At 42.9% G+C, this 288358-nt stretch overlaps 1 protein-coding gene and 1 pseudogene across 1 annotated transcript; one reads left to right on the forward strand and one right to left on the reverse strand.

The window, feature by feature from the left end:
- Positions 1 to 63016: 63016 nt before the first annotated feature.
- Positions 63017 to 63134, reverse strand: LOC126163258 (5S ribosomal RNA; annotated as a pseudogene).
- A 28804-nt stretch (positions 63135 to 91938) lies between these two features.
- On the forward strand, positions 91939 to 205981 carry LOC126162907 (retinaldehyde-binding protein 1). The gene is made up of 8 exons (XM_049919718.1): positions 91939 to 92092; positions 116266 to 116437; positions 131800 to 131891; positions 162277 to 162433; positions 175769 to 175962; positions 199297 to 199407; positions 199989 to 200139; positions 205809 to 205981. Exons 2-8 carry the CDS (start codon positions 116299 to 116301, stop codon positions 205844 to 205846), a joined length of 882 nt encoding a protein of 293 aa, XP_049775675.1. The 5' UTR covers positions 91939 to 92092; positions 116266 to 116298; the 3' UTR covers positions 205847 to 205981.
- Positions 205982 to 288358: the final 82377 nt, after the last annotated feature.

Here is a 288358-nt window from a genome sequence, read left to right on the forward strand (position 1 = left end):
CCAGTCACATAACTGAGACGATATTCCATAAGCACGCAATTTTACTACGAGCTGCTTGTGTAGTACAGTGTCAAAAGCCTTCCGGAAATCCAGAAATACGGAATCGATCTGAAATCCCTTGTCAATAGCACTCAACACTTCACGTGAATAAAGAGCTAGTTGTGTTTCACAGTAACGATGTTTTCTAAACCCATGTTGACTGTGTGTCAGTAGATCGTTTCCTTCAAGGTAATTCATAATGTTCTAACACAACATCTGTTCCAAAATCCTGCTGCATATCGACGTTAACGATATGGACCTGTAATTTAGTGGATTACTCCTACTACCTTTCTTGAATATTGGTGTGGCCTGTGCAACTTTCGAGTCTTTGGGTACGATAATAATATAATAATATAATTTGGGAGAAACAAAGACCTTGGACTAGATGATATTGCTTCAGAAGTACTGATATCCTTGGGAGAGCCAGCCATGATAAAACCATTCCACCTGGAGTGCAAGATAAGCGAATACCCTCAGACTTCAAAAATAATATAATAATTCCAGTTCCAAAGAAGACATGTGCAGACACTTGTGAATACTATCAAATCATCAGTTTCGTCAGTCATGGCTGTAAAATATCGACAAGAATTATTTAGAGAAGTATGAAAAAACTTGTAGAAGCCTACCTCGAGGAAGATCAGTTTAGGCCCTTGAGAAATGTAGGAACGCGAGAGATATTCTCAGTCGATGACTTAACTTAGAAGATAGGTTGCAAAAAGGAAAATCTACATAAATATTTTAAACTCTTTTTTCTCATGATGAAATGTGAATAATTAGGAATGTAGAGAGTAGGTAAAATAATTTTCTTAAATGATGCAGTGTTCTGAATAAATGTGGATATAGGATTTAAGGATATTTATATTTAGAGAACAGACACTTAGGTGGAAAAAAATGTAATCCACCGACCTTCGTTATGAATTCAATGTGCTAGACGGTATTATTGCTATTTGTGCTTGTTTGCCAACTGAGATTCATTTTTAAATATTCCCACGCTTTATCGGTGCTGCATAAGTCAACAAGTCTCAGGGTCGCGCAAAAGATAAAATAAGCTTGTTATGTATCTCGTTATCTGGTAACACTGCCGAAGAGAAACCTGTGTTTGGGATAGAGACTATTATACTTGATTCTGTTGGACTCGAACTTGAAGTTGTTTCAGAATTGATGCTCGTTGCACTGACGGCTTAATGTTCAGTAACATTCACATAGTAAAAAAGAAGTATGCGAAAGTAGATCACATAATTATATGGAAGCTACTCGTGGATTGTGTGAAATACTGAAGGATTAGAAATTGGAGCCATTTGAAATGCGGCGATACAAAAGATGTTACAATTTAACAGGATAATTGAACTACGAAATTAAGAGGTAGCAAGAAGAACAGAGCTGCGGTATCTCTGGAAATCCTGACTAAAAGTGGGGACAGGTTAATGGTAAGCGGGTTACAGAATCCAGAAACAGTTAACTAGGAGATAAAAGCAGTTGTAGACTAGGAAAAAGTGAATGGTAGTCAATCTGAAAAAGATTATCGGTAACTTGAGTATGGGTGAATGTAGAGGGAGTGGGGGAACTTCAATACAATGGGAAGACAGGCTTCGTACCAATAGTCATGAAAAACGCCAGGGAAATTATGAGTTTATCAACAAGGAAAGGATTTTTCGAATCCGATCATCTCCTATTCCAAATCAAAGGGAAAATAATGTCCAACGGACAAATCAAGAAAATTAACAGGACTTCCAGAACAGACCTAGAGTACCTACGATAAAACAAAAAAGAAAAACAGAAAGAATTAAGAAAACTGAGAGTAATGACTGGACAGAACTGTCAGAAAAATGAAAGAACTGATAAAATTGCGGCAACCACCAAGAAAAAGGAAAAACAGATGGTGGAACATGAATGCGACAGAACCATAGATGACATAATACAAACCTGGGAAAAAAAGGTAACAGCTTTAGAACATCCGAAAAATGCGAAGAACTCAACGACACCCAGAAGAAATCTACGAAAATAATCGCTAGAGGGCTTCACAAATTAAGCAAGTCAACAGCGCGTTCGTCCACCTTTGGTCGTCATGCAAGCAGTTATTCGAGTTCACATTGATTGACAGAGTTGTTGGATGTCCTCCTAAGGGATATCGTGCCAAATTCTGTACATTTGGTGTGTTAGCTCGTCAGAATCCCGAGCTGGGCGCAGGTTCCTGCCCTGAACAGTTAATCTTTCAAAATACACTCCTGGAAATGGAAAAAAGAACACATTGTCACCGGTGTGTGAGACCCACCATACTTGCTCCGGACACTGCGAGAGGGCTGTACAAGCAATGATCACACGCACGGCACAGCGGACACACCAGGAACCGCGGTGTTGGCCGTCGAATGGCGCTAGCTCCGCAGCATTTGTGCACCGTCGCCGTCAGTGTCAGCCAGTTTGCCGTGGCATACGGAGCTCCATCGCAGTCTTTAACACTGGTAGCATGCCGCGACAGCGTGGACGTGAACCGTATGTGCAGTTGACGGACTTTGAGCGAGGGCGTATAGTGGGCATGCGGGAGGCCGGGTGGACGTACCGCCGAATTGCTCAACACGTGGGGCGTGAGGTCTCCACAGTACATCGATGTTGTCGCCAGTGGTCGGCGGAAGGTGCACGTGCCCGTCGACCTGGGACCGGACCGCAGCGACGCACGGATGCACGCCAAGACCGTAGGATCCTACGCAGTGCCGTAGGGGACCGCACCGCCACTTCCCAGCAAATTAGGGACACTGTTGCTCCTGGGGTATCGGCGCGGACCATTCGCAACCGTCTCCATGAAGCTGGGCTACGGTCCTGCACACCATTAGGCCGTCTTCCGCTCACGCCCCAACATCGTGCAGCCCGCCTCCAGTGGTGTCGCGACAGGCGTGAATGGAGGGACGAATGGAGACGTGTCGTCTTCAGCGATGAGAGTCGCTTCTGCCTTGGTGCCAATGATGGTCGTATGCGTGTTTGGCGCCGTGCAGGTGAGCGCCACAATCAGGACTGCATACGACCGAGGCACACAGGGCCAACACCCGGCATCATGGTGTGGGGAGAGATCTCCTACACTGGCCGTACACCACTGGTGATCGTCGAGGGGACACTGAATAGTGCACGGTACATCCAAACCGTCATCGAACCCATCGTTCTACCATTCCTAGACCGGCAAGGGAACTTGCTGTTCCAACAGGACAATGCACGTCCGCATGTATCCCGTGCCACCCAACGTGCTCTAGAAGGTGTAAGTCAACTACCCTGGCCAGCAAGATCTCCGGATCTGTCCCCCATTGAGCATGTTTGGGACTGGATGAAGCGTCGTCTCACGCGGTCTGCACGTCCAGCACGAACGCTGGTCCAACTGAGGCGCCAGGTGGAAATGGCATGGCAAGCCGTTCCACAGGACTACATCCATCATCTCTACGATCGTCTCCATGGGAGAATAGCAGCCTGCATTGCTGCGAAAGGTGGATATACACTGTACTAGTGCCGACATTGTGCATGCTCTGTTGCCTGTGTCTATGTGCCTGTGGTTCTATCAGTGTGATCATGTGATGTATCTGACCCCAGGAATGTGTCAATAAAGTTTCCCCTTCCTGGGACAATGAATTCATGGTGTTCTTATTTCAATTTCCAGGAGTGTATAAATGCTATTAAAATGACAGCTAACACTTCATAAGCACTTTTACAGTAATTAGCATAGCAAACCATAAATTATTCCATCAACTGAATCAGGTCAGAACTAAACACATCTGGCAAGGCACAACATGGAAATACTTTAAAAATACAAATACGTGAATCATAACACTTTTACAAATCTGTGAAGCCGGTAAACGCCATGTAGGCCCTTAAACTGAAATGATCTGTAACCACTTTTTATAATCACTGTTTTATTCGGTTACTTTTAGTACTGAACTAATATTTTGGCAAGAATAAAATTTAAGCAAAGTAAATAGTTTTCTTCTTTGCATTCACACTTTTGCAAAGGTATAACTATTCATCTGTGCAAATTACGTGGAGTATTTCAGAAACAAAACTAATGAACGTTGCAAATATCTGCTACTCCACAAAGGTTAATGAGCACTATTAAAGCAATAAATACTTTATATAGTTCAACAAAATAGGACACTTCATATATATTGCATCACTAGGAGTGAGATCCAGACATCCAGCCTAGCTAAATGACAAAGGATCGAGTCAATCTTCACACACAAATTTGAAACAAAAGAGCTCATTTTTAGCATCTGAAGTAAATTACTGGTCCATGAGAACAAATATAAGCTGCATTTTTACTTGAGTTGAAAGTGGGGGCTGTAGCGATCTTCTGCGATTAAATAGTCATGGCTCTTGACGTATTAGTGCTCTGAAAATTATCTTCCTGCGTCCGTATTTTTATCATTTATATATGTATATAATTTAATATACTGTATTAGCATTTTGACAGATTGCAGTTTATAAAAATATATGCGTACATTAAGTTTTGTGAGATAACTTTACAGAAAATATGAACAAACGTTTACGTAGATGTCAAACCAAAGAATATAGTGACACAGATATTACATTAAGCAAACGCAGACAAAAAAAATTACATGAAATAGGTACAGTCGATATTGAACGTAAGCGTTACTGGTGGTCGTAAAAAATCGTTGAAATCAGCGGAAGGAATGACTCGTGATATCCAAAGGGCTGCTAACAGTCCACCTAGCAGAATGACTGTGTTAAGGGAATGAAAAAGAATGGGTATGATAGCAGAGCAGCTGCACATAGCATAAATTTCTGTACTCAGTGCTAAGCGATGCTTGAACTGGTGTAAAGAGCCAACCAAGCCACTGGACACTGGGTAAATGGAAATGGGTGAATTACCTTATTACCTGTGGCATTCTGATGGAAGGGTTTGGGTTTTGGCGAATGTCTGGTGAAGGTTAATCGTCATCATGTGTTGTGCCTACAGTGAAAAACGGAGGAGGTGGTCTTATGACATGGAGGAGTTTATAGTGGTTAAGGTGTGAGCTCCTTATTGAGCTTAAGTGAAAACTAAATGCGGGAGGATATGAACACACTTAAGAACATTGTCTACTGCGTACAGTAGAGGAATAGTTTGGAGACGATGACTTTATCGGCATGACAATCCACCTTGTTATGAAGGAGCACCCATGAGGCAATGGCCTGTGGATAATAACATTCCTGAAATGGATTTGTCTGCCAAGATTCCCGACCTGAGTCCAATGGAACACTTTTGGGACGAGTTAGAAGGTCGACTTCGCTTGTAGTAACACACCCTGGTACATCGTGGTGGTGGTGTGTTAAATACACCGTTAGGTGTATCTGCGCCTGTACTCCACAAATCACCTCATAGTGTGTCGTGGAAGTTACTTCTATTTCCATTTTCTCTTCCCCCCCCCCCCCCCCCATTCCCTCCTCCATTCACGTATGGAGCGTGGGAAAACTGATTGTTAGTAAAGCTCCGCATGGCATATAATTTCTCTAATATTTTCGTCGTGGTAATTTGACGAGACGTAAGTGGAAGGAAATAATGCGTTGTTCGACTCTTGCTGGAACATAAGCTCTCGAAATTTCAACAGTAAAACTGTCTATGATACACAACGCCTGTCTTGTAGAAGCGTCTTGTTGATCATCTCTGTAAGGTATGAAGATGGCATCTGTTCTCGGAAATGTCCGAAAGAACAGATGCCATCTTCATATCGTTAAAGCTAACCGACTGATGACCTTCTTCAGTGTGGATGCACACGAATTACCTCGACTCTTACGAGACTCGGTGGATTGTCTGCCGCGAGTAACGGGGATAATGGCAGGGGCACTACGAATGTAGTGTGTGGACTATAAGATGAGAATATGGGTCGCACGGGGAGCGTGCCGGTGATAAATCCCTGCAGTTGCACTATCCTCTGTGCCCTCGGTGGATCAGATGGATAGAGCGTCTGCCATGTAAGCTGGAGATCCCGGGTTCGAGTCCCAGTCGAGGCACATTTTTAAAACTGCCTCCGTTGATGTATTTCATCGCCTATCAGCAGCTAATGGTATTGATTTAATTGTAATTTCATCTCTGTAAGGCTCTCCCACCGAGTAAACGACCTCGCGACGAAATGCGTCGCTCTTCGTTGGATCTTGTGTTCCTCTTCTATTAATCCAACTTTTAAGGGTCCCAGTCTGGTAAACAGTACTTACGAACGTGTGGAATTAGTATTTTGCAAGCCGCTTCTTGTATGGTATTAGTGTCAGATTGTGGCCTTTTTCTCGTATATACTATGCAAATCAGTTTATGGCAGATGATACTTTTTATGATACATGTGCTGTGTATGCAGCCAATGGCTACAACGCGAAATCGCCAGAGGGCGCCGCCAAACAGAAGCTTTTCACACTAGGCGCCTCAAAGTTCCGAGCAAACGTCTCCTCCGTGGGGCTCACGTATTAGAACTACAAGGGGCGTCCGCTAAGTAATGCTACCATCGCAGATTTTCATGAGCACCTGCAGACTCTCTGAGGAGACACGGCAGTGAACAAAAGCACGGTGAGTTGTTGGGCGCAAACCTGTCCGATCACCCGCGCGCTGGCCGGCCGCTCACGGCAGTGACACCTGCAATGTTGGAATATGCAGACCGTCTCATTCGAGGTGGTACCTCGCTGCTCAACTGAAGGTCTCTGTTAGTAGTGTTGACCCGCTCGTCCACCTGTTGGGATACTCAAAGGTGTGTGCCCAGTCACTTCCTCATCTACCATACAGCCCGGATTTCGCACGTTACGTTTTCCAACCTCCTTATCCCAATGAAGGACACACCCCGTGGGAAGCAGTATGTGGATGATGGGGAGGCTGTTGAAGCAACAAGACGTTGTCTCCGACGTAGACCAGCAGAATGGTAGCATGAGGGCATACAAGTCCTCCCAGGAAAGTGGCATAAGGTTGTCGCGTTGAACGGAGATCATATTGAAAAATAAGGTTTTGTACGCAAAAGAGTGGGGAGTAATATGGTGTATTGAGATCCCGAATAAAACCAACCTGCTTTCAGAAAAAAAAAGTTTGCTTTACTTATTGAGCACCCCTTGTAAATAACGCTTCCGTCACGAGACGTTCACCTAGTTCACTATATGCGCCTACAGTTGTGTCAGCTGCCCAGAGGACACTGACATCAGGTACTACACTTCTGTGCAGAACTTAAGAAAGAAAGTAACTTTCGTGTGATGTGTCATTCTCAAGTAATCTAGCTACATGAGATTTGGACCGCAGACAGAGAGAAGTGCTACATAATAGTACAGAAGGTAACTGAAATAAATGAGCAATAAGACCAATAGAAATTAAACTTTTATTGAAAGACAATAATTATACTCAAGTCGCCGCGGTTCATGATGCACCCCTGGACATTACAAAGGGCGGGACGTAGTCCTTAAGAAGATTTATAATCCGCACGGACGGCAGTGCACGTTCTATATATGCTGGCCTAAAGTTTGGTAAGGTGTTCTTGTGGTCGGGCGTTCGTCTCAAACAGCCACCAGCAGGGTTGGCAACTACTGCATAGTCGCTGGTGCATGGGGGCGTCTCCCCAACACATCCCACTCGTGTTCGATGGTATCTAAATCGGGGGAACGGAGAGGCCATTCTATTTGTCGAATATTCCAAGGGCTCCTCCACATGCATAGTTCGATGTGGTTGCGCATTACCATCCATAAAAATTTAGTGCAAAATGGTTCAAATGGCTCTGAGCACTATGGGACTTAACATCTGAGGTCATCAGTCCCCTAGAACTTAGAACTACTTAAACCTAACTAACCTAAGGACATCACACACACCCATGCCCGAGGCAGGATTCGAACCTGCGACCGTAGCGGTCGCGCGGTTCCGGACTGAAGCGCCTAGAACCGCATGGCCACACCGGCCGGCAAAAATTTAGTGCCGAACGCACCCCCACAAAGATTGACAATGGAAGGAGTACAGCGTCGCAATAACGTTGAGCGGGTAGTGCACTGCGTTCAAACATTTGGAGATCAGTACCCTCATGCAGTATTATGTCTCCCCACACCATAACGCTTGGACTACCAAATCGATGGTTCGACAATGGTGCTGGACGCACTACGTATTCCCACCTCTCGCCGTCCACGATTGTCGAACATGATCATTTTGGTGGTCCAGTTGTTATGTTGTGTGGAGGCCGAGCTGACCACCAAATCTTTGAATATGGTACTCTAACCGATCAACGATGTTGTGGCACTGCACTCCTTCGGCATGTGCGTCTTTTCAAGGGTGCGGTCGGCACCGAGACTGCAATGGCGGTAGTACTGGCTGGTGGACACTCCCGACTGCAACCTCGAGTTATCAAAGTAAGTGTCTAAAACGACTCATAGAGCTCTTGAATGACGCATATTTAGCGTTTGCTAACTTTGTAGCGGCATTTTCAAAGTGCGCATATTTACAGCCGGCCGATGTGACCGAGAGGTTCTAGGCGCTCCAGTCCAGAACCGGGCTGCTGCTACGGTCGCAGGTTCGAATCCTGCCTCGGGCATGGATGTGTGTGATGTCCTTAGGTAGGCTAGGTTTAACTTGGGTTGGGTCGTTTGGGGGAAGAGACCAAACAGCGAGGTCATCGGTCTCATCGGATAAGGGAAGGACGGGGAAGGAAGTCGGCCGTGCCCTTTCAAAGGAACCATCCCGGCATTTGCATGGAGCGATTTAGGGAAATCACGGAAAACCTAAATCAGGACGGCCGGACGCGGGATTGAACCGTAGTCCTCCCGCATGCGAGACCAGTGTGCTAACGACTGCGCCACCTCGCTCGGTAGGTTTAAGTAGTTGTAAGTCTAGGGGACTGATGGCCTCAGATATTAAGTGCCATAGTTCTTAGAGCCATTTGAACTCTCTCAATATTTACAAAAGCCGTAACGGTTTTTCTCAGTACAGGTTTTAAAGTGCTCGACATAGGTGTACAGGTGGCACTGCGGGTGTTGACGAACTGGGATTGGTGTGTTAAAGTGACCCTCTGCATTTCATTCACACGTGCGTGAATAAAGCAACCCCCTCCCCCCTTCACACACACACAGGAAGGCGCGAAACAGGAGGGCTGAAAAAACATAAACAACCTTTACTGCTTCGGATCACATTCAGATTACGTCCAACGGTTTTGAACGGTGTCTAGTGGTTACACCCTGTACACCAGAGTAAAAACTAAGGCTACGCTAAACTCCAAAGAGGTGCCTTCACATTCAGTGGCGTTGGTGGCTCACAGCGTCTTTAGAGGAGGGTCGCACAGTCTGCAGCGCGTCAGCAGTTGTCAAGAACGTCGTCCTGTCGCTTATCGCATTGTAAACCATCGTTCTCGACCGCGAAGTGTTGTGTGGGGATCAACGCCACAGGGGAGGGTCTGGTTTCATTGACGCCCTTTATGCCACAGCCTGAGGCCTTTTGGTATCAATTCTGAGAGGCGGAATGTGGAATGCTGGTCAGAGGGCGTGTGTCGAACTTCCCATCAGGTGACACAACCACGGTGGCATTGCGCAGACTTGTTGTTGTCTATACATGCGATTGCGAATACTGGACAACACAAGCACTGCAATATCGTATTACAGAGAAGGTTGTAGGAACTTTTGTGCCAAATTCCAAACTTCTGTATCCCAATGGAAGACAGTTACAAGGATTCCAGAAAAAGAAAGGAGAGTGAGTACAAGAGTTCGCTAGTATAACTGCGGACTCGCAGCATTCCCACTACATACGCGATCGTTCTGAAATAAATACCGAAGTTAACCTGTGAATCACTCTTCATTTATTTCAAATAATCATGATTTTTCCGCTTTACAGGCATTCTCAAGTGCAAGCTGAAATGTCACACAATGTCCCACCTGCCTAAATGACAGAAGCAAGTTATACAGGGTGTTACAAAAAGGTACGGCCAAACTTTCAGGAAACATTCCTCACACACAAAGAAAGAAAATATGTTATGTGGACATGTGTCCGAAAACGCTTACTTTCCATGTTAGAGCTCATTTTATTACTTCTCTTCAAATCACATTAATCATGGAATGGAAACACACAGCAACAGAACGTACCAGTGTGACTTCAAACACTTTGTTACAGGAAATGTTCAAAATGTCCTCCGTTAGCGAGGATACATGCATCCACACTCCGTCGCATGGAATCCCTGATGCGCTGATGCAGCCCTGGAGAATGGCGTATTGTATCACAGCCGTCCACAATACGAGCACGAAGAGTCTCTACATTTGTACCGGGGTTACGTAGACAAGAGCTTTCAAATGCCCCCATAAATGAAAGTCAAGAGGGTTGAGGTCAGGAGAGCGTGTAGGTCATGGAATTGGTCCGTCTCTACCAATCCATCGGTCACCGAATCTGTTGTTGAGAAGCGTACGAACACTTCGACTGCAATGTGCAGGAGCTCCATCGTGCATGAACCACATGTTGTGTCGTACTTGTAAATGCACATGTTCTAGCAGCACAGGTAGAGTATCCCGTATGAAATCATGATAACGTGCTCCATTGAGCGTAGGTGGAAGAACATGGGGCCCAATCAAGACATCACCAACAATGTCTGCCCAAACGTTCACAGAAAATCTGTGTTGATGACGTGATTGCACAATTGCGTGCGGATTCTCGTCAGCCCACACATGTTGATTGTGAAAATTCACAATTTGATCACGTTGGAATGAAGCCTCATCAGTAAAGAGAACATTTGCACTGAAATGAGGATTGACACGTTGGATGGACCATTCGCAGAAGTGTACCCGTGGAGGCCAATCAGCTGCTGATAGTGCCTGCACGCGCTGTACATGGTACGGAAACAATTGGTTCTCCCGTAGCACTCTCCATACAGTGACGTGGTCAACGTTACCTTGTACAGCAGCAACTTCTCTGACGCTGACATTAGGGTTATCGTCAATTGCACGAAGAATTGCCTCGTCCATTGCAGGTGTCCTCGTCGTTCTAGGTCTTCCCCAGTCGCGAGTCATAGGCTGGAATGTTCCGTGCTCCCTAAGACGCCGATAAATTGCTTCGAACGCCTTCCTGTCCGGACACCTTCGTTCTGGAAATCTGTCTCGATACAAACGTACCGCGCGACGGCTATTGCCCCGTGATAATCCATACATCAAATGGGCATCTGCCAACTCCGCATTTGTAAACATTGCACTGACTGCAAAACCACGTTCGTGATGAACACTAACCTGTTGATGCTACGTACTGATGTGCTTGATGCTAGTACTGTAGAGCAATGAGTCGCATGTCAACACAAGCACCGAAGTCAACATTACCTTCCTTCAATCGGGCCAACTGGCGGTGAATCGAGGAAGTACAGTAGATACTGACGAAACTAAAATGAGCTCTAACATGGAAATTAAGCGTTTCCGGACACATGTCCACATAACATCTTTTCTTTATTTGTGTGTGAGGAATGTTTCCTGAAAGTTTGGCCGTACCTTTTTGTAACATCCTGTATACCAATGTGAACGACTGATCGGTTAGCGGTTAATATTTATATTGACAAAACTTTTTCGATGGCTGATGCAAATTTATTTTTATTTTTAATGTCTATTCAGAGAATGTCTAACAATAACGTCGACATATACACTCTTTCGAGGTATTACCGAGTCCGTAACGACAGTAGCAGAAAACATGACATGAGGATGGAATGCGGTCTCTAAATGGTAATTAATTATTAAAATAAATTACGGAAATGAATGATAAGCTACACAACTCGCTGTTAGCCTATAAACGAAGTTGCTCTGATGTAATGAATACAGAAATAGCGTGCATTTTTGTCGGAGGGATACAACAGTGACGTTTTCTGTGCCTAGTTTTCGTTTGAAAATTTGTCGTAAGCTTCTATGGGACCAAAATGCAGAGGTCATCAGTCCCTAGATTTACACACTACTTAATCTAACTTAAACTAACCTACGCTAAGGACAACACACACATCCATGGCCGAGGGAGAGGACTCGAACCTCCAACGGGGAAGCCGCGCGAACCGTGACAAGGCGCCCTAGGTCGCGCGGCTACACCACGCGGAACTTTTCGTTCGACGCAGCACGTATGGCGGAGGTGGGATGAACAAGAACTTAACTATTTGTTTGAACCAGACGAAATTAGTAAGTTTTTCATTTGAACATGGACAAGAGCGTGAAACTTATTCAAGATATCACTCTTGCCGTAACGAAAGACATTTGCAGTTACATTCTTTGCATAAATTAATTTTCATCTTATGCCCCCCACAGTCACACAAAACACAGTTTCGTTAAAGGCCACCTGATGCCGACAATTGGTCATTTCGTCTTGTCACTTTACAGCAGCAAGCACGTGTACTTATATTCTGTAGTAATAACAGGTCATGACTAGCATTGCACTCCGGCATGCTTCAGTAAAGACAGAACGAGTCCAGTATGAAGCGACAGCAACGCCTCGATTCTCAGACTCGACGTACCGGCGGAACTGTAGCGGGAACGAAGGAAGCCCGTTAGCACTGACCTAACAGAAGAACCTTGATTTGTGAAGTAGACTATTAGATTCGTACTGGCTCCGTTTCTGATGTCTACTAGTCTGTCCAAAATTTCTTCCGGATTGACATTTCGGCAGGAGCACGTAGAGTCACGGTACAGGGTTGCCACGTCCCACACGGAACACATGCGTGATCTTACATTTCATTCAACCCACTCAAACAGGATAACTATTCACTTCATAAATATGGAATTGCATCAATGTGTTCTGGAAGAGTTGCAGTACCTTTTGATTTTAGTTTTATCTGTGGCAACAAATTATTAAGGCGATCTAAGGACAGTTTACGAAAGTGCATTTTCTCACGACGTTACCGAATTTTCGACTTGGGGGAAGCTTTTTTGTTAGTCAAGTTAGATGAACACATTATGCGAATGAAATCTTAACAATACAGTATATTTTCGTATGTTCGAAAACAGAACTCCATTAGAGATCTCAAATGCGAGATAATTTTAGTTAAATGTGACGCACAATGATTTGCTCGCGTAACTTCTTATCGGGCGCCCGGTACGGTTTCGACACGAGAAACAGGTCGCTATAGGCTTAAAATAAATCTATTATTAATTTCCTGATCGGTCTACTTAATTCTAAGGCAACAAAAATAAGAATAAGCGTGTTTATCACGGTGGGGAAACGTTTCTTAAATAGGCCGCTCTCTACTATTTAATCTCTACTATTTACAAAGAACAAAAGTGATACAAATGACAGGGCCGCGCGGGATAGCCGCCCGGTCGAGGCGCCTTGTCACGGTTCGCGTGGCTCCCCCCGTCGGAGGTTCGAGTCCTCCCTCGGGCATGGGTGTGTGTGTTGTCCATAGCTTAAGTTACGTTAAGTTAGATTAAGTAGTGTGTAGGCTTAGAGACCGATGACCTTAGCAGTTTGGTCCCATAAGACTTTACCACAAATTTCCAAATTTTACAAATGACAGGGCTTCTGTGTTAATATTTGTTATGTGTGATACATACTGAATTCCTGAAATGTACTTCCCTTGAATTAATTCCTATTAGGCCTTCGTATTAAAATTTCAAAACTTACGACAGTATAAAATTTTTATTTTGTAGACATTTACAGATGTAAACTGCACACGCCAAACATGTAGCTGGTTCCGCAGCTGCTCCATTTCTATGGGGGTAATGGAAAAACTAGACTAATATCACTTTCGTCTCTATGATGGATTCTTGAAGTGTCACAATCACAGTCACTATTGTCATTTAATGAAACTGTCATCTCTTCCACTGACTTTTCCAAAAGAGCTTTATTATGCCATGCTCTTTCTATGAAGTTCTGCACATGTTTTCCGGCTCTCTTCCAATCTTCAGCGGTACCGTTCCTGATAGCTTCTCTTGTGAGTGCTTCGACTGCAGATAGGGTAAATTTGTTATTATTCCTAGCTGCAAAACATTTAATTTGAGACAGTATTAACTCTATTGGGTCGAAATGGCAGTGGTAAAGCGATAGCTCGACAACTGTATGCCCATGTTTTTTGCTAATTCGTCGTCTTCGATAGGGAGAGATATTTTTTCCATAAGCTCCACGTTTTGAAGGTCGTCACTTACATCAAAGCCAATCAATCACTTCCTCCTTTCGGTTTGCCATGGTAGGTGCCTTGTCAATAACTGAATGGTAAGGAGCATTATTTAGAACAATTGTTGACTGTTTACCGGCATTTGGTATTAGTCAAGCTTCGGACCACTTCGTAAATGTAACGTTGTTCACTTCTTCGACACAATTTCCTGTTTTCTTAGGTTTAAAAAGAAGGAGGCTGGGTGAAAACCATGCGAGGTGCCTCCATGGAGAACAAGACCGACTTCCCCCCCCCTCCCCCCCTTGCCATAAGGCAAGCATTCCTTCATTCCTTTAGCTGTGTCGTCGGCCCAGCACTGCATGGCAGTGTGACCAGAAATGACCCACGTTTCATCAAGCCACAATACTTCGTCGATATTCATACTACGGATGTCACTTCAATATCGGCATCGCCCTGCAGCTATACCTCCCTCTCCATCAACGGCTTACGGCCAGAGAAATGTCCGTAGTGAAAGTCAAGGGTGTGTAAAACTGTGCACAAGGATATGAGGCTACTTTGAAGAAGTCATGATTTTAAGTGTGACCAGTAACTTCCCGAGCGTCGGATATTCCTTCCTGTAATAGTAATCACAAACATGACGACGAATCGCATCCTCTGCAAACGAATCGATATTGGTAATCCGCTTATCCATTCGACATTTTTTCCCAGTGCTGTTAAGTTCCGATGATTTTTCAGTTCCTTTTCTTTGTCGAACATTTCCTTCCCAATCTTCGCAACAGTGTTTTTGTTTATATTCGAAGCTGCAGCAGTTCTGTCGATCACTTTAGTAACGGAGAGCAGCGAGCCACCATTAAGTTTTTTATTCTCAAAGTGGGCACGTAAAGCGCAAACCATTTCCCTTAACTGTTCTCGTATAGCAGTCCTCTGGCCAAGAGAACGACGTCGAACTTTTCCACTTATAATATTAGACGAATTTCCCGCCGACATCGTTCAGTAGCATACAACGAATAACGGAAACAACGAATAATGCTAACAACAAATAAAAGAATATCTCCTACAACTGTAAAAACGAGCACATAGGTCACAGGGCTAATCGATCACATCAGACAGCTAGCTGGCTGCAACTGAAGCCCGCTGCATGCACGAACTGTTGACTGGGGTAAGGATTTGATCTGGCAATTTGGGGGATTTGTTGCTGCAGTTGCAGGTAGCGTGGCATTGGTGGAAAGTGACCCTGGCCCCACCGCCAAACACTAGATTGGATTAGATTAGATCGGTACTTGTTCCATAGATCACGAATACGACACTTCGTAATGATGTGGAACGTGTCAGGTTAATAAAAGGTGTCTATACAAGATATTACATTACACAAAATATTACATGACACTTACTATTTTTAATTTTCTTTTGTGGGGGGTGGAGAAATTACCCACTTACTATATCCAAAAATTCATCTAATGAGTAGAAGGAGTTGCCAATTAGAAATTCTTTTAATTTCCTTTTAAATGCTATATGGCTGTCTGTCAGACTTTTGATGCTATTAGGTAAGTGGCCAAAGACTTTTGTGGCAGCATAATTTACCCCCTTCTGAGCCAAAGTTAGATTTAACCTTGAGTAGTGAAGATCATCCTTTCTCCTAGTGTTGTAGTCATGTACACTACTATTACTTTTGAATTCGTTCGGATTGTTATTTACAAATTTCATAATATATTGTGAGACTACAGTGAAGATTCCTAGCTCTTTAAATAAGTGTCTGCAGGATGATCTTGGATGAGCTCCAGCAATTATTCTGATTACCCGCTTTTGAGCAATGAACACTATTTTACTCAACGATGAGTTACCCCAAAATATGATGCCGTAAGAAAGCAGAGAATGAAAACAGGAGTGGTAAGCTAATTTGCTGAGATGTATATAGCCAAAATTTGCAATGACCCTAATGGCATAAGTAGCTGAACTGAAACGTTTCAGCAGGTCTTCAGTGTGTTTTTTCCAGTTCAACCCCTCATCTATGCATACACCTAGAAATTTTGAATATTCTACCTTAGCTACCGATTTCTGATCGATATCTATATTTATTAATGGTGTCATTCCATTTACTGTGTGGAACTGTATATACTGTGTTTTGTCAGAGTTTAATGAGATCCCATTTGCAGAGAACCAATTAATGATTTTCTGAAAAACATCGATTACAATTTCATCAGTTAATTCTTGTCTGTTGGGTCCTTGCAGTCAACCCTGAAGTAATTTTGGACAGACTAAAGGCACATGGTCGTTAAATCCACGTGCCTGTTTACGTAGAGGTGCGCGATCTTCGTGTTTTGAGGGACGCAGAAACATAACATTTTAACCCCCTAGCCATTTGCGGGTTCCTGATGCCGTAGGCGGCAGTCTTGGCTGAAACGAGTCACTCAAGATGGATTCTTTTTCTGTTGCCCAGTTAAAATTTATATCGCTCAGAAGATTTGTCTCCTATCAAACGTACTTAGGCGTCTTGTCCACACAGTGAGCGAATTTCACGTACGGTGGTCATCCAATTACCGCAGTGTCCACGTTGAGCTAATCCATTCGCTGAGACGACAGACTCAAAAAGTTTCCAACATAGCAACAATATTCTATTCTACTGCTTATCTTGTGTGATCGCCACGTGCATTCGTAGTTCGCAGAGTACTTGCATTACTCACTTGCTATTCTCGATGTTATATCGGGCTTTTCCTCCGATAACGTTGATGAGCGCAGCTACGTGTTAGGTCTAAATTGAAAGATTGTATTACCTTCAGCTCTTAAGCGTTGTATCTGCTTCAAAATCTTCGCTCCGCAAACTGCTACCATGTGTATCACAAAGAATATTTAACATCACACAATTTCATCAGTATTTATTTTATATGGAACACTGTAGATGACTATTTATAAGTTTTTTAACGCATGATGATTAACAGAAATAAAACAATATTACTTATGTTAGCAGTGTGTAGAGGACTCATTTTCAGATTCATTAGCGAACATCGGTTCTTAAAATTTAATTAGAATATTTTCTCGAGATACAGATGTTTTCTTAGAGCGTCTTTTAATTTGCAACATTCTTCCAAATCATCGAATTATCCTGGTTCTCTTGGCGTAACAGAAACTAGGTTTCATGGTCTCTTTTAACCAACAAAAGTGAAACGATATCAGTGATAAGATTTGCTGATGACATTGCCATCTTTAGTGACAGTGAAGAAGAATTACAGGATCTGCTGAATGGGATGACTAGCCTCATGAGTACAGAATATAGATTCGGGAGGACGACGGTTCAATCCCGCGACCTGCCATCGTGATTTAGGTTTTCCGTGTTTTCCCTAAATCTCTCCAGGCAAATGCCGGGATGGTTCCTTTGAAAGAGCACGGCTGACTTCCTTCCCCGTCCTTCCCTAATCCGATGAGACCGATGACCTCGCTGTTTGGTCTCTTCCCCCAAACACCCAACAGAATATTGATTGAGAGTAAATCGAACGAAGACGAAAGTAACGAGAAGCAGCAGAAATGAGAACAGCGAGAAACTTAACAACAGAATTGAAGGTCACGAAGTAGATGAAGTTAAGGAATTCTGCCACATACGCAGCAAAATAACCCGTGACGGACGGAGCAAGGAGGACAAAAAAGCAGGCAAGCACAGGCAAAAAGGATTTTCCTGGCCAAGAGAAATCTACTAGTATCAAATATAGGCCTTAATTTGAGGAAGAAATTTCTGGAAAGGTAAGTTTGGAGCACAGCATTGTATGGTAGTGAAACATGGACTGTGGGAAAACCGGAACAGAAGAGAATCGAAGCACTGGAGATGTGATGTTACAGACGAATATTGAAAATTAGGTGGACCGATAAGGTAAGGAATGAAGAGGTTATGCAGAGAATCGTAGAGGCAAGGAATATATGGAAAACAAAAAATGGTTCAAATGGCTCTGAGCACTATGGGGCTTAACTTCTGTGGTCATCAGTCCCCTAGAACTTAGAACTACTTAAACCTAACTAACCTAAGGACATCACACACATCCATGCCCGAGGCAGGATTCGAACCTGCGACCGTAGCAGTTGCGTGGTTCCGGACCGCGCGCCTAGAACCGCGAGACCACCGCGGCCGGCTATGGAAAACACTGACAAGAAGAAGGGACAGGATGTCAGAACTGTTAGACATCAGGGAATAACTTCCATGGTACTAGAGGGAATTGTAGAGGGTAAAAACTGTAGAGGAAGACAGAAATTGGAATACATCCGGCTAAAACAATAAATACTGTAAGTACTTCCATTTGCACATATTAGTCCCTTTGTAAACATTTTTTCAAACAAGATTATTTGTATCATTGTTTAAAAGTCATAAACTGAATTTTGCGAAACAAGTATTAGAAGGAAGCAGCAAACTCCCTGTACAACGTGCTAGAATAAAATCACAGCCGGATGTTCACAAAAATATGATCACGATAAAATTGAGTAACTGGTCTGGTTGGACCATTTTCGAAAGGAAGAGTTGCAATTTTCGTCCAGATTTCACAAACGTTATTGAACTTGTGAATGCAGAACCCTGAGATATGGTCACATAGAACCAGAGTAACAATTCAGTAGATATCATACGAAATGTCCTCAAAACGAAGTTGCCCTTTTCCAGTCTAAGCTAGACCTCGGGATACACTATAGATCTTTTTGTCACTATAACCAAGATTTCAGTGGGGAGAAGCAGTTTACTCTTTAGCAACGACCTCGAACACTGCTAGGTTTTCACGACAGTACAGCTACACTTTCGCGTTCGAAGATTTTCACTAAATTAGGTAACTTTATTGAGGTATCTAGCGTAGTTAGATAGAGAAATATTATTATTTGTGATGGACGAGTATAGACAGGCAAATGGCGAAATTTATGAACATTGTGGAACTCGAGGAGCTGACGTGTTGTAGTCGTGTTTCAAGGTTTCAAGTTTCTACGCGCTGTGTTGGTTATGATTATTTAATTACTAACTATATCTAGCACTGGTTCATGTATTTCAATAAACTTGCACTGTTTATTTTTGTATTGGAAGTAAGAAATTTCTTTCACTACCTAATCTTAACTGTGACACAAGACTTGACAATTTTTTCACATTTACATTAAGTAGAGGGACCATGTAAAATCTTTCACGTTTCTAATTGTAAGTAGTTTTCTGTTTCATTTACTTTCCTTTTGGGCTAATATGGAACTGCTCGACCTCGGGGAAGATCAGTTTGGATTCCGTAGAAATATTGGAACACGTGAGGCAATACTGACCCTACGACTTATCTTAGAAAAAAGATTAAAGAAAGGCAAACCTACGTTTCTAGCATTTGTAGACTTAGAGAAAGCTTTTGACAATGTTGACTGGAATACTCTCTTTCAAATTCTGAAGGTGGCAGGAGTAAAATACAGGGAGCGAAAGGCTATTTACAATCTGTACAGAAAGCAGATGGCAGTTATAAGAATAGAGGGACATGAAAGGGGAGCAGTGGTTGGGAAGGGAGTGAGACAAGTGTTGTAGCCTATCCCCGATGTTATTCAATCTGTATATTGAGCAAGCAGTAAAGGAAACAAAAGAAAAGTTCGGAGTAGGTATTAAAATCCATGGAGAAGAAATAAAATCTTTGTGGTTCGCCGATGACATTGTAATTCTGTCAGAGTCAGCAGTTGAACGGAAAAGACAGTGTCTTGAAACGAGGGTATAAGATGAACATCAACAAAAGCAAAACGAGTTTTGCTATTTGGGGAGCAAAATAACTGATGATGGTCGAAATAGAGAGGATATAAAATGTAGACTGGCAATGGCAAGGAAAGCGTTTCTGAAGAAGAAAAATTTGTTAACATCGAGTATAGATCTAAATTTCAGGAAGTCGTTTCTGAGAATATTTGTATGGAGTGTAGCCATGTATGGAAGTGAAACGTGGACGATAAATAGTTTAGACAAGAAGAGAATAGAAGCTTTCGAAGTGTGGTGCTACAGAAGAATGCTGAAGATTAGATGGGTAGATCACATAACTAATGAGGAGGTATTGAATAGAATTGGGGAGAAGAGGAGCTTGTGGCACAACTTGACTAGAAGAAGGGATCGGTTGGTAGGACATGCTCTGAGACATCGAGGGATCACCAATTTAGTATTAGAGGGCAGCGTGGAGGGTAAAAATCGTAGAGGGAGACCAAGAGATGAATACACTAAGCAGATTCAGAAGGATGTAGGTTGCAGTAAGTACTGGGAGATGAAGAGGCTTGCACAGGATAGAGTAGCATGGAGAGCTGCATCAAACCAGTCTCAGGACTGAAGACCACAACAGCAACAACAAGTCAGGAAGTCAGAAGTCAGGATGGTGTGGGGTGTGTATAGCATGGATTTCTGATAAATAAAATGTTTGCAGACTTAATAAAAGTTGAAAGTTTATGCCAAAAGTTATATCAAGTTTCGCGGCCACAATAACAACGTGAGCCTCAGGAATTTAAAAAAAAATGGACCTCAACCAGCTGAGATGCGACTATCTCAACAAATTGATTAACTGAAAAATGCAGAACTGTTCATTAAATTAGAGATGAAATGTTTTCACCAAAAATATTCGTGAAATTTACATAACTCGTAGAGCTTGATTCTTGAGGTGTAGCTTAGCTGCAAATGCTCCTGAGCTCTTCTGGTGTACTGCTGTACATGCAGAAGTAATCGTTTAATGTACGAAATAAATTCCTGGCACAGATTTTCGACAAAATTGCTTTATTCACACGCAAGATGTTCGGCGGCGAAAAATATATAAGCAAAGTTCTACATTCTGTGCTGTTGATGGTTTGTTACAAAACCACCTACCTGTTGTTCACAAATCGCTGGTATTTATATGATTTACAAGAATTATTGACAATCATAATTAATAAATTTTAAGAAAACTCAATAAAAGTGTGTAACAAAATTAGTTCACATACACAGAACAATAACGAAAATAATGCCTTACAATTTTGGGTGGACGCGGACATAATTTTGGTAAGAACTCCGAAATAATTTACAGGTTTCCAGAAAAAAACAATAAATATTACGTTTTAGTTAATTATGATCGAAAGAAAGAACGAAAGGTATTCCAACGCCGTGTATGAAATCCAAATAATATGTTTATCAAAAATGCTAGCCGATTTGTTGAAAATAAATTTGTAGGCTGCAAAATACACTTTGTTTGTGTCGATCATTACGGTTTTGGTTAAATATTAATTAAAAGGCTCAACGGTAGTACCAGTAAAGCCAATAATGTGTCCTATTTCAAACTCATTGATTTGACGGTACAGTTGGCGCATACGTCTGCGAGGCATCCTGCATTTCTGCTCAGGTCACACTGATCCATTACCTTCGGTTTTTAGCGAAGAGGGCCGCAATCACATTTTACCGGTAGGTGGTGCTGCGACGCGATATCAATGTTGACATTGAACCCGCGGGCCGACATGGTTCAAATACTAATCATTTCTGCAGAACATACTACTAATGTGCATCCCCGTTTTCAAGAATGGACGTCGAACAGATGTGCAGAACTATAGACCTATATCTCTAACGTCGATCAGCTGTAGAATTTTGGAACATGTATTATGTTCGAGTATAATGACTTTTCTGGAGACTAGAAATCTACTCTGTAGGAATCAGCATGGGTTTCGAAAAAGACGATCGTGTGAGACCTAGCTCGCGCTATTCGTCCACGAGACTCAGAGGGCCACAGACACGGGTTCCCAGGTAGATGCCGTGTTTCTTGACTTTCGCAAGGCGTTTGATACAGTTCTCCACAGTCGTTTAATGAACAAAGTAAGAGCATTTGGACTATCAGACCAATTGTGTGATTGGATTGAGGAGTTCCTAGATAACAGGACGCAGCATGTCATTCTCAATGGAGAGAAGTCTTCCGAAGTAAGAGTGATTTCAGGTGTGCCACAGGGGAGTGTCGAAGGACCGTTGCTATTCACAATATATATAAATGACCTTGTGGATGACATCGGAAGTTCACTGAGACTTTTTGCGGATGATGCTGTGGTATATCGAGAGGTTGTAACAATGGAAAACTGTACAGAAATGCAGGAGAATCTGCAACGAATTGACGCATGGTGCAGGGAATGGCAACTGAATCTCAATGTAGACAAGTGTAATGTGCTGCGAATAGATACAAAGAAAGATCATTTATCATTTAGCTACAATATAGCAGGTCAGCAACTGGAAGCAGTTAATTCCATAAATTATCTGGGAGTAGGCATTAGAAGTGATCTCAAATGGATTGACCATATAAAATTAATCGTCGGTAAAGCAGTTGCCAGACTGAGATTCATTGGAAGAATCCTAAGGAAATGAGGTCTGAAAACAAAGGAAGTAGGTTACAGTACACTTGTTTGCCCACTGCTTGAAAACTGCTCACGGGTGTGGGATCCGTACCAGATAGGGTTGATAGAAGAGATAGAGAAGATCCAACGGAGAGCAGCGCGCTTCGTTAGAGGATCATTTAGTAATCGCGAAAGCATTATGGAGATGATAGATAAACTCTAGTGGAAGACCCTGCAAGAGAGACGCTCAGTAGCTCGGTACGGGCTTTTGTTGAAGTTTCGAGAACATACGTTCACCGAGGAGTCAAGCAGTATATTGCACCCTCCCACGTATATGAGGATAAAATCAAAGAGATTAGAGCCCACACAGAGGCATACCGACAGTCTTTCTTTCCACGAACAATACGAGACTGGAATAGAAGGGAGAACCGATAGAGGTACTCAAGGTACCCTCCGCAACACACCGTCAGGTGGCTTGCGGAGTATAGATGTAGATGTAGATGTAGATGTAGATGTACAATCTCTAATAGTTCAAGGCGTTCTATTTTTTCTGAATATGAGTGTACATAACAGAGCATAATCCGTTGGTAGGCAGATTTTCATTGAAACACGTTCCGCTACGAGAAGTGCAGTTAATAAATCCTTTAATAATAACCATTGTAATATATTAGCATACTCTCTAACGTAAACATCCGCCAAAGTTTGATTATATACACTACTGGCTATTAAAATTGCTACACCAAGAAGAAATGCAGATGATATGTGGGTATTCATTGGACAAATATATTATACTAGAACTGACATGTGATTGCATTTTACCCAATTTGGGTGCATCAGTACCCAGAACAACCACCTCTGGCCGTAATAACGGCCTTGATACGCCTGGGCATTGAGTCAAACAGAGCTTGGGTGGCGTGTACAGGTACAGCTGCCCATGCAGCTTCAACACGATACCAAAGTTCATCAAGAGTAGTGACTGGCGTATTGTGACGAGCCAGTTGCTCGGCCACCATTGACCAGACGTTTCCAATTGGTGAGTGATCTGGAGAATGTGCTGGCCAGGGCAGCAGTCGAACATTTTCTGTATGCAGAAAGGCCCGTACAGGACCTGCAACATGTGGTCGTGCATTATCCTGCTGAAATGTAGGGTTTCGCAGGGATCGAATGAAGGGTAGAGCCACGGGTCGTAACACATCTGAAATGTAACCTCCACTGTTCAAAGTGCCGTAAATGCGAACAAGAGGTGACCGAGACATGTAACCCCATACCATCACGCCGGGTGATACGCCAGTATGGCGATGACGAATACACGCTTCAAATGTGCGTTCACCGCGATGTCGCCAAACACGGATGCGACCATCATGATCCTGTAAACAGAACCTGGATTCATCCGAAAAATTGACGTTTTGCCATTCGTGCACCCAGGTTCGTCGTTGAGTGCACCATCGCAGGCGCTCGTGTCTGTGATGCAGCGTCAAGGGTAACCGCAGCCATGGTCTCCGAGCTGATAGTGCATGCTGCTGCAATCGTCGTCGAACTGTTCGTGCAGATGGTTGTCGTCTTGCAAACGTCCCCATCTGTTGACTCAGGGATCGAGACGTGGCTGCACGATCCGTTACAGCCATGCGGATAAGATGGCTGTCATCTCGACTGCTAGTGATAATAGGCCGTTGGGATCCAGCAGGGCGTTTAGTATTACCCTCCTGAACTCACCGATTCGATATTCTGCTAACAGTCATTAGATCTCGACCAACGCGGGGAGCAATGTCGCGATACGATAAACCGCAATCGCGATAGGCTACAATCCGACCTTTATCAAAGTCGGAAACGTTATGATACGCATTTCTCCTCCTTACACGAGGCATCACACCAATGTTTCACCAGGCAATGCTGGTCAACTGTTGTTTGTGTATGAGAAATCGGTTGGAAACTTTCCTCACGTCAGCACGTTGTAGGTGTCGCCACCGGCGCCAACGTTGTGTGAATGCTATGAAAAGCTAATCATTTGCATATCGCAGCATCTTCTTCCTCTCGGTTACATTTCGCGTCTGTAGCACGTCATCTTCGTGGTGTAGCACTTTTAATGGCCAGTAGTGTAGTAAGGAAGTCAGTTCCACAAAAATCAGTGTACAGCGAGATGGGAACGGAATAAGAACAGAGATGTAAAAAAGGGAAAATAAAAACAAGGGTACTGAATTCTGTCTTCAAATGTTATTTCACAAAGGGAATTCGAGGTACGTTGTCATTATTTAATGATAAGATAAGTGACATAGTATTTGGTATCGGTGAGCTCGAATAGCAGCCTAAATTACTAAAACTCCATAAGGACACAGGAGAGGAAGGAGTCATAACTAGAGTGAGTCACGTGAAGTTGCAGGATACAGTGTGTGGAGAGGCTTAATGGAACGATCACAGAGGCTCCGTTGTAGGTACAGCAAATTGCAGGCTACGAGTCATTGTTAGGATTGCTACGATCCGAGCCGGGGTCGCGTCGTTACCAGGAGGTCGAGCGAAGAGCGGGGATGAGGGACCATGTGATGCGCCGGGGCGCTAATGAAACATCATTCAATTATCATTTATTGGCGATAGTTTTTCAGTCACTCTGCCTTCTTCCAGACGTTGCCCAGCGGCGACTTCACCGAGTCCGCGCTGTTTGCAAGCGCGAGGTGACGGGTCAGTGTCCGGCAAGGAACCTGCTAAGCAAAGGACCTGGTGTTGCCTGTGGAGAGCGCTGCGGCCCATAATAGGGTGCGGCGGCCGTGCGTCCCCGCAGCCCGGCGTGGCTGTGGACTTTTGTCGGTGACTCCGCACTCTCGATGAGTGAAGTTGCTCTTGGGCTCGAACCCAAAATACTTTACAGTCATGTAGTCGGTTGTCGAGACAGCCCGAGTGGAGGTCCAGCATACAGACAGTGGGGCGGTACTCGTAGTGCCCCAGTAGTGGCGACACAGTCGCCCAGCGTCCAAACTGAAAAGCTTGCAGACGAGCATATTAGTTCTTGATCCGTGGAAGATACGCCTGGCCCCCTCCTTGGTCAGTCACCGTTGTGATCTGCAGGACAGCAGCTTGCAGATCAGAAGGCCCCTCCACAGGGGGCTTCTGGCAGTGGACTGCAAGTTGGCGGCAGGTAGTAGACACGTGCCGAACTCGCCAGAGGATCCTGCAGCTTAATAGATCTGGTCTTCCATCCGTATTCCTGACGCAGGTGGAATGGCCTCGATCTGCGAATGAGCCTGTGGGGGGCGGAGGATACTAGGACAAGTTCAGCTCTTTTACAAAACAGAATATCTGCATAACACTTGTACAGCCCACACCTGAATAAAGTTCATGTGCCTGGTGCGTATATCAGGCTGGAAGTAGGAGCTACAGATCTCCTACAGACATGATCCGTTGCGAAGTGTTCCAGGTTGGTTTGACAGACGAGAGAGAGTGATACAAATATAGAAAAATCGTAAGCGGCAAACACTCGAGGCAAGCTGCGAAACAGTTCAGAAAATCTCAACAGCCATATTTCAAAGTAAAAACTGATAATGTTTTTTCAGTCTCCCATGCATCTATACTGAAGGGTTGGTTCAGATGAAATCAGGTACATAGTGGCTTTCGCAGAGGTGCACAGGCAGCAATTGTTCACAAAGTCCATCTGTGAATGGAATGGAAAGACAGTTTATAATGTCGTACAACTGCGACGCACATTAGTGTTTTGCGGGGTGGATTTGTAGTTGTACACATTATTATCGTGAATGACGAGACTGAAAGCTGTGTGAAGAAAGAACTGAATAGCAGCGAAATCTTAAATTTCGTAATTGGAATATAAAGGCTGTTTTAGGAGGAATAGTGAACTTTTGAGGCGATAGTACCCTGAGGTGACAACAGTCATAAGATAAGCTCTAATATCGTGTCGGACCTCCTTTTGCAGTTGCTCGACGTGCCATGGAGTCAACAAGTCGTTCGAAGTCCCCTGCAGCAATACTGAGCCATGCTGCCTCTACAGCCATCTATAATCGCGAAAGTGTTGCCTGTACAAATGCTGTGCACGACCTGACATACATACATTAATCCTTGTTTCATAGATCATGAATATGACAGTTCGTAATCATTTGGAATGTGTCACTGTAGTATAGGTTTTCTTTACACAAAATAATGATTATATATATATATATATATATATATATATATATATATATATATATATATATATATATATACTCCTGGAAATGGAAAAAAGAACACATTGACACCGGTGTGTCAGACCCACCATACTTGCTCCGGACACTGCGAGAGGGCTGTACAAGCAATGATCACACGCACGGCACAGCGGACACACCAAGAACCGCGGTGTTGGCCGTCGAATGGCGCTAGCTGCGCAGCATTTGTGCACCGCCGCCGTCAGTGTCAGCCAGTTTGCCGTGGCGTACGGAGCTCCATCGCAGTCTTTAACACTGGTAGCATGCCGCGACAGCGTGGACGTGAACCGTATGTGCAGTTGACGGACTTTGAGCGAGGGCGTATAGTGGGCATGCGGGAGGCCGGGTGGACGTACCGCCGAATTGCTCAACACGTGGGGCGTGAGGTCTCCACAGTACATCGATGTTGTCGCCAGTGGTCGGCGGAAGGTGCACGTGCCCGTCGACCTGGGACCGGACCGCAGCGACGCACGGATGCACGCCAAGACCGTAGGACCCTACGCAGTGCCGTAGGGGACCGCACCGCCACTTCCCAGCAAATTAGGGACACTGTTGCTCCTGGGGTATCGGCGAGGACCATTCGCAACCGTCTCCATGAAGCTGGGCTACGGTCCCGCACACCGTTAGGCCGTCTTCCGCTCACGCCCCAACATCGTGCAGCCCGCCTCCAGTAGTGTCGCGACAGGCGTGAATGGAGGGACGAATGGAGACGTGTCATCTTCAGCGATGAGAGTCGCTTCTGCCTTGGTGCCAATGATGGTCGTATGCGTGTTTGGCGCCGTGCAGGTGAGCGCCACAATCAGGACTGCATACGACCGAGGCACACAGGGCCAACACCCGGCATCATGGTGTGGGGAGCGATCTCCTACACTGGCCGTACACCACTGGTGATCGTCGAGGGGACACTGAATAGTGCACGGTACATCCAAACCGTCATCGAACCCATCGTTCTACCATTCCTAGACCGGCAAGGGAACTTGCTGTTCCAACAGGACAATGCACGTCCGCATGTATCCCGTGCCACCCAACGTGCTCTAGAAGGTGTAAGTCAACTACCCTGGCCAGCAAGATCTCCGGATCTGTCCCCCATTGAGCATGTTTGGGACTGGATGAAGCGTCGTCTCACGCGGTCTGCACGTCCAGCACGAACGCTGGTCCAACTGAGGCGCCAGGTGGAAATGGCATGGCAAGCCGTTCCACAGGACTACATCCAGCATCTCTACGATCGTCTCCATGGGAGAATAGCAGCCTGCATTGCTGCGAAAGGTGGATATACACTGTACTAGTGCCGACATTGTGCATGCTCTGTTGCCTGTGTCTATGTGCCTGTGGTTCTGTCAGTGTGATCATGTGATGTATCTGACCCCAGGAATGTGTCAATAAAGTTTCCCCTTCCTGGGACAATGAATTCACGGTGTTCTTATTTCAATTTCCAGGAGTGTATATATATATACTACTTCATATTTAAGAATTCGTCTATTGAGTTAGTTGTCATTCAGAAATTCTTTTAATCTGCTTTTAAATGTTGGTTGTCTATCTGTCAGACTTATAATATACCATTTGGAAAATGAACAAAGATTTTTGTGGCAGCATAATTCACCCCTTTCTGTGCCAAAGTGAGATTTAATCCAGAATAGTCAATATCATCCTATCTTCAAGTGTTGTAGATATGCCCTTCGCCGTTATTTTTGAATTGGTGTGGGTTATCAATGACAAATTTCATAAGTGAATATATGTATTGCGAAGGTACTGTGAATATCCCGAGTTCCTTAAATAAATGTCTGCAAGGTGATCTTGGGTGGTCTCCAGCTATTATTCTGATTACACGCTTTTGTGCAATGAATACTGTCTCTCTTAATGACGAATTGCCCCAAAACATGATGCCATATGAAAGCAGTGAGTGAAAATAGGCATAGTAGGCTAATTTACTGATATGTTTACAACCAAAATTTGCAATAACCCTAACAGCATAAGTAGCTGAACCTAACCGTTTCAGCAGATCATCGATGTGCTTCTTCCAATTTAATTTCTCATCAATCTACACACCCAGAAATTTTGAGTATTCTGCCTTAGCAACAGACTTCCGTTCATAGTCTATATTTATCAATGGTCTTATCGTATTTACTGTACAGAATTGTATAAACTGTCTTTTCTCAAAATTTAGTGAGAGTCCATTTGCAGAGAACCACTTAATAATTTTCTGAAAGACATTATTTGCAATATCCTGATTCTTGCTTCTTGGGTGTGATTACTATACTTGTATCATCAGCAAAAAGAACTAGCTTTGCACCTTCATGAATACAGAGTGGCAAGTCGTTAATATGTATTAACGTTTCTTTGACCTATCTTTATATCACTTATATGTTCAATGGGATTCATGTCGGGGGATCTGGGTGGCAAAATCGTCCGCTCGAATTGTCCATAATGTTCTCCAAACAAACCGCGAACAATTGTGGCCCAGTGACATGACATGATTGTTTGGGAACGTGATGTACAGGAATGGTTGCAGATGGTCTCCAGGTATCCCAACATAACCATTTCCAGTCAATGATCGTTCAGTTTGACCATAGGGCCCAGTCAGTTCCATATAAACACAGCCCAAAACATTACGGGGACACCGCAAGATTGCTCAGTGTCTCGCTGGCGACTTCGATCCATGCTTTGTGGGATCTGCGTCACACTCGAACCCTGCCATCAGCTCTTAGCAACTGAAATCGGGACTTATCTGACCAGGCGACGGTTTTCCGGTAGTCTAGGGTCAAACCGACATAGTCACGAGCCCAGGAGAGGTTCTGCAGGTGACGTCGTGATGTTGGCAAAGGATCACGTGTCGGTCGTCTACTGCCATAACCCATTAATACAAAATTTAGCGGCACTGTTCTAACGAATACGTTCCTCTGCCGTTATTTCATGCAGTGTTGCTTGTCTGTTAGCACTGAAAACTCTACGCAAACGCCGCTGCTCTCGGCCGTTAAGTGAAGGCAGTCGGCCACTGTGTTGTCCATGGTGAGAGGTAATGCCTGAAATATGGTACTCTCGGCACACTTTTGACTCTGTGGATCTCGGAAAATTGAATTTTCTTACGATTTCCGAAACGGAATTTCCCATACGTGTAGTTCCAACTAAACATTCCGCGTTCAAAGTCGGTTAATTCCCGTCGTGCGGCGATAATAACTTCGGAAACCGTTTCTCCGTCGATGCACTGCCCTTTTATAACTTATGTACGCGATAGTACCGTCACCTGCATATGTGAATATCGCTGTCACATGACGTTTGTAGCCTCGGTGCATAGTGTGAGGATCTTACATCATTTCAATTGTTGTATCTTTGACTTTTTTCGTAAGTTTATTGCATAGCGTTGCCACAGAATGGGTGTTCTATTAATGCAGTTTCCGCTGATGGAGCATTTAAAACTAATCTTTACTCACTGACAACGCCTCCTAAATTTTGACTGATGTGTCGTTCGTGCGCCTGACGTAGCACCGTGGTAGTGACTAGGGGCGTTGGAAGCTGGAGGTCTTCATTGTTGTTGGTCAACCGCGCTCGCTAAATGCTGACGTGTGGGACGAGAGTGTTCGGATATAATGTATTCATTATAATTATTTTATAATATATTCATTCTAATTATCCGCGCTTCGTTCTCATGGTCTCAGAGTTTCATTGTGAAGCGACTAATCTTGTGTTGTGTCATAGGGGATATTAATAAAACTGTGTGTAGTTGAATTGGTTTGAAACGAGTAACAATTTCAGAAATATATCATACTGTCTGTGATCCTCCACTAACCCTTTTCTAAATGAACCTCTCATTGTCCACTTCCTAAAGTTACCAACAAATAAAGCTTATAGCTGGATTTTCGTGTGATAGGTATCTTTACTTTTCGTGTCCGAAAGAATGGACCACGTCCAATGCTTTATTTTTGTCAGGTCGAAGGTCGTTAAGGTTAAAGTTCAAGGCGCAGTTGGGTCATTTTAGAGGAGTTTCCATGTCCTGGACTTCATCACAGTCGCATTTGTTATCTGCTTCATTTTTAAGGCTCCATTCAATTAACTTCGTTTTGACTGGCGTAACACCCATTATGATGGTATTCAGTGTTCTCCAAATCTTCCAGTTTGGTATATTGTCGCTGGGCATGTCTTGTAAGGCAGAGTAGTCCTTAGAAGCAGACTTAGCTCAGCACTAAGGAATCTTTTGCGGAATTTAGGTCTACTAGATCCACATGAAGAAACTCGTACGGGGTGGCGGTTATCGAAGGTCTGTTTAAATTTTTCTGTATGGTCAGGGGCAGCTCTTCGGGCTTTACGATCTGCGGATTCGGCCGCTTTATATACAGTAGTCTCCAAAGTGTTGTGGGTTTCCTGCATTCTGTTGTTATCACTTAGGTTTGTACTGACTTTTTTAGCATGTGTGGAAGTGGACGATACGGGGTATGCATATTCAGCTGTTGAAAAGCAAAGTGCTTGGGCAGTTGTTCATAATACAGTTGGTATGGCTCCCTATTTACTAATTGCAACTGTCCTCAAGATGTTGTTTGCGGCAGCAGATTTTTGGAGAGTATTCTCGCAGTGATATTTGTGTATCAGTGATACGTCCAGCACGAGACCCAGGAATGTTGATTTGCCTGTATGTTTCATGTTTTTGCGTTTCCAAGTGATGTTCAAATTTCTGTTTGCCTGTTACAGCGGAGGTGGACTGCGTTAACTTGTGTCTCCAAGGAGTTTGGTTTGAGGAAGTTCTGTTTGTAATATTCACACATGATGTTTTACGAGTTTTCCAGTTTCCGTCCTGCATCCTCAAAGCTATTTCGTTGTGCTGTAATAACCAGATCATCGGGACACAGGAAGTGGGTAGTATGGTCTGGTGTCGGATGATTGCCGCGCGGAGTGGCCGCGCGGTTGGAGGCGCCACGTCACGGATTGCGCGGCCCCTCCCGCCGGAGGTTCCAGTCGTCTCTCGGGCATGGGGTGTGTGTGTTGTATTTAAGTTAGTTTAAGTTGTATGTAAGTCTAGGGACCGATGACCTTAGCAGTTTGGTCCCTTAGGAGTTCACACACATTTGAACATTTGTTAGGTGATTATTTGTGTATAGATTAAATAATAGGGAAAAGAGTGGGGGGGGGGGAACAGGACACTCCCCTGAGAGAGACCGTTCTTTTGTTGACGCCATCGATACCCAGTGTGTATGGCGAGACTAACCCTTCAGACGCGATACATCAGCACCGTTGTTTCTAGTTTGACACTCAAGTTTTTTAGAATGTCTGCATAATGATAAAGGTTGCGGCAATCGTAACATCGTGTGGAATGACGAGCTATACTGGCCACACCACTTGAGGGATTTTTATTGATTTTTTTGACGGGCTGCAGCCGCCGGCAGACCGATCTGGCTTCAGATGAGCGGTTATGTGGGATTGGCAAAATCGTTCCCAGGAGTCGGTGGTTAAGATTAGTTAACCCTTTCGGGACGGAACGCGTTTCCGCAAAGCGGAGCAATTCGGCGGCGTTATGCGGGTTCCATATTCCTTAGGTTCCTTTCATCGCTTATAAAATCTACAGTTTTTGACTTATCGGTGTATTTTTTTTTGTAAATGAAGCTTAAAACATGCTGTTTACTGGCGTACTATTTTCATTATTCCACATCGCGCACTTTTTGACTTTGGGGTGGTGCTGAAATAGAAAAAAATGAAAAATTTGATTTTTTGTTACTTTTTTTAGTTGAGAGGTGAAGCATTGAATTAGACATATTAAAATTAGTTGTATCTTATTCTTTGAAGTTTTAGGTTTAAAACGACATATAAAATACAATTTTATCTCTTATGGGACGTCCGTGGGAAGAAAAATAAAAAGTCCATCTTGAGGGATGAAAAATTTGATTTATGTCAATAAACTACAAAATTTCATAAAGTTTGCTTAAAACAAACTTTACAACTTTGGCATATCGATTTTTCGATAGGCAACCACATTTTACAAGTCCTTTCGGTACTTTGCTACTTTGTGTTACCTGTTGGACGGACAAGTTTCGCAAAAAATAAGGGGGACCGTTTTCGCCCTCCTGGCTTGGAGCGATCACTGCAAACGACACAGTCACCCTGTTTTGCGGTGTCCATTCTTGCGATAGCATGGTACAGGTCGTCCACCTTGTGTAGGTCACCGTGCTCAGAGCGTGGCCTCTTCCTCGACGCGCTGGTTGAGCCCTGACGTCGCCCACGAGCTCCTTGACGAGACACTTCCGAAACTGCGAATGACTCTTTGGTGTCTCTCCTCTTTTCTTTGCTATGATGACATATAGCAAGAAAGCGTTGACGATTCCCACCTGAAATTAGCCAGAACGATTACCCTTTTGTCAGGATGCGCCCGCCCCGTGTCGATACTCCAAGCCAGTCCCTAGATACAGCGCTGGGTGTGTGACGCGACAATCGGGCCACGTATACGGGCCTCGCGTCCCATGAGCGACAGGTGTCTCACGTTGCATGCACAGGCGTATGTACATATGGTCTCTCTCTCTTTTGTGACGTTTCTCCCGCCATACTGTTTTCATCATCGTCATCTTCTTCTTCTTCATCTTCTTCTTCTCGGTGCCTTGCCGTTGGAGCGGGGTCTGCTTATGGGTCAGTTCTCGTCGTTTCTCAAGGTCTAATGTTTCTTGTGGGTTTAGGTTCAAATGGCTCTGAGCACTATGGGACTTAACATCTGAGGCCATCAGTCCGCTAGGCTTAGAACTACTTAAACCTAACTAACCTAAGGACATCACACACATCCATGCCCAAGGAAGGATTCGAATCTGCGTCCGTAGCAGCAACGCGGTTCCGGACTGAAGCGCCTAGAACCGCTCGGCCACAAGTGGGTTTAGGTTCTTCCTTTAGACCTGCGTTTGTAGTGTTTGGCTACAGTAATTTATGTGTTTCACATTGTCTCTGGCCCTTGACAGTGAGATCGCAGGCTAAGGTGATGAATGAAGTAGGTGGTGCCCGTATGATGGGTCCATACCAACGAAGTCGTTGGAGGTCCCCTGCAGAAATATTGAAACATGCTGCCTCCATAGTCGTAGACTATTGCGAAAGTGTTGCCGATGCAGGATTTTGTGCACGAACTGGCCTATCGATTATGTTCCATAAACGTTCTGGCAGACTGGTTGGGCAAATTATTCGCTCCAATTGTCCAGAATGTTCTCCAGACCCATCGAGAACAACTGTGGCCCAGTGACATGGCGCATTGTCGTGCATAAAAATTCCATCACCGTTTGGGAATATGACGTCCATGAGTGGCTGCAAAAGGCCTCCAAATAGCCAAGCGTGATTGAGAACCCAGTCCATTCCAAGTAAATACATCTTACACATTATGGGGATACCAACAGCTTACACTGTGCCTTGTTGACAACTTAGCTCCATGGCTTCATGGGGTATGTGCCACATTCGAACCCTACCATCAGCTCTTTTCAACTGATATCGGGACTCAACTGACTAGCCCACGGTTTTCCAGTCGTCGAGGGTCCAGCCTATACGCTCACGAGCCGAGGAAAGGCGTAGCAGGCGAAGGATCTCGTGTCGGTCGTCTGCTGCCATTGCCCATTAATGCCAAACTTCGCCGCACTGTTCTAACGGATACGTTCATCTAACACCCCACATTGATTTCTGCGGTAATTTACACAGTACTGCTTGTCTGTCAGCACTGACAACTCTACACAAATTCCGCTGCTCTCGGTCGTTAAGTGAAGGCCGTCGACCCCTGTGTTGTCCGTGGTGAAAGGTAATGCCTGAAATTTCGTATTCTTGGCACCCTCTTGACGCTGTGTATCGCGAAACATTAAATTCTCTATCGGTTTCAGAAATGGAATGTCCCATGTCTCTAGCTCCAACTAACCATTCTGCGTTCAAAGTCTTTTAATTCCCGTCGTGCATAATCACATCGGAAGCCGATTCCCCGGGAATACAATGCCTTCTGTACCTTGTGTACGCGATACTACGTCGCTTGTATATGTGCATATCGCTATCACGTGACTTTTGTCACCTCAGTGTATAGTGTGAGAATTCTACATCATTCCACGTTGGAATATTTGTTATTTTTGACATTTTCCGTAAAGTGTTATATTAACGTAGCTACAGCTGATTGAGCATTTAAAACTAATCTTTACCCACTGACAACGCCTCTTGAATTTTGATTGATGTGTCGTTCGTGCGCCTGGCGTAGCACAGCAGTACAAGATAGTGACAAATGAGTTGAAAATTGGAGTTCGTCGTTGTTGTTGGTCAACCTCACTCGCTAAATACTGACGTGTGGGACGGGAGTGTTCGGACATAATGTATTTAATCTCATTATTACATGTTGTATTCATTCTAATTATCCGAACTCATGTTTATGGTCTTAGATTTTCAGTGTGAAGTGATTAATCTTGTATTGTGTCACACGGGATGTTAGTAGAACTGAGTGTAGTTGAACTGGTCTGAAACGAGTAACAATTTCAGAAATAAATTGCACTGTCTGTGATCCTCCACTAACCCTTATCAGCTGACCCTCTCACATTGCCCGCTTCCTGAAACTAACAAGAAATAAAGCTTGTAACTGGAGAATAGGAAGCCAAAATGAATAATGTAGCAACGCTGTTAATTTCACGCCGACGGCACTGTTAAAATAGACGTTAAATATTACTTGTGTCCAGTTGTTGTTTACAGAAGTACCGCTGTTAGAATGAAACGCAAAAAACACCCGACGAAGGTGTTAAACAAGGAAAAACGATAACGCTCAAAGATGATTTTCATAAAAACACTCCCCCTCCCCCCCCCCCCCCCCCCCCCCACACACACACTTCAGCGCACATTCCAGCTGCCTTGACAGCACCACACTTAGCTCTTCTGATATCGTCTCGGTACAGCTCTAGTAAAGAACAGGCAGTCGTGAGCACAATGTAGGGAAACAGGTGAGTGCTTGTGAGTGAGTGTGTGTGTTCGTGTGCATGCTTTTACACACCCAGCGCTGTATCTAGGGACTGGCTTGGAGTATCGACACGGGGCGGGCGCATCCTGACAAAGGATGTGCATTCCGAAAGGTAGCCAAGCATTGTACCTTTTGCTTTGTGTACAAAGGATGTGCATTCCGAAAGGTAGCCAAGCATTGTACCTTTTGCTTGTGTACATATTGACGACGCTGCGCTTCTGCCTTTCAGCGAGTCGTCTCCTTTATTCCTAAATAATTCGTAATATAGAGTATAGAAATTTCTGGAATACATTTTTCTGTGCAACATATTACGAGATAGATAAGCCATTGCAAATGTGAAATGCTGGTACGTTAATAATCTGTGTAACTGCCAAGAATGTTGAATGGGGTACATGCAAACTTGCATTCATTGTGCTGTACAGGTGCCGGATGTCACTTTCGGTGATGGAGTTCTATGGCTGTTGCGCTTGATTGGTCAATACAGAGATGGTTAATGAAACTTCCTGGCAGATTAAAACTGTGTGCTGGACCGAGACTCGAACTCGGGACTTTTGCCTTTCGCGGGCAAGAGCTCTACCAACTGAGCTACCCAAGCACGACTCACGCCCCGTCCTCACAGCTCCACTTCTGCCAGTACCTCGTCTCCTACCTCCAAACTTTACAGAAGCTCTCCTGCGAACCTCCTGGTAGAGCAACCTTAGTGGCATACCTATACAACTTGCGTATCAGCAACTGAAGAAAAGAGGCCGAAAAACAAAGAAAACAGTATGTTCATGAAGATTTGTAACATGGAACTTCAAGTTCAGTCTCTTATCGATATAAAAGTTAATTATTTAGAATATTCAGTTTCGTTCGTTAATTTACCCGCTTGCATTATTTTAATAGTGTGGCCAGGCCCTATGGAGAGTTGCATGTAATGTGTATTATCTAAGTCAGTGTCGGTCCATTTGCAGGGAATAAGTTCTCAGATTCCAAGAAAATATTATTTGCTTTCAAGTGCTGAAACGTTGTTCGCCCAAAGTGCATAATGCCTGCTCATATCATAACGCTTAGGCCATGCCGATGACGAACATGAACATTCTGTAACGTGTTCCCCTCTCTCTCCACACTAAGTGGCGACTGGAATCACTTGCCACAGTAAAGCGGGATTCATCGGAGAACATGCTGGTCCGCTGCTTCTGACCCCAACCAACATGCTCCCAACACCAACGAATTCTTTCTCGAAATGGCTTGGTTGAAGTGGGATGTATTTAAAAGGATTCCGAACATTCAAATCAGCTTGATTTAATGGCCGCGAATATTCTGGCAGGGACTTGTGTAGCGGTAGCGGTTGCAAGGTCTGCAGCGATCTGCTTAGGGTTGAGATGTCAATTTCTTTTCGCCACTAGGGATACGTATCGTATCTCTTGCGGTGTGATTGTCCGTCTAAGACCAGCAGCTTTTCCACCTTCAGCGACCTTTGGTCACACCCATTACTGTGGCCACATCAGTGACACTTTGGCAGGCTTTGAGGCGTCCAACCGCTCGTCCACGATCGTAAGCACTCAAATGACCTGTTGCAGTACCGCTCGGAATGTCGCACAAATACACTACTGGCCATTAAAATTGCTACACCAAGAAGAAATGCAGATGATAAACGGGTATTCATTGGGCAAATATATTATACTAGAACTGACATGAGATTACATTTTAACGCAATTTGGGTGCATAGATCCTGAGAAATCAGGACCCAGAACAACCACCTCTGGCCTTAATAACAGCCTTGATACGCCTAGGCATTGAGTGAAACAGAGCTTGGATGGCGTGTACAGGTACAGCTGCCCATGCAGCTTCAACACGATACCACAGTTCATCAAGAGTAGTGACTGGCGTACTGTGACGAGCCAGTTGCTCGGCCACCATTGACCAGACGTATTCAATTGGTGAGAGGTCTGGAGAATGTGCTGGCCACGGCAGCAGTCGAACATTTTTTGTATCTAGAAAGGCCCGTACAGGACCTGCAACATAAGGTCGTGCATTCTCCTGCTGAAATGTAGGGTTTCGGAGGGATCGAATGAAGGGTAGAGCCACGGGCCGTAACACATCTGAAATGTAACGTCCACTGTTCAAAGTACCGTCAATGCGAACAAGAGGTAACCGAGACGTGTAACCAATGGCACCCCATACCATCACGCCGGGTGATACGCCAGTATGGCGATGACGAATACAAGCTTCCATGGTGCGGTCACCGCGATGTCGCCAAACACGGATGCGACCATCATGATACTGTAAACAGAATCTTTTTTTCTTCAGTTGCTGATACACAAGTTGTATAGGTTAAATACCGTCTTTTGCAACTGTTACGTAAATCTTATTAAGAGCATGCTCTTAATGAGAACTTCATTACAGTTGGAAAAGACGATATTTAGCCTATACAACTTGTCTTATTAAACGTCAAAGCTCTCAAATTTTGCATTACCGATAATATGAGATTTACGAGATGAAAATGACAACAAATTGACTTAATTTTCATTCACTAATGGCGTTCAATTCTGGGTAATTCGTCATTAATAAGAGTTATGTATGTTGTTCACTGTAATAGGCAGCTGTTTTGGCAAACTGATAACTGCCTCACAGTGCGTTTTCTCCCTTATTTATAATGATTATTGTCTACAATAAATCATAATTTGAAAACAACAGCAACACATATAATTATAGGTCTAGGAGTACTCAGTCTTACAGTGGTACAGAAAGGACCGGGGTATAGTGTTGTAAAAATCTTTTAGCGACCACCTAATGAAGTAAAGAAGTTAATGGATACTAAAATTAACCTGAAACGCAGATTGAGATTATATCTGTTTCAAACTTCTATTCCATAGAAGAATTTCTAAATGAGTAATAAAACAGTTTCTGCATGTGTGTGATCAAGAAGAGCGCTAACAGTTACAGCAACATCGACTGTATTTAATGTTACTTGTTGATAGCTTGGGCTCATGGCTTCGTGGGGTCTGGACGTCAGTTCTTATCACCTGAAATCGGGACTCATCCGACCGCGTCACTGTTAGTAAGTTATTTTTATGTTCCGTAGGCCTGTTGTTACAATGTGGAGTGAGGAGGGTTTACAGACATAGTCTACTGTTTTAATGAAAACTATATGAACAGACCATTTACATGACTGTCTATGGTGTTTCTTTCGTACAGTGACTTATGCCTATATATATATATATATATATATATATATATATATATATATATAAGCATAAGTCACTGTACGAAAGAAACACCATATATATATATATATATATATATATATATATATATATATCGCAGCAGACGGTGGAAGTCGAAGCAGCACAGTGCTCGATTTATCGAACAGTGAGACACCTGTAGCAGTTCTGTCTAAGGGAAAGCAGCAATAGCAATTTCACTTCTCTGCTGTAGCTCTTCCAGTGTGTGAGAATTATTTGCGCACACCTGATCATCCAGTTTGTCCCATAGGGGGAGCCATCAGGTGATCGAAGTGGACAAGAGATTGCACTGTCTCTGCTAATTATCCTCTCCTCACTAACACCTCATGCTCTCGTGACGAGGTTGGTAGGTGGTCTGTGCTGCAGCTCAGTCTAGCTGGACATATCCAGTCGTTCGTCTTCTACGAGTTGTTTCACATATGGATTAAACAGTTTTTGGACATACCGGTTAGGTTAACAGTTCCCTGTAAAAGTGTGGTACGATGCGGACACAGCACGTAGGGCACCAGACACAATTTTTAACCTTGTTGTGAATGAGATTTTCTTATGCGCATAGGCCCATTTCCTGTGATGGGCAGTTCTCCTGTTCAAGTTCGGGTCGATTTATGGGCCGTGTTATATTTTCCGGGCCAGTTTCATTTTTCCCACACTATGTTATGTAAGTAGTATTTGTTATTTTCCGATTTATGAAAATTATTGGCAATAACTTTCACTGTGTAATAAATGTATTTTGAGGCTGTTGCCCCTAAGCCTGTTTGTCTGCAAGATGTTTGAGGATCTGCACATCGCCGCGCGGGATTAGCCGAGCGGTCTTAGGCGCTGCAGTCATGGACTGTGCGGCTGATCCCGGCGGAGGTTTGAATCCTCCCTCGGGCACGGGTGTGTGTGTTTGTCCTTAGGATGGTTTAGGTTAAGTAGTGTGTAAGCTTAGGGACTGATGACCTTAGCAGTTAAGTCCCATAAGACTTCACACACATTGGAACATTTGATCTGCACATCGTATCAAACATACCACACGCTTACGGGCGGCCGTTGTGGCTGAGCGTTTTTAGGCGCTTCAGTCCGGAACCGCGCGACCGCTACGGAGCAGGTTCGAATCCTGCCTCGGGCATGGAAGTGTGTGATGTCCTTAGGTTAGTTGGGTTTAAGTAGTTCTTAGTTCTAGGGGACTGATGACCTCAGATGATAAGTCCCGTAGTGCTCAGAGCCATTTGAAGCATTTGAATACGCTTACGTACAATAATTAATTCTTCCTTGATGAACTGGAATGGGACTGCGACGTATTTAGAATTATTGTGGTAGAGTAAACTTTTCGCACCAGCATTTGGCAGCCTAGGGAAGGAGTGTAGCTTCCATACAATTCCTACTTGCCAGGGTGTTCGCCAATGTGCTTTGAGAAATTCCAAAACATCCCACTATAAATAAATGTTCCTGACATTCATTCCATAGTTCTAGTCCTGAGCACGCTTCTTTTCTCTAATCATCATAAAATCGGATGAGTAAGCAGGAAAATTTATTTGTTCTTCCCTGGTTCTTGTTTTGAACCTTTCAACGACTTGGCGATTAACTTTAATTAGCTTGGACCTATAGCGGCGAATTTTTTTTTTTTTTTTTTTTTTTTTTGTAGGAGTTCTCGTAGAGTTCTCAGAGCCCTGTGAAGTGGAATTCGTTGGATTTCGTAACTACTGTATTGTCTTTACAGATCTAGTCTTCTAAACTTAAAGATTTTACGTTTTGCAGAGGTCGTTCACCATTCGATGCCACTATTTTATTTATTGCACAATTTTGGTATGCTACGGAGTAATGGCCGAAACTTCAACTGCTGTCTATGTTGAGGGGGAGCGATCTGATACGAAAGCGTCGCCGACTGTATTTGTGTTGATAAACAGATTATGGTAGTGCAGTGTCCGTGTAAACCACAGGGCTGTTGTACGGGGGGACGTTGGCTCGAATCATTATTCGGCCATCATGTCTTGGATTGTCCTAGCGTTCGCTCGAACATCATTGGCGAGTGGTGGTATAACCCACCCCCAGCAACGGCACAACCGAGGTTTTATCATTAAGTCCTTTTGTCAACATCTTTCAGAATTGTTAAGGAGTCATTGATGACTGAAAGAAGAACAGAAATTTCGACCTGAGTGAATATGTCAACGTTCAGGCGCAGATTAAAATGGAGTGTCGCCTGCACGAACGAGAAATGCTTCCGTATGCTTAGGCCTTTATTATACTATCAAATTTCTCAGTCCGATATCTTTGTCAAATATATTTGTCAAAGAAATTTGATGGTGTAATAGGGAACTCTGTCAAATGTCGTCGAATATTTGATCAAATCTAGGGCCTCGCTGTAGATTTTATGAAAGAAGTCGCTTGTCTTCTGTTCACTGCAATGTGACATATTACCACGTGGAGCGCTAGCATCGCTGCAGCGTTCTGTCATCTGTAGTGTTTTTATAAACATTGCCGGTAAATACAGTTTGTGTGTACTGACAACTACAAAATTAATAGAGATGTGTGAAACTGACGAGGCGCTTTACAACGTGCGGCAACCGGAATAGAAAAATAGATTAATTAGATTGGACCATGCGGCAGATCCAGGCGGAGGTTCGAGTCCTCCCTCGGGCATGGGTGTGTGTGTTTGTCCTTAGGGTAATGTAGGTTAAGTAGTGTGTAAGCTTAGGGACTGATGACTTTAGCAGTTAAGTCCCATAAGATTTCATACACATTTGAACAATAAGATTGGAGACCTGACCTGACCTGACCTAACCTAACCTAACTCTTTCCTGTAGCAAGGAATCGGACTGTTATAGTGAGCCTGTCTTCTGCAGATATAGCAGTTCACAAGTGAGTATTGTGCTTTGTGATATGAGGATACACTTCACTGAGCACATACAGAAATGTACGCTTATCCATTCTTAAGTAACTGATGTACGACTTGATGTCCTCCACTATAAGCTCACGTAACAAGTTTTATTGAAGGCTTTTATCGTGTCGTCGTAAAACCCACGGCTTCACCCAGGTACGTTTCTTTTTTTCCCCCGCTTCTTCCGCATGTGTACACAGTGCAATTGTGGTACATGCAACTGCTGCGGTTAATAACAAGTTCTTCTTGTCAGCCATCTTGAACTTTGACGAAAAATATGATGACAGTGTAATACCCTTTTTTAGCGCCACGTCAAAGATATTTGTCAAATATATTTGACGAATATTTGATCACATCTTTGACAAAGAAATTTGATAGTGTAATACTGACCTTAGCGACTATGTCCTATCAGGCGTGTTACGTGCCACACAGTCTGATGCTGTTGTAGAGGTGGTACTTTGACTCGCGAAGTGCTTTCTGCTGCCTGACACACTAGAATGATCTGTCTGAGGAAGACAATCTCGTGTCGTTATCTGTTCGGAACGCAGGCGAAGCGTGTCATAGAAAAAGAGGGACACCAACGGTAAAACACAGGTGGCTGTAGCCCGATGACACGGGGCGATGACTTCATCGGTCACAGGCAGCAGCTGACGCATGGAACAGTGGTAGCACGAGACAAAGGGCGGCGAGACAGTGGCAAACACTAGCGGAAGAGCATGAGGGACACTCGGCGTTGCTTTCATTCCGTACAACTGAAAACTGGCTGATTTAAATGAACTGCTTTCTATGACATCTTCCCTGCATGATGAATAGACGAAACATGTGTTATAGTCGTATTTAAATTAGTTGGCATTTGACAGTAAAAAGTGAAGCAAATCTTTATGACACAATTGCCCGGGGAACCCCGAAAGGTAGGTCCAGTTGCCTAAGTGGATCCTCCACGTGCGCACGCACCTTTTCTTCGGTATGTAAGTGTCCCTGTTAAGTGTAGAGGATGAGGCGAAAGTCCGTTAACATCTGGAAATTCAATACCTCACGGTATAATTAAGGAGACAAGTAAAAACTGACACACATGCTTGAAATGACATAGGGTCTTATTGAAACAGAAAAAGGCACACAAAATGATCAACACACGGCGCTCAACATGATACAAAAGAAATGAAGGGCTCACAATCATAAGGGCTCAAAGCACATTTTCATCGATTTTAATATTTTAGCATGTCTGGATGCTCCTGACATCTGTTGATCTTATGGTGAACCAGTTTCCTCTGTGTAAGTAGCGCCACAGTGTATAAATGAACCCTCACGAAAAGCTGTTTCAGCGATTTCTCGCATATTCATTTCCATATGGGCCATAAGCACTAAGCATAAATATGTTGCTCTGCTGTCTGCAATTGTTACCTAGGGAGCACAACACAGTTAAGTGTCTACATTATATACGTAGTAGTAATACTTCATAATCGGACGTGTACCGGCAGTTTTATCTGAATCTCAAGTCATAGAATGTGCTCAGGGAAAATGCTGATAACAAGGACCATTTAATGTTGAAATAGGTCATAATTGCGTGTGTGGGTTTGTGTGGCGTATTTAGCATCTGTTCTTCAAGTTCTGATTTAGTTTCACATTAATTGCAAAGTTCACAACTGTAAAGAGACACTATTGTCTCTAGCCTATACTTGCAAACTTTATAAATTGGCATTAGTAATAAATCTATTCTTAAACAGTAATTAATATTTCATAACATCAAGTGGGGACATTATTTATTATATAATATAGGATGCTGAGACATGATTAAAAACAATTCATATTTATGAGACTGGTAATTTGTCTATAAATTTAATTTTCACAAACATGTATTTTTCTCAAAACTTTGTTTCTGTGCTTTGGCCCCTTATGGTTCTCAGTACCTCAAATAATTAGCATAAAAATTTATTTTTAGCAAAGACGATTTTCCTTATCACAAATGCTCAACATGTCAGCAGTCATTCATCAACAATACCTGTAGTCGAGGAACACTGTCAGATGTTGTCTTTTAGCATCCCTAATGAGGTCAGACGATCACGATAGCCTTGGACAGTAGGTAGCCCTACAACCAATAATCATACGGACTGACTTCCGGGGGCCTTGGAGGCCAAGTATGACGGAAGTCGCGGCTCAGCATGCGATCATCACTAAACGATATGCGCAAGAAATCTTTCACACGTGCAGCAAAATGGGATGGAACGTCATTATACAAAAAGTCGTACCTCCCAGCAGGTGTTTATCAGCCAGGCTACGTATCATCCGATTCTGTAACATACCAGTGTACATCGCACCCGTCGCGATGACGGAAAAGTAGCACCCCACATTTCCTAGAAGAAAAAAAGGGTCCGATCACGATTGATATGGTAAATCCATACCACACCGTGACTTTCCCGTCATGCAGTGAGATTCCAGAATTATAGACGGCCCAGATTCTGCAGTTGTGGGCGTTGACAGACTTCAGAGTGTGGAATGGGGGTTCATTGTTCCGCAACACGTTAGACAACCAATTGTCCATTTTCCCCCACTTTAGGGAGTACACACACCACAAATGCTCTTCGTGCCACAAAATTGGTGGCTAATAGTTCATGATGACGCTTGATTTTGTACGGATGGCATTGGGGAGGTACGCCTTAGTGCTCTTCAAACATAGTGCATGGAATTCCGGCGCGATGTCCGGCTTCACGAACGCTGACTTCACCCTGCGGAGATGAATCCGCTAAAGTTTCCATTTTTTCCTTAAATGTCCGAGCAGCAGTAGCGCATGCCTCTGGTTTCCCGTACGGGGCACATCATGTAAACAACTCGTGGCTTTGAACTTCGTGATCATTTTCTTCACAGCGACACTTGTCATAGGACCTCTACCCCTTCGAATACCATTCTTACGGCGATATGATCGTAAAGACGCATATAAGTCTAATCAGCACTTGATTAGCGTTTATTTGTCGTTGGGTTGTCGTGGGTGCATGTAAGGCATGTAAGACTCTTCTTCTTGCAGCTCCATAATAAATAAAATTGGACCCACAGTACTCTACATGTTCCACGAACAATACGAGACTGGAATAGAAGGGAGAACCGATAGAGGTACTCAAAGTACCCTCCGCCACACACCGTCAGGTGGCTTGACGAGTATGGATGTAGATGTAGATGTAGAATTGGTAGCATCTTTCACTGGCTGCATTGTGCCCCCTTAATGCCTTATACTGTGCCTGGCCACACCAAACTTACGCAGAGCCATTAGATATTTTAGCAGCGCAACCATACGATCATGTCTCAACACACACACACACACACAGCGTCCATTCTCTCTCCACCGTTCTCTGTACGCGAGTCGACTCGACTTTTCACTTGTGAACACCGTTCTACACTACACAGCCGGCACCCTCGCACGCCCAGCGATAATGCGACTGCAAATTCACTACACTCTTTGATAATACCTGTGTAACTCTGATTAAGACAGCGTATTTAGATACAGACATCAAAAAAGTTTTGCATCATCCCGATTCCCAAAACTTCTGAAGATTAGACGTTGACTATGGATATTGTATCACCGACATAGCCCCTTTGACTGTTCAGAGATATCACTAAACCCGCCCAAAGATGTAAACAACCATGCCTGTGTAGCGCCTACCAGACGGAGCGGGTCCGACAGCCGATCAGTTTCAGTCATTCCACCAGGAAGGAGCTACACGGCTCGTGTTGTCTGTAGTTCAACCATGCCTAGACGGTCTATACCGCGGTTCGATCTTGTCCGCATTGTTACTTTGTGCCAGGAAGGTCTCTCAACAAGGCGTTTCGGAGTGAACCAAAGCGATGTTATTCGGACATGGAGGAGATACGGAGAGACAGGAACTGTCGATGACATGCCTCACTCAGGCCGCCCAAGGGCTACTGCTGCAGTGGATGACCGCTACCTATGGATTATGGCTCAGAGGTAACCAGACAGCAACGCCACCATGTTGAATAAAGCTCTCCGTGCAGCTACAGGACGTCGTGTTACGACTCAAACTGTGCGCAGTAGGCTGCATGGTGCGCAACTTCACTCCCGACGACCATGGCGAGGTCCATCTTTGAAACCACGACACCGTGCAGCGCGGTACACATGAGCCCAACAACATGCCGAATGGACCGCTCAGGATTGGCATCACATTTTTCTTCACCGATGAGTGTCGCATTGCCTTCAACCAGACAATCGTCGGAGACGCGTTTGGAGGCAACCCGGTCAGGCTGAGAGCATAAACACACTGCCAAGCGAGTGCAGCAAGGTAGAGTTCCCTGCTGTTTTGGGGTGACATTATGTGGGGCTGACGTATGCCGCTGGTGGTCATGGTAGGCGCCGTAACGGCTGTACGATACGTGACTGCCATACTCCGACCGATAGTGCAACCATATCGGCAGCATATTGGCGAGGCATTCGTCTTCATGGAGGACAATTCGCGCCCCCATCGTGCACATCTTGTGAATGACTTCCTATAGGATAACGACATCGCACGACTAGAGTGTCCAGCATGTCCTCCAAACATGAACCCTAACGAACATGCCTGGGATAGATTGAAAAGGGCTGTTTATGGATGACATGACCCACCAACCACCCTGAGGGATCTACGCCGAGTCGCCATTGAGGAGTGGGACAATCTGGACCAACAGCGCCTTGATGAACTTGTGGATATTATGCCACGACGAACAGAAGCATGCATCAATGCAGCAGGACGTGCTACTGGGTATTAGAGGTACCGGTGTGTACAGCAATCTGGACCACCACCTCTGAAGATCTCGCTGTATGGTGGTACAACATGCAACGTGTGCTTTTCATGAGCAACAAAAAGGGCAAAAAGGATGTTTATGTTGATCTCTATTCCAATTTTCTGTACAGGTTCCGAAACTGTCGGACCCGAGATGTGTGTACAGTTAGCTTAATTTAATATTCACTTAATTTTACAATAGAAAGACAGTATAAAATATCTACATTTCATAGGAAAAATACATTTGTTTCACAGAGAAATCGTAACAGCATAATAGAAAGGACAAAAACTAGTAATCCACAGAGCTGTGTTACATCCTGTCAGTCAGAATTCTACTCTCATTCTTGAACGTTTATTTTATTCTTCGATGTACGTATAAATTGATACGTAAGTGGCGAAAGACTTAAACCTAAAAAATCCGGTCACTTCGTACTTGTTCTTTCATTCTTGTAGTTTCTTCTTGGTTCTTAGACAAATTGCATGTTGTCCGTCATTCGCTATAGCTTACGTTTGCTTTTCTCTGTATTTCGAACATCTCGCTCCATTTTGAATTATCGAACGCTGTTTGCACGTAAACAGATTCTTTGAATGTGAACTGATATTTCTTAACTTTTCCTTCCACTATGAAGTGCAACATCAGAAATGCCTTCCTTTCCTAGAACCAAACTGATCGTCATCTAACAGATACTAAAGTTTCTTTTCCATTCTTCTGTATATTATTCTTGTCAAAACTTGCCTGCATGAACCGTTAAGCTGATTGTGCTATCTTCTGGACTGTGTGGATGATAGTTTTCTGAAAATCAGATGGTATGTCTTCACACTCATAGATTCTCAGACACACTTAAATAGTTTTGTTGCCACTTCCTCCAACGTTTTTAGAGCTACGAGCAATGTTTTTACCCCTTCCATTTTCTTTCATCGCAGATTTTCCAAAGCTCTGTTAAACTCTGATTCTAATACTGGATCCCTACGTCTTGCTTATCGATTCCTATCTCTTCTTAATCGCGTCATGAGACAATTCCTCGCCCCCCATTGAGACCTGTAATGTATGCTTTCTACCTATCCTCTCTGTCCTCTGCGAACATTGGAATTCCTGTTGTATGGTGACGCTTTTAATTTCACCGAAGACTGTTTTGACTTTTCTATGTGCTGAATTAGTCCTACCGATGACCATTTCTTTTCCGATTTTTTCAAATTTTTCCTGCAGCCGTTTCGCCTTAGGTTCCTCATTTCCTATTTATTTCATTCCTAGGTGGATTGTACTGCTTTATTCTCGTTTTTTCTTGATCTTTTTGTACATCCTCCTTTCGTCGATCACTTGAAGTTTTTCTGTCTTGTTCGTATATCCGTTCGTTCAACTTCGGTCTTGCCGCTATTACACGTGTCCTTTCCCCTTGGACTGAACTTACAAATTGTGATACTCTCTATCGCAGTATCTACAGCCTCAGAATGCTTCAAATGCATCTCTTCATTCCTGAGTACTACAGTATACCACTTATTTCCACATTGGTTCTTCTGGACGAACCACATAAATTCATAAATTTCACCTACTCCTCATCATTACTAAATTATGATCCGAATCTATATCTGCTCCTTGGCACGCCTTGTCGGAATCCATGTGTGACCATGATGTAATCCATCTGAAATGTCTTCCAGCCTTTTCCAAGTACAGCTTCTCCTGTTGCGGTTTTTGAGCAGTGTATTCGCTACTATTGACTGGAGTTTATTGCAAAGCTCAATTACTACTACCGACCCAACATTCTTCCGTAAACTCTGTCTCCTGTTCGTTTCCTACTACAGGGTTTTAATTACTCATGTTTATCAGATTTTCATCTACATTTACATATGTTCAATATCTTCATACACCTTTTCTGTTTCTGTGTCTTCTGCTCGTGATGTCCACACGCATATTTGAAATATTGTTGTTGGCCCTTGGTTTGCTGTAGATAGTATCTCGGTTTCTGCCCTGCCTTTCTTTTCATTTCGAAAATCCTATTTCCTCTACACTACTTTCTGTTGCTTTTAATAGTACAATATATTTATATCATTATAAATCTTTAACTTTTTTCCATTTCAGTTCATTGACCCCACTGTATCTAGACTGAACCTTTGCATTTTCTTTTCCAATTTATTACCTTCTCTACAACATTCAGACTTCTGATGTCCCACGCTCTAACTCGTAGAATGTTACCCTTTCGTTCGTCATTCAATCTTTTTCTCATGGTCACTTCCCTTGGCAATTTCCTTCTGGAGATCTGAAGTGGGGCTAATTCGGAATCTTTTACCTTTCAGTTACAGGCCACATGTCCTGTGGATACACTTTGTGTGACTTTAATGGAGTGATTTCCGCTGCCTTCTGCATGTTCATGCCCTTAACCAGTGATGGTTCTTCCACCTTTTAGGTGGTATTTCCAATCCCACCCTTGAACGATCCTCCATACCCTTTGAAAAGGCCGTTCATATAATTTCCTTGTACCGTAAGCTATCGGCCGCCAATGCTGATGATTTTTATTCAGATGTTAAACTGTGGCAGCGACCGAACCAGATTCCCAGGACGTTTCTCATTACTAGTCGAAGACGTGCCCCTAGACCACGGTGACCACAGGACGAGGCTATTGACAACATATTACCACTCTTCCTCCTCCTCCAACTAATGACCACTACTCTTTTCTGATGAAAGGGAGAATTACTCTTAACTAAGGCGACATAGCTTAACACTTTTAAGGTGTAACACCACTGTAGATTTTTCAGTTTTGCATTGGATTAAAAGAAGCTTTGAATCTCCTAAAATATGAGGCAAAAAGTCTAAGCCCTGAAAAAATATTCGTTCTTTGGAGTTCCGAGCTCCTCCTCTTCGGTTGGCCCGAGACGGTCTACATGCGCCAGCTCACCAACTCGATTCCCCCTATAGTGTCTGATCATAGTTCGAAGCTTTTCAAAAGAATAATACGTTATCTTGACTTCAGAAAGTGTCAATACGTAAACGAGAAAGGCAATTCTTTCGATTCGAATCTTGATTTTTGTGTGCAGTATTGACTTTAGACAGTGTATTAGTGGTCTTATAGTACATAGTTTTGTCTTTCAAGTACGAATTAGTTAGTGATAAGTAAGTGTACTCGGGCAGAAAAGGTACGAAAACATCATGTCCAATGCGGCGTCGAAGCAGTATGTCAGAACGTCCAAAGAATAAATATGAGGCTGAGATCAGTTCGGAAGGAGTCAGTGCCTCTGCTACGGAACTGAAAAACAGTGACCAGGGTTTTGATGTAAATTACGGAGTGAGATACGAGATTATAAATTTTCTTGCCGTTTTCTCTATTACTTCTCAATACGTGAAATGCAAAACGCGCAATGCAGACATCACGTTGCAAGAACTAAGTCCTCGAAGTTTAGGCTCTACAATAATTATTTCTTTTCCAAACTGCCCTGAAGTTGTTATATCAAGTAGTAAGTTTATTCGGAACGCATATGAAATCAACCGTCGAACCGTCCTAGCAATGCGTCTGCTTGGAGTAGGACTAAACGGAACTGTAAAGTTTTGGACTTGCATGGAATTGTCACGACCGATATTTTACTAGTTCTATGGTAAAGTAGTGGATACGATTTCGATGGCTACGGGGACAATACGGCAGGCCAGACGTGGATAGATTCCCGTATGGAGGACACAGTGATAGACATCCCTGGGGTTGTGAATCAGCTGAATGGGTTGAAAATAAATAAATCGCCAGGTCCTGATGGGATTCCAATTCGGTTTTACAGAGAGTACTCTACAGCATTGACTCCTTACTTAGTTTGCATTTATCGCGAATCTCTTGCCCAACGTAAAGTCCTGAGCGACTGGAAAAAAAGCGCAGGTGACGCCTGTATACGAGGTGCATTCAAGTTCTGAGGCCTCCGATTTTTTTTCTAATTAACTACTCACCCGAAATCGATGAAACTGGCGTTACTTCTCGACGTAATCGCCCTGCAGACGTACACATTTTTCACAACGCTGACGCCATGATTCCATGGCAGCGGCGAAGGCTTCTTTAGGAGTCTGTTTTGACCACTGTAAAATCGCTGAGGCAATAGCAGCACGGCTGGTGAATGTGCGGCCACAGAGAGTGTCTTTCATTGTTGGAAAAAGCCAAAAGTCACTAGGAGCCAGGTCAGGTGAGTAGGGAGCATGAGGAATCACTTCAAAGTTGTTATCACGAAGAAACTGTTGCGTAACGTTAGCTCGATATGCGGGTGCGTTGTCTTGGTAAAACAGCACACGCGCAGCCCTTCCCAGACGTTTTTATTGCAGTGCAGGAAGGAATTTGTTCATCAAAACATTTTCGTAGGATGCACCTGTTACCGTAGTGCCCTTTGGAACGCAATGGGTAAGGATTACGCCCTCGCTGTCCCAGAACATGGACACCATCATTTTTTCAGCACTGGCGGCTACCCGAAATTTTTTTGGTGGCGGTGAATCTGTGTGCTTCCATTGAGCTGACTGGCGCTTTGTTTCTGGATTGAAAAATGGCATCCACGTCTCATCCATTGTCACAACCGATGAAAAGAAAGTCCCATTCGTTCTGTTGTTGCGCGTCAACATTGCTTGGCAGCATGCCACACGGGCAGCCGTGTGGTGGTCCGTCAGAATTCGTGGCACCCACCTGGATGACACTTTTCTCATTTTCAGGTCGTCATGCAGAATTGTGTGCACAGAACCCACAGAAATGCCAACTCTGGAGGCGATCTGTTCAACAGTCATTCGGCGATCCCCCAAAACAATTCTCTCCACTTTCTCGATCATGTCGTCAGACCGGCTTGTGCGAACCCGAGGTTGTTTCGGTTTGTTGTCACACGATGTTCTGCCTTCATTAAACTGTCGCACCCACGAACGCACTTTCGACACATCCATAACTCCATCACCACATGTCTCCTTCAACTGTCGATGAATTTCAATTGGTTTCACACCACGCAAGTTCAGAAAACGAATGATTGCACGCTGTTCAAGTAAGGAAAACGTCGCCATTTTAAGTATTTAAAAGAGTTCTCATTCTCGCTGCTGGCGGTAAAATTCCATCTGCCGTACCGAGCTCCCATCTCTGGGACGTATTGACAATGAACGCGGTTTCATTTTAAAACAATGCGCATGTTTCTATCTCTTTCCAGTCCGGAGAAAAAAAATCGGAGGCCTTAGAACTTGAATGCACCTCGTATAATAAGGGTAGAAGGACGGATCCTCAAAATTACAGACCAATATCGTTAACATCGGATTGTTGCAGGATTCTCGAACATATTCTCAGTTCGAATATAATGAATTTCTTTGAGACAGAGAAGTTGCTGTCCATGCATCAGCACGGCTTTAGAAAGCATCGCTCCTGAGAAACGCAACTCGCCCTTTTTACACATGATATCTTGCGAACCATGGGTGAAGGGTATCAGACGGATGCCACATTCCTTGACTTCCGGAAAGCGTTTGACTCGGTGCCCCACTGCAGACTCCCAACTAAGGTACGAGCATATGGGATTGGTTCCCAAGTATGTGAGTGGCTCGAAGACTTTTTAAGTAATAGAACCCAGTAGTAATAGAACCCAGTACGTTGTCCTCGATGGTGAGTGTTCATCGGAGGTGAGGGTATCATCTGGAGTGTCCCAGGGAAGTGTGGTAGATCCGCTGTTGTTTTCTATCTACATAAATGATCTTTTGGATAGGGTGGATAGCAATGTGCAGCTGTTTGCTAATGATGCTGTGGTGTACGGGAAGGTGTCGTCGTTGAGTGACTGTAGGAGGATACAAGATGACTTGGATAGGATTTGTGATTGGTGTAAACAATGGCAGCTAACTCTAAATATAGATAAATGTAAATTAATGCAGATAATAGGAAAAAGAATCCTGTAACGTTTGAATACTCCATTAGTAGTGTAGCGCTTGACACAATCACGTCGATTAAATATTTGGGCGTAACATTGCAGAGCGATATCTAGTGGGACAAGCATGTAATGGCAGTTGTGGGGAAGGCGGATAGTCGTCTTCGGTCCATTGGTAGAATTTTGGGTAGATGTGGTTCACCTGTAAAGCAGACCGCTTATAAAACACTAATACGACCTATTCTTGAGTACTGCTCGAGCGTTTGGGATCCCTATCAGGTCGGATTGAGGGAGGACATAGAAGCAATTCAGAGGCGGGCTGCTAGATTTGTTACTGGTAGGTTTGATCATCACGCGAGTGTTACAGAAATGCTTTAGGAACTCGGGTGGGAGTCTCTAGAGGAAAGGAGGCGTTCTTTTCGTGAATCGCTACTGAGGAAATTTAGAGAACCAGCATTTGAGGCTGACTGCAGTACAATTTTACTGCCGCCAACTTAAATTTCGCGGAAAGACCACAATGATAAGATAAGAGAGATTAGGGCTCGTACAGAGGCATATAGGCAGTCATTTTTCCCTCGTTCTGTTTGGGAGTGGAACAGGCAGAGAAGATGCTAGTTGTGGTACGAGGTACCCTCCGCCACGCACCGTATGGTGGATTTCGGAGTATGTATGTAAATGTAGATGTAGATGTAGATAGCAGATTAATGCTACGAGTTTTCTAAAGGTAGAATTTTTTCATTTGTTCATGTCTATAAAACGTTTCAAAGCTTCAAATGCGTTTTTTCTCGAAATAAGAATTTTCAAAACGGCATGCAGCATAACTTCATCAATTTTTTTTTACTTGAAAATACAACCACGATTATGAAATAACATTTCAAAGTGCACTTTTAAGGGAATTTCCGGTTCGTTAATTTAAACAATAATGATTAAGAATTGATTGTTCTTTTTTGATAACAATTGAACGACCTTATTCAAACTCTCGCCAATTACACAAGAATAAATATTTCTATAATCTCTTAGGTGCTTCACTAGCTACACTCACGTAGATTACATTTTTTTTCCTTTTTTCCAGATTAAAATTGGTACCAATTATAGTGCGTGTCGCAAATCGCCTCGTATTCCACATGCCTCAGAAGAATTACTGCATTGTCCCCATTTTGTAATATTTTCCGACAGTTTTTTTTTTTTGTGCTATACTTAAATACACTGATCAGCCCTAACATTATGACCACCGACCTGCTATCGATATAAACCCGTCCAGGCGACAGCAGCGCCACCTGGTAAGGAATGACAGCTAGTCAGACACACGCACGGTGCATGTAGTATCAGTGAGCATCTAGTCCTTAGAATGGGGAAAGCGCGCGATCTATCTGAGTTTGACCGAGGGCAGATTGCAATGCCCCGGAGGCTCGGCACGATCATTTCGGATACTTCACGACTTGTCAGGTGTTCGAGGAGTGCTGTGGTGAGTGTCTTCAACACGTGAGGAAACCGAGGTGAAACAACGTCCAGACTTCGTAGCGTTGCGCGGCCACAACTCGTTACAGATGTCGAACGTCATAGGCTGGACAGACTGGTAAAACGGGACAGGCGGCGAACTGTGGCGAAAATAACATCAGACATTAATGCTGGGCAGAGTATGTGTGTCTGAACCCAAAGTGCATCGAACACTCCTAACGAAGAGTCTACGCAATCGACGACCCATGCACGTGCCAATGGTAACACACTATATCGGCAACTACGAATGAAATGGGAACGTGACCATCGGCACTGTACGTTGGCGCAATGGCATAGCTTTGCATGGTCTGATAAATCCCGATAGCCGGCCGTGGTGGCCGAGCGGTTCTGGCACTGCAGTCTGGAACCGCGGGACTGCTACGGTCGCAGGTTCGAATCCTGCCTCGGGCATGGATGTGTGTGATGTCCGTAGGTTAGTTAGGTTTAATTAGTTCTAAGTTCTAGGGGACTGATGACCTAAGATGTTAAGTCCCATAGTGCTCAGAGCCATTTGAACCATTTTAAATCACGATACCTTCTTCATCAAGCCGACGGGAAGGCGCGAATCTATTGTCTTGAAGGGGAACAGCTCCTTGACACCTCTACTGCAGGACGGAGACAAGCTAGTGGGGAAATTTTGCTCTGGGGAACATTCACGTGGGCATCCACGGGTCCAGAGGAGCTCGTGCAAAGCACCATGAGGGCCAAGGAGCATCGTACACTGGCCACAGACTACATACACCCCTTCATGACGATTATGTTTCCCGTCGGCAATGGCATTTTTCGACAAGATAATGCGCCACGTCACAAGACCAGGAGTGTGAAGGAGTGGTTCGAGGAATGCAGTGCCGAGTTCCAATGCATGTGCTGGCTCCCCAACTCGCCAGATCTGAACCTGACCGTACACATCTGGCATGTGATTAACGGGAATTAGGTGACTTGTGTGTGCAGACGTAGTGCCAGCTTCCACCAGCGACCTATACTACTGGCCATTAAAATTACTACACCACGAAGATGACGTGCTAAAGACGCGAAATTTAACCGACAGGAAGAAGATGCTGTGATATGCAAATGATAAGCTTTGCAGAGCATTCACACAAGGTTGGCGCCGGTGGCGACACCTACAATGTGCTGACATGAGGAAAGTTTCCAACCGATTTCTCATACACAAACAGCAGTTCACCGGCGTTGCCTGGTGAAACGCTGTTGTGATTCCTCGTGTAAGGAGGAGAAATGCGTACCATCACGTTTCTGACTTTGATAAAGGTCGGATGGTAGCCTATCGCGGTTGCGGTTTATCGTATCGCGACATTACTGCTCGCGTTGGTCGAGATCCAATGACGGTTAGCAGAATATGGAATCGGTGGGTTCAGGAGCGTAATACGGAACAACGTGCTGGATCCCAACAGCCTCGTATAACTAGCAGTCGAGATGACAGGCATCTTATCCGCATGGCTGTAATGGATCGTGCAGCCACGTCTCGATCCCTGAGTCAACAGGTGGGGACGTTTGCAAGACAACAACCATCTGCAAGAACAGTTTGACGACGTTTGCAGCAGCATGGACTATCAGCTCGGAGACCACGGCTGCGGTTACCCTTGACGCTGCAACACAGACACGAGCGCTTGCGATGGTGTACTCAACGACGAGCCTGGGTGCTCGAATGGCAAAACGTCATTTTTTCGGATGAATCCAGGTTATGTTTACAGCATCATGATGGTCGCATCCGTGTTTGGCGACATCGCGGTGAACGCACATTGGAAGCGTGTATTCGTCATCGCCATACTGGCGTATCACCCGGTGTGATGGTATGGGGTGCCACTGGTTACACGTCTCGGTCATCTCTTGTTCGCATTGACGGCACTTTGAACAGTGGACGTTACATTTCAGATGTGTTACGGCCCGTGGCTCTACCCTTCATTCGATCCCTGTGAAACCCTACATTTCAGCAGGATAATGCACGACCGCATGTTGCAGGTCCTTTACAGGCCTTTCTGGATACAGAAAATGTTCGACTGCTGCCCTGGCCAGCACATTCCCCAGATCTCTCACCAACTGAAAACGTCTGGTCAATGGTTGCCGAGCAACTGGCTCTTCACAATACGCCTGTCACTACTCTTGATGAACTGTGGTATCGTGTTGAAGCTGAATGGGCAATTGCAACTGTACGCGCCATCCAAGCTCCGTTTGACTCAATGCCCAGGCGTATCAAGGCCGTTACTACGGCCAGAGGTAGTTGTTCTGGGGTCCTGATTTCTCAGTATCTATGCACTCAAATTGCGTGAAAATTTAATCACGTGTCAGTTCTAGTATAATATATTTGTCCAATGAATACCCGTTAATTATCTGCATTTCTTCTTGGTGTAGCAATTTTAATGGCCAGTAGTGTATCAAGGCCACATTGCTTCCATGCCAAGACGCGTCGCCGCTGTTATTCGCGCGAAAGTTGGACGTACCGGCTATTATGCAGTTGTCATAATGTTCTGGCTGATTAGTGTATATAAGCAGTAACGGCCCCAAGTATTATTTATTCATCACCTTTCCTTCCACACAAAACAGAATTATCAAGAAAAGCATTTTTGCTATTACAGTGGTGTTGCCCCTTAACGCAATGAGCTCAATAGGGATCCACAATTCGGCACTATTGGGAAGAATTTAAAAGTGATCCAGGAGATATTAAAGTTTCTGCAAATGTTTTTTCTTTCCTTTGTTTTCCTTTACTTTCGATCGGGATAAATGTGTTGCCGTGTCCCTATCGCACATGGGTCACTCACTTGAAACGGCTGTATATTTCCGGTTGAGTGGCTGGCTGTCAAGTGTTAAATGAGGCAGTCAGGAGTCGGCAACGCCGCGTGGGACACATCCTTTGTCTTCTGTCTGTGGGAGCACACAATGGAGTCACTCACCTACCGTTAGCCTACTTATTTGCTTTCCCTTCCCAGCGCGTGATAAGATCAGTCTCCAAAACAGTACCCGGCAAAACATACAATATTAACAAACAACAAACACGCGCAACAGCTCCAGTAATAGCGCAACGAATCCATTCACTTAACACTTATCACCGCAGGCAGCAACGTACACATAACGCAAGCAGTATCAATATTTAACGCCCTTCTCACGTGACAATTGTTACAGATACTGGAAGAAATGAGACAATGGATAATCGACAGTTCTTAGCACAAAAAGTGGCAGATGACGTGGAATCTAGGGAATACGGGCGGATGAAATGTAGGAAATGTCTACGTAATCGTTGCCATTTGGAATGCAAGTGTAGGTCTATTATGTTTCGTATGTACTGTTCACTACAGCACAAGGCGTTTATTTGAACATTTATTTTCGTGTAAATGATGAAAAACGTTTTCTAATCGAAACGACACACAGAAGGAAAAGATTTTCTAAGATATACAATTCGAGATATTGAGACAAGTGACTGGTAGTATGGACCATACAACAAAATATAGGTTTTTAAATAAAAAAAGGTGTTTCGTGGGTCAAAAATGGTTCAGATGGCTCTGAGCACTATCGGACTTAACATCTGAGGTCATCAGTCCCCTAGAACTTAGAACTACTTAAACCTAACTAACCTAAGGACATCACACACATTCATGCCCGAGGCAGGATTCGAATCTGCGGCCGTAGCAGTCACGCGGTTCCGGCCTGAAGCGCCTACAACCGATTGGCCACCACGGCCGGCGTTTCGTGGGTCACAAACAAAGATAATTTGTTATATACAAAAAATACGAGTACAATATAATAAATAAATTAAAGTACAAACTTAAAACACAAAAGTAAATTTTACTATTAACTGAAAAGTACTTGTCTGAATTTAAAAGTTGAAAGTAAAAAAACTGCTTTCATTGTAATATAGTGAATCCTTAGTGTCTCGCACAAAGTTTACACTGGATCCAGTTTTCTCCAAAAATTCCTCACAAACAATGTTGGTTTGAAAACAACATATGAGCGTCATAGATGACTGTTGACCCCCCTACAACCGATTTTAATTTCCCTTGCAGTGTAGCTCTAGCAGTGTAGGAACATTAAAATAATAGGCAGCAGCTCCTTCAGTCATTTCGTCTTCCAAAACACTTGAAACCCGTTGCTTCACTGCAGCCTCAGGTCACTTCCTTCGATCCTCGTTGTCAGGCTTCTTCAACTTTGCCCTGACAGATCAAAACTGTGTACTATACCGAGCCTCGAAGTCGGGACCTCTGCCTTCTGCGGGCGAGTGCTCTATCATCTGAGCTACCCAAGCAAGACTCACAACCTGCCCTCAGATGTTTACTTCTGCCAGTTTCAAAATGGCTCTGAGCACTATCGCACTTAACATCTGAGGTCATCAGTCCCCTAGAACTTAGAACTACTTAAATCTAACTAACCTAAGGACATCACACACATCCATGCCCGAGGTCTTCTGCCAGTACCTCGTCTCCTACCTTCCAAACTTCACAGAAGCTCTCCTGCGAACCTTGCAGAACTAGCACTCCTGGAAGAAAGGAAGTTTCAAATTTGGTATGGCCCATACTTCCCCACTGGCGTAGCTCATTAAAAATGGCGGAAACGGAAACTGGGTTGTGTGATGCGGGGTTTCATTATAACGATACAGTGTACATTATTCTATATAAATATTAATACACTGACTTAGCAAATGTCATGGGATGACCACCTAATGCCACGTGGGGCCTCTTCGGCCCTGCAGACTCCAATGAGACGTCGTGGAAGTGAGTCTCCAAGTCTCCGGTACTTTTCTGGAAGCAGCTGATACCAAATAGTTTGCAGAGCGGCAGCCAATTCTGGTCTGTTCGTCGGTGTAGGATCCATGGCACGGAGCCTGCATTCCTTGACATCCCAGATGTGCTCGATGAGGTTCAAATATGGGCTCTGGAGTGGCTATCTCAATCTTTGAACCTCCCCTGCATGTAACTGGAACCATTCCCAGGTGACGTGGGAGCGATGTGGCGGCGCGCCATCATCTTGAAACATAGCTGAATCATCAGGGTATTGGAAGGCTGAGATGGTCCCGAGTGCCGGCCGCGGTGGGCGAGCGGTTCTAGGCATTACAGTCTGGACTACTACGGTCGCAGGTTCGAATCGTGCCTCCGGCATGGATGTGTGTGATGCCCTTAGGTTAGTTCGGTTTAAGTAGTTCTAAGTTCTAGGGGATGATGACCTCAGAAGTTGAGTCCCATAGTGCTCAGAGCCATTTGAACCATTTTTGGTCCCGTGCAGCTCAACATACCACGGATCAGTCAAAGTCCCTTCCAGAACAACTAGGGGACCCATTAGATGTCAGGAAAAAGCATCCCAGACCATAACAGAGACACCACCACTTTGGACCATACCTTCTTGCCAGGCGAGATCCATCGGTTAATGTGGTACGCGCCACACATGGTACCTCCTATCGGCATGGTGCAGTTGAAATCGTGATTCGTCCGACCATATCAGGTTATACTATTGTTCCAGTCCATCCCTGGTGATTGGCGACAAATGCAAGCCGTTGTGCGCGATGACTTTGGGTTAACAGAGGCATTCGCATGCGACTCCGGCTCCCATATCCCATGGAACCCACGTTCCTATGGATTTTCTGCTGGGAAACGTGTCTAGCACGCACTGTGTTGAACTGAGTCGTGATTTGTTGCACTGTCGTCCTTCTGTCGCTATTGACGATCTGTTTCAGATGCCGCCGGTCACGGCCATCAAGAGTGGCTGGACGGGTCGTAGTTGGTCTTCTGTGAACTGTGACACCCTCATTCAACCATTCGCGGGGCACCCTGAACACAGTTGAACGTGTGAAGCTGAGTTTCTGCATCACCGCCGAAATCGAAATTCCCATTTGTCGGGCACCGACCACAATACCCCTTTCGAACGGCATCAGCTTAAGACGACGTTGCATGTTACAAAATCACTTGCACAAATATTTCTGAGAAGGTCTGCTTTACAATTACAGTTGGCACTGGGGGCGGGGGTTGCGATAAGGCACACCTGTCCCATATGTGTTCTACTATCCCATGACATGTGCTAAGTCAGTGTACTAGTACGTACAAATATCACGCTTTCTTTTGTTATTCTCTTGTTTTTCAGGTTAGAAACAACTTTTAAAGCATAAGTTTCTTCACATTAAATAATCATTTGGTCTCACTTACGATTTCAGATTCTGTTAATCCGTGTGTGTCATCCCAGAGATGTATTTATTAGGACTGTTTATTCCAGACGGTCCATTTTCGGCGTTTTTTCGAATATATTTATTTCAACAATTCGCTTCCACTTCTCACTGTGTACTGAATGTGTGTGTTAACAGAGGTGTAGTGTTGCCAACTGTCACTGTGTGTTTGTTTGTGTTGTGGTGTCTATGTGTCATTTGATATTTGTAATGTGTTTGTGCGTGTGTATGTGTATGGATGTGTATGTGTGTGTTTCCACGCGAGAGAGAGAGAGAGAGAGAGAGAGAGAGAGAGATTATTTTATTATTTAGTCTGGTTATGTTTTACGTCTCTGTTTTTATTGTTTTGGTGGCTAATATGATTGTTGAATTATTGACCTGATCATTAATTACTTTCTTGTTCATTCTAAGGTCTCTTTGTTAATGATAGTTTTTCTGTAATGTCAGGAGTTTTTTGTTGTAATTATTTACTCTAGTAATTTTAACGTCCTGTTCGATGTTGGATCGTTCATCTCCATATTTTACCATGTGTTTAGCAAAGGTAGAATGGCTATTTTCATATTCCCACATTGTTATACGTTCTTTATACCTAGTTTTGAAATTTCTGCTTGTCATTCTCAGATACACTGACGTACAATCTTGACATTCTAGCAGGTACATACCTGCTCCCTTGTATTTACCTGATTTGTCTGTTGCTGTTTGTAAATATGACTGAAGTGTGTTTCTTGTTCTGTAAGTAATATGCACCACGTTGCTAGTATCAATCGCATATTTGGTAAACAAAAATATTTGGCAGCCAAGATTGCTGGTTGTAATATTTTTATTCTTATTTGATTTCGCCAGTGACCGGTTTCGACAGCGCTTAAGTATCGTCTTCTCATTTACAGTGTACCAGCAGGAAGAATTACATAACAGCCCACATAGCTGTACAACCAGTATACGCACGGGAAAACAACATAATAACCAGATATCTCAACATTTTTACGTACCTTCTGGAAATAGTATTACTGCGCATGAATCGCACACACATGAACAAGCACACTCCACTGTTTTAAACATTCGACAAGCAAATGTGCCAGGTTTGTTTTAGAAGAAGAGTGTGCTCTCGTGCGTGCGGCGTTGTATATTTCTATCACTTCAATGGAGTTTTCGCTGTTAGAACATCATCGAATTCCATCTCGATGTGATGCGGCTGGAAAGAACCGACAATTTTGTATATGGAAGGAACCTTTCCGCAGCAAACCGAGAAAAAAAGAGGAGTCTAGAGAAACACATTTTGTTGAAACGAGAGACCACTCACAAGAAGCACAAACTACATTGAACCGATTGTTACCTACCGTACTGAAAATGACTTGCAAGTAGGAAGTTTTCAGATACAATTGTCCCGCTGACAACTCCACAGCTGATATTTCGCCTTCTCACACTACTTCTAACATAATTCAAATGCATGTGCTCTGATAGAGAAAATCGAGAAAGTTCAATGCTGTCTGTGCATATATAGTCCGTATTAGTCCACTAGAAAGAACGATGCAAGAATTTCCAAGAAAAGTAAACATCAGCAGGTGGAATTCTGAGTTGGAAATATTATCATTGGTATCGAAACTAATTCTCATTATCTATGAAAGTTCATGCACCGACAGACAGGATGAAAAGATATTGCCGGCCGATGTGGCCGAGTGGTTCTAGGCGCTTCAGTCCAGAACCGCCCTGCTGCTACGGTCGCAGGTTCGAGTCCTGCCTCGGACATGGACGTGTGTGATGTCCTTAGGTTAGTTAGGTTTAAGTTCTAGGGGACTGATGACCTCAGATGTTAAGTCCTGTAGTGCTCAGAGCCATTTGAACCATTTGAATAGCCCTTCCTGGCACAAAGTAACAATGCGGACGTGATCGAACCGTCTAGGCATGGTCGAACTACAAACAACACGAGCCGTGTACCTCCTTCCTGGTGGAATGACTGGAACTGATCGGCTGTCGGACCCCCTATATCTGATAGTAGCTACTCAGACATAGTTGTTTACATCTTTGGGTGGGTTTAGTGACATCTCTGAACAGTCAAAGGGACATGTGTGTGTGATACAATATCCACAGTCAACGTCTATCTTCAGGAGTTCTGGGAACAAGGGTGATGCAAAGTTTTTCTTTTCTAGATGGCCGAAGACGTTTTTGATTTTATAATTACATTGAATTGCTGAAGTTCCTCAACCATCCTGTAAAAATATGGAGTTACAGAGATTCTAATGAGAATGTCCACACGTCCCACCATTGCAGGAGTCACAGCTGTGTGAGTCGGCCGGCAAGCGGGAGATCGGACAGGCTTGCGCGACCTTGTTATGATGAAGAAAGACGCCTCGACCGACGACTCACAGTGCTTTTGTTCACTGCCAGGTCTCCGTACACATCCTGCAAGCGTCTGGAAATACCTGCGATGCTGTGGTCTTCCGCCAAAAGAGACTCAATGACACCTATCTGCTTGGAACGGACCTCCGTTACAGATGCCATTTCGAAGGGTACGTATAGCCCATAGGGGCTCAAGAATATTCCACAATGTCGCACAACAAAGTCCGCATTTCTTCAACCGAAATTGACCGAGGAAAAAAAAAGTTGTATTACTTATGGAACGCCCTTTACGTGACGTGGCTGTACAATCGTGCGTCGTTGGGTGAACAATACGTCCGTCCTCTCGACGCTAGTCGCGTGGGGTAAATGAGGTCCTGCATGGCGTTGAATGGCTCAAATGCCTCTAAGCACTATGGGACTTAACATCTGAGGTCATCAGTCTCCCAGAACTTTAGAACTACTTAAACCTAGCTAACCTAAGGACATCACACACATCCCTGCCCGAGGCAGGATTCGAACCTGCGACCGTAGCGGTCGTGCGGTTCCAGACTGAAGCGCCTAGAACCGCTCGGCCACCCCGGCCGGCCCATGGCGTTGAGTATGGCTGTCTTGATCCCATCGATTCCATATTCCCAACGCAATCGTGGGATCCCGACTATGGCATACTCCGTCTTCAGGCCACGAATGGTCTACCGGGACCATCCGACCGCCGTGTCATCCTCAGGGGAGGATGCGGGTAGGAGTGGGACGTGGTAAGCACACCGCTCTCCCAGTCGTTATGATGGTATTCTTGACCGAAGCCGTTACTAATCGGTCGAGTAGCTCCTCAATTGGCATCACGAGAGTGAGTGCACCCGGAAAAATGGCAACAGCACATGGTGGCCTGGATGGTCACCCATCCAAGTGCCGACCACGCCCGACACCGCTTAACTTCGGTGATCTCACGGGAACCGGTGTATCCACTGCGGCAAGGCCGTTACCTATCCCGACTATGGCGAACAGCAAAATTGCGGAACGATGAATTATAGTCTCGGTAGACCGGTTCTGGCGAATGTCGACTTACGAAATTCTCCTTCTTACTTGAGGCGTGACGCGATATTTTCACAAAGAGCTAACGCTCAAAGTAAGATTTATACATGAGAAACCCGCTGTGTGGTGATGCTTTCTCATATAAAGAATGTAGGTGGCGATACTCCCAACTACTTTGAGCGACTGCACTGAAATGCTAATCATTTTCATATCCAGACGTGTAATACACTTCACGCCAGTCTGTCCTATGTTGCATGCTACTTTCACAGTGTTGCAGTATTAATGGCCAGGAATGTGACAGTCCGATAAGAGCAGAAAAAAATATGTTATTGTGAATGTTAAAAGAAAGATAAAGGTTATCTTAATATAAGTCACAAATACTGAGATACTTCCATATATGTTGCGTTTGGCACGTGGTGTCAACATGTCGAGACGGAATCAAACGAGATAAGCTCGCAATGCACTTGAGTAATGAAATCATCACAGCGCAAACTGGAAAACAGGTATACCCGTGGCTGTTGTGGTCCACTTAATGGCTGAGGAATTTTAAAACCGTCATTTTGGGTAGATGTTTTTTTAAATCTGTACTTGTTTGTTATCTGGGACAATGGTTATCGATAAAAAAATAATCACAATTTTTAAGTCTAAATTTTTAATTTGCTAAATTTTCGGTTTTTCAGAAGCCTTCATTTGGGCCAGTTACTTTGTATTTTAACAGCTGAGAACACTTACTCAGGAATTCAATATACAATAAAATATGTATTTACGAATCAAAAGAAAATTAGTCATTTTGAAAGTATAATGTTATTAATTTCAAACTGTGGTAAAAGAATCTAATTGTAATTTTCAGACGGGAGGGAAGTAAAAAGTTCATGACCTTCTATCAAAAAACCCACGTATTCCTCGTAAACATAATAAGCACATATTATGCAAAGTCTCTTGTCACTTCCTTATCTTTCTTACAATTGAACAGTATCAACAAGTCAGGGACCATATCAACAGACAGGGTATTTTTTTGTAAATAATGCATCATAACCCTATTAATATTTAATTTACACAAAAATGTCACCATTAGTTTCCTGTATATAGCTGAGTGATAAACTGTCGATAATCAAAACAATAAAATATGGTTGTTAACTAAGAAAATACCTGGAACAAAAATAACAACGAAGAATTCAGCTGCGTCTTCCTCTAGCAAACGGCAGCTTTCAGTGAAGGCCACAAAGTCTTCCATTCCTCCGACTAACTCAACAGGCTCTAGGAAATTTACTGCAGTGCATTTCACTCCCAACTACCGGAAGCTACACTTATTAAGCTCACAACAGAAATGGGCCATAACACTAACTGGGCTGTAACACTGTAAATTGGCTATAATTTCGCATATAAATGAAATTTATAGAAGAGTGGCATTGTCACGTACACCCCGTAAATAATTGTTGACGCTTATTGCACGAAAGGTGACGGAGTGTATTTCTTATCAAAACGGCGAAATGAATGAATGCCTATACTAGTAGTGGCTGGAACGCCAGTGGAAATGAAACGGCAGGCGCAATTCAGGCTCTGGGTGGAAAAGCCCACACAGGTGTGTTGGTCCTGCTTAACCGGACGGTCGGGTCAACAGAGCGCTGAAGCACAATACAGCGGCGGCCGGCAAGTATTGTAGCGGGGCTAGAAGGATAACGGGACAATACTTCGGAAACTCTGAAAATTTTTAGACACAGCAGAGAGGAATGAGGAAATGTTACCTCGAAAATCACACAGGCTGGGTTATGTCCGAGGATTTTTGCTCTGAGAAGCGTACCGTTGTATGAATTCCTAATTAACGAGGATAGGTATTTCATCGCAAACTTTCCACGCTGGACGACAAAAGACTAAAATATGGTTGGTTGGCGATCGGAAGAATCTGTAGAGAGGGAGAACATTCCGTGGTTTCGAGAATATGATTCGCCTTCTGCATTTACGAGGGAGGGGAGCCGAGCTTTGCTGGGAAGCCAGCTGTGAAGAGAATGAGGTCTTCCATTTTCAGCACCCGTGTTCGACGGTCGCTTAGTATCAGCTTTTGTTGGTACAGACGGACTTGCTATATTTGCTCTCAGTAGATTTTATAGTTAGAACGGTTATGCACTGTACTGTTGCGAAATTATACGATTCTAGACTTCGCCTCTGGGTAGGGAGTTATTGTTGAGTACGCAGTGTTCAGTGATTGAGAGCACTTCCTCTGTCTGTACTGAAGTAGAGACATTACCTGAATTCCGTCCTTGTGGCTGGGAGCTCGCGTTTCTTTTCTATAGAACACAGAGAGGAGAAGACAGTATTAGATCATATTAGTCAGAGGAGGTTGATTTGGTCAATTTGATCAATCATATTAGTTAGGAAATTCATTTCTCTATCTCTTTATGTCCATGGGACATTCATATATAAAAATTTGTAATATATAAAAGGGTTTTTGATCTGCAATAAACGTAAAAGCAGAAACTACATTTATCATTTTGTAGTTACTAGTTCCCTTAACCATTCATTTACGTTTATGTTGTAATTTATATGTTAAAGAACAAGAAGAAGGAAATAATATTACAATTAAGAGATCCTGAGATCTGCTTCAGGGTGTAGTCAGACAGCGCCAAATCTTGATTTTCAGTTTCAGTATTTTCTGTTGCGCACATTCATTTTACACCCACCTGGTGTAGCACCTTGGAACACCCTCAGGCACCTTATTTGCTGCAAGTATTATTTCAGATTAAGTATTGCAACAAAAACGGTTCATACTACAAACAGAAATCACAGGAGCAGTTGTCATCATCTATTGAAACCACGAGTCGCACCTCTCCCCTCCCCATCCCCATGTCCGCTGGAATTACCGGCACTATTTAAGTGTTGATAGGCATCTAAGGTGCGAATCACATTTCATTGTTAACGTACGAGATTCATGTGCAAGATGAGTCCCAAAGGAGTTGACGGGGTTACTCAAGGAAACAAAGTTGAGAGTGTGCACAGAGCTAAGGGAACGTTATGAAAAAACTGTTCGTAGGGCAAGTTTGGTTCTTTTATGGCTTTATGGCTTTAAGTTGGCATCATTGGGATGAGTCCTGATCGGCTGATGAACCCACATTGTTTTGCTTATAACCTCAAAAATACATTTCAAGATGACGAGTCCGCTTGAAACGTCCACATTAGTTGAACAACGTTCTGTTATTCGTATTTTACTTGCTGAAGGCGAGAAACCAGTGAATATAATTATACTGTAGAATGTCTACAGTTTATGGTGAAGGTTGTATGGATCGTGCAAAGTTTTTCAAACGGGTAGAGCAGTTAAAAAATGGCCGCGACTCAGTGACTGACGAACCCGTTCTGGCCGACCAGTTGCAGTTTCAACTCCCTCACTTGGAAGTCGAATTGATGACATTATTGGTGCCGAACGCCGTGTGACTGTGGAAATGACAGTTGATAGGGTTCAAGGTAGTACTGGTACAGTTTATAACATTATCTGTAACAAGCTGAAGTACTGCCAAACATGTGCAAGATGAGTCCCAAAGGAGTTGACGGGGTTACTCAAGGAAACAAAGTTGAGAGTGTGCACAGAGCTAAGGGAACGTTATGAAAAAGAAAGTGTGCACTTCCACAACAGAAGTTTAACTTGTGATGAAACTTCGGTTCACTATTATGAGCCACAATCAAAAAGACAAAGTATAGAGTGGAAGTACACCAACCCACCTGTCAAGAAAAAATTCAAAACCCAAGCATCAGCAGAAAAAGTCATGTTGACGGTGTTTTGGAATGTTGAAGGTCCGCCGGCCGTGTGTGGCCGAGCGGTTCTAGGCGCTACAGTCTGGAACCACGCGACCGCTACGGTCGCAGGTTCGAATCCTGCCTCGGGCATGGATGTGTGTGATGTCCTTAGGTTAGTTAGGTTTAAGTTGTTCTAAGTTCTAGGGGACTGATGACCTCAGACGTTAAATCCCATAGTGCTCAGAGCCATTTGAACAATTTGTTGAAGGTCCAGTTTTTTGCGAGTATCTCGAAGAGCAGCGTACAATGAACAGCCAGTACTACTCGGATTTGATTTTAAAAAAGGTGAAGCTTCCGGTAGTTGGGAGTGAAATGCACTGAAGTAAAATTCCTAGAGTCTGTTGGGTCGGTCGAAGGAATGGAAGATTTTGTGGCTTTCACTGAAAGCTGCCGTTTGCTAGAGAAGGACGCAGCCGAATTCTTCGTTGTTATTTTTGTTTCAGGTACCTAGGATCTATTTTCTTAGCTAACAACCATATTTTATTGTTTTGATTATCGACAGATTATCACTCGGCTATATACAGGCAACTAATGGTGACATTTTTTGTGTAAATTAAATATTAATAGGGATATGTACATTATTTACAAAAAAATACCTTTTCTGTTGATGTGGCCCCTAACTTGTTGATACTGTTCAGTTGTAAGAAAAATTAGGAAGTGACAGGAGAGAGAGAGAGAGAGAGAGAGAGAGAGAGAGAGAGAGAGAAAGACGCCATCGATCTCAGAGGAGACGTGTGATACTCCAACAATACAACTCACGTCCTCATATTGCTCAACCAACGCGTGAAACAATCGACAAAATGAGCTGGGAAGTACTGCCTTATCCCCCTTACAGTCCAGATTTAGCACCTAGTGATATCCATTTGTTTGGTGCACTGAAGGAGGCATTACGTGCGAAGAGGTTCCAGTACAACGAGGAAGTGAAAAAGTTTCTGGGAAATAGGTTCAAACATCGAGATAAAGAGGAGTCTTTGCAGGCGGAATAAAAAAGCTTATAGCCATTTTGAACAAGTGCGTAAATGGTCAAGGAGATTATGTTGAAAAGAAGTATTATTTCGTAAAAATAAACGCTTTTTTCTCCAGACCCATGTGTCTATTTAATTATTGAATGACCCTCGTATATCGTATGAACTTAGGTGGATTTGTATGATACGTACAGCTCGAGCTACAAGGAAAGTTGTAATTCAAGTCGTACCTGGCAGGTGTCTTCTAAATGTGCAAGAAGTACACAGTCGGTTTCCTGTCGCAGTCAGTATTAACAAGTAGCCAGAACTAAATCCCTGTGCGTCTTCTAGAATTGATCTGAAGCCTAGAGTAGAGTGGGATGCCGTTGTTGCGTGGACTGAAGCTGTTGTTTGTTCACTTTAATTCCTGACATACTTTCGATAAGATTATCAGATGACGCAGCAACACCTAACAAAAAGAGACCTAATGAACAGATTTTTCCGCTAAAATCATTTATCTCGTGAAGGTCAGTTCTCTAGTTCATACACCACAAAGCGCTACGATTCACTCTGTGTACAGTATAACAAACGACGTCCGACGACGTATTTTTGATGTTAGGAGTCGTCCTCAGTTGTCATAGACGTACAGGTGATGTGGGCTCTTACATTGTCCTGCAGGTAATAACTGTAGATATTTTCTTTCGTCGTTAATTCTCTGGGGGACAAAAGTTACAATACAGTGTTGACATACCTATCTGAATTACTAGTTTGGTGGAAAAGGTTGGTCCAAGAATTCGTATTGCCCTAATGAATACCGTACTCCAGCTATTGTTCTGCGAGTTTGCAACCATGCTGCATCAGAAAAGAATGACTATTTCAAGAACAACTTCACATTCACGCGTAGTCTGCAACGGACAGCTGCACTACTAACGACCATCAACAGTATCTGAATTAGTCAGCCAATGCACTACTATTACTTTTTGAAGTTTCAGTTGGAGTTTGTGCACAGGTCTATAGGGTGTTCCACAATTTATGTTACACACATCTAGAGGATGTAGAGGGGACCTAGCAGATCAAGTTTTACATAGGAACACACGCCTGGAAACGTCACCCAAACACGCTACAGAGCGTCAAAATTACAGGCATCGGCGACTGTAAATGTATGTCTACAGGGTGTTACAAAAAGGTACGGCCAAACTTTCAGGGACCATTCCTCACACACAAATAAAGAAAAGATGTTATGTGGACATGTGTCCGGAAACGCTTAATTTCCATGTTAGAGCTCATTTTAGTTTCGTCAGTATGTACTGTACTTCCTCGATTCACCGCCAGTTGGCCCGATTGAAGGAAGGTAATGTTGACTTCGGTGCTTGTGTTGACATGCGACTCATTGCTCTACAGTACTAGCATCAAGCACATCAGTACGTAGCATCAACAGGTTAGTGTTCATCACGAACGTGGTTTTGCAGTCAGTGCAATGTTTACAAATGTGGAGTTGGCAGATGCCCATTTGATGTACGGATTAGCACGGGGCAATAGCCGTGGCGCGGTACGTTTGTATCGAGACAGATTTCCAGAACGAAGGTGTCCCGACAGGAAGGCGTTCGAAGCAATTGATCGGCGTCTTAGGGAGCACGGAACATTCCAGCCTATGCCTCGCGACTGGGGAAGACCTAGAACGACGAGGACACCTGCAATGGACGAGGCAATTCTTCGTACAGTTGACGATAACCCTAATGTCAGCGTCAGAGATGTTGCTGCTGTACAAGGTAACGTTGACACGTCACTGTATGGAGTGCTACGGGAGAACCAGTTGTTTCCGTACCATGTACAGCGTGTGCAGGCACTATCAGCAGGTGATTGGCCTCCACGGGTGCACTTCTGCGAATGGTTCATCCAACAATGTGTCAATCCTCATTTCAGTGCAAAAGTTGTCTTTACGGATGAGACTTCATTCCAACGTGATCAAATTGTAAATTTTCACAATCAACATGTGTGGGCTGACGAGAATCCGCACGCAATTGTGCAATCACGTCATCAACACAGATTTTCTGTGAACGTTTGGGCAGGCATTGTTGGTGATGTCTTGATTGGGTCCCATGTTCTTCCACCTACGCTCAATGATTTCATACGGGATACTCTACCTGTGCTGCTAGAACAAGTACGACACAACATGTGGTTCGTGCACGATGGAGCTCCTGCACATTTCAGTCGAAGTGTTCGTACGCTTCTCAACAACAGATTCGGTGACCGATGGATTGGTAGAGGCGGACCAATTCCATGGCCTCCACGCTCTCCTGACCTCAACCCTCTTGACTTTCATTTATGGGGGCATTTGAAAGCTCTCGTCTACGCAACCCCGGTACCAAATGTAGAGACTCTTCGTGCTCGTATTGTGGACGGCTGTGATACAATACGTCATTCTCCAGGGCTGCATCAGCGCATCAGGGATTCCATGCGACGGAGGGTGGATGCATGTATCCTCGCTAACGGAGGATATTTTGAACATTTCCTGTAACAAAGTGTTTGAAGTCACGCTGGTACGTTCTGTTGCTGTGTGTTTCCATTCCATGATTAATGTGATTTGAAGAGAAGTAATAAAATGAGCTCTAACATGGAAAGTAAGCGTTTCCGTACACATGTCCACATAACATATTTTCTTTCTTTGTGTTTGAGGAATGTTTCCTGAAAGTTTGGCCGTACCTTTTTGTAACACCCTGTGTTTAGGGTGATTCCATGATCATGCTACAAAATTTCAAGGATGATGGAGACGGATAAACGTATCAATTTGAGGTAAGTGTCCCTGTTACGGAAGAAAATTACAAGCGAAAATAATTCTGATACCTGTGACAGTGGAATACATGTACCGGTACTGTTGTTGTGTGTGTGAAATCTTATGGGACTTAACTGCTAAGGTCATCAGTCCCTAAGCTTACACACTACTTAACCTAAATTATCCTAACGACAAACACACATACCCATGCCCGAGGGAGGACTCGAACCGCCGCCGGGACCAGCCGCTCAGTCCATGACTGCAACGCCGGTACTGTTGTTGCTAGGAATGTATGGTATGCAACTTTCAGAGATGCTAGTATGGATCAAGACAAGGAAAGACATTCAGTAAACATAGGCTCTAATCTGCATATCTGAGGAGCTAAGAGCACTTGTCGATCATAGCTAGTGTGAAACACATCTCGTGTATTGAACAAGTGCTCATAGATCTTAAGGTATGAATTTTAGAGCCCATGTTCAGTAGAAATTTTTTCTTGTTGTGTTCTTGAAAGTTACCTGTCGTACAATCTTAGCAACAACATTTCCAGCACATGTATTCCACTGTCAGAGGTATTAGAGCGTTGGTTTCCGGTACAGGGATTGTTACCTCTAGTTGATAAATTTATCCTTCTCCGTCATCCTTGAAAGTTTGTAACATCATCACGGAATCACCCCGTATACACATACAGTTACAGGCGCCTTGGCCTATAACTGCGGCATTTTGTAGCATTACTGGATGACATTTCCGGACATGGGTTCGTATGGAAAACTTGATCTAATAACTCCCCACTACAAGTTCTAGAAGTGTGTAATATGAGTTATGAAACACCCTGTGTGAGCAGTCACTATAAATGCACCAGTGTGATGTGCTAAGTGGCGCAACTATTTTCTCAGACTTCTGAGCATGGCCGCTCCTAACTCGTGCAGTTCAGCTAGAAATTGATCTGGTGAATAGTTCTTGGAGTAAAATTTTGCATTTTTTACTTCTGAATAATCACATAATACAGGGAGATTATAATTAAAGTTAAACTTTCAAACAGCTGTAGAAATAACAGACTGGTCAGAACGACTTCAAATTGCAATGGAATGTTATTGTAGAAGGGGGGAAACGTATGGTAGAAAAAAAATAAATAGCTACAAAATGTAGCAATAGATGGCGCTGTAAGCATCATAATTTAATAGTGGTCGACTGCAATTGACAAATGAATCATACAACAATGCCTAAGGTGTACGTTTGACATTAAACACACTGTACTACTCAGTGTGCGTGGGCGTACAGGTGTGATACTGTTAGTTATGTAAGCTGATCCACCATGGCAAGGTCATATCACATCGGACGGGAAAAATCGGTTTTCAATTGTCCTGAGGCCCAAAACGACATAAAAAGCACCAATAAAAATCAAATCGCATTATCAATTTCCGTGTGACTGGCGCAAGATAGTTCAATACGCTGTCCACCGTTTTCTGCAACAAGTTGAAATCGAGAAACAGCATGTTCCACAACTGATCTAAGTGTCTCTGGGGTCACGTTCAGAATGCGTTGTGCAATGCGTGCCTTCAATACAGCTAAGTTTTCAATCGGAACTCTGAACACAACATCTTTCAGATAGCCCCACAGCCATAAGTCACACGGATTAAGATCAGTTGATCGGGACAGTCAGGCTGTAGGGCAATGGCGGCTGATAATTCTAGCATTTCCGAAATGGCGCTTCAGCACCTGGTAAACTGGATTTGCAGTGTGCGGGGGTGCGCCATCTTGCACAAAAATCATCCCATCCACACATCCACGCTATTGGAGAGCTAGAATCACGTGATTGCACAAAAGACACTCATAGCGCTTACCAGTGACGGTACAGGTAACAGGACCGGAAGCATCTGTCTCTTCGAAAAAATATGGCCCTATGATAAATGATGCCGTAAACCCACACAACACAGTGACCTTTTCAGGATGAAGTGGTACTGATGGATTTGTGTGTGGATTTCCCGTTGCCCATATTCGACAGTTCTGTGTATTGATGCGTCTGTCAGATGGAAGTGGGCTTCGTCTGTCTACAAAATCTTCCACGGCCAATCATTGTCCACTTCGCTGGCCGGAGTGGCCGAGCGGTTCGAGGCGCTTCAGTCTGGAACCGCGCGACCGCTACGGTCGCAGGTTCGAATCCTGCCTCGGGCATGGATGTGTGTGATGTCCCTAAGTTAGTTAGGTTTAAGTAGTTCTAAGTTCTAGGGGACTGATGATCTGAGAAGTTAAGTCCCATAGTGCTCAGAGCCATTTTTTGTCCACTTCCATGCGAGCAAGAAGTTCTAAAGCAAAGGTCTCTCTTGCTGGCTGGTCAACAGGAAGCAACTCGTGCGCATGGGTAACTTTGAATGGATAGTAAAGAAGGATGTTTCGTAGGATTTTACGCACCGTGCTCACGGGTACGTCCAATGTTCGGGCAGTTCTCCGTGCACTACACGTTTGCACACCACCACTCGTCTCCTCCTGCACTGATGTGGCCACTGCTTCCACTGACGTCAAATAAGTTTGTTTTCTCCCTCTGCCAGGTTGCACACCAAAAGAACCCGTCTTTTCGAATTTGCGAATCATTTTCTCCAGACCCACGGCAGTCATCGGACCAACGCCTTTCCTCAAACCATTCAGTGTCCGGAACTTCTGCAGAACGACGTGCGCACAGTCATCATTCTTGCAATACAGCTTTTCAAGAAGAGCGCGATCCTGCATTGAGACATCCATGGCGAACGTCGCAGACGCGAAAGAAGGACAAGCCGTTTTTTTTTTTTTTTTCTTTATTGAGTTTCGATTCCCCCAGAAGGAGGCGGGCTGGCAGCAGCTTAGTATGCCGCTCCTCAGCCTACAGACTTTGTTTTAAAAAGATGAAGATAATAAATAATAAAAACAGGCGATAAAATCTGAGACTTAAATGGTAACATGGCGAAAAAATCGTGGAACTTGAAACATAGAACCAAGGGATGATGATGCTAATAAAATACATATCAAGCAGACAGGTAAAATAATAGACAGACAATTAAAAAACACGGTGACTGGTTTCTGTCCGCAAAAGACATAAAATTCACACCCAGCGACAGCATGGTTTCTGTTCGCAACACTTTTGGAAAGACGAACAACACTGAACATTAACTTGAACACTACACTAAAAAGTTGGTAAATGTGACATACCACAGTCGAGAGCAGGTGGTGGGAAACTGGACAGATGATGAGAAAATAAAAGGGGGGGGGGAGGAGAGGAAAAACGAAGGGGGGGGGGGGAGGGAGACAAGCCGTGTACCCGGCGTGTTTATACCAACTTCAGTGGGTCGTGCGCATGACAGGTGTTTTCATTTACGTATTCTGACACATACAGCGCCATCTATTGATCAATTTCACACTATTTTTTTTCTTCCGTCTTACGTTTTCCCCATTCTCCGATAACATTCCGTTGTAATTTGACATCATTGTGACCAATGGTGTTATTTCTGCAGTGTTTTGAAAGTTTAACTTTAATTATAATCACCCTATATTATTATGAAGTGAGCAGTCGTCGTGTGCCAGAAATCAGCTGCAGAGTAATTACATCAATTGTAGTCAGAGATCCAATATACCGACCTGTAGACTACTGCCTGTGTGTTGGAGCGCGCTCGGTTATCGATGTTCGTACACTGCATCGTGCAGTAAACACGATCTTTATTTTTGAAGAGGTGCTGATCGCAAACAGGACGTCAACAGCTTATCGTAGCGATTGCGCACTGCAGGATACGAGTGCCGACCCGACGGGTTCAGCCGCCTGCAACAGGCGCCGACCTTGGGTGGACGCAAATGATACAAAAGTAGGCTTGCCTTTCTCCAGTCTAGCTTCTAAGAAAGGTCACCGTGTCAGTACTGCCTCGGAGCTTTCCTGCACTTGTCTGCAACTAAAACTGGCGTTCGTCAAGTTTGACATCTACGGTCGCTCCATGCTTCTGTAGATAACTCGTGTTAAATTTTGCGATTTCGACTTCTGAAGCTGATGGTCGAGTAATTCTCTCCGTTGGCAGAATCTGCCTTGTTTGGTATTGCAATTTTTATGTTCTTTTTGAAACCTGAGGGTACTTCGCTTTCTCATGTGTCCTATAAACCACCTGGAACAGTTTCGAAATGGCTGGTTCTCTCAAAGATCACGGTAATTCTGAGGGAATGTCGTCTCCTCCACTCGCTTTTGTGTTCAGGTTTTCCCACAGTTATTTGTGAACTTGGTTCAGTTATTTAAAATAGAAACTTGTTTTGAGATCCATCTCATCACACAAAAATATATCTCACCAATTGACAAGGACTGCAAAACATATTCCAGCTTTTCATTTGCTGAGGGCTGCTCTGTTCATATGAATGAGACACTGAAAGATGAGTTTTGCTATTTGGATAGCTGTTCAGGAACGACTATGGATGCAGAGAGGACGAACAATGTAGACTGGCAATAGGTAGAGAAACGTTTCTGGAAAAGAAATATTGTAGCATCTAACATAAGTGTTAGAAAGTAGGCGTATTTTCTGAAATTATTTGTGTAGGGTGGAATGATATAGGGAAATGAAACGTGGACAGTGAAGAGTACTCATAAGAATGCAATAGAAACTTTTGAAACTAGTGACACAATATGCTGAAGATTAAACAGGTAGGTCAAGTAACTATTGAATAATACTGCATCGATTTTTGATGAAAACTTCTTTATGAGACAATTTGACTTAAATGAGGGATAGGCGGAGTGGTAGGGAGCTTGGATCTAGGAATGGTAAGGTGCTGAGACAAAATTTAAAAAGTTTAATAATATTTATTTGCCTCAACGGCATATTAACACTGACAAAAACGAGCCATAAGAGGCATTATAATATCCACTATAAGCTCGTTAATAATCCCTATCATGACTCATTCTTTGCTAGGGACAATTAACCACCTATGGTTAGTACAAGCACTTAGACAGAACAAACACTGGTGTACCAATGCGTTACAGCAAAACTAACTGGCAACGCCAACTGATGTACCCAGCCGACCACCCGACAACGAAGGCAAGCAGTACTGCACACTAAACACAAACGAAACACAATAAAACCCCACACTGTATGCTATCGATGTGTGACCAATTGGCCGCTCATACGACAACCTTGGTATGTTACAGTTTATAGACGCTGCAGCTGGCCCAAGAGACCTCACAGGTGCCCAGGTGGACTGATACCCTTTATGACGAACATAAGGTACGACAATGATACCGAGCATTGCACGATACTCAAAAACTGACATATACCTTACCCTTGTATGGTCAGTCGCATACAGCAAGAGAGCCTCTGCTGTTCTTAATACCCGTCCTGATTATCGCAGAGGTTTTCTTTCGCTTGGCGCTTGGCTTGGGATTTTTTCCCCTCTGCCCTTAAACCCGCTACCCTTCGTACGCTTTGCGACCACTTCTGCCTTCTGCATGGACCCGTGTTTAGTAGCTAATCCTACCCAGACGCACGGACAACATCACTGCCCCACATCCCTTGATCTCCTCGATTGCAACTAACAGTATGAATGCGACAGTAGAACTTTTGTGATGGCCACCATGTCGGTGTGAGCGTGCAGGGGCTACATCCTTCGTAAATAAGTAAAAACAACCATGAAAATGAGAACATTTACCAAACCCTTTAAAGGTTGTGCGTTTGTCATTGAGATACGATAAACGGTGACAGAACCAGCCTTAACAAGTTTGCGAGTTTTCATAAAAAAAAAACACAAAACAGCTGAAAACATACACTATGTGATCAAAAGTATCCGGACACCCCCAAAAACATACGTTTTTCATATTAGGTGCATTGTGCTGCCACCTATTGTCAGGTACTCCACATCAGCGACCTCATTAGTCATTAGACATCATGAGAGAGCAGAGTGGAACGCTCCGCGGAACTCACGGACTTCGAATGTCGTCAGGTGATTGGGTGCCACTGGTGTCATATGTCTGTACGCGAGATTTCCACTCTCCTAAACATCCCTACGTCCACTGTTTCCGATGTGATAGTGAAGTGGAGACGTGAAGGGACACGTACAGCATACAAGCGTCTGTTGACTGACAGAGACCGCCGACAGCTGAAGAGGGTCGTAATATGTAGCAGGCAGACATCTATCCAGACCATCACACAGGAACTCCAGACTGCATCAGGATCCACTGCAAGAACTATGACAGTTAGGCGGCGGGCGAGAAAACTTGGATTTCATGGTCGAACGGCTGCTCATAACCCACACATCACGCCGGTAAATGCCAAACGACGCCTCGCTTGGTGTAAGGAGCGTAAACAATGGACGACTGAACAGCGGAAAACGTTGTGTGGAGTGACGAATCACGGTACACAATGTCGCGATCCGATGGCAGGGTGTGGGTATGGCGAATGCCCGGTGAACGTCATCTGCCAGTGTGTGTAGTGCCAACAGTAAAATTCGGAGGCGGTGGTGTTATGGCGTGCCCGTGTTTTTCATGGAGGGAGCTTCCACCCCTTGTTGTTTTGCGTGGCACTATCACAGCACAGACCTATATTGATGTTTTAAGCACCTTCTTGCTTCCCACTGTTGAAGAGCAGTTTGGGGATGGCGATTGTATCTTTCAACACGATAGAGCACCTGTTCATAATGCACGGCCTGTGGTGGAGTGGTTACACGACAATAACATCCCTGTAATGGACTGGCCTGTACAGACTCCTGACCTGAATTCTATAGAACACCTTTGGGATGTTTCGGAACGCCAACTTCGTGCCAGGCCTCACCGACCGACACCCATACCTCTGCTCAGTGCAGCACTCCGTGAAGAATGGGCTGCCAAGAAACCTTCCAGCACCTGATTGAACGTATGCCTGCGAGCGTGGAAGCTGTCATCAAGGCTAATGGTGGGCCAACACCATATTGAATTCTAGCATTACCGATGGAGGGCGCCACAAACTTGTATGTCATTTTGAGCCATGTGACCGGATAGTTTTGATCACACAGTACATTCATTTGATAAGAAATGGTGCTTCAACTGAAGGCTACCAGCTTGTGCTAACTGAGACATCTCTCGGTACTTTCAGATTTAAAACAAGCGCACAGATTTAACATTGAAATGACCTAACCAGAAATCTCAAGCCAAAAGATCTTACAAAGTGTTTACAACTGTAAACAGACAATTGAAGTTTGCATGCCTCAGCATAGTAACCTCGAACTAAAAATAATACTGTAGTAATTCAGAGGAAAACAAACAATGCAAAATGATTGCTGGCTTTAGCACGTGGGTCATTACATAAAAGCACACTTAAAAAAAAAATGAAAGTTGTTGTAAACGATTAAATGCAGAAATGAATCTTCCGCAAAATAACCAACATCAAATAATAAAATTCTGCTCGTCTTTAACAAGTAGGCTTAAAATAACTCGGGCTTGAACTTTAACACGGAACATAACTGTGACCGATGAAAGCTAAACAGAACCCAAACCATATTTCGTACAACGAACAAGGGATTTCGCGAATAGTAACAGCCCTTTAGGCCCTTTGTTTAAATGTAAAGCAATTGCTCAGCGTTTTCCTGGTACACCTGTGTTTGGCCGTGAAATATCGACAGCACACCATCCAAAACCAAAGCAGCAGAAATGGGAAATAAGCTGACTCGAAAGAGACAAACCAACGACCGCGAAAGCAGAGGGAAGTAATAATTTTTCAACTGCAGTATGCAAACCGTTCCCTGTATACGCCAGTCCTTGGCTACGAGTAAATGCTGGCACCACAGCATTCACTAGCAAGGCAGCCAAAGCGAGAAACTTGCCGACTTCAAAGGCGCAAACCCACGACCACAAAGCCAGTGGAAAGCAATAATCTTTCGAATGTCGTATGCACAATGTTTCCACAGCCACGGATAAAACGACGAATCGCACCTTCGTTCTTGATGAGCGACCTCAGCTGCTCTACCGAGCCGGCCGCTGTGGCCGAGCGGTTCTAGGCGCTTCAATCTGGAACCGCGCTGCTGCTACGGTCGCAGGTTCGAATCCTGCCTCCGGCATGGATGTGTGTGATGTCCTTAGGTTAGTTAGGTAGTTATAAGTCTAGGGAACAGATGACCTCAGATGTTAATCCCATAGTGCTTAGAGCCATTTTTTTTTCGTCGACCGATTCGTCGCTTGGAAAACGACGAGCGGCAGAAATCGATCTAACATGCGCAAGGCTCAGAAAGGAAGTTTAGGGGATAAAAATTGTAGAGAGAGAGAGAGATAATCTACATCTACATCTACATGGATACACTGCAAATCACATTTAAGTGCCTGGCAGAGGGTTCATAGAACAACCTTCACAATGCTCTATTATTCAAATCTCGTATAGTGCGCGGAAAGAATGAACACCTATATCTTTCCGTACGAGCTCTGATTTCCCTTATTGTATTGTGGTGATCGTTCCTCCCTGAGTAGGTCAGTGTCAACAAAATACAGAGGGGCCCAAAAAAATGTATCCACTGTTTAAAAGTCCATAACTGGCAAACCGATTGACGGAGTTGTCTCATCTTTGGTAGTGTAATAGTTTGTAGTTCCGGCAATCGCCAAAGCGTTGTACTGCGTTGTTTTGTTTTGTCAGATGACAGTCGCCAGATAGTCAGTGTTTTTTTCTTAGTTGCACCGAGTTACTCGAGTAAACATGGCTGGCGCGAGGCTTACATTCAATGAAAGGAAGTCAGTTTTGAAGTGGTATTTTAACTACGAAAACATTAATGAGGTTCAACAGCAATGGCGAAATGAGTATCAAACAGAGCCACCGACACGTTTAACGATTCGTCGCATTCGAGACAAATTTAAAGCCGAAGGCTGTGTTAAAGATGTACACAAACAACGATCTGGACGACCTGTAACAGTAACAAGTCCAGCTAACTCCCGTCGTGTGTTACAACAATTCACTCACTCACCACAGAAGTCTGTGAGACAGTGTGCCCGTGAAACCGGAGTGAGTCGCTTAAGTGTTCGGCGAATTTTGAAGACAGCAAAGTGGAAGTGCTACACGATTGCTACACGCAATGAACGAGGACGACCCAGATCGTAGAATCGAGTACTGCGAGTGGTTTATTAGCATGGTGCGCGACGATGAAGAGTTTGCGAAGATGATTGTGTGGTCTGATGAGGCACTGTTCAAACTCAATGGTACAGTAAATCGCCACAATTGCATCTACTGGGCCGCCGAAAATCCGAACGTCCATGTAGACAAAGCAGTGAATTTGCCAGGAGTAAATGTGTGGTGTGGGTTGTCTTACCGGGGCTTGACTGGGCCATTCTTCTTTGACGGCACATTTACGGTGTGGTGTACCTTCAGAAGCTTCAGACATCCATTTTACCTGCCATCCGAGACATGTATGGAGACGGAAGAGTTTACTTTCAACTAGATGGTGCACCAGCCCACTACCAAAATCGTGTTAGGACGTATCTCGACGAAAATCTACCAGGAAGATGGCCGCCCGATATTAGCCACGCGGTCTAAGGCGCTGCAGGCATGGATTGTGCGGCTGGTCCCAGCGGAGGTTCCCATTAGATTTCACACACATTTGAACATTTTTGAACAGGAAGATGGATAGGCCGTAGAGGTGCTGTGGAGTATCCACCACGTTCCCCAGACCTAACTCCTCTGGACTTTTACCTGTGGAGAACACTAAAGGACGTCGTTTATCGACAAAAGCCATGCACATTGGATGAACTTCGAGAATCCATCGTACATTCATGTGCAAATATCCAACTGAACACGTTGCAGTCAGTAGTTCGTGTTGCAGTTCGGCGGTATCGTTTGTGTGTGGATGTTAATGGTGACCATTTCGAACACCTACAGTGATATCTTTAAGTTGGACTTTAAGCTACACTTTCACCAAAAATGAGACAACCCCGCCAATTAGTTTGCAAGTTATGGACTTTTAAACAGTGGATACATTTTTCTGGACCCCTCTGTATTTTCGTATTCGGAGGAGAAAGTTGGTGATTGGAATTCCGTCGCAATGAAAAACGACTTTCTTTTAATGATGTCCAGCCCAATTCCTGTATCATTGCTGTGACACTCTCTCCCATATTTCGCGATAATACAAAACGTACTGCCTTTCTTTGAGCTCTTTCGATGCACCCCGTCAGTCCTATCTGGTAAGGGTCCCACACCGTGCAGCAGCATTTTAAAAGAGGACGGACAAAGAGCAAGTAGACTTAACGGATACGGCTTGTATTGATGAAGAAATAAAACGACTTACACATGACAGACTGGTGTGAAGAGTGTTGCTACCAGACGAAACTACTTTCGTCCGGCCGTAGCTGTGGGTTCATTGATTGCTTGATGAGGTTACACATAGGAACTGTAACTCATGAAATATTAGTTCACTTTATTACATTAACGAATAAAAGACTTACTTAACTTTGACACAGTTCGTTGCCACAGGAGTACTGGGTAATTTACAGTTGTCACTGACTATGAAAGAATCACTTGATGCACAGATTAACAAACTGTTCTCCTGCAGTACAAAAATGCAACATTTACGAAAGTACATTTCGCTAGAAACTTTAGGTGTCACTGTCATACACAATGATGCTGACTGCTGTATCTGAGGTCTCGAACTGAGCAGAGCGCTACTGTGCTCGGCTCTGTATTGACCTCCGGTGCGAGGGCGCTGCTGTGCTGAGAGGGGAAGCAGGGTCTTCAGAAGCACCTCGCACACGTCTTTGCGGACTGCGGCGAGACCTTGACTGTGGTGTCGCAATGTGGTTTCTGAACGATACCACGCATAGCTATTGCACTGTAGGCTACAAAAGATAACAGATCAACATCAGAATTGTGTCTGTGACTGCAATTTGTATAGAATATTTTTGCTTTATACTGAAAAAACATGGTATCAACTACGTTTGAATTTTTGCCTAACTAATCGTTTTGTTTCCCCCTCACTTTTCCACTTTTCTTTAAAAAGCAATGTCCCTTAAGCATGTGATATACGCTCTGGCACTAACACTGCGAATGGCGTGCTTGTGTGGTCTGTTGGCAGAGTGTGGCACGTGAAACGAAAGGCTGAAGCTCCAGTCGCGACCTGTTAGACACTTTGAAACTGCATGCAGGTTAGATTTCAATAGTAGACTTCAGTGAGTCTCAAACTAGACGCTGAAATTTACACAGTATTTTGTATTACAAAGAGCCGTCAAACGTCATTGGGAGACATTGAATGTGCGTTTATGCTTGTACATCCCAGTAGAATTGTGTCCTTTATGTCTCAAATCCAAAATCGTCACGATCTGTCTCTCAGTAGACCGTCGTATGGCGGTCTTGCGGCGGCAATGGGACATTTGTTCGTCAAACACTCGGGTTGTCCTGGGTGTCGGTTTACACGTGAGGAAACATTGCCTCTGAGATACTACGATCTATCGTAGATATTGTTGATCTCGAAAATCAAAATTATTGTGATCTCCGCTGTCCAATGACCTATGCGTTTTACATCGCTAATTATTCTGCGTTCAAAGTCGACCAACTCGCAACGTCCTAACATTGTTCACCACAAACCTATCCGTAACAGACTGGTCAGATATCGAGTCTACACTAGCGACGTAGGACGCATCCAGCCGCAGCAGTCACACACATTTAAATGGACCAACCCATCCCACGAATTTTTGAACCTTAGTTTGTCTTGTAATTATAAGGCGAGGATTTCCTTTAGGGGGCACGGCTGCATCATTAACGAAATTGTTATTCTAAGTGTCAGAATAGGACAAAATCTCATAAGAAGATAAATTCGGCTTGTCGATAAGGTATCATTCGGATGAGTGATGGAGGTAATGGTAAACCCATCAAAAACGTGGAGTAAGGAAGAGCGGCCGGTCGAATTGGTGTAGAAATATATACAACATCAGCCGTTATTTTCGAAAACTTTACAGAGGCTACTAATCTCAGCGCCTCTGTACGGTCTTCTTCAGGCCCCAATCCATCGAACATCCGGAGTATTCCAGTCGTGTGTGCATAATATAGGAAACACTGTAGTAACTGGATTCCGTAGAAGCCTTTCGAACAGTGTCCATCCATAGCTGAATGTTCAAAGCGACAGAAAGCCACCCGAGGGGCCAGGATTTTATTTCCGGTCCGGTCGGAGGTTTTCTCCGCCTGGGAACTGGCTGTTGTGTTATTTCCATCATCATTTCATCCTCATCGACATGCAAGTCACCGAAATGGCGTCAACTCAAAAGACTTCCACCAGGCGACCGGTCTACCACACGGGATGTCGTGATCACACGCACATTTCATTTCATTTTTTTCCCAACAGTGTGTGCTCTCCACACGTAACAACGGTCCTAACGGCATCGGAAAAAGAACCACAATATCTCCAAAAAGAATATGTTTAATTTTAACGGAACTTTGCGTAACATGCTTTCTAAGCATGCTTTATGCATTGATAACGTTATATTCACTGCAAATGCGTTTTTTACAGCCTCTGAAATGACAGCACAACAGGTTGTGACGTCACCGCTAAGTCATCGGCGCGGAAAACGGACAGGACGGTTATCTGTGTATTTGAAACTGTTGGCGGCCGGCAGAAAGCTTTGCTTGCTTTCCCACGGACTGGAGTTAGTTGCAAAGAAGAAATTTTTTTGCACCAGACAATGATTAGAACGTGTAAATCAGATTATCGAGCACTTTGGGTGTGGCAGGAAAACATGCACGAAAAGATAAGCACACGATAGGAAAATGAGGTTGATATCACACAAATTCCCCCCATGAACCATGGACCTTGCCGTTGGTGGGGAGGCTTGCGTGCCTCAGCGATACAGATGGCCGTACCGTAGGTGCAACCACAACGGAGGGGTATCTGTTGAGAGGCCAGACAAACATATGGTTCCTGAAGAGGGGCAGCAGCCTTTTCAGTAGTTGCAGGGGCAACAGTCTGGATGATTGACTGATCTGGCCTTGTAACATTAACCAAAACGGCCTTGCTGTGCTGGTACTGCGAACGGCTGAAAGCAAGGGGAAACTACAGCCGAAATTTTTCCCGAGGACATGCAGCTCTACTGTATGATTATATGATGATGGCGTCCTCTTGGGTAAAATATTCCGGAGGTAAAATAGTCCCCCATTCGGATCTCCGGGCGGGGACTACTCAAGAGGACGTCGTTATCAGGAGAAAGAAAACTGGCGTTCTACGGATCGGAGCGTGGAATGTCAGATCACTTAATCGGGCAGGTAGGTTAGAAAATTTAAAAAGGGAGATGGATAGGTTAAAGTTAGATATAGTGGAAATTAGTGAAGTTCGGTGGCAGGAGGAACAAGACTTTTGGTCAGGTGATTACAGGGTTATAAATACAAAATCAAATAGGGGTAATGCAGGAGTAGGTTTAATAATGAATAAAAAAATAGGAGTGCGGGTTAGCTACTACAAACAGCATAGTGAACGCATTATTGTGGCCAAGATAGACACAAAGCCCATGCCTACTACAGTAGTACAAGTTTATATGCCAACTAGCTCTGCAGATGATGAAGAAATAGATGAAATGTATGACGAGATAAAAGAAATTATTCAGGTAGTGAAGGGAGACGAAAATTTAATAGTGATGGGTGACTGGAATTCGTCAGTAGGAAAAGGGAGAGAAGGAAACATAGTAGGTGAATATGGATTGGGGGGAAGGAATGAAAGAGGAAGCCGCCTTGTAGAATTTTGCACAGAGCATAACTTAATCATAGTTAACACTTGGTTCAAGAATCATAAAAGGAGGCTGTATACATGGAAGAAGCCTGGAGATACTGACAGGTTTCAGATGGATTACATAATGGTAAGACAGAGATTTAGGAACCAGGTATTAAATTGTAAGACTTTCCTGGGGCAGATGTAGATTCTGACCACAATCTATTGGTTATGAACTGCAGATTGAAACTGAAGAAACTGCAAAAAGGTGGGAATTTAAGTAGATGGGACCTGGATAAACTGAAAGAACCAGAGGTTGTAGAGAGTTTCAGGGAGAGCATTAGGGTACAATTGACAGGAATGGGGGAAAGAAATACAGTAGAAGAAGAATGGGTAGCTCTGAGGGATGAAGTGGTGAAGGCAGCAGACGATCAAGTAGGTAAAAAGACGCGGGCTAATAGAAATCCTTGGGTAACAGAAGAAATATTGAATTTAATTGATGAAAGGAGAAAATATAAAAATGCAGTAAATGAAGCAGGCAAAAAGGAATATAAACGTCTCAAAAATGAAATCGACAGGAAGTGCAAAATGGCTAAGCAGGCATGGCTAGAGGACAAATGTAAGGATGTAGAGGCTTGTCTCACTAGGGGTAAGATAGATACTGCCTACAGGAAAATTAAAGAGACCTTTGGAGAGAAGAGAACCACTTGCATGAATATCAAGAGCTCAGATGGCAACCCAGTTCTAAGCAAAGAAGGGAAAGCAGAAAGGTGGAAGGAGTATATAGAGGGTTTATACAAGGGCGATGTACTTGAGGACAATATTATGGAAATGGAAGAGGATGTAGATGAAGATGAAATGGGAGATAAGATACTGCGTGAAGAGTTTGACAGAGCACTGAAAGACCTGAGTCAAAACAAGGCCCCGGGAGTAGACAACATTCCATTAGAACTACTGATGGCCTCAGGAGAGCCAGTCATGACAAAACTCTACCATCTGGTGAGCACGATGTATGAGACAGGCGAAATACCCTCAGACTTTAAGAAGAATATAATAATTCCAATCCCAAAGAAAGCAGGTGTTGACAGATGTGAAAGTTACCGAACTATCAGTTTAATAAGTCACAGCTGCAAAATACTAACGCGAATTCTTTACAGACGAATGGAAAAACTGGTAGAAGCCGACCTCGGGGAAGATCAGTTTGGATTCCGTAGAAATGTTGGAACACGTGAGGCAATACTGACCTTACGACTTATCGTGGAAGAAAGATTAAGAAAAGGCAAACCTACGTTTCTAGCATTTGTAGACTTAGAGAAAGCTTTTGACAATGTTGACTGGAATACTCTCTTTCAAATTCTGAAGGTGGCAGGGGTAAAATACAGGGAGCGAAAGGCTATTTACAATTTGTACAGAAACCAGATGGCAGTTATAAGAGTCGAGGGGCATGAAAGGGAAGCAGTGGTTGGGGAAGGAGTGAGACAGGGTTGTAGCCTCTCCCCGATGTTATTCAATCTGTATATTGAGCAAGCAGTAAAGGAAACAAAAGAAAAATTCGGAGTAGGTATTAAAATTCATGGAGAAGAAGTAAAAACTTTGAGGTTCGTCGATGACATTGTAATTCTGTCAGAGACAGCAAAGGACTTGGAAGAGCAGTTGAACGGAATGGACAGTGTCTTGAAAGGAGGATATAAGATGAACATCAACAAAAGCAAAACGAGGATAATAGAATGTAGTCAAATTAAGTCGGGTGATGCTGAGGGAATTAGATTAGGAAATGAGACACTTAAAGTAGTAAAGGAGTTTTGCTATTTAGGGAGTAAAATAACCGATGATGGTCGAAGTAGAGAGGATATAAAATGTAGACTGGCAATGGCAAGGAAAGCGTTTCTCAAGAAGAGAAATTTGTTAACATCGAGTATAGATTTAGGTGTCAGGAAGTCGTTTCTGAAAGTATTTGTATGGAGTGTAGCCATGTATGGAAGCGAGACATGGACGATAACTAGTTTGGACAAGAAGAGAATAGAAGCTTTCGAAATGTGGTGCTACAGAAGAATGCTGAAGATAAGGTGGGTAGATCACGTAACTAATGAGGAGGTATTGAATAGGATTGGGGAGAAGAGAAGTTTGTGGCACAACTTGACTAGAAGAAGGGATCGGTTGGTAGGACATGTTCTGAGGCATCGAGGGATCACAAATTTAGCATTGGAGGGCAGCGTGGAGGGTAAAAATCGTAGAGGGAGTCCAAGAGATCAATACACTAAGCAGGTTCAGAAGGATGTAGGTTGCAGTAGGTACTGGGAGATGAAGAAGCTTGCACAGGATAGAGTAGCATGGAGAGCTGCATCAAACCAGTCTCAGGACTGAAGACCACAACAACAACATCACACAAATTAAAAGAGTGATGACTTAGAAAGAGAGAGGGAAGGAGAGAGAGAAGGTTAAATCCACGAGTTCCGAGCAAGATACTTGCTAGAAGGCTAATTTCGGTAATGTAACCATCTAATCAAAACACTCTGTTATCTGGATGAATACAGATAAAGATTTTTTTAACGCGTAGTCCTTTCCTTTTTGGGCTGAAGTCTGAAAGAGTGGATCATGTAATGATCGCCAGAATGGTCACTAAGTATGATCCAATATCAGCAAGTCCACAGAATTTACTAGGTAATGAAAAGGGTGTAGTTGGCCTGCAATGGCACTTCAATTAGACTCCATTGAGAATATATTCACGGAGAAAAAATGGTCCAAATGGCTCTGAGCACTATGGGACTTAACTTCTCAGGTCATCAGTCCCCTAGAACTTAGAACTACTTAAACCTAACTAACCTAAGGACATCACACACATCCATGCCCGAGGCAGGATTCGAACCTGCGACCGTAGCGGTCACGCGGTTCCAAACTGAAGCGCTTAGAACAGCACGGCCACACCGGCCGGCATTCACGGAGATGAAGAAGCTCATGAATTAAGAATGGATATGTGTGTGTGTGTGGTTTTTTTTCTGACACCTGGCGCTCTCGTCAACTGACAATCGTGAATGGGGATTGTTAGCGGACAATGGGATCCGCTTCATCAAAGTAGGGCATTAATGCCGCACAATTTGAGCACTGTAGCTCAAAGTGGCCGTTCTTAACCAAAATACTAACAGTTCCAAGTAGGCCTTTTGTCATCTAATAGTACAAACTGAAGCAAAGTGTACAGCACTAGATTCACTAGCATCTAGTATTAAGATTAAGAAATATGTTAAGTTAAAGTTTGTAGAGAGCGAAAAAGTAAACTTGTTCTGGAATCGAAGGTACTACCACACGATCTCCACATCATATGGCGTGCTATCCACTCTCTACCTATTGTGCTGGGCTAATATGCACACATGAGTGCTTGAGTGTTTCTGAAATACAGGATGTGCTCATCTCGCACTCATGAAAAAGCGTCACATTTCCTCTCACCTTTTGCTTTTAACAACATACATAGGGATGAATTACAGTTTTCTCCAATGTGTAGGGAGGATATGAAGAGTGTAAAACTATATCTACGAACGTACTCTGGAATCCACAATACGGTGCATGGCAAAGGGTACCTATACCACTGCTAATTATTCCCTTTCCTGATCAATCCATGAATAATGCGAGCGGAAACCAAACTGTCTATTCGCCTTCGTACAAACTCGAATTTCTCTTATCTTGTTCTCGTGGTCCTTACGCGACGTCTACTTTGGTGACAGTAGAATCTTTCTGCGGTCAGTCTCAATTGTCGGTTCTATAACCTTTTTCAACAGTGTTTCGCTAAAAGATCGTCGTCTGCTCACCATGAATTAATAATTGAGTTCACAAAGCATATCCGTAATATTAACGCGTCTTGTGGGAAAAGTTTGATTTGTCGTAATGGTGAAGCTGCCAACCGAGGTTGTTTCAACATCACAGTGCTTTTTTTACTAGGAACGGTCCTCTTCGAAGTGGTGTGTGCTTGTCTTGCTTCGACCTATGAACCTCTGCCGGTTATCTACAGTTTAACACGGACTCCACAACATGGTGCAACGGGGCATTTTTCACGTTAACAAAACAGAGTCGAAAGAAATGATAATGTCAGATAAAAATCCTGCGACTTGCCGTGATATAAACGCCAGACCTTCGAATCCGCAGTCTGCCATTTACCCACCGAGCCTCCGAGCGATCTAATTTCAAATTAGGGAACAGTTAGGCCACTTTAGAATAAATCAGAAGATAATGGTGAAAATCTGAAATCTCAGTTGAAGAATGCAATGAAGGTGAAGAGCTTTTAAGCAATAAAAGCCGGTACGTTGTCCTGGAGAGCGATTGTTCATAAGGGACAAGAGTATCGTAAGGAGTGTGATGAGGCCGCTCTTGTTGTGTATGCACACAAACGATCTGGTGGATAGCGAGCGGCAATCTGAGACTGTTTGCTGATGACTCTGTAGTGGACAGGCAAGTGTCACCGTTGAGCGAATGTAGGATACTGGATGACTAAGAATTTCCATTTGGTGTAACGAACAAAGGGTAATCTAATGCAAATGAGTATTATTAGAGTACAATATTAGCTGTATGCTGCCTGACAGTCACGTCCATTATATAACTGAGCGTTGCAAAGAGATATGAAACAGAACGAACACATGTGGTTGGTTGTTGGGGAGGTGAATGGTCGACTTCGGAATATTGGGAGAAAACTATGAAAGTGCAGCTGATCCACAAAGGAACTCGGTATAGAACGCTGGTGTGACCCATCCTTGGTTACTGATCGAGTGTTTTCGATGGTCTTCAGTTCGGAATAAAAGAAGACATCGAATCAGCTCAGATGCGTGCCGCTAGATTTCACCTAGTACCTCGAGACCCTCCTGTAAGTATTTTCGAAACGCCCCACACGACTGTAAAGAAACTTGAGATATTCGACTAACTCGGATTCCGAGGAACTACGATCACAACCACACACAGAAACATAACAGACCGGAACAGACCAATAATACTCTCTCGTAGGGAAACTGACACGAACCCAAAAATGCAGACAACATTACATCGGCGAGTTCCAGTATTTCAGTAAAGCTGAGTGGGTCCATCAACCACTCAGACTGATACAGGGAAAATGACAACACATAGAGCACCAACTAAATATACGCAATGTTCAGCACTGAGCGACTGATTTCATAGTTAAAGTAACATCTTTGAAGGTGACCATCACAGGGTTGAGACCGTTGCAGTTGGCCCAGGAGACATCGTCGGTGCCCAACACTAACGGCAATTTCCTCATTACTAACGATCCTAGTACCCTTGTATCAACTGTCGCAGTTAACAGCATAATTCGATAGCAGCCTTATTATCCTTCTATAATGTCGCAGAGGTTTTCTTCCTACTACTGGCATTGTCACTTTTTCCCATTTCTCTGTACCACTACCCTTCAAAAGCTTGCGTCTTCTACCTCCTCGATGAGACCATATTCATGGACACTCATACCGAAACGTATGGTCAACATCGCAGATCCACATCCTGTGGATCCAGGCTAGGAAACTAACCCTTTCACAGACGTCACAGTAGAACTTTTGTGATGGTCACCACGCCAGCGCGGGCCAGGAAGGTTTCCAATTCTTTCTTTACCCGTATAGGTTTACTCTTATGCCTGTAGATTATGGCAAAGTGGAGGTCCATGAGGAACCCAACGGTTCGCCTGCCTACTCAGCAAAATGTTCGTTCTCCGTGAGTAATCGACTGCTTTCTTAGCTCTTTCAGTAGATCAAGTGCATTGACATAGAATTTTCACCACACTCATCAGTTTACCCTTATACTGTTGGTTGTAAATCAGGGTCAAACTCAGACCTGTGAGGAACAACCTACACAACTCCCCATCAAAATTGCTACACCACGAAGATCACGTGCTACAGACGCGAAATTTAACCGACAGGAAGAAGATGCTGTGATATGCAAATGATTAGATTTTCAGAGCATTCACACAAGGTTGGCGCTGTGGCGACACCTACAACGTGCTGACAAGAGGAAAGTTTCCAACCGATTTCTCATATACAAACAGCAGTTGGCCGGCGTTGCCTGGTGAAACGTTGTTGTGATGCCTCGTGTAAGGAGGAGAAACGCGTACAATCACGTTTCCGACATTGGTAAAGGTCGGATTGCAGCCTATCGCGATTGCGGTTTATCGTATCGCGACATTGCTGCTCGCGTTGGTCGAGATCCAATGACTGTTAGCGGAATATGGAATAGGTGGGTTCAGGAGGGTAATACGGAACGCCGTGCTGGATCCCAACGGCCTCGTATCTCTAGCAGTCGAGATGACAGGCATCTTATCCGCATGGCTGTAACGGATCGTGCAGCCACGTCTCGACCCCTGAGTCAACAGATGGGGACGTTTACAAGACAACAACCGTCTGCACGAACAGTACGACGACGTTTGCAACAGTATGGACCATCAGCTCGGAGACCATGGCTGCGGTTACCCTTGACGCTGCATCACAGACAGGAGCGCCTGCGATGTGTACTCAACGACGAACCTGGGTGCACGAATGGCAAAACGTCATTTTTTCGGATGCATCCAGGTTCTGTTTACAGCATCATGATGGTTGCATCCGTGTTTGGCGACATCGCGGTGAACGCACATTGGAAGCGTGTATTCGTCATCGCCATACTGGTGTATCACCCAGCGTCATGGTATGGGGTGCCATTGGCTAAACGTCTCGATCACCTCTTGTTCGCACTGACGGCACTTTGAACAGTGGACGTTACATTTCAGATGTGTTACGGCCCGTGGCTCTACCCTTCATTCGATCCCTGCGAAACCCTACACTTTAGCAGGATAATGCAAGACCGCATGTTGCAGGTCCTGTACGGGCCTTTCTGGATACAGAACATGTTCGACTTCTGCCCTGGCCAGCACATTCTCCAATTGAAAACGTCTGGTCAATGGTGGCCGAGCAACTGGCTCGTCACAAAACGGCAGTCACTACTCTTGATGAACTGTGGTATCGTGTTGAAGCTGCATGGGCAGCTGTACCTGTACACGCCGCCCAAGGTGTGTTTGACTCAATGCCCAGGCGTATCAAAGCCGTTATTACGGTAACGAGGTGGTTGTTCTGGGGTACTGATTTCTCAGGATCTATGCACCCGAATTGTGTGAAAATGTAACCACATGTCAGTTCTAGTATAATGTATTTGTACAATTAATAGCCACCCGTTTATGATCTGCATTTCTTCTTGGTGTAGCAGTTTTAATGGCCAGTAGTGTACTTCGTCCACCTGATCAGCGTACTGAGCTTTTTCCGTGTGTCATCTCGATTGAGCAAGTGAATTTTCATCGAAATATGGAACGTTGGGAAATACATTAAAAAATATTCTCTGTAATTTTTCGTAATTGTGAATTATTATGGTGTTTGTGGTAAATCAGGACCAAGAACAGACCCTTGAGGAACACCCCTATATCACGCGCCTGGTCAGTAGTCTGAGCATTCTCCGCGAGCGATACGTAAGGCTCAGCTCTGCAGACGCTCTTCCTTTGTCGGCGGGCACACCGTCCAGCGATGCCAACGTCCGCAGGCGGGGGCGCCTCGGTCTCCAGGGCGACAGCGTGCGGCGGGCGTGCACACGTCCCGCGCCTCGGCGCGACCAGTGGCCAGCCGGCTGCTGGCTATCAAGACGCGCGTCCAAAGGGCGCCTCTCCGTATCTGGGCTCGTGGTTCAAAGTGTGCGCCGCGCGCTCCTCTTACAAGGCGGGCGGCGCTCAGCGGACGCAACAGTCACACACCCGCCGCCGGACTCCCATCTCCTGCCAACAGGTAAGCTGGCTGCGAGCATCCGTCCCTTGGCGACGCATACATTCTTGCTGCCGAGAAACACATCATTCGTTTGATACTTAGCGCTAAAATAACGGTCCCTCTCCCACGTTAGTTGTAAATCGGGCCCAAGCACAGATCCCTGAGGAAATCCCATTTCGCTCAGCTGTGCGTCAAATGCGAGAAGTATTTTATTTTTTACAGTCGCTAGTTAAGAACTGCACTTGCACGTGTTAATCTGCTTACATTTGTACACGCTTTCGTTAGTGTTTACTGCAAAGATGCATATCCGTTTGTCGGTGACTGTCTCCCACGTTGATTGTAAATCAGGCCCAAGCACAGATCCCTGAGGAAATCCCATTTCGCTCAGCTGTGCGACAACGGAGAGAAGTATTTTATTTTGTACAGTCGCTAGTTAAGAACTGCATTTGCACATGTTAATCTGCTTATATTTGTCCTCCCTTTCTGTACTGTTTACTGCAAAGATGCATATCCGTTTTTCGGTGACTGTCTGTCGCGTTTCTCAAGTACTGAGGCCAGTTGTTATGCTTCAACCTTTTAACGGTGGCAGCATCTATAAGGTCGCCCTCAACCCGTTAGGGTGCGACATGGGGAGATCGTAAGCCTAGGATATTCGTAGTACCGTTAGGAACGCGAGGGCTTTATTATTTATTTTATTGAAGAAATACTGACAGTGGAGGGTACAGCGATATAGTGTTTGAATTCGCAGAATTTATGTCAGTCATTGGCCACAAGGATACGCCGTCGTTCGCCCCATCGTACTGGCCACGTGCAGTTGCTTGGGTTTCGGATTTACCATTTTATATATATATTTATATGGGGAGATCATAAGCCTAGGATGTTCGCAGTGCCGTTAGGAACGCGAGGCTTTTATTTTTTATTTTATTGACGAAATACTGACAGTGAAGGGTACAACAGATGTAGTGTTTGAATTCGCAGAATTTATGTCAGTCATTGGCCACAAGGATACGCCGTCGTTCGCCCCATCCTATTGGCCACGTGCAGTTACTTGGGTTTCGGATTTACCATTATATATATACATATATTTGACGCTGGCTAATAAGTGTATGTTTTTATACAATTTTATTAACACAGATAGAGCTGCAGATGATCGTATTTGATCGAGCTTGGTAATAAAATAAAAACAAATCCGCGTCCATAAAGGGTGATACAAATAAAATTATTTATGTGGCATGCTTAGAGACAAGACGCTCCCGTCCAATCAAGTATCTTTCACAAGTTGTCTTACCAGCAGATTTGGGCGTACATGTTTTATAAAATCAACCATAAAGTGCTGATCAGTCTAAAACAAAACCGTAAAGTGAGCAGTAATTAATACTGCGAAAAGAAATTAGCGCTTGCTTGCATTCTTCGTTTCTCAGCAGATACACATGTACAACGGTCAGTAACATTTACGAAACGTGACTGTCACTTTTGTCCAGCTTCGATGCAAGAGGACTGAGTAGATCTCGTAATCACTGATATTTTTCAGAGCAGGAATTGGGAGACAAAGTGACTCTGAATTACTATGAGTCTTTGTAATAAATGCAATTGTAGACTGCACTCGTATTACATTTTGTATGTGTAATTGCTGCCTGTAGTTGACAAGAGAAAGTACAATGTCTTCAAAAGAAGATGGCAATTTCGACTTATGCTGTATTTATTTTATCGGTTCACGATTAGCTTCTACCTTTTAGGCTAGTTTCAGGTGGTTCTCTAGATTAGAAAAATGTGCCTCATGCTTTAAAATCACAGCGCCTTTCAATGTAGATGTTCTATTCCTTTTGGTTCACATTTATGCTGTCTTGTTGCTTTCTGACATTTCAATAAGGCATAAAATCACTTGAAAATAGCCTAAAAGGCATAAAATACTCGTGAACCAATAAAATAAATTTCTTGATGTGATACTGACTACACCCACTATGAAGAAAATCCTTTGTCTTTGGCGTCAAACGGAAAGATCCTTGCGTCCAAAGCGAGAACCATTATGATGACAGCAACAGATCGTGTACGTAGATGTCCAAATCAGCATCCAACATCGAATTTCATTATCTTGAGCAATGTTCCCATAGATCAAGAGCAAAGGAGATACATGTCAGAATCAATCGTGCCTAGTTTGTTCTCTGAATACGTGCCAAGTTGTAGCATTCACAGCTGTGAAGACGTTCGCTTTCTGTCAAGATAAGCGTTTCGATAAGCGGAACTCTGCAAGTGCTTGTCGCAGCTTGCTGATACGGCGCTTTGTGAGAAGGGATACCTGTTCATTGTCAGCGATCCGCAAAGTGACTGGCTAAGACGACAGGCTCCGGTTTAGTAAGTACATCTCGCTGAACGTACAGTGCAGCACATTTAAAGCTCACTCTGCGTTAATGAATTAACACTGAAAAGCTGAAGATTTGTTTGACAGAAGTTTGTTTCAGGTTTTTGGAAATGCCACCGTACGTGATATCATTTACATTATTTGATTTTTGTGATTTGCTCCCTTTCATTACAGTTTATAATTAGCTACTGTAACTCTTGAAAGGGTACACTGATGTTGCGCGACAGATAATACGAACTTCTTTGGATATTACTATAGCAAAGACAAGAAGACTCATGGTATATGTTAGAACCACATTTATGTTCTTAAATTTGCACAGCTTTGGTAACACTCGTATGTTTCAAATACCTGTTGTACCCGGCCACAATTTGAGTTACGTATATAAGGCAGTTTCGAGACGACGATAAGAAAGTGTGAAGACCGTTACTGTATACAATACAGTTTGAAAATTATTTAAACCACCCAACTCTGGGATATTCCACGGAATATCAAAACAAGTATTTTTCTCTAATGTCATATTTTCCTGTGAGGAATTTTTAAACCTGTAGAATGAGTTTTCTCTCGATAAAAATTGATCAAATCAACAAACTCTGGGATGTTGCATGGGACACTGAAAACAATTTTTCTAGCCTGATTTACTACGAGGCCCGATTTCAAAAGGACACCAAATACTACTTAAAGTACACAAAAGTAACACAGACAACATTTAATTCTTTATTATCAAGAGACAACAATATTAACACAACACAGTTACTTCAATTACTGCCTCCATTGCCTTGTATACGAAAGTTAGACCGGCGGGAGATGTTCTTTCTAACCCGGCCAAAGACTGCAGCAGTCTCCTTAATTTCCCTGCTGCTGCTACTATTCAGGCAGCCAGATCCTCTTATGATTCAACAGTGGTTTTGTATACCAGGTTGCGCATCTCACCTGGCGCCAAAAAAGTCCAGAGTAGGCCATGGTACATGACCATCCCTGCCAATCCACTTTTCTGGTAACTGTCCGTTCCAGAATCGACTCACGGGACGACTGAAATGTGCTTGCCTTCCACCATGGTAGGACCACATGCTCTGTCTTGTAGTGAGCGGCACGTCATTCAGCAATTCTAGCAATACTCTGGTGACGAAACTGTAATAATGACTGCTATTTAATGGCATAAGCAGGAAATATGGTCGAGTTAAACTGTCACCAACAACAGCTGCCCACACATTCACGTGGAACCGCACCTGATGAGCGTGAGTAAGTGTTGCAGGTGGGTTACACTCACTCCAGACATGTGAACCTTGGATACAGAAGAGCTCATCGGTATGTAGTAAGCACCAATCATATCAGTGTCCTCGCGCCAGGTGTAATGCTCCATAGGTAAACAAGTACTGTGCCAGGTCAAGACATACAACTAAATGAGAATGTGAAACAGCTACTACTACTGCAAAGTGAAGTGCACCCCCTATCGGTGGAACAGGAACCGTTAGAACAGCATATCAGTCATTACCATTGAAGAACGAATAAACCTTCCACGTGATTTAATAATGCTCACAGAAAATTATGACATTAGAGAAAAGATTTGTTTTGATGTCCTGTGCAACCTCTCAGAGCTTCTTGGTTTAAATAATTTTCATGCTATATCTATCTATCGGTTGAGGCTTGTCCCGCAGTTACGCAGGGTCAGCCATCGTTAATCGGATTTAGCATGTTAATGGTTAAGGGGTGGCCGGATGCTCTTCCTGCTGCCACCCCGTACCCCCCGGAACGGAATTAGTGTACCCCAACTTGTCTGCGTCGAGTGTAATCCATGGAATAGTGCGGAAATGTTCAGATGTCTGCGAGCCGTGTAACTGAGACGGAACGTGGGGACCAGCCCGGTATTCACCTAGCGGGATGTGTAAAACCGCCTAAAAACCACATCCAGGCTGGCCGGCACATCGGCCCTCGTCGTTAATTCGCCGGGCGGATTCGATCCGTGGCCGGCGCGCCTACCCGAGTCCAGGTAGCAGCGCGTTAACGCTCTTGGTTACCCTGGCGGGTAAATCATTTTCACGCTGTATATAATGATAACTGTTTAAAACGTATCACAGAGGATTAGGGGGAGTAAAGATGAACAGTTTGATATCAGACGCTGGTGGTCTGTCAAGCCGGGAAACATCCTCAAGTTGGCTTGCAAAAGCCATATGAGCTAAGCACATGCGCCCCGCACGACATTTTTATTCTCTTGCCCATTTACGCCACTGGCTCCGTCGTTCACATACAAATTATAGATCTGGAGTTTACCTAAACGTTACCTCACAATCTTGTGTATTTCTACTGAATCATTTTGTTTCTCTGTCCTCCTTACTATGAGACGACTGTCCTTCCAAAGGTTAAGTTTCGATAGAACTGGGAACGTGATTACTTTTTGCATAAGATGGCCAAAAGTCTTTTCCTTTCTTTAGCTTAACAGGAAAGGTTAATTTACAAACTTAACGAACACCAGTGTATACGTGTAGCTTTTGCGGGTTCTGTCGGACAGTTCGAGGTTTTTTGTTCCAAATGTTCAAATGTGTGTGAAATCTTATGGGACTTAACTGCTAAGGTCATCAGTCCCTAAGCCTACACACTACTCAACCTAAATTATCCTAAGGACAAACACACACAGCTATGCCCGAGGGAGGACTCGAACCTCCGCTGGGACCAGCCGCACAGTCCATGGCTGCATCGCCTCAGACCGCTCGGCTAATCCCGCGCGGCCCGAGGTTTTTTCCCGGCTTGATAGACCGCAAGTGTTCTATATCAGATTGTTCGTTTCGACTTTCTCTAGACTACTGTGTTGCGTTCTGAATAGTTTACACCTTGTATATAAATGATCTAGTGGCTAAAGTCGCAAGTTCCTTGAGGCTGTTTGCAGACGATGCGGTTGTCCGTAAAAAAGGTAGCAACGCCAGAAGGTCGCAGCCAACTGGAGCAAGACCTGCAAAAGATTCATGCTTGGTGCAGGAACTGCCAGTTAAACCTTAACGTAAATGGGCGAAGTAGTGCACTACGGTACTGTTACAAATCACTGGAAACATTAAGTATCGTAAAATAACTAGGCGTTATCAACCGGAGGATGGAATGACCACATAAAACAAATAGTGGAAAGAGCAGACAGCAGATTGAGATTCATAGGATGGATCTTACGGAAGTTTAGTCATTAATGTTCACACTAATCATGTGTACATATAGTGTAAACTGTGTCGTTCCACATCATTTCGATAAAGGAATCGCTCAAATTATCGACGCAATCTGTCACTAATTGTAGACGTTTCTCACAAAGGCACTTGTTCAATCGATTCTTGAGTATTACACGTCAGTCTGGGATCCATATCAGGTTGAATTAATAGTAAAGATAGACAATATCCAAAGGAGAGTGGCTCATTTCATCAAAGGATCAGCTGGTGTGATAGCATTACGGAGATGCTCAACCAATCGCAGGAGCAGACGCTATAAGAGAGGCGTTGTGCACCACGTAGAAGTTTATAGCTGAAATTTCGTGAGCCTACGTCCCGGGAAGAGTCGTGCAACACATTGCTTCCTCCCACATACATCTCGCGAAATGACCACACCGAGGAATTAGAGTTAAAACGGCGGCTTACCGACAGTAATTCTTCCCAAGCGCCATTCACGAATGGAACATGGATGATGTATACAGGTAGTGGTATCAGAGGTGCATTCCTCTATACACCGTAAGGTGGCTTGCGGCGCAAACTGCACACAGAGTACGCGAAGGAACTTGCCCCCCTCCTTGCAGCGGTGTACCGTAGGTCTCTAGAAGAGCGTAGCGTTCCAAAAGATTGGAAAAGGGCACAGGTCATCCCCGTTTTCAAGAAGGGACGTCGAACAGACGTGCAGAACTATAGACCTATATCTCTAATTTCTATCAGTTATAGAATTTTGGAACACGTATTATGTTCGAGTATAATGACTTTTCTGGAGACTAGAAATCTACTCTGTAGGAATCAGCATGGGTTTCGAAAAAGACGATCTTGTGAAACCGAGCTCGCGCTATTCGTCCACGAGACTCAGAGGGCCATAGGCACGGGTTCACAGGTAGATGCCGTGTTTCTTGACTTCCGCAAGGCGTCTGATACAGTTCCCCACAGTCGTTTAATGAACAAAGTAAGAGCATATGGATTATCAGACCAATTGTGTGATTGGATTGAAGAGTTCCTAGATAACAGAACGCAGCATGTCATTCTCAATGGAGAGAAGTCTTCCGAAGTAAGAGTGATTTCAGATGTGCGGCAGGGGAGTGTCGTAGGACCGTTGCTGTTCACAATATATATATAAATGACCTTGTGGATAACATCAGAAGTACACTGAGGCTTTTTGCGGATGGTGCTGTAGTATATCGTGAGGTTGTAACAATGGAAAATTGGACTGAAATGCAGGAGAATGTGCAACGAATTGACGCATGGTGCAGGGAATGGAAATTGAATCTCAATGTAGACAAGTGTAATGTGCTGCGAATACATAGAAAGAAAGATCCTTTATTATTTAGCTACAACATAGCAGGTCAGCAACTGGAACCAGTTAGTTCCATAAATTATCTGGGAGTAGGCATTAGGAGTGATTTAAAATGGAATGACCATATAGCCGGCCGATGTGGCCGTGCGGTTCTAGGCGCTTCAGTCTGGAACCGCGTGACCGCTACGGTCGCAGGTTCGAATCCTGCCTCGGGCATGGATGTGTGTGATGTCCTTAGGTTAGTTAGGTTTAAGTAGTTCTAAGTTCTAGGGGACTGATGACCTTAGAAGTTAAGTCCCATAGTGCTCAGAGCCATTTTTTTGAATGACCATATAAAATTAATCGTCGGTAAAGCAGATGCCAGACTGAGATTCATTGGAAGAATCCTAAGGAAATGCAATCCGAAAACAAAGGAAGTAGGTTACAGTACGCTTGTTCGCCCACTGCTTGAATACTGCTCAGCAGTGTGGGATCCGTACCAGATATGGTTGATAGAAGATATAGAGAAGATCCAACGGAGAGCAGCGCGCTTCGTTACAGGATCATTTAGTAATCGCGAAAGCGTAACGGAGATGATAGATAAACTCTAGTGGAAGACTCTGCAAGAGAGAGGCTCAGTAGCTCGGTATGGGCTTTTGTTGAAGTTTCGAGAACATACGTTCACCGAGGAGTCAAGCAGTATATTGCTTCCTCCTACGTATACCTCGCGAAGAGACCATGAGGATAAAGTCAGAGAGATTAGAGCCCACACAGAAGCATACCGACAATCTTCCTTTCCACGAACAATAAGAGACTGGAACGGAAGGGAGAACTGATAGAGGTGCTTAAGGTACCTTCCGCCACACACCGTCAGGTGGCTTGCGGAGTATGGATGTAGATGTAGATGTGTAGATGTAGATTTAGATGTAAATGTACATTTATTTCGATATCTGCAGCAGATTTTTTCATGATCTCTTTTCGTGTGTTATTTTCCACGTGATTACTGGCATCGCTTATCGTGACAGCCTCTACGAACTCCCACTTTTAAAAAAGATTTTATCCCAACTTAAACCTCCCCCAGTTTTTCTGTTGGTGAGGTCAATAAAACGTACATGAACGTCCCTCTACGCCACGTTTTGCGTCGTGCACTTTCTTGCCGAAAACTTGTTTTTATAGCCATTATTAGCCTTTTTGCTTAAAAAATATTAAATTTACTAACAGTAGTTTCTCCTTTATGCATCGCCCTAGTTTCACATTTTCTCTTTTCTTGCCATGACCTGTCACATTTAGTAGTAATGATGTGTTTCTCTAGAACCTTAAATCACAGTACCATTTCAATTATATGACTACAAAACTGATATTTTTCTGAGCGTTTTTCGATTTTATTTTTCAAGGCGACAACTCAGTTTTATCAGTGAATGGTTGATTTAGTTCTGTATCAGTTCCGTAGAACATAATGAATTAGTTCACTCTATAGAAGAGGGAAGAGAGGTTGGTAGTTATTAACCGACAATGTCGGGGTCGTTATTGAAAGAATTTGATCTCAGCTTGACACGAATGGTGGGCAACTAGCTGTAGACCAGTTGCTGGGACGAGCAAGGTATTTGCCTGGAATGATGAAGGCGAAACGCTGCTCGAATACCAGAGCAATGCAAAAGATATATGAGACAGCGAAATATTCTGGCTTCAAAAAGACTATCATAACTGCAATTCCAAGGAAGGCAGGTGCTGACACATGTGCATATTACCGAATTCTCAGTTTATGAAGTAATGCCTGCGAAATAATGACACGAATTTTTTGCAACAGAAAACTTGTATGATGCTGACCTAGGGGAAGACCAGAATGGGTTCCGGAGAAATGTAGGAACACGCAAGGGAATACTAACCCTATGACTTACCTTAAAACATAAGTTAGAGACAAAAAACAACGTTTGTAGCAAATGTATATTTAAAGAAAGATTCTGACAATGTTCTCTGGAACACACACTGAAGTAAAAAGGTAGCAAGGACAAGATACAGGGATCGAAAGGTTATTTGCGCATTGTACAGAAAACAGACTGGAGTTGAAGGGCATGGATAACGATGTTTGAGAAGGAAATGAACAGCGTATCAGCTCGTGCCCAATGTTACCAATCTGAATATTGAGCAAGCACGAAAGCAAACCAAAGAAAAAATTGGAAAAGGAATTTAAGTTCAAAGAGAAGAAATAAAAACTTTGACGTTAGCAGATGACACTGTAATTCAGTCATGGGCATCAAATGAATTGAAACAGCAGTTGAATGGAAAAGATAATTTCTAGAGACGAGTTTACATGATGAACAAGAGCAATGAAATGTAGTGGAATTCAGTCAGGGTATGCTGAGGGAATGAGCTTAGGAAATGAGACATCAAAAGTAGTAGATGACTTACGCTATTCGGAAAGCGAAATAACTGGTGCTGGTCGAAGTAGAGAAGATATAAAATGCAGACTTGATATAGCGTTTCCGGAAAAGAGGTGTTTGTTAACATCGCATTTAAGAGTTAGAAAGTCTGTTCTGGGGAATTTGCCTGAAGCGTAGCGTTGTACGGAAGTTAAACGTGCACGATATGCAGTTCAGACAAAAATAGCTTTTGAAATGAGTTGCTACCGAAGAATACTGAAGATTAGATGGGTAGATCGAGAATCTAATGAGGAGGTACTGAATCGAACAGGGGAAAAAGAGATGTATGGCTTAACTTGATTAAAAGGAGGAATCGACTGACAGGACACATTTTGAGGCGCGAAGGAGTGGTCAATCTGCAATCTGGTAATGAGAAAAGAGTGTGTGTGTGGGCGGGGGCAATAAAAATCGTAGAGCGAAAACAAGGGATGACGTGGCTTACAAAACAAGGTCAAAAGGATGTAGGTTGCAGTAGTTAATCGGAGATGAAGAGGCTTGCACAGGATAGAGTAGTGTGGTGAGTACGTGCGTCATAACCTCAACAACACACAGGTAAATGTTAATCAAACCTTAGACGAGATATTTGTCTTGTGTCAAACAAACTATAGAAAATACTGTCTAATACCTCCTACGACATAACGTAAAAACGCTATATTTAATTGAGTCACTGATGGAGGGTACTACACGCTACGCTTCAAATCGCTGTGCTGATAAAAGACATGACACTAAACTATTAACGACTGTGTTTTCACTTGCTGATTGGTCAATCTTTTGTTTAGAGAATCGTTTTGTTGACATACTTTCAATGCATCTAGAATCGCACTTCTTGAAATCAGCTGAATTTCAGTGAGGGTGTATTATGGTTGTGTGTACATGTTTGTCAGGATTTCCTTGACATACTTTACTCACCCCGGATATCGTCTATACGCAAAACAGTATTGAAATTAAAGAACACTATAACAGGAGAATGAAAGTTCATTCATGTGGTACTATTATTTCTGTATGTTCAGTTTCTATTTTACATTAATGTGCTTTATTAATACTCCTGGCGTGTATGCATAAAGAAGTAGTACAAATTTGTTTTTTTACGTTACTTCGTGTTATGTACTTCCCTTTTGAGTTGCTGTAACACATGAGCTTGTGAATGTTTCAGGCACTGTCTCTCCTGACATAAAACGTATATTCCAGAAAACCGATAATATTCCAGCAAACCGATAATCGTGTTAAAACTTCTCGTTCACACAGACTACGCGAAAATGTGCATTGTTGGGACATAAAGTTTCCGGGGTAACGCAATGCAGTGACCCACTAAACCCGCGTTTCTAGTACAGCACTGCACGCCATGGGTACTTGCAGCCAAGAAGTGAGTTCCACGAAATGCTATCGAGCTACAATCCATATCGTTACGTCCGAGAATTTGACGAGGTAATCACTTATTTGTGTAAATTTTTAATATATTATCTATCGAACTAGATCTGATGTCTTTCGCTTAAACAACAGAGTTTTGTCTCGTGCCAATCCACACGATGTTTCCATAGGAACTTAATTTAACTCCAGCATATACCGAATGACTTGAAAGTAACACAAAGATACAAATTTGAAAAATCTATTGATTATTGTGAAGTTCCTTTGTCATAGGAACATTCGCAGACAGTCAGAAGGTTTTACTGTGATAGTTGCGATTACATGTTATGTGTGACGGCCATCACTGACGAGAACACAATTCAGACGACGGTAGACACACTGTATAGCATTGTATTGGTCCTTGTACGTGTTGAATTTTGCAAAACTGCGTATTGAGGATAATTTTAAGTGAATGTTACACAGATTTGTATTAAATATTCGTCTTCCTACATTGTCTACGGGCATGAATTTCCCTTTTGTTTAGCACACTCGTGGTCGATGCCAGACACAACTTCAATGAATGTTTTGCGTCTCCAGCATTTTTGTCCGCGGTTACAAAGAGCCTGTTCTATCTGCAATCTTTTGTCCACTAACTTTCAATGACGAACAATACACAGATTACATTGTAGATGGCTCTTGCTTGTTTTGTTTCTAGGTCCTTTTTCTGTCATAATTTGTTTCGATTTCATTTTACACTAAATTTCATTAGAAGTTTTCTTGCAGCGGGATAAAGTATTTGCTCTATTAGTTAGTTTGAAATGAAGCGGAACTCCAAGTTAGGCCACTGGAAAAATCTGGAGAGAAAACACGAAAAAACATCCGTACCATGGTAATTGCCAAGAATGATTGTCAATCGAAGTTGGAGGGCTCCAAACGATACATGTCGAAGTTGCGATAGTAAAACGATTATGGAAGTCTCGTGGCGCGCGTTATGATAATTTCTTGTGATCGTCATTTGTATCAGTTTTGCGTTATTTTTTCAGTTTGAGTACATTACGTTCCAGCCATAATTGTTTGTGACAGTTTCTCTTCATAGCGAGTGTAATGTGTGCTGCTTCTCAAGTTTCTTCTGCGGATTGCCTCAGAAGGAAAACTCTAATTCCATGCATATACAGTGTAGACAAATGTTTGACTTTTTGCCGGAAATATGGACTTCTGCCGGACGACGACAGGAGGGACTGTGTTGACTGTGGTGCTGCGAAGTCTGTGAAACCGCGTAAGAGGAGTGCGGACAATGAGATTCCGTTGCAATTTCATTGCGGACATTGTGGAAAGCGAACCAGCATCAGGAAAAATACGTGGTTCGAGTCCTCTAAATTGTCGATTCAGACAAGCGTAATTCTTGTGTCATGCTCGATTCGAAATTATACTTTGCAAGCCACAGCATCAGCAACTGAGCTACCGGCGAATACCGTCTGTGATTACTTCGGGTTTTGCCGAGAACTGTGCTACGTCATAGTGACAAATGACAGTGTGCCAACTGGTGGACCGAATAAAATAGTGGAAGTAGACGAGTCTCACATTGCTAGCTGAAAGAATCAGAGAGGACGACCTTCTAAAAGTGAAGAAGATCATATTTGGGTTTTTAGTGGGATAGAAAGGGAGTCACGCAAATGTTTCATTGTCAGGGTATTGTCGCGAGACAAGGTCACTTTAATGGGTCTTATAAAGTATTTCATACTGCCTGGAAGAAAAGTCATCACAGACGGGTTTCAGTCATACCAGAGTCTCAAAGCTGAAAACTTCGAGCACGAATTTGTGAACCACTCTGTCGAGTTTGTCTCTTCAGATGACGTCAGTGTCCATACCCAGAACATAGAACGCCTGTGGAAGTCTGTCAAGTCAACCATAAAAAGAGAAGGACGGCCATGACAGAGGGACGAACTGTATTTGTTCCAGTGCCTATACTTTCACAACTTGCGTTTGCAGGGGAAAGTCGACTCATGCGACACTCTGCCGATATTCCTACGTGATATTGGCAGAGTTTACCCTGGGTATGGGAAAAAAGGATTTGTCCCTGCAGCTTATACATCACGTGGACTATCACAACACGATACCACCGACGACGACTAAGGTAAGTCGTCCCCTTTCCGTTTGCGAGTGCTTCTCTAACGCTTTTCTTTAGTCGTTCTGTAGTGACACCTTTAAACATACTCGTAACACGCGCCACGAGACTTCCATACTCGAGTTACTATCGCAACTTCGATATGTATCGTTTGGAGCCCTCCAACTTCGATAGGCAATCATTCTTGGAAATTACCCGTACCACAATAATACTCCGTCTGTGAAAGAGTCGATTGCCATGAAAGATTCTAGATATTGCTTTTATTCGTTTATTTTATTTTTTTTTTTTTCTTGGCATGTTGTCTCAGAAAGCAACCTAAACTCATCTTTTGAGACTATCATTTTTTTTACTTTAATTGTATTGTTTGTTGAATATAAGCGACAGTGGTCCAAAACGGATGGCAAAGAAATGTAATTGTGTGAAGAGTAGCAGCGCAACATTGGAATTACTCGCAGAGACAAGTCACCGAACTGTTAACGCTGAGGGACTAGTTTTAGCTATGCGAGCTTTGCATTGATTGAATCACATTGTGAGAGGAACTGAATTATTCGAGACTACCGATCTCGTAACACAAGTAGATTCTTACTCTTTGTACCAAAGAGATCTGAAATTTACGCCCTCGGTGACCAGCTGGCTGGATACAGCGGCAGTCCGTATCACTTATCTCTTATCGTATTTGATGGTGAGAAAGAATGCCATTCTACAATACACTTCTCGAAGCTGCATATCAGATCTAAGTGGCCGACATATGTTATCTGATAAGTTCAAGGACGCGTCAGTTACAATTTCTGACGCAGCGCCTCAACCACTGCTATCTCCCTCTGAACAAATAAACTTCACCGTGGGATTTTGCAGACGTGACCCGAGGAGGAATTTCACGGCCCCGTTGACAATGTTCCACAGCAACGTCATTAAATAGCGGTTTTTGCTCTCACACCTTATCAACGTATCCGCTTCGAATCCCACCAACGAAAAAAAAATTATTTGAATTTCGATGGTACGGGAAAGTGAATTAGTGGCGTAATGTCCCTAACCAACTGGGTAAACTCCAGCGTTCTGAGTTCAATCCCCATCTTCGACAGTGTTTTAGTGGGTCAAGAAGGCACTTTTGACGATATCAGTCCATCGGAAGCAGAACTAATTATATGGATTTCATCCTCTAGCGTCTTCTATTTACGTGATTAGTATCAGATACTTAACTGTGTACCCTCCCCACAGTCACAGACCGCGAACAGTTATACTTCGCAGGAAACGGAGTCCGTTGTAAACGATTTGAGAAAACTTTTCCATCAATTGGCTGAATTTCCCATCAGTGTCTCCCAGCCAACAACCCCATCATAGCTTCATCAACTGAGCAGCGTGACCCATTCTTATTGTGATGTACACATTTTAGTAAGACACTACGCAAAACTCAAAAAGTTTGCAATGAAAATTAGGGGTCGCTATGATTTTGTGTTTCGTGCGTATTACACCAAATGTTGCTGCTTATGAAATTTAGCTAACATGTTGAATTTTTGTTTAGAGTTGGGAGGGGGTCTCTATCTGCCTCCGATCTCGAGAAAATGGATCCCATGTAACGCGCTCACTTCCGATCTCACGCCCGCGAGAATGAAATACTCGCAACATCTCTCATATCTCCTAAGCCGCTCGAGACATCGAAACGAAAGTTTGGCGAATGATAGCACACAAGGAGGAGAGTGTTTTGCCAATTCTTAAACACACAGAACTTTCTTATCTATGGCGATATATCAGTACTTACACTTCCCTTTTTGGGCCGGCCGCGGTGGCCGTGCGGTTCTGGCGCTGCAGTCCGGAACCGTGAGGCTGCTACGGTCGCAAGTTCGAATCCTGCCTCGGGCATGGGTGTGTGTGATGTCCTTAGGTTAGTTAGGTTTAAGTAGTTCTAAGTTCTAGGGGACTTATGACCTAAGATGTTGAGTCCCATAGTGCTCAGAGCCATTTGAACCATTTTTGAACTTCCCTTTTTATTTATTTCACTCCAATGACTGCCGACGGCTAGCGAAACGAGAGCTTCCTAGTATGAAAATAAACATGAAATTTCTTCTTTTATGTTACTGCAAACCGACACTATGAGGTTTTTTTTTCGTAAGCTTCGGAGCTCTGTGATTGCCAATTACTTGTTTAATGAGGCACTCCGTTTCGGAATTCTGTCTGAATAGCTGCTATGAGATGAGTTTGACAAATTATACTGTGACAAACGAAGTACAATTAAACCAGTCACCAAGAGAAATGTGGCCGTTACTCACAAACGGTGATGCTTCTTCGAATGAGAAAAGGTTAACAACTCACACAAAAATAGATTGCCAATTCTGTTGGAATTTTGGTGGAATCCCCGTAACCCACAGTATTTTTAACACTGAGCGACTGCAATGGCAACTTACCAAAGGATTTTATTCCTTCTCTTGATCTGAGCAGTATTAAAATAATGACAAGCGTTCCTTCAGCGAAATGGTAGGCACATGCCAGATACTGGTTACTCACCTACGGCTTGACAAACTGACAATGTGTGATCGCGAATAAAATAGTTATTTAGAAGAAAAATACGACTGATCTCTCGCACAACACGATGGTCAGTTGCTGGCCGCTGTGGCCGTGCGGTTCTAAGCGCTTCAGTTTGGAACCGCGTGGCCGCTACGGTCGCAGGTTCGAATCCTGCCTCGGGCATGGATGTGTGTGATGTCCTTGGGTTAGTTAGGTTTAAGTAGTTCTAAGTTATAGGGGACTGATGACCTCAGAAGTTAAGTCGCATAGTGCTCAGAGCCATTTGAACCATTTTGATGGGCAGTGTATTGTCAGGTGCGGAGGATAATGCGCGCGACAGGAGTACACAGGCTAGCCGTGTGTGCCTTGTCTGTTGGAGTTCGAAAAACATTGTCATGAAAGTAGATCTGCCTTCGTCATCTGTACATTTCAACAAATTAAATATATCTAATCATAACACTCTTTTTAGGATATTCCTACTTTCGTAATAATACCTATCATTTTCTTCATTTGTGTAGCCTGTTGTATAAATAGTTTATTAATGCTGATAATGTGCATGCAACAATTGAAATGCTTTTTCTCATCACGGCGAACCAATTAAACCATTGTTATTTGTGACTGCTTTTCAACTGTTTCTAGCTTGCAGTGGAAATATGTTGTTCACATGCATGTAGTACAATGTGTCGTGCTACATTATTACATCCATATCAGAGTAATCACAGTGAAACTTCTATACTTCAGATCTTGGACGCTTTTTACCAGGAGCGGAAAGGGGCCACACCTGTGGAGATTATCCCTTTCTAAATTTTTGTAACGGATCGTACAGATACGCCAGCATACTAGGCAGCGAGACGGTAACCTTATTTTACTTTCCTGCCTTGATTCTTAATCACACGATTTTATAATATTCCTTGTTTCCTTATTCACTACCCACTGTCCCTTCTTGCGATCTGAAATCATCGCGGAGGCATATGATACAATTCCAGCGGCCAATGGCTCATCAGTTACTGGATTCTGCATTTTTATTGACAGCAGGAGAGGGCACTCCGCCTCATATTTCCCACGGTGCTAGCGAGGCACGCGCGAGAAACTGTGCCACAACCACAACGCCGCGCGACCTGGCGCAGGCGCGTGTCGCGTCCCAGTCGCGTCGGGTCGCAATTTGCGCGGTCCCATTTGAACCTGTGATGTTACAAAAACACGCGCTGCGCTGCGTCGCCGCCACACGCGCTATACGCGTCTCAATTTGCGCCTAGCCTGAGGCTGTTTTTAGCACAACAGCTCCAGCCCGCATTCGTAAGGAACAATATTTAGACTACCCTAGTGCCATTGTGATCTCGGTATTTCCGTAAATCACTTCAGATGAATTCCGGGATGGTTCCTTAAAAGCTCACAGGTGCTTGCTTTTTCTGTTCTCGTTCAAGTGAGCTAACGCTATGTCTCAGTGTTGAGCAGACGATTAACTGATTTCTTTCCTCTTGTCTCATCCGGTAGCCTCTAAAAATAAAGAAAAAAGTATCATGCTATTGTAAATGCCTATCAAAAATTTTAGATTAGCACTGGTCATTACCGTGTATAAAAGTATGTGAAGGACTATAGGATAGTAAACGATCGCTTCGTCCCAGATTGCACGAATACGACCAACGGCAACTGTGAGTATTTTCATATAGATAATTTAAGTTCATTCACTGTGAAATAAATTTCTTGCCGAAGGTTTTCAGTTAAGCATTTCGGATTTAGAACTTAAGAATTTAACTGGGTATGAGTAAAGAGCAGTAGTGTTCATTCATGCTGTGAGCTCAATGCCTGAGAATTTCCTCTTATAACTCTGAATAAAGGTTAGGCAGGTACGGCACACCGAGAACATCTCACTATCTTAACGCATCGCATCTTAAAAATCGTAGACGCGGGTGAACAAACATAATCTGTCTTGCTAGATTTTAGAAAGCCATCGACATTAGTTCGTACTGTCTTCTTAGCCCGAAGATGCATTTGTTTGGAGAATCGTTCCAAACACTTGAATAATAAACACCAAGAAAAACTAGCAAAAAGTGTCAATTTTAGGTTGCTGATTGTTATAAGGATTATCAAATAGTATGCTGTACTTACAAAGGTGAGCGCATAAGAATCAATGTCTTGCGACCTATTCAAGATTTTTACTTCTAATATTTGGAATTCTCAAGTCACATTGAAAGAAGCGGTCGGTTTAGAGACTTATTAGTACAGTTTAGCGTTTGGTAGAGTGCAGTAGTATTATGGAACTTACAAAGACATCATGGAGATAATACGAAGAAGGCAAATGTTGTTGTAACGAAATGATACTAAGTACGTTTTGGATACCAGTATTCGACGTTAACTATAAAGTGATTGTGTAACCTCACTAGTGTCATTCGCATAAGGGCTATATGGACATATAACAAAAATAACAGTCTGTGGCACGCGGTTAAAGTAAAAAGGAGGGTCATTCCGTAAAGGAGAGAGAGAGTTGAGAGTCTTTGATCGAACTCATAGAACTTTTTTCGAAATTTTCTTCCCAGGTAATTGAAATACTTTCGCTTCCTTCATTTTAAGAGGAAATAAGTATAAAATAAAGCAGCTCAGTTTACATTTTGCTTCAGCTGCGTTACATCTTGCACATGTTATAGGCAATGTAAGCAATTGCTGTATGGAGAAATATTATTCGATAAAAGTATCTAGTAATTTCCAATTTGATCATGAGATGGTATCAGCCTGGAGGAAACGTATTCACTCTAAGTAGACTTTAGTCGCAGCGGCTGACGCGAGTAGCTGTTTTGACAGAAGTCGGAAGACAGTGTGTGACTTCAGACCGATGTTCACTTACTTCTGGTGGCTATCAACTTTAGCTTTCAATACGGTCAGCTGGTACATTGACTTCATTGCAGCCATATGGCTTGTGTGCTAATATCGCTTTGTGATCACAATCCAGGTCCAAATATTTGCTCTGCGAGACTCAAGGACGAGGTACATAAAGGAACTTAACGTATTAATGATTCGGTGGAAATGAATGAACATGCGGGAGCACGTTGCCAGAGTCTCCCAGTAGTGCACAGAATGGTGGACTTCACATGGCGCGAGGCAATGCCACGAGAAATATGGGTCCTCACCGAACTCGTCATATCACACAAGTCGTCTTGCATACATACATACATACATACATACATACATTAATACTTGTTCCATAGATCATGAATACGACATTTCGTAATGATGTGGAACGTGTCACTGTAACATAACTTTTCTTTTACACAGAATAATTTTTTTTACAGTTACTACTTATTATCTAAAAATTCATCCATTGAATAGAAGCAGTTGTCATTCAGAAATTTTTCTATTTTTTTCTAAATGTTGGTTGGCTATCTGTCAGACTTTTAAAGCTATTTGGAAAATGACCAAAGATTTTTATGACAGCATAATTCACCCCTCTCTGTGCCAAAGTCAGATTTAACCCGGAATAGTAAAGATAACCCTTTCTTCTAGTGTTGTAGCTATTCACTTCGCTGTTATTTTTGAACTGGGATGGGTTATTAACAACACATTTCATAAGGGAATATATATATTGCGAAAGCACTGTGAATATCCCAAGTTCCTTAAATAAATGTCTGCAAGGTGATCTTGGGCGCGCTCCAGCTATTATTCTGATTACACGCTTTTGTGCAATGAATACTTTTTCTCTTAATGATGTATTACCTCAAAAGATGATGTCATGTGAAAGCACTGAATGAAAACACAGGCGTAGTAGACTAATTTACTGACATTTTTATCACCAAAATTTTCAATAGCCCTAATAGCTTAAGTAGCTGAACCTAACCGTTTCAGCAGATCATAGATGTGTTTTTCCAATTCAATTTCTCATCATTGCACACCCCCAGAAATTTTGAATATTCTGCCTTAGCAACAGACTTCTGTTCACAGTCTATATTTATTAATAGTGTTATTCCATTTACTGTAGAGAACTGTATACACTGTGTTTTCTCAATATTTAGTGAGTGTCCAATTTCAGACAACCACTTAACAATTTTCTGAAAGACATTATTTACTGTTTCCTCAGCGGTTTCTTGTTTGTTGGGTGTGATTACTATACCTGTATCATCAGCAAAAAGAACTAGTTTTGCATCTTCATGAATATAGAGTGGCAAGTCATTATATATATTAAGAACAATAAGAAACACAAGACTGAACCCTGTGCGACACCATTCTTCATGCCTCCCCAGTTAGAGGACTCTGCTGCTTATTATAGACTATGTGTGCTGTTAATTTCAACGTTCTGCATTCTTTCAGTAAAATATGACACATATCGCGGACGCTTGGCTTCCTACATTGCTCAGGGGAAATCGATATGTCAGTGAAAAGGTACCCACTAAAGGCCTTAACCTTATTGTGTGTTATCGAGAGCTGCCATGTATTTAAACGCGCAGTCAAGAGTTATTAAATTCGTTCTGAAATAGTAAGTCGCCCCCCGCCGGAGACGCCTGCTGGCACTCGGCAGGTCTGCAGTGTCTCCTGCTGTGACGTATACCACAGGGCCCATGTGTCTCATGTGCTCTGGCGTGAGGTCAGTGTGACTATAGTGTCAAGCGGGGCTGGTCCCACAACACGAGGCTGTTGAAGGAATAGTGTGTGTCAATCAGCAAGCAGATATGGTGCACTGTGGTGGCATTTTTCACCACAACATGGCCTGGCAACAAAATTTGGGGGAAGAATCATTGGGCAACTGGGTGAAGGGCGAAGTGCGATCGGTGTAGCCCAGAGTATTGCGTACTGCTCTGTTCAGGTTTTGAATATTGACAAATTACATTTTGTAGGGAGTTTCTGGTGGTTAACACTGCACTTAACTACCAATTACAATGTGAGCATAGTGATTTTCAACTATTTTTAACGTTTCGATACTTCTATAGAAAATTTATGTTTTTTAAACGTGATCAGGAGGTTTTCACATTAAGCGAAAGTAAAATTTGTTTGTGCCCTTAGATCTGAGGATGGTTGTTAATCAATCGAAACCGATTACTATCTAGTTATTATTACATTATATTGCGATCAAAACCATTGAAATTTCTAAAAAATAATACACAACGCTATGTGTCCCTCACTTGCCGATGGGAGGTTTTACAAATTAAGGTGAGTGAGTGTACCTTTCTGTTGGAGCCAACTTCAGTTCTTTCAACAAATTCATGTGTGAAAACGTTTGTTTCTTCGTCAGTTTTTTTAAACGAGATTCTGCAGAACTATCCACATTTTTAGAGAGCTCTAGAACTATAACAAATCTATCAGGAACGCTGAAAAAAGGCACACTGCCGATAATAAAATAATAACAAAAAGAAGGAGAACGAAAGTTGATAAGCGTGTTTCTACATCTGAAACATGATGTGTCTTCAAATTTCGCGCCAGTCGCGTAAGAGAGGCGCCAGTAGCGCCACCATGAGGATGCAAATCAGGTTTGCGTTTAATACACGCTCTAACGGTCGTGAGCATTAGTTACCCTTGAGACTGGACGTGGTAAATAAATGTCAAATGGAGAGGGCCTCCAGTCGAATAGACCGATCGCCTGGTGCAAGTCTTTTAGTTGACGCCACTTCGGCGACTTGAATATCGATGAGGGTGATATGATGATGCAGACAACACGACACCCAGTTCCCGAGCGGAGAACATCTCCAACCCAGCCGGGAACCGAACCCCGGCTCTTCGCATGGTATTCCGACGCGCTCACCACTTTTTTAAAAATCTCATTTTGTTCGTTGCATTTGTTCGGGGCGGACGTTCCATGACACCGGTTCAAGTTTATCGTTGATCCGGTCACTCAGTTTTTTTATTACAGAGGGCAGCTGACCCTCTGACCAAACACACTGAGCTACCATGCCGGCTTTCTCTATGTCGTTCCAATTTTAGTATATGTACTGCCGAAGCAAGTACCACCTCTCAGCTATGGAGACGCACACTGGCCGTAGTGAGTTGTTGTTAGTCAAGAATGCCTTTAAGGCGACAAAGACGCCATTCACAACACTTCACTGAGTTTGTACGAGGACGTGTAATGGGGCTACGAGAAGCTGGATGTTGGCAAATGGCTCTGAGCACTATGGGACTTAACATCTGAGGTCATCAGTCCCCTAGAACTTAGAACTACTTAAACCTAACTAACCTAAGGACATCACACACATCCATGCTCGCGGCAGGATTCGAACCTGCGACCGTAGCAGTCGCGCGGTTCCGGACTGCGCGCCTATAACAGCTAGACCACCGCGGCCGGCAAGGATGTTGGCAGGAATGTAGCCACTGTAGATGAATGCTGGCAGCGGTGATCACGGGAATGTACTTTTGCAAGAAGACCCTGATACGGATAGCCATATGGCACTACCGAGAGGGAAGACGATCGTATTTTGCGTATAGCAGCTGCAGCAGCAGTTTGTGCAGCAGTTTGACGACAGTGACACAACGAACTGTTATGGATGGGTTACATCAGGGATAGTTTGGAGTCAGACGCTCTGTACAGTGGATTCCATTGACCCCAAACCACCACCATTTGGGACTAAAGTAGTGTCTAGTGAGTGCTCATCAATGGGCAGGGAGGAGGTGTGCCGGCTGGAGTGACCGAGCGGTTCTAGGCGCTACAGTCTGGAACCGCGCGGCGCTACGGCTGCAGGTTCGAATCCTGCCCCGGGCATGGATATGTGTGTTGTCCTTAGGTTAGGTAGGTTTAAGTAGTTCTATGTTCTAGGGGACTGATGACCTCAGAAGTTAAGTGTTGTGTTTTCTAATGAAAGATGGTTCTGCCACGGTGCCAGTGGTGGCCGTGTGTTGGTTAGGAGGCCAGTTGAGGCCCTGCAACGAATCTTTCTGTGTTCAAATGGCTCTAAGCACTATGGACTTAACATCTGAGGTCATCAGTCCCCTAGACTTAGAACTACTTAAACCTAACTAACCTAAGGAGATCACACACATCCATTCCCGCGGCTGGATTCGAACCTGTGACCGTAGCAGCAGCGCGGTTCCGGACTGAAGCGCCTAGAACCGCTCAGCCACAGCGGCCGGCTCTTTCTGTATGCTATACACACTGGACCCACACCTGAAGTTATGTTATGGGGTGTGATTTCGTATGACAACAGAGGCACCTTCATGGATATGACACGCACCTTCTCTATAAATCTGAACGTCAATCTGGTGATTCGACCTGTTATACTGACATTCATGAACAGCATTCCAGGGGATGTCTTCCAACAGGATAACGCTTGCCCTCAACCGCTGTTGTAATTCAGCATACTCTACAGAGAGGCGGCATGTTACCTTGGCCTGCTCGATCATTAGATCTGTTCAAATGGTTCAAATGACTCTGAGCATTGTGGGACTTAACATCTGAGGTCATTAGTCCCCTGGAACGTTGTTGTTGTTGTGGTCTTCAGTCCTGAGACTGGTTTGATGCAGCTCTCCATGCTACGCTATCCTGTGCAAGCCTCTTCATCTCCCAGTACTTACTGCAACCTACATCCTTCTGAATCTGCTTAGTGTATTCATCTCTTGGTCTCCCTCTATGATTTTTACCCTCCACGCTGACCTCCAATGGTAAATTTGTGATCCCTTGATGCCTCAGAACATGTCCTACTAACCGGTCCCTTCTTTTTGTCAAGTTGTGCCACATACTCCTCTTCTCCCCAATTCTATTCAGTACTTCATCATTAGTTATGTGATCTACCCATCTAATCTTCAGCATTCTTCTGTAGCACCACATTTCGACAGCTTCTATTCTCTTCTTTTCCAAACTATTTACCGTCCATGTTTCACTTCCATACATGGCTACACTCCATACAAATACTTTCAGAAACGACTTCCTGACACTTAAATCTATACTCGATGTTAACAAATTTCTCTTCTTCAGAAACGCTTTCCTTGCCATTGCCAGTCTACATTTTATATCCTCTCTACTTCGACCATCATCAGTTATTTTGCTCCCCAAATAGCAAAACTCGTTTACTACTTTAAGTGTCTCATTTCCTAATCTAATTCCCTCAGCATCACCCGATTTAATTCGACTACATTCCATTATCCTCGTTTTGCTTTTGTTGATGTTCATCTTATATCCTCCTTTGAAGACACTGTCCATTCCGTTCAGCTGCTCTTCCAGGTCCTTTGCTGTCTCTGACAGAATTACAACGTCATCGGCGAACCTCAAAGTTTTTATTTCTTCTCCATGGATTTTAATACCTACTCCGAACTTTTCTTTCGTTGCCTTTACTGCTTGCTCAATATACAGATTGAATAACATCGGGGAGAGGCTGCAACCCTATCTCACTCCCTTCTCAACCACTGCTGCCCTTTCATGCCCCTCGACTCTTATAACTGCCATGTGGTTTCTGTACAAATTGTAAATAGCCTTTCGCTACCTGTATTTTACCCCTGACACCTTCAGAATTTGAAAGAGAGTATTACAGTAAACATTGTCAAAAGCTTTCTCTAGAACTACTTAAACCTAACTAACCTGAGGACATCACACACATCCATGCTCGAGGCAGGATTCGAACCTGCGACCCTAGCGGTCGCGCGGTTCCAGACTGAAACTAGATCTGCCTCCAATCGATCAGACATGGGACATCATCGGACGAAAACTCTAGCGTCATCGGCGACCAGTATTAGCCATCCCTGTATTGACCGACCAAGTGCAACAGGCATGAAACTCCATCCCAAAAACTGGCATCCGGCGCCTGTACAGCACAATGAACGCACGTTTGTTTGCTTACATTCAACATTCTGTCGGTTACTCCGGGTATTCATGTACCAGCACTTGACGTTTGCAATGGCTTATCTCTCGCATACATTAACCTGTGATCTTGCAATGCTAATCACTGCGTTACCTGGACAAACGTATTCTCGAAATTTTATTACACTGCATTAATTATTTTTGGATGCTGCGATTCTTTTCCGTCAGTGTATATGTCTCGAGAGTCGGGTCAGAACTTCACACGCTGACCGCTGTTTGCAGGCTGTCCGCCAGCGAGCAGATTGAGCAGTCGACATGACGACGCCGAGGGAGCGCATTGGCATCCAGCTGGCGCCGCTGACCCAGCAGCAGCAGCAGCTGGCGCGCGAGGAGCTGCGGGAGACGCCGGAGAACGTAGCAGAGGCCGTGGTGGCGCTGAGGGAGCTGCTCAGGGGTACGTACTGATGCCCTGTCGTCCGCCACCGCAACTCTCGTATGTGTACTCTGCAGCGTCCATGACTGCTTCCCACAGAACGCGTCGTCTGTGAAACGGAAAGTCGTTTTGCTTTTGGGAAGCGTACGCTTGTTGGAGACCCACAGGGCTCTGTTTTAGGTCCATTACATCTACATCTAGATTTATACTCCGCAAGCCACACAACGGTGTGTGGCGGAGGGCACTTTACGTGCCACTGTCATTACCTCCCTTTCCTCTTCCAACCGCGTATGGTTCGCGGGAAGAACGACTGCCGGAAAGCCTCCGTGCGCGCTCGAATCTCTCTAATTTTGCATTCGTGATCTCCTCGGAAGGTCTAAGTAGGGGGAAGCAATATATTCGATACCTCATCCAGGAACGCACCCTCTCGAAACCTGGACAGCAAGCTACAACGCGATGCTGAGCGCCTCTCTTGCAGAGTCTGCCACTTGAGTCTGCTAAACATCTCCGTAACGCTATCATGCTTACCAAATAACCCTGTGACGAAACGCCCCGCTCTTCTTTGGATCTTCTTTATCTCCTATGTCAACCCGACCTGGTACGGATCCCACACTGATGAGCAATACTCAAGTACAGGTCGAATGAGTGTTTTGTAAGCCACCGACTTTGTTGATGGACTACATTTTCTAAGGACTCTCCCAATGCATCTCAACCTGGTACCCGCCTTACCAACAATTAATTTTATATGATCATTCCACTTCAACTCGTTCCGCACGCATACTCCGTAACTGCTACCAGTGTTTCTTCCGCTATCATATAATCATACAATAAAGGATCCTTCTTTCTGTGTATTCGGAATACATTACATTTGTCTATGTTAAGGGTCAGCTGCCACTCCCTGCACCAAGTACCTACCCGCTGCATATCTTTCTGCATTTCTCTGCAATTTTCTAATGATGCAACTTCTGTGTATACTACAGCATCATCCGCGAAAAGCCGCATGGAACTTCCGACACTATCTACTAGGTCATTTATATATATTGTGAAAAGCAATGGTCCCATAACACTCCCCTGTGGCACGCCAGAGGTTACTTTAACGTCTGTAGACTTCTCTCCATTGACAACAACATGCTGTGTTCTGTTTGCTAAAAGCTCTTCAATCCAGCCACGCAGCTGGTCTGATATTCCGTAGGCTCTTACTTTGTTTATCAGGCAACAGTGCGGAACTGTATCGAACGCCTTCCGGAAGTCAAGGAAAATGGCATCTACCTGGGAGCCTGTATCTAATATTTTCTGGGTCTCATGAACAAATAAAGCGAGTTGGGTGTCACACGATCGCTGTTTCCGGAATCCATGTTGATTTCTACAGAGTAGATTCTGGGTGTCCAGAAATGACATGATTCGCGAGCAAAAAACATGTTCTAAAATTTTACAACAGATCGATGTCAGAGATATAGGTCTATAGTTTTGTGCATCTGCTCGACGACCCTTCTTGAAGACTGGGACTACCTGTGTTCTTTTCCAATCATTTGGAACCTTCCGTTTCTCTAGAGATTTGCGGTACACGGCTGTTAGAAGGGGGGCAAGTTCTTTCGCGTACTCTGTGTAGAATCGAACTGGTATCCCGTCAGGTCCATTGGACTTTGCTCTCTTGAGTGATTTCAGTTGCTTTTCTATTCCTTGGACACTTATTTCGATGTCAGCCATTTTTTCGTTTGTGCGAGGATTTAGAGAAGGAACAGCTTTGGAAAAAGGTGTTTAGTATTTCAGCTTTACGCGTGTTATCCTCTGTTTCAATGACAACATCATCCCAGAGTGTCTGGATATGCTGTTTCGAGCCACTTACTGATTTAACGTAAGACCAGAACTTCCTAGGATTTTCTGTCAAGTCGGTACGTAGAATTTTACTTTCGAATTCACTGAACGCTTCACGCATAGCCCTCCTTAAGCTAACTTTGACATCGTTTAGCTTCTGTTTGTCTGAGAGGTTTTGGCTGCGTGTAAACTTGCAGTGAAGCTCTCTTTGCTTTCGCAGTAGTTTCCTAACTTTGTTGTTGAACCACGGTGGGTTTTTCCCGCCCCTCACAGTTTTACTCAGCACTTTGTCATCAAAAGTCTCTGGCCACCCCCAAAAACATACGTTTTTCATGTTAGGTGTATTGTGCTGCTACCTACTGCCAGGTACTCCATATCAGCGACCTCAGTAGTTATTAGACATCTTGAGAGAGCAGAATGAGGTGCTCCGTGGAACTCACGGATTTCGAACGTGGTCGGGTGATTAGATGTCACTTGTGTTATACGTCTGTACGCGAGATTTCCAAATCCTAAACATCTTTAGGTACACTGTTTCCGTTGTGATAGTGAAGTGGAAACGTGAAGGGACACGTACAGCACAAAAGCGTACAGGCCGACCTCGTCTGTTGATTGACAGTGAGCGACGACAGTTGAAGCGAGTCGTAATGTGTAATGGGCAGACATCTATGCAGACCATCACACAGGAATTCAAAACTGCATCAGGATCCCCTGCAATACTATGATAGTTAGGCGGGAGGCGAGAAAACTTGGATTTCATGTTCGAATAGCTGCTCATAAGCCACACATCACGCCGGTAAATGCCACACGACGCCTCGCTTGGTGTAAGGAGCGTAAACGTTGGACGATTGAACAGTGGAAAAACGTTGTGTGGAGTGACGAATCACGGTACACAATGTGGCGATCCGATGGCAGGATGTGGGTATGATGAATGCCCGGTGGACGTCATCTGCTAGCTTGTGTAGTGCCAACAGTAAAATTCGGAGGCAGTGGTGTTATAGTGTGGTCGTGTTTTTTATGGGTGGGGGGGGGGGCGCTTGCATCCCTTGTTGTTTTGCCTGGCACTATCACAGCACAGGCCTACATTGATGTTTTAAGCATCTTCTTGCTTCCCGCTGTAGAAGAGCAATTCGGGGAGGGATATTGCATCTTTCAACATGATCGAGCACCTGTTCATAATGCACGCCCTGTGGCGGAGTGGTTACACGACAGTAACATCCCTGTAATGGACTGGCCTACACGGAGTCCTGACCTGAATCCTATAGAACACCTTTGGGATCTTTTGGAACGCCGAAGTCGTGTCAGGCCTCACCGACCGACATCGATACCTCTCCTCACTGCAGCACTCCGAGAAGAATGGGTTGCCATTCCCCAAGAAACCTTCCAGTACCTGACTGAACGTATGCCCGCGAGAGTGGAAGCTGTCATCAAGGCTAAGGGTGGGCCAACACTATATTGAATTCTAGCGGTACCGAGGGAGGACGCCGCGAACTTGTAAGTCATTTTCAGCTAGGTTTCTGGATACTTTTGTTCACATAGTGCATATTTCTCTTCCCTTTAGTTCAGGAAGGATGGTAAATTTGGATTGATGACGAGGTCATTAGAGATGCAGCATAAGCTCGGATTGGAGAAAAATGGAGCAGGAAAATCGTCAGGGAATAGTTTTGAAGTAATGTAGACTGCTAGCTGTCGCCACTACAGCTGTTTTACGTATATTTTGTTGCGTTCATATCTACCTATCACAGAACACGTTGGCTATGGAGCGGAAAGTCGTCTCACTTCTTGGTACTATATGCTTGTTAGAGATCCACAGGGCTCAGTTTCAGATCCATAATTTGCCTTTCTTTCTCATCATTTCGACGCAGGAAGGAAGGAAGGAAGTAAGTAAAGGATTAATGTCTCATTGAAGATGAATTTGTTAGAAGGAGTATAAGGTCGAAATGCCGTATGATGGCAAAGGAAAACTGGAAGTGCCCTTTAAAAGAAACCATCATGTTATTTGTGCAATGTTGTTTGGGGTAATTTAACTCTGGAGGCACAGATGGAAACTGGAAACAGGCCTCCTCCCGAATATGTCTTCATTGTCTTACCAATGTGCCATCTCGCTCGGTTCATCAGCTTAGTTTTCTTCAAAATACAAAGGTTGTTTGAAAAGTTTTTCACTGTGAGGCTTTATGTGAACAATTTGCGAGTTATTTCTACCTCCGTAACTGATGTTTTTCAACACTGAAAATCGGAGACGTCCAAGCTCACCACAGCATTTTGGATATTTAGGACCACTATAAAATTATAACTCCATCTCTAGCTCGAGATGTGGATCCTTATCATATGTCTTAAAGAATGCGCATCATTATCAGAGTTGAAGATGAAGTATGCCTTTATGGAAGTCCAGCATCCAACGTCCCCGGTTTGAAGGAACTTCGCTGTGAATGTGTTAGCTATAAAGTTCATGCTGACTTTTGGGATACTGCTTCCTACATGAAAGGATAGAAAGCGTCCAGCGGCAGCGATACAGGGAACAACCCGAAGATCAGTATTCGATGAGATATCTTGACCTAGTCCTCCAGTTAGTCTGGAAATGGTTTTTATGGAGCACTCAGCATGACTTAAGAAGTGAATACTAAAAAGTATTTAATTCAGGAAGATAACTGGGCCAGAGGTTACACGATGAACAGACAGGTCGGTTCCCTTTCCCTCTTCTATTTAGGGTAACGTACGTTGTGGCGAAGGGGAGGGCGTCTAGCCAACAGATAAATGACAGTTATTAACTAAGGGGTGATAAAACGCCCATTGCATGCGGACATTGTAAATGCCGATCGAGTACCCAAGAGATAGTAAACGTTAACAGCAGATATTTATGCACGCTAACAAGTTCAGTTTTAGCTCTAAATCAGTCACCTCCATCTTTCATAATCATTTGTTGATTTCACGTGAAAATTTATATTAAAATGTGCTTTTGGCACCGATTTACAACTATAAAAATGTAAGTTGAATGTCGATCTATTATGTCTGGTTGGATGATAATTTAAGTATGACCTACAGTTCGGCATCGCTCAATGTAACAACAAGTTGTTATCCCAGATGAAAATGATTCCTACTTCCCATGTCGAAAAAGTGGCCGTTGAATTCTGAAGAGAATTTAACATCAAATTACTATATCAAAACTAATTAGATCAGAATAGTTCAGGAATGTTTAGGCATGAAATCATCGACGACGTTTCTACCGTGCTTCTGAGTTCTGTATCTTATCTCGGGAAAACATATTCATTCTCTATTTTTGTAGTTGACGACTCGTTATCATGGAAAATAATACACTGACGTATCGAGATTTTGTTTCAAGGCCTATTATTTCTTTGTTTCGAATTTAAAGTCACGCTGTAGAGGTCATAACTAATATGTGTGTCATTGTCTAATCGATAGCTACAAAGTTCACTGACACCGAAAAACGCAAGTCAATCAGATGAAGGAGCTTTTTGTAGAATATCGAAGGACTTTGGAAAAATTTCAGAATTCCTACAGACGCCTGCAGAAAACCATATAAAACGTACCTTTGGGCGAAAGTACCTCCCAAAACGCGCGAAAATTCATTCGGCCTTCTGCAAGAAGCGTATCTCTCTCTCTCTCTCTCTCTCTGTGTGTGTGTGTGTGTGTGTGTGTGTTTGTTTGTTTGTGTATGTATGTGTAACACAATTTCAAGCGACTGGCAAAGCAAAAACAAGAGCTTTTTAGCTACTGTTGACAGTATACTTCTTGCCATCTTATTTTTTTCCTTTTTTCTGTTCTCTGCTTAACCGTTTGTGCCTACACGTATAACATAAGGTATATCAGATACGCCGCTGTTAAATTAACAATCGATTTCCTTTGCGTAAGAAATAACTTCAGTAGCCACCAGGATAGGTATCACAAGGCACAGAAAGCTCGAATGGATACTGGTGGGTGTCATTTGAAGTACCATTTTCCCGACTGTGATCCATGGAACTCAGCTCAAGGCCATCTCGAGGGGTCCCCCAGAGAGGCTAACACAAGGAGATACAGTTATCGCCCGCTGACTTCAGTGACCTCTGTCGCCCACTTATCGCTAGGAGCGACAGGCTCTCCGTTTATTTAATGCAATCGTTTGTACCACAAATGTGTTGAAAATAATCGATTGAGCTGACGAACCGAAACTACGATTCCTGTCCATTGACTAGAGATTCAAATCTTCTTTTCAGAATACACAGACTATAGCCGTCCTTTTAACGTCATTATTGTGTAGCTACCAGTTTCGGCGCTTGAGTGCGCCATCTTCAGGCCTTAGTTGATGCTGAAGGGGTTATCACGATCCATATAGACGATGCATCAGTGGCCAACAACTGGTTTACGCAGACTACCTGTAACTATAATGTTGACAGTTGATGTTTGAAGAGACGATATCACAGCTATAGATAGTCTGCGTAAATCATTTGTTGACCACTGATGCATCGTATATATGGATCATGACAGCTTCTTCAGCGTCACCTAAGGCCTGAATATGGTGCATTGAAGCACCAAAATTGGTAGCTACACAATAAATTACATCATAAGGATGGCTGATGGTGTTTCATTTTCTTACAACAGGTGCCCATGGTCCCCTAGATATCGGTGTGTGAATCATAGTTGGGTATTGTTGTTGTGGTCTTCATTCCAGTGTCTGATTTAACGCAGATATCCAAGCTGGTGTATCATGTGCAAGCCTTTTCAACTCTGCGTAACTATTGCAACATTCATCCATTTGAATCTACTCTCTGTTCTGAAGCTTTGGTCCCCTTCTACAATTTTTGTGCCTTACACCTCCCTCCACTGCCAAATTGACGATTCAGCGATGCCTCAGGATATTTCCTATATACAGATCTCTTCTTTTAGTAAAATTGTACCATGAACTTCTTTTTGCCTCAACCCTATTTATCCCCTCCTCATTAGCTATTCTATCTGTCTATACCTCAGCGTTTGTCGGTAACACCATATTTCAAAAGCTTAAACTGTTTTCCTTCCACATTTCAACACAACGTTTTAATTTTTTTCCATGAACCTTAATTCCCATCCGAATTTCTCTTTGGTTTCCTTGACAGTTTGCTTAAAATACAGACTGAATAATTTCGGTGATAGGCTACAGTCCTGCCTCACCACCTTTCTCAACCACTGTTTCCCTTTCATGTCCTTTGAATCTTACAACTGCAATATGTTTTCTGTGCAAGTTGTAGATGACTTTTCGCTTCCGGTTTTGAACACTGTACCAGTCAGAATTTCGAAGCCTTTCTGTAAATCTTCAAACGCTATAAACGCTGCTTTCTCTTTGTTAACATATCTTCTAAGATAAGTCGTATGATCAGTACTGCCTCGCATCTTTGTCCAGGGAAATGGCTATGGTTAGACGTGTGTTGATATTGAACTTTCTCAGCATAAAAGGAAAAGTCTCGATTGCTATTATAATTGCACCTGTTATGTCGTAAACATTCTCCAAAATAACTCAAACAGTCTTTTGTGAAAGCTCTTCATTATTACTGGTAGCAATGTTATATACGAACGTTTTCTGACAGAATACTTTCGCAGAGCGTCTCCTCCATCGTGATGCAACAAGACGCCACTGGGATTTAAGGCTCTCGTCATTCTGATTTGCCACTGACGTGCGCTGAGTACCTGCTCTCAAGGTGCACGTCCCCCACTGCGTTCCAGATGTTGTAAAGGAATAATGTGCAAGGAAACGAAGGGAAAGGGTTGGAGCTAAAATGTGGACTGTAGTTGTATGCCGTGATAAATACACTACTGGCCATTAAAATTGCTACACCACGAAGATGACGTGCTACAGACGCGAAATTTAACCGACAGGAAGAAGATGCTGTGATATATAAAGATTAGTTTTTCAGAGCAGTCACACAAGGTTGCGCCGGTGGCGATACCTACAACGTGCTGACATGAGGAAAGTTTCCAACCGATTTCTCATACCCAAACAGCAGTTGACTGGCGTTGCCTGGTGAAACGTTGTTGTGATGCCTCGTGTAAGGAGGAGAAATGCGTACCATCACGTTTACGACTTTGATAAAGGTCGGATTGTAGCCTATCGTGATTGCGGTTTATCGTATCGCGACATTGCTGCTCGCGTTGGTCGAGATCCAATGACTGTTAGCAGAATATGGAATCGGTGGGTTCAGGAGGGTAATACCGAACGCCGTGCTGGATCCCAACAGCCTCTTATCACTAGCAGTCGAGATGACAGGCACTTATCCGCATGGCTGTAACGGATCGTGCAGCCACGTCTCGATCCCTGAGTCAACAAATGGGGACGTTTGCAAGACAACAACCATCTGCACGAACAGTTCGACGACGTTTGCAGCAGCATGGACTATCAGCTCGGAGACCATGGCTGCGGTTACCCTTGACGCTGCATCACAGACAGGAACGCCTGCGATGGTATACTCAACGACGAGCCTGTGTGCACGAATGGCAAAACGTCATTTTTTCGGATGAATAGCCGGCCAGTGTGGCCGTGCGGTTCTAGGCGCTTCAGTCTGGAACCGCGTGACCGCTAAGATCGCAGGTTCGAATCCTGCCTCGGGCATGGATGTGTGTGATGTCCTTAGTTTAGTTAGGTTTAATTAGTTCTAAGTTCTAGGCGACTGATGACCGCAGACGTTAAGTCGCATAGTGCTCAGAGCCATTTGAACCATTTTTTTCGGATGAATACAGGTTCAGTTTACAGCATCATGATGGTCGCATCCGTGTTTAGCGACATTGCGGTGAACACACATTGGAAGCGTGTATTCGTCATCGCCATACTGGGGTATCACCCGGCAGGATGGTACGGGGTGCCATCGGTTACACGTCTCGGTCACCTCTTGTTCGCATTGACGGCACTTTGAACAGTGGACGTTACATTTCAGATGTATTACGATCCGTGGCTCTACCCTTCATTCGATCCCTGCGAAACCCTACATTTCAGCAGGATAATGCACGACCGCATGTTGCTGGTCCTGTACGGGCCTTCCTGGATACAGGAAATATTCGACTGCTGCCCTGGCCAGCACATTCTCCAATTGAAAACGTCTGGTCACTAGTGGCCGAGCAACTGGCTTGTCACAAAACGCCAGTCACTACTCTTGATGAACTGTGGTATCGTGTTGAAACTGCATGGGCAGCTGTAGCTGTTCACAACATCCAAGCTCTGTTTGACTCAATGCCCAGGCATATAAACGCCGTTATTACGGCCAGATGTGGTTGTTCTGGGTACTGAGTGCTCAGGATCTATGCACCCAAATTGCTTGAAAATGTAATCACATCTTAGTCCTAGTATAATATATTGTCCAATGTACACCTATTTATCATTTGCATTTCTTCTTGTTACAGCAATTTTAATGGCCAGTAGTGTATTTATAATTACTAATTAGTGATAGGGACAATCAACTACTGTAATAAAACAAGGGTTACAAATCACGTATATTAATTGGTTGCAAATTTAATGGTTGCTCAGAACAAATAAGGCTCAAATACTCGTCACGGGAGAGTAAGTGTAGGTACACACAAAAACCGTGATAATTGTGGAGCTTCCTCAATGGAAAGGATCGGAAACGTTCTCGTAGAACAAACCCGATGGACAAGAAATTGTGTTAGCTCACCACTAATCGCGAAATTAAATTGATTGTAATTATTGCAATGGAAGATTAGTGAGTAAAGTGAAAGAAAATGTCGAAGAGAAAAATCATGGCCGAGACAGTGATAGATTAATTAATTTGAAAGAACGCGTCTATCATCGTATATGAATTTCGTACGCTGTTTTGCTGTGAAACTTGCATCAATTGCGGGAGACGAGGCATGGCGAGGTCGCAGGCGCTGATGGACGCTGGCGTGGCGAACCCCACCTCCTCGCAACTCGGCTCCTCCTCTCCAAGTTGAGACTTCGAATCTGCATCAGCCCCAGGTATCGACTGTCTCTCTCCAGCTCCTAACACCGTTAAGTGCCTCCCTCTACCAGTAACGGAGGAGAAGTCCCTTGACACTTTTCTTTCCTACTCCTTTGTGGTGTGAGCCCGCCAAAACTGCCATTTTTGGCCAATCTCAGATCGTATACTTTATTTCTCCAGTCCGAAAACTCCTGACAGTTTTATTCCGGAAGCTTCGGCGTCGCTTTTCGCAAGACTGCGAGCGCCGATCTGTCACAGCTCCTCATTTCAAAAACTTGCGAGTGCCACCCTGTCTCACATTGTCGCTTCCAAAGATTGTGTGAGCGCCAACCTATCAATAGCCGTCCTACCAAAACTTCCCGTAACTTGGACTTCTCAGTGTTTCTGCTCTAGACACCGGTGTCACGAAACAAAAGACCCGCAAGTGGAGGCGTCCCGTGGCTACTCCACAGCAGGAGACGCCATCCGCGTGGGTGGCCTGGTTCCTTCGGAGAAAACTCCGTATTCATATTCGCCACTGCGGTGAGGGCTCGGACACTTCATTGAACACAGTATTCAAATGATTTCCTCTGTGAGCGGAAATGGCAAGGGCCATGATTTCACTTCCAGCTAATTACCAGAAGAATGGATTTTAGGATTAAAAGACATTACGGATAATACAGCACCTGTGCATATACATCGGAAATTATCGACCAATTAAACCTATCAAATCGATGAATCAAGTATGCTGGCCATCCCGCCCGGTAGGCCATGAGGTCTAACACACGTCTTCCTGGGCGGGAAGGAGCGCCGGTCCCCAGCACAAATCCGGTCTGTGGATGGTTTTTAGGCGGTTTTCCATCTGCCTCGGCAAACGCGGGCTTGTTCCCCTTATTCCGCCTCAGCTACACTATGTCGACGATTGCTGTGCAAACAAGTTCTCCACGTTCGCGTTCACCACCATTACTCTATCACGCTAACATAGAGGTTACACTCGTCTGGTGTGAGACGTTTCCTGGGGAATACACCGGGGGCCGAACCGCACAATAACCCTGGGTTCGGTGTGGGGCGGCGGAGGGGTGAAGTAGACTGCGGTAGTCGTAGTGCGGTTGCGGACCACTGCAGCTGCGGCGGGGACAGAGCCTCTCCTTCGTTTCTAGGTCCCCGGTTAACATAACATAACATAACATAACATGCTGGCAACAGCGTAATGTGTTTCAGTCTGAATCACATTTGGTTTCTCATCTGACTGAGTTATTAATGCCACATTTTAATGATATGGTACGAGTTAATCTGTAGGCTACTTCTATAAGATACATTTGTGTATACGTATGTGCAATAACCAAGCAAATATTAATAAACATCAAAATGAAACACACTTAAATTAATAAAGAAAATAAAAGTATTAATCTCCTATATTACTAAGCTACTAGTTTTTGTTATAAAATTCCTACATGGAACAGAATGACTAATGAAACAAAAGTAATTTTAATTTAGTTTTAATATATATTTTTCTAACTGATAATCTGTTATTGATTAAATAACCAAGTAAATTCGTTGGCTTATCTTTTTATTATCACAGAAGGCTTTCGTTAAAGAGTAATTGTGAGGTGTCCATTGAGCTGTTTAACATATCCCTAACATGTTACTACATCTACATTTACATCTACATGGTTACTCTGCAATTCACACTTAAATGCCTGGCAGACGGTTCATCGAACCATTTTCATACTACTTCTCTACCTTTCCACTCTCGATTGGCTCATGGGAAAAAGAAACACCTAAATCTTTCCGTTCGAGCTCTGATTTCTCTTATTTTACTGATCCAATCCCCGGTCACCTACAGGGATGGGAAGTTCCCCATAAAATCATGCAAGTGTAAAAGGGATACATAAAACTATGAAAGGAAAGTAGCGGTCGCTATAACAAGCTGGTTTACTGCCCTAAAATGTCGAAAGCCTGATTTACCCACTAAACCAAGAATACAGACATTTAATTAGTGGATAAGGATTGCAAACACGATCTTTAGCTTTGGTGTGAATGGGTGGATACATAAGAGTGCCATCTGAAACTACGTCACAGATATGGCCAAAGACTGCAAAAAAGATTAGTGATTCAATAAAAAGTTCCCAGAAAAGAATGGAAGAACACTAGTACTTCCGCCAAAAAAAAGTGATGGGTGCAACTAGCTGACTGTGAAAATTAGGTCTTCGAAGTGAAACCTTGAAGCAAATTAACTAACTTCACACTCCTCTTGTCTCGGTGGCTGCTACGACAATGCATGCTTGCCACTCTTAAACTGTGCGAGTGTAGACGACGGCTGCAGTGATGACTAAAACTCTATGTTTATCGTCGAGGGTTGCCTCAGTGGCGTCCTAAGGCGAAGTGTGATATGCTGTGGCGTAAGGAGAAGTGTGTTCTCCTTGATCTCTCTGAAGCAAGAGTTCTGTGGCCGCAGAAGTTGAATTTTGTTCTGACTGTACTCTATCAGACTTAACTGCTTCTGCTAGCATCTAAATCTCGCCAGCCAACTGCAGCAGACCTTGCGAGTTCTGACCAATGGTAGTTTAATAAACAAGTTTAGCAGTTTCTTGCTCTTGTAGATTTTGTCTTGGTTAACCAGCAACGTATGGCCCAGGGAAGGAGACAGAAAATCTCCTCCACTACATTATGGATTTTCAGTCATGCCCAACCAAAAGCCCTGCATCTATGCACATGTGGAAACTTGCCCATTATACCGAAATAATTACTACTATCCAACCAATATTAACCAACAAAAATTCCAGCACGCCTTGCCAGAACTCAATGGCTGCTTCCATGCTACATAGTCTTGTATTTTCAAATAGCCTTGAGAATCTTATCGTAGCTAAAAAGAGTTCCTTTCTGCTTCTGGCAAAATGCTGTTTTTATGACACGCTGCCTGTCTCCTGGACATTACCGCTGGGCGGACGTGGCTGACTATCTTTCACTGCTCTTCACAAACGTGAAGAACGGCTACCACACCAAACAACTTTACGACTCTTCTGTTCCCCTAAGTTGACTTCCATTTTGCGAGCCAGCTAAAAGCCCCCAAAGTTGGCAAAATAACAAGACTTCTTCACCGTATCAAAAAGAAAGGAGAAATAGAAATAATTAACAATTTAGTCATTGGCAGCAATGTATAGTGCATGCAGTTTCATGCACTGTTAACAATTTGACGTGATTAACTATAGAACATGCATATTACATTATAAAATTGGTTATGGGACAGTTTGGGATTAAACTGCCAAATAACATAACGATTGTCATATTTTCCTTTAGACATATATTTGCGAATGTTTCTCTTTATTTGAAACAGTAAGGAATTACTGATGATTTATTGCAATAGACAAAGCATATATTGTGATGTGGTACAGACACTTACAATCTTGAGGAAGTGCTTGCTTACAGCTGTGGGGCAGCTCCATACATTACATTCGCTGTACATTCATTTAAACTATTATAGCACTTTTAGATACAGCTACATCTACATCCATGCTCTGTCAATCAATTTGAAGTGCGTGCCAGAGGGTACTTTCCTGTGCACCCAACTATTAGGATTTCTTCCACTCACATATGAAGCTTGGGAAGAACGGCTCTTTAAATGTCTGCATGCATACTGTAATTGTCATGATCCAATTTTCGCAGTCCCTATGGCAGAGACACATAGAGGGCTGTAGATTATTCCTAGATTCTTCTCTTAATATTCTTGAAACTTTGTGAGTAGACGTTCGTGAGATAGACAGTAGTAAAGTAGTATTAAGTGAAGAATCTAGGAATATACAGCGACTCCCTACATATCACTCCCTTAAGCCGTCGGCACACGGATCGTGCTGTCGAACGTTGAGCGTTGAGCGTGCCGAGTTCAACGTGCTGCTAAACGCTCAGAAACGATGCGACCTGTGCACACAGCACGTGGGCCCCAACGTAGTACACGCGATCACAACGCACTCCGGCGGCAGTTGGGGGAAGTTTCTAGTTCGTAAATCACACTGTTTACTAAACGGGCTCGCGTAAAATTTCCAAGTTGGCTCTATTAAAACGCATATTTCCTCCATTGTCCACGAAAAAGGAAGTACCGTGTCCAATCAATAAGGACACAAGCTTATAAAAGTTCCGTTGCAAACAGTGCGGTACAAATTTGGTATACTTCTTCACGTAAGATAAACATTAATTCATCATTCCCACATTTTGATAAAACCCCAAGGTCAGTCTTACTTGATTACTGTTCCCACCCAGTAGCAGAATCTTTGCAACATGTGAATTACGAAGCGTAAAAGAAAAAGGAGCAAAATATCTTTATACAAGTAGCGCAAGCTGTCCTGTAGATCAAACCAATCGAACACCCAAAGAAAGGTGAACTTATATTTACATAACATCAAAAATTATCGTATATACTTATATTAAACTAATAATAAAGTATCAGAAACTAATAAAAACGCAAATATTAGGCAAAAATTTAGGCAGTGGCGAGTCGCGAACCACAGAATAGAAATTCCACAGAATAGTGACGCTACTCACCACGTTAAACCAACATGATGGGCTTAGTTGCCATTCCTAACATCTTAGAACTGGCTGAAAGCTTTAGTTGTAGCTATGTTACTAACTGAAATTCAATTATAACAAATCGCACAAAGAACAATGCGTTTTGGGTGGATCCTCAGTCCTCAGTCTTCAAATAGCAAATTCTCATAATACGTAAGTTACAATAATTCTTTTGCCGCGAATATGATGTTTCTCATTATTTTGTTGGAACGGATCACATAGGTAACAATGGGTTTTTCAGTGATTCTCAATTTGCTGGTGCTCACAAACGGCATATATACGTACAGGCTTGAAATGAATGCCAATATGGCGCCTCACAACTTTGTGCTGAAGGGAGATGGCGTGCATGTGACGTAGGTGACGTTGTGCCATCTCATTGGTCAACGCTCAGACGCGCGCCCGGAATATCTGACATGCTAGATATTGCTCTGCACGTTCGAAAAGACTCTTGAACGTTCTGTTCCACGCCATGATGTCAGAAACTCGGCACGCTCAACGCTCAACATTCGGATGCACGGTCCGTGTGCCGACGGCTTTAGGGACCGTGAAAACCAGCTTGGGCTAATTACGGCACGTAAAGAGGCGCTTAAGCAGTTATTCTACCGTGCTCCGAACGCGAATGGACTGGGAGGAAACGATAATACATGGTACAATGGGCAGTACCCAGTGCCACGCACTTCACAGCCGTTTGCAGAGTGTAGATGTAAGTGTAGATAGGTGGTATCCATCTTCAAGCTTCTTCCAATTCAGGTTGTTCATCATTACCATGATGCTATCCTATTAGTGTAACAACTCTACTGCCCTTCATTGTGAAAGCTGAAAAACCATATTGATGCATGTGTCTTGGAACGTCATTCCTGTATAAGAAATGGTACAGAATCCAAAACTGAACTGCCAAGTAACGCACACTGCTTCATAAATGATAAGTTTGTCTGGAGTAAGCCGCCCACTGAAAACTGAAAAATGTTGGTGCAATACTGCGGTAAGGCTTTGAGGTTAAAGACTAGTATCAATCAATTGAGCGAAAATGGCTGCAGATATTAATAATATTAAGTAAATAACCGAGGAAAAATGGCTGCATGTGTTAATAATGGTATGCATGTGTGTTGTTTGCAGCTGACCCGACGCTGCACTACAGAGATGACGACGACTTCCTCATCCGCTTCCTGCGGCCAACCAAGTACTACCCTAAGAGCGCCCACGAGCTGGTGAGTGTTCCTGCTGCACCATTTCAGTGCAGTGTGCAGTAATGTGTTCATTGTAATTAAGTATTACAGTAGTTGAATTACATGTTTATTACCTTATAAATAAATAAAAAACTTTTTTATTTTAAATTCAGTGCATTAGTATTTGTAAATTGACTCTTCCATATAGTGTTCAGTAAAAAATGACGATCATTCCACTTGGGATCTGTGGAATGGTACATTAGCTTATTTGTTTTAGTTGTAAATATTTGTCATGTATTGTTGTTTTTCTGACATGTTCCACATCCTGGAGGACCTCCTCACTACGGATCAATTGGAATGAAAGTAAATCTAATCTAATCTAAAACCTGCTGCCTCAGCACCTGCTTGCGTACGGCTATAAAAACGACAAAATGCTTTGTGACTGAATGTGACGACAGTGTCCAGTGCAACATGTACTCTGCGCGTCCATTCCCTCCTCTGTGTTACCACAGTTAGCTTGTAAATGTTCCCATTTGTACTGGGAACGCAGGACCTGGCTGTACTCTGCCACGCCAAAGCAGAACACTGAGATTCTGTAATTGTTGACCCACCTGATGTCTTCTATAGGTGTCCTGTGCAGACATAGCACTCAGGTAATGAATACGTTTTTCTTGACGTGAGGGTGTGAAATTTACTATTAAGTTGGCTAAGGTTCAAATGGTTCAAATGGCTCTGAGCACTATGGGACTTAACTTCTGAGGTCATCAGTCCCCTAGAACTTAGAACTACTTAAACCTAACTAACCTAAGGACATCACACACATCCATGCCCGAGGCAGGATTCGAACCTGCGACCGTAGAGGCCGCGCGGTTCCAGACTGTAGCGCCTAGAACCGCTTGGCCACACCGGCCGGCTAGTTGGCTAAGGCAGTACACAACTAAATAAGTACCCAGAGTTAAATGGGATGCCTGTGGCCTTTTGTTTATTTATAACACACAGAGCAGCTAAAACGATAAACTGCTGACAAGACATTCCACAAACATATGCCTACAAAGTCACAAGTAACACTGTTCACGTATGTAACACTTAATGATCCTGCAACATTAAATACATTACAGTCACAGATCAGTTTACACAACCCATACTCTGTTTTTCTCTGACTTGCTCGCAGAGTTAAGATTTCTTAAGGTCATTATACACGGCGTCATCTCAGATCTTAAATGTGCGGCGCCTAGACCGAACTGTACTGTATATCCCCTACTTACCGACTCAGCTGATCAGCGCAAATCACTTTGCTCGGTGCCCAATTCTGGCGGGAGCCGATGACGTATGAAATGCTTCGCCTGCGTATCGTTATTCTAATTTATTTATTCATTTAATCGTATGGCTAGGGCCACCCCGTCGGACAGACCGTTCGCCGGGTGCCGGTCTTTCAATTTGACGCCACTTCGGCGACCTGCAGTCGATGAGGATGATAGGACGATGATGAGGACAGCACAACACGCAGTCCCTGGGCGGAGAAAATTCCCCGACCCAGCTGGGAATCAAACCCGGGCCCAGAGGATTTACAATCCGTCACGCTGACCATTCAGCTACCGGGGGCGGACTCCTATTCTAATGTTATTATTAAGATGAAATTGAAGTGAATAGATGATTGCTTACTATTGAGAGGATAGATGGTATGATTCTTCATTAAATGTGCGTCACATTTTAAAAATATTAGTAAATGAAAATTAGAGATTTAGCAGGCTGGCCCACGCGGTAATCTCTACATCTCCTGTTCAGGCAGTTAGCCATATCCGATTGCTGAACTGCCACAATTTCTCATGGAATCGGTACACAATGTACCATCTGATGCCTACACCTCACTCCACTTCGTACGTCACACTTCACCTGATGCAATCTCAACTAAATTATGAAATGAAGTTGAGGGCTGAGTATTGCGGCACCTAAAGCCATAAATGTTACATGTGGCATGATGTACGAGGTGCATTCAAGTTCTAAGGCCTCCGATTTTTTTTTCTAATTAACTACTCACCCGAAATCGATGAAACTGGTGCTACTTCTCGACGTAATCGCCCTGCAGACGTACACATTTTTCACAACGCTGACGCCATGATTCCATGGCAGCGGCGAAGGCTTCTTTAGGAGTCTGGTTTGACCACTGGAAAATCGCTGAGGCAATAGCAGCACGGCTGGTGAATGTGCGGCCACAGAGAGTGTCTTTCATTGTTGGAAAAAGCCAAAAGTTACTAGGAGCCAGGTCGGGTGAGTAGGGAGCATGAGGAATCACTTCAAAGTTGTTATCACGAAGAAACTGTTGCGTAACGTTAGCTCGATGTGCGGGTGCGTTGTTTTGGTGAAACAGCACACGCGCAGCCCTTCCCGGAAGTTTTTGTTGCAGTGCAGGAAGGAATTTGTTCATAAAAACATTTTCGTAGGATGCACCTGTTACCGTAGTGCCCTTTGGAACGCAATGAGTAAGGATTACGTCCTCGCTGTCCCAGAACATGGACACCATCATTTTTTCAGCACTGGCGGCTACCCGAAATTTTTTTGGTGGCGGTGAATCTGTGTGCTTCCATTGAGCTGACTGACGCTTTGTTTCTGGATTGAAAAATGGGATCCACGTCTCGTCCATTGTCACAGCCGATGAAAAGAAAGTCCCATTCATGCTGTCGTTGCGCGTCAACATTGCTCGGCAACATGCCACACGGGCAGCCATGTGGTCGTCCGTCAGCATTCGTGGCACCCAACTGGATGACACTTTTCGAATTTTCAGGTCGTCATGCAGGATTGTGTGCACAGAACCCACAGAAATGCCAACTATGGAGGCAATCTGTTCAACAGTCATTCGGCGATCCACCAAAACAATTCTCTCCACTTTCTCGATCATGTCGTCAGACCGGCTTGTGCGAGCCCGAGGTTGTTTCGATTTGTTGTCACACGATGTTCTGCCTTCATTAAACTGTCGCACCCACGAATGCACTTTCGATACATCCATAACTCCATCACCACATGTCTCCTTCAACTGTCGATGAATTTCAATTGGTTTCACACCACGCAAATTCAGAAAACGAATGATTGCACGCTGTTCAAGTAAGGAAAACGTCGCCATTTTAAGTATTTAAAACAGTTCTCATTCTCGCCGCTGGCGGTAAAATTCCATCTGCCGTACGGAGCTGCCATCTCTGGGACGTATTGACAATGAACGCGGCCTCATTTTAAAACAATGTGCATGTTTCTATCTCTTTCCAGTCTGGAGAAAAAAAATCGGAGGCCTTAGAACTTGAATGCACCTCGTACCTCGTCGATATAATTAAAGTGCAACTACTGACGGATATCCACTGTGGTCTTTAATTGTCGTATGTCAGAGAAAAAAAAATGTTAAAATGTGTGTGAAATCTTATGGGACTTAACTGCTAAGGACAAACACACACACCCATGCCCGAGGGAGGACTCGAACCTCCTCCGGGACCAGCCGCACAGTCCGTGACAGACGCCCAGACGGGTAGTTGCAACTTGATTCTGTCAACGACTTTTAAAAGGAAAAAAAAAGGAAGGTCATTACCTACAGGGCACAAGCTCAGATTGGGGAAGGACAGGGTCGGAAATCGGCCGTGCTCTTTCGAAAGAATCATCCAAGCATTCGACTACAGCGATTTTGGAAAATCATAGAAAACCTAAATCCGCACGGTCAACAACATTTCGTTCTGCTGGAGGACACTGGACCGTTGGCGCCTGCCAAACTGTACACTTCGAGTGTTCTCCTTGCACTCTCTTTACTACCGGGTGGTTTTAACTAAAGTGCAGCTGCTCACGAAGGCCCAGTGTTGGCTGTAATTATCGTGCGGCAGATACGGTATTATCGTACGGTAGATATGCTAACGCGTTAATGCAGAACCGATTTATATTGGAAAAACGTTAGTTCCAATTTTGGCCACGAGGTGAAAATCCGTGGTTGTGAATGCAAGAAAGGCTTATAGAAGTGTTTCCACATGTAATGGATTAGGAACGGGACGTGGAGGCATGATGTTGAGTTTATTATAAATCATATTGCATGAAAACAGTGAATTCCACACGGCTGTGCTCTTCCAAAACAGGATGCTTGGGATGTGGTCTGCTGAGTGGCGAGGCATGACAGTGCCTAATAAACTGCGGGCTGTCAAGGAGACGACCGATGTGTGGCGCTCCTCCCTGCGGTCTTCTCGCAGGGACTCTGTCATCCTGTGTCGGCTCCGCATCGGCCATACATACCTGACGCACGGCCATCTTTTGCGTCAGGAGGATCCCCCCCTGTGTCGGTGTGGGTCCCGGCTGACGGTCGCCCACATTTTATTGGAGTGTCCCCGACTGCGCACCCTTCGGCAGTCTTTTAATCTCCCGGGCACCTTGCCTTTGATTTTATGCGACGATGCCTCCATGGCTGACAATGTTTTACATTTTATCCGTGCTAGTCCTTTTTATGGATCCATTTAGGGGGGTCCTGCACTTTTCCGTTTCTGTGTCTTTTGTCCTCGCGTCTCTCCATATTTGTTGCTGTTTTGGTGTCTCATTGGATGGTTGACTCTTTCCCTTTTTTGTTGTCGTGGTCAGTCAACCAGTCTCCGGCCATAGTCTTCTCTTCCATTTCTTTCTGTCTGGTGTTCGTCTGTACTCTTCCTTTCTGTAGTGTTCGTTGCCTAATTTGTGTTCTTTAGCACCTGGGGGGTGGGGGCAGTCTCCTTCCCCTTGGGGTTTTATCTGCTCTGCGACTTTGTCTCGCTTGTTTTTGGAATGGGGGACTGATGACCTTAGCTGTTTAGTCCCCCTTAAACATCCCAACAACCACCACCACCAGGAATCACATGCTGGACAAGGAGGTCTCGAAAACGTGGAGACGTTACAGTACAACTAACATGCCCTATGGGCATATTTTCTTTAATAAAAAAAAAAAAAAACTGGATCCACACCACACAGTCACGTACAGTGAGTGCTACGGCCCTTCGTGTAGAACACACGGTTTAACAGTACCCCAAAATTAGGCAATTCTTTATAATCACTGCACTCTGTAGCGTAAAATGTGCCACATCACTTCATAGAATATTGGTCGGCCACATGTCATTCACTTCGATCCGTGCCATAAAACTGAAGCGCAGGTTCAGAATGGAACTGTGGATCGTGAGGTTTCAATCGTTGCACCGTCTGGATCTTGTACGGGTACGAGTGTAAAACAGCCCGCAACACTTTCCGCACTGTTGACCATGAGATGGTCAGTTCTCGTGACACTGCACCGGGGCTAGCACTACAAGGGTCACATGCTGCACGGCCAGTTACAGTAACAGCAACCTCGTCAACTTTCACCGCGATAGGATGGTTTCCTCTTCCGGGTGCCACAGCAAGCTCACCCATGTTTTCGATTTTCATTACCATCTTTTTTAAACAACCAGACCTTTCAGAAGGCGATACACTCTCAATGCAGCACTGTAGCTGCTGCCGTTCACATAAAACTGTTTCACTAACAGCACACGGTCTCTCTCCTCGGTAGCCATATTGTTCATTCACGTTATGACTTGTCAAATGAAAGCGTGGATGTCATACTGTCATTCAGACAGTGCACAGCGTAAGATTTCCACCTGGTGGCCAAAAGTGAAAATATTTTTTTCAGCTTAAATCGTTTCTGCATTAACGCATCAGCATATCTACCAAGTTTCTCTGTTACACGCCGCGCGGGATTAGCCGAGCCGTCTTAGGCGCTGCAGTCATGGACTGTGCGGATGGTCCCGGCGGAGGTTCGAGTCCTCCCTCGGCCATGGGTGTGTGTATTTGTCCTTAGGATAATTTAGGTTAAGTAGTGTGTGAGCTTAGGGACTGATGACCTTAGCAGTTAAGTCCCATTAGATTTCACACACATTTCAACATTTTTTTTCCTGGGGGTCTGAAATTTAAATACAATAATGTTTCTGCAGTTAACACGAGGTAAACAACTGGGAAAATAAACAATAACATGACATACAAGTTCTAGTTGACTTCGAATAATAAAGTCTGGAGTCTTTATCGGTATCAACTGAATTTACAATTATGCAGCAATACATTCAAATTAATATGTGTATCAGATAATAAATAGCTTGCTTCATGTTGCATGGATCATTTTGCACAATAAATAGTAATGGTGTGGAACGAGTCATTTTACATTCACATTGTAAATTAATTTGTACATACGGTTACTTGCTGAACATTAGTAAGAGTTTTTTTTATAAAAAACAAATATAAACTTTTGATTTAGTAGAATGAGATTTTCACTCTGCAGCGGAATGTGCGCTGATATGAAACTTTCCTGGCAGATTAAAACTGTGTGCCGGACCGACACTCGAAGTTGGGACCTTTGCCTTTCGCGGGCAAATGCTCTACCAACTGAGCTACCCAAGCACGACTCACGCCCCCTCCTCACAGTTTTCCTTCTGCCAGTACCTCGTCTCCTACCTTTCAAACTTTACAGAAGCTCTCCTGCGAACCTTGCAGAACACACAGTTTTAATCTACCAGGAAAGTTTTGATTTAGTAGTTTCTACCCACCATGTGTAACACATTACGGTAATAGAAATTCTTCTACGGAATAGAGGAGTTGTCAACCAGAAACTTTCTAAGTTTGTTTTCAGATTTACTTTACTTTGTTATATGAAGAGAAAGAGAGTGATTGTAAATACAAAATTTCACTGAACGAGTTGCATAATGTCGTTTTGAAAATTATAACTTTAATCTGTTTCTCTCCTACTAGGGAATTTAATAAATTTTGTTACAATCATGCGCACCACGATCACTTGTAGCTATGGACTGCATAGTGGATAAGTATGACAAGATCTTTAATTGGACTATTATTTGTAACTGAAAGTAAACACAAATAATTTAAATTTTAAGACAGGTATTTATTGCATGGGTGCAAGGATGGGATCATTTCGACATTAATAACGTGGGGATATGGAAGCCGTAATCAACAAATGACTGTGCCCACGATATACAATTGACTAGCATCGTTGTGCTTAGTACTTTTTTAGTTACACGCAATTCAAAAGGTGAAATTACATCGAAAGATACTATTAATCGATATAGCAGGCTCTTACGAAGCTCTGCAACAACTTAAGTGATTTGATTGGCAAATGGAATGTCTTATTATTGATCACTGATCTGAGCTGTAAATAGATCAGGTTGCTAATAACTTAAATTACAGTAATTTCAATTATTTGATGTGTGCGTCAAACACTGTCCGGCAGAGTTAGGTAAAAATTTTCTGCGTAATTACAGTGACAATACAGTAAATACGAGCAATATTATACCGAAGTATTTTCTTTTAAATAATTCCTTTGAGAAAGAAAGGCACTTTCAATGTCTATGCAGCATGGCTGCTTGAAGAGCATATCGTAAGAGAAATAATTTAGTTTCTCTGGTAACATATAGCGTTCACAATACCTCACCACAACATTTAGAGTTTAATACATTGACATCTCTTGCTATGGTTTGCTCAGACGCTACATTAAGGCATTTCAAAACACACTAGGATTAATTCGATATGGAGTGGTTTGTGAGCTTTGCAGTAGGTTCGTTACTACGAATAAAAATCGTTCAGTTAAAAGATAATACGAGTATAAAGCAGGTAACAGTACAGCTTGCTGTGGTCTTATTCTACTAATAAAACAAAACAGTCCACATATGTCTTTAAGAGATGAAGAAATTTGTTTGACTGTTGACATGCAGTGCCGTAATTATGAAATAAGTTCTCGTAGCTGAAAGTACATTAAACTCTACACACTGAGAGCGACCGCATTGCGATCCACACAATCGTTAGTGGGTAGTCTTTATCGTAATGATTTCTTCTCGAATCACTACCTACTTAAAGCGCCAATTAGCACCTTCGCTACACGGAAGTACTACGCTCTTGTGCAGAGTACAGCTCGTGAAAGATACATATACTCTCAAGGTTGGTTAATAGCAAAGTGTTTTAATAATATCAAAGATCGCTCTCGTCTTATTAAAAGGAAAATCTCTTAGCTGTTTCACTTTTTCAAACTACATATTTTCTACTCGATCATGGTGGTTGCCATTAAAAATAAATTTTTACGTAATAGCTGTTCTTGGTAAGTTATTTGTATGTCGTTTTCTACTAACACGACAAAGTAATGACACTGTTAATCAAAGTGTAGAAGCTTTGAAAAAAATACGAAACTTTCCACTAAGGAATATATTTCGTGCAGTAGTTGTAATATTTTGACTACTTTTAAGAGGCAATGCTTGTGTCAAAAACTTCGCGAAATGCGCTTATATACTTTGAACCCGAACTCTACCGACAAAATTTTCAGAGAAAGTTCAGAGATATCTTCTGCGTATTTTAGGATAAGGGGCCGATTGCTCATTACAGAGTAATTGCTTTTATTTCGATTTCTTACCCCGTTTATCTTTATATCTACATTACCCCCCTGAAAATATCTCCATAGCAGTGCAAGTGTCAGCGGTATGCGCTGTGTATCTTACACTCATTTTTATAAATTAAGAATAATGGCAGAATGTGGTGCCACACAACGTGGCACTACACAAAACTGGCGCTAATAGCATAGGCACATGGGGAACATACACAACACATTTCTGTAAGTCCACGGTATTGGTGATAAGTTGAGAAAACCGGCCCGAAACACATGTGCTGCAAAACGCCACTGTTTCCTGCGCATGTACCCCGACATCAATATGGGATATGATCACCATGCACACGTACACAGGCCGCACATCGGGTTGGCATACTCTGGATCAGGTGGTCGAGCAGCTGATGGGGGAGGGCCTATAGCTTCCCATTCTTGTACCAGCGCCTATCGGAGCTCCTGAAGGGTCGTAGGGGTTCGAAGACGTCGACCGAGAGCACCCCAGACGTACTCGATGTGGTTTAGGTCTGGAAAACAGGCAGGCCAATCCATTCGCCTGATATCTTCTGTTTCAAGGTACTCCTCCACGACGGCAGCTCGGTGGGGCCATGCATTATCATCCATCAGGAGGAAGGTGGGACCCACTGCACCCCTGAAAAGGCGGACATATTGGTGCAATATGACGTCCCGATACACCTGACCTCTTATAGTTCCTCTGTCAAAGACATGCAGGGGTGTTCGTGCACCAATCATAATCCCACCCCACACTATCAAACCACGACCTCCATACAGGTCCCTTTCAAGGATATGAAGGTGTTGGTATCTGGTTCCTCGTTCACGCCAAAAGAAAACCCGGCGAGAATCACTGTTCGCACTATACCTGGACTCGTCCGTGAACATAACCTGGGACCACTGTTCCGGTGATTATGTACTGTGTTCTTGATACCAGGCTTTACGCGCTCTCCTGTGACCAGGCGTCAGTGGACTGCACCTTGCAGGTCTCTGGGCGAATAAACCATGCCTGCTCAGTCGTCTGTAGACTGTGTGTCTGGAGACAACTGTTCCAGTGGTTGCGGTAAGGTCCTGAGCAAAGCTACCTGCAGTACTCCGTGGCCGTCTGCGGGCACTGATGATGAGATATCGGTCTTCTTGTGGTGTTGTACACTGTGGACGTCCGGTACTGTAGCGCCTGGACACGTTCCCTGTCTGCGGGAATCGTTTCCACAATCTTGAGATCACACTTTGTGGCACACGGAGGGACCGTGCTATGACCGTCATCGATATGTGTTCTTTGAGCCATTTTCAACACACTGTCACCATTAGCACGTCTGAAAACGTCTGCACACTTACTCGCTGCACCGTAGTCTACATGCACCGACACACCTCTGCGTATGTTGGCTGATGCTAGCGCCACCGTGCGACGACCGCAGGTCAAATGCACCGCTTGGTCATAGCTAGAGGTGACTTAAACCCGCAAACCGCCCACCAGAGAGTTGTTTCACCATGTATCAGCATTATCGTTAATTTATGAGCATGAGTGTATTTGCGGCACTTGCTGTTGACCAACTTTGATTCTATCGGGGACTACAGTAATGTTCACTTTATTCTTTGCCCTCAAGCTTACATTTAGTATTGCTCGGTTCAGTCTCGGGTTTATTTCTCTGGCAATGTTAGTTGCATATTAACAGCGATGCTGTGTGGTGTGGATAGGTTTATTGGTGATGAGTTGGCCGATATGCGCCTAGTGTATTCATTCATGACTGCAATTGAAGTACGGCACAACGACGCTATGTGGATCATTTCCGTAGTGACAGCAACAACAGCAAAGTACATTTGCACCTGAGAGCTATTGCTTTACTCGAATATGTTCACAGGGGATGATTCTCTCCATGGTTTCGGGGGAGTTCGAATCGAGCACGTAGTGCTCTGCCTCTTTAATCTGAATATGTAGAAAAATTTATCTATTCTGGTTCAGGTGTCTTCTTATTTTCGCTTTTGCATTTTTCGTTTCCTATTCCCGGCAGCAGGACCGTCAGCACTTTGGAGATCAATGATCTGGTCTTGTTGTCACCGCTCCTGGCAAGGACTGCGTCGGAAGCGTTGTTTCATTACTCTGTTTTTTGTGTTTTACGCTCTTGTGACTGCTTATTACTGGGTTTTTCACTATTGTTACTTCTACATCGACACTGCCGGAAAAAAATTGGTACACCCTTTTGGATGTTTCCAATTCACTCCTGTCTTATTGTTGCAACAGTGAAGATGGGGTACATGAAACGATTACTGTTACAGATCAGTAGCACAAGCGGTTCTGAGAAACCATGTATCGAGCCATGCTGTAACACGCATATTAGTAACTGGTGTACCCTCCACGGGTGGCAATGCAAGCGCTGACTATGGCATCCAGATGGCGAACACTGTCCTGGGATACGTGTTGCCACGCCTGCTTGACTTGTTTACGTAGTTCTGTAAGAATTGTTGACTGACTATTCGCACGAGTCACTTCCCGTCCCATCATAACCCACACGTTCTCGACTGGAGACACGTCTGGAGATGGTGCTGTCCAGGGAAGGTGCTGCACGTTTTGCAGAGCACGTTTCTGAGTTTCACGGACAGTGTGTGGACGGACATTATCCTGTTGGAACAACACATCCCCTTCTTGTTGCAATAACGGCAAAAGAACGGGTCTAGCAACTTTCTGGGCGTACCAAGCGCTGGTTAACGTCCCCTCCAGATACACCAAAGATGTACGAGGATTGTAGGCTATCGCACGCGAGACCATAAGACCTGGGGTGGGGATAGTGTGACCTCGCAAATGACGATCACTTGCGCGCAGGCAGAATCTGCTTTAAGACACAGAGAAATTAACGACCTTAGCTGCCAGTGGGATTGAATTAAAGCAATGGGAAAAATTGGAAATTTGTGCAGGACCGAAAATCGAACCTGGGTCCCCTGCTTACAAGGCAAACAGTGCTCATTGCAACTAGCACGCCTCCCGTCAGAACCAAATTCTCAACTTATGCACACACTATTGCTGATGTGACCGTTGCCATAATCCTCACTACTCGTAGCACTTCACTGATTCCCGTGAGATTTCGAGCTTGTTGTGCGTCTGTAATCGTTTCGGACGTTTCCGAAAGAACAGACACCACATGTAGATTTCTTGATACAATAATTTACCAACAGCCGTATATATTGTAGAAATTTATTTCATAAACTTCTTATATTCAACCAGTTTCGGCACTACATTGATGCCATCTTCAGGCCCCTGTACAATGAGTAGAAGAAATGTATTATTATAAAAATATAGAACATACGTTAAAAATTGACAGGTATCTGTGTTAACTATGTAAGTGGCTCAAAAGGACAAATTGTATATCATTAAAGTTATATGTATTACTAGGGCAAATGTGCTTCTGCCTATGTCATGTTGTTGTTAATAGTTTTCACTGTTTTACTCGAATATAGCATAACAGATGAACATATGTATACGCTATTATTCATAAATCCGTACCACACAGTTGGAATAGGTCATGCATCACAACAATCAAATGTACTGTATACAATCATATGCCCAGTGGAAGAATTTTTTTATAATAATTAACTAACATAAATGAACAATAAAATAAATTTAAATACAATAAAATGTGACATAACCATGCCTGAACACTTAAGTTACGTATGTGTAGCCCAGGTCGTGTTATGTGTGGTACGATAAATAGCTGCCGCAATATTAAGATAAGAAGCATAAAAATGTTTGTCTTAAAACCCAACTACATTCACGAATTAAACCAATGCAATCCTACTATAAAAATCATCAAACCTGGTCCCGTAGGCACCACATTGGGACTCCTATGTAAGACCACCTCGCAGTGTGCTGAGTGGATTAATGCAACGACAGTAGCTGTCTCATATAGTCATAGTGAAAAAGAAGATGCTCGATCTCTATAAATCAAAGAACGTCTACCCCTTACACATAAGTCCTAAACAATTATGTAGGATTATAACAAGTGGAATCGAACGAATAAAAAGTAACAGAAGAAAAAGAAAAATATAGGAGGCCGCCTCTAAGTCCGAACATAAACCTCAAAATGAAAGGTATACCATCCCCATGACTAAGGGTACCACCTATAACCATGTCAAACCATTCTCAAGGTTGCATTGAGGCCAGGTGTAGTAACGTATAAGATGACTATCAGGATCTTAATTACATCATCCAATGTCATTATATTCTGTCTAATGACCTTAGTGAGTTGGGGACTGTCTGCATGGGTCTAAATGTCACGGTACCTAAAGCCTTGTCAGAATATTTGACTAGCTAAAATCAAACAATAACGAATTTATACCCATCAGCTAAGTATCGAGGAAATTCAGTATTACACCAACTATAAAATTGCTTAATAGCGTATAAATACGTTCTTATATATCAGTGAAAACTATTTACAAAAACATGACATAGGCAGAAGCACGTTTGCCCTAGTATTACATATAATTTTAATGATATACAATATGTCCTTGTGAGCCACTTACATAGTTAACATAGATACCTGTCAATTGTTAACGTATGTTCTACATTTTTATAATAGTACATTTGTTCTACTCATTGTACAGGGGCCTGAAGATGGCATCAATGTAATGCTGAAACTGATTGCATACAAGAAGTTCATAAAATAAATTTCTACAATATACGGGGTGAGTCAACTAACATTACCGCTGGATATATTTCGTAAACCACATCAAATACTGACGAATCGATTCCACATACCGAACGTGAGGAGAGGGGCTAGTGTAATTGGTTAATGCAAACCATAAAAAAATGCACGGAAGTATGTTTTTTAACACAAACTTACGTTTTTTTAAATGGAACCCCGTTAGTTTTGTTAGCACATCTGAACATATAAACAAATACGTAATCCGTGCCTTTTGCTGCATTTTAAAATGTTAATTACATCCGGAGATATTGTAACCTAAAGTTGACGCTTTAGTACCACTCCTCCGCTGTTCGATCGTGTGTATCGGAGAGTACCGAATTACGTAGGGATCCAAAGGAAACGGTGATGGACCTTAGGTACAGAAGAGACTGGAACAGCACATTACGTCCACATGCTAACACCTTTTTATTGGTCTTTTTGACTGACACACATGTACATTACCATGAGGGGTGAGGTACACGTACACACGTGGTTTCGGTTTTAAATTATGGAGTGGAATAGAGTGTGTCCCGACATGTTAGGCCAATACATGTTCAATGCGGTGGCAATCATTTGCTGCACACAATTGCAATCTCTGGCGTAATGAATGTCGTACACGCCGCAGTACATCTGGTGTAATGTCGCTGCAGGCTGCCACAATACGTTGTTTCATATCCTCTGGGGTTGTAGGCACATCACGGTACACATTCTCCTTCAAGGTACCCCACAGAAAGAAGTTCAGAGGTGTAAGATCAGGAGAATGGGCTGCCCAATTTATGAAACGCCCGTCGAACATCCTGTCAAGGGTCAGCCTAGTGTTAATTGCGGAATGTGCAGGTGTACCATCATGCTGATACCACATACGTCGACGCGTCTCCAGTGGGACATTTTCGAGCAACGTTGGCAGATCATTCTGTAGAAACGCGATGTATGTTGCAGCTGTTTGGGCCCCTGCAATGAAGTGAGGACCAATGAGGTGGTCGCCAATGATTCCGCACCATACATTTACAGTCCACGGTCGCTGTCGCTCTACCTGTCTGAGCCAGCGAGGACTGTCCACGGACCAGTAATGCATGTTCCGTAGATTCACTGCCCCGTGGTTTGTGAAACCCGCTTCATCGGTAAACAGGTAGAACAGCAACGCATTCTCTGTTAATGCCCATTGACAGAATTGCACTCGATGATTAAAGTCATCACCATGTAATTGCTGATGTAGCGACACATGAAACGGGTGAAAGCGGTGACGATGCAGTATGCGCATGACACTACTATGACTCAGTCCACCGGCTCTCGCAATGTCCCGTGTACTCATGTCTGGGTTCATGGCAACAACAGCTAACACACCAACTGCACCCGCTTCTCCTGTGACGGGTCTGTTACGGACCCGTTTGCGTGCTACTACCATACCTGTTGCACACAGTTGGCGGTAGATGTTTTGCAATGTGTGGCACGTTGGATGCTCTCTGTCCGGGTACCATTCTGCATACACCCTGCAGGCTTCAGCTGCATTTCGTCGACACTCGCCATAGATGAGTATCATCTCCGCCTTTTCAGAGTTCGAATACACCATGGTCACAGTTCCTACAACACTACGCTATCACAGACGTCTGGTAACACGGTGTACTACAATTGGTCTGCGTGCAGAGACGAATGCAGAATAACAACAGCAGCAAGCGCTACATGCGGAAACTGCGACAGCTAGACCAAACCACAACAGTGCACTACAGCCACACTCGTAAACACGGTCGTCATCGTAAACATGTCCCTGCAGATGCTGCTCGCCGACCGTGGCCCGCGTTTGTTACAACACGCAACTGAACGTCGGATTTTTCAAGCGTCAACTTTAGGTTACAATATCTCCGGATGTAATTAACATTTTACAATGCAACGAACGGCACTGATTACATATTTGTTTATATGTTCAGATGTGCTAACAAAACTAACGTGGTTCCATTTATAAAAAAACGTAGGTTTGTGTTAAAAAACATACTTCCGTGCATTTTTGTATGGTTTGCATTAAACAATTACACTAGCCCCTTTCCTCACGTTCGGTCTGTGGAATCGGTTCGTCAGTATTTGATGTGGTTTACGAAATATATCCAGCGGTAACGTTAGGTGACTCACCCTGTATACGGCTGTTGGTAAATTACTGTATCAAGAAATACATGCAGCTGTTGACCCACAGCCCATAATGGATCAACAAAGATCACATATAGAATCTACTTTCATTGGTAGAGACCACTCCAACCGATCCTCTGACGTGAGCAGTCGAGCTGTGCACAACGATGCTGTGGCGATGGTGGAAAACGGGCTAGAAGCGCGCGTGCCCGTAGTCCCACTGCTAATAACCAGTTCGCTACAGTTCATGTTGAAACGTCTGGCTCACAAGCGCTCTTATCTGTGCTGTGTTAGCTGTACGATGTGCCACTCCTGCCCTTACAATACGAGAATTCTGGCGGGCGTCTGTGCTGCGTGGACGTCCAGAAATTCGTCTACAGGTGTGAGAATTTTCACGTGACCACTGATACCAACATCGTTGCACAACTGACGCAGCACGTCCAACTTGTGCGGCAGTTCTCCAAGAGGACCATCTTCCGGTCGGAAGTCTACAAACTGACCCCTTTCGCCGGCCGTGGTGGCCGAGCGGTTCTAGGCGCTTCAGTCTGGAACCGCGCGACCGCTACGGTCGCAGGTTCAAATCCTGCCTCGGGCATGGATGTGTGTGATGTCCTTAGGTTAGTTAGGTTTAAGTAGTTCTAAGTTCAAGGGGACTGATGACCTCAGAAGTTGAGTCGCATAGTGCTCAGAGCCATTTGAACCATTTTTTGACCCCTTTCAAACTCGCTCAGTTGTTTGTAGGAAGCTCGAGTGCCTCTCTGTGGCACAGTTACCTGCTTGCGTCAGACGTCTGCCACTGCACGGAGCCCTCTGGCTAATACAGGATTGGCGCAGGTGGCACGCTGATAGCTATGACATTACGCTATCTGTTGGTAGACGATGCTAAAACTATTATCAGTACATCTACTATCCTGCAGGTGGCATACGCCACCATCGGATCGAAGTCGACGTCGTCTTTCCAGGTGTACTAATTTTTTTCCGGCAGTGTATTACATATCTGTGGTTTACGTTTAAGCAATGATCGGCAGATGTTGAATGTGGCTTCTTTAATCTCCTAGCTTAACTGGAATTGTACAGAAACCAGATGGCAGTTATAAGAGTAGAGGGGCATGAAAGGGAAGCAGTGGTTGGGAAGGAAGTGAGACAGGGTTGTAGCCTTTCCCCGATGTTATTCAATCTGTATATTGAGCAAGCAGTAAAAGAAACAAAAGAAAAATTCGGAGTAGGAATTAAAATCCATGGAGAAGAAGTAAAAACTTTAAGGTTCGCCGATGACATTGTAATTCTGCCAGAGACAGCAAAGGACCTGGAAGAGCAGCTGAACGGAATGGACAGTGTCTTCAAAGGAGGATATAAGATGAACATCAAGAAAAGCAAAAGGAGGATAATGGAATGTAGTCGAATTAAGTCGGGTGATGCTGAGGGAATTAGATTAGGAAATGAGATACTTAAAGTAGTAAAGGAGTTTTGCTATTTGGGGAGCAAAATAACTGATGATGGTCGAAGTAGAGAGGATATAAAATGTAGACTGGCAATGGCAAGGAAAGCGTTTCTGAAGAAGAGAAATTTGTTAACATCGAGTATAGATTTAAGTGTCAGGAAGTCGTTTCTGAAAGTATTTATATGGAGTGTAGCCATGTATGGAAGTGAAACATGGACGATAAATAGTTTGGACAAAAAGAGAATAGAAGCTTTCGAAATGTGGTGCTACAGAAGAATGCTGAAGATTAGATGGATAGATCACATAACTAATGATGAAGCATTGAATAGAATTGGGGAGAAGAGGAGTATGTGGCACAACTTAACAAAAAGAAGGGACCGGTTCTGAGGCATCAAAGGATCACAAATTTAGCATTGGAGGGCAGCGTGGAGGGTAAAAATTGTCGAGGGAGTCCAAGAGATGAATACACTAAGCAGATTCAGAAGGATGTGGGTTGCAGTAAGTACTGGGAGATGAACAAGCTTGCACAGGATAGGGTAGCATGGAGAGTTGCAGCAAACCAGTCTCAGGACTGAAGACCACAACAACAACAACTGGAATTTAATGTCTTACTCAGTTAGAAATTTTTAGAAACTATTGAAGAGATGTATGCATCCTCCATTTATTATTGAATAAGAAAATCTTAGTTCACCGCGTTTAGACAATGCTACAAACTCTACATAGAAGTAACAGCTTCGTGCCTTCATTCGTGCGTAGACAATGAAAAAATTTTCATTCCAGTGCATAACTCTACTCCAGTGTGATAGTTATTGTAAATGCTCTCTAATGAATTTTGTAACTGAGTCAAAATTGTCAACAGAGATAACTTTTATAGCTCAGATCAAGAATCGATAAATTAAGAAGGTGACATGTTATCTTTTTTTGGTTCTCATATTTGGGATCAATTGTGTAGTAGAAAAATGGGGCTATAGCCGGAATCCAAGCTTGCACAGTAATAATAAACTTTATAAAAGAAGCAGGAAGAAGTGTATCCTTCAGTTAATACAGTATATCATGCAATGTTTCACCAAGAACCCACAGCTGAATCAATTAAAAAAGGAAATAAGTTGATCCATAAACGCCACCATTTGTAATGAGAAAAATTTCGTATTATAACGCGAGATAAAATCGATATCTCTCATACGAACAGGAATTTACAGAAGTGAGTCGAGTAACTGACACTGTATATCACGGACGAATGGGCCGACCGTTGTGGCCGAGCGGTTCTAGGCGCTTCAGTCCGGAACCGCGCTGCTGCTACGCTCGCAGGTTCGAATCCTGCCTCGGGCATGGATGTGTGTGATGTCCTTAGGTTAGTTCGGTTTAAGTAAGTCTAGGGGACTGATGACCTCAGATGTTAAGTCCCATAGTGCTCAGAGCCATTTTTGAACGGACGAATGACCTTTCAGGGACGTAGTTCGAAATCCGCCCGTTGGATTTCTTTGTAATAAGCGGTATCTGTGTGAAGAGATTTGGCGATAAACGTCAGAGAGCTATGCTGCTCACTGGGCGATAATAACTAACAGCACGTAATCTGAGAAGCCGAACATTATAGCTAGTGTTATTTGGCGGCGATAAGGCCATCTGATAGTGTCCACAGCTGGCAGTTCTGGGAGTACGCGTGCCACAAGGGCGGGGGGGGGGGGGGGGGGGGGGGCGGCGTTCCCTCAAGGCCACGGCGGGTGCGGTATCAGTTGCGAAACGACGTTCGCACGTGACATGCACATACCGGGCGACCATTGCTACACCTCGTGCAACGTGGGCGCTGCGGACGCTGAAACAACAACTTGAGCTGGGGTTTCACGATGACTTGACTCTAGAATAGCTCCGATAAAGGGTCCCGGCGACAATTGTGTGAGACAGGGCACGTGTTAGTATTTCCTGAAATATTGGCACACTGGCTCTTTGTACGCATGAGTGACATGTAATCCTGGACCTTGCTACGTGACGCCTCACATTCATGCTCCCCATTATGACACTGTCACGTTACATGACATTTCGTTCTGACGTAGAAGATACCAGACAGGAAATTAATTATCCCACACGGGACATATTGCTGATGTCGCGGCCTCTAGTCTTTATAATGGGCTCACAAACGAAACATACGAATTTCCCATCAGTGATTTGGTTCACATTTACAACTAGAACCGCAACATACGTAAAAAGGCACACGCAACTCTCGCCAGTTTTCGAGAAAATCGAGTTCGAAAATTATAGGCGTGCTCGCTTGTAAAAGAGTCCGCAACTGAGCGAGTAAGCGCTTAGTTTCATAATCTCAAGGTCTCTGGATCGAATCTCACTGCCTGTACTTTTTTCATTCCCACGTAGTTCTAACAAAATATTTATTATGACTGTTCAAATTATCAGTACGTAGTGACCCATTTATTATTTTCATAACCTTTATGCTGAAAAAGAAGAAAAATCAGTTTTTTCGTAAGCAGTTTGGAAATAAAAATGGGTACAAGAGGACTTCGAATCAAACCAGTACAGTATTTTACTTACATTACTGTATCTACATTTGTGAAAAGTGAAATTCGTAACCCATTGAGCACTGCACGAATGAGGATGACAGTGACCGTAGGAACCTCGAAAACAATACTTGTTACTACACAGCACATGTAACGAACTCCGAATTTTTGCGTGTGCATGTTTTTTTCAATGTGTATATTGCAAAACAAACTTCGTTTTCAATCTCCATCATCACACAGTTTTCCGTGGTCTACCACGTATATCTGCTGGTATAATTACTTGGGAACGAAAAATAAATAAATAACGGCAGCGAGATTCGGCCGAAACCTCGCAGTGATAAAACTAAGCGTTTTCGCGCTCGGCTGCGGAACCCTCGAATACTAACAACCATAAAAATATATGAGCACGTCTTAAATTTTCGAACTCGATTTTCTCGAAAACGGTGCAGAGTTGCGTCTTCCTGGTTACATTTCGCACTCCGGCAAGAACAGCGACACAACTCAATAATGCAATACTTAAAAATCGACTTAATGAATTCTATAAAACTTATATTGCAATAGTATGAGCATCCTTTAAATGTTAAGTAAGTAATTTTGCCATTAAATTCCATTATATTCTATACAAGAGTAATATGGACATGACAATCTGTTCGCTTCGAATATGAGCTGTTATTAGGTAATTATTTATTAATTCTTTGAATTGTGTCACTTTTCTTGATCCCCTTAAACCTTTATTTTGTTATGAACTCTCATCTAATACTTTTCCACCCCAGATAGTAAATATTTTTTACTTACTGTAATATTATACGGCATTCGAATCTTCATCAGGCCAAATAAGTACTGAAATTAAAGTAAAAAATTGAAAACAATTTGAAACTGGGTATTAGGAAAACGCAAAGTACAAAATTGTTATTTACAGAAATCAACATAATTTAATAAGGAACATCAATTAGTTACACTTTAAGGAACACAATTTCCAAAAACACAGAATAATTTCTTATTCTACGTTTTTGAAAATAGTGTTCCTTAGAGTGTAACTAATTGATGTTCCTTCAACAGGGCTTATACAGAGTGTTCAGAAATTCCCGTTACAAACTTCTAGGACTTGTAGAGAGGCCGGCCGGAGTGGCCGAGCTGTTCTAGGCCCTTCAATCTGGAACCGCGCGACCGCTACGATCGCAGGTTCGAATCCTGCCTCGTGCATGGATGTGTGTGATGTCCTTAGGTTAGTTAGGTTTAAGTAGTTCTAAGCTCTAGAGGACTGATGACCTCAGATGTTAAGTGCCATAGTGCTCAGAACCATCTGAACCATTTTTGAATAGGTTCCCATGTTTGGAAATGTACAGTTTTTCCTTTTTCGATGGTTTTAATTCAGATGTTTAACTCACCCACTTGTGCTTGAGGAACTGAATTAGGCATGGCGCAGCACAATTAATAGGTAACAATTCGAAAGGAAACATAAGAAAACATCCATTTATCACTTATGCGCATTTCTTTGTATGAAAACTTATTTACGTGTTTGCATTATTCCAAAACAAAAAAGAGCCAAGCCCACTGTGCATGCAGAGCAGTATTGGCGCGTCACAACGGCCCTCGATGTGGCGACCACCATTGTTTTTACAGACACTGTACCTACGAAGCATGTTCTGATACACTCTATCGTTGCCATCTGGTGTCTCTTCAGTTTCTAGTGCAGCGGCCAGAACTCGTGCCAGCAGATCCTCTCTCTGCCTCTACAGAAGTCTCGTAAATTAAACTTTGCTTACGACCCCAGAAGAAGTAGTCAACGTCACTGTCTCTACTCTGTTACAAACTAAAACTGGCAACTCTGAGATTTTTCTCTTTCCATCATCAAATGTGGACGCGTCACACATCGGAAATGAAACCGTCGTAGAACGGAAATGGTACGTTTTAGGACGTGGGTTCCTATTCAAAATACATCCCCTGTACAAGTCCTAGAAGTTTGTAACAGGAGTTTCCGAACACACTGTATAATGTGGGAATACTTTTCGCCGAGAAAACGGATTCAAACTTTCTTTATAGCAGACTTTCCATTTTTTCTTGTACGCTGCAACGCACGAAATTTCATAATACTCGTATTTACAACAGCTGTAATCGTCAAAACATGGCTGAAGGACATTGTAATGTAAGATACAGACACTGTATAAATACAGACGTTGTAATAATCGATTACACTAAAAATTATATTCAACTTACCTTATGCATGAAAACTTGCACAACTCAAAATGTAGCACTGTTCTCGATGACTCGTGCACACCCGCCTATAGCAACACTTAAGTGACGTTTTTCTTGCAGTGGCGAATCACGAAGTAGCCAATAAAAAACCTGACGCAACTGCCTTGTACTCGTAGTAGACAAATTGCGAGATAGAGATGTGGCGTTCTACGTGCACGGTGGGGCACTTCACAAGAATTTTTCAGTGACAAATACTAAAAAAAAGGCGTTGGTGTCACTTTTGTTGCCCGGGTGCGATGTGTTGAAATCCTAGTCGCGTCCTACACATCTTGTCAATGTGAATAAAATCTTCGAGGGGAAGTTCGTAAGGTCCTCTTGTCAGTTTCGAAGCCATGTCCGGTCATCCATATTTAGATTTTCCATTGTTCCCTAAACCGGTTAAGCAAATGCAGCGATGGTTCGTTCGAAAGGGCACGGCCGATATTCTTCCCCATGCTTTCCTAATCCGAGCTTGAGCTCCGCCTCTAATGACGTCGTTGGACCCTGATCTTCCATCCTTTCTTTTTCAATACGGCATGGAAGAAAGCCTGTAAATTTCTTCTGATACTCCACGTCCAGTTGAAGGCACTCATTGATGATCCCGTAGAGTAATCATGTTGAGGGGATGTTGACTGCTACGGTTGACCCGCTGTACCAAATAATCCCAGATATTTTCTGTGGTATTAAGATCACGTGATTTGGTGGGCAAGTCGAATTGCTACAGGGAGCGTGCGTGTTGGGCAAAACAGCAAAGTGTGCGTGCAGCTCTGTAAACGCGGCTGTTATGAGGGCAGCATTTGGTCACCGAGAATATCTAAACAGTATCCTGGTTCACATTCACGCTATTCGGAATTAGTGGGCCGAAGTCATTGTACGAAGAACAGCACCAAAACATCAAAAAATCGCTTCCGGTCCCAACTAAAGTCTCCACAGACATCGGATTAAACGCCTCCTTTGGTCATCGATGAATCTGCCGCTTCAGATCATTTGGAAAAGGATAAACATGCGACTTATCGGCCTACACCGTTACAGACCAGTTTCCGCGTTGTTTCGCCCACTGAAAACGTGCATATTTACACTAAGGTGACAAAAGTCATGGGATAGCTAAAAATGGTTGAAATGGCTCTGAGCACTATGGGAGTTAACATCTGAGGTCCTCAGTCCCCTAGACTCAGAACTACTTAAACCTAACTAACCTAAGACATTACACACATCCACGCCCCAGGCAGTATTCGAACCTGCGACCGTAGCAGCAGCGCGATTCCGGACTGAGACAAAAAGTAGACTGTATCTACCATTTAGGAACAGCTCTGATGTTAGCATTGTAATGAATTACAAAGGATACTGCAAAGTTTTGAATCAAGTAATCCAGAAATCTAAGCAACTATGTTATGAGAAAAGGAAAATACATCAGGCAACAAAATAAAAACTGTATGGCATATAATGAAGACAGAGACAGGTGAGACCAAAAAGGAAGAGGAACAGATATCTCTAAAAATAAATGAGACATTGGTAACAAGTGCAAGTAGTGTTGCAAACCGCTTAAAAAAGTACTTTTTTCTGTTCTAACAGTTTGGGGTTGTCAGGTTCAGTAAACAGTGCAATGAAATATTGGAGACCAGTCTTTACAAATAACTTCAATAAATGGAAATGACGCTCAAGTCTCCTAAAGAAGTAACATCCATCATAAATCAAAGTACTGTAGTGGTTACCATGATAACGTACTGTATCAACGAAGTTAATCAAAGAGTCCCCACGTGAGTTGAGTTCTATCTTAAGTTATTTGTGTAATCAATCTCTTTATCAGTGGAACATTTCCAGACTGGCTTAAATATGCTGAAGTTAAGCTCAAAAAATGGCTCTGAGCACTGTGGGACTTAACTGCTGAGTTCATCAGTCCCCTAGAACTTAGAACTACTTAAACATAACTAACCTAAGAACATCACACAAAACCATGTCCGAGGCAGGATTCGAACCTGCGACCGTAACGGGCGCGCGGTTCCAGACTGTGGCGCTTAGAACCGCTCGGCCACTTCGGCGAGCTGAAGTTAAGTCTTACAAGAAGCGGATAACGAGATACCGTCGAACTATCGACAAATTTCACTTTTGTCGGATTTTCAAAAATATTTGAAAACAATATATTGTCCAAGTCACAGATTGAGTCCGTTAAGGGTTCCAATACAGCAAAGGGTGTTTGCACATACAGTGAAAATGAACTTAACTCATTAGATAACAAATTAGAGGCTAATGGCATTTTCTGTGACCCGCCATAAACGTTTAACTGTGTAAATCACACATTCTCTTGAGTAAATTAGAATATTGTGGTGTCGCCAGCAATGCCGCGAAGTGATTCGTGTCGTATTTAACAAACAGCAAATAAAGGGTGTCCTTGCGAAATATCTGTGGAGTAAGCAATCTGTCCTCATCTGACTGGGAATTAATTACATGTTTTGTTCCTCAAAGTTCCATCTTGGGCCTGTTGCTTTTTCTTGTGTACATTAATGATTTTTCATCTTTTACATTGCCAGATACCAAGTTTGTTTTGTTTACATATGATACAAACATTGCAATAAATAGCAAGTCAAGTACAGATTTATAAACGGCAGCTAATCAAATTTTCACTGACATTGATAAATGGTTTAAAGCTAATTAACTGCCAGTGTCATTAAACGTTGAAAAGACCCAGTATATGCAGTTCAGAAACTGTAAGAGATTTGCTTCCAGCATGTGTACAACACATGAAGATATGAAGATCGAAGAGGTTGACAGTATTAAATTTCTGGGTTTTCAACTCGTTAATAAATTCAATTGGGAAAGGCATACCACAGAATTACTGAAGCGCCTAAACAAGTCTGTATTTGCAACGCGAATGATGGCAGGCGCAGAAAAACGTTACATACTTTGCTTATTTTCCTTCTGTTACGTCATTGGTATCATATTCTGGGATAACTCGCCAAACCGAACAAAAGTTTTTAGAGTGCAAAAGCGTGTAATAAGTTACATTTGTGGTGTAAATTCAAGATCATCATGTAGAAACCTGTTCAAAGAATTGGGTATTCTCACCACTGCTTCTGAATATATTTATTCCTTAAGTAAATTTTTTGCAAATAATGTGTCTATTTCCTTTCAATAGCTCGAAACATAATATCAATACTAGGAATAAGAACATTCTACATAAAGACTTAAAGTCACTTAACTTGTTCCAAAAAGGGTTGTACTATTCAGAAACACACACGTTCAATAAACTGCTAAGAACTATTAAAAACTTGTTTTCAGATAAAGCACAGTTCAAACAGAGTTTGAAAGACATTTTGGTCGCCAATCCTTCTATCTATAGATGAATATCTTAACGAGGACTGCCAGACCAGCTTAAGTAAAAATGTCAGATTTTAGTTTTGACTGCTCTTGGTCACAGCAGTCAAGATTAGCTATTTTGTGTATCATAAATTTATTAAAGCTCCATAACTATGTGTCATTCTGACAGTGTATTAATTCCGTAAATATTAGCAGTTCCAGCTCACTGTAATGAATTCACGTATTTGGACAGTCTCCTAACAAATGATCGGGGAAGTGAGTACCACATTCAAATGTTCTATGTTTTTTATGTTACACTTTCTGACATGTTCCACACCCGCGAGAATAACCTCATTTTTTGGTCTGTGGAACGAAAACTTAGTCTAATCTGTGCAACAATATGTAAAAACTATTAAATGGACAGCAGTATTAAAACAGTAATAACATGTAAATAAAATAACAAATTAGAGGTAGTAATCTAACTTTAAACAGACATGAGGGCATTGACGTATTTTGAATTTTATTGTACCATTTTTTATCTTTCATTTTTTTTTTTGCTAGAAATGTGCTAGGACGAGTGATGGAGGTGGTGGCAAAGGGAGGGGGGGGGGTGAGGCGGTTGAAGGAGGGTGGAGAGGGATAGGCGGAAGGGTGTGTACTTAGGGAGGGGGGAGAGGTGGAGGTGAGGGGGAAGGTGAAAAGGGATGGACGGTGGGTAGGTACTAACAAAACATCATAGTTACATCAACGCCAATTGCGAGTAGATGCTCATTGTGAGTGCATTTATGGTACACATTTATTATGATGATGTAGGTACAAAGAGTAGCTAAAGTTTCTGATAAAATCTATTAATCTAAATGTCGAACACTGTACCTCAAGAGAAGAGTTTGTTACTTAGTGCATGAAGTGATGCTTACATAGTCAGTCGCAGTTGAAAATTATTCAGTATCCCGCGGCAAACGCCTGCGTCAAAGTTAAGTAAATCTTTTACTCATTTATGCAATAAAGTGAACTAATATTTCGTGTTCTAGTTTGACGAGTCTTCTCCTAAAGCAATCCAGGAACCCACAGTTACGGCTAGACGAAAGTAGTTTCGTCTGGTGACAACACGTAATCTCGGAAAACATGGGTTTAAATCAGCTCTGGTTCGTCCATATTGCTTCTCTTGTTATCTTGACGACACTTTTATTATTTGGCCACATGATATCTACCACTGATGCTTTGCAAAACAAGTTAGGAAGAAGTCTAGTGGAGGGCAGTCACATGACCTTGTCAGCCAGTGAGTCGGACCGTCACGTGGAGACCACCTATCCTGAAACGTTTCATCCAGAAATTGATGAAAGTTGAGGGTTAAGTGAGGTAGCTCCCTCTTGCTGGAATATGACGCCAGGTTCGGGTGCTCTCATTGTGACACAGAAAACTCTTGTAACATATACAGGGTGTTACAAAAAGGTACGGCCAAACTTTCAGGAAACATTCCTCACACACAAAGAAAAAAAATATGTTATGTAGACATGTGTCCGGAAACGCTTGTCCGCAGCTCGTGGTCGTGCGGTAGCGTTCTCGCTTCCCACGCCCGGGTTCCCGGGTTCGATTCCCGGCGGGGTCAGGGATTTTCTCTGCCTCGTGATGACTGGGTGTTGTGTGCTGTCCTTAGGTTAGCTAGGTTTAAGTAGTTCTAAGTTCTAGGGGACTGATGACCATAGATGTTAAGTCCCATAGTGCTCAGAGCCGGAAACGCTTACTTTCCACGTTAGAGCTCATTTTATTACTTCTCTTCAAATCACATTAATCATGGAATGGAAACACACAGAAACAGAACGTACCAGCGTGGCTTCAAACACTTTGTTACAGGAAATGTTCAAAATGTCCTTCGTTAGCGAGGATACGTGCATCCACCCTCCGTCGCATGGAATCCCTGATGCGTTGATGCAGCCCTGGAGAATGGCATATTGTATCACAGCCGTCCACAATACGAGCACGAAGAGTCTCTACGTTTGGTACCGGAGTTGCGTAGACAAGAGCTCTGAAATGCCACCATAAATGAAAGTCAAGAGGGTTGAGATCAGGAGAGCGTGGAGGCCATGGAATTGGTCCACCTCTACCAATCCATCGGTCACCGAATCTGTTGCTGAGAAGCGTACGAACACTTCGACTGAAATGTGTAGGAGCTCCATCGTGCATGAACCACTTGTTGCGTCGTACTTGTAAAGGCACATGTTCTAGCAGCACAGGTAGAGTATCCCGTATGAGATCATAATAACGTTCTCCATTGAGCGTAGGTGGAAGAACATGGGGCCCAATCAAGACATCATCAACAATGCCTGCCCAAACGTTCACAGAAAATCTGTGTTGATGACGTGATTGCACAATTGCGTGCGGATTCTCGTCAGCCCACACATGTTGATTGTGAAAATTTACAATTTGATCACGTTGGTTGAAGCCTCATCAGTAAAGAGAACATTTGCATTGAAATGAGGATTGACACATTGTTGGATGAACCATTCGCAGAAGTGTACCCGTGGAGGCCAATCAGCTGCTGACAGTGCCTGCACACGCTGTACATGGTACGAAAACAACTGGTTCTCCCGTAGCACTCTCCATACAGTGACGTGGTCAACGTGACCTTGTACAGCAGCAACTTCTCTGACGCTGACATTAGGGTTATCGTCAACTGCACGAAGAATTGCCTCGTTCATTGCAGGTGTCCTCGTCATTCTAGGTCTTCCCCAGTCGCGAGTCATAGGCTGGAATGTTCCGTGCTCCCTAAGACGCCGATCAATTGCTTCGAACGTCTTCCTGTCGGGACACCTTCGTTCTGGAAATCTGTCTCGATACAAACGTACCGCGCCACGGCTATTGCCCCGTGCTAATCCATACATCAAATGGGCATCTGCCAACTCCGCATTTGTGAACATTGCACTGGCTGCAAAACCACGTTCGTGATGAACACTAACCTGTTGATGCTACGTACTGATGTGCTTGATGCTAGTACGTACAGCAATGAGTCGCATATCAACACAAGCACCGAAGTCAACATTACCTTCCTTCAATTGGACCAACTGGCGGTGAATCGAGGAAGTACAGGACATACTGACGAAACTAGAATGAGCTCTAACATGGAAATTAAGCGTTTACGGACACATGTCCACATAACATCTTTTCTTTATTTGTGTGTGGGGAATGTTTCCTGAAAGTTTGGCCGTACCTTTTTGTAAAACCCTGTATAGGTATAGGCATAGGTAAACATCGCTGTTGAAGGTAAACTTGCTGAAAAGGACTGAACCAGTGATTGCAATTCTGCATAAGCCCTCATCACACATCGATCCTGGGGCTGTCTTCTTTTCCAGTTTCTCATGTAACATGATGATACGAACGTTATGACGGTTCAATTACCCGTGTACATGCAAAGAATAAACTTTTGCAAACATGACTTTCTGTACCCAATGGGAACAGCTCCCACTGAAGTTGTCATCGGCTTTATGCCTGGAGCAACTGTCCGTCATAGGAATACAACTGTGACTCCTTGTGCAAGACTTTGTAAAGTACTGATCGTGGCTCTTCCAGATCTCTGACCGCCGTGCACGCTGATTTTATCGGAGTCCTTGCAAACGCCTCCCGTACCTTCTCCACATTGGCGTCTGTAACAGAGAGGCGACCCGACCATGTTTATTAAGAACGCTACCTGTTTTCGAGGAGCTCACGAGAAATACGGGTGCCGCAACGAACTTGTGACATCACAGTAGTTGTCTTGCCGACGTACATCGCGAACGCTCGGCTACGATCGGGAAATCAGTATATGAATGAAAAGGTGCCCTCAGAACTCCTAAACTTTGTCATGCGTTATCGAGAGTATCACTCTGTGAAATGGTAGTCGTCGGGGCGGTCGCTGCACCTCGTAAGACCTGTAGTGTCATGTGCTGTGACGCACACTGCAGGGCCCTTATATCACCTTGGCCTCATGCTTTCATAAATGACATATTGCAAGCCCGAATAACTGGTGTAAACGTTGGTTCTCTCCTGTACTTCGTCCGAAAGTTTCGTTCCACTTGGGTATGGGACTTCGTCTCTTTGAACCAGGCTATAAACTGAGGTTTTTTATATGTGATCAAATTTGTCGTCAGGTCTGTGGAACCTGGAAAATACACTACTGGCCATTAAAATTGCTACACCAAGAAGAAATGTAGATGATAAACGGGCATTCATTGGACAAATATATTACACTAGAACTGACATGTGATTACATATTTCACGCAATTTGGGCGCATAGATCCTGAGAAATCAGTACCCAGAACAATCACCTCTGGCCGTAATAACGACCTTCATACACCTGGGCAGTCAAACAGAGCTTGGATGGCGTGTACAGGTACAGCTGCCCATGCAGCTTCAATACGATACCACAGTTCATCAAGAGTATGGCTGGCGTATTGTGACGAGCCAGTTGCTCGGCAACCATTGACCAGAAGTTTTCAATTGGTGAGAGATCTGGAGAATGTGCTGGCCAGGGCAGCAGTCGAACATTTTCTGTATCCAGAAAGACCCGTACAGGACCTGCAACATGCGGTCGTGCATTATTCTGCTGAAATATACGGTTTCGCAGGGATCAAATAAAGGGTAGAGCTAAGGGTCGTAACACATCTGAACTGTAACGTCCACTGTTCAAAGTGCCGTCAATGCGAACAAGGGGTGACCGAGACGTGTAACCAATGGCACCCCATACCATGACGCCGAGTGATACGCCACTATGACGATGACGAATACACGCTACCAATGTGCGTTCACCTCGATGTCGCCAACCACGGATGCGACCATCATGATGCTGTAAACAGAACCTGGATTCATCCAAAAAAAGACGTTTTGCCATTCGTGCACCCAGGTTCGTCGTTGAGTAGACCATCGCAAACGCTTGTGTCTGTGATGCAGCGTCAAGGGTAACCGCAGCCACGGTCTACGAGCTGATAGTCCATGCTGCTGCAAACTTCGTCGAACTGTTCGTGCAGGTGGTTGTTGTCTTGCAAACGTCCCCATCTGTTGACTCAGGGATCGAGACGTGGCTGCACGATCCGTTACAGCAATGCGGAGAAGATGTCTGTCATATCGACCGCTAGTGATAGGAGGCCGTTGGGATCCAGCACGGCGTTCCGTATTACCCTCCTGAACCCACCGATTCCATATTCTGCTATCAGTCATTGGATCTCGACCAACGCGAGCAGCAATGTTGCGATATGATAAACCGCAATCGCGATAGGCTACAATCCGAGCGTTATCAAAGTCGTAAACGTGATGGTACGCATTTCTCCTCCTTACACGAGGCATCACAACGACGTTTCACCAGGCAAGGCCGGTCAACTGCTGTTTGTGTATGAGAAATCGGTTGGAAACTTTCCTCGTGTCAGCACGTTGTAGGTGTCGCCACCGGCGCCAACCTTGTGTGAATGCTCTGAAAAGCTGATAATTTGCATATCACAGCATCTTCTTCCTGTCGGTTAAATTTCTCGTCTGTAGCACGTCATCTTCGTGGTGTAGCAATTTAAATGACCAGTAGTGTAATAATAAAGAAAAAGAACTTAATGAGTTATCACTTGGTGTAAACCAGTCGTTATTATCTAGTGTAATTTTAAAGTAATTAAAGTCTAAAGTTGTACAGATAATATTTGGACACACTGTGTTATTTGCGTGCTTTCTGCTACGCAACTGCTACACAACCATTCCATCAAACCGGCGCAAACTTTGACGGCGTGCCTTGTGCTGTGGACAGATGAAGCGGGCGGCGGTGTTCAAAGACAAGCACAGCGACCTGCTGCGGAACCTGCTGCCCACGGACGAGCAGGACGCCTTCGTCAACCACACCGTGGTCAACGTGCTGGCCGACCGCGACCACAAGGACCGCCGCGTGCTCATCGTCAACTGCGGAGGTCAGTCCGCGCTGCTTCGCTACCTTGCAAGAGATGTGTGTGTGCGTGTGTGTGTGTTTGAACTACTCCCATGGGCAGTGACAGTAAAGCCTTGAATTAGTAATCCATGCAGCAAGTATCAACCTTTATAACCACAAACTATTGGAAACACAATTTCCACCAAGCCTTCCGCTATCACCTATGCCACAATATAAAGCGTGGTCCATTGATAGTGACCGGGCCAAATATCGCACGAAATAAGCATCAAACGAAAAAACTACAAAGAACGAAACTCGTCTAGCTTGAAGGGGAAAACCAGATGGCGCTATGATTGGCCCGCTAGATGGCGCTGCCATAGGTCAAACGGATATCAACTGCGTTTTTTAAAAAATAGGAACCCCCATTTTTATTACATATTCGTGTAGTACGTAAAGAAATATGAATGTTTTAGCATTAAAATTGCTACACCAAGACGAAATGCAGATGATAAACGGGTATTCACTGGACAAGTATATTATATTAGAAGTGACATGTGATTACATTTTCACGCAATTTGGGTGCACGGATCCTGAGAAATCAGTACCCAGAACAACCACCTCTGGCCGTAAAAACGGCCTTCATACGCCTGGGCATTGAGTCAAACAGAGCTTGGATGGTGTGTACAGGTACATTTGCCCATGCAGCTTCATCACGATACCACAGTTCATCAAGAGTAGTGACTGGCGTATTGTGACGAGACAGTTGCTGGGCCACAATTGACCAGACGTTTTCAATTGGTGAGAGATCTGGAGAATGTGCTGGCCAGGGCAGCAGTCGAACGTTCTCTGTATCCAGAAAGGCCCGTACAGGACCTGCAACACGCGGTCGTGCATTGTCCTGCTGAAATGTACAGTTTCGCAGGGATCGAATGAAGGGTAGAGCCACGGGTCGTAACACATCTGAAATGTAACGTCTACTGCCCAAAGTGCCATCAATGCGAACAAGAGGTGACCGAGACATGTAACCAATGGCACCCCATACCATCACGCCGGGTGATACGCCACTATGGCGATGGCGAATACACACTTCCAAATGTGGATTCACCGCGATGTCGCCTACCACGGATGCGACCATCATGATGCTGTAAACAGAACCTGGATTCATCCGAAAAAAGACGTTTTGCCATTCGTGCACCCAGGTTCTTTATTGAGTACACCATCGCAGGCGCTCCTGTCTGTGATGCAGCGTCAAGGGTAACCGTAGCCATGGTCTCCGAGCTGAAAGTCCATGCTGCTACAAATTTCGTCGAACTGTTCGTGCAGATGATTGTTGTGTTGCAAACGTCCCCATCTGTTGACTCAGGGATCGAGACGTGGCTGCGCGATCCGTTACAGCCATGCGGATAAGATGCCTGTCATCTCGACTGCTAGTGATACGAGGCCGTTGGGATCCAGCACGGTGTTCTGTATTAGGCTCCTGAACCCACCGGTTCCATATGCTGCTAACAGTCATTGGATCTCGACCAACGCGAGCAGCAGTGTCACGATACGATAAACCGCAATCGCGATAGGCTACAATCCGATTTTTATCAAAGTCGGAACGTGTTGGTACGCATTTCTCCTCCTTACACGAGGCATCACAACAATGTTTCACCAGGCAAGGCCGGTCAACTGCTGTTTGTGTATGAGAAATCGGTTGGAAACTTTCCTCATGTCAGCACGTTGTAGGTGTCGCCACCGGCGCCACCCTTGTGTGAATGCTCTGAAAAGCTGATAATTTGCATATCACAGCATCTTCTTCCTGTCGGTTAAGTTTCGCGTCTCTAGCACTTCATCCTCGTGGTGTAGCAATTTTAATGGCCAGTAGTGTAGTACGTTTCTGGCCTCGTGACATGGAGAGTTATCCTGCTGGAAGATGGCAAAGCAGTCGTGGAAGGTATCAAGCGTGGAGTGGTCGAAGTGATGCGCCATAATGTTCACGTAAACCAGGCCATGGTGTCTTCAATTAGTAGCACAGATACCATGAGCGCCCCGGTGAATGTGCCCCGTAACGCAATACTCTCTCTGTCAACTTGCATCCGTGACATAGTGCATATTTCAGGCAGCCTTTCGTCTGGATGACGGCATATCCGGATACGATCATCGATCTGGTGAAACAAGAAACGTAATTCATGCACCCAGGTCACACTTTTCCATTTGTACAAGGCCCAATCTCCCGGACTCTGTGCCTACTGCAATCGTAACTGAGGATGACTTTCCGTTATCATGAGATCACGGGAGTGTTGTAGCTACGGAGCCCCGTGTTCAACTATGCGCGTTGACCAGTGTGTTCCGAAACACTTGTGTCTGCGCCAGCATTGTACGTCGTCGTCAGATCTGCCACAGGCAGCCACATATCTTGCTTAACAGAACGGAGAAGTCTTAAATCAATTTTCACGACAATAGCAAGCAAAGAGCGGACTAGTTCCGCTGTTTCCCATATGGTCGTTCCCAGGAGCTGGACTAAATCAAATGGTTCAAATGGCTCTAAGCACAATGGGACTTAACTTCTGAGGTCATCAGTCCCCTGGAACTTAGAACTACTTAACTTAACTAACCTAAGGATATCACACACATCCATGCCCGAGGCAGGATTCGAACCTGCGACCGTAGCGGTCGCGCGGTTCCAGACTGCAGCGCCTAGAACCGCTCGGCCACAGTGGCCGACTCGATTGACTCAATCTGTCCACTGTCTTGGACTCTTATGTCAGTGAATTTCTATGTCTGCTGCAAGTATCGTCGCTAGAATGATTCCTCATTCTCCTCCATTCCGCTTACATGCTTTCTTTACCGACTCAATAGCCGCAACATCACTAGGGGGCAGTCAGTATCGCTGTGGGCAGTGGACATAAAGTTTTGGTTCATCACTGTACACTCACGTGACAAAAGTTGTGGGATAACTTCTAATATCACGTCCTTGTGCCCTGAGTAGGGGTGCAACTCGACATGGCAACGACTCAAGAAGTTGTTAGAAGTCCCTTACAGAAATATTGAGCCACGCTTCCTCTATAGCCGTCCATAACTGCAAAGTTTTTCCGGTGCGAGATCTTGTGCACAAAGACCTCTCCTTTATGTTCCACAAATATTCGGTGAGATTCATGTCGGGCGATCTGCGTGGCCAAACCATTGGCTCGAATGTCCAGAATACTCTTCAAATCCATTACGAACAGTTGTGGCCTGGTGACATGGCACACTGTTATCCACAAAAATTTCATCGTTGTTTGGGAACATGGAGTTCCTGAGTGGGTGCAAATGGTATCCAACTAGCTGAACATTACCATTTCCAATCATAGGTCACTTCAGTTGGCCCAGAGGACCCAATCCATATAGTGACTCTGGACAAGGCGATAATCGTGGTATATGAGCAGTATTTCTATTTACTTTGCTGCTGTCTCCGTCTTTTATTCTTTCTCACATTAAAGATACCTACAATGCTGTAATCGATCTGCAATAATAGCAATTGTCAGAGTACCGTGCAAAGCGCGCAAGCAGATACGCGGTTAACAGCACACAGACAAGAGAGCAGTGGCGAAGTACAGTTGATTGATTGTCCAACGGTCAATGTCTTCTGGAGACAAAAATCTGAACGTGTCATAGCTATAGGAAACTATGCTGAGTGGCATCCAGCATATATAGCGTGTCCCAGGAGAAATAGCCAATATTCAGTCATACGACAGGAACGATGAGTCGAAGCCAAAAAGTCTAATAAATGTTGGCTCTAAAATACATACTTTAGTAGCTATGAGAACTTCTTCGTCTTCGGTACTGTGAAACAAATCTCTTCTACTGTAACCTCTTTGGTTCAAATGGCTCTGAGCACTATGGGACTTAACATCTGTGGTCATCAGTCCCCTAGAACTTAGAACTACTTAAACCTAACTAACCTAAGGACATCACACACATCCATGCCCGAAGCAGGATTCGAACCTGCGACCGTAGCAGTCGCGCGGTTCCAGACTGCGCGCCTAGAACCGCTAGACCACCGCGGCCGGCCTGTATCCTCTTTGCTTTCCACATTCTGAGAGGCGGTAGGATGGACTAAAACAAGAAAAAAGGTCCAGTAAACATGGGCTCTAATGTGCATACCTTAAGAACTATGAAAACTGTTCGTCTTTGCTACTCTGAAACACCTCTGTTCTGCTGGACAAGTGTTGCGCGATGACTTTCGCCCCCACAATGCCAATCGTACGAAGACTACTCTTCAGATATTTTGTTGATAAACGCTGCAACACCCTCTCTACAGCTCAGATCTCTTACCTTGTGATTTTCATATGTTTGGCGACCTGGAGAGAGTCGTGTGGTCTACGAAGTGTAAAAATGTATTTACACCTGTGCGCCTTGCTCTTAGTCACCGTGCGACTGTCCTTGGCTCACACGTAAGCAGAAGCTTGTGTGTAGGTCGGTCAGATGTAGAATTTTGCAACACGTATTATGTTCGAGTATAACGACTCTTCTGGAGACGAGAAATCTACTCTGTAGGAATCAGCATGGGTTTCGAAAAAGACGATCGTGTGAGACCCAGCTCCTGCTATTCGTCCACGAGATTCAGTGGGCCATAGACTCGGATTCCCAGGTAGACGTCGTGTTTCTTGACTTACATAAGGCGTTTGATACAGTTCCCTACAGTCATTTAATGAACAAAGTAAGAGCATATGGACTTTCAGACCAATTGTGTGATTGGATTGAAGAGTTCCTAGATAACAGAACGCAGCATGTCATTCTCAATGGAGAGAAGTCTTTCGAAGAAAGAGTGGTTTCAGGTGTGCTGCAGGGGGGTGTCGGTGTCGTAGGTACGTTGCTATTCACAATATATATAAATGACCTTGTAGATAACATCGGAAGTTCACTGCGGCTTTTTGCGGATGATGCTGTAGTATATCGAGAGTCTGTAACAATGGAAAATTGTACTAAATGCAGGAGGATCTGCAGCGAATTGACGCATGGTGCAGGGAATGGCAATTGAATTTCAATGTACACAAGTGTAATGTGCTGCGAATACATAGAAAGAAAGATTCTTTATCATTTAGCTACAATGTACCAGGTCAGCAACTGGAAGCAGTTAATTCCATAAATTATCTGGGAGTAGGCATTAGGAGTGATTTAAAATGGAATGACCATATAAAATTAATCGTCGTAAAGCAGATGCCAGACTGAGATTCATTGGAAGAATCCTAAGGAAATGCAGTCCGAAAAAAAAAGGAAGTAGGTTACAGTACACTTGTTCGCCCACTGCTTGAATACTGCTCACCGGTGTGGGATCCGTACCAGATAGGGTTGATAGAAGAGATAGAGAAGGTCCAACGGAGAGCAGCGCGCTTCGTTACAGGATCATTTAGTAATCGCGAAAGAGTTAGGGAGATGATAGGTAAATTCCAGCGGAAGACTTTGCAGGAGAGACGCTCAGTAGCTCGGTACGGGCTTTTGTGGAAGTTTCGAGAACATACCTTCACCTAGGAGTCAAGCAGTATATTGCTCCCTCCTACGTATATCTTGCGAAGAGACCATGAGGATAAAGTCAGAGAGATTACAGCCCACCCAGAGGCATACCGACAATCTTTCTTTCCACGATCAATGCGAGACTGGAACAGAAGGGAGAACCGATAGAGGTACCCAAGGTACCCTCCGCACACACCGTCAGATGGCTTGCGGAGTACGGATGTAGATGTAGATGTAGGTGCATGTCGCTTCCTTACATTCACACCTGTGTTCACGTTGTGCGCCTTCATTTCCGTGTGGGGTAAGCTGCAGGCTACAGGCATCTTTTAGAGTGGGCGCGGTTGTGAATTCGTCAGCCGCCGACTGCGTTTTACGAAACAGGAACTGATCGTATAGTCTCCCAGCGGGATAAAAGTCTTAGCGCGTGCGGTGGTTGCTTTTGAATGAAACCATTCCACATATTGTTGCGACGGGTGTTCAGTTTTCATTTGACTGCGCTTATTATTTCGAGCATTCTTGACCTCAGTCACTAGGCGCGGCACAAGCACAGGAAGTTATACGTTAGGCCTATTACTGTTAATCTTACATACATTTTCATACTGTGACCTACTGCTATTCTGCACGAAAGGTATAATTGGTGGAGGTACTGCTAGTCGCTCTACTACTGTTGATGAATCGAGTATCTCAATACCAGTGACATTGAAAAACGCGTTCTTGACGAATTAATACAGTTTGTAGTTCAGCATTCCATTTTTAACTTCTATTTAAACTTATTCCAGTGAACATTAACTGGAATTGTGAGATATTTTGTTCTGAAACAAAATTTTAGGGTGCGATCAAGCCGTTCTCCGCAGCTTATCAAACAAATCAGCGAACGCTGCTGCTTGTACAATTCTGAAGCCCCAAAAAATAACAAATGTTTATTACGCTTGAGACAACGAAGACGTTTGACTTAAAATGTTGACTTTGCGCAACAGTATTTAAGCTGAGTTTCCGGAGACTTTGCCTTCGCTAAACAGTGTCGTTTTGCGCTTCATGGAACTGTTAGGTGGTGCGTGTCAACTGAGAAACGAAGGCGGACAAACATCCTTCAGATGTTACTGGAACACCCACTGCTTGCAGCAGCGCAGTATTCTGAGAAACGGTTCACACTGTTCTCCTAGGGCCAGGCGTTCCCGCACAAAGTGATTTACTCGTGAAACACATTTTTTTCCAGTTCGTATACAATCTTACATGCCGATTATCTACACTCCTGGAAATTGAAATAAGAACACCGTGAATTCATTGTCCCAGGAAGGGGAAACTTTATTGACACATTCCTGGGGTCAGATACATCACATGATCACACTGACAGAACCACAGGCACATAGACACAGGCAACAGAGCATGCACAATGTCGGCACTAGTACAGTGTATATCCACCTTTCGCAGCAATGCAGGCTGCTATTCTCCCATGGAGACGATCGTAGAGATGCTGGATGTAGTCCTGCGGAACGGCTTGCCATGCCATTTCCACCTGGCGCCTCAGTTGGACCAGCGTTCGTGCTGGACGTGCAGACCGCGTGAGACGACGCTTCATCCAGTCCCAAACATCCTCAATGGGGGACAGATCCGGAGATCTTGCTGGCCAGGGTGGTTGACTTACACCTTCTAGAGCACGTTGGGTGGCACGGGATACATGCGGACGTGCATTGTCCTGTTGGAACAGCAAGTTCCCTTGCCGGTCTAGGAATGGTAGAACGATGGGTTCGATGACGGTTTGGATGTACCGTGCACTATTCAGTGTCCCCTCGACGATCACCAGTGGTGTACGGCCAGTGTAGGAGATCGCTCCCCACACCATGATGCCGGGTGTTGGCCCTGTGTGCCTCGGTCGTATGCAGTCCTGATTGTGGCGCTCACCTGCACGGCGCCAAACACGCATACGACCATCATTGGCACCAAGGCAGAAGCGACTCTCATCGCTGAAGACGACACGTCTCCATTCGTCCCTCCATTCACGCCTGTCGCGACACCACTGGAGGCGGGCTGCACGATGTTGGGGCGTGAGCGGAAGACGGCCTAACGGTGTGCGGGACCGTAGCCCAGCTTCATGGAGACGGTTGCGAATGGTCCTCGCCGCTACCCCAGGAGCAACAGTGTCCCTAATTTGCTGGGAAGTGGCGGTGCGGTCCCCTACGGCACTGCGTAGGATCCTACGGTCTTGGCGTGCATCCGTGCGTCGCTGCGGTCCGGTCCCAGGTCGACGGGCACGTGCACCTTCCGCCGACCACTGGCGACAACATCGATGTACTGTGGAGACCTCACGCCCCACGTGTTGAGCAATTCGGCGGTACGTCCACCCGGCCTCCCACATGCCCACTATACGCCCTCGCTCAAAGTCCGTCAGCTGCACATACGGTTCACGTCCACGCTGTCGCGGCATGCTACCAGTGTTAAAGATTGCGATGGAGCTCCGTATGCCACGGCAAACTGGCTGACACTGACGGCGGCGGTGCACAAATGCTGCGCAGCTAGCGCCATTCGACGGCCAACACCGCGGTTCCTGGTGTGTCCGCTGTGCCGTGCGTGTGATCATTGCTTGTACAGCCCTCTCGCAGTGTCCGGAGCAAGTATGGTGGGTCTGACACACCGGTGTCAATGTGTTCTTTTTTCCATTTCCAGGAGTGTATGTGCGAACACACATCCCTTCGAGTGATCAGATTAGATCATTCGTCATGCATCCTTTAATATAGGCTGTCCGAGGAGAAATGGTCAGTATTCAGCAGTATGACAGGAACGATCAGTCGAAACAAAAAAGTCCAGTAAACATGGTGGACGTCGGTTTCAGTCGGACGAGGAAGTACCTGAGCCGATGCGATTGTGGACACGTCAGCGAACGACAGCGTTCTACGAAACAGGAACTGATCGTCTAATCTCCCAGTGGGATAAATGTCTTAACGCGTGTGGTGATTACTTTTGAAAGGAACCATTCCATTGTTCCGTTGTGTCAGGTGTCCGGTTTTTATCTCATTGACCCTTATAAGTCTGTAGTGAAACAAAACTTCATCTCTTGGAATTCTGATGGCAGAGTATGAGACTAGACAGTACGCCAATGTCCTGGGCTAAATTACAGGTCTCTCTGCAGTGTGTCTTGGAGTGAAAACTTGTGATGCTGCTGATGGCATTCTGTCCGAGGAACTTGGTAAACTCAGCTAGCCAAGTTGTTCTATTTAAGAGGTTAAATGTCAGTACCATATTTCACTTTATCCCATCGCCATTAACAGTACGAGGGGATGTTCCGTAAAGATTGGCACTCACTTTCTAAAAACGTTATGTCAGAAATTTAGAATTCAAACTTTTGTTGCTTTCAGGATATTCCACACCCAATGCGATGCATTTGTCCCGTCTCAGTTGCCGCTCATGAAAGACGTGATGGCCGGCCGTTGTGGCCGAGCGGCTCTAGGCGCTTCAGTCCGGAACCACGCTGCTGCTACGGTCGCAGGTTCGAATTCTGCCTCGGGCATGGATGTGTGTGATGTCCTTAGGTCAGTTAGGTTTAAGTAGTTTTAAGTCTAGGGAACTGATGACCTCAGATGTTAAGTCCCATAGTGCTCAGAGCCATTTGAACCATTTCTTGAAACACGTGATGCAGGCCGTTGTTTCTCACGAACTTAAAAATCGCTTCTAAGGCTTCCTCTCCATGAGTGTCATTATCAAACCGTTCACAGATCCTGTTCTACAACGGCACAGAAACTCAGCATGTTCTGTCAGGGGTCTTACCCAGCATCCATAATAGAAAAGTGAGTGATGGACTTTGAATAATGCCCTGAGACATCCGCACAGAACCACTGACGAAGAACGACGAAGAAACAGCTCGAAATGAAGGAAAAAAATAGTGGTTAGCATCGCTGCTTCTATATCGCTGGGTCTCAAGTTGGATTCTCGCCTAGGTTGTAATCTGGGTCTTTCTTTCGTCGTAATCATTTCAACTCATCTTCATCATATACACGCGCGAGTTGTCGACATGGCTTCGAATGACTTGCATCAATTGGCCGAACAACCTCCGGCCAATAATTCTATACGATCATTTCTTTGTTATCAAAATAATATCCTAGGTTCTTTTTGGCAGGGGGCAGAAAAGAAAGCCGCACGCTGCCAGGTCCGGAAGGTGGATGGTCAAAAACTATATCAGAGTTTTGGTAACGTGAGACGTCGTATTATCCTGATGAAGGCTGCACCTTCCATCATGGTCATTCTTCTCCTCTGGAACGCGATCCTTAATCAGCCGCTCAGGACATTTCGGCAGTATGCTGCAGTGACTTATAGCACCTCTTGGAACGGTACGAATGTACACCATGACTTGTAATCGAATAAGCTGATCACTAGGGCGTTATTCGCAGACTTCAGTACATGCGGGGAGTTGATCAATTTTGCGGCCATCTGCGCTACTCCGTTTCGTCTTTTGATCATAGCGATACACCTAATTTTCATCTGCAGTGATGGTCTTTGGCCGCCATGCATCATCCTCAGCTTCACTGTTTCCAGTAGTGGCACACGTGAACACGATTCTGCTTTTTCTGTGAAGTAACCAATCGCGGTATCCAGTTTGAGGACCCACTTGATATGTGCAAATGTTCCTTTAAAGGGCGTGAATACTTGCAATTGATATCTCAAGAATCTATGAAAGATGTCTGATACAGACACGTGGCTCACTGCGAATAACGGCGGCTGGAGTAATGTTATCTCTGTCAAGGCTGTAACAGGCGCGTCGCCTCCTTGTTGAAGTTCGCACCTTTGGTGGCCATCTTGATAAAACTCGTGTGACGTCGTCCAAAGAATGAGGAATCATGCCAAAGTTGGTACCTCACTACGTAACCACAAGTGACGACCGTCGTTGCAACACGCGGCAACCAATGAGAGACGTCAGCCTTGATACATCCTCAAGAGTTTTCCAACGCCGCCGCTGCTGAGTGATTACTTACGTTAGAGTGCAGCGCCGCTCAGTCTCACTCTGCAATCATCTCTGACGACGACAGCATCGTATTACTTCAGATCCAGCTGCGAGAGTTTTACTACAAGTCAGAACTCGATATCGACGTTTATAGTCAATTGAACATTGAGATGTGACTAACATTCAGTATTATATCAAGTGATAAGGTATAGAGGTCAGCTACAGTAACAAGTAGATAGACATTCCTGTGGACATGGATTGTTTCCGAGTTGAGTATTTTTTAATTTCCAAACTTTAATAAAATGATCTAATACATTGCCGGAAAAAAACAATACACCATTCTAGAGGCTTCCAATTCACTCGAGATTTATTGTTGCAACAGTGCAAATGGAGTACATGAAATCAATACAGTTGCAGATCAATAGCACAAGTGGTTCTGAGGTACCACGTATCACCCGTGCTGAAAAACCCATCTTAGTATGTGGTGTAGCCTCCACGGGCGGCAGTACAGGTGCTGACTCTGGCTTCTAGTCAATCGTATAGATGGCGAATACTCTCCTGTTGCTAGAACAGCCAAACAACAGATATAACAAACCATAAGGCCCGGGGTGAGGTCAGTGTGTCTTGGACAAATGCGCTCTACGAGACAGCGCTCACCAGATCTATGTCGTACGCGCAAACAACTATCACTTGCGTGGAGGCAGAATCTGCTTTGATCACTGAAGACCACGGCGCGCCATTCTATCTTCCAATTGATCCTCTGACAGCAACAGTCGAGCCGGGCACTTCGATGCTGTGGCGTGAGTGGAAGACGGGTTAGAGGTGTGCATACTCTTAGTCCCAACGTTAATAATCAGTTCGCAACAGTTCCGTTGACAAGTATGGGTTCACAATCCCTGTAATCTGTAAACAATCCTGTTGGCAGAACATTTGCAGCTGAGCATTATAGCAGAGGTTGAAAATACCGCTTCAGTTGTAAATTAGTTTATTTTCACAAGACCGGTTCAAATGGTTGAAATGGCTCTGAGCACTATGGGAGTTAACTTCTGAGGTAATCAGTCCCCTAGAACTTAGAACTGCTTAAACCTAACTAACCTAAGGACATCACACACATCTATGGCCGAGGCTGGATTCGAACCTGCGACCGTAGCGGTCGCGCGGTTCTAGACTGTAGCGCCTAGAACTGCTCGGCCACTCCGGCCGGCGCTCAACCGGTTTCGGACTGTTGTAAGCCCATCCTCAGGTGTCGTAGCTGTGCTGTGGTCCCCGAGCGCTGCGCGTACCAGGCGCAGTGTGCTGCCTATGCGCGCATGTACCAGGCGCGGTGTGCTGCCTATGAGCGCGTGTACCAAGCGCGGTGTGCTGCCTATGAGTGCAATGCGCCTGGTACACGCGGCGCTCGGGGACCACAGCACAGCTATGACACCTGAGGATGGGCTTATAACAGTCCGAAACCCGTCGTGTGAAAATAAAGTAATTTACAACTGAAGCGGTATTTTCAGCCTCTCCTGTTATCTGTGCTGTAGTGGCTTTACGATCTGACACTGCTACCCTTACAATACGACGATCCTGGGGGCGTCTGTGCCGCGTGGAGGTCCACAACCTAATCTACGGATGGAAGATTGGGTTTCACATCCCGTCGGCATCGAGATCATTAGAGACGGAACACAAGCTCGAACTGTGTGTCAAGTAAAGGGAGAGAAATCGGCCATGCCCTTTTAAAGGAACCATCCTGGCATTTGTCTGGAGCGATTTAGGGGAATCACGGTAAACCTAAATCTGTATGGCCGGATGTGGGTTTGAACCGTCGTCGTCTCGAATTTGAGTCCAGTGTGATAACCACCTCGCCGCCCCGCTCGGGTCTAATCTACGCGTGCGAGAATGTTCACGTGACCACTGACACCAGCATCGTTACACAACTGAAGCAGCTCGTCCAACTCGTGTGGCAGTTCCCCGAAAAGACGATCCCGCCACTCGGAAGACCACAATTTGACCAGTCTCAGACTCATTCAGTTGGCTGTAGTAAGTATTGGTGCGTCTCCGTGGCATGGTTGTTTTCTCGTTTCACACGTTTGCACCACACTGAGATTTCTGGTTGTGGGCATTCCCTGTTAAAGGGTAGACACAGATGGTGCTCTGGTAGCTATGCCGCTACGCCATCTGTTGCTGGACGATGTTGAAACCGTCACGTGGCATATGCCGTCATCGGATCAAAATGGACATCGTCTTTCAAGGTGTACCAATGTTTCTTTCCGGCAGTGTATTTTGTGTTTGTGTGTAGTATATGCTCGACCTCCTCCATAAGTAAATCTAGACTTGCTAGGACTCACTACAGTTTCGACGCAAATGTCTCTATTGTCTTTTCGTCCAACACCACACCTCGTGCCACCGAAAACAAGCTGGAGGGCAAACAGCTGACTCACTAAATGCTGACCTCAGTTTCTCATAGGTCACAGCATCATTTTTGTTCAGACGAACACGAAACTCCGACATGTTGAAGTTATAGAGGCACCTACAATGCACATCCCGTACCATTAACTACTGTATCTCAACTGAGACTACCCAGAGCGTGGGAAGAACGAGAGTGCGTATATACGGTGTCTAGCATGTAGTTTTCTCAGACAGGGAGAGAGGGCTCCCCTACTCACTGTATGCGATTCAGGTAGTGCCAGTTTTTAATTAACAGGCCTCATATAAACGACGCATTACGCTCTACACCGACTCATCACAACCATCCACACCAACATAAGACACGTAAGACACAAGCTTCACACATCAAGGAGGGAGACACCAAGGCACACGAAGGTAGAAGTCCGTTTGTATTGGGCGACTGAAAAGCCCTTGTGGGTCTCCCGCCCAGAATCTGCACGATTCTCTTTTTCTTTCCTTTGCTTACACAACCGTATTGTTTGAACCATGCATGTGAGCGCCAGCTTGAAGTTTCTGTTTCTGAGCGACTGCTTCTTACAGGTTCGTGGGACCCAAGTAAAGTGACGGCGAACCAGATGTTCAAACTGTTCTACCTCATCCACGAGGGCGCTATGCTGGAGCCGCAGACGCAAGTGGCCGGCGTCGTCGTGATAATGGACTTCAAGAACATGTCACTCAAACAGGTCCGCGGTCTCTCGCCGTCCTTCTCCATGCTCCTGCTCTCGTTTATACAGGTAAGTCAGCACATGGATAGCTCAGTTTCCTTTGTAACGGATTTACCAAACCCACCATGACATAGTAAATAAAATACATGGTACAGTCACATTAATGTGAGTATTGCCTATGTTGGACATCAAGGTGTAATAACCACTGACAAACAGTGGAGGATATACACTACTGGCCATTAAAATTGCTGCAGCAAGAAGAAATGCAGATGATAAACGGGTATTCATTGGACAAATATATTATATTATAACTGACATGTGATTACATTTTCACGCAATTTGGGTGCATAGATCCTGAGAAATCAGTACCCAGAACAGCCACGTCTGGCCGTAATAACGTCCTTGATACGCCTGGCCATTGAGTCAAACAGAGTTTGGATGGCGTGTACAGGTACAGCTGCCCATGCAGCTTCAACACGATACCACAGTTCATCAAGAGTAGTGACTGGCGTATTGTGACGGGCCAGTTGTTCGGCCACCATTGACCAGACGTTTTCAATTGGTGAGAGATCTGGAGAATGTGCTGGCCAGGGCAGTAGTCGAAAATTTTCTGTATCCAGGAAGGCCCGAACAGGACCTGCTACATGCGGTCGTGCATTATCCTGCTGAAATGTAGGGTTTTGCAGGGATCGAATGAAGTGTAGAGCCACGGGTGGTAACACATCTGAAATGTAACGTCCACTGTTCAAAGTGCCGTCAATGCGAACAAGGGGTGACCTAGACGTGTCACCAATGGCACTTCATACCATCACGGCGGGTGACACGCCAGTATGGCGATGACGAATACACGCTTCCAATGTGCGCTTCACTGCGATGTCGCCAAACACGGATGCGACCATCAAGATACTGTAAACAGAACCTGGATTCATGCGAAGAAATGACGTTTCGCTATTCGTGCACCCAGGTTCGTCGTTGAGTACACCATCGCAGGCGCTCCTGTCTGTGATGCAGCGTCAAGGATATCCGCAGCCATGGTCTCCGAGCTGATAGTCCATGCTGCTGGAAACGTCGTCGAACTGTTCGAGCAGATGGTTGTTGTCTTGCAAACGTCCCCATCTGTTGACTCAGGGATCGAGACGTGGCTGTACGATCCGTTACAGCCATGCGGATAAGATGCCCGTCATCTCGACTGCTAGTCATACGAGGCCGTTGGGATCCAGCACGGCGTTCCGTATTACCCTCCTGAACCCACCGATTCCATATTCTGCTAACAGTCATTGGATCTCGACCAACGCGAGCAGCAATATCGCGATACGATGAACCGCAATCGCGATAGGCTACAACCCGACCTTTATCAACGTCGGAAACGTAATGGTACGCATTTCTGCTCCTTACACGAGGCATCACAAGAACGTTTCACCAGGCAACGCCGGTCAACTGCTGTTTGTGTATGAGAAATCGGTTGGAAACTTTCTTCATGTCAGCATGTTGTAGGTGTCGCCACCGGCGCCAACCTTGAGTGAATGCTCTGAAAAGCTATCATCTGCATATTACAGCATCTTCTTCCTGTCGGTTAAATTTCGCGTCTTTAGCACGTATTCTCCGTGGTGTAGCAATTTTAATGGCCAGTAGTGTATAAATATATGTAACATAAGAGCGCGATAAGTTTCTGTATCGTTTGCTTATGCGATCGGCTATGGGTCACTGTAATCAACCAATAGCATTGAGGTATCCAGGAGTTTCTGCCTGAAATGATTTATGGTGGGAAGATCACATAAACCTAGCCCTGGGGAAGACTCTGGGACTCAGGTGTGTTGGAAGAAGCCTGAGAAAGCAAAATTCGCACATGAAAGATATCGCTGTCAGAACGCCCGGTCTACTATTTATTGTATATTGTTCGTCGATTTGTGGTCCTTACGAAGTCAGTTTATTGGATTAGATAGAAAATATTCAAAGTAGAGCAGCGCGAGCCGCTACACGTTTGTCCATGCGCCGCGAGAGTGTCGCAGATTGTAAAATGCAAACCTTATGTTTAAAATCTTTTAATATCACTGCCACAATTATAAGTGCAGTAACATATGTATCATTAACTTTCTATTCTGTCCCGTGTTCCTTTACCTGTGGTTGTGATAGTCTGACTTAAGACGACGAAAACCGGTAAATCAATGGGTATAAGTTGTTACAGAACATCAAGGAAGTGTTTCCTCTCTTCTTATTGTCGCATTTTACCAAGAAGCGAAGGATAATTCAGTTAATGATATCAAAATCGTATCAATAATTACGAAAGAAATGTCAGTGTGTTTACCTTGTTTGTAAAGTTGCATCCGGATGGCAGGACTCTATTACTTCCAGCTGACTGTTACACCCATTATGTCGAACGAGAACAAGTATTTTTGGAGGATTTTTTGAACGTCGGCACATGAGTATTACCTGAAGTTCTGAGCCCTATTTTTCTGCAAACTTAGTTCTGTCAGTGGAAAAAATTATGGCAAAACCAAACATAAAACATACTTCAACATGATCACACTCGGGGACTTGTTCGTACGGTAATATCAAAGAAGGAACGTAATGTTTCGACCCACCGTATAGCGGAGATGCTGAGTCGCAGATAGGCTCAACGAAACGACTGTCAGAAAATGAACTTTCGCCCAACATGGCCTTCGTCGGTGATAGAACATACTCTCTCTCTCTCTCTCTCTCTCTCTCTCTCTCACTCTCTCACACACACACACACTCACATACACACATTCACACTCACGCAAACCCAACTCACACACACATGACCGCAGTATCTGGCTGCTGAGGCCTCACTTTATAGAGCGGAAAAGGAGGGGGTGGTGGGGATGGAGAAAGTTTCGTAGGATGACACACAAGTTCGTGTGGCACAGGAAGGTACAGGAAATAACACACGAAAAGTACACGAGAGTGACGCAGGAGTTTAAAGGTGTGTGAGTTGCGTTTGCTTGATTGTGTATGTGCATGTTCTATCTCCTATGAAGGCATTATTGGCCGAAAGCTCATTTTCTGACAGTCTTTTTGTTGTGCCTATCTGCGAATCAGCATCTCCGCTATATGGTGAGTAGTAACTATCCCTTTTTTTAATCCTGTTACATTCCATCCTAAATTTTCCATTTTTGAATGTCATGGTTCATTTTTCTTGTTGACATCGATGCCATTAGGAACATAGCAAGAGCTTAACTGGAGAAAGATGAGGTGAGATGCAGTCATGGGACTGAAACCATCCCACATTTCTCTGAAATAATCTGGGGGAACTACGAGAAATCTATGTAAGAACGGCCTGATGGAGACTGGAACCCGATTCCTCTCTAAACGAGTCGAGTGTGTCAACCATTGCACCCCCTTTATCAGTATGTAGTAATAACACTTACGAGACAAGAAATTTGATAAGTTCGTTCTTATCGGGGAGGGAGAAATCTTCATGCCTCTATCACACTTTGTAGCGAGTACGCCCGTGATGAAATGACAGCACGTTGACTCTACTCCCGTTCAGTCATGGGGCGATATTTAAGACCAGTCAATAGATGCCATTTTATCATAGGTCTAATTCGGACCCTGACGCTGCAGATACCTGATGCAGACAGCAACAGACGTCGCTGCGAATTCAATTCCAGTTTATTATCGGAATAAAAATACTCGTGCCGATGGGCGCAGCTATAAATAACAGGCAGCAGAGCTGAATTGGCTCGAAAACTGAAATAACCGCTTCAGGTCGCAAGTTCTCCTTGCAAGTCAATGTTGCAGCCGCACAACCTTGAAGTGAGGTTGTTCGGTAGTAGCGGAAGAGATTTTCCGCCAAGTTCTCGGCTCCACTTCCTCTCATTGTATCTAAATACCGCCTAGCCTTGATAACTGAAGATGTTTCTTGCACTAGCAGATGGATGGAAACTGATTCTCTATCAGCGTTCTGCGGTTTACGTGGGTTAGATGAAATTCAATGTTGTCTTGTAAGAACGACAAAATAAACATGATGATATCCGAAATACACTCCTGGAAATGGAAAAAAGAACACATTGACACCGGTGTGTCAGACCCACCATACTTGCTCCGGACACTGCGAGAGGGCTGTACAAGCAATGATCACACGCACGGCACAGCGGACACACCAGGAACCGCGGTGTTGGCCGTCGAATGGCGCTAGCTGCGCAGCATTTGTGCACCGCCGCCGTCAGTGTCAGCCAGTTTGCCGTGGCATACGGAGCTCCATTGCAGTCTTTAACACTGGTAGCATGCCGCGACAGCGTGGACGTGAACCGTATGTGCAGTTGACGGACTTCGAGCGAGGGCGTATAGTGGGCATGCGGGAGGCCGGGTGGACGTACCGCCGAATTGCTCAACACGTGGGGCGTGAGGTCTCCACAGTACATCGATGTTGTCGCCAGTGGTCGGCGGAAGGTGCACGTGCCCGTCGACCTGGGACCGGACCGCAGCGACGCACGGATGCACGCCAAGACCGTAGGATCCTACGCAGTGCCGTAGGGAACCGCACCGCCACTTCCCAGCAAATTAGGGACACTGTTGCTCCTGGGGTATCGGCGAGGACCATTCGCAACCGTCTCCATGAAGCTGGGCTACGGTCCCGCACACCGTTAGGCCGTCTTCCGCTCACGCCCCAACATCGTGCAGTCCGCCTCCAGTGGTGTCACGACAGGCGTGAATGGAGGGACGAATGGAGACGTGTCGTCTTCAGCGATGAGAGTCGCTTCTGCTTTGGTGCCAATGATGGTCGTATGCGTGTTTGGCGCCGTGCAGGTGAGCGCCACAATCAGGACTGCATACGACCGAGGCACACAGGGCCAACACCCGGCATCATGGTGTGGGGAGCGATCTCCTACACTGGCCGTACACCACTGGTGATCGTCGAGGGGACACTGAATAGTGCACGGTACATCCAAACCGTCATCGAACCCATCGTTCTACCATTCCTAGACCAGCAAGGGAACTTGCTGTTCCAACAGCACAATGCACGTCCGCATGTATCCCGTACCACCCAACGTGCTCTAGAAGGTGTAAGTCAACTACCCTGGCCAGCAAGATCTCCGGATCTGTCTCCCATTGAGCATGTTTGGGACTGGATGAAGCGTCGTCTCACGCGGTCTGCACGTCCAGCACGAACGCTGGTCCAACTGAGGCGCCAGGTGGAAATGGCATGGCAAGCCGTTCCACAGGACTACATCCAGCATCTCTACGATCGTCTCCATGGGAGAATAGCAGCCTGCATTGCTGCGAAAGGTGGATATACACTGTACTAGTGCCGACATTGTGCATGCTCTGTTGCCTGTGTCTATGTGCCTGTGGTTCTGTCAGTGTGATCATGTGATGTATCTGACCCCAGGAATGTGTCAATAAAGTTTCCCCTTCCCGGGACAATGAATTCACGGTGTTCTTATTTCAATTTCCAGGAGTGTAAATAGCAATATGCCACATTACAAATGGTCAGAAATGATTTTCGCACTTTGAAGACTAAACAGTATTTTCTATTGTTATTAAACTGTGTCAGCAATATACTGTACATCAGGGAAGTTATAGATCAACCTGTAAGGTTCTTCGTAGGGTTTAATGGGTACCAATGGGGATTTGGAGTCACAAAGGCAGGATTAGAAGATCAGTCACCTTTTTTTTAAAAGATACAAGAACCAATAGTTTTAGAAGTAACAAGGACTCGAAGTGGATTGTCGTATTTCATATTTTGAGAACTTTTGTAAGGGATAAACAGCGTATTTTTTATTATTAACTGTGTCAGCAGGCAGCTACGGATTAACTACAAGATTCTTCACTGCACTGCGAGACGCGTACTTGAATAAAGGACTATTGAGAACGTGAAAGTAAAATTGTTTATGGAGACAAGACTCCTATTATTTGTTTACTAGTCCATTTACGAGGGGCATTTGAAAAGTCCGTGCAAAACTAAAAACTACTCGGGTGTTTGGGGTAAACCTTTTTTATTTTTCTGCATAGTCGCCTTTTAGACTTATACACTTCCTCCAATGCTGTTCTAATTTGTTGATCCCTTCCGAATAATAGGAATTGTCCAAGTCTGCGAAATAGCTATTAGTTGCTGCAATCACCTCCTTGTTTGAATAAAATCTTTCTCCCGCCAGCCATTTCTTCAAATTGGTGAGCAAATAGTAGTCCGAGGGAGCCAAGTCTGGAGAATATGGGGGATATGAAACGAATTGGAATCCTATTTCCAAAAACTTTGCGACCATAACTGCTGAGGTGTGTGCTGGTGCATTGTCGTGATGGAAAAGGACTTTTTTGCGGTCAAATCGCCGGCGTTTTTCTTGCATCTCGGTTTTCAAAAGGTCCGATAACGATGAATATTGTTGTTGTTGTTGTGGTCTTCAGTCCTGAGACTGGTTTGATGCAGCTCTCCATGCTACTCTATCCTGTGCAAGCTCCTTCATGTCCCAGTACCTACTGCAACCTACATCCTTCTGAATCTGCTTAGTGTATTCATCTCTTGGTCTCCCTCTACGATTTTTACCCCCCACGCTGCCCTCTAATGCTAAATTTGTCATCCCTTGATGCCTCAGAACATGTCCTACCCACCGGTCCCTTCATCCTGTCAAGTTGTGCCACAAAATTCTCTTCTCTCCAATTCTATTCAATACCTCCTCATTAGTTATGTGATCTACTCATATAATCTTCAGAATTCTTCTGTAGCACCACATTTCGAAAACTTCTATTCTCTTCTTGTCCAAACTATTTATCGTCCATGTTTCACTTCCATACATGGCTACACTCCATACAAATACTTTCAAAAACGACTTCCTGACACTTAAATCTATACTCGATGTTAACAAATTTCTCTTCTTCAGAAAGGCTTTCCTTACCATTGCCAGTCTACATTTTATATCCTCTCTACTCCGACCATCGTCAGTTATTTTGCTCCCCAAATAGCAAAAATCCTGTACTACTTTAAGTGTCTCATTTCTTAATCTAATTCCCGCAGCATCACCCGATTTAATTCGACTACATTCTATTATCCTCGTTTCGCTTTTGTTGATGTTCATCTTATATCCTCCTTTCAAGACACTATCCATTCCGTTCAGCTGCACTTCCAGGTCCTTTGCTGACAGAATTACAATGTCATCGGCAAGCCTCAAAGTTTTTATTTCTTTTCAATGGATTTTAATTCCTACTCCAAATTTATCTTTCATTTCCTTTACTGCTTGCTCAATATACAGATTGAATAACATCGGGGAGAGGCTACAACCCTGTCTCACTCCCTTCCCAATCACTGCATCCCTTTCATGCCCCTCGACTCTTATAACTGCCATCTGGTTTCTGTACAAATTATAAATAGCCTTTCGCTCCCTGTATTTTACCCCTGCCACCTTCAGAATTTGAAAGAAAGTATTCCCCTCAAAATTGTCAAAAGCTTTCTCTAAGTCTACAAATGCTAGAGACGTAGGTTTGCCTTTCCTTAATCTATTTTCTAAGATAAGTCGTAGGGTTAGAATTGCCTCATGTGTTCCAACATTTTATAAGCTCCCGTCTCCTTGGAGATTATATGGGTTAATTAATTATTATTATGTTACAATCCTTTTGTTGTAGTTGGCCGTGTATATCGAGACTTCGTTCATTGTTAAATGCAATGGTGTGGTACTAACTGATGGAGACGCATTAAGAACTGGTAAAATTTAATTTATTTCCTTTATCACACTGCACAAACATAAACACACTATTCTGCAAACTGTGTGCCACTACTATTAAACACAGAGATAAATCCTTCGCTACGCAACCGCCTTTGGCTCCCCCAGACTACACCTTCCACAGCCTCTCAACAACTGCCTCTGCTTGCGACTGTCTGCGCCACTGTGCATTGTCGTCCTCGAAAGAACAACCACTTACAGATACTACACACCAGTACCCTCGCAATTTCTACGGAATCCAAACTGCCATATCCCTGAATATTGACCATCACTTCTGAAACACACTGTTACGCTTTACGTTACCGCTTTCAGCGTGGCCATTTTTACAATTTGATAACGACCAATGGCTGTCGGAACGGTGATTACATTTTGCGACTACTGTAAGAAAAGAAAGAATGTGTTTACAATGTGGAGAGCTCTTCACGAATTGTATCTATTCGTATAGTTGCCAGAGAGATATTATATGGTCTCTTAGTAGTTGGTGGATCAGGGCGACCGTGTTGTTAATAGCTGGAGCTGAACAGCTTCCCCAGCTTGACGCAGAGCGAGTGGAGCGAAGCCGTGGCGACCGTGTGGGCGACGACGGCGCTTATCTTCGTGCCAGGGGTCGGAGGTGAGGCCGGCAGAGGCGACTTGACGTAACCGTTCGCTGCCACAGTCGGTGAACTTTGCCTGAAATACTGGCGACGCAGGGCGCGACCCGCCGTTAGAACGACCGACTCAGCCAGTCGCGTGTACCGTCTGTTGCGCACTAATAGATAACGCAAGCCCGTAGGGGCATCGCGTGGCGTAACACCGAAGTCCGTGGCACGACGGTGTCAACACACAAGCAGAGTGTGATCTGCTGGTGTGTGCTTGTCAGAGCTAGACTGCTGCAGGGGTCTGTGTGTGTGAAATCTTATGGGACTTAACTGCTAAGGTCATCAGTCCCTAAGCTTACACACTACTTAACCTAAAGTATCCTAAGGACAAACACACACACCCATGCCCGAGGGAGAACTCGAACCTCCCCCGGGACTTCAGGGGTCTATTCAGTACCTCTTACACGTAACACGCCTTGGTAACTCAATTTCATCTGGACTACCACATCCGTACGAACGCCTAAAGTGACAAACAATGAGATAAAAAAGTGAAACTGTGAGGACGGGGCGTGAGTCGTGCTTCGATAGCTCAGTTGGTAGAGCACTTGCCCGCGAAAGGCAAAGGTCCCGAACTCGAGTCTCGGTCCGGCACACAGTTTTATTCTGCCAGGAAGTTTCATATCAGCGCACACTCCGCTGCAGAGTGAAAATCTAATTCTGGGAACATCCCCCAGGCTGTGGCTAAGCCATGTCTCCGCAGTATCCATTCTTTCAGGAGTGCTAGTTCTGCAAGTTTCACAGGAGAGCTTTGAGCTTCTGTAAAGTTTGGAAGGTAGGAGACGAGGTATTGGCAGAAGTGAAGCTGTGAGGACGGGGCGTGAGTCGTGCTTGGGTAGCTCAGTTGGTAGAGCACTTGCCCGCGAAAGGCAAAGGTCCCGAGTTCGAGTCTCGGTCCGCCACACAGTTTTAATTTGCCAGGAAGTTTCATATCAGCGCACACTCCGCTGTAGAGTGAAAATCGCATTCTGGAAATAATGAGATAAATGATGTCGGAACAGAAAAAACAGCTACAGTCGCTTAGTAGTGGAAAGGCATCTGGATCAGATGAGATACCTGTACGATTCTACCGGTTGGTTATAATGAAAGTGCTGCTACTTGAGGAGATTCAGTGTGGGCCGTAGATGTGCTAATGCGTTAATACAGAACCGGTTTACACTGGAAAAAGAATTCGTTCCAACTGTGGCCTGAAGATGCAAACCTGGCGCTGTACACTGTTTGTATTAAGGCATGACATTCACACTCGTTTGACAGGCCATAACGTGTGTTAACAGGTGGCTATCGAGATGAGAGAACACGCACTGTTTGTGAAATTGTTTTATGTGAACGGCAGCAGCTATAGTGCTGCATTGAGAGAGTATCGCCGGCTCAAAGGTCTGTGGAGAGGTCTTCTTAAACAAGATGATAATGAAATTCGAAGACACGGGTGAGCCTGGTGTGGCACGTGGAAGAGGAAGGCGTCCTAGCCCGGTGTAAGTCGCCCGATAAACAGAGTAAGAACCTATGGAATATCAGACCAGCTGTGAGGCTGGATTGGAGAGTTTTTAGCAAACAGAACACAGCGTGTTGTTCTCAATGGAGAGACGTCTACAGACGTTAAAGTAACCTCTGGCGTGCCACAGGGGAGTGTTATGGGACCATTGCTTTTCACAATATATATAAATGACCTAGTAGATAGTGTCGGAAGTTCCATGCGGCTTTTCGCGGATGATGCTGTAGTATACAGAGAAGTTGCAGCATTAGAAAATTGCAGCGAAATGCAGAAAGATCTGCAACGGATAGGCACTTGGTGCAGGGAGTGGCAACTGACCCTTGACATAGACAAATGTAATGTATTGCGAATACATAGAAAGAAGTATCCTTTATCGTATGATTATATGATAGCGGAACAAACACTGGTAGCAGTAACTTCTGTAAAATATCTGGGAGTATGCGTACGGAACGATTTGAAGTGGAATGATCATATAAAATTAATTGTTGGTAAGGCGGGTGCCAGGATGAGATTCATTGGGAGAGTCCTTAGAAAATGTAGTCCATCAACAAAGGAAGTGGCTTACAGAACACTCGTTCGACCTATACTTGAGTATTGCTCATTAGTGTGGGATCCGTACCAGGTCGAGTTGACAGAGGAGATAGAGAAGATCCAAAGAAGAGCGGCGCGTTTTGTCACAGAGTTATTTGGTAAGCGTGATAGCGTTACGGAGATGTTTAGCAAACTCAAGTGGCAGACTCTGCAAGAGAGGCGCTCTGCATCGCGGTGTAGCTTGCTGTCCAGGTTTCGAGAGGGTGCGTTTCTGGATGAGGTATCGAGTATATTGCTTGCCCCTACTTATACCTCCCGAAGAGATCACCAATGTAAAATTAGAGAGATTCGAGCGCGCACCGAGGCTTTCCGGCAGTCGTTCTTCCCGCGAACCATACGCGACTGGAATAGGAAAGAGAGGTAATGACAGTGGCACGTAAAGTGCCCTCCGCCACACACCGTTGGGTGGCTTGCAGGGTATAAATGTAGATGTAGATGTAGACGTTTTTGACGAGGTTGCTGTTGCTGTAAGTGACCACGCACCACGTGCCACGGGCAGTGCTAATGCTCGTGCAATGTCATGAGAACTGTTCATCCCATGGTCAACAGTGTGGAAAGTTGTTCGGTCTATTTTACACTGATACCCGTACAAAGGAAATCTAATGATTCGCAGAAACATTCTGAATTTGCTCTTCTGCTTCTGGCACGGATCCGAGTTGATGCTATATGGTCGGTCAATATTCTATACATATTGTTGTTGTTGTGGTCTTCAGTCCTGAGACTGGTATGATGCAGCTCTCCATGCTACTCTATCCTGTGAAAGCTTCTTCACCTCCCAGTACCTACTGCAACCTAGATCCTTCTGAATCTGCTTGGTGTATTCATGTCTTGATCTCCCTCTACGATTTTTACCCTCCACGCTGCCCTCCAATACTAAATTGGTGATCCCTTGATGCCTCAGAACATGTCCTACTAACCGATCCCTTCTTCTATTCAAGTTGTGCCGCAAACATCTCTTCTCCCCAATCCTATTCAATACTTTCTCATTAGTTATGTGATCTACCCATCTAATCTTCAGCATTCTTCTGTAGCACCACATTTCGAAAGCTTCTATTCTCTTCTTGTCCAAACTATTTATCGTCCATGTTTCACTTCCATACATGACTACACTCCATACAAATACTTTCAGAAACGACTTCCTGACACTTAAATCTATACTCGATGTTAACAAATATCTCTTCTTCAGGAATGCTTTCCTTGCCATTGCCAGTGTACATTTTATATCCTCTCTACTTCGACCATCATCAGTTATTTTGCTCCCCAAATAGCAAAACTCCTTTACTACTTTAAGAGTCTCATTTCGTAATCTAATTCCTCAGCATCACCCGATTTAATTTGACTACATTCCATTATCCTCGTTTTGCTTTTGTTGATGTTCATCTTATATCCTCCTTTCAAGACATTATCCATTCCGTTCAACTGCTCTTTCAAGTCCTTTGCTGACTCTGACAGAATTACAATGTCATCGGCGAACCTAAAAGTTTTTATTTCTTCTCCATGGATTTTAATTCCTACTCCTAACTTTTCTTTTGTTTCCTACAGTGCTTGGTCAATATACAGATTGAATAACATCGGGGAGAGGCTACAACCCTCTCTCACTCCCTTCCCAACCACTGCTTCCCTTTCATGTTCCTCGACTCTTACAACTGCCATCTGGTTTCTGTACAAATTGTAAATAGCCTTTCGCTTCTTGTATTTTACCCCTGCCTTACGAGGCAAATTTTACAGTCCGGTGTGCAGCGAAGACACAGAGCTTCAGACACTGTTAAACCGTGTGTTGTACAGAAAGAGCTCTCGCCATGAGTGACAGCGTGGTGTAGATTTACAAGTATCTTTGTTCTCAGTCCGTTTTTCTATAAAGAGAATACACCCAGAAAATCTGTCAGGCGTAGCGTGAGGTCTGTACGTAATCGAGACCTCCTTGTAGAGCATCTGATTCCTGCTTTGGAAGAGCGCAACTGTGTGAAAACCACTACTTTTACACAGGTTGGGGCACCGCCTCATGTCGCTCTCACAGTGGAAGATCTCCTTCATGTAACCTCCCACGAATGTGACCCCGTTAGAGGTTTTTCAGATGCGCGGCCTCTGAGATCACCTGTTTTCAATCCACGTGACTTTTGGCTCTGGGAATAAACAAGATGCACGTTTGTCAGGGACACGTAAGATCTTTGCCTGCTCTGAAGGTCAGTGCACAGGAACATGTTGCTCAGATTCCGCCGGAACTGCTACGAGCAACTGTTGATGACGTCGTCTTACGGATGCAGTTTCTCGTCAAAGTCTCCAGTGCTGATACTGAACAAATTGTGTAAGCGGCGGCCAACAATAAATTTAACATCATGCCTTTCCCTACCTTTCTTTGTTCGACCTTTTCTATCCACGTCCCTTTTCTTACCCGTTACATATGGAAACTTTTCCGTACGTCTTTCTTGCATTTGCAGCGCAAGATTTGAACGAGATGACAAAAAATTGAACTATTTTTTTTCCAGCTTAATCGGTTCCTCATTAGCGCATTACGATATGTACGAAGTTCCGCTGCCTTACTACAGTTACAGCACACAGTGGACCTCTGTGAGTGGCTGCTCTTTAATTGTAACCAACCGGTATAAGCAGTTTTTGGGAAAGAACGTACTCCCCTTTTAGTAGCAGTATACTGTAGGCCGCTGGAGAAACGAAGGGTACCTGGAGTCATTCCCGTTTCCAAGGAGGATCGTATGGCAAATGTACGCAGCTAAAGGCCTCTATCGCTGACGTCTGTCTATTGTAGAATTATGAAACCTGTTTTATGGACACGTTTATGATGTTTTCGGATAACCAAATCTCCTCTATAAAAATCAACATGGGTTCCGTTGAGATCTTACGAAACTCAGCTCGCTCTGATCTCCCACGAAATCTACAGAGTTCAGGATGACCCAGTGTTCCACTACTTCAACAAGGCTTTTGATGCAGCGTACCACTGAAGTTCAGTCAAAGAAATGCGAGCTTACCGAGTATCGGACCAGTTTTACGACTGGATTCAAGAGGTCGTTGCAGACAGAGCTCAACACTTCGTTCTCAGCTGTACAGTATTCGACCGATGTTGAGGTAATTTCAGGAGCACCCCAAGAAAGTGTGATAAGGCTATTACTGCCTACAGTACTTGTAAATAATCTAGTAGCATAACGTCGAATGGTCGATAAAGCTGTTCGCAGATGACGCGGTTAGGGCCTGGCAAGTTATTCTGGACGTAAATAACTGTTCGACACACTAGATATACAGGGTGGTCTATTGATAGAGACCGGTCCAAACATCTCACGAAATAAGTGTCAAACGAAAAACTACAAAGAACGAAACTCGTCTAGCTTTAAGGGGGAAACCAGATGGCGCTATGGTTGCACCGCTAAATGGCGCTGCCATAGGTCAAAAGGTTATCAACTGCGTTTTTTTTTAAATAGGAAATTTTTATTACATATTCGTGTATTACGTAAATAAATATGAATGTTTTAGTTGGACCACTTTTTTCGCTTTGTGATAGATGGCGCTGTAATAGTCACAAACGTATAAGTACGTGGTATCACGTAAAATTTCGCCAGTGCGTACGGTATTTGCTTCATGACACATCACCCATGTTAAAATGGACCGTTTACCAATTGCGGAAAAGGTCGACATCGTGTTGATGTATGGCTGTTGTGATCAAAATGCCCAACGGGCGTGTGCTATGTATGCTGCTCGGTAACCTGGACATCATCCAAGTGTCCGGACCGTTCGCCAGATAGTTACGTTATTTAAGGAAACAGGATTTATTCAGCCACATGTGAAACGTCAACCACGACCTGCAGGAAATGATGATGCCCAAGTAGGTATTTCAGCTGGTGTTGCGGCTAATCCGCACATCAGTAGCAGAAAAATTGCGCGAGAACCAGGAATCTCAAAAACGTCGGTGTTGAGAACGCTACATCAACATCAATTGCACCTGTACCATATATCTATGCGCCAGGAATTGCATGGTGACGACTTTGAACGTAGTGTACAGTTCTGCCACTGGGCACAAGAGAAATTACGGGACGATAACAGATTTTTTGCACGCTTAGCGACGAAGCGTCATTCACCAACAGCGGTAACGTAAACCGGCATAATATGCACTATTGGGGAACGGAAAATCCACGATGGATGCGACAACTGGAACATCAGCGACCTTGGCGGGTTAATGTATGGTGCGGCATTATTGGAGGTAGGACAATTGGCCCCCATTTTATCGATGCCAATCTAAATGTTGCAATGTATGCTGATTTCCTACGTAATGTTCTACCAATGTTACTACAAGATGTTTCACTGCATGACAGTATGGCGATGTACTTCCAACATGATGGATGTCCGGCACATAGTTCGCGTGCGGTTGAAGCGGTATTGAATAGCATATTTCATGACAGGTGGATTGGTCGTCCAAGCACCATACCATGGCCCGCACGTTCACCGGATCTGACGTCCCAGGATTTCTTTCTGTGGGGAAAGTTGAAGGATATTTGCTATCGTGATCCACCGACAACGCCTGACAACATGCGTCAGCGCATTGTCAATGCATGTGCGAACATTACGGAAGGCGAACTACTCGCTGTTGAGAGGAATGTCGTTATACGTATTGCCAAATGCATTGAGGTTGACGGACATCAAATGGTTCAAATGGCTCTGAGCACTATGCGACTTAACTTCTGAGGTCATCAGTCGCCTAGAACTTAGAACTAATTAAACCTAACTAACCTAAGGACATCACACGCATCCATGACCGAGGCAGGATTCGAACCTGCGACCGTAGCGGTCGCTCGGTTCCAGACTGTGTAAGTAGGCTGTTTATATTTTCTTATTGGCAACGTTACGTAGCGCTCTGTACTAAAATCACTGGCTGTGCTGTGTGCAGTCTGTGGCTAGTTTGCATTGTTGTCTGCCATTGTAGTGTTGGGCAGCGGCAGCTGGATGTGAACAGCGCGTAGCGTTGCGCAGTTAGAGGTGAGCCGCCAGCAGTGGTGGATGTGAGGAGAGAGATGACGGAGTTTTGAAATTACATATATTATGACTTTTGATGATATTAAGGTAAATACATTGTTTGTTCTCTATTAAAATCTTTCATTTGCTAACTATCCCTATCAGTAGTTAGTGCCTTCCGTAGTTTGAATCTTTTATTTAGCACGCAGTAGTGGCGCTCGCTGTATTGCAGTAGTTCGAGTAACGAAGATTTTTGGTGAGGTAAGTGATTTGTGAAAGGTACAGGTTAATGTTAGTTAGGGCCATTCCTTTGTAGGGATTTCTGAATGTCTGCATGTCAAGAGTCAGCACTGTCTTTCCGTTGGAAGGACAACACTACTTCTTCAAGACTGCATGGAAATCCACTACTTCCGTGTGCATTGTCTTTTACTGCTCAGACTTTGAGAAAAGAAACGGCAGTTTCACTGTGATGAATGATCAGGTCTGTCTGACTGTCTTTATAGACTGTGAGAAAATTTTAGCTTTTGACCAGCATTTTATCAATAAGTGTGTGCATTTGGTATCTTTGTTATTGTAATTACGATTAAGAAAAATTTTAACAAATGTGTATTGCCCAGTGCCCAAAACAATTTGTAAAATTTTTTGTGGGGAGCATGGGGGCTATGTAAGTAGGCTGTTTATGTTTTCTTATTGGCAACGTTACGTAGCGCTCTGCACGAAAATCACTGGCTGTGCTGTGTGCAGTCTGTGGCTAGTTTGCATTGTTGTCTGCCATTGTAGTGTTGGGCAGCGGCAGCTGGATGTGAACAGCGCGTAGCGTTGCGCAGTTAGAGGTGAACCGCCAGCAGTGGTGGATGTGAGGAGAGAGATGGCGGAGTTTTGAAATTACATATATTATGACTTTTGATGATATTAAGGTAAATACATTGTTTGTTCTCTATTAAAATCTTTCATTTGCTAACTATCCCTATCAGTAGTTAGTGCCTTCCATAGTTTGAATCTTTTATTTAGCTGGCAGTAGTGGCGCTCGCTGTATTGCAGTAGTTCGAGTAACGAAGATTTTTGGTGAGGTAAGTGATTTGTGAAAGGTACAGGTTAATGTTAGTTAGGGCCATTCCTTTGTAGGGATTTCTGAAAGTCAAATTGCGTTGAGCTAAAAAATATTGTGTGTCAGTTTAAGCACAGTCTTGCATAAATTGTTCTAAGGGGACGTTTCAACTGTAGCGCCTAGAATCGCACGGCCACTCCGGCCGGTTGACGGACATCATTTTGAGCATTTATTGCATTAATGTGGTATTTAAAGGCAATCACGCTGTAACAGCATGCGTTCTCAGAAATGAAAAGTTCACAAAGGTACATGTATCACAATGGAACAACCGAAATAAAATGTTCAAACGTACCTACGTTCTGTATTTTAATTTAAAAAACCTACTTGTGACCAACTGTTCGTCTAAAATTGTGAGCCATATGTTTGTGACTATTACAGCGCCATTTATCACAAAGCGAAAAAAGTGGTCCAACTAAAACATTCATATTTCTTTACGTACTACAGGAATATGTAATAAAAAAATGGAGGTTCCTATTTTAAAAAAAACGCAGTTGATATCCGTTTGACCTATGGCAGCGCCATCTAGCGGGCCAACCATAGCGCCATCTGGTTTCCTCCTTCAATCTCGACAAGATTAGCTCTTTGTAGTTTTTTCGTTTGACGCTTATTTCGTGAGATATTTGACCCGGCCACGATCAATGGACCACCCTGTATAGGAGAAGAAATTCACTACCGTGCAGTATCACTATTAATGAAAATCGCTGGAAACAATAACTAGGGTAACATATCTAGGACTACATAAAACAAATAGTTGGAAATGTATTTCAATCACGAGAGAAATGGCTTACAGAACATTTGTTCGACCAATTCTTGAGTATTCCTCGTCAGTTTTGGATCCTTAGAAGGTTCAGTTAACACAATAGATAGACATCCAACGAAGATTGGTGTGCTTCTGCAGTTGATCGTTCAGTCGGAGCGCGGGGCCTTACGGAAATGCTCTACAAACTATGGTAGCAGAGGCTAGGAGAGATGCTTTATGCATCACGGATAAGTTTACTACTGAAGTTACGAGGGCGTACGTTCCGGGAAGAGTCGAACAACATGTTACTGCCTTCTGCATATGTCACGTGAAATGACCATGACGAGTAAATTCGAGAAATCACAGCTAATACAGAGGTTTACCGACAGTCACTCGCCTTTCGCGATCGGAACAGGGAAGAGTGAGAGGGAAGGCTTCAAATGGTTCTGAGCACTATGGGACTTAACTACTGAGGTCATCAGTCCCCTAGAACTTAGAACTACTTAAACCTAACTAACCTAAGGACATCACACACATCCTGCGACCGTAGCGGTCACGCGGTTCCAAACTGACGCGCTTAGAACCGCACGGCCACACCGGCCGGCATGAGAGGGAATGGTTTAGAAGAAGGACCCTCCGCTGCACACCTCAGCTTGCTTGCGGAGTGTAAATGCAGATGTAGATGACATGTCCAGAACGGGATTCTCGTACTTGCATGTGACTTTGTTGGCTCATTTCTTAACAACAGTACGTGCACAAGAAAATCATCGTACAATTAGTGTATAACATAAGCGAACATCTGTCAAAAACTTGAACTTACAAAGTTGAATTATAGCACATTCAGTACGTTTCGAGCTATCTCTCCATAATTAGGCTTGCATAGAACGGATAAATAAACATCAGATCCAGAAAGAACCTTTCAGTCTGCAATGGAGTGTGCTCTATTTTTAAAGTTCCCGACAGGTAAAAACAGCGGACCAGATGCGGAATGGAACCTGGAACCTTGACTTTCGCGGATAGTGATAACCAACTGAGCGACATACGCACAACTCAGCAGTCGCCGCCTTTATACTTCGGCATCCGTCGTTGCCTCTTTCTTCCCTTCGACACATCACTGAAATTGTATTGTCTGCTTTAGTGGACTAGGACTGCTGGAACAAAGAATGTTGCGGAGATGCGGCTTAGTCACAGCCGAGGGGTTGGTTTCTAGAAACAGTCTGGCTTTATTCCTCCGTTATTTCTCGTTTGCAGAGCAGTGAAGCGGATTAGTTGGTCTCTTGTCCGTCCTACATCCGCCTTTTGTTGCTGTATTTTCCTGTGAAGTAGACATGACACATGGCACTGTTTTTCTTTTGTCTGATCTGTCTGTAACATATTTCTGGTGTTATAGGCCAGTTGTCTTACAGGATGTAACTCTGGTCCTCCACGAAGGTTCAAATGGTTCAAATGGCTCTAAGCACTATGGGACTTAAAATCTGAGGTCATCCGTCCCCTAGAACTTAGAACTACTTAAACCTAACTAACCTAAGGACATCACACACATCCATGCCCGAGGCAAGATTCGAACCTGCGACCGTAGCGGTCACGCGGTTCCGGACTGTAGCGCCTAGAACCGCTCGGCCACTCCGGCCGGCTGTAGGCAAATGCCGGCCTGTTTTTCATCTGCGCCCTGCAGACACTAAAAAGAATAGCTGGAATATCAATGCATACCGAACTGACTGACCTCATTCCACAGACAAATTACAGACGTCGTTTTTCTCTTTTAGGGTACACGGCGATTGTAGTGATATGAAAGGGGGAATTCTTTTATTCTAATCTGTCCTCGCACGTTAATTTGACGAGTTAGTGTGTAAATCATCTGATGATGACTTGCTAAGACGCCGAAAGCTGTCATCATACTATTTCCTTGTTCCAAGGCCGCCTAGTTTGGGATAAAAAAAGACGACTCGTCACGGATGTAAAAACAAAATAATTGTCAAATAGTATATGGCTTATTGCCCTTAATTATCAGTGTCTACCAAATAGATGGACAAGCGGCGGAGAAAAAGGAAATCTCTAGCTGCTGGATTTGTCAGTACGACTTGTGCAAGAAAAGCCACAAAAGACGCCGCACACTGAACAATATCACGCGCAGTTCTGACCTTCATTTATGAGTAGCAGAGGGTCAAGGAATCCACACGAGACTCCTTCATATATATATATATATATATATATATATATATATATATATATATATATATATGTGTGTGTGTGTGTGTGTGTGTGTGTGTCGGTGGGTGTGGGTGTGTGTTCCACATCTCCGCCTAAACCACTGGATCGATTTCAATCGAATTTATTACACGTATCACTTACTGTTTGGAGAGAATCGCTGGGGAGCTAAGAACTACCTACGTATCAAAGGAGCGGGGGTGGGGATGAAAAAGTAGTGTATCTCACGACTCGCGAATTCGCAGTGTTTATTCATCCAGTATTTAAGAATGAGAGCACTTAGTGACTTGGAACCAACTTTACACATAATTTAAAACTTAGCAAACTTTTTCTCGTTGACTAAACCCACAAAATAATGAAAAGAAAAAAGTTCATCGCTACAACGTCATCCCTGTTCCTACAGTAAAACTGCCGCATCAGGGCTGACGTTTCAATTGATTGCTTCATTACTGCTAAATTTATTCAGGACACATTTTGCAGGTAGTATTCACGTATGCCACTGAATGAACCTACAAAATTATGTCATTGTACGACACACAGTTCACGTGCTATGCCGTCACAAACACTGATATGTGAGAAAACTGCCGCATCATGCACGCTGTTTTAATTTATTACGCCTTTACTCCCATCTTACCACCGAATGTAGCTGCAAAATGATATCATTGTACGACAGTTGTTCAGGAGACATGACGCGTCATAGAGATTGAGCTGCGGGAAATGAGAATTGCAGGACGAAATTCGCTACATATACAGGTGAAGTACATGTACCAATATGCGTGAAATATGTTAAATATCAGTGAAACGTATTCTCCCAAAGCCACGGCTGAAATGCTATTCCTAAACCCCTGGATCTATTTCAACCAAATGCAATATACGTATTACTCTATGGAAAGAAATACAGTGGGGATAAGGACCAGCAGCCTCCTGTTGGGGTAAGGATGATAACGTGGACAGAGAAGTGGGAAGGAAGAGATGGACAGAAAGGGGAAGGAGGACATGCACACAGATATAAGGGGGGAGGAGATCGACACAGCGAGGAGGAAGGGGAAATGGACAGAGAAAGGGCAGAGGAGATGGCACAAAGAAGGGAAGAGGAGTAGATGGAGAGAGAGAGAGAGAGAGAGAGGGAGGGGAGAGGAACAGATGGACTGACAGAGGGTGGTGGAGGAGATGGGCACAAAGACAAGGAGGAGGAAATAAGCAGAGAAAGGGAAGAGGAGATGGACAGAGAGAGAGAGAGAGAGAGAGAGAGAGAGAGAGAGAGAGAGAGAGAGAGAAAGAGTAGGTAATGGGCAGAGAGAGGGAGAGGATGAGATGGACAGAGAGAGGGACAGGCAGAGATAGGCATTCGGTAGTGGATAGTGGTCAGAGAGAGGGAGCGGGAGATGGAAAGAGAGAAGCGTGGAGAAGATAGACAAAGGTAGGGGGGAGGTGGAGGTAGGCTAACAGAAGTCGAATAAATACGTCCTGGAGCAACGCTGGATACTCAACTAGTAGGATAATAATCCTGTTGGAGGCACATCTGCAACTGAGCATTATACCAGAGGTTGAAAATACCGCTTCAGTTGTAAAGTTCTTGTATTATCACACGACAGGTTTCGGGCTCTTATATGCTCATCCTCAGGTGTCGTAACTGGGTGCTGTGAGCCCCGAGCGCCCTGGTAGACGTGTACGAGGCGCGGTGTGCTACCTATGAGTGTAGAGTATGGAGTAGCATGGAGTAGTCACTCCATGCACGGTTTGCGCTTATAGGTAGCACACCGCGCATTGTACACGTCTACCAGGGCCCTCGGGGCTCACAGCACCCAGTTACGACACCTGAAGATGAGCATATAAGAATCCGAAACCTGTCGTGTGATAATACAAGAACGTTACAACTAAAGTGGAATTTTCAACCTCTGGTAGTATGATAATATTTAATTTCAAGCTTACTTCAGTATTTCAGTGTTAACTTTATACCACTCGCTTCTTAACAGCCGTTTCATATCATAATATGATAAAAATAAAACTGTGTTTCTGTTGCCCATGGTCTTTCGTATTTATTCAGTATCTTTTCAACATCTTACTTCTTTTTCGGCCTTAAAATATCAGTTCACAACGCGACCATACAGATTGGGAGAAACCATTTTGTTTGAGGAAGGAAGGATGGAAGTTTTCGCTGTCTCTTTGCTTTGTTATTGCTCGCGTAACAACTAATATATGAGATAAAATATGTTGCTACGAAAAGAGCCCTGAACTACTTTTTAGGGATGCTGTGCTGTGACTTTTTTTGGATCATTAATTTTCAACAAAACAAAATATATTATGTTCTTATTATTCTGCATCTGGTTTTCTATTAAAGAAACATTGTTTCGTTACTGTAACTCGCTGTAAAGTTCAACATATCTTCCTTACTTTACAGTTATTGAAAAGGTTACTGAAAATTATTTCGTTATCAATACTGATGTTACAGTACGCAATGTTTGTTCAACATCAAAATTTTTCAGTGGATTTTTGTTAACAGTAAAACACCAATAAGTACCACGACTAACACGAGAACATGAGACTATTATCAGAGAAAAATATGTTTTTACTATAATGTTTGCCAGACCAGATCTGCGCACAGCAAGATTTCTTTTATGTTATGAAGGTAAATTATCTTTTTGCACTGTTAATAATATATCATCTGCAGCCCGCGTCCACCTGTAAAACACATCATAAAGTCTGCTGCTCTGCCCTGCAATTCCGAAAGCTGAAAGAAATAATTTTAGTTCACTATTACCTGTCCGCTTCTTTGCGGTGTGATTGGTTTCATTTAATGCAGTTTGAATGCGCCGCGGCAGCGGCTCGTTCGTTCGTAGCGCACCTCTGCACCACGAATAATACGTAAATAGCTGAAAATGTCTTAAAAGGATGGGATAAAATACCAGGCAAGCCTATTACAAATCATAATGCAAGTTTTCGCTAAGTAACTCTATTCAAAACATTTAGACAGATTAAATTACTACACACCTTTACAAATCAGTACCTAATGGCGTCCTTCTCTCAATCTTGACAAAAGAATGCTACACAAACATACAATATAGCGTCACAGGCTCTTCCTACCCACGTAACTCCAAGAAGACGACAGAGAAATTAATGCTCGGTCACTACTATTTATACTCGTTGCGACATAGTCTCATCTTTGTTTGATATTTAGTAAGTATCGTCTGTGGCGGTTTCAGTACTGGCCGACACAGATATTATCTTTTAAAAAAATCGGTACATAATTCTATACAAGTATAAAACATGGCACATAATCGTTTGTCTTTATTACATAAAGTTCACACAATCGTTGTCCGCGCAATTACAATCATCCAGTTCAATTATTCTTTTCTCCTTTTTTTACCACTTTTATGTGTTTTGCTAAGAGACATTACAAAGTTTGCGAGGAATAAAGAAAGGAATGAATTTTGTGCTCGTCTTACTTGTAGTTCTTGCAGAGGAAAATTGGAGCGAATTTTCGCCTTATGAAATACACAATTAGTTAATTTTTGTTTTAGCCTTATATGTATCGGCAGTTCTTGTGCTATCTTAAGTTGGATTTTGTGTATTATTCTGTCTGAAAACTACTCCAACATGGTAACATCTTGCTGAGGTTTGTATGACATTCCCCTTCACAGTTATTCTTATGTACAATATCACTCTTTTTGATACAGAAATATTGTGATCGTATATCTCCAGAAATCGATCTGCTTCCAGCCCTATTTTCCTCCATTACCGTCTCCAGTTTTCGATTCACCATTCTTAACATAACTTCGGCTGCATGTGGAGTGAGGTTATTGTCCTGTGTTTACTGCATACCTTGGTACCCTGCTATTACAGCGCGACGGCATGTAATGACGTGGGTGTACTACATTTTAAAGAAAGTGGAAGGTGTATTGTGCGCAACTGCAGACAGGACTGTAATTGTACTTTCAGCAAAACCTGACCTGTTTCATCGCAAGCATTTGAACCTTTGACAAAACTGTTCACAGGATGCCATGCCGCTGAGACTGAAGGAGGTGCACATCGTAAAACAGCCGTACATTTTCAACATGGTGTTCACCATGTTTAAGCCGTTCATCAGGGAGAAACTGAGGAACAGGGTAAGGAGGCTGTTGATTAATAAATATTGAAAACTATAACGTAAACTGAAACACATCTTTCCTGTATGCTATAAATGGAAAGTAAAATATTTGGTCGGAGAGAAATGTATTCTTTGCTACTATTAAATAAATTAAAATGGTATTGGTTCCTAGAAATAAATTAACTGATTCTGTAAGACTCATTTGAAGAACACTGGTTTTAGCTGTAGAGGTGTTTTTGATTACATGTTTCAATAGTCTTATGCATTTCATACAGCCCTCGTTACATAAACTCACCATGATAATAAAATGATAAATAAAGTAATTTCCGAAACCTTCTTTATTAAAACTTCAAAAGGTTCAGTTCAGTCTGCCAAAATGCAACGTCATGTCAATTCGTAAATGGAAAGCAAAGGATGCTTTATGTACTCGACCCTTTTGCTATCCCTGACTTTGGTTTCGCGGAGGAGACGTTTTTCACATCTTCATCTGCACTTTTATTTTAATAAGGAATGAGAAGAAAAAATTGAAACTCTTTTGTAATCTATGAAAAGCACTTCCAGTGTTATGTATATCAGCTTTACACAGGATATGTGTTACAGATGTTCTTCCACGGTGACAAAATGGAATCACTGCACAAGCACCTTGATCCCAGCCACCTTCCTGAGGACTATGGTGGCAAGCTGCCGAAAATTGACTACACAAGCAAAGACTGGTACCCAGTAATTTGTGATATTACGGATGAAATCAAAGGTACATTTGCCACTTTCCATTAGGTGAAGCTCAATTAACTTTTAATAAGTGTGTGTGTGTGTGTGTGTGTGTGTGTGTGTGTGTGTGTAAGTGTGTGTGTATGTGTATGTGTATCTACTGCAGATGTGTCAAAACTGAAATCAATTATAATCCATACAAATTACAAAACTGAATGTACCTATGTATGTATGTATGTATGTTCCCTATCTCATTTTAAAACATAGGACCGATTTCAACCAAACTTGGTACACGTTTCACTTACTGAATAACTGCCGCTTAAGGAATTGCGTTTTAGTTTTTTACTTCTTTACTACGAACATTCTTGACACATTTTACAGACAGTATTCGAATATACCACTGAATGTACCAGAAAAATTACACGATTTTTCAGCAAACAGTTCAAGAGATACCCCTTCATAAACATTGGGCTGCATGAAAATGAAACTGCATGGCGAAATTTGTTTGACATACAGGTCAACTATGCCTACAAATACGTGTGAAATATGTTAAATATGTGCGAAATACATTTCACGTGTGCATTTGGGGGCAAAGCCACAGGTAAAAAGCTCATCCTAAATCCCTGGAACGATTTCAATCAAATGTGGTACACGTATTAGTTAGAATCTGGAAAGAAACACTGTAGGGGTAAGAACTACAGGCCTGCTATTGAGGTGAGCGTGATAACGTGGAGAGAGAGAAAGGTGGGGGGAGGAAATAGACAGCGAGGGGAGGGGACACGAAGAGATAGGCACAGACTGGAGGTGGAGGAGCTGGTCAGGGATAGGGGAGGGGGAAATACACAGAGAAAGGGGAGAGGTGGAGAAAGGCGGAGAAAGGAAAGAGAAGGAGATGGACAAAGACGGGGGGGGGGGGGGCGAAGAAATAGGCAGAGAGAGAGGGAGAAGGAGATGAAGAGACAGATGAGGGTGGAAGAAACGGACAGAGAAAGGGAAGAAGAAGAGGCGGATAGAGAGAGGAGGGAAAAGGAGGTGGACACAGAAAACAAGAGGGGGGAGATGAATGGTGAGAAGGGGAAGGAGAAGACTGAGAAAGAGAGAGGAGGAGGAGATGGAATTAGAGGAGGGAGAAGGAGATGGACTGAGAGGGGAGGTACAGATTGACAGAGAGAGAGAGAGAGACAGCGGAAGGAGGACATGGAAATAGAGAGGGGCAAGAGGAGATGGACAGAGTGTCTGGGTGGAGGAGGTGAACAGAGAGAGGGTGAAGGAGATGGACAGAGAGGAGGTTAGGAATCTTATGGACCGAGAAAGGGAGGAGGAAGAGATGAACTACTTGAAGTTTGGAGTAAATACATAACTGGACCAGCCCAGCTGCTGAGCTAGTATTTACACGCACAGCAGGAACAATATGTGGCAGTACTGAAACGTAGCGAAGTGTCAATATGTAAACGGAAAACTTTGTATTAAAGTCCATCTACAGTCTTTATAGCCTTTTTTTATGAAAATGTACATTTCGAACTCACAGGTTTATCATCGAGATTTTTTGTTATGTTAGGCGTGTCGAAATCGCAATGAATGTTCTTACATAAGAGATGAAGATGTGAGTTCGGAATATGCTTAGGCATATTAAAAATTCTTTAAAGTCAGTAGACAGATTTTGTTATTAAGTTTTCCATTCATTTTATTGTCTCAGTTTGACAAGAATAGTCATTATGTCTCACATGACACCAGGATACAAACTGAAAAAGAAGTCTGTGAACTATATCATTTTCACTTCCGAGTTTTAGCTCTCTGGAGCGTGCAAGTCTGTACGATAAGACAATGAACTTGATTGTGATTGTAATGCATTAATATTCGACAAAAATGGTGTCTGCTAAAATGAATTCATAGGTTCGGTTATTGGTAAAACAAATGACAGACTCTGGTGTATTCGTTAACTGCAGTTTGTGTACGAATGTGAGGCTTTACAAAATACTTATACGGTATATATGGGAATATCGACGGTTTATTTACGTATACTACGCAATCAGTCGCTTATCGGCCAGAATTATGGACGTTAGCAGAAGTGAAAATAAATAAACTGAGACCATTTCAATGAAACATCCTACGTAAAATCGGCGACCCTGTGAGAAGTGCATTAACGATGCCAAATAAGATATAACGAACAATTACTGAATTTTATGCAAGTCAAGTTATTTTTAAATTCATAATATCAAAGGAAATGCATTTTATACCACATTTGGCGAGGTTGGCAGTTGATAGCATGCCCAAGACAATAATGAAAGCAAAATTCTCTTCCACCAGAAAAAAAGGACATCCAGAGACAAAATGGCTGAAAATACGTTCAATCAACCTGCCAAAATGGAGATATTCGGATAGTGGAGGTAACCATAAAATAGAGGGCGTGGCTCATCGAGAGCTGCAGTGCTAAAGAGGAAGAGACCCGTGATTCGATGTCCTCATGTTTACCAAATATTAACTTTGACTGTCCCTTTTCACTGACATTTTAGTTGCCAGCAGGCAAGAATCAGCTGTTTAGTGGTACAGATGAGCTATTATTTGAGGATGTGTATCACAAAAGCAGAAAGACCACATGTGACACACTTGGTTAGCAACTATCTGCTTCATCATCGTTAGAGTTATTCATCGGCGTCAGAAATGAAGTCACAAGGCGACAGAAAAAGTATGGAACGTAAAATATTCCATTTGCGGTTTATGTAATTTGTGCTGAGTAGTGTTACCAAGCAGTATTGTTTTACGTAGAGGTCATGCTATTAATCTCTGAACGTTTCCTGTAAGCAATGAACATATAAGAAGAAACAAAATTGCAATGCGACTTTAATTGATGTTTACTCTGAGAAATTTGCAAGTCATCACAGCCGTTTAGTAACAGCCTCTCACAGGTGTTCACATCTTCCTTGTGCTGAATTTACAGTCTCCGAGATTTATGTTCACAAAGCGTTTAACAAGAATTATTATAATGTCAGAAAGTTTACAGACATCATTCGTTTTATAGACTTTACCCCATTGTCGGATTCCTATGTAGTGTTAGGATAATGGTATACAGAGTGAAATGGACATAACAGGCCAAATATGTCAAGGATTACGAGTATTAAGAGACTAAAATATTTCACGAAAGGTTGATGCGTTCTACGTATCATCTGTCAGTACTTCTCAGACAGTTAGGGTGCAAGAAGGTCACATGAAACACAGATGAATTTCCAGTTATTAAAACACTACTAACCATGTATACAAAGTCAACTTCGTAACACAAAACTTAGAAGTATCTCCTTTTTTTATATATTACCGAAGATTTCCATATACATTTTTTGAGAAGTACCTAATTGCAGTCTATGGCACTAAACAACTAAAAGAGAAACCCAATTTCAGTAGCGGGTTGCGTATCTAAGGCTTAAAGGGGCAACAAAAATTTGAATTTCAGAATTTCATACAATTATTGACCGAATTTAAAAATTTAAAATGCTGCCATAATCTGCTCATTAAGTGGGATAATCTCACGTTTAAGGCTTAACACAGCAGGTCAAGTAATAAAGTTAGAAACTGTGTAGGCCATCAATGTACTGAGGCAGCATAACTCATGGCGTGCAAATTATCCAGTGTGTATTCATCCAGTAACCAGACGTCTGAAGCTGTTATGTACAGGTTGTTTAAGAAAAGTGTCACATATTCCTGCAGAACGTAGTTTGGTCAAAACTAGAACGCAAGTTGCTTTAGTACGTATTATGTCTAGAAACCAATACCTGTTGAGAAATGGCACAATCTGTTCTGTCATTCCCCACTGCCACGCCACGTAATAATAGACGACATAGACAGGGTTGCATGTGGTTACCACGCATCCTGTCACATTCTTCATCCCTTCTTTGCACTGAATCACACACTCCTTCAAATACACCATGGCTCCATTTGCATCGCATCACATTCATTGGTCACATTCTTCTGTAACGTCTGGACATTGTCGATGGATTGGGCGTACACCAATGCCTTAAAAATGTCGCCACAGCCAGAAATACAACGGCTTCAGGCTCGATGAACGGGGAGGACATGCTAACGGACAACCTCGACGAATCCGTCGCCCATGAAAAGTTGTGGTGAGCTACTGTTACACAATTCGTAGAAAATAGGGTGGTGGATCCTCGTGCACAAACCACAGTCATTGTATTTCTGCAAGGGTAACGTTCTCCAACAGTGCCGGAAATTCATCACCCAGAAATCGGTGATAAGCAGCACCGTTTAATCTTCTTGGTAAAGTGTACGGCCTCTACGAGTGTTTCACCGACAATTTCTGCCCTTACGTCGACACTCAAGCGATCCCAGTATCCCACTTCCAACGTTTCTCTCTCTCTCTCTCTCTCTCTCTCTCTCTCTCTCTCTCTCTATGAAATTATAGTGCATGAAAAGATTCTGGGAGATAACTATTAAGCAAAGCTTTCCCAGTATTTAGAATATTAAGCATGGCTGCAGCAGCAAGTGTGCAGATGTACTATATGGAATGAAAACAGACACAGTTGGTGAAGGTAGTAGTCGAAAGAAGCTCCCTCAACTTCATTCTGCCAGTGTTTCTCTTCCACTTTCCAGGATCTAAGGCACTTTGGAAAGCAACTGATAAGAAATGTGATAAAACAGGCACACAGGTAAATCACGATGTCGAAGTAAAACTGCGTATAATTCAGCTAAACTCAGAATTGCAAATATGTATTGCATAAGATTTCCTTGTTTTACCGATGCATAGATACGTACATGGTTATATTCCATACTATTGTACCTCACATATATCAAGAAACTTAGAAAGAAGTCCCAAGTACAGGTGACACTTGATCACTAATAGTAAGTGTGATAACCGAGAAAAAGGAATTCCAGTTTGTTCTGTGTTCTTATTACAGACAAAATAATATAATAGTGATTTAAAAATTACAGATTTATGTGTATACATATCAATGAAGAAATTAGTGCCTCTAATATGTTTAAATGTAACACTCATGTTTGTGTTTGTGTTATTTATAATGTCTTGTTCTAATTAGTATGTTACATGGTCTTAAAATTGTCATTGCAAAATATCTGGTAAAACTGAAATACACGCTAAGAGTGTGCCAGATATCTGTGAAATATACCGTTTTGTTCTAAGACTACTATAAGTCGACTCGTATGGATGCAATGTGCCACATTTAATGCCGACTGCACTGTTTGTTTAAGAGAAATTACAAATATGTTAATTATACAATATCGCTAATAATTTCGTAGGCAAAGATCTGTAAATTATATCGTATAATTCGAGGACCTAAAAGGATTGTATCTCTCACATTCATTCCCTAGGATATTCACCTGTTCATGTTTCACGGTTTCTAAGATTGCTTTTTTCAAACTGCCTTTCGTTAAAAAGTTTGCTATCGACAGAAGAGGAAACTGTTCGCTCTCTGTTTCACAGGATCGATGTAACAGGATCACATTAGACTGTTCAAAAAGTAGAAGTAATATCACTATATATTCAGTTCTAATAACTTTGTAATCTGCCTCGGTGCTACTCTTCATGTGTCAAAATGTTATGGGACTTTATTTCGTCGTTCCCCGCACTTAGCCTACCTTTGTGGTGTCAGCTAGTGTGTGTGTGTGTGTGTGTGTGTGTGTGTGTGTGTGTGTGTGTGTGTGTGTGTAGAGGTAATTTTCTGAAAGCGTCCCTGTTCTCTGTTGCAGAGTGGAACTCGTACGGTCTGGTGCAGCAGAGCAAGTGACGAGTGACTTGTGACATCCGCCGCAGTATCGGCCCCTGCGCAGGAATTTCTCATTTTGTGTTCAAACAAATTTATACATTCCTTTTAATGTGATGTTCCTTATATTACTACACTAAATATATAATTACTTTTGTACATATGACTATTCACGTCACAAATGTCCTTTACATTCTCCTTTTCATCAGTCATAGGACAACATCACGTCGAAAAAAATCAGGCTACGACAAAGAAACTGAGTGATAGTGTTAAACTTTCTCTACATACTCATGATCAATACAACACATTTTTCCCAGTGACGGATCAGTTGATGAAGACCACAGCTGTAGAAATCTGCTTGTTGGTTGTTCAGTAGGTATTTCGAATTTAACGTAAACAAATGTGAGATCCTAGTTACAACTGGAAAGTGTCAAGTACTTGGGAAATATGATTGAGCAAAATGGAAGAAAAGAGAACGAAATGAGAACACAAGGCTCAGTTACTACCAAGGAAACCCTAAAATATATATGGAGGTTCTCCTTTTATCACTCAGGTTTTATAATTAGTTCAGTGCCTGTTGCACCATTTAAAGTTTCCTTTACTTATTCGTGATTACTACCTAAGAATTATATGTTAATATTGATTCTTCCTCTTTAATGTATTTCTTTTTCGTCCCTCGTGAAACAAATTTTCACTCTTGGAGTTTATGGCAGTTTGATGAATATACGGTCAGTAGTTGGCTTGATGAATACTGGACTGAGTAATGCTTCTCTTTGCTGTTTCTCTAGTGTCGAATGTAGTGCCACAGTTGCTATGCTCTTGGGTAGTTCACGAACTTCACAGTTATGTAGCCATTGACTGCCAATAGCACAAAACAGGACAACAACTGTTACAAGAATACAATTACAACATTAACCCATTAGTGCCCAGAATTATTAAGGTAAATTTTCTAGTTAAAAGTAGTTGTAGGTAAGTGTTTTATAATAGGGTTTACAGGAAGAACCTTATTTAAATTTAACTTTTACTGATACAGTCCTGAAAATTGATGACAATTTAAGTTGCCATTGGGCACTTAAGATAATAAATGAAAAGCATTTTTTTAACTCTACTACTATTACACATTGTTACTTACTTTAAAAATTGTGGTGTGCGTACTGTAAGACCTTCGGTACACACACCATCAGATTATTTGACTTGTCGCTCCAACGAAGTAGGCGAGTGTCAGTAATATGTCTCGTGGTCTTATCGTGGCGTGTTTATCTTTTGCCGTTAGGTCAGACGATAGAAATGCCACTTGCACGCTTAGAGTAGCAAATTGACGGTGACCAACTTTAAACAAAACTTGATTAATTTTCACACACATTTATTAAAATAATAAAAAGGATAGACATTACGTAACTTGATTCTGGATGCTGTTTGCAATTGACGATCTGAAGTTCCCTTGGTCTTGTTACGTTAATCTTATTCTCACATATCTCTGATACTTGACAAAGTGTCTATTCATTTATCTTCATGGCTATGTACAGGAATATGATAATCTTATTAGGCGCAGACTGAAACTTGACTATAGACTGGTACAGACAAATGCAGACTGGTACAGACTGGTGCAGACTGACTAATCGGAGGTCTGTACATTCGTTATAATACCTCGAGCGTTCAGGTATCACTGCGCGAGTGTGATCTACGTTAGCAGCAATCTCATTGGCTGCGTTACATATTAATACGCGGATCGGCGGAAGCAGAATTTGGTCCGCCTCTAAGACAGCGCCATCTCGTAGTGCGGAGACGGACGAGCGCTGCGCCTGCGCTGTTGTGCTTAGCGGGGCGCGCTCTATTGGGAAAGTTGTGTACGCGCTGACTACGTGGAACTATGTACACAACAAAAATACATGTAATGTAATACCTCAAAAAAAGCATAACAAGGATAATGGAATGTAGCCGAATTAAATCGGGTGATGCTGCGGGTATTAGATTAGGAAATGAGACGCTTAAAGTAGTGAAGGACTTCTGCTATTTGGGGAGCAAAATAACTGATGATGGTAGAAGTAGAGAGGATATAAAATGTAGACTGGCAATGGCAAGGAAAGCGTTTCTGAAGAAGAGAAATTTGTTAACATCGAGTATAGATTAAAGTGTCAGGTAGTCGTTTCTGAAAGTATTTGTATGGAATGCAGTCATGTATGGAAGTTAAACATGGACGATAAATAGTTTCGAGAAGAAGAGAATAGAAGCTTTCGAAATGTGGTGCTACGGAAGAATTCTGAAGATTAACTGGGTAGATCACATAACTAATGAGGAAGTATTGAATAGGATTGGAGAGAAGAGGAGTTTGTGGCACAACTTGACTAGAAGAAGGGATCGGTTGGTAGGGCATATTCTGAGGCACCAAGGGATCACCAATTTGGTATTGGAGGGCAGCGTGGAGGGTAAAAATCGTAGGGGGAGGCCAAGAGATGAATACACTAAACAAATTCAGAAGGATGTGGGTTGCAGTAGGTACTGGGAGATGCAGAAGCTTGCAGAGGACAGAGTAGCATGGAGAGCTGCATCAAACCAGTCTCTGGACTGAAGACCACAACAACAACAATGTAATACATTAATTTCTAAGCAGTGAAACCAGTTTTAACTCATTTTAAGAAAGTCTCGTCTCTATAACATTTTCCCTTATTCTTCTTAGCTTAGCGGTACTTCAAAATTTATGATACGCCTCACAACAACCTGGTTAACTGGTACTTGTAGTCTCGCACACATATATACGTTTGATTTTGACATATCTTGCAGCTACGATGATGAAATGATCTTTTCTATCTTGATTTATATCGTCTAATGAAAGAAATCTTGATGATGGACCAAGATTTGCTCTTGGGGCGCCATGCGTTTTCAGAATTTGAAGAACAACAAGGTTTCGAAACTGAACATATGGCAGGTCATTTCCCAACATCTGATGTAACAACTGAACCTGTACACAACATACTTCGATACCCCATGGCAAACAGGGACCACCACCATTTTTTAATCCTCATTTCTTGTTCTGTATAGAGCTGTGAACTGATTATCCAAATCAGCCTCTCCTGTATGCAGATTATATTGTTTCACAGCATGGGCCAAATTTACTGTTACTCTCCTTCTCTCTGTTCTGCTGAATCTTTCCAAATTTGGCAAAGGTTCTATACTATCGCAATTGGAAAGAACTGTCACTACTTCACTTTCGTTCCATCTCATGGCTGTCTACTCGCACCAGATATTGGATCACATATTCCTCTTTTTTATTTCTTCGATGGCAGATTCAATTCCTTTCCAACTATGCTCTCTCATTTGTCCCTGTGCCACCCTGGTTTCTTTTGCACAGGATTTTGTGCTACGTGGAATATTTCCATGCTGAATCAAATCAGTTACTGCATCCCCACCCAGGCCAAGACAGTTTTAGGTATTTTCATGAGTGTGCCAAAGTAAAGTTCTGCATGCACAATGTTGTCGTTAGGATTTGCCAAAATCGCAACTCGAAACCAAACATAATTTACTTGCCTTTTATAAACTGTTTAGCAGCAAGTATCTCGTAATATGGTACAATACTCTCATCAACCGACACTGCATCGTCACAGGGAATTTATTTGACAGCATCATTGAGAAAGTTAAACGGTGGCCTCACTTTATAAAACTCTTCTTCATTTCTCTTTGATTTGCCATCCAAGTGTACATATTGCAAGGTTTCTTCAAATCTGTTTCACCTCATAGAGTCTGGAAGTAAAGCTACTTTGCAATCAGGTTCCTCGTGCCAATACATTCTTTATTTGGCAATCTATGGTAAGATGAGAGAATTTCCAGAACAGTGCATAACTCATCATAAGAAATATGCAAATTATGCTTACCTATCTGTGCAACACATAAATTTGTTTAAGAGACAATAAAATTTATTAACTCCTCAGAGAATTTTTTTTGAAAGAATCCATTGGGGATTTAATTCTATTTTAAAGAAAATCTAACAGATGTGGACCATAAGACTCATTTTCTTCTTTTAGTTCTAGCTTGACTTTTTCATGTGGTCCCATATTGAGGTGGTGGGTTTTATACTTGACTTGCTCCTCGAGAACTCGAATGGGGCTAGAATATCTGCTGAGTCGTCAGTTTCTTCTGCTGCTTCTTGTTCCTGAGTTATATGTGAATAACTGCAAAATTTTGACTTAGTCTGCCCTTCTCCGTTCCCTTCGTGATGTCACTGCGGATTTCTCAATTTTATCTTCTCCTTGACCTCTTTCACTCAACACAAAACTTGTCTTTGACGTGCCCTTATTCTTTCCCTTTGCGTTTACAACAACATGTTCATTTTCCTCAAAATGAACTTGTGCCTGTGCCATTAGCGCATGTGCGGGGAGACGACAAGTTTTTCCTTGAACTTCATCACCTGATAAATCAGAATCTTCTTCAGTATATCCGCCTTATGTTTCACAATGAGGAATAATACCAACCGATCATATTATTCTGTTTCCATCTTCCTCAAAAATAATTGTTATTTTATATACAGCGCATAAATTATTATCACTCCTGAAAGAAAACACAAGTGCTCAATGTCAACTGAAGATGCCAGCCATATTTTCCCCAAAATAAATCATACTAAAAACGAAATATTTATAAATTCTAATGACCTCTACATATAATTTAGGCTGTTTATCACAAGCCAGAAAAGAACATTTACTTCCAATACTCTTGTAGCATCCTGTTACTACATGCTGAATGGGAGACACAAACATATTTAATAACATTGGTATGCAACAACAATGAAATGAAAACTAATACTTTAGAATTTTAACGACAGAGTAACGTATCTATAACAGCTTTCAACAGTTGTGTACATCATAAGCATTGTTGCCAAAATTGACATTTAATTTCCTTGGTAATTTTAGTTGGCATTGCACATTGATGAATTGAGTATTTTGATTACAGTTAACTAGCTGTTGAAGCATGTTACGCCACAATAGTATATCATCTGTAAGAATACAGGAGGTAAACAATAATCTGGGTGACTAATAATTTTAATTTAGAGTAAAATCACGACACAGAAAGAATGCAATACTTATAATTTTGTGTTGGTTGTTAACTTTCTCAACATTACTGTACGAGAAAGAAGTAGATTAACGGACGACAGTTTTATACAGAGGTTATTACCTGTCGAGTTACCAATCACCCAGTTGTAAAAGGACTCTTAAAAGATGATGTTTAATAGCCAAGAGACGGAAATATATTTTTGTGATGACACTTTATTATAATACAGACCAGTAGACATGCTCCGACAGACGAAAAGGTCCTGAAAATGGGAGTGAAATGGTTACCTGTATAGTTAATACCATTATGTACACTCCTGGAAATAGAAATAAGAACACCGTGAATTCATTGTCCCAGGAAGGGGAAACTTTATTGACACATTCCTGGGGTCAGATACATCACATGATCACACTGACAGAACCACAGGCACATAGACACAGGCAACAGACCATGCACAATGTCGGCACTAGTACAGTGTATATCACCTTTCGCAGCAATGCAGGCTGCTATTCTCCCATGGAGACGATCGTAGAGATGCTGGATGTAGTCCTGTGGAACGGCTTGCCATGCCATTTCCACCTGGCGCCTCAGTTGGACCAGCGTTCGTGCTGGACGTGCAGACCGCGTGAGACGACGCTTCATCCAGTCCCAAACATGCTCAATGGGGGACAGATCCGGAGATCTTGCTGGCCAGGGTAGTTGACTTACACCTTCTAGAGCACGTTGGGTGGCACGGGATACATGCGGACGTGCATTGTCCTGTTGGAACAGCAAGTTCCCTTGCCGGTCTAGGAATGGTAGAACGATGGGTTCGATGACGGTTTGGATGTACCGTGCACTATTCAGTGTCCCCTCGACGATCACCAGTGGTGTACGGCCAGTGTAGGAGATCGCTCCCCACACCATGATGCCGGGTGTTGGCCCTGTGTGCCTCGGTCGTATGCAGTCCTGATTGTGGCGCTCACCTGCACGGCGCCAAACACGCATACGACCATCATTGGCACCAAGGCAGAAGCGACTCTCATCGCTGAAGACGACACGTCTCCATTCGTCCCTCCATTCACACCTGTCGCGACACCACTGGAGGCGGGCTGCACGATGTCGGGGCGTGAGCGGAAGACGGCCTAACGGTGTGCGGGACCGTAGCCCAGCTTCATGGAGACGGTTGCGAATGGTCCTCGCCGATACCCCAGGAGCAACAGTGTCCCTAATTTGCTGGGAAGTGGCGGTGCGGTCCTCTACGGCACTGCGTAGGATCCTACGGTCTTGGCGTGCATCCGTGCGTCGCTGCGGTCCGGTCCCAGGTCGACGGGCACGTGCACCTTCCGTCGCCCACTGGCGACAACATCGATGTACTGTGGAGACCTCACGCCCCACGTGTTGAGCAATTCGGCGGTACGTCCACCCGGCCTCCCGCATGCCCACTATACGCCCTCGCTCAAAGTCCGTCAACTGCACATACGGTTCACGTCCACGCTGTCGCGGCATGCTACCAGTGTTAAAGACTGCGATGGAGCTCCGTATGCCACGGCAAACTGGCTGACACTGACGGCGGCGGTGCACAAATGCTGCGCAGCTAGCGCCATTCGACGGCCAACACCGCGGTTCCTGGTGTGTCCGCTGTGCCGTGCGTGTGATCATTGCTTGTACAGCCCTCTCGCAGTGTCCGGAGCAAGTATGGTGGGTCTGACACACCGGTGTCAATGTGTTCTTTTTTCCATTTCCAGAAGTGTACAAGAAAGAATCCAATTTTTATAGCGCTGTAGCAAGGAAGAAGAGCAGTATGTAAAACGCAAGGTTCACAGTGTCAGATTGTTCACATTGATTATAAGTGAACCGCCCTGATAGTGCGCGCGTTAGCACGAAGCTTCTGGGATTCGGGAAAATGCGCCAGCTCCTGATCAGCGACTAGGGCTAGTATGCCTGTCTGCCTGGATGTGGCTTTTAGGCGGTCTTTCACACCTGCACACGTGATCACTGGGCTGGTACCCACGCCCTGGCTGAGTTAAATTATTCGCAAACGTTTACAAAATGCTCTCACAGTTCCACATTGATAAAACTAATCTCGGACAGTTGGGGTACGCAAGGGGTTGCAGATGAAAGGATCGGAATTAGGCCACTCCCCGACACTAACAACGCCAAATCCATGAATTAACATGTCGACCCCCTTGTAGATACGAGTCGAATAGCTAGGAGTGTTCGAGTTCAATCTGTACTGTGGCCAATTTCCCCGTTCCCGTCCTCATATGACGTCATTAATTGTTGCCAGAATTCTTCCCAAATGACACAGGCCAATTTCCCTGTGTATAAAATGGTGATAAATATAAAAAAGTAGGAATTAAAAAATAGCCCAACTGTGCTACGGGTCCCACCAATTACTATGACGTCACTGTGGAAGCAGAGTGCTTATTGTAAATGTAAAATGGCGGAAATTCAAAGAAGTCCAACATAGGGAATTATCCTGTTGATGTGAAATAAAAAGAAAAAAAATCAAGGTGCTGGACCTCTGCTGTCTGTCACAATCCAGTATGGTGGCCCTCAGGGATGTGAGTGCACCCTGCATGGTTGCCAGATTTCCCCATCCCTATATCTCTCTATGACGTCACAGTTCAGTGTGGTGGACCTCAGGGTTACAATCATAGCCTGCATGGTTGTCAGTTGTCCCGATCTCCATAATGTCAAAAATCAAGATGGTTGTCCCTGGGACATGGCTGCAGCCAGAACACTTGTGCTAAGTACAGAATCGCATCCTAAGCATAAAACTGTGAAAAATACAAAAATTCCTGGTTTTTCCTATAATGTTAAGGTTCACTTGTCATAAGTTTAAGTCAATATGCGCTACGCGTAAACAACGACCACCGCTGCTGGGATAGAATAAGAACAATTATGTCTTTATTATTGAAACAAAAATCACATGGGGGCCAGCCCCCTACACCCCCTCCCCTTACACGGTGTCCGGACACGCCGATCACGAGAATCTTGCTACCGTGGCCACAGTCTCCGGCCGCCAATTGGGTAGGGATTCCAACGCTGTGCCGTGCTGGGCTGGATCGGGCCGTCATCTGACCACCTTCCAGCTCGCCTGCCTTAGGTCCAGTATAAATACATCCTTTCTCACACAAAAGTTGCGGGCAATGCAGATGTGCCTGCCTGCTGTAAAAATGAACATCTTCAATGCATCACATCTTATAGAAAAAGGTGTGTGAAATGTACGTGTAATTCTTCTTCTTCTTCAGTAGCGCTACAGCCCTTGGTGAGCCTTAGCTTCTTCAACAATCTTCCTCCACACTTCTCGGTTATTTGCTGCTCTTTTCCATCCCCGGACTCCCATACTGGTGATATCCATTACTACCTTGTCGATCCATCTTCTTCTAGGTCTCCCTTTTCGCCTAACTGAATGGATCATACCTTTCATCATTTTCTTTGGTATTCTATCCTCTGCCTTTCTCTCCAAGTAACCTAGTCATCGTCTTCTCTGTGATTTCACAAATTTTACTATGTCCCTGCCTTGTATTAACCCTTGTAATTCGGCATTGTAGCGTATTCTCCAGCCTCCTTCCTCTCTTATTGGCCCATAGATTTTGCGTAGTATTTTTCGCTCAATGGTTCTTAGTGCATTTTTATCGTGTTCTGTCAACGTCCATACCTCTGAGCCGTATGTGATAACTGGGCGGACTAGGGAATTATATATTAGTAGTTTAGTTTTTCTTGTAACAAGGCTATTTTTGAAAATTTGCATATTTGCAAAGTAAGCTCTGCTTCCTGCTTGTATAGCCCTTATAGCCTTTCCAATACTGTTATCACTTGTTATTAGGGCTCCCAAGTAGTTAAAAGGGGACACTCCATTGAAGCATTTCCCATTGATGTTTAGGTTTTTAGCTGTTCTTCTGGCCTCAGATTGTGACATTACCATATATTTTGTTTTGTTTTCATTTACTATGAGGCCAATTTTTAAAGCTTCTGTTTCCATTGCACCTTCAATGCATCACATCTTATAGCAAAACGTGTGTGAATGTACGTGTACTTGCACATTGTTAAATGCACAGGAGAGAGTTGATAGGTGGAGAGACCTCTGTGGGGGGAAGACTTGTCTGATGCGGTAGAGGAAGAAACAGAAGTCCATATAGAAGAGATAGGGGATCCAGTGTTAGAATCAGTCTTTGGAAGACTTAAGATCAAATACGACAGAAGGGATGGGTAACATTCCATCAGAATATGTAAAATCATTGGGGGGAAGAGGCAACAAAACGACTACCCACGTTGGTGTGTAGAATGTGTGACTCTCGCAATATACCATCTGATTTTCAGAAAAAAAACATCCACACAATTCCGAAGACTGCAAGAGCTGACAAGTGCTAGAATTATCGCACAGTGAGCTTAACGGCGCAAGCATCTAAGTTTCTAAGAAGAATAAAATACAGAAGAATGGAAAAGGAAATTGAAGTTGGTTTGGATGGCGAACAGTTTGGCTTTAGGGAAGATAAAGGCACCAGGGAGGCAGTTCTGTCAACACCGTTGATAATGGAAGCAAGACTAAAGAAAAAACAAGACACATACGTGGGATTTGTCGACGTGGAAAAATGTTACAAGATGTTAGAAATTCTGAGGGAATTAGAGGTAAACCATAAGGAGAGACGAGTAATATAGAACATGTACAAGAACCAAGAGGGGATAATAAGAGTGCAAAACGAAGAACGAAATGCTCAGATTAAAAAGGGTGTAAGACAAGGACGCAGTCTTTTGTCGTTATTGTTCAACCTATATATGGAAAAAGCAATGATGGAAGTAAAAAAAAAGTTCAAGAATGGAATTAAAATTCAAGGTGAAAAGATATCAATGGTAATATCTCTGATGACATTACTATCCTCAGTGAAAGTGAAGAACAGTTACACTGCCTATTGGCTTCTGTCTCGGGTTCTTCGGCCGACGTTCATCTAATGATTTTCTGACGTTTCGCCAGCACGAGTGGGTGGCATTGTCAAAGCTTCACCCTCCATTGCCGGTGGTGAACTCAGGGTGAAGCTTTGACTATGCCAGCCACTCGTGCTGGCGACACGTCAGAAAAATCATTAGATGAACGTCGGCCGAAGAACCCGAGACAGAAGCCAATAGGCAGTTTGTCAACAAGTGGCCACGAAAGCCTTAACAATTTTGTAACAGTTACACTGTCTGCTGGATGGATTGAACAGTCTAATGAGTACAAAATTTCGATTGAAAATAAGTCGAAGAAAGACGAAAGTAATGATAAGTAGCAGAAATGAGAACAGCGAGAAACTTAACATCAGAATTGATGGTCACGAAGTAGATGAAGTTAGGCACTTCTGCTACCTAGGCAGTAAAGTAACCTACGACAGACGGAGCAAGGAGGAAATCAAAAGCAGACTAGCACTGGCAAAAAGAGCATTCCTGGCCAAGAGAAATCCACTAGTATCAAGCGTATGGCTTAAATGAGGAAGACATTTCTGAGAATGTACGTTTGGAGTACACCATTGTATGGTAGTGGGGAAATAGGAACAGAAAAGATTCGAAGCGTCTGGGATTTTCTACAGACGAATGTTGAAAATTAGGTAGGCTGATAAGGTAAGGAATGAGGAGGTTTCAATCTGCCTGTGTGTGTTGGCTGTGGAAATTTGTTATTCCAGATCCTCCAAACGTTTCAAAAATTCTCCTTGGAGGGTGACAAGCAGGCGTAAGGCCCTGAACACGTTGAAGATGAAAATGGAAATGTCGTGTGGCTAGGGCCTTCCGTCGCGTAAACCTGTCGCCTTGTGCAAGTCGTTTAAGTCGACGTCACTTCGGCGACTTGAGTGTCGATGGGAATGAGATCGTGATGATGGAGACAACACAACACCCAGTCCCTGAGCGGAGAAAACCTCCGACTCAGCCGTGAATCGAACCCGGGCCCCTTGGCATGACAGTAAGTCGCGCTGACCACTCAGCTGTCGGGGCGGACAAAATTGAAGAAGATATGGATGCATGAGTTGCCCTTTAAGTAACATCCATAACGAACTTGGAGACGTACCACATGCCGGGGCAACTTGTCTCATGCTGATGCCTGACTCTTTTTCGACAACCTGTAGGACGTACGGAGCGGTTTTAGGCGCTTCAGTCTGGAACCGCGCGACCGCTACAGTCGCAGGTTCGAATCCTGCCTCGGGCATGGATGTGTGTGATGTCCTTAGGTTAGTTAGGTTTAAGTAGCTCTAATTTCTATGGGACTGATGACCTCAGATATTAAGCCCCATAATGCTCAGAGCCTTTTGAACCATTTTGTTGGACGTACTCTTCCTAATTAGGAGGATGAGCAACACGTCGTCTTTCTCTGTCAATAACCTGTGGAGTTACTGATCCAGTCTCGGCAATACGAAGGTTCACTGCATGAAAGTTTGGATGACTTGGTCTGGAAACGACGTCTGATGCAGCTGTGGAGTCACTTGTCAATTATCATTCGCGCATCCTTAGGTAAGAATTAAGCATGCCTGCTCACGAAGTGAATATGCTGCAATGTTTGAACGGAGCACTTCCAGTTAACTCGTTACCTGTCATACATGTACACAGTGAACGTTGGGGACAGATGAATGACGAGTGTAAACAAGTCTTCCTGGAAACACGACGTAATCTTGGATACAACGAGTCAAACAGGTGCATAGATAAGTGAAGTTCTTGGCGTATACCTGGAAAACAGTTGAATGTTAACTTTTATTAATAACTCAAACGTTGGATTTTCCAACATACGTTCATTTGCACTTTTTTTCAGTTTTCGTGTAAGAAACCTGTTTGTCAAAGTATTTTTTAAATATCCTGTAAAATACACATAGAGTGCGAATTAACCAGTACACTATAACTAGCACATATAGTATGGAAAACAAACTAACTAACATACTCAGTATGCAATCACACGTACATCAATTTTCACATACACTCACAGTGAGAGTGTGTGTACGAATTTTCGTCATATATACGAAACATACATTCATGCATACACTCTATCACTCAAGCGAATACTGTGCATACAGTAGGGTTGTGATCCTGTCAGCAAAAATGGCCTGCTTGTGGTCATGTCGCTACAGACTGATTCTCAGTTGCAATAAGGTATGCACCTCATGTCTTAGCGATTGAATACTGACTCAGTGCATCATGTGCAGAGGAGGAAGCGGAGCACCGCCAACACAGCTGCACAGCCACTTCCAGCAGTCCTGCAGCAAGATCCACTGCGGCCACATGTCACACAACGTTCCTTACTAGCCTGGTGAATCTGTGTCTGTATGATATCTGTACATTTTTGAATGGAGACCTACAAACACTCGGCGAGCCATTTGCCTCGACTTTCATCAAGCCGATCACCTTATGCATATTCAAACGTGTTAAATGGATCAGGCTTGTCCATCATTAGTTCATATGGAACGCAGTCATTCACCTAATAGATGAAACTGTCCATATGCATATAAAACAACTTTGAATCTGCAAAGTGAGTTTCTGAAAACTCGTAATGGAACTGGGACATGTGGTGTTTAGGTAAGTCTGATACAGAAATATCCACATAAAAAGATTTCATGAACTCTACCGAAAACTTAGCCATTCTTCATTAAAGACTGTGGAGCGTTTGAAATTTGACCCAGCAATATAATCTCCTGCGTCATAATCCCCCTGCCAGCGAATAACTAAGTCAATTTCGCTATGGCGTCTAGCACAGTTTTGCCAAAAACAGTATTAATCATAAGTTTGTAAAAATCTTTCTCAGTTGTACACTACACAGAAGCTTTATTTTTAGTATTTACATAAATGTATTCCTTCAGACATGCACACTGCTTGAAGGAAATAGTATGGGTGCCTGTTTCCAGTTTCAACTCCAGCTTCAAACCTTGCTGGTGATTACTATAATGTAGTCTATTCCTTGTTGAACCCTCCACCCTCGTAAACAACAAGGGAATCGTTCGCGGAGTTCGACGCTCAGGACAGATTTCTCTATTCCCTCTACCATTCTCATCTGGTACGGTTCACAGACTGACCAGCACTGTCCAAGTACTGGTCGATCGAGTAGTTTATAAGCTTCTTCCTTCGTTGATGGACTTCATTTCCTATTTCTGCTTCCCATCTGCCTGACTCCCAATTAATTTTATGTGGTCGTACCGCTTCAGTCACTCCGTACGCAAACTCCTAGATTCACTACTGGCCATTAAAATTTCTACACCACGAAGATGACGTGCTACAGACGCGAAATTTAACCGACAGGAAGAAGATGCTGTGATATGCAAATGATTAGCTTTTCAGAGCATTCACACAAGGTTGGCGCCGGTGGCGACACCTACAACGTGCTGACTTGAGGAAAGTTTCCAACCGATTCCTCGTACACAAACAGCAGTTGACCGGCGTTGCCTGGTGAAACGTTGTTGTGATGCCTCGTGTAAGGAGGAGAAATGAGTACCATCACTTTTCTGACTTTGATAAAGGTCGGATTGTAACCCATCACGATTGCGGTTTATCGCATCGCGACATTGCTGCTCGCGTTGGTCGAGATCCAATGACTGTTAGCAGAATATGGAATCGGTGGTTTCAGGAGGGTAATACGGAACGCCGTGCTCGATCCTAACGGCCTCGTATCACTAGCAGTCGAGATGACAGGCATCTTATCCGCATGGCTGTAACGGATCGTGGAGCCACATCTCGATCCCTGGGACGTTTGCAAGACAACCATCTGCACGAACAGTTGGACGACGTTTCCAGCAGCAGGGACTATCCGCTCGGAGACCACGGCTGCGGTTACCCTTGACGCTGCATCACAGACAGGAGCGCCTGCGATGGTGGACCCAACGACGAACCTGGGTACACGAATGGCAAAACTTCATTTTTTCGGATGAATCCAGGTTCTGTTTACAGCATTATGAGATCGCATCCGTGTTTGGCGACATCGCGGTGAACGCACAATGGAAGCGTGTATTCGTCATCGCCATACTGGCGTATCACCTGGCGTGATGGTATGGGGTGTCATTGGTTACACGTCTCGGTCACCTCTTGTTCGCATTGACGGCACTTTGAACAGTGGACGTTACATTTCAGATGTGTTACGATCCGCGGCTCTACCCTCCATTCGATCCCTGCGAAACCCTACATTTCAGTAGGATAATGCACGACCGCATGTAGCAGGTCCTGTACGGGCCTTTCTGGATACAGAAAATGTTCGCATGCTGCCCTGGCCAGCACATTCTCCAGATATCTCACCAATGAAAACGTCTGGTCAATGGTGGCCGAGCAACTGGCTCGTCACAATATGCCAGTTACTACTGTTGATGAACTGTGGTATCGTGTTGAAGCTGCATGAGCAGCTGCACCTCTACACGCCATCCAAGCTCTGTTTGACTCCATGCCCAGGCGTATCATGGCCGTTATTACGGCCAGAGGTTGTTGTTCTGGATACTGATTTCTCTGGAAGTAGGCACACAAATTGCGTGCAAATGTAATCACATGTGAATTCTAGTATAATATATTTGTCCAATGAATACCCGTTTACCATCTGCATTTCTTTTTGGTGTAGCAATTTTAATGGCCAATAGTGTTTTTCATGGAAGTAACTGCTTTCAGTGGTTCTTCTACAATCGTGTAATCATAACCTGAAGGGTCTTTCTACGTACTCGTAACACTCTGCATTTGTTTATTTTGAGGGCCATTCCCATTCCACGCACCAAGCGTCGACCCTCTCCAGGTCCTCCTACATTTCGCTATAATGTGCCAGCGTTGTGACTGTTCTGTATATAACAGCGTCATCCGCGAAAGGTCTCATGGAACTTCCGACATTATCTACTAGGTCATTTACATACAGGGTATAATGGGTATACGAGGGGCGTTTGAAAAATTCGTGCAAAACTAAAAACTACTTACGTGTTTGGGGTAAACCTTTTTTATTTTTCGACGTAGTCTCCTTTTAGACTTATACACTTTGTTCAACGCTGTTCTAATTTGTTGATCCCTTCCGACAAATAGGAATTGTCCAAGTCAGCAAAATAGTTATTAGTTGCTGCAATCACTTCCTCGTTTGAATAAAATCTTTGCCCCACCAGCCATTTCTTGAAATTGGGAACAAATAGTAGTCCAAGGGAGCCAAGTCTGGAAAATAGGGGGGATGTGAAATGAGTTTGAATCCTAGTTCCATTAATTTTGCAACCACAACTGCTGAGGTGTGTGCTGGTGTATTGTTGTGATGGAAAAGTACTTTTTTGCGGTCCTATCGCCGGCGTTTTTCTTACAGCTCGGTTTTCAAACGGTCCAATAACGATGAATAATATGCACCTGTAATTGTTTTACCCTTTTTCAGGTAGTCGATGAGGATTATCCCTTGCGAATCCCAAAAGACAGTCGCCATAACCTTTCCGGCCGAAGGAATGGTCTTCGCCTTTTTTGGTGCAGATTCTCCCTTGGTAACCCATGTTTAGATTTTTGTTTGGTCTCAGTAGCAATGTATCCATGTTTCATCCGCAGTCACGAAACGACGCTTAAAGTCCTGCGGATTCTTCCTGAACATCTGCAAACCTTCGTTGCAACACTTCACACGTTTCCGTTTTTGCTCAAGCGTTAGCAACCGCGGAACCCATCTTGCAGATAGCTTTCTCATGTCCAAATGTTTATGCACTATATTATGTACCCGGTTATTCGAGATGCCCACAGCGCAAGCAACCTCACACACCTTAACTCTTGTGTCATTCAACACCATATCACGGATTTTATCAATGATTTCTGGAGTCGTAACCTCTACAGGGCGTCCAGAACGTTCAGCATCACTTGTGCTCGTATGGCCACTCCGAAAATTTTGAAACCACATATAACCTGTTCTAATCGTAGGTGCAGAATCACCGTCATGTTTATCAAGCTTCTCTTTAGTCTCCTGAGGCGTTTTACCTTTCATAAGTAATGTTTAATCACCACACGAAATTATTTTTCGTCCATTTTTTAACAATCACTCGACTTCCTTGATTCACACGAATGCCAAACACAAGGAAATAGACCAATATGGCTGAAACTTGGTGTGCGTTCTTTCCAAAGATGCTACTAACTAAACATGACCTCGATACGCGCCAGTGGTGCCATATATCGGACTTTGCATGGACTTTTCAAACGCCCCTCGAATGTACAGATATTTTTATTGGTGACTGAGGACAGTATACTGAACAACATTACGTAAGTATTTACTTCATTCTCAGACTAATAGCTCCTATAGCTATTAGGAGCAACATGTTTTTAAGTTGGTTAGTACGTGTGGGAAGAGCAAGCCATTAATGCGTAATTTCCCCTGGGCGGCAGGTCATGTGTTGAAATGCGGACACTTGAACGAAAGACGATTAGTTTGTACCCTGTACTGTCAGGTATAGTATCCTTAGTGGTGTAGTTACGACTGTGCAGGAAACACCAGGTCGCAAAGTTTGTGACGTGTTTGTGGTAAGCCGGTCGGGGTGGCCGATCGGTTCTAGGCACTACAGTCTGGACCCGCCCAACCGCTGCGGTCGCAGGTTAGAATTCTGCCTCGGGCATGGATGTGTGTGATGTCCTTAGGTTAGTTAGGTTTAAGTAGTTCTAAGTTCTAGGGGACTGATGACCAACTATCTGCTCTTACAATAGCTTTTTCCGGCACAGCTCTGTGCAATGCTGGCCTATAGATTTGTCATTTGTGAAAGGAAGCAACTGATTTTTCTTTTGCAACAATAGGAATGATCATGGATTGAAGAAATTAGTAAATTCTTTAAATTGAAATGAATGCTTGTTTAAAATTACTTTATATCACAAAGATTATTATTAGGACATTTTAAAAAGATTTACATGGGAGTTCACATAACATTACTAGATATGCGCGAGGCTGCTTTTACCTCATACTATAACGCTCAGGCTCCGCCATCGCTGCACCACGACCGGCCCAGCCAACACGATACACACGACTGCTCGCTAGCAACAACTTACTGCTAAACAGTTCCTACTGGATACAACACTGCTCTTTGGTCTCAGATTCTCTTTTAGCTTACATATCGCAGGCAGCGCATACCTCTTACATAACCCTCCACTGGGGGGGGGGGGGGGGCAAAAATTTGGCAGCGATGGTGAGTCAATTGGACTTGCCATGAGCAACAAATTTTTCTAAAATCTACTTAATTAACTAAGTTGACAGTCACAGTGTATATACATTATTGATAAGTGCAGAACATATTAAGAAAGACGAAATGTATGAGCAATGAATACAAAATATATTAACAAATGACATAATGTGCACACACGCTGTAAAACTCTTTAGCATTTTTACAACTAATAAACATATCAAGGAGTGAAATAAAGTGCACACGCACTGTAGAAGTCTTTAGCATTTTTACATAACATATCATGGAGTGAAATAAAGTGCACACACACTGTAGAAGTCTTTAGAATTTTTACATAACATATCATGGAGTGAAATAAAGTGCATATGCACTGTAGAAGTCTTTAGCATTTTTACATAACATATCATGGAGTGGAATAGAGTGCACACGCACTGTAGAAGTCTTTAGCATTTTTACATAACATATCATGGAGTGAAATAAAGTGCACACGCACTGTAGAAGTCTTTAGCATTTTTACATAACATATCATGGAGTGAAATAAAGTGCACACGCACTGTAGAAGTCTTTAGCATTTTTACATAACATATCATGGAGTGAAATAAAGTGCACACGCACTGTAGAAGTCTTTACCATATTTAGGACAACTGATCTTGCTAATAAATGAAATGAAGTGCACACGCACTGTATATGTCTTTATCATTTTACAAGAATTAGGAAAGGAATGGGAAGGATTGCATCATGGTTGTAGCACAGTAGGTTGCACGTAGCTGCACTGAAAGTCCATATCTTACTACAGAAGCACATCACCAAGTGAGACAATCTGAACTTCTCTTCCTGAAGTATTTATCAGTGTAGCCAAGACACTGAAATGTTGTATTAATATTCAATGTTATCATTTGGAAGTACATTAGGTGCACCAAACAGTGGGACCATAATAACATCTCCATTGTTCAAGGTAGTGGACAGCATGATGTGTCAACACCACACTCTTTCACCAACGTAGAATTAGTGCAAAAACCAAATATGGTGCTCCATGATCATAAGGATGGACAGGACAAACGGATATTGCAGTAATTTCTGGTAATTAGGTGAGAAGGTGAAGGACATTAAGTCTTATGCTAGTCATCATTGAGAATTACACTAGTCTATCAACCGATTTGAGTAATTGGTGGCACTCATCGCCTAGTTACTAAACATTTCTGTACTATGTATGAAGTATTACAGAATAATATCCTTAAGTCATCTGATTACAGTGAACATTGACACTCATTGGCCAGTTACAAACCATTTTTATGCATTATTCAAAAGTGATCATTCAAAACAAGAGTTAATTAATGGCATACCATTTACATAATTCATCTAGTTATAGTAATCATTGGCACTCATTGACCAGTTACAAACCATCAGAAGTCATCATTCAAAACAGGAGCTAATGAGTGTAGCATCAAGCTACTGGTATTCATATATAATAGCATGTAAGTGATGTAATACAAATTTAAAATATAAGAAACAGTGGCATTCATTGGCCAGTTACTAAACATATAGCAAGTATTGAATATTACAAAACATTTTTCATCATTCAAGTGACAAACGACATATTTAAAATAATTATTGGCACTCATTGGCCAGTTACAAAGTATTCTTATATTTTTATAAAACATTATTCAGTATTATTCAGAAGTCATCATTCAAAATGAGAGTTAATTATTGGCATAGCATTTATAGAGTATAAAAAAATATTATTTACAGAAATTATTGGTGTAGTATTTATACATTGTTACAAAACGTCATTCAGTATTACTCAGAACTCATCATTCAAGTGGCATAGGACATATTTAAAATGTAACACACTGTAACTATTACTCAAGGTCTGTGGTTAGAAAAAGTTACTCAGAACTCATCATTCAAGTGACATAGGACATATTGAAAATGTAACACTTTGTAACTATTACTCAAGGTCTGTGGTTAGAAAACATCATTCAGAATTATTCAGAACTCATCATTCAAGAGACACAGGACATATTGAAAATGTAACACACTGTAACTATTACTCAAGGTCTGTGATTAGAAAACATCATTCAGTATTACTCAGAACTCTCTTAAACTGGTAGCATTATTTCGGACTGGTGATACATTTTTTTTGTGCTAGCAATGCATTGCGTTGGGATCGATAATTAATTGCTGGGGCATAACAATATTTGCTTTTGACTTATTGCTGCAAATGAGGATAGGTAACGTCATTCGTCATGAGTCAGCTGTAGCAAGGTTATGAAACAAGTAGAGTATATGTGATCACATTCATGAATGACACACAGAAATGGGTAAAAAAAAATTCAAGTACTAGAACAGGTTTAATGACTAACTGTTTATAGCACATTAATTTCATGAATAGCTTCTCCTGGAAAAAAATTCAAAATGGATTATTCAGCTGAAAGAAGAAACGCATATTATGCTGAAAAGTAGTGAACTTCGAACTAACAGGTAATGAAATGTGTACTCAATATGTATGTACTCTAGCTGTCCTTTCCAAAACATTCAGTCATTATACCATGCGACATAAGACATACTGTCAAAACGAACTCAACAAATACTTAAGTAACTACATAGCATTTCTTAACTAATAGTAAATATATAAACTTCATCATTATTCTCATCTGCAAAGAAAAACTTAAAAGTGGTGCGTTAAGTGGCCATATAAAATTTATCACTATCATCACCTGCAAAGAAAAACTTCATTATTCATATTAGCATTTTCTTCATATAACTATTCATCATCATACATTATCATCTGCAAAAAAGACACTTCATTATTCATTATTCATATTACCATTTACTTCATACAACTATTCATAGTATAGAGTTTCTTATTTCTAGCATATTTCATCACTAAAACTAAGATATGTAGTTCTGTCTAACAGCCTGGATCAATCGCCTCGTATTCTGAAAGAAAAAATTAGTTAAGACTGCTATCATACGATGTGTATAGTATATTCTTGTTAGTGTTTGTTAATTCAGACCCATTTACTCTTCATGACGAGCTATTGCATCTTCTTTCGTTCATTCCGAAGGTGAAATTCCCATTTCATAGTAATCCACTGTGGTTTCTTTAATTTATTTCTTTTACACATTATTGCTTTCTGAAAATGATGAATATGGATTAACATCTTGCATTTAAATCATTTACCCATTAAATAAAAACTGGTTTATAGTGATATAATTAAGCATACAACATAGCATGCCAGAAAACGTATTATGTCAAAAACAGACAGTGTTCAGATGCAAAAATGTACACAGAGTATCATAATGTAGTAGCAAAAAAAATGTAAAATAGTCACGATGTTGAGATATCATAAGGCAAAATGTCAAAGTCAACTGGCGTTTGTTATATCTTAAAGATTTCGTAGTGCATACAAACAAAACAGGAAAACAATCATACATACATGAAAAATTGAAAATGTGCACGGTCTGATATATAACGACAAGAAATGACTTTCTTTGTGTTCAGCTTGAATGTTGTGTAGTTGATAGAGGCGAGAGTTGAAGACTTTAATGGAGAAAGAATTTGATAAAATTAATATGTCACTAGATAGAATTGCATAATTGGTCATAAAATATGTAAGTTTATCTGAAAAAATGTGCACGGTCTGATGTGTAATAACAAGAAAAGCGACCTGCTAACCTTACCTCGCTGGGCACTTGCCAAGAAAAAATATGATTATCATCAGTAAGTAGTCACATAAATATAATTGCATCATTGGTCATATAAAAATCAGGAAATGGCATTACAGTGTGATAAATCATAAAGTATGTTCATTCAATAAAGGGTTTAATATTGGAGACATGGTGATTGCCTTTGCTTTTTCTGGTTCTCAAAGTTTCGACGTGTACTACATTGGGGTGAGGAATGCTGCGAATTCGATATGGACCTGCGTATAGAAGCTCAAATTTACTGCATCTATTCTTTCCTCTGTTGGATAGATAGTGTGTACGTACTAATATCTTCTGTCCAATGTGAAAGTCACGGCGTGAACAAACCTGTTTTTGCTGTCTTCTCCGGCGCTCTGCAGCACGTTTGATGTTGTTCAGCGCAATGACTATTATTTCATGGTGTCGTAGTCGACGAGATGTAGGAAAGGATACTAATTTTTTAATTTTGTTAGGTGGTTCAACATTTTTCATTATAACAGTCGGAGATAGCATAGTAGATTCATTTGGTATCGAGTTAATTACATCCTGGAATGACAGTATGTGTATATCCAAATCAATGTTTTTTATGGCAGTATATTCTACATAGTTTACCAATTTCTTTCATTAGTCGTTCACAAGGATTCGAAGAAGCGTGATACCTGGATATATATATCGGAGAAATGTTTCTTGTTCGTAACATACGTGTCCATATAGCAGATCGAAACTGTGATCCATTGTCGGAAATTACTTTCAATACATGTCCTACATGAAATAGAAAATGTTTTATAATTGCTTTCTAAACAGATTTAGCAGTAGCTTTGCGTAACGGAGTGAAGGTAACAAATTTTGAAGTGAGTTCAACAGCGACAAAGATGTAGCAAAAACCTCTATTAGTTCTGGGAATCGGACCAAATTTGTCTACAGCGGCCATGTGTCTCAATTTAACAGGTACAACGGGATGTATTGGAGGAATATGTGAAGTCGTATCTGACTTAGCTTTCTGGCAGATTTTACATGACGCTAAAACTCGTCGAATACGTTTCTCCATGTTGGCAAAATAACAGTTCTGTCTCAGTATAAGGAAACATTTTCTGGCTCCATAATGTGCGTAACTTAAATGAGTATACCAAATTAATTTGTTAACAAGCTCTTCAGGAATACATAGTAACCAATTGTTGCTGTCAGGGTGAGAGCGGCGAAACAGAATACTATTGCGTACAGTATAATGGTTTCTGATGGTAACATTATTTCTATCTTGCCAAAGGTGTTTAATTTCTTTCCATACGTTGTCTTTACTCTGCTCTTGTGCTATGTCTCGTAATGACGACGAAATTAAATTTTCAAATGCAACTTGTTGAATATACATGACGCTGAAATTTGCTTTGCAGAAGTTGGTTGCGATGTCTTGCTGATTGTTGCTGAGAGAACGGGATAGTACGTCTGCTACAATATTTTGTGTACAGGGAATGTGAACAACAGTAAAATTAAATTCCTGTAAATAAAGTTTCCATCTGCTTAATCTGTCGTGTGTAAATTTTGCTGAAAGTAAAAACTGTATCGCTCTATGATCTGTGTAAACGGTCGTATGTCTTCCATAAATGCCGAAATCTCGTAAATGCCCATACAACACATAATGTTTCAAGTTCTGTGACAGAATAATTGCGTTCAGCAGGTGACAGAATGCGACTCGCAAAGGCGATGTTTTTAATTACTGTAGAACCATCTTCTTCAATTTCCTGAACAATGTGTACGCCTAAAGCGGCGTTAGAACTGTCGGTGGCAATGGAAAAATTTCTAGTAAGATCTGGATGAGATAAAAGTGGTGCATTCAACAAAGCTTGTTTCAGATTGACAAATTCAGAATGTGTTTGGCTATCCCAGGACCAAATAATCTTTTTACCCATCAATTGACATAATCTAGGGGTGTCTAAAGCAGAGTAATGAATAAATTTACGAAAAAAGTTAATTAAACCCAAAAAGCTCCGTAGTTGTTTCTTCGTCATAGGTACAGTAATGTCACGTAAAGCTTGAAGCTTTTCCGTGTCAGGCGCAATGCCTTCTGCTGAAATTACATGTCCAAGAAATTTTATAGAAATTTTGCCAAAGTGCGATTTGCTAAGATTAACTGTGAGTCCTTGTGCACGAAAAGTTCGTAACAGATGTTCAAGAATCAGACTGTGTTCAGACCAGTTAGCTTCTGCAATAAGAATGTCGTCTACATACGTTGTGATTCTGTCTTTTAATTCTGTCGGAAGTATAGTATTCAAACCGCGAATAAATGCTGCTGAAGAAATAGTTAAAACGAACGGTAATTTACAAAATTGATAACAGTCGCCAAAACAGAGAAAAGCCGTGTACTTTCTGCAGTCCGGATGGAGCTGAATTTGCCAAAATCTCGATTTCAAATCTAATGTGGAATAAATAGCAGTACCATGAAATTTCTGTAGAAGTTCTTCTAGTGTCTGTGGGCGATTTGTTTCATTAATAATAATGTCATTGATGTGACGCGAATCAAGTACGAGACGAAGTGAACCATCCTTTTTCTTAACAATATGGAGTGGGTTTATGTACGGACTGACTGCCGGTTCAATAATACCTTGGTCAAGCATAGCTTGCAATTCTTTCTTAACTTGTTCTCTATCAATATACGGAATGGGATAATGTTTGGCTTTAAACGTGTCGTGCTGTTTAACTTGAAATTCATACATAAAACCGGACATAGTACCAGGGACATTGTCATAAACTGGAGCTTGCTGTAAAAGAATTTTGCGTAGCTCTGTACGTTCGTCGTCTGTATATGCACTGCTCTGTTTAACTTTATCAGAAATCATATGTATAACGTCATAGTCGGGTTCGTCTGGAGTATTATAGTTGTGTACGTACGTATCTGTGAACAATGTGGAATGACAGTCTATGTTACGTGATGCGGAAATGACCTCTGTACGATTAATTGTTTGTTCTTCTGCAGATAAAGAGTGCTGAAATTCTAAAGCCAGTTGTACATTTTCATCCTTTAACATTAAATAGGAGTTTTGAAAGTCAATAATTGCGTCGTGTTGTACGAGAAAATTCGTACCTAAAATAACGTCTGTTGTCAATAAGGGAACAATCCAAAAATTTGAGTGAAACGTATGACCTGCAATACAAAATGATAAGTGTGTCTGTAATTTTACATCTACTCCTTTACCAGATACTGCTCCTTTTACTTTAGTTCTGCCTAATGGTAACGTAGGATAGGTATTCTCTTTGTTACATTCGTTGAAAGTTTCCTCATTTATAACTGACATAGGTGATCCAGAATCGATTACTGCTGAAAATTTGGAAGATCCAATCTTTACTTCAATGACAGGGTGGGAAATGGTTTTTTGAATAACTGGTCTTTCCTGAAAAAGAGTGTCTCGGATGTCGTCAAAAGTAATAACATTTTCGTGAACAAGGTTCTGTGTGTCAAAGGTATTGCTTGCGTCGCTGGAAGATGCAACCTGTATTGTATCTAGTCAAATTCTATCTGACGTGCTATTATTTGCGGGAGGATGCTGTGGCATTTCGACTATTTGTACTGTTCTGTTATTTCTTCCTGACGTATTACGTTCGGGATGATATCTACTGTCTGGTTCATTCATGATAATCTGTTGTTGCGGATGATTTTGTTGCTGGTAAGACCGACTGTTATTAAACGTACGCTGAAAATTGTGCTCATTATTTTTACGTCTGTCATGATAGTCATTGCTATATGGCGCGTTGCGATAGGAATTGAAATGATGTGTTTTCTGTACGTACTGATTTCCTTGTTGCGGTGCGTTACTATTTGGTGGAACCGACGCTATACGTGTAGGCGGCGAAACATTAAAGCTTGGTTGACCTTGTGCTTTACATTGTTGGTTAGGTATGCTAACCGGCTGGCTTTGTTGCTGTTGTTAGGAAAAACCTCTATTGTTACCAAATGTAGTTCCTGTTGCTGATAATTTTGACGATACTGATAATTAAAATTTTGTCTGTTATTAAAGTTCTGGTGGTTGTCGTTCCTGAAGCGTCTATTAGCTTTGCTATTGAAATAGCGTGGCTGATCGTAATTGCTGTATGTTGGTTGTCCTTGGTTATGATGTGAAAAATTTTTGTTTATGAAGGAATAATCTGATTGCTGAACTTCCAAAAGCTGTTACAGATCTCTAAATGCCGAAATATTTTCTTTCTGATGACCTGTTAAAAGTGATACTCTTAATGATCGTGGTAATTTAGAAATACATAATTGAATAAGTGCAGATTCACTGTATGGTTCACTTAAGTACTGGTTTTGTTGGACCATGTGTTCAAAAAATTGCGTGACAGTGGGAAAATTTGAGTTCTCATAATTCGGTAAACTAATTAGTTGATCCTTGATTCCGCGCTGTGTCGTCTTCGACCAACACGCTGACAGAAAAGCATTCTGACATTCTTCTACCGAATAGCATTGTCTCGCGATCGGTCTCATACGAGTTGCCGGTTCGCCTTCCAAAAAACTGCAAATAAATTCAAGTTTGAGTGTTACGGGCCAAGTCGGTAGAAAAGCAAAGCTAAATTGTTGTATCTAATCCAAGGGCTGAATCTGTGTTCTGTCATTTTTAAATACTTCAAAATTTTCTCACGGATAGAAAGTGCTTGAAATCAAAATTATCGTCTCTGCACGTCTGAACAGGTTCACGATTGTATGATAATCTATTTGTCTGTGACTGTTCGGAATCTAAGTCACGTGCTTTCTGTAAATTACCTAAATTATACTGGCTGTGTGAGTCTGACAAATGTTCGCAAAGTGGCGTATGCTGTGATGTGTTAAAGGCTGAAACATTTTTCATCTCTGTCACTTCTTGCTGTAAAGTTGACAATTTTCTACGTAATGTATTATTAGACGAACCTATCTCACTGATTGTCTGCTGTAAATTTTGGAATTCGGGTGTTTGATTAAACGAAACTGGTGACGTATCGTCTGATTTGGCGTCATTATCACTTTCGATAACGTCAATACGACTGGCCAATTCATCATATTTTTCAGTCAGTGCTTTTACCTGATCATCGTTTTTATTATCACAAGCATTAATTCGTTTTTGTATTTTACGTGTGGTTTCGTTCAATTTTTTAACGTCTGCTTTGATGGCATCGGGATCCTGTATTAGTTCCAACTTTTCAAGTCTGTTGGTCATTGTCTGAAAGTCTAATGTGTGTGTGTCTGTTTTTGTTTTAAGATCAGAGATTTCATCATGCAATTCTGTGTTCAACTGTTTGGTAGTATTAATTTCGTCTGATACTGTAGCAATATTGTTGTCTACGTGTGTTTTTGCTTTCGTAAACAATTTACGCTTATCTTCCTGTCTCTGTGCAGTAATTGTTTCCATGACTTGTCGCTTTACTTTATTCTGTTCCTGTATAAATTTACGGTAACGCGTTTCACTGTTTTGTATGTGGTGATTAAAACGTTCGTCAATTTCGCTGTTCTGTTGGTCAAATTTCGCGTCTACTTTCGCATCCAGTGTACATGAAAGTTCTGCTGACATTAATTTAAACTCGTCGCGTAAATGTGTTGCGTTTTCAGAGCATTGTTTAGCGACTGCACTAATTTCATCTCTAAGTAATTTAGCTGTGACTGCATGTGTATTACTTAATTCTTGAGCCACAGATCTAATTTCTTCACTACTACTCCTAGCGCAAGCCTTGATTTCCTCACGTAATTGTTCTTTAGTATCATGACATTGCGCGGCAACGGCTGTAATCTGTTCACTAAGCTGTTTGAAATTGTTATCTTGTTCTTTCTTCGACTGTTTGGAATTTTCATTAAGTTGTAGCAATAATGCCATAACTTGATCCATGCCAATATTACCTACTGTATTCTCTGTGCTGTGTGATGATGTATCTGCATTTGTCACGTTTTGTGTAACCATTTGGTCATTCTGTGATTCTCGAAAAGGTTTGCCTATCGGATGTGCACTGTTGGTCGCTAAATCGGAATCAAATAAATTTGACGTACTTTGAGTACATTGTTCACCTTCGTTAAAAACAATTATTTGCTCACAATTCAAATTTTGCAAACCGGGTGTGACAAACTGAGCAGCGTTCATTGTAACGGAACGTGCCGCGTCATCAATTGTTACATTTACTGTGGACATAGTTGAATTTGTTTGCTCATCATTAGAATTAAAATCAGTACTAGTGATCGGTAGGCACTGATTGTCTGTAAATGGAGGACTATCATTAAGACACTGAGTGTCGCAAGTATTATCGGTCAAATTATTCGAGTCGGCTATTTCACTCATTGCACATCGCGATATACTGTTAACAGTTTTTCGCGGCATTTTTCACAAATCAAAATTAAGCACAAAAATGAAACAAAGCCAAAGCAAAAATGGAACAAACACAATTACAACAAAGAGCAATAAATTGCCGATGATCTGTGAAAGAAAGAGTGACAAATTAGTAAATGCGTTGCGCCAGATGCAAACTACATTTAAGTAAATAAGAGCAGATATATGACTACTTCTCAGAGATTCACAAAGAAATACGATCCTGGCCGGTTGTCGCCAAGTGTAACCTCCCCACAAAAAATTATAATTAAATAAATATTTGGTTAATGATTCTAATTATAGTGTAACCTCAGAACAAAATTGGTTCCCATTTATGACCTCCGTACAGAAATTCATTCACATTTAACCTCCACACAAAATTTGTTTCCCATTTAATGTACTCACAAAATTCTTTTCTCATTTAATGTAAGCTCGAAACAGAAAAATTCCTAAACCTCGTAATAAAAAATAAATTCAGTAACCTGGTAAATTTTGGACGACAGCAGTGCTGCGTCATGGCCCTGTAAGATCATTCTGAATAAAAAAAAACAAAAATTCTTACCTCAATAAAGTCGCCAACTATCTGCTCTTACAATACCTTTTTCCGGCACAGCTCTGTGCAATGCTGGCCTATAGATTTGTCATTTATGAAAGGAAGCAACTGATTTTCTTTTGCAACAATCGGAATTATCATGGATTGGAGAAATTAGTAAATTCTTTAAATTGAAATGAATGCTTGTTAGAAATTACTTTATATGACAAAGATTATTATTAGGACATTTTTAAAAGATTAACATGGGAGTTCACACAACATGAAATAATAAATAAATTCCAGCAACTGATTGGCTGTGTACTGCATTAATTGGAAACTTTCTTACAGTTGCTGCTAACAGTCATGTTCAGGATGCTGTGTTGTACTTGCTACAAGTTCTTCGATGCAGTCAAACAGCTGGTCTGATATGCCATTTCCTCATACTTTCTTCATTGGGCCTCAATGCGAAATTGTATTGAACGCCTTCTGTAAGTTAAGGAACATGGTATCTACCATGGTGTCGGTATCTACTGCTTTCTGGGTCTCATCGACGAACAAGACCAGCTGGGTTTAACATGACTGTTATTTTTGTAACCCATGTTGATTCCTACAGAGGTGGTTTTCAGTCTCAAGTAATGTCATAAAATGTGTCCCAAAATTATATAACAAACCGACGTCAGGGATATAAGAACATCGCTCGTGCGAAACTCAGCTTGCCCCTTTCTCACATGATATACTGCGAACTATGGATGAAGGGCAACAGGCAGATTCCATATTTCTAGGTTTCCTGAAAGCATTTAACACTATGCCCCACTGCAAGCTGTTAACGAAGGTACGAGCTATGGCATAATTTCACAGATATGTGAGTGGCTCGAAGACTTCTCAAGTAATAGAACCCAGTATGTGGTCCTCGATGACGAGTGTTCATCAAAGACAAGGATGTCGTCAGGAGCATCCCAGGGAAGTGTGATAGGACCGACGTTGTTCTCTATATACATAAATGATTTGGTGGATGGCGTGGGCAGCAATCTGCAGTTGTTTGCTGATGATGCACTGGTTTACAATAAGGTGTAGAAGTAGAGTGACTGCAAGAAGATACAAGATGACGTAACAGTATTTCTAATTGGTATGATAAATAGCAGCTAGCTCTAATTATGGGAAAATGTAAGTTAATGCGGATGAGTAGGAAAACAAATCTGTAATTTTAGGATGCAGCATTAGTAGTGTACTGCTTGACAAAGTCAGGTCGTTTATATATCTGAGTGTAACGTCGCAAAACGATATGAAATGGAACGAGCATGTGAGGAATGTGGTAGGGAAGGCGAATGGTCGACTTCGGGTTATTGGGAGAATTTTGGGAAAGTGTGGTTCATCGGTAAAGGAGGCCGCTTGTAGTATACTGGTACGACCTATTCTTGAATACTGCTCGATTGTTTCGAATCCGTACCCGTGACGTCGTGAGCAATTATTGCAGTAAGCTAGATTTCAGGACAACCCGCAGTATTGGAGCTGGAGGCTGTGAAGGAGACAGCAAGTTGTGTCCTAGCATGAGTCATGCGCACCTGTTGCTATTGCAGCGTGTGAACGTGCCATATCATGCCACCCATGAATCTAAATAAACTATATTAAATATTATTCAATCATTTTCAAATTCGGTACACTAGTTTTTGTTATTCAGGAGAAGATTGTATAAAAATTTCAACGTTGAAATTATCATAGTTTCGGAGATACAGAAAATTACTTAAAAAGTAAAAAACCGACACTTAGAGAATTAAATTCAGTTAGGAAGTATAACAGTTTACCTTTTGTTATCATTAGAAAACATAACCAGAACTGTCAATGGGCAGAATTACTTAATTAAGATTTTTAGAAAAATCTTTAGCTACTTTACATTTTCGTAATATAAAAATCAGACAAAATTATTATTTGTGTCTAGTGTTGTTGTGGGAGTAAATGAGAGTGAGTGGGAGTGTGTATGTGGGACATATTTTAAATTTAAAGATTAAAGTTATGTAATAGATTACGTAATCATATCGTGGGATAGGTGTTTGTGCCCACTTTGCTGATGACGTATGTCTAAGTGTACTTGCTTTTGTAAGGTGGCAGCCAGAATAACAGTTGAAAGTAAAATCATATTCTAAATTTATTCCAAGATTAATTTTCTTTTCGTTCGGTTCCATTAAATCTTATATTATTATTTGCATGGTCGAATAACGTAACTGCATATGTGAATAATGATTAGCGCAGGCCAGTTTTGGGGCGAGAATGATCTCGAACAAGTCTTCTGATTGGCCAGCAAAAATGATCGTCCAATCAGAGTTAAGCAGTTCCCGCGCACTGCTAGATAGATATGCTGTGGTAGAAGTAGCATCCAAGGCAGTCGCTAGTCAGCTATTGGACGTGCAGGTCATATTGAACATTTCAGTCTTCATTATGTGTAAAACGAAGAAATAATTGGTTTGTCGAGTCCAGATTGTGCTGCTGTGAAAGCAGTTGCATTTACGGACAGTTGGTGAAAGTTGGAAGTTTTGGAATTGTGTTGTTGGAAAGATAACCGCGTGTGAACTTTCGGACTGTGTGTAAATTCTGCGTGGCATGTTCTGTTTTCGTATGTGGAATATATGGCGAGGAGTTTCTCTTAAAGAAATCCATTGAAAAGGACTATTAGTAGCGGAACTTTGACTGTAAAATCTTGTAATCGTTCTGAGCCGGACTTAGGAAAAATTCTGCTGCTTTGCATGTGATCTGGACTGCATGAACTTTGAACTGACAACAGTAGTTTTGTTAGTTAAGTAGATGCGGGCTTGATGGCAGATTTTTTTTTTCATTTGAGCTAAAGGAAATAAAAAGACGTGAATTAGAGTTTTGACATTATACTGAAGGAATGAAGCAACCACCTACCACCTGAAAATTTTAAGATATTTACAGGATAGCTGGCTACTAGAGTTGCTCGGACTTTGCAACCTAAGTATAGGTGTCGTTTTATCAACGTTGTTTTTTCGACGTACTAATAGTACCTACGTTTGCAGAGAAACTTGCTGGTGAACTGGCGCCGTACTGAGGTAGGTGGAACTTTTGCACTGAATCGTACGACGAACGAATAACACTTTTTAATAATCCGCCCCGCCGCACCCAGTTGGACTGAAGGAGGACATCGAAGGAACTCAGAGGCGGCGTGCTAGATTCGTTACCGGTAGGTTCGAGCAACTCGTAAGTGTTACGGAGGTGCCGGCCGAAGTGGCCGTGCGGTTCAAGGCGCTGCAGTCTGGAACCGCAAGACCGCTACGGTCGCAGGTTCGAATCCTGCCTCGGGCATGGATGTTTGTGGTGTCTTTAGGTTTAACTAGTTCTAAGTTCTAGGGGACTAATGACCTCAGCAGTTGAGTCCCATAGTGCTCAGAGCCATTTGAACCATTTTGTTACGGAGGTGCTTCGGGAACTCAAATGGGAATCACTGGAGGGATGGCAACGTTATTTGCGGAGAACACTATTACGAAAATTGAGAGAACCGGCATTTGAAGCTGATTGCTGAATGATTCTATTGCCGCCAACATATTTTGCGGGTAAGGGGCACGAAGATAAGATAAGAGAAATTGTGGCTCGTACGGAGGCAATGAGATAGTCGTTTCTCCCTGGCTGTATTTGCGAGTGGAACAGGAAAGGAAATAACTGGTGGTGGTACAGGGTACCCTTCGCCACGCATCGTACGGTGGCTTGCGAGGTATCGATGTAGATGTAGATGCAGATGCAGAATATAGTTCTGTGCGTCTGTTCGACGAACCCTCCTTGAAAAGAATGTCCCGTGCTTCTGTCAAATTCTTGGAACGCTGGAGACCTACGATATACTGCTGCTAGAAGAGAGGCTTGTATTTTCGCATACTCTTTGTAGAATCGAATTGGTATACCGTCAGGTCCAGTGGCCTTTCCTCTTTTTAGCGATTTCAGTTACTTTTCTATTCCTTGGTCACGTATTTCGATGTCTGTGATCTATCAAAGCCTTTTGATTGTGTAAATCATGGAATACTTGCAGATAAACTCAAGTATTGTGGTATGAATGGGACACTGCTCAAATGGTTTAAATCATATCTAACTGGAAGAGTGCAGAAAGTTGAAATAAACAGTTCACATAATATGCAAAAAACTGGTGATTTCTCAAACTGGGGAACAATCAAGAATGGGGTGCCGCAAGGTTCGGTCTTGGGTCCTCTGCTGTTCTTAATATATATTAATGACTTGCCATTCTATATTCACGAAGATGCAAAGCTGGTACTTTTTGCCGATGATACAAGAATAGCTATCACACCCGACAGACAAGTATGAACTGGTGAAATTGTAAACGATGTTTTTCAGAAAATCATTAAGTGGTTCTCTGCAAATGGACTCTCATTAAACTTTGACAAAACACAGTATATACAGTTCCACACAGTAAATGGAGTGACACCATTAATAAATATAGACTTCGATCAGAAATCGGTAGCTAAGGTAGAACATTCAAAATTTCTAGGTGTATGCATTGATGAGGGGTTTAACTGGAAAAAAACACACTGAGGATCTGCTGAAACGTTTTGAGTTCAATTACTTATGCTATTAGGTTCATTGCAAATTTTGGCGATATACATCTGAGTAAATTAGCTTACCACGCCTATTTTCATTCTCTGCTTTCGTATGGCATCATATTCCGGGGTAACTCATCATTGAGTAAAAGAGTGTTCATTGCTCAAAAGTGAGTAATCAGAATAATTGCTGGAGCTCATCCAAGATCATCCTGTAGACACTTATTTAAAGAGCTAGAAATCTTTACTGTAGCCTCACAATATATATATTCTGTGGAGTCACCACCAGACACCACACTTGCTAGGTGGTAGCCTTTAAATCGGCCGCGGTCCGTTAGTATACGTCGGACCCGCGTGTCGCCACTATCAGTGACTGCAGACCGAGCGCCGCCACACGGCAGGTCTAGAGTCTTCCTAGCACTCGCCCCAGTTGTACAGCCGACTTTGCTAGTGATGGTTCACTGACAAAATACGCTCTCATTTGCCGAGACGATAGTTAGCATAGCCTTCAGCTACGTCATTTGCTACGACCTAGCACGGCGCCCTTACCAGTTAATATTGATGCTGTAAAACACGTACCGTCAACAGCGATGTTCACCATTTATGGATTAAAGTTAAGTATTCCAGCAGCTACGTACGTTTTTTGCTAGTCTAATCTCCTTGAACTGTTCCAGACCTCACGCCAGCCTGCGTGAGCTAAAACGCGTGCCTTTCGGCTTCCTCTCATAGTGGGTTGGCTCTCTTGCCAATCCACAACATATTCACTTATGAAATTTGTTATTAACAATCCGAACGAATTCAAAAGTAATAGCAGTGTACATGGCTACAACACTAGGAGAAAGGATGATCTTCACTACTCAAGGTTAAATCTAACTATGGCTCAGAAGGGGGTAACTTATGCTGCCACAAAAGTCTTTGGTCACTTACCTAATAGCATGAAAAGTCTGACAGATAGCCATATAGCATTTAAAAGGAAATTAAAAGAATTTCTTAATGGCAACTCCTTCTACTCATTAGATGAATTTTTGGATATAGTAAGTGGGTAGTTTGCCAACCCCCACGAAAAAAACATATTGAGTGTCATGTAATATTTTTTTCTAATGTAATATCTTGTATAGACACCTTTTATTAACCTGACACGTATTCATGATCTATGGAACAAGTACTAATCTAATCTAATCTAATCTGTCGCAGTACACGAGAAAGGAAACTTCGTGGGTGGCGTATCTACGCGGAAACGTATGCCCACAGCCAAGAAATAAAGTGTTAACTATCAACGCCACGTTATATCGAAAAGGGTCTGAGATCATGTTTAAGGATAAAAGTAGGGGGATATGGGAGGAAGGGAGGAGGAGGGGAAAATTTTGAAAATGAGTTATAACAGTAAAAAAGGAGGATAAATAGAAGAAGAAAATATTTTACAAGAAAAATAGAAGTTCGATGAAAATGAATGACAAGTGAAGAGTACCTATGAACGGGCTTAACACCTTGAAGAAACTGTCGATTCACTAGGTGCCACTGACATTTTCAACATGTTACTCTCCCTACTGAGTGTGTGTTTAAAAAATTCCACTTCTTCACATAACTCTAATTTCTGTCCTTTAACCTCCCCCCACAGAATTACTGTTTCATTCAGATTTTTAGCGAAATGACCAGTAATGAGTGAATGTTCAGCAAATGTGGAGTGGTGCACGTTACCACCCGACTTTCTTAGTAAATATTCCTTACATCTTACTTTGGTCGCCCTGCCAGTTTGACCCATATAGCAACAGGGGTAAAACCCAATGGGACTCGGGGCAAGTAAAGCTAGCAACCTGCTTACCTGGTACTTTAAATATAATGCTGGCAACAATCAGAGCAAAATGCCTCGGACCTTTGGAGGTGACGGAGTCCCACCTCTAACTGACAAACCAGGGACTCCTAAGATACGACTTGGCAGACAAATGGTAATGAGATGGGGAGCTATTAATATCAATGGGGGCTACTCTGGGAAGAAGGTAGAGCTGGCAGAGGCTGCAAGTAAGATGGGGTTGGACGTTTTAGCTGTTAGTGACATTCGGGTAAGGGGTGAGAAAGAAGAGGAAGTGGGAGAATACAAGGTCTACCTGTCAGGAATCAAAGCAGAAATAGCACAATGGGGTGTAGGGCTTTACATCAGGAAAGAAATGGAACCCAGCGTAGTTGCAATAAGGTATGTAAACGAATGACTGATGTGGATAGATTTGACAGTGTCTAGCAAGAAAATTAGGATTGTGTCAGTATATTCGCATTGTGAAGGGACAGATCAAGATAAGATGGATAGTTTTTATGAGGCACTCAGTGATGTAGTTGTTAGAGTAAAGGACAAGGTCAGTGTTCTGCTCATGGGTGATTTTAATGCCAGGATTGGAAATCGAACAGAAGGGTATGAAAAGGTTATGGGTAAATTTGGAGAGGATATGGAGGCCAACAGGAACGGGAAACAACTCTTGGATTTCTGTGCCAGTATGGGCTTTTTAATCACAAACTCCTTTTTTAAACATAAGAACATACTTGGGAAGGCAGGGGAACCAGATCTGTCATTGACTATATAATAATAGATCAGGAATTCAGGAAGGCTGTGAGGGACACACGTGTATTCGGTGGATTCTTTGATGACACTGATCATTATTTAATCTGCAGTGAAATTGGGATTGTGAGGCCGAAAGTGCAGGAGGTCAGGTCCATATGTAAGAGGTTAAGAGTGGAGAAACTTCAGGATAAGGAAATCAGGCACAAGTACATAACAGCGATCTCAGAAAGGTACCAGTTAGTTGAATGTAGTCAATTACAGTCATTGGAAAAGGAATGGACAAGGTACAGGGACACAGTACTAGAAGTGGCTAAAGAATGTCTTGGAACAGTAGTGTGTAAAAGTAGGATGAAGCAAACAGCTTGGTGGAATGACACAGTCAAGGCAGCCTGTAAAACGAAAAAGAAGGCGTATCAAAAATGGCTACATACTAGAACTCAGGCAGACAGAGAAATTTATGTTGAAGAAAGAAACAAAGCCAAACAGATAATTGCAACATCCAAGAAGAAATCTTGGGAAGACTTTGGAAACAGGTTGGAGACTATGGGTCAAGCTGCTGGAAAACCATTCTGGAGTGTAATTAGCAGTCTTCGAAAGGGAGGTAAGAAGGAAATGACAAGTATTTTGTACAGGTGGATGCCTTGGGCAGATGGAGGGAATATTTTGAAGAGTTGCTCAATGTAGGTGAAAATGCGATCAGTAATGTTTCAGATTTCGAGGTAGAATGGGATAGGAATGATGATGGAAATAGGATCACATTTGAGGAAGTGGAGAAAATGGTCAATAGATTGCAGTGCAATAAAGCAGCTGGGGTGGATGAAATTAAGTCGGAACTCATCAAATACAGTGGAGTGTCAGGTCTCAAATGGCTACACAGGATAATTGAAATGGCCTGGGAGTCGGGAAAGGTTCCATCAGACTGGACAAGAGCAGTAATCACACCAATCTTTAAACGTGGAAACAGGAAAGATTGTAACAACTACAGAGGTATCTCTTTAATCAGCGTTGTGGGTAAAATCTTCTCAGGTATTGTTGAAAGGAAAGTGCGAGTATTAGTTGAGGACCAATTGGATGAAAATCAGTGTGGGTTTAGGCCTCTTAGAGGTTGTCAGGACTAGATCTTTAGCTTACGGCAAATAATGGAGAAGTGTTATGAGTGGAACAGGGAATTGTATCTATGCTTTATAGATCTAGAAAAGGCATATGACCGGATTCCTTGGAGGAAGTTATTGTCTGTTCTACGAGATTATGGAATAGGAGGCAAACTTTTGCAAGCAATTAAAGGTCTTTACATGGATAGTCAGGCAGCAGTTAGAGTTGACGGTAAATTGAGTTCATGGTTCAGAGTAGTTTCAGGGGTAAGACAAGGCTGCAACCTGTCTCCATTGTTGTTCATATTATTTATGGATCATATGTTGAAAACAATAGACTGGCTGGGTGAGATTAAGATATGTGAACACAAAATAAGTAGTCTTGCATATGCGGATGACTTAGTTGTGATGGCAGATTCGATTGAAAGTTTGCAAAGTAATATTTCAGAGCTAGATCTGAAATGTAAGGACTATGGTATGAAGATTAGCATCTCCAAAACGAAAGTAATGTCAGTGGGAAAGAAATATAAACGGATTGAGTGCCAAATAGGAGGAACAAAGTTAGAACAGGTGGACGGTTTCAAGTACTTAGGATGCATATTCTCACAGGATGGCAACATAGTGAAAGAACTGGAAGCGAGGTGTAGCAAAGCTAATGCAGTGAGCGCTCAGCTACGATCTACTCTCTTCTGCAAGAAGGAAGTCAGTACCAAGACTAAGCTATCTGTGCACCGTTCAATCTTTCGACCAACTTTGTTGTATGGGAGCGAAAGCTGGGTGGATTCAGGTTACCTTAGCAACAAGGTTGAGGTTACGGATATGAAAGTAGCTAGGATGATTGCAGGTACTAGTAGATGGGAACAATGGCAGGAGGGTGTCCACAATGAGGAAATCAAAGAAAAACTGGGAATGAACTCTATAGATGTAGCAGTCAGGGCGAACAGGCTTAGATGGTGGGGACATGTTACACGCATGGGAGAAGCAAGATTACCCAAGAGACTCATGGGTTCATCAGTAGAGGGTAGGAGGAGTCGGGGCAGACCAAGGAGAAGGTACCTGGATTCGGTTAAGAATGATTTTGAAGTATTTGGTTTAACATCAGAAGAGGCATCAATGTTAGCACTGAATAGGGGGTCATGGAGGAATTTTATAAGGGGGGCTATGCTCCAGACTGAACGCTGAAAGGCATAATCAGTCTTAAATGATGATGATGATGACGTACAAGAGTGTTTTAAGCTGTTTTAATTGGAAAAGGTTGTGTAAGTAATATGTTTAGGTTCTTATATTGGTAACGCCGCCGCCACGTAGCGCTCTGTATGAAAAATCACTGGCTGTGCTGTGTGCAATCTGTGGCTGGTTTGGATTGTTGTTGGCCATTGTAGTGTTGGGCAGTTGACTGTTAACAGCGCTTAGCGTTGCGCAGTTGGAGGTGAGCCGCCAGCAGTGGTGGATGTGGGGAGAGAAATGCCGGAGTTTTGAAATTTGTAAGAATGGATGTCATGAACTGCTATATATATTATGACTTTTGATGACTATTAAGGTAAATACATTGTTTGTTCTCTATTAAAATCTTTCATTTGCTAACTATCCCTATCAGTAGTTAGTGCCTTCTGTAGTTTCAATCTTTTATTTAGCTGGCAGTAGTGGCGCTCGCTGTATTGCAGTAGTTCGAGTAACCAAGATTTTTGTGAGGTAAGTGATTTGTGAAACGTATAGGTTAATGTTAGTCAGGGCCATTCTTTTGTTGAGTTTTTGAAAGTCAGATTTTGTTGCGCTAAAACTATTGTGTGTCAGTTTAAGCACAGTCATGTATAATTTTTCTAAGGGGACGTTTTAAATGTCGACCCTTAGCCGAGGATACCTCACTTGAATCTTTTGATTTTTTCTTGTAGTTTGTACAATTAGTGCAGCCTTTGTTTATTGCTAGCGCGTAATTGTAGAGAGAATTTCCTTCGTAGTTGTAGTTTTTCATTCTTGTACAGTAAAACAGTTTTGGCATGCATGTAGATTTGCACCAAGTATTTCACAGCTGCGCTTGCAATTAACGAGATATTATTTTCAATGCTATGTTAATGTGTTTTCTTATTTTGCTCTTCAAATTGTGCTTTTCTGTGTTGTCGTGTGAAATATTGTGACAATAATGGCGTGAAAAACGTAATACTAGGCTCCAAAGTAAACTGAGAAATGGCAGTGAAGACTAAAGCAGTGTGTCAGCACCACCGTGTAATGAATTAACTAATGTTCAAAGTAGTAATTTGGTAATTGTGCATAGGGAAATGGAGCGGGCTGCAAATAATGGTGTAGGCAGTGAAACAATTAGTGAACAGGGAAGCATTATCGATCGATCGGTCGGCATAAGCTTGCCTCAGGAATCCGAAATGACAGGACACAATCTTGCAAATACTGTAGATTCAGGTTTTGCGTCCTCGCCGTTTTCTCAAATAAGTCAAGACACATTTTCTGCTTTTCAAAATGCGAATATTGCCGGTTCAAATGCATTGCCGAATAGCACTGAGGAACATGTTTCAGACACCAGTGCATTGTTATTACAGTTAATGCAACAAATGGGACAAAATCTTCAAAAGTTAAACACAATGGAACAAAATCTTCAAAAGTTAGACACAATGGAACAAAAGCTTCAACAGTTAGACGCAATGGAACAACACCAGAGACAAACACAGCAAAAGCTTCAAAAGTTAGACACAATGGAACAAAATCAGAGACAAACACAGCAAAAGCTTCAAAAGTTAGACACCACCCTTGAACGAACACGTGAAGATTTAACTACTGAGTTACATAACATTGAATCGAAATGTAATAAAGTCTGTAACGACGTAAAAACACAAATCTGTGAGCATTTTCAACCTATTTTTTTGCGGCATGAAAATGCATTACAGAATGACGAAGCAGCCATAAAAGAACTGCAAACCATTGTTCATGAAAATCATGAGACCTTGTGGGCTAAAATTGACTCAGTTGCATCTACTAATTCGGTTACGCAACTTGCAAAAACTCAGGAAAACTTAAAGGACACAGTAGATACGATTTCAATACAAATGGATACTCTTAAACTTGGTTCAGAAAAACACACTGAGGAAATGTGTTCACTACTGGAGAAAGTAGCCGAACTTTCGGATCAGTTCACTAACTTATCTGCAAAGGTAGATTATGATCTGAATGAAACAAGACCTGTAGCCATCACTGACACAGAAGAGTATGAACAAATTAAGAAATTCAAACAAAATCAGAATCAAATTAATACGCAACACAAAAGAGATATCCGGGAAGTACAAGATCAGTTGGCACAAGTAATACAAAAATTACATATTTCAGAGGACACTCGCGCTCCAACACGGGAAGAGGGACTTAGAAATACGGAAAAGCCGCAAAATAATAACACAGGGCATTTCGGAAATTATGAAAGAAACTGGCAAGGTGCACCGAATTTTGAGATGGAACCGCCGACACGACGTAACACTGACCGATATGCTACTCGCCGACATGATGATTTTGACTTTAAGCTGTTTATCAACACACGTAAATTCAAAACATTTAAGAATTCCGGCAATGACTTTCATCCACAAGCGTGGCTTCATCAATTCTCTCATTGTTTTCCTCCCAACTGGTCATTAGAGCACAGATTAGAATTTATGTGTGGCTACTTAGAGAATGAATCAGCTGTGAGAATGTGATCGGTTATTCACGATTGCTACAGTGAAGGAGAATTTTATCATGTCTTCCTCTCAGCATATTGGTCTCAAGCTACACAAGTAAAACATAGCATCATAATGATGAAACATTTCGAACAATCTGAATTTTCCAGTCTTCTGAAATATTTTGAAGACATGTTGCACAAGAATCAGTACCTGTCAAACCAATACCGCCCCTCAGAACTCATCCGCATTTGCTCAATCAAATTACCTCAACATTTACGACATATTATTTTGGCAGGACGTTGCAAAGACGATGTTGAAGCTTTCAGGGACTCTTACAAGAATTAGAAATTGACACTGACAATCGCGGAACGAGAAAACAGGAGCACAACAATTACAGGTCACATCTGTCGCAATTACGTGATGAAAGAAATAATAACGGGACACGACAAGGCTATTCTTACAACGCAAATCGTGAACAAAACAGACACCACCCATATGACAACCACTGGCAGAGTAATAGTTACAGATAAAGATCGCATTTCCATAGTATTGAATATAACAGAGACAATCATAGAAACAGACAATATGGCAACCAGAACTATTATTATCACGGGAGACAGAATAACTTGAGACACAACGGTCCACCATGCAGTGATAATTTAGGGAGAAATTCTCCACCAGTTAACCGACAAGAAAGAAACTACAGGAACTACCGACATGACGACAGACAATATAATCGTAACGACAGACTTGAATTGCATCAGAACTGGCGAGACTCATACAGGGCAGGGCCCTCTCGACAAGGTGAATTTGTAGAAGTTAGGTCTCCAAACACAATAACGACGCGCGCCATCAAAGAGACAGACAATGACTCGCACCGCAGGCAGCCACGTGCGCCGGCTGGCTCAGAGAAAAATAACATAGACGCTAACCTTGAGAAAAATTCCACTTTCCTTTACCGATGTATACCGTATGATAATTGCATTCAAGTTCAAACCCTGAGTACTAGGAAGAGCAAAGGATTGCACCACACTTGACATGTAAAACCGCATATTGAGAGATAATCTGTTTTTTAACTTATTCTTTGCCATAAAACTTTTCACTTCACGCTACTAGTACAATTTGTCACACTGAGAAACTGTTAACATGCAACAATGTTTTGAAGTTAAATATCCAGTCAAGAACCAAGAGAACTTATTTAACAGAAATTATGAATGCATTGTTATAGTGAGCAGATGACACAGTGTTGTTATTTGTACATTCTTGCTTGTTAGTTGCACGATCACATAACGACTATAAGGCTCACATACTTAGAACATATACCGGCACTGCTAATGAGATTTTCATGCAACATTTTGGTTTACTTGAAAAGACATTCTTTATTTGAAGTACTTTCTGTGGGATTAAAGATGACTTAGCATTTGGTTTCTTTGACAGCTACACAATTATATCACGACGCTACTAATGTGTGACACAATTTACATTGCTGCTTTTGTGCTGTATCTGCTTTATATCTGCACAGTTTTTCTGAATTCTTCTGGAAAGTAAAACATGTTTTAGTAGTAACTTTGTGGTATAGCTACAATGAGACAGGCTTTTCCGTAGCACAACAATACGTTACAGCACTGTACTTTCTTCATCACGGCAATAAGTGTAATAACTAAGATATCTATACACAAAGCATTTCACTTTTGTTTATCATGAGGTAAGTACATTGACTTCTGCAGAACTTAGCTTTTGGAGGACGATAACTACGACACTTCCACAGAGATTATCTTACAACAAGACGCACAGTTTAGCGCTACAGTACATGTATTTGCGTGATTAATTTTGTACTTAAAACATTTATTTTTAAAGATATTTGAAGTACAATTATACAAAGGTTTTCTGTGATACATTTCATTCCATTGCTGTAATGTGTAACACCTGAGGGTACAATTAAATTAATCTGCAGGGGGGGGTACATGCTTACTTTGTGTACTATGTGTTTGGCAAGCACAAAGAGCCCTAGCTAATATCGTATTTGCTTATACAACTTTACATATCGGTACCATATTTCTCTAACACATAAATTACACAGCTATCTGATCATTTAACTGAGAGAGACAAACATGTCTTTATTACTACGTCAGTGACACATGTTTACGCAATTACACAGTTGGATAACTTCATACTTATGAAATTGTATTTTGTCTGTACTTTGTTAACTGTTCATATTTTTTTCGGAGCCATTGTGATACTATGAGAGCTTTGAATGGTGTATTTGGTATGACATCATGATTTTTAAAGTGCGTTTGAGGTAGATGACACTATTGAAATGAGCATAGAATTTTTTTTAGGTTTTAAAATATTCAGAAAGCTACGACGATTTTGAGATGTGATTGATCTGTTATGAAGTTATTATTACGACGACGATGTGTGTTATGCTGTTGAGGTATGTTTGTGATCAATGAGATGATGCTATATGAGGAATCTGATTATGCTATGTATTTATTATGATGAAATATTGAAGACGTGTTGATGAATATGTATAGGTGTAATAAGGTAAGGAATAAGGAGTAGTGGTTGTGAAAAAGGATGATGGAAACCAAGAATTGTACTTTTAAAGAGTTATGAAATGTGTGTAAATGCGTGAATGTATCACAATGCCGACGAAAATTTTTTGGACACTGTTATATTTACAGGATTTTGTTTCTACACATTTGTAACGCAAATTTTCGACCTGTGAAATTTTTATATGAGACTGTCACTGTAGCGGAAACTGCCGTCGTAAATATTTCGGTAAGAAAGGTAAGTGACCATGACGTAATGCGTTGTGAGCGGCCAGATGTGCCAGCCGCCTTGAGAAAAAGCCATTAGGTGAAGAAGAAAGAGGCCATTATCCTCGCTATTGACATTTCATTGTAGAAAGCATCGCAAATATGACACGCTCGAACTTGAAAACATGATTACACTGCAGAGTTCTTAATTTATGATATTTACTAAAATGCCTAATGAAATGATGAGAAACATTTTACATCTATTGTCTTTCTAGTTGAGAGATTGCTCATTTTGTTTAATATCTGGTTTCCAGCTGTGTTGCAGCATTGACTTTATAAAATAAAATTAAGTGCATTTGCTAATGTGAACACAGATCTATTAAATAATAATTTTATGATCCATATTCTTCGAAAAATGAGCACTTGGAATGGAAAGAACAATAAGAAGGGATTAATAACAGTCACTGCATACATAATTTTCTTTTCAATAACTACGTGGTAATATTTTTGGTAGAATAACTTCTTGTGGTGCACCACTTTAATTACATAGACATTAAGATGTGAATATACATTTCCCTTATCTGCGTTGTTGTCTTTAGTGTACTATTTTTTCTGCTTGTGGGTTTGTCATGTTTAGATATAAGTTATTACATTTACTTCTGCTATCTTTGCCAATTCTGTTTGTGTTAATGGTTTTGTGCTGCTGCATTGCCTCGTCGCTTAGTTTAGCATCTGAGCTCAGTAGATTTATGTTAGCTTACGAGGGGTAGACTATATAAGAGAATGAGTTGCGATGAATTGGAAGAAATGCATTGAGAAGCTTTACTAAAAAAGTACAGAAAGCAGGTATAGATAGCACTATTTGAAATAATGAAGAACGAAGGGAGATCTCCAAGAAGTAATGAAAATTTTCTTTGCAAGATACTGCAGTAAAACAAACCCTGTCCTTTCCCTTACTGTTATTCTGTTATGTGTTTGTGTACTCTTGTATATTTGAGTTCTCCCTGTCTTTATGTGTTTAGCCAATACGATTTATGTTGTAGAATTTTTCTAGTACTAAGGTACATTCACTGTGATGAGGAATACTGTTATCCTCAAATATAATTTGCATTAATAATACAGGGCTATTACAAATGATTGAAGCGATTTCATAAATTCACTGTAGCTCCATTCATTGACATATGGTCACGACACACTACAGATACGTAGAAAAACTCATAAAGTTTTGTTCGGCTGAAGCCGCACTTCAGGTTTCTGACGTCAGAGCGCTCGAGAGCGCAGTGAGACAAAATGGTGACAGGAGACGAGAAAGCGTACGTCGTGCTTGAAATGCACTCACATCAGTCAGTCATAACAGTGCAACGAAACTTCAGGACGAAGTTCAACAAAGATCCACCAACTGCTAACTCCATTCGGCGATGGTATGCGCAGTTTAAAGCTTCTGGATGCCTCTGTAAGGGGAAATCAACGGGTCGGCCTGCAGTGAGCGAAGAAACAGTTGAACGCGTGCGGGCAAGTTTCACGCGTAGCCCGCGGAAAATTGGCTCATGCCACTACTGGAGACCGACAGCGCCGACTTCATCTTTCAAGAGGATGGTGCTCCACCGCACTTCCATCATGATGTTTGGCATTTCTTAAACAGGAGATTGGAAAACCGATGGATCGGTCGTGGTCGAGATCATGATCAGCAATTCATGTCATGGCCTCCACGCTCTGCCGACTTAACCCCATGCGATTTCTTTCTGTGGGGTTATGTGAAAGATTCAGTGTTTAAACTTCCTCTACCAAGAAACGTGCCAGAACTGCGAGCTCGCATCAACGATGCTTTCGAACTCATTGATGGGGACATGCTGCGCCGAGTGTGGGAGGAACTTGATTATCGGCTTGATGTCTGCCGAATCACTAAAGGGGCACATATCGAACATTTGTGAATGCCTAAAAAAACTTTTTGAGTTTTTGTATGTGGGTGCAAAGCATTTTGAAAATATCTCAAATAATAAAGTTATTGTAGAGCTGTGAAATCGCTTCAATCATTTGTAATAACCCTGTATGTTATTCACTTTGTAAAGATGTTTAGACATTATTAATTCTGTTCTGTTTCTATGCTCAAGTGTGAAATTAATGTTTCGAAAACTATTCTCATTATTTTATATATTTACTTATGTCATAATTCCTGTAACACTGATGTATATGTTTATTTCTACTCTTTTGTAAAGTCTGTGTAACTACAAATGTTATATGTACTGTTATGTTCTTTAATGATGTATTTTGTACCTTTGTTATTGTATTCTTATGTTATAAAATTGTAATTGACACCAGTTCATCAAATGAAGTAACTTGTAAGTTACATTTCACTGCAGATGTTTATGTTGGTCATAGTATATGGACAATATGTGAGATGTAGGGACTGTTAGTATTTGCACGTGTGTTAATAATTCGGCAAGGGACTGGACAACAGCATTGCTGGTTCTAAGGACAATTCCAAAAACTTTGTGAGTGCTCAAGTGGTGGTTTATGGACTTGCTATATTGTCCGCAAGACTCTTCTGCACCTGCACAGTCGCAACAGATGGCTGCTAGCCGTCTCTACAAGGACTACAGTGGGTCTGCATCTTTGATGGCCCACCAGTACCATTATTTCTACAAGGACTACAGTGGGTCTGCACGTTTGATGGCCCACCAATACCATTATCTCTACAAGGACTATTGCATCTTTAATGGCCCATCAATACCGTAATCTCTAACAAGACTACAGTGGTCTGTTCTGTGATGACCTACCTACCAATATTCTTCAAAACTTCGACTGACTCTGCTGTGGGTTTGCTCTGGTGTGGCCCATTACCTGTCTGCATGTCAAGAGTCAGCACTGTCTTTCCGTTGGAAAGACAACACTACTTCTTCAAGACTGCATCGAAATCCACTACTTCCATGTGCATTTTCTTTTACTGCTCAGATTTTGAGAAAAAAACCACTGCAATTTTACTGTGACGAATGACCAGGACTGTCTTTATGGACTGTGAGAAAATTATTGCTTTTGACCAACATTTTATCAATAAGTGTGTGCATTTGATTTCTTTGTTATTGTAATTGTGAAAAAATTTTAACAAATATGTATTGGCCAGTGCCCAAAACAATTTGTAAAAGTTTTTGTGAGGAGCATGGGGGCTATGTAAATAGGCTGTTTAGGTTCTTATATTGGTAACGCCGCCGCCACGTAGCGCTCTGTATGAAAATCACCGGCTGCGTTGTGTGCAGTCTGTGGCTGGTTTGGATTGTTGTTGGCCATTGTAGTGTTGGGCAGTTGGCTGTTAACAGCGCGTAGCGTTGCGCAGTTGGAGGTGAGCCGCCAGCAGTGGTGGATGTGGGGAGAGAAATGCCGGAGTTTTGAAATTTGTAAGAATGGATGTCATGAACTGCTATATATATTATGACTTTTGATGACTATTAAGGTAAATACAGTGTTTGTTCTCTATTAAAATCTTTCATTTGCTAAAGGTAAATACATTGTTTGTTCTCTATTAAAATCTTTCATTTGATAACTATGCCTATCATTAGTTAGTGCCTTCCGTAGTTTGAATCTTTTATTTAGCTGGCCGTAGTGGCGCTTGCTTTATTGCAGTAGTTCGAGTAACCAAGATTTTTGTGAGGTAAGTGATTTGTGAAACGTATAGGTTAACGTTAGTCAGGGCCATTCTTTTGTTGGGATTTTCGAAAGTCACATTGCGTTGCGCTAAAAATATTGTGTGTCAGTTTAAGCACAGTCATGTATAATTTTTCTAAGGGGACATTTTAGTTGCATTATATTTGTATTTATTGGCCAATCAGCGTTTTATCCTATAGGATACACTTCCTAGGAAAGGAATAGGAATTCGATTGCTATTTACCGCTTTGTTGGCTCTGGGTGTATTTCCCTATGACGTGGAGCATTTTTAGAGGTTTTCTTGTTGGTGATGCTCTCAACTAAGTTTTGCACATATCCACTGTTAATGGCAATAGCTTTTATTACACCAATTTCATTATGTAAATTAATCGGGGAAAGGGGCGTTCATAAGGCACGGTCAATAGCGGAATGGAAGAATGCGACCTTCTGTGCACGTGGATGGGCAGAATCAGCAGAAACAATATTATCCGAATAGACAGCCTTGTGGAAAATATTAAAGCTAAAGTTGTTATCCACTACTGAAATTGTGAGATCAAGAAAATTAAACTCGTCATTTTCGTTTTGTACTTCTTTTGTAAAAGAAATTTTTAACATGAAATGCGTTGAAAATGCTAAACAGCAAATTTAGTTCATGGTCATTATAATTAACTTTTGTTTCTTTAAGAAATGTGTTCAAAAGTGTGTGAATTCCTAAGGGACCAAACTGCTGAGGTCATCGGTCCCTAGACTTACACACTACTTAAACTAACAAATGCTAAGAACAACACACACACATGCCCGAAGGAGGACTTGAAAATCCAGCGGGAGGGGCTGCGCAATCCATGATACGGCGCCTCAAACCGCGTGGCCACTCCGAGCGGCTTTGTTTAACATGAGACCATCGTTATTGGCCATATGTCTAAAGATGTCCAGTTCTTCCAAGACATCAAGTTGTCAGCCTTTCTTTTATCTATGTAGAATCGTCATTTTGTCTACTCCTTTTGGATTGTGTCTTGATACTAATAAACGCCCCGCGAAAGTTGAATAATGAACATTGGTACCTTTCTTCCCTAACACATATTCCCTATCTTATGTCAAAAGACCTACTGGTTTATCCGATGTAAAATCCCAGGCACATACTGCAAGTAATTTTGTAAAATTCTAAGCTATGTAAAGCTTCATTTGATTCTGGGGTTGGTAGGCTTCTCTTCAAAAACATACGCCTTCCTTACAGACACATGATAAGAGTGTCTGGTGTGTGGCCTCAGGAGCTCTCACTGTTGAAGACTAATTGAAGAGCCTGTGCTGCTGTGTTGGCAGCGCTGCACTTCCCTTTCTGCATATGGTGCACTAAGTCAGCATTCAATCACAAAGATATGCATACTGTATTGTAATTGAATAGGGATCTGTCATGGCACAATGATAAGTGAGGCATTTATGCTGATGGAATAGAAAGCCTACCACATGCTCACTATTTACTCTACTGGTGGAGTGTATGCATGTGTGTATGTGTTCTACATTTGATGAAAAGGCGCATGTGTATGTGAAACTCTATGACTTATTTGTCATTGTGCATGTAGAGATGTATCTATGTCTGTAAGTGTATGTGGGTCGGCATATGTGTGTGATTGCATAGTGGGTGTTCGAGTTAGTTTGATTTGTACACTACATGTGTTAGTTATATTGCTTCTGTACTCCAGTGTGCTGGGTAGTGTGCACACTATGTGTATTGTATGTACTGCCTCCACACTAGGTTAAGTTTCACTGCTGTTAGACACACACAAAAGAGATCGTATTTAGTTCACTGTCATGCTTCACAGGAGAACTGTAGACATTCCATGTCAACTGTGATTAAAGTTCATCTACCATAAACAGTATTTCAAAGAGACATATATGTATGTGCTGTGATTATTATAAGTTGATAGAAGAAAATGCATAAGCGCTTTAGCCGTATATACAGCTTTTGTATCTTTTTTTTTTGTGTATCAACTGGTCCAGTTTGTGCTGAAACACATATTACCTCAAATATGGAATGATTCAACACGCAGGACTCAAAGTGTATTACCTGAAATGTTAAATTTATTTTGAAGAAAAGAAAAAAGAACAATGTTAAACTCTAGTCATTTGTTATCTCCCAATATTCCCTGACTCAAAAAAGTTTTGCATCACCTCAGTTACGAGAGTACAGGAACCTGTACAGAAAATTGGAATAGAGATCAACATAAACATCATTTCCGCCCTTGTTATTGCTCATGAAAACCACACATTGCGTGTTGTACAACCATACAGCGAGACCTTCAACGGCGGTGGTCCAGACTGCTGTACACGCCGGTACCTCTAATACCCAGTAGCTCGTCCTCTTGCATTGATGCATCTCTGTATTCGTCATGGCATACTATCCACAAGTTCATCAAGCCACTGTTGGTCCAGATTGTCCCACTCCTCAACGGCGATTCAGCGTAGATCCCTCAGAGTGGTTGGTGTGTCACGTCGTCCACAAACAGCCCTTTTCAATCTATACCAGGTATGTTCGATAGGGTTCATGTCTGGAGAACATGCTGGCCAGTCTAGTCGAGCGATGTCGTTATCCTGAAGGAAGTGATTTTCAAGATGTGCACGATGGGGGCGCGAATTGTCGTCCACGAAGCCAATTGCCTCGCCAATATGTTGCCGATATGGTTGCACTATCGGTCGGAGGTGGCGTTCACGTATCGTACAGCTGTTACGGCACCTTCCATGACCACCAGTGCCGTACGCTCCACGTAATTCGACCATAAAACATCAGGAAACCTCCACTTTGCTGCACTCGCTGGACAGACGTTCAACCTGACTGGGTTGCCTCCAAACACGTCTCTGACGATTGTCTGGTTGAAGGCATATGTGACACTCATTGGTGAAGAGAACGTAATGCCACTCCTCAGCGGTCCATTTGGCATGTTGTTGGGCCAATCTGTAATGCGCTGCATGGTGTCGTGATTGCAAAGATTGACCTCGCCATGGATGTTGGGAGTGAAGTTGCGCATCATGCAGCCTATTGTGCACAGTTTGAGTCGTAACACGACGTCCTGTGGCTGCAAGAAAAGCGTTATTCAACATGGTGGCGTTGCTGCCAGGGTTCCTCAGAGCCATAATTCTAGGCAGCGGTCATCCACTGCAGTAGTAGCCCTTGGGCGGTCTGAGTGACGGTTCCTGTCTCTCTGTATCTCCTTCATGTCCGAACAAAATCGCTTTGGTTAACCTCGAAACGCCTGGACACTTCCCTTGTTGAGAGCCCTTCCTGGCACAAAGTAACAATGCGGACACGATCGAATCGCGGTATTGACCGTATAGGCATGGTTGAATTACAGACAACACGAACTGTGTACCTCCTTCCTCATGGAATGACTGGAACTGATCGGCTGTCGGACCCTCTGCGTCTAATAGGCGCTACTCAGGCATGGTTGTTTACATCTTTGGGCGGGTGTAGTGCAGTCAAAGGAACTGTGTCTGTGATACAATATCCAAATATCCACAGTCAACGGCTATCTTCAGGAGTTCTGGGAACCGGGTTGATGTAAAACTTTTTTGATATATATATATACTGATGGTAGGCGTGTATATGGCAACACTAAGGTGTTGTGCGACACAAACGAAAGTTGGTAGGCGTGTTTCTGGTTTCTGCATTTGAAACATAATGCTTATCCAAATTTCACGCCAATCGCATAAGAGTGGGGCTACAAAAGCCAGATGTTCCTTCTGCGATATTTCAGAAAGACTTGTTAGGAATGTAATCACTGTACATGGTTGCTGCAGCGGTGGTCACGGGCATGTACAGTCGCATGAAGACCTTCAGACGACCACATGTCATTACCGAGATGGAAGACCATTGTGTTTGGCATATGGCTCCGGGGCATCGTACTGCATCTGCAGCAGGAATTTGAGCAGCAGTTGGCACCAGAGTGACACAACGAGCTGTTACAAACTGGCTGCTTCAACGGCAGCTATGAGCAAGACGCTTTGAAGCGTGCATTCCACTGACCCCAAACCACCGTCATTTTTGACTTCAATGATGTCAAGTGAGAGCTCATGGGAGGGCGGAGTGGAGCTCTTGTGTTTCCTATTGAAGGCTGGTTCTGCCTGAGTGCCTGTAATGGCTGTGTGTTGGTTAGATGAAGGCCAGTTGAGGGCGTGCAACCAACCTGTTTACATGCTAGACACACTGGACCTACCTGTAGTTAAGGTCTGGGGTGCGATTTGGTATGGCAGCAGGAGTACTCTCGTGGGTATTCCATCCATCATGACTGCAAATTTGTACATCAATTTGCTGATACGAGCTGCTGTGCTGCCATTCATGTACAGCGTTCCAGGTGTTTTCCAACTGGATAACGCTCGCCCACATACCACTGTTGTAATCCAACATTCTGTACAGAGTGTCGACATGTTGCCTTGGCTTGCTCAACCACCAGATGTGTTTCCAATCGAGCACATATGGGACGTCATCAGACGACAACTCCAGCATCATCCACAAACGGCGTTAACCGTCCCTGTATCGACTGACCAAGTGCCACAGGCATGAAACTTCATCCCCCAAACATTTGGCACCTCTACAACGCAAATCATGCATGTTTGCAGGTATGTATTCAACATTCTGGCAGGTACACCAGTTATTAATGTACCAGCGTTTAACGTTTGCAGTGACGTATCTTACAATTACATTAACTGGTGCTCTTGCAATATTAATCACTTAAATGTGTTACCTAATACGAATGTATTCCCAAAATGTTATTACTCTACATTAATTATTTTTTGGCATTGCGCTTTTTCCTTGCAGTTGATTTTTTCCACTGTGTACAAACTCTAGGGACTGGTCGATTAGAAGACATGGAACAATGAACCTATGTCCGGAAATGCATCATTTCCATGCTACACAAAATTTATTCAGTCGTACTGTATTTCAGAGATTGCAATTCAATGATCGCTGTACCACGCAGCCACAGTTACAGTATGTGTTGAAAATGATTTCCATATGCCTCAGTGTACGTGTGTACGTGCAGAAGCATGTTCTGTCTTACACAATCACATGGGCCAGACTGCATCCACGCAGTGTCAAAGTCAGCATGAATACTCTGCTCCAGAGTTCCCACATCTGGAATGGATCCTACATACACGATAGTTTTGAGATGGCCCCGTAACCAGGAATTGCATGGGTTGAGATCCGGTGAACGAACAGGCCATGCAACTAGACCCGTTCGTCTGATCCATCGATCAGGGAAGACACGATTGAGATGTGACAGGGCGTTAACAGTGAAGTGGACTGGAGCAACATCATGTAGCAGCCACGTAACCCTTCGAATCATAAATAGCACTTCTTCCAGCAGAGGAGACAAAGTCACCCGTAAGAAACCCCAATAGTTCCGGCCTGTGGCCTGTTAAGCAACGTGGGAGAAAGTCTGGTCCCAAAACACGGTCGCCAATTATACCTGCCCACACATTCCGGCTGCACCGATGTTGATGATTTGCTGTCACCATACCTTGCAGGTTCTGCATACTATCCCTCAGATGACTGTTACGAAAGTTGAAGATATCATTCCACTCAAAGAGACCTCATCTGTGAATAGGATGGATGACATGAATCGACAACACTGCTCCTGTTGTGGAAAGTCTGTCGCTAGTAAGCCCTGCACACACGTAAGTGATATGGGTAGTAATAATTGTTACGGAGAATATTCCACACGCTCGTCTGGCTGACCCTGTAGTGGGGGGCCAATTACCTGGTACTGGCACAGCGTGCGCCTTCCACAGTGTTAATCACATTTTGCTCCAAGTTTGTTGTCTGAATATTTTGGGTAGGTCCTTCATAATATCCTGCTTCCTGAAACGACCGTGCCTCAGACAAATGGCGAAACACTGTTGCGAACATTGAATGCTGTGGTTGTTGTTGGCAGGGTTAGGTTTACTGGTACAATCTTTCTGACTGCGCTTGTTGGCATTTGCCTTTCCATAAGTAAACACCATGTCAGCAAACTCTTGATTCGAATATGGAACCATTGTGTATACAAAACTGTATCACATCCACTACAAGGTGAGTCAGCAAGAGTAACGAATCGGACACAACATTAACAACTACTATGGTAGGAGAGGGCACTAGGGCATGACATTTGAGGAACGGTACCATCCTCTAAGTGGGAACCTGCATATTGTAACTGCGGCTGCATGGTACAGCACGTATTAGCCCGCAGTCTCTGTAACAAAGTATGACTGAATAAATGGTCTCTAGCATGGAAACCATGAATTTCTGGAGATAAGTTGTAACGTTCCATAGGCCGATGTACTACTTTGTAATATCCCCTCTGCGGAATGACAAAACCTAACTTATAATGTACTGAACCCCTTGGACTGTCTGGTATGGTAAGTGATAGATTTACAGGGGTACGTGACCTACGTGCGTGGTGGCAGCGAAGTCAGCCTCCGTATTTCCTCGACCTGTAATCTTACCTGCCCTTACCTGCAGTTCAGCTGCTAGTACGTTATTCGGCACCCTGTGCATTCTGGACTTCGTAAACACGTAGTAGTAAGGACTTGGAGAGGAATTCCGGTGCTACTAAATAATGCAACGAAACTCTGATAAAAGCAATTATATTAGCCCCAAAATCCTCTGACACAATTTATTACAAACAAGTTGCAAAATCGTAGTTTGCACGCCAGAATCCAGCCAGATAGCGGTCAGACGGATATGCCGCTCTGAGTGGGTTTTAGACCACTGTCGGATACCGTTTGCATTTTGTCTCAATCAGGCTAATCCCAATTGTGATCGTATTAATATGAATCACTCAGCTGCCACGCCAGTCTTTTAGTGCACAAGGCCGGGATCTTGTATTACTGGATGCCACAGAACTCAGTCTTGACTTACACTTGATACCCCACATGAAAATAATCATGATCATAACCAATTGGTCATAATGATCATTATCAGAAAACAAAAATAATTTACAACAGCAGGAGCGAGCACAGCAGCTGACTGACCGTGTTCAATGACTGTCGTGTTGCTGCATGCGCGAAGATTTGCTCAGTTAACTAGTGGCGTCTATACCTCAGTAATTGTAACATATTAAGATAAACATTCATTCACAGTCAAAATAACTACACCGCCAACGCGAACGTTACATTGTCGCGGTCTTATGCAGATTTAGCCACAAAGCAAAGCTTAGTTGGTAATCTTGCGGGTTCGCAACTGCTGGCCACCCTAATGTTCCCCGGTCTGACCGTTAGTCCTGAACAATGGCAAGCTGTGCACTGCTTGTCCCCCACTAAACCGCTTGTGACGTCAGCCACCATCTCTGCCCTTAAAACAGACACATTTTACTTTATACTTACCCTGTTGCTTTCTACGCAATTATACTCCTGATTTTCACTCTTCTGCAAATTTTACTCTGGCCCTCTGCTCTAATATAAAGTTTTTACCAACGAACTTTGGAGAAAAGAGAACCACTTGTATGAATATCAAGAGCTCAGATGTAAACCCATTTCTAAGCAAAGAAGGGAAAGCAGAAAGGTGGAAGGAGTATATAGAGGGTGTATATAAGGGTGATGTACTTGAGGACAATATTATGGAAATCGAAGAGGATGTAGATGAAGATGAAATGGGAGATATGATACTGCGTGAAGAGTTTGACAGAGCACTGAAAGACCTAAGTCGAAACAAGGCCCCGGGAGTACACAACATTCCATTAGAACTACTGACAGCCTTCGGAGAGCCAGTCCTGACAAAACTCTACCATCTGGTGAGCAAAATGTATGAGACAGGTGAAATACCCTCAGACTTCAAGAAGAATATAATAATACCAATCTGAAAGAAAGCAGGTGTTGACAGATGTGAAAACTACCGGACTATCAGTTTAATAAGTCATGGCTGCAAAATACTAACGCGAATTCTTTACAGACGAATGGAAAAACTAGTAGAAGCCTCGGGGAAGACCAGTTTGGATTCCGTAGAAATATCGGAACACGTTAGGCAATACTGACCCTACGACTTATCTAGATTAAGGATAGGCAAACCTACGTTTCTAGCTTTTGTAGACTTAGAGAAAGATTTTGACAATGTTGATTGGAATACTCCCTTTCAAATTCTGAAGGTGGCAGGGGTAAAATACAGGGAGCTAAAGGCTATTTACAATTTGTACAGAAACCACAGGGCAGTTATAAGAGTCGAGGGGAATGAAAGGGAAGAAGTGATTGGGAAGGGGGTGAGACGGGGTTGTAGCCTGTCCCCAGTGTTATTCAATCTGTATATTGAGCAAGCAGTAAAGGAAACAAAAGAAAAATACGGAGTAGGTATTAAAATCCATGGAGAAGAAATAGAAACTTTGAGGTTTGCCGATGACATTGTAATTCTGTAGGAAACAGCAAAGGATGTAGAAGATCAGTTAAACGGAATGGACAGCGTCTTCAAAGGAGGATATAAGATGAACATCAACAAAAGCAAAACGAGAATAATAGAAAAGTCGGGTGATTTTGAGGGAATTAGATTAGGAAATGAGACAATTAAAATAGTAAAGGAGTTTTGCTATTTGGGGAGCAAAATAACTGATGATGGTCGAAGTAGAGAGGATATAAAATGTAGACTAGCAATGGTAAGGAAAGCGTTTCTGAAGAAGAGAAATTTGTTAACGTCGAGTATAGATTTAAGTGTCAGGAAGTCGTTTCTGAAAGTATTTGTATGGAGTGTAGCCATGTAGGGAAGTGAAACATGGACGATAAATAGTTTGGACAAGAAGAGAATAGAAGCTTTAGAAATGTGGTGCTACAGAAAAATGTTGAAGATTAGATGGGTAGATTACATAACTAATGAGGAGGTATTGAATAGGATTGGGGAGAAGAGAAGTTTGTGGCACAACTTGACTAGAAGAAGGGATCGGTTGGTAGGACATGTTCTGAGGCATCAAGGGATCACCAATTTAGTATTGGAGGGCAGCGTGGAGGGTAAAAATCGTAGAGGGAGACCAAGAGATGAATACACTAAGCAGATTCAGAAGGATGTAGGTTTCAGTAGGTACTGGGAGATAAAGAAGCTTGTACAGGATAGAGTAGCATGGAGAGCTGCATCAAACCAGTCTCAGGACTGAAGACCACAACAACAACAACAACAACCAACGAACTATTTCGTAACCCTTCAGCAGCCTCTGGTCGGATCAGTCCACCTTCTCCAACCCCAAGGGGTGCTCACTTGTGGATGCTGCGTCGTATTTTTTAGCTACCCCTGGCTTTTCTGTGTTCTTCCGCCTTCACGTTCTTGCAAGTCACCGCGCTGGCCTACCCCGCCCAACTCGGCTCTTATCGGTAACCCCTCGGCACGCTACCTCCGCTCTGGCCGTCTTTCTGCCATTCCGCTGCATTCTAATCGGCGCTCGTTTAATTAAAAAGACTTAAAACTATTGCTTATCTGAAGCGTGGTCATACGTGCACAGCGCACTGCCACGTTTCGAAGTTCATTAGATCAGTCCCTAGTGTTTGTACGTGGTGGAAAAAAAATCACTCTATATAAATACAGTGTGTTAAAAAAAAGTCGAATGCTATGAGAGGCGGTAGTACTCATCGAAAGAAAAATAAGCCCGGTATACATGGGTCCGGAAATGCATACTTTCTCAGATAAATCCGTGTTTACAGGAGGTGTTCATTCATGAAAATTCACCCCTCTTCTCGTCCGCCCCCAGTAGCTGAGTGGTCAGCGCGACACAATGTCAATCCTATGGGCCCGGTTTCGATTCCCGGCTGGGTCGGAGATTTTCTCCAATCAGGGACTGGGTGTTGTGTTGTCATAATTATCATCATTTCATCCCCATTGACGCGGTAGTCGCCGAAGTGGCGTCAAATAAAAAGACTTGCACCCGGCAAACGGTCTACCCGACGGGAAGGCCCTAGTCACACGACATTTACATTTAGCCCTCTGCCCTACAGCATAAGGAATGACACAGCCTTTGAAGTAAATACGGTTGTTGTCGTGCCTGGTGGCACACACTCAAGATGCGATCCTGTAGTGTCCACATACCGTTGATTGGTGTGGCGTAAACTAATTCCTTCAAGGTCCCCATAAGCAAAATTCTATGGGATTGAGGTCTGGGGAACGAACAGGCCAAGGTGTGGGGCTTCCCGAATCAATCAAGCGGAACTCATATGTCGTTCGCACACATGGTGACGAAAGTGTGCTGGTGTGCCATTGTAAGTAGGCTGTTTAGGTTTTCTTATTGGTAACGCCACGTAGCGCTCTGTATGAAAATTACTGGCTGTGCTGGTGCAGTCTGTGGCTAGTTTGCATTGTTGTCTCACATTGTAGTGTTGGGCAGCTGGATGTGAACAGCGCGTAGTGTTGCGCAGTCGGAGGTGAGCCGCCAGCAGTGGTGGATGTGAGGAGAGAGATGGCGGAGATTTGAAATTTGTAAGACTGGGTGGCATGAACTGCTATATATATTATGATTATTAAGGTAAATACATTGTTTGTTCTCTATTAAAATCTTTCATTAACTAACTATGCCTATCAGTAGTTAGTGCCTTCAGTAGTTTGAATCTTTTATTTAGCTGGCAGTAGTGGCGCTCGCTGTATTGCAGTAGCTTGAGTAACGAAGATTTTTGTGAGGTAAGTGATTTGTGAAAGGTACAGGTTAATGTTAGTCAGGGCCATTCCTTTGTAGGGATTTCTGAAAGTCAGATTGCGTTGCGCTAAAAAATATTGTGTCACTTTAGTGAATGTTTGAGTACGTTCAGTTTTGCTCAGCTGTTTGAAAAGCAAATAGTGTAAGAGGTTTATCAGCACAGTAATTCAGAAATTTTTCTAAGGGGATGTTTCATATGTCGACCCTTAGCCGAGGATACCTCACTGGAATCTTCTGATTTTTTCTTGTAGTTTGTGTAATTAATGTAGATTTTGTTTATTGCTAGCGCGTAATGGTAGAGAGAATCTCCTTTATAGTTGCAGCCTTTCATTGTTGTACAGTAAAACAGTTGTGGCATGCATGTAGATTTGCACCAAGTATTTCGCAGCTGCGCTTGCAATTAACTAGATATTATTTTCAGTGCTATGTTAATGTGTTCTCTTATTGTTGCTCTTCAAATTGTGTTTTTCTGTGTTGTCGTCTGAAATATTGTGACAATAATGGCGTGTGAAAAACGTAATACTAGGCTCCAAAGTAAACTGAGAAATAACAGTAAAGACGAAAGCAGTGTGTTAACGCCACCATGTAATGAATTAACAAATATTCAAAGTAGTAATTTGGTAACTGTGCATAGGGAAATGGAGCGGGCGTCAAATAATGGTGTAGGCAGTGAAACAATTAGTGAACAGGGAAGCATTATCGATCGATCAGTCGGCAACAGCTCGCCTCAGGATTCCGAAATGACAGGACACAATCTTGCAAATACTGTAGATTCAGGTTTTGCGTCCTCACCGTTTTCTCAAATAAATCAAGACACATTTTCTTCTTTTCAAAATGCGAATATTGCCGGTTCAAATGCACTGCCGAATAGCACTGAGGAACATGTTTCAGACACCAGTGCACAGTTATTACAGTTAATGTAACAAATGGGACAAAGGCTACAAAAGTTAGACACAACGCTTGAACAAAATCAGAAACAAATGGGACAAAATCTTCAAAAGTTAGACACAATGGAACAAAAGCTTCAAAAGTTAGACACAATGGAACAATACCAGAGACAAACACAGCAACAGTTAGACGCAATGGAACAAAATCTTCACACCACACTTGAACAAACACGTGAAGATTTAACTACTGAGTCACATAACATTGAATCGAAATGTCAAAAAGTCTGTAATGACGCAAAAACACAAATTTGTGAGCATTTCCAACCTATTTTTTCGCGGCATGAAAATGCATTACAGAATCACGAAGCAGCCATAAAAGAACTGCAAACTATTGTTCATGAAAATCATGAGACCTTGCAAGCTAAAATTGACTCAGTTGCATCTACCGATTCGGTTACGCAACTTGCAAAAACTCAGGAAAACTTAAAGGACACAGTAGATACTCTGAAAATTAGTTCAGAAAGACACATGGAGGAAATTAGTTCATTATCAGAGAAAGTAGTTGAACTTTCGGATGATATTTTTCTTACTGTAATTATGAAAAATTTTTTCATATCTGTATTGGCCTGTGCCCAAAACAATTTGTAAAATTTTTTGTGGGGAGCATGGGGGCTATGTAAGTAGGCTGTTTAGGTTTTCTTGTTGGTAACGCCACGTAGCGCTCTGTATGAAAATCACTGGCTGTGCTGTGTGCAGTCTGTGGCTGGTTTGCATTGTTGTCTCACATTGTAGTGTTGGGCAGCTGAATGTGAACAGCGCGCAGCGTTGTAGCGTTGCGCAGTTGGAGGTGAGCCACCAGCAGTGGTGGATGTGGGGAGAGAAATGCCGGAGTTTTGAAATTTGTAAGAATGGATGTCATGAACTGCTATATATATTATGACTTTTGATGACTATTAAGGTAAATACATTGTTTGTTCTCTATTAAAATCTTTCATTTGCTAACTATGCCTATCAGTAGTTAGTGCCTTTCGTAGTTTGAATCTTTTATTTAGCTGGCAGTAGTGGCGCTTGCTGTATTGCAGTAGTTCGAGTAACCAAGATTTTTGTGAGTTAAGTGATTTGTGCAACGCATAGGTTAATGTTAGTCAGGGCCATTCTTTTGTAGGGATTTTTGAAAGTCAGATTGCGTTGCGCTAAAAATATTGTGTGTCAGTTTAAGCACAGTCTTGTATAATTGTTCTAAGGGGACTTTTCACCATATTTATGAACTACGTTGCTGCAATGGCACAATCTCCAGCACGGTAGGCAATACGTTAATGAGGAAGTTCAAGTAATGCGCCTCGGTTAACGTTTGTAGTAACATGTAAGACCCTATTAATCTACTAAGTTTGCCTGCCCATACATTGATTGAGAATCTGTGTTGAGACCCTCTTTCCTGAATTGCTTGGGGATTTATATCTTCCCATACATATTGGTTATGGAAATTCACAATACCATCTATTGTGAACCTTGCCTCATTGGTAAATAAAATCTTGGATTTGAACAGTGTATCTGAGGCACACTTCTGAAACAGACATTGACAGAATCCCCATCTGGTATGATGATCTACATCTACATCTGCATGGTTACTCTGCAATTCACACTTAAGTGCCTGGCAGGAGGTTACCAAACCATTTTCATACTACCTCTCTACCATTCCACTCTCGAATGGCGCATGGGGAAAAGGAACACCTAAATTTTTCCGTTCGAGCTCTGATTTCTCTAATTTTATTATGATGATCATTTCTCATAACGTAGGAGGGTGTCAACAAAATATTTTCGCATTCTGGAGAGAAAGTTGGTGACTGAAATTTCGAAAATAGATTCCGCCGCAAAGAAAACCGCCTTTGTTTCAGTGACCGCCACCCCAACTCGCGTATCATATCAGTGACACTCTCTCACCTCTACTGCGCGATAACGCGAAACGAGCTGCCCTTCTTTGCACCTTTTCGATGTCCTCCGTCAATCCTACATGGTAAGGATCCCACACCGCGCAGCAATATCCCAGAAGAGGATGAACAAGTGTAATGTAGGTTGTCTCTTTAGTGGGTTTGTCGCATCGTCTAAGTGTTCTGCCAAAAAAGAGCAGTTTTTGTTTCGCCTTCCCCACAATATTATCTATGTGGTCTTTCCAATTTAAGTTGCTCGTAATTGTAATTCCTAGGTATTTAGTCGAATTGACAGCCCTTACATTTGTGCGATTTATCGTATACCCTAAATTTATCGGATTTCTTTTAGTACGCTTGTGGATGACCTCGCACTTTCCTTTGTTTAGCGCCAATTGCCACTTTCCACACTATACAGAAATTATCTCTAGGTCATTTTGTAATTGGAATTGATCGTCTGATGATTTTACTAGGTGGTAAATTACACCGTCATCTGCAAACAATCCAAGGGGGCTGCTCAGATGATCTAGATCATTTATGTAAATCAGGAACAGCAGAGGGCCTATGACACTACGTTACGGAACGCCAGATATCACTTTCGTTCTACTCAATGATTTAACGTCTATCACTCTGAACTGTGACCTCTCTGAGAGTAAATCACGAATCCAGTCACACAGCTGAGACGATACTCCATATGCACTTAATTTGATTAATAGTCGCTTGTGAGGAGCGGTATCAAAAGCCTTCTGGAAATCTAGGAATATGGAATCGATCTGAGATCCCTTGTCGACTGCACTCATTACTTCATGAGAATAAAGCTGTGTTGCACAAGAACGATATTTTCTGAATCCGTGTTGGTTATGTATCAATAAGTCATTTTCTTCAAGATGATTCATAATGTTCGAGTACAGTATATGCTCCAAAATCCTACTGAAATTGAGGTCAGTGATATGGGTCTGTAATTCAATGGGTTACTACTATTTCCTTTCTTGAATATTGGTGTGACCTGTGCTACTTTCCTTTCTTTAGGAAGAGACCTTTCGTCAAGTGAGCGGCTGTACATGATTGTTAAGAAAGGCGCTATTGTGTCTTCATACTCTCAAAGAAACCTGATTGGTGTACCATGTGGATCGAAGAATTGCCTTTATTAAGTGATTTGAGATGTTTCGCAACACCTGAGATATCTACTTTTATGTCACTCATGCTAACAGCTGTTCTGGTTTCGAATTCTGGAATACTTTCTTCGTCTTCTTTCGTGAAGGAATTACGGAAAACTGTGTTCAGTAACTCCGCTTTAGGGGCACCATAATCGGCAACATTTCCATCGCTATCGCACAGTGACGGTATTGACTTTTTTTTGCCCCTGGTGTACTTTACATACAACCGGAATCTCTTTGGGTTTTCTACTATATTTTGAGACAATGTTTCATCGTGGAAACTATTAAAAGCATCTCGCATTGACGTCCGCACTAAATTTCAAGCTTCCGTGAAACTTAGCCAGTCTTGGGGTTTTTGAGTTTTTCTGAATTTGGCATGCTTTTTTCGTTGCTTCTGCAACAGTGTTCTGACGTGTTTTGTGTACCATGGTGGATCAGTCCCGTCTCTTATTAACTTATGCGGTATGAATCTATATATTGCTGTCGATACTGTATCTTTGAATTTGAGCCATATCTGGTCTACACGTACCTAGCTATGTAGCTTGGAAGGAATGGAGAATCTCTCTCAGGAAGGCATCTAGCGAACTTTCATCTGATGTTTTAAATAGATATATTTTGCGTTTATTTTTAGTGGTTTTGGTTAATATGGTTGTGAGCCTCGCTACAATGACCTTGTGCTCACTAATCCCTGTATCAGTCAGACGCTCTCTATTAGATCAGGATTATTTGTGGTTAAGAGGTCAAGTGTGTTTTCGCAACCATTTACAATTCGTGTGGGCTCATGAACTAATTGTTCAAAGTAATTTTCAGAGAAAGCATTTAGTACAATTTCGGAAGATGTTTTCTGTCTACAACCGGCTTTGAACATGTATTTTCGCCAACAAATCGAGGGTCGCTTGAAGTCTCCATCAATTATAACTGTATGAGTGGGGTACTTACTTGCAATGAGATTCAAGTTTTCTTCGAACCGTTCAGCTATTATATCGTCTGAGTTCGGGGGCTTGGTATAAGGAACCAATTATTATTTTGGTACGGCTGTTGAGTATACCCTCTACCAATAGCAATTCGCAAGATGATGATCATGTGGCCTTATGGCTTGAACGTGCTGTAGATGACATGGGTACAGCAACTGTTTATGAAGTACCCCCTCCCCCCCCACCCCCCAGATAAGAGAGTGAGACTCGTCTGAGACAGTCTGATGTGTATAATCATCTTGTGTGCGTCTCCTAAATATCTGTGTCTTTTGGAGATTATTTATTGTAACAGAAAATGTGTTTTTTACGTACATCGAAGTTGTTCACTTCAAATGTTATAGTGACAAGCTGGTTACGCTTTGTTTCGGGTTGATAATGACCTACTGATCGAAACCGGTAGCACTGAGCATAAAAATGAAACAGCTGATGGTAAGTTACAATGAAGTTTCACAACATAAAAGATGTTTATGAACAATAATACTAGAGGATATCCTACAGAAGAAGTAAAAGAGCGAATAAACCAAAAGAAATATCAAGACGGAGTGGCGACGAAGGCGGAAGAATTTTTTTGCGAAATATAGGTGTTGGAGTCAGGCACAGAATTACCAGAACAGTGCACTGCTTGCCTCCTGGAGCAGACACTTGTGCAATAAAATTTCGTGAAAGTGAACTATATAAAACGTCAAAAATTGATAATGACGAACTTTCTTTACAAAAATATTACGAAAAATCTTAATTAAGTGTGTCATGACCTGCAAAGAACTCTTATGAAATGGGAAACTAATATCTATGATTATCGTCATTCTCAGAACAAATGCTCTGATGATTTTTTTGTTCTCACTTCTTCTTCTTCTTCGATTTCTGATGTTGTTTTCTAAGCGGGCTGGAGGCCAGACGTGATTGTCTAATTTGATAATTTCAAGCAACAGATGAAATTTAACCTAATTTTGTACTCTCTTATTGTAGTATTTGGCAACTCCACCAGCTCAGGCCTTAAGAAGTGTCTGTGAATATTTTAAATAACGCGCGAGAGGCGCATATGCTATTTATATTGTTGTCAGCCATATTAAGACCGATAACATTATTTCACTATATTTCTAAACTGATTAATAATATTCAAGTTTTCTTTTTAAATAATACTGATAGTAGTCCTTCAGAATTAACAGGTATTTTGCGGAATTTTGAAGGAATTTTAGGTAAAAACATCGTGCTGGTGTGTGCTGATAGAACCTGATAAAGCACAACAATTAATAGATTCTTACCAACAGAGAGAACTGCTATTATGCATGTGCATGCTGCTTCAATTTAAACGAATTTTCAGAGGTAAGGCTAGCTACCTGCATTGTTTTCAGTGTATATTTTAAAAGTTTCATGTAAAATATTACGCAAACAGTAGTAAACTAGGCCCACATCCAAAGATTTACTGTACGCAAACAAGCATTATCAGATTCGTACGATACATTTCACAGCGCGTGCATGTCTTCGCAATACATTAATGCGATAACACGATTCATACAGACAGACAATCTATACGCCATGACTCGGTACCCACCACAACAGTTTCCTAATCTGGCACGTTTGGAACCTAGCCCTGTGTGGCACTGAAACGATAGAGTACGGTGAACTGGAAGATCAGACAGGCAACTGTCGACTTGCGTCACGTTCGAACAGCCGCAGCGGCAACAGTCGCTATCGCCAGCGTGATCAGCTTCAGAAGTTGCCGTTAGCGCGCGTAGTTTTTGTGCGTGGCACTTAACCTACTTGCGTCCTAATGAGCACCTATGGCGGATGTGAACGGTACTTCGTTTGTGCTACTTTCGTACTCCGTATTTGTTTCAAGTTCTTAAAGTGGCCAGTTTACTTTTTTCGCAAGGCTAGCTACAGATTGGCAATCCTTTACGGAAGCTCGAAACTTAGCGCGGAGTTCAATGCGAGACGCCTATAACAGTTTCCACAACGAAACTTTGTCTCGAAAACCGGTAGAAAATCCAAAGAGATTGTGGTCGTATGCGAAGTATGTTAGCGGCAAGAAACAATCAATGCCTTCTCTGCGCGATAACAATGGAGATACTACTGAAGACAGTGCTGCCAAAGCAGATTTACTAAACACAGCCTTCCGAAATGCCTTCACAAAAGAAGACGAAGTAAATATTCCAGAATTCGAATCGAGAACAGCTGGCAACATGAGTAACGTAGAAGTAAATATCCTTGGAGTAGTGAAGCAACCCAAATCACTTAATAAAAGCAAGCCTTCTGGTCCAGACTGTATACCAATTAGGTTCCTTCCGGAGTAAGCTGATGCATTAGCTCCATACTTAATCATATACAACCGTTCGCTCGACAAAAGATCCGTACCCAAAGACTGGAAAGTTGCACAGGACACACCAATATTCAAGAAGGGTAGTAGGAGTAATTAGATAAATATACCGGCCCATATCGTTAACGTCGATTTGCAGCACGATTTTAGAACATATATTGTGCTCAAACATTATGAATTACCTCGAAAGAAACGGTCTATTGACACACAGTCTACATAGGTTTAGAAAACATCGTTCCTGTGAAACACAACTAGCTCTTTATTCACATGAGTGAGATTGACAAGGGATTTCAGATCGATTCCGTATTCCTGGATTTCCGGATGGCTTTTGACACTGTACCACACAAGCGGCTCGTAGTAAAATTGCGTGCTTATGGAATATCGTCTCAGTTATGTGACTGGATTTGCGATTTCCTGTCAGAGAGGTCACAGTTCGTAGTAATGGACGGAAAGTCATCGAGTAAAACAGAAGTAATTTCAGGCGTTCCCCAAGGTAGTGTTATAGGCCCTTTTCTGTTCCTTATCTATATAAACGATTTAGGAGACAATCTGAGTAGCCGTCTTCGGTTATTTGCAGATGACGCTGTCGTTTATCGACTAATAAAGTCATCAGAAGATCAAAACAAACTGCAAAACGATTTAGAAAAAATATCTGAATGGTGCGAAAAGTAGCAGTTGACCCTAAATAACGAAAAGTGTGAGGTCATCCACATGAGTACTAAAAGGAACTCGTTAAACTTCGGTTACACGATAAATCAGTCTAATCTAAAAGCCGTAAACTCAACTAAATACCTAGGTATGTTATGGGGAAGCCTAACCAAAGGCTGCCATTTATTGGCAGGACACTTAAAAAATGTAACAGAACTATTAAGGAGACTGCCTACACTACGCTTGTACGTCCTCTTTTAGAATACTGCTGCGCGGTGTGGGATCCTTACGAGGTAGGACTAAGTGAGTAGATCGAAAAAGTTCAAAGAAAGGCAGCACGTTTTGTATTATCGCGAAATATGGGAGAGTGTCACGGAAATGATACGGGATTTGGGCTGGAAATCATTAAAAGAAAGGCGTTTTTCGTTGCGACGGAATCTTCTCACGAAATTCCAATCACCAACATTCTCCTCCGAATGCGAAAATATTTTGCTGACACCGACCTACATAGGGCGGAACGATCACCACGATAAAATAAGGGAATTCTGAGCTCGTACGGAAAGATGTAGGTGTTCATTCTTTGCGCGCGCTATATGAGATTGGAATAATAGAGAATTGTGAAGGTAGTCCGATGAACCCTCGCCAGGCACCTTAAATATGATTTTCAGTGTATCCATGTAGACGTAGATGTAGAAAGCTTCTTTTACACTGTCCCTTGTAGCGTCTGCGTATTAAACTTATAAGAAAGGATACACAAGGTCTTGCTTGTAATAAATGATAATTTTCAGCGATACTAGTAGTCGTGTTTCTGTGATAATTAGTCTCTAGTAATTGAAATACTTAGATAATGTTAATTTGATTTAAACTGTTCAGATTTTGTGACTAAATGATTGAAGACTAGGTGTCATGGTTCTTGTGCTGTTGTTCTGAACAGCCATGAGAATTGCAAACCAACAGCTCAATGTGAACTTCTGTCAACAGCGGATGAGACACAATTTGCAGCTTAAATACGTTGGTGTCACAATGGTTCATTCATTAACATGTAAAAGAGACCTGAAAACACTAGTCAAAAGCTAAAGGCCAGAAATAACATAATAAAGAAATTGGTTGGCACAACCTGGGGTACTGAAGCGTCCATTCTACACACTGCGGCTCTGACTCTAGTATACCCAATAGCTGATACTGTGCCCCAGTATGGCTACACAGTGCTCATACAAGGGAAGTAGACATCCGTCTGGATGAATCAATGAGAATTACAACGGATACAATCAAATACACAACGATCCTCTGGCTGCATATTTCAGTAACATCACCACCTGAATTGCGACGCTAAGAAGCATCCAATCGAGAATGAAGAAAGCTGCATCACCCCGACTACCCTCAAGTCCTTCCAGTTCATACAGTCTTAAATGACCCTCCTCCAGACCACCTGACATTACGTGCTTCACTGTGGCGTAGTGAAAGAAACAAGAAGAAATTGGACATTAGAGAAGAGTGGTGGAAGAGATGGAATGCTGCAACAATTAAACATCAAGGTGCTGAAGAGCCGTCTGCCAGTCTATCAGGATTTGATCTGAAGAGAAGTGAGTGGACAAGACTGAACAGGATAAGAATTAGTCACGCCCCTGGTGCAATGTTATAATGCACAAGTGGAACAACAACAAGATACTGCTCTTTGAAATGTACCCGGACCGTTCTGTGACTTTATTAACGCTGCTCCCTCTGCTACTAAATAGATGTATTCTCTATACCTTGTACTCTGATTAAATGTTTCTATTTTTATTAACAGTCCTAATTTTATTGTTTAAAATGTCTCCTTTTGGTGTCGTTGAATTACTTATTTTCAGAATTTAAACATATTAGCTTTTTGTTTAAGCTATACAATGTATGGTTTTTAGATTAGTGCCCATGCTCCTGGCCTTGTAGTATAATTGATACAATCGAATAATAACTGTAGAGCAATGATGGATTCCGTGCTGTTCGCTCGAATATCGGTCCGAGAAAGAGGATAGATAATATGGAGAGGAAATGAATAGAATTAAAAATAAATGAGGAATGGAATTTTTGGCGTGATTATACGACGGATATCCGGAAAGTAAGGTTGGATCAAATGGCTCTGAGCACTATGAGACTTAACTTCTGAGGTCATCAGTCCCCTAGAACTTAGAACTACTGAAACCTAACTAACCTAAGGACATCACACACATCCATGCCCGAGGCAGGATTCGAACCTGCGACTGTAGCTGTCGCGCGGTTCCAGACTGTAGCGCCTAGAGGCGCTCGGCTAAGGTCGGATCGATCACGAAATCGAAACCACAGTGAAAATCCGATGTAGCTTTTCGTATATGTATTGGACATTGTCTATAGTGTGCCTGTGGATCAAGTCGCTTAGCTATTTCCAATTCTGACCCCACAGTGAGTGCGTAAAGATGCCTAAAAATAGTTTCTTCCATGGAATGTGAGTGCCTGTGAGAGATTGTGCCTGATTTCGTGGCGCCCACACGACGTAACTGTTGTGCATTTCCTTCTTCATGACAACTGTCGGCCGCACACTGCAGGGACAATGTGGATGGTCATGCAGCGTTTTCGATGGGAAGTATTTAATCACCCACCACACAGCTCGGACTTGGCTCCCTCTGATTTTTATATCTGGTCATATGAAACATTGGCTATGAAGACAAAATTTTGGGCCAGACAGCAAGCTGCAGATCAGTGAAGAGAATTAGCAGAAAGCACTGGCAGCTACCTTCTATGATGAGGGTATTGGAATATTGGTACAATACTATGACAAATGAGTCAGACGAAGCGGAGACTATGTAGAGAAGTAGCTGGAATGTGTAGCTAAGTATTGAAAATATTTTTTTTTTAAATTTTCATTGTGGTCTCCATTTCGCGACCTATCGGACCTTACTTTCCGAAAAGCCCTCGTGTATATGAGCGCTTACTGATCCCCTATCTTTCAAAAGTAGTCTCTGTACTTAGGAAGAGATTAATTAATTATTGCTTAGATGATGTACTTTCATCTAGTGCCATTATGTCGAATTTTATTTCTTTTTTTGTCTTCGAAACTTTGTACTGTAGTTACACCCCGCCAATGATATTCACTCCCACTTTGGTATACAAAAACACACTTAGGACAGTTAGTCACAATTACCCTAGTTTAGTTCAGTACTCACTGACAGAAAAAAGATAAAGAAGGCTTTAAAATCACATGTATTGGGTGTTTCAGCACATCTCATGGATTTTCCACTACAAAGTGTTACATCGTGAAACAACAGTCCGATATTTGTGAAACTCTGTGGAGATTTCAACCACACAACGGTTATGAGTAAACTTCCATTACATTCGGAGCTGATGCTCATCAGTATGAGGTTTAACTTCCACAGGCACCAACACTTTGTTTTATTAGTTGTGGAACGGTAGCAAACAGTTTCCGAATGTCATCTTCAGGAACTTCATGCCATGTCTTGAACACATGTTGTGTTAGTTCACGAAGATAAATGGCTGGAGGGTGGTACGAAAGCATACGTCTTTCCATCGCATTCCGGATATGTGGGCGATGAATCAGAGGATCGAGTAGGCCAGTCATGGATCCGTACATTCCTCAAGGCACCTGTTGTGTGAATTGCAGCATTGGGTCTCGCATTATCCTGCTGGAATACGACACTTTTTATCATGGTTACAAAGACTGTGACAAAGGGTTTCATCGTTCTTGCTGTATCCTGGTGAATATTCAGCCTCCCTACAAATGATCAAATCAGTTCTCCCACGGTATTAAGTAACAGCACTTCAAGATTACAGCAGTTAGAGACGACTGGGTCACGAGAATAACAGCATCCTAAGACCATTTACCAAATCATCAATGGACACGTTGCTGTCAGTCTGACCGCCAGAAACAATAGCATCGCTGAACCTCACAGAAAGCGCACGAGACGTTCTAACATTTTTTGTGTAAGTTCTGCAGGATTTTCAGCTGTTGGCCTGAGTCTATTTGTCAGAGTCAGTCGAATAGTTCTACGACCTTCTCATCGTCTGTCTCCCTACAATGATCAAATCAGTTCTCCCACGGTATTAAGTAAGAGCACTTCAAGATTACAGCAGTTAGAGACGACTGGGTCACGAGAATAACAGCATCCTAAGACCATTTACCAAATCATCAATGGACACGTTGCTGTCAGTCTGACCGCCAGAAACAATAGCATCGCTGAACCTCACAGAAAGCGCAAGAGACGTTCTAACATTTTTTGTGTAAGTTCTGCAGGATTTTCAGCTGTTGGCCTGAGTCTATTTGTCAGAGTCAGTCGAATAGTTCTACGACCTTCTCATCGTCTGTCTTTCTGGAAGCACCCGTGCCTGCTGTTCATACTACACTATTGTCCTGAGTCCACCTCGTCACTACTTGTTCTGGACCCTACGCACCACTGCCAACTAAACATGCGACCTGTCGAAATGATGCTCTCATAGCCCTCATGCCAGTTATTTGGCCTGTCTCAAAATCCGGACTATAAGAATCGCTCAAACGAAACATACGCTGCTGTTTGGGACGCTACAAATATTTGTGTCAGCAATTGTAGATGGCGGCAGATAAGACATACACTGGTGGAAAAAAATCTCTACACCCAGAAGGAGTTGTGCGACATAAACGAAAGTTTGTAGGAGTGTTTCTACATATTGAAACATCCACTTAGAAAAATTTATGAATTGCTGTGCTGATAAACCTCTTACGTTATTTGATTTTCAAACAGCTGAGCAGAACTGAACGTAGTCACATTTTTCTCTTTACTTATTCTGATCAACACTAAACTAACACACAATATTCTTAGCGCAACGCAATCTGACTTTCAAAAATCCCTACAAAAGAATGGCCCTGACTAACAATAACCTATACCTATCAAGAATCACTTACCTCACATAAATCTTCGTTACTCGGAACTACTGCAATACAGCGAGCGCCAATACTGCCAGCTAAATAAAAGATTCTAACTAGTGAATGCACTAACTACTGATAGGCATAGTTATCAAATGAAAGATTTTGATACAGAACAAACAATGTATTTATCTTACCAGTGTTCAAAAGTCATAACATATATATATATCAGTTCATGATATCCAATATTACAAATTTACTCTTTCTGATGGACACACGTCCAGATCTTCCGCTCTCAAATTCTGCCATCTCTCTCCCCACATCCACCACTGCTGGCGGCTCACCTCCAACTGCGCAACGCTACGCGCTGTTCACATCCAACTGTCCAACACTACAATAGCAAATATTCCAACAATGCAAACCAGCCACAGACTGCACACAGCACAGTCAGTGATTTTCATATAGAGCGCTACGTGGCGCTACCAACATAAAAACCTAAACAGCCTACTTACAATATGAAAGATGATCTCATTTCAGATTTCGCGCCAATTGCATAAGAGTGGCGCTAGTGGCGTCACTATAAGGATGCAAGAGAGGTTTGCTTTAAATACACACTATAAAGGTTGTGAGTGTTTGTTACTGTTGAATTTGGACGTGGTGAGTTGATGGTAGTCAAAATGCCTTTAAGGAGACAGATGGACCCTCGTCATAGCGCTACGAGAAGCTGGATGATCCTTCTGCGATATTGCAGGAAGACTTCGCGGAAATGTAGCCACTGTACATGACTACTGGCAGCGGTGGTCACGAGAACGTGCGATTGCAAGATGACCGGGCTCCAGACAACCACGTGGCACTACCAAGAGGGAAAACCACCATATTCAGCGTATGGCCCTGGCGCATTGTGCTGCATCTGTAGCAGCAATTTGAGCAGCAGTTGGCACGACAGCGCCACAACAAACTGTTACAAATCGCTTACTTCAAGGACAGCTCCGAGCCAGATGCCCTGCAGCATGCATCCCACTGACGCCAAACCACCACCGTTTGCTACTTCAATGGAGTCAAGGGAGAGCTCATTGGAGGGCAGGGTGGAAGTCTGTTGTGTTCTGAGGAAAGCTGGTTCTGCCTCGGTGTCAGTGATGGCCGTGTGTTGGATAGCAGGAGGCCTTGAGGATGTGCAACCAATCTGTCTGCATACTAGACTCACTGGACCTACACCTGGAGTTATGGTCTGGGATGCCATTTCGTATGACAGCGGGAGAACTCCCGTGATCATCACACGCATCCTGACTGCATATCTGTACATCAGTCTGGTGATTCGACCTGTTGTGGTATCATTCATGAGCAGCAATCCAGGTGGTGGTTTCCAACAAGATAAATCTCACCCATATATCGCTGTTTTAACCCAACATACTCAACAGAGTGTCGACATGTTGCCTTGGCCTGCTCGATCACCAGATGTGTCTCAATTGGAGCACATATGGGACATCATTGGACGTCAACTCCAGCGTCATCCACGAAGAGCATTAACCGTCGCTGTACTGATCGACCAAGTGCAACAGACGTAGAGCTCAATCCCACAGAGTGATATCCGGCACTTGTACAACACAATGTCTGCACGTTTGCATGTTTGCATTCAACATTCTGGCGGTTACACCGGTTATTAATGTACCAGCATTTGACATTTGCTATCGCTTATCTCGCGCTTACATTAACCTGTGGTTTTCCAATGTTAATCACTTAAATATGTTACTTTGAGTAATGTTTTCCCACAAAAATTATTACTCTACATTAATTATTCTTTGGTGCTGTTAGTTTTTCCGTCGGTGTATTTATACACTACTGGCCATTAAAATAGGTACACCAAGAACAAATGCAGATGATAAACGGGTATTCATTGGACAAATATGTTATACTAGTACTGATATGTGATTACATTTTCACGCAATTTGGATGCATAGATCCTGAGAAATCAGTACCCAGAACAACCACCTCTGGCCTTAATAACCGCCTTGATACGCCTGGGCATTGAGTCAAACAGAGATTGGATGGCGTGTACAGGTAGAGCTGCCCATACAACTTCAACACGATTCCACAGTTCATCAAGAGAGTGACTGGCGTTTTGTGACGAGCCAGTTGCTCGGCCAACATTGACCAGACGTTTTCAATTGGTGAGAGATCTGGAGAATGCGCTGGCCAGGGCAGCAGTCGAACATTTTCTGTATCCAGAAAGGCCCGTACAGGACCTGAAACATGTGGTCGTGTATTATCCTGCTGAAATGAAGGGTTTCGCAGAGATCAAATGAAGGGTAGAGCCACGGGTCGTAACACATCTGAAATGTAACGCCCACTGTTCAAATTGCCGTCAATGAGAACAAGAGGTGACAGAGACATGTAACCAATGGCACCCCATACCATCACGCCGGGTGATACGCCAGTATGGAAATGACGAATACACGCTTCCGATGTGCGTTCACCGCGATGACGCCAAACACGGATGCGACCATCATAATGTTGTAAACAGAACCTGGATACATCCGAAAAAATGAAGTTTTGCCATTCGTGTACCCAGGTTCGTCGTTGGGTCCACCATCGCAGGCGCTCCTGTCTGTGATGCAGCGTCAAGGGTAACCGCAGCCGTGGTGTCCGAGCGGATAGTCCCTGCTGCTGGAAACGTCGTCGAACTGTTCGTGCAGATTGTTATTGTCTTGCAAACGTCCCCATCCGTTGACTCAGGGATCGAGACGTGGCTGCACGATCCGTTACAGCCATGCGGATAAGATGCCTGTCATCTCGACTGCTAATGATACAAGGCCGTTGGGATCCAGAACGGCGTTCCGTATTACGCTCCTGAACCATATTCTGCTAACAGTCATTGGATCTCGACCAACGCGAGCAGCAATGTCGCGATACGGTAAACCGCAATCGCGATAGGCTACAATCCGACCTTTATGAAAGTCGGAAACGTGATGGTACGCATTTCTCCTCCTTACACAAGGCATCAACACAACGTTTAACCAGACAACGCCGGTCAACTGCTGTTTGTGTATGAGAAATCGGATGGAAACGTTCCTCATGTCAGCACGTTGTAGGTGTCGCCACCGGCTCCAACCTTGTGTGATTGCATATTACAGCATCTTCTACTGTCGGTAAATTTCGCGTCTGTAGCACATCATCTTCGTGGTGTAGGAATTTTAATGGCCAGTAGTGTACCAAAAACACAAAGCCATGCAGCTGCATTGGTGAGATTCACATACTGTTATTGACAATATTTACATGTAGCTAAGATGGCAATGGCAGAAAACAGATACTAAGCTTCCTTCTTGGTGTTTATAATGATTCGTCTAACAAATTACTGGCTTGGCTCCGAGAAGTTGTTTCTAATAACATGATTGCGGCTGAGGCGTCAATGGCAAGCTTCCAAGATTCGGTGTGTCTTCTTTGTATATTCTCAGGGATCTCTGCGTGCGTAGGCTTATAAGGAGACGCGGAAGTGTAAAATTTGCTCCGTCACGGTCGTGGCCTTTAGCAGCGACCTCTGTTTTCATGTGTTGCACCACCCGTCGGTCATGTCTTTAGGTGAGCTACCTGGATTTACACTGTGTATTGCTGTGACCACCTGTCAGGAGACTGAATAACTACCTTTTGCAGCGTGGATCGCTGCAAGACGAACAGTAAGAGAGTCAATGAGGTTCTGGAAGGTACCGACAGGGACGTGGAGCCGTTTCGACTACAGTGCAGCGACCAGCTGCATCATGTATCTCGGCTGAGGATCCGGCCCGATAGAGATTGCCCAACAGATTCGCGACTGGGTTTAAATCCGGGGAGTTTGGTGGCCAGGAGAGCACGGTAAACTCATCCAGGTGCTCTTCGAACCACGCACGTACGGTGCGAGCTGTGTAACATGTTGCATTGTCCTCCTGGTAGATGCTCTCGGGCCGAGGAAAATCAGACTGCATGTGGGGGTTGAAATGGTTCCCAAGGTTATATGCATACTTGTGTTGATCCATTGTGCATTCTAGAATGATGAAATCATATACAGGGAGTCCAAAAAGCATTCGTCTACTTGTAATTTTTTTAAGAAAAGGAAGAGAAAATAAAATGTGAACATCCAGTCATATGCAACGACCCTTGGTAAGTCATTTTTATTGTTGTTGTTGTGGTCTTCAGTCCTGAGACTGGTTTGATGCAGCTCTCCATGCTAATCTATCCTGTGCAAGCTCCATCTCCCAGTAACTACTGCAACCTACATCCTTCTGAATCTGTTTAGTGTATTCACCTCTTCGTCTCCCTCTACGATTTTTACCCTCCACGCTGCCCTCCAATGCTAAATTTGTGATCCCTTGGTGCCTCAGGACATGTCCTACCAACCGATCCCTTCTTCTAGTCAAGTTGTGCCACAAACTTCTCTTCTCCTCAATCCTATTCAGTACCTCCTCATTAGTTACGTGATCTACCCACCTAATCTTCAACATTCTTCTGCAGCACCACATTTCGAAAGCTTCTATTCTCTTCTTGTCCAAACTATTTATTGTCCATGTTTCACACTTAAATCTATACTCGATGTTAACAAATTTCTCTTCTTCAGAAATGCTTTCCTTGCCATTGCTAGTCTACATTTTATATCCTCTCTACTTCGACCATCATCAGTTATTTTGCTCCCCAAATAGCAAAACTCCTTTACTACGTTAAGTGTCTCATTTCCTAATCTAAATTCCTCAGTATCACCCGACTTAATTTGATTACATTCCATTATCCTTGTTTTGCTTTTGTTGATGTTCAACTTATATCCTCCTTTCAAGACACTGTCCATTCCGTTCAACTGCTCTTCCAAGTCCTTTGCTGTCTCTGACAGAATTACAATGTCATCGGCGAACCTCAAAGTTTTTATTTCTTCTCCCTGGATTTTAATACCTACTCCAAATTTTTCTTTTGTTTCCTTTACTGCTTGCTCAATATACAGATTGATTAACATTGGGGAGAGGCTACAACCCTGTCTCACTCCCTTCCCAACCACTGCTTCCCTTTCATGCCCCTCGATTCTTATAACTGCCATCTGTTTTCTGTACAAATTGTAAATAGCCTTTCGCTCCCTGTATTTTACCCCTACCACCTTTAGAATTTGAAAGAGAGTATTCCAGTCAACTTTGTCAAAAGCTTTCTCTAAGTCTACAAATGCTAGAAACGTAGGTTTGCCTTTCCTTAATGTTTCTTCTAAGATAAGTCGTAAGGTCAGTATTGCCTCACGTGTTCCAACATTTCTACGGAATCCAAACTGATCTTCCCCGAGGTCGGCTTCTACCAGTTTTTCCATTCGTCTGTAAATAATTCGTGTTAGTATTTTGCATCTGTGACTTATTAAACTGATAGTTCGGTAATTTTCACATCTGTCAACACCTGCTTTCTTTGGAATTGGAATTATTATATTCTTCTCGAAGTCTGAGGGTATTTCGCCTGTCTCGTACATCTTGCTCACCAGATGGTAGAGTTTTCTCAGGACTGGCTCTCACAAGGCCATCAGTATTTCTAATGGAATGTTGTCTACTCCCGGGGCCTTGTTTCGACTCAGGTCTTTCAGTGCTCTGTCAAACTCTTCACGCAGTATCGTATCTCCCATTTCATCTTCATCAACATCCTCTTCCATTTCCATAATATTGTCCTCAAGTACATCGCCCTTGTATAGACCCTCTATATACTCCTTCCACCTTTCTGCTTTCTCCTCTTTGCTTAGAACTGGTTTTCCATCTGAGCTCTTGATATTCATAGACGTGGCTTTCTTTTCTCCAAAGGTCTCTTTAATTTTCCTGTAGGCTGTATCTATCTTACCCATAGTGAGATAAGCCTCTACATCCTTACATTTATCCTCTAGCCATGCCTGCTTAGCCATTTTGCACTTCCTGTCGATCTCATTTTTGAGACGTTTGTAATCCTTTTTGCCTGCTTCATTTACTGAATTTTTATATTTTCTCCTTTCATCAATTAAATTCAATATTTCTTCTGTTACCCAAGGATTTCTACTAGCCCTCGTCTTTTTACCTACTTGATCTCTGCTGCCTTCATTACTTCATCTTTCGGAACTACCCATTCGTCTTCTACTGTATTTCTTTCCCCCATTCCTGTCAATTGTTCCCTTATGCTCTTCCTGAAACTCTGTACAACCTCTGGTTCTTTCAGTTTATTCAGGTCACATCTCCTTAAGTTCCCACCTTTTTGCAATTTATTCTGGAAGCACGTAAAGTCTTAGAACTGTATGGCAGGCCTCAGCTTTTCAAACTGTTCAAATCACAAAATTACAGCAACTTAGCATGAACCTTTGTTGCTCATTGTCCCAATTGCATTACCAAGCAGGGTCCCTTCCTTTTCCGGAATGAACCCGAGTGTCATTGAAATTCAAACGCCAGCATCATTCGATTTCACTGCTTTAATTTCAAAGTTCAGTTAAGGTATTCATAGCTGGCTACAATATTTAGATTACAGAAGCACAAATTAAGAGTGCGAGTTTTGTTACCGTATTTTAGCTTACCTGTGACTGCAACTCAGCTTGGTACGTACTAAATTTTACCATTGTTAATTGTTCAGAATCATTTAATTCAAGTTCAAAGTTATATCTCTTATTTCTAAATTGCGTAGATTCAAGTAGCTTTTGAAATGATAGTTGAGGTAGCCCAAGACTATCTGTATTTTACTGAATTTCGATGTGCTTCAGAAAGAAAGCCCACTATTAACTTCAGTCACTAAATTAACTTTCGATTTTCCGGTTTTATTAATTCTTTTGCTAAATTAAGTCCGAGTGTAGCGAAATTTATTACTTCTGACAAACTTTCAGTTTTCACACTACATGTGTCAACCTTCAGTTGCCACGCTTCTAGTGCTAATTATATGTGTAATAACCTTTCTTTTTCAGTTACTATAGTAATTGTCCTTAGGACTGGCGACCGTAATCAAATCTCAAATATCTAATTACCGCTAGTTAATTGTTAACGTAACGGCCGCACATTTACTTTCTTTATTAACTTTACCCCTTTTCAAAATTAATTTCCACCTGTTTCATTAGCATTTTTCCTTTCATTTAGATGTAACCCTTTCCTCCCTCTTTACCGACAGGTTAACTTCGGCGACGATTGCTTTTCGCAAATTTCCATTAGGTACACGCGGTTTAATTTTTCACTGTCATTAAGGTCGATAAGTGAGGGGGAGGTTACACGGTCCGGACACTTGGATGATGTCGTCCAGTATACCGAGCAGCATACATAGCACACGTCCGTTGGGCATTTTGATCACAATAACCATACATCAATACGATATCGACCTTTTCCGCAATTGGTAAACGGTCCATTTTAACACGGGTAATGTATCACGAAGCAAATACCGTCCACACTGAGGGACTGTTACGTGATACCACGGACTTACACGTTTGTGACTATTACAGCGCCATCTATCACAAAGCGACAAAAGTGGTCCAACTAAAACATTCATATTTCTTTACATACTACCGAGCGAGGTGGCGCAGTGGTAAGCACACTGGACTCGCATTCGGGAGGACGACGGTTCAATCCCGTCTCCGGCCATCCTGATTTAGGTTTTCCGTGATTTCCCTAAATCGCTTCAGGCAAATGCCGGGATGGTTCCTTTGAAAGGGCACGGCCGATTTCCTTCCCCATCCTTCCCTCACCCGAGCTTGCGCTCCGTCTCTAATGACCTCGTTGTCGACGGGACGTTAAACACTAATCTCCTCCTCCTCTTTACATACTACACGAATATGTAATAAAAAATAGGGGTTCCTATTTAAAAAAAAACGCAGTTGATATCCTTGACCTATGGCAGCGCCATCTAGCGGGCCAACCATAGCGCCATCTGGTTTCCCCCTTCAAGCTAGACGAGTTTCGTTCTTTGTAGTTTTTTCGTTTGATGCTTACCTCGTGAGATATTTGGCCAGGTCAGTATCAATGGACCACCCTGTAGATGTAGCAGTTGTCAGCATAAGTGATGCCTGACTCTATAGCTGATGGCTGAAATGGACAAGCAGGCTGACACAGGGCGGCAAAGATGGGAAGATCGCGTCACACATGTTACAAAATAAATAAGTAGATAAATAATGAAAGTCGTTAAAGGTATTAACAGGTAAGTTAGATGACTATGTAATAAAAGTACTCTATATAAGGAAACTGCAAGTTACCTGGAACGTGGCCTGGCCCCTTTCCGCGGTTTGTTATGAACCAGCAGGTTGCTAAGTCGCCTTGGCCCCAGGCGGATTTGCATGTGACCTCCTCAACTAGCTACAGCCGCAGATGAACGGATTGCGGCAAGACACGGACATAGTTTCAAATGTCGCTACTTTTGCTGGTTTTTCTCCTGAGAAGATACATCATTGAGCCGCAGTGTGTTCCATAACTTAGCTGCGAGTTTCAGTAAAGGTTCTTTGCCAAGAACTGAGTACTTGCATCACATCCATTGCTATGTCGAATTAAAAACAGATGCTAAACTTGGCTCTGCTACATTCACTTAAACAATTATTCTTGATGATGTCAGGTCGTCCACAAACTTGCAATGTGAGTACCTGCAATTCTCGCTGTTCTCATACCGTCGTTTATTGTCGTTGGATAGCTACAATATCCGCTCTATAGTTTCAGTGGTGGCGCCATATTTATATGTTTGAGCATATTTATATGTTTTAAACGTAAATGAATCCATGTTGTTTGGAATTTGTTGAGGTAGCGACTGTATTACAAAATACAAGAAATAATTATTCTGTTTCAGTCGCTTTTATTTACCGACATTTATGGGTGCGACTCTTGCTTTGGAAATACGTGTACATTAATTTTTGATTATAGCTTCCTTTTGAGAGTGAAGAGATCTATTTGCGGGGTTCAGATTGGAGTTTTATACTAAAATTTATCCCTGTCCAGGGAGATTTGTTTGTTTTAGTGTGCATCTTAAGTGAGTTGTATGTTTAAATCATGTCAGTTATAACTTTACTTACATTTTTGCTGAATGTGAACGTGTATAACACACAAACAGTTGTGCTAAATCAGCAACGGCCACCCACATTAAGGACAAAGGTCACCTGTTCAAGGATATAGCGAATGGTCACTAAATATTACGAAAATGGACAATCAACATTAATTGGACTTATATGAAGAACCAGAACTTTCCCTTCACCGTACAGTGAATGACAAGTTGCTAAAAGATAAGCTTGAAAGTAATAACGTAAATTTTTCAAATATTTATTCAGTGTAGAATGTTTGTTTTATTAAAGTAAAGAGACTTAGTTGGTTGAAATAATGTCTTAACAGTCCATACTAATATTATAAATGCGAAAGTAACTCTGTTAGGCTTTTTACGACTAAATCACTGAACCGATTTTGATAAAACGCCGAGGGAGACGTAGGCGGCTTTAGGAAGTGTGCAGTACAATACATTTGTTGAGTTGTAGGACATAACGACATAAATGGAAATATGGAAAAAGCTATTTACTCTGATTTTTTCAGCCTTATCATAATTGTAAAATGCTGTTTTTGTTTGATATGTTCTATATAATCCGATTCAACATAGTGAATACAATGCATATACAATGCTCTACGTGTTGAATCCATACTTGCATACTACTAACAATCATAAACCCATCACATTTTAGTCGCTGAGCGTCATGCGTTTCTTGCAAGGAAAACTCCCCATCGGACCCTATCAGAATAGTCGTTGTTGGGTCTGTTCTCTGTATTCAAATTTATGTCTGTGTCGTGGTGCAACGTCCGTTTGGAACAGCGTGGTGTAAGGAAGGGAGCTCCTAGACGTACGTGTCTCCCATTTGTTCTACATAAGGACCACATGTTATGACTCTTTCGTTCCGTCTCGGCTCTTGAATTCCTTTGTTGTAACACAATTCACACCAGTTTATTTGTTGTTTTCATTTCTGTGAGACGTCTATGCGGCAGCTCGCCTGTGTTACTATTCATCACGTTTACTTGCGACGGTAATATATTCTTACCACATGACTCATTCTATAATGAATGTATGGTATGAAAATAGCCGAGAGTACAGAATGAGAACAGACACGTCAGTGGCAGGATGGAATGTTCACAATTTTGTAAAAAAAAAGAGAAAACTGGGGCCCAAGGGGGATTTCAATACGGATCGGCCGCTTGGGAGTCCAACACCGTGATCCCATAACCACGACAGCGCCGTTCTTGCAAGTTGCTCACTGTTGCGCATTTAGAGCTTGGACCGTTCACTGTTTCTTTTTTTTTTTTTTTCTTCTGTTTCAGTTCAGTTCAGTTCACCTTCGTCCTGATTTCATGCTTGATCTGTGTTCAGTTTTTGACGTGCTATCCTCTGGGCACTTTACAATTAGGTAAATTTGAAGGGCGTTGCGATGGGGACTTGCCCTTGTTAAAACTTAATTTTTTGCACTGAAATTTGGCTGAACAGCTAGTAGCCATCCGGTTAGTATTACTGTTTCACGGTTCTGGGCTCCTGGGTTCAGTTCCACCCGCGTCGGTTTTTTTGTTGCTGCTTGCGTCTGGATGTGTACGTTGTCCTTATCATCATCGACTTGATAGTCACCGAAGTGGTGTCAAATAAAAACACCTGAACTAAGCTCCCGAACATTCCAACCGGGGTGTCCCGGCCAATTAAACCGTACGCAAATTTGACTCTCTGGTTCTAAGCAGTACGGGACTTAGCCGGCCGCTGTGGCCGAGTGGTCCTAAGCGCTACAGTCTGGAACCGCGCGACCGCTACGGTCGCAGGTTCGAATCCTGCCTCGGGCATGGAAGTGTGTGATGTCCTTAGAGTAGTTAGGTTTAAGTAGTTCTAAGTTCCAGGGGACTTATGACCTCAGAAGTTAAGTCCCATAGTGCTCAGAGCCATTTGAACCATTTTGAACTACGGGACTTAACATCTGAGGTCATCAGTCCCCTAGACTTAGAACTACTTAAACCTAACTAACCTAAGGACACCACACACGTCCATGCCGGAGGCAGGATTCGAACCTGCGACAATAGCAGCAGCGCGGTTTCGGACTGAAGCGCCTAGTACGCAAATTTCTTTTTACTAATACGCGAGCGCAGCCGTGGGTAATAGCTAGGATAAAAGGCCTATACAATACTCAATGTGCTTAAACCAAGCCAATCCATACTTCCGTACTAATAGTAATTCTGTCTGTTTTATTTTCACGACTAAACAGCTGAACAAATATCCATGAAATTTGGAGTGAGATTGCTTGAAACCTGAAGAAGAAGATAGGCTTCTTTACAAAGTGTCTAGTATAAGATATCTATCGATTTTAAGAATGTTACGGAAATTAAAGAAAAATATTTACGCTTTGAAAAAGCTATTCACTCTTTCGCTTATGAACGTTATCATATTTGTGAAAATGGTTTCTTTGGTTTATATGTTATTCGTAACATGATTCAAAGTAATCAATACAACGCATATTCAATTGTCAACGTGTTTAAACCATATTTCCATACTAATATCAGTGTTATTAATTGCGAAAGTAGCTCACTCTGTTACGTTTTCACGATTCTACTGCTGAACCGATTCCGATGGTATTTGGTATAAATGGTACTTGAACCCTGAGAAAGACCATAGGCTACTTAGAAAGATGTGTCTTTTCGACTGTTATTAACATTTTTAAATGTGGTATATATGAGTAGCATACCGAGATGCTGGCGCGATGGTCGGCGACTCTTAGTGTCCTTAGATTACTCCGTGACTGTGCAAATCCAATGCTGTTGTGCGCTTGGTCTATGATATTGAGTTACTACGTAACCTAGCATAACAGGAGAGCTTTGGTAAGTCTGATATTTAAAACTGTTACTATAAGCCTCGCAAACGTAAGTCTGATTTAGTTCTAATAGTGCTCAAGCAGTGAAAGTTACTCGAATCCAACAAACCGAAGGGCAGTCTCGTGTCCGCCGGAACATGGATGCAGAACGTCAGTCGGCCTTAAGAGCTACAGAGACATTAGAACAGTCACAAGTCCGTCACATATTAGACGCTAAGCGTCGCGGTTCTCTTACAGCTTCCAAGAAACTTGAAGACTCACAACGATAGCATCATTTCAAAACAGAGAGTCGTACCATTACGTGGAAGGCTTTTGTTGAAGATGCATTTCATTATGATCTATTAACCGTTTATGTTAATCATAAATTAGTATCAGAGGGAGATGGATTAAAAATGCAGGCACCACAACGCATTAAAATTGAAGGGCGAAATGGATGGTATGTTTTGTTGTAGTCAGAGAATCTCACATACAGTAGTAGTAGAGCCGGAGAAGCCTCTAAAAACTCTGCTTCTGCACGAATGCAATAAATCGAGGCATTTTTAAATGTAATTAGAAAGCATAATGCATGCTTTCAGATTCGACAAACAGCAAAATGTTAGAAACACGTTCATAATGTACCTACATACCGGTACTGCAAACCTTTTTATACATACCTCTCTACACTACTATATACACAGAAATCTAGTAAAATTACTAGCTTACTTACTTACTTACTGTCTCATCAGAACAAAACTACTAATATGCGAGTGAAGCTGCGGGTAACAGCTAGTACTCAGTAAGCCGCGAAATACTAAATAATCATACTACAGAATATGCGCCATGGCACATATACAGGGTGGTCCCGAATTCATGGTACAAACTTTAATGGTAGGTGCAGGACATTGTAACAAGGATATATTGTATAGGAATGTATAGTCCCAGGTGACGCGGTGAGGCGTAAACAGGGGAAATAACGGCCGAAAGGAAAACGAAAGATTTTATTGAAATCGTTGTTGACAAGTGTCATGTTTACAGTAAGTGTTCAAAATTGCGTCCACCATGAGCGATACATGCTTGACAGCGTCGGTGCAGCGATTGGCGTACACGTTCAAAGATGCCTGGTATTTCACGCACACCTGCAGCAGCTACAGATATGCGAGCAACGAGATCCTCATCTGAGTCAACTGGAGTCTCATAAACAAGACTCTTAAGATGTCCCCATAAAAAGTAATCGAGGCAAGAGAAATCAGGAGATCGGGGTGGCCAAGGGACTGGTCCACCACGCCCAATCCATCTAGCACCAAACGTGGCATTCAGGTAATTCCGTACAGCAGTGCTGAAGTGTGCTGGCGCTCCATCGTGCTGAAACCACATGCGGTTACGAATGGCGAGCGGAACATCTTGCAGCAGTTCTGGTAACACTTCTTGCAGAAAAATACGATAGCTTTCGCCACAGAGTCGCGTGGGTAGTAAGTATGGCCC

The sequence above is a fragment of the Schistocerca cancellata genome, chromosome 2 (genome assembly GCF_023864275.1).
Source record: "Schistocerca cancellata isolate TAMUIC-IGC-003103 chromosome 2, iqSchCanc2.1, whole genome shotgun sequence".
Taxonomy (NCBI): Eukaryota; Metazoa; Arthropoda; class Insecta; order Orthoptera; family Acrididae; genus Schistocerca; species Schistocerca cancellata.

Coding starts and splice junctions, on each gene's coding strand:
- LOC126162907 (XM_049919718.1), top strand. CDS start 116,299: ATGACGACGCCGAGGGAGCGCATTGGCATCCAGCTGGCGCCGCTGACC. Junction 162,434..175,768: donor GCTCATCGTCAACTGCGGAG/GTCAGTCCGCGC, acceptor TGCTTCTTACAG/GTTCGTGGGACCCAAGTAAA. Junction 175,963..199,296: donor TCCTGCTCTCGTTTATACAG/GTAAGTCAGCAC, acceptor AACTGTTCACAG/GATGCCATGCCGCTGAGACT.